Source organism: Taurulus bubalis, assembly GCF_910589615.1.
Source record: "Taurulus bubalis genome assembly, chromosome: 4".
In the NCBI taxonomy this organism is placed as follows: Eukaryota; Metazoa; Chordata; class Actinopteri; order Perciformes; family Cottidae; genus Taurulus; species Taurulus bubalis.
This window is the reverse complement of record NC_136592.1, coordinates 2,502,125-2,773,306: the sequence shown is the minus strand read 5'-3', so window position 1 is coordinate 2,773,306 and position 271,182 is coordinate 2,502,125. Positions and strand designations below refer to the sequence as shown.

At 41.1% G+C, this 271,182-nt stretch overlaps 5 protein-coding genes across 11 annotated transcripts; 2 read left to right on the top strand and 3 right to left on the bottom strand.

Annotated features, from left to right (window-relative positions):
• Positions 1–14,019: 14,019 nt before the first annotated feature.
• lmnl3 (lamin L3) lies at positions 14,020–23,690 on the bottom strand (the record flags this gene model as incomplete). Its single annotated transcript, XM_079217445.1, has 9 exons — positions 14,020–14,113; positions 16,199–16,264; positions 16,400–16,586; positions 16,695–16,915; positions 18,318–18,443; positions 18,526–18,693; positions 18,825–18,950; positions 22,504–22,660; positions 23,341–23,690. The coding sequence occupies 8 exons, from the start codon at positions 23,688–23,690 to the stop codon at positions 16,226–16,228; spliced, it is 1,374 nt and encodes a 457-aa protein (XP_079073571.1). The 3' UTR covers positions 14,020–14,113; positions 16,199–16,225.
• Positions 23,691–30,701: 7,011 nt separating this feature from the next.
• adamtsl3 (ADAMTS-like 3) lies at positions 30,702–189,742 on the top strand (the record flags this gene model as incomplete). The annotated part of the gene is made up of 32 exons (XM_079217444.1): positions 30,702–30,728; positions 31,705–31,821; positions 52,831–52,941; positions 122,196–122,323; positions 129,689–129,734; positions 137,310–137,546; positions 150,411–150,537; positions 153,354–153,428; positions 155,341–155,498; positions 157,628–157,739; positions 158,088–158,226; positions 159,361–159,411; positions 163,270–163,480; positions 164,767–164,914; positions 166,127–166,211; positions 170,870–171,168; positions 171,266–171,395; positions 172,546–172,756; positions 172,851–173,030; positions 173,419–173,572; positions 174,247–174,972; positions 176,204–176,444; positions 178,061–178,188; positions 179,332–179,469; positions 180,495–180,677; positions 180,818–180,943; positions 183,292–183,546; positions 183,769–183,952; positions 185,624–185,828; positions 185,914–186,017; positions 188,621–188,835; positions 189,422–189,742. The coding sequence occupies 32 exons, from the start codon at positions 30,702–30,704 to the stop codon at positions 189,538–189,540; spliced, it is 5,370 nt and encodes a 1,789-aa protein (XP_079073570.1). The 3' UTR covers positions 189,541–189,742.
• Positions 189,743–191,257: 1,515 nt separating this feature from the next.
• On the bottom strand, positions 191,258–199,376 carry tollip (toll interacting protein). Its single transcript, XM_079216769.1, has 6 exons — positions 199,259–199,376; positions 197,701–197,850; positions 196,866–197,048; positions 195,731–195,883; positions 193,826–193,910; positions 191,258–193,628 (listed from the first exon to the last, which is right to left on the bottom strand). The coding sequence occupies exons 1-6, from the start codon at positions 199,289–199,291 to the stop codon at positions 193,405–193,407; spliced, it is 828 nt and encodes a 275-aa protein (XP_079072895.1). The 5' UTR covers positions 199,292–199,376; the 3' UTR covers positions 191,258–193,404.
• A 6,415-nt stretch (positions 199,377–205,791) lies between these two features.
• Positions 205,792–225,273, bottom strand: celf1 (cugbp, Elav-like family member 1; the record flags this gene model as incomplete). 7 transcript variants are annotated; one of them, XM_079216446.1, is made up of 13 exons in its annotated part: positions 225,205–225,273; positions 217,608–217,795; positions 216,899–216,981; positions 214,726–214,774; positions 213,565–213,699; positions 211,842–211,921; positions 211,474–211,635; positions 211,272–211,341; positions 210,857–210,979; positions 210,379–210,492; positions 209,931–210,116; positions 206,898–207,041; positions 205,792–205,919 (listed from the first exon to the last, which is right to left on the bottom strand). In XM_079216446.1, exons 2-13 carry the CDS (start codon positions 217,783–217,785, stop codon positions 205,792–205,794), a joined length of 1,452 nt encoding a protein of 483 aa, XP_079072572.1. In that variant the 5' UTR covers positions 217,786–217,795; positions 225,205–225,273. The 7 variants fall into 7 exon arrangements, with proteins under 7 accessions (XP_079072572.1, XP_079072576.1, XP_079072574.1 ...); XM_079216450.1 differs by lacking the exon at positions 225,205–225,273 and having other exon boundaries at positions 210,379–210,495; positions 211,272–211,329; XM_079216448.1 differs by lacking the exon at positions 225,205–225,273 and having other exon boundaries at positions 211,272–211,329.
• Positions 225,274–234,038: 8,765 nt separating this feature from the next.
• On the top strand, positions 234,039–252,373 carry minar1 (membrane integral NOTCH2 associated receptor 1; the record flags this gene model as incomplete). The annotated part of the gene is made up of 4 exons (XM_079217443.1): positions 234,039–234,887; positions 235,560–236,981; positions 250,084–250,347; positions 252,176–252,373. 4 exons carry the CDS (start codon positions 234,039–234,041, stop codon positions 252,371–252,373), a joined length of 2,733 nt encoding a protein of 910 aa, XP_079073569.1.
• Positions 252,374–271,182: the final 18,809 nt, after the last annotated feature.

The window sequence follows — 271,182 nt, the reverse complement described above, 5'->3', positions numbered from 1 at the left end:
CGCAAGAAAAGATGTTCAACGGAGGTCCAGATGCCTATTTGCCTAGTATTTTAAGTAGTGTAAGCTATTACATTGTGTACTTAAACAGCTCTCTAGGAAGCAGTGTTCTGGTTTATGTTTTGGGGGCTTTTATTGTGAAGGGAAAAACAGAAAGAGAGGAAATGTTCTGGTGAAATGTGTGACAAGAATTAAAATGGTTACCATTTTGTGCAAATTACGGAGCATCGTGTTGTTTTCTTAATAATGTGAAGTATAGGTGCAAGATAAATCCCCGGCTACATTGGTGGCAGCAATGGGATTATCTTGCGCCAAGAAAACCATCGGGTGAAAATCTAGATAAGTGTAGAAAGCAGTTCGCCGAAGTGAGCTAGTTAGCTAACGTTAGCCACTGCTAATACGCACATAGCTTAACTTTGGACAGTATGCAGATAGTACGAATCGGAGATTCTGTGCTGCGTCTGAGTGGGGACATCTCATATGTCACCACCATAGTTTTTACAGAAAAGAGAAGAAATAAAAAACAAAAAGACAGAATGTGGAAGCACGACGAAGAACCGCTGGTTTACAATGTGCGGCAAGAGAGCGGCCATTTGCCTGCAATACCAGGATCGACCTGCCGCCGGAAAAACAAAGCTTCCCCTGCTGGGCCAGATGGTATGAAGGAGCCGTGAAGGAGCTGGCAGGCGGCCTTGGAGGTGACTATGATAATGAACTGATCCGGATCTTACCAACGCGAAGCTGTGCAGACCAACTATTCTGCAGTAAAGGAGAAATTGATGGGCAAGTAGCGGCCCTGTTGGCGGACGGGGCAAGTGCTTTATATGTATATATATATATATATACATATATATATATATATATATATATATATATATATATATATATGTAAACGCTATGGTGTATCAGCTATATGTCTAGTGTATATTGGCATTAGCGGGGCATACTTACTAGAGTCTTTGCAGTTGGGTGATGGGGACATGTATACTGTGGAGGAATTTTTGTGTGTTTAGAAACAGGGACGTTTCTTTCAGGAGGAGGGGAGATATGTAAGCTATTATATTGTGTACTTAAACAGCTCTTCAGGAAGCAGTGTTCTGGTTTATGTTTCTGGGGCTTTTATTGTGAAGGGAAAAAATGGAGGGAGAGGAAATGTTGTGGTGAAGGGTGTGACAATAATTAAAGTGGTTGCCATCTTGTGCAAACTACGGAGCATCATGTTGTTGTTTTCTTAATAATGTGAAGTATAAACCCTCGGCTACAGTAGGTTAGTAGTAGGGCGCGAGCTTCTTTAGCATCGTGGTGATGACACTTCGGTTTGGTCATCTGAACAGTATGCATGCTGGTTTAAAAACGACAAATGGTCGACTAATGTGGCAATGTTTAGTTAGCTAGGCTCCACGCTGTCCGAAAAAGGACACCTCTTTGACAGCGCACAGTTTTGACAAGTGTCCTTAACGCTAACACCGTTTAGTGACTGTCCATTTAATGGGAATAAGGCTGGAACACCCGAAAAGGAAATGCAGCCATATCGGACATAATGAATTACACCTGTGCTTACCCTGCTACGACACGCCAACGTTTCTCGTGCACAACGTCTGTTGGTTGCTGTGTTATTGCTCAGACCCTCTGGACACATACTGGAAACAATATTGTAATAATTGACAGAAGTGAAGCTTGATGATTTAGGCATCCAGTGGGTACCATCATGTCCCCTAATTAGCAGCACAGGGACAGTTGACATGGGGGGGAAAACAAGAGCAAAGCAATCATATTTATTCTACATAGCTGTCAATGTCATTCACAAAAAAATAAACAAGTACATGAGACAGTTAAGTGGCAACTTATTAACTGTTCCATAAATGAAGATTTTCAAATAAATCGTTCGGACATGTCTTTTGTTTCTAGAGAGGCAAATGAAGATCCGTTTGTCTGTCTATCATCCCTCGGAATCTCACAGCCAGGCACCACGTAGTCATGGAAACAGAACTTGAATTCTACCAGGCTATATAAGGAATGCAGATTCTCAAAGTCATTCTTTCACCCTTGGACTTGAACAAGTTAAGTTTGAATGCTGCAAAGCTAATCATTTTTGATAGCCTGTTTGCCTACTTTTAGCTAACCAACCTTTGAAGAACTAAGTTGAAGAAACCCTCCAAAGAAGAAATCCACAGAAAACACATCTGCTGTTGTGCTTTATTGACTTTTAAGGTAAGAAATATTTTTAATTTAATGTCAAATGTGTTTTTAATGTTTCTTACATGCTCAAAGTGGTATAACATTTGTAAATTAATGTATTTTATGTTGAATTGGGGGAAAACAATTGTTTATAGGTCACTCCAAAAATTGTTTCGAGGTCACTCGCTGTTTTTTCGGTGTAAAAAAAATAAAAAAATTATAAGGCAAAACCTGAATATTTTTAGTCTGGAATGTGTTAACAATTGTATAGTGATATTAAATTACAGTTATTGTTGTTTGAGGGGCTCATATTTCCCAAATTTGATGTTGAAAATGTAGAAAAAAGATGGCCGCCGGCCAGAAATCCGGTTTGATCCGGTTTTTTTCCAGTCAACGAGTCAGGGAGGGGGAGGGGGCGAGGCGCGCAGGGAGGGGGCGGGGCTAGAACGGGGGATGGGGGAGGGGGGGGGGGGGGGGGGGGGGGCGGTGTTTAGCAAATCCAAGTCCACTTTCAAAAAGCTACAGTAGTAGTGTTGCGACACAGGAGCCTCGCGCAGCACTCAGCTGCAGTTAGAGCAGAGAGGAGACTCTTGCTCCGCTAATCGCGCATGCGCAAAGCCGCAGCTTTCACTGTCAATCTAAAATAAATCACCTCAGTCACCTCGTCCACTGTGTGTGTGTGCCTCTCTGTGACATTAAGTAAATATCTAGCTCATCATGTCTCAGTCTAAACTGTATGCTCAAAAATACAGGAGTGGGAATCAAACCCTGAATTCAAAGGCTGGCTGAAGCTTTTTATTGGAGATTAGGGAAAAAATCTACCAAACACAAATGTCTGAACTTTTTGTTGCATGTTTAGTAATGATCTTTTGTTGTTCCAGTCAGGATCCCAGACCCATCAATCCCAGATCCATCAAAGCAACAAAGCACCAGCCTCCAAACCGCAGCATGGTAAGAACCTGAACGCGACACGGTTATATTGACACTTTATGTGTTTCCTTGTTGCCTGCTTCATGTCCGTCACATACAATGTTAAAGAGACACACGTCCTCCGATTTGATCTTTTAGTGTAAAGTAATACCCCCAAAAAGGTTCTTTTGGTCAAAAATATACTTTGGGGTTTTTCTCAAACTTAACAAAACTAAAAAGTTCAAACCATATAATAAATATGTTTCCACGCATCAATATTATTTTGTCTAATTACACGCGTTGTAAATCAACTCACGTGATGCTACTCAGCCAATCACATATGTGTATTCTGATAAGCGGCTCACTCGACTCCCGTATTCACACACAAGGCAGAGAGAGCCCAATATGATCCGAATCCAAACGCAATAATTCACTGTCCTATGACGTAAACAGAGAGGAGAATAGAGCTGAAACAAGTGGTTTCCATAACCACAGATAAAGTCCCTGAACACACATTTTTATTTTTAGAAGATAAGAATATATCGTGGCTTTTTTGGGTGACACCTGAAATACCTGAATTTAAGGCTGCAGTTTGCATTTTTTTAATTAAGTACTTTGATGCACATTTTTCCAAAAGCTTTCTGTAATGTATTTTTTTTTTTTAATCCAGTCTTTATTTAACTTGAAATAAGAGAAGATCAATTATTTATTATTAGGATATGTATTACTTATAATTTATCCAGTTCAATTTTAAATCTGACAATAAATATTGTTCAATTAAATTGTCTTTTTTTAAAATGACAGTCAGTTGTTGACTATGCAGACGTCAATACAATTGTTAAGCTCCTTCAATATATGGGACATTATTGTGACGTTGCGGACGTTTACATGAGGGAATTCTCTAACTGGACCTTGTTGAATTTTAATTGAATACCTCGGATTTATTGTATGACATTTACTTTCAATGAAATATTGGACGCAAGTTTTCATAAATAAATATATTCATGCTTTGTCTGGTCCGTCCACCAGACGTCAAGAAAGCCCCTTTATAATTTTGTGTGTTCTTAATGAAGTTTGGATCCATCAATCTGGTCTCCAACAATACTCAAATTAACGTAATCCAGATACGGCATCCATGTGTTTGTTTATGTACATATGTATCTACATACTACATAACGTATGTAAACTTACCAGCATTTATGTTTATCATTCATGATAGCATCTGAAGCCATATCAATCAAAAACTACTATTAGCACCTGTAGTATCATTAATAACATTATAACAGAATCATTAATAACACTAAATGTAATGTTTTCTGTGCTGCATACATCTTGCTACTGGGGACTCATTTAGGACCATTGCCTACAGCTTCCGTGTTGGAGTATCCACTGTCTCCAATATTGTCCCAGATGTTGCCACAGCTATTTGGGACTGCCTTGTAGATGAGTTCATGGCTGTGCCCACCACAGAGGACTGGAGGTCAATCGCTGTGGGGTTTGAGGAGCGATGGAATTTTCCTCTCTGCGGTGGAGCATTGGATGGTAAGCATGTGGTCCTCAGAGCCCCTGCCAATTCAGGATCCAAGTTCTTTAATTATAAGGGAGCCTCAATGGTCATCCTGGCAGTCGTTGATGCGCAGTATTGTTTCCGGCTGATCGATGTTAGGGGCTACGGCAGAACCAGTGATGGTGGGAGTCTGGCCAACTCAGCTTTTGGCCAAGCACTGCCATCTGGCACCCTCCACCTTTCCACGAAGCCTTTCCACTGAGGAAGAACCTGATGAGGCCCTACCCCGGCCGCAACCTTCCGAGGGAGCGCCGGATCTTCAACTACCGTCTCTCCCGTGCTCGGCTGGTTGTGGAGAATGCCTTTGGGATCCTCTCCTCTCAGTGGAGGATGTACAAGCGTGCCATTGAGCTCCAACCAGAAGTTGCGGAGAAGTGTGTGAAGGCTACATGTGTCCTGCATTAATTCCTGCGGAGGACAGCCCGAACTGCAGTGACCATACCGGTTGGAGAGGTGGAGCCACTGCCAGATCTGGGAAGAATTGCTACCAATAACTCAGCAAGAGAGGCCATCAGGGTGAGGGAGATGTATACACAGATGGTAGACTGCACTCATGCGTCTGGAGTCAACTTCTAGGTCTCTCAAGTTAAGGATTAAATCGTATTCTGTTATAAACCTAATGTGCCCAAACAATTCCACCTAGACATACACCTTCACAGCCTTCCTTTATGAAAGGAACTAGGACCCTTCCATCCGTGTAGTCTCGGTTGCAGTCTTTTTGCGTATGCGTTAGTTTCCACGTGAGCCAAAAAGAAAAAAGTTCAAAACATGCATCTGCTGTAGGGAAAGTGGGAAAGTGTAAGCCGTTCCATCTCCAGCTCTTGGACCCGCTTGATATATTTGGAGAGATGGTCGTTGAGGCGTCGGATCTCATCCTTCTTCTCCGGGGAGTCGGGTTGGCGCGCCGAGCCGGTGGAGTGGCCGCTGGAGGCGGCAGCGGGGGTCGATGTGCCAGAGGCCATGCTGGATCATGGAGGACCTGGATCTGGTCCCCTACTTTTTTCGTGCGTTTACAACGTCCACAGCTGAAAGTAATCACAGCTGACGAGTTGACGCTCTGACAGTGGAGCGTAAAGAACGCGAAGTAATACTACATTACGCAATACATTTCCGGTTGAGGTTTTCAAAATAATAGGGAATTGACCAATTTGTGTGTAATAACAACAACTATCGAAGGAACAATTCGTATTGTATTGAAGGAAAATATAAGGTTGATACTCATTTAGTTTGCAAAACAACCTTATTGAAACCTATTATTGTCATATGGGCTTTACGTCGATCTCCAGGATGTTTACCATCCGACTACATGCAACATCAATTTGCTGGTACATTATTTTGCAATTACATATTAATTTCTTAAAATCCATGGCCATAAAACCTACACTTTTCTCAAATTATAACTTTTCTTGTAAAATCGCACCGTTTTAGAGATCTAGTGCATATGCAATGATCCCTATCACAAATAAATACCAATATGCAATAAATACAGGTACCTTATTATACTGGATTACCTTTAAAAACAACAATTTAATTACATTTCACATAGAACGATGAATTGAGTGAGCTTAATCCTGTAAAAGTCATGTTTCATAAGGTAATTGGGTTTTGTAATATGTATTGTCCTTTGGATCTGTACTGCTGCCTGTAAGTATACATAGTCTGGTTTGTTTGTTACTTTATAAACTTTTAAAAAGATTTAACCACTCAGTTTTAACTTATTTAACAAAATATACACAGGATATGAGAAAAAAGACAAGGCTTATGATGAGTTAAAAACAGTAAGCCTTTATAAAAGTAATACAATTGTTTTACAATTGTGATTTATAATATAAATAGTGATAGCAAATTAAAAAGGTTATCCACTGAGAAGGAAGAAATTTGATTGAAGAAATCAATAAAACGAATACTGTATCGTTCACAGTAAATGTGTTTCTTCTTTCCTGGACGACCTTTACTTTAAAGGCAAAACTGGACAGCTTCCGTTATTTCCTTTAGCGTTCCTCGGTCCAGCTTGACTTAAGTGATTCCTGCAGGACATCAGCTGACAGAGATGACTCTCCAAAAGTGTGTAGCTGATGTCACTCCTCACAAGACGGCCATTGTTTTTCCTCATCGTTTTAAACTCAATATTCTTGACCCCATGTGTTAAATATAAAGTCGTTACATTTAGGTAAAGGTAGTGTCTGCCAAACTGAAAGGGTTCAGTGAAAACAGGGGTGCGTGCATTATTGTGACCACATCAACTCACACCATCTTCTGACACATTTCAAATTTGAAATGAATAAATGTGTGAAGTCATGATTATGAAGAGGATAATTGTCCTTATTAATCCTAAATTTCTCTTGAAATGCTGTTGCACATGTCTGGATAAAAGGTGGCGCCAGACCTCCATCACACACATTTTACTAGCAGGAAAATAATAAGACATTGTATTCATATTGCGTTTTTTAAAATACTCAAAGACACTTTACAAACATTACAATCGTCATGAAAGATCTATACACTAAAAACATAGAACACACCGTAGTCACAGATGGTGACTCCGTTTGTACAATGTGGCGTCCATCTGTTTATATACAATAAGATATTTACCTCTGAGTGAGTATACTGGCTGTCATATTGACTGGCGGGGTAACTGGATATGTGGTTTATACTCAACCGTATAATTGCACCATACACAAGTACAACATTATCTTTCCATACACAAGGTTTCCATCATGCACAGTTGTGCACTAATGGGGACCTTGGGGTAATTTGATGACTGAACTTTTTGATGTATTCATTAGTCAAAGACCAAACCCGTCCCTTCATACACTGCCAGCTATTGTTGTGTATCTTGAGCCACTGCTTGGCTGCTGCGTTGTGGTAAACAGGACCTTGCCATGAACAGAGTTTGATATCATGCATATTGTTTCAGTGTGAGCTGCATGAAGACCTGAGCCGACTTGGTTTCATCTTCCAAAGAACCTTCATCTAAAACTGATCAAGCTTATTCAGATGTTTCCTGGCAAAGTCTTGCCTTCCTGTTCTTCAGTGTTCCCAGTGGTTTGCACTTTGTTGTAAACCTTCTGTATTCAGACTCATGAAGGCATCTCTTGGTTGTAGACTTTGACAAAGGCACGCCTCCCTCCTCCAGAATATTCTGGAGCTCAGTAGTCATGTTATGAAGGGTTTTTCTTCACCGAGGAAAGAATTCTGCTGCATCTACTTCACATGTCTTCTGTGGTCTTCCGAGCCTTTTGGTGTTGGTGAGCTTGCTCCTATTTTATTTTAGGAATGTACCAACCTATTGATTTGGTCAATCCTGATGTTTCTGCTATCTGCCTGATAGGTGTGTGTAGTTTGTCAGCCTTTTAATGGCCTCCTTCACTTGCATTGACATGCTGAGAGTTCCCTGGACCAGCTACCAAATGCAAATTCAACATTTTGAATCCTCTCCAGACCTTTTCATCTGCTTATTTTGTCATGAAATACCGAGGGAACAATGCAGTTCAAGTCACTTTATTCTGTTACCCCCAAATTACAAATGTACACCTGGCCATCAAACCATTCGTAGGAGTGTGTGGAGATGAGCCCAGGTGCTGTATCCCCACACACACACACACACACACACACACACACACACACACACACACACGTACCACTCTCTGTCATTTGGTGTGCTGGTGAGCAAAGGCATAAGTCAAAAATGAATGTATTTGGATTGTAATGAATTTGGAACACATTAATTGTTCTATAATTGTAAAGTTAAAAAACAAACATATTTAAAATAAGAACAACATTAAATGCACAATATATTTATGTATATTATCTGCAGGCAGTCGGCATGGAACCACCTGTTGCATCACACTGAATCTGAAAAAAGAAACAATTTAATTTCAGAGAGACTTTTCCTTCAAACATGAAAACGCAAATTGTATATATATTTTAAATGTTTAATTATTTAAACAAATATGACATTGTCATGTTCATCGCTTGTAAAATGTTATTTTTATTGACAATCAGTCAAATAGGACAGGTCCTATTTGAAGTTGCCAGCTGTGGTACAAATGCAAATAAAATAGCAAGGCAGAGTACATGGACATAGCCGAGTGGCAGATGATATGAAATGTTTCTTGAGACTTTCATGGAGAATAAAGCGTCTTTGTCCGATATATTATTTATTTTTTGAAAATACACACATTCCTCGAATCTTTAAACCAAGTAAACCATTTTGTTTGCATTGCCAAGATTAAAAAGTGGGGTGAACCGAGATTACTGACATGACTGGATGGAGACTTTTGTTACATTACATAACATTCCAATTCTCTCTCTACCTTCATTTCCTGTCCATTCTCAATTAAATCTACAAAAAGCCCAAACTAAAACGTAGATTCATTAACAAATGCACAAATCAAATGAATTGAAACAACAGCTAACCCATTCAGTGACTGCAGGCCCCGCAGTGGTGGCTTTTTGGCAGAACACATGAACATAGCAGAGGTCAGTCTGAACAAGAAATGGAATTTGAATTACTCCGCTTTTGCTTATGTTTATTGCCATGAGATATGACTGTACAGTTTGAGAAAACGTAATGCAAAGTCTGATCAAAAGACATAATGATATTAATAATTTCAGAATTGTCCAATATTCAAACAGCTATAAAAGCAGATCCTTACATTTCGAAATTAAAATTCCAATGGATGCTTGTTCAGGATGACCTCTGCCATGTTATTGTGTATTGCCATGAGATATCACTGTGGAGTTTTGGAGAAAACTTAATGCAAAGTCTGATCAAAAGACATAATGATAATCATAATGTCATAATCTTCCAATATTCAAACGTATATAAAAGCAGATCCTTAAAAGGTCTAAATTCAAATGGATTCTTGATCATGAAGACCTCTGCAATGTCCATTAAAATGTCATGTAATTTGACTTAGACATTATCGAAATGATTGCCTGAATTAAGAATCTAGACATTAAGCTTAATGAAAGTATTTGTCTTTTTAGTCATTTTTGACAAAGATATAGTCATATTGATAGTTATATTGTTAGTGTTCGGCTTTGGCCCGAGCGCAGACACAGGGGCGGCAAGGTAGGGTGAAGGCATGGACGTTATTTACTGAACACAGGTGACCTGGGTATGGCAGGAGGTGAATGCAAGTTGAGTGATGAAGTGACGTGAGCGGTGGCGGATGGGCAGGAATGCAAGCACGAAATCCATGGACACAGGGAACAGGAATTAGTAACAGTAGTAGTAACGGAGGACCTGGATGTGGACCCCTGCATTTTAAGGGGCTCATTTTCCCGCGTTTACGACGTTCACAGCTGAAAGTAATCACAGCTGACGAGTTGACGCTCTGACAGCGTAAAGAGCAGGTTCATGCGTCCAACACAATTGCATTCAATGAGTCTGGCGTAAAAGCTTTCCCGGCACCTGCGTGCTCGTGTCGTCACGCTGCTACCTGGCTTGGAGCTTCCCGCGCTCCTCGCGATGTTGCCATGGACGACCTGTAAACGGGCCCTCTCTCCGGCCAGGTCGTCCAGGGACTTGCGAGCGTCGGCCAACTCCTCCTCGTAGATCCGCCGGACGCTGTCCATCTCCCGGATCTTCGACTCATCCATCTCCTCCCGCTGATTGGTTGACCGTTCATTCTCCAGCTCTTGGACCCGCTGTATATATTTGAAGAGGCGGTCGTTGAGGCGTCGGAGCTCAGCCTTCTCCGGCTCGTCGGGCTGGCAGAGCGGCCGCTGGAGGCGGCAGCGGGGATCGATGTGCCAGAGGCCATGCTGGATCATGGAGGACCTGGATCTGGTCCCCCTGCCTTTTTAAGGGTCTCTTTTTCCTGCGTTTACGACGTCCACAGCTGAAAGTAATCACAGCTGACGAGTTGACGCTCTGACAGCGTAAAGAGCAGGTTCATGCGTCCAACACAATTGCATTCAATGAGTCCAGTGTAAAAGCTTTCCCGGCACCTGCGTGCTCGTGTGTGGCCTTGTCGTCACGCTGCTACCTGGGTTGGAGCTTCCTGTGCTCCTCGTAAATGTTGTCATTGGCGATCTGCAAACGGGCCTTCTCTCCGGCCAGGCCGTCCAGGGATTTGCGGACGTCGGCCAACTCCTGCTTGTACAGCCGTCGGAGGCTGTCCATCTCCTGTACGGGGCGGTACCTCCGCCGGCGGGCTTCCGGAATCCGCGCCCAGTGGTCGGCACTAGCACGAGGTGGGACTCGCGGACCTTGGCCATCTCCTCCCGCTGACGGGGTACGCGGCGGGAGCTCCGCCGGCGGGCAACCGGCATCCGGCACCAACCTGGCACCATGCCGTCACGCTGCTACCTGCCGGACGCTGTCCATCTCATCCCGCTGACGTAGTACGCGGCGGCGGGAGCTCCGCCGGCGGGCAACCGGCACCAGATGCCGGCACCAAGTCGCCACGCTGCTACGTGGCTTGGAGCTTCCTGAGCTCCTCGCAGATGTTTTCGTTGTTTATCTCCAAACAGGCCTTCTCTCCGGCCAGGCCGTCCAGGGACTTGCGGACCTTGGCCAACTCCTGCTCATAGAACCACCGGACGCTGTCCATCTCCTCCGCTGATATGGTGCGCGGCGACGGGCATCCGGCACCATCCGGCTGGTGGTGCTGATGCCACCTCTGAACCAACCTGAATGCTGCTGCCACCTCTGTTAAACTTATAACCAATTGCACGTTGTAATATTAAGCCAATGAGAGACGACAACGCCCATTATATTGATCCATAATATCAAATGTTTTACACCGATCGGTGTGGATAATTTGAAGGCTAGACAGTTAACTGCCGTTAGATATTCGGTGGTCTGTGGACGCTGTGTTTTTGTGCATCCTCGTGTATTCTGTACCATCAACTTTTTATTAAATCCGTTTTATTATAACTTACTGAATCCAGAACTATTTCTGCGAGTCTACCACCCAAAGATTTCACAACATAACAAAATCAATCAAACGAATATTGTATCGTTCACAGTAAATGTGTTTCTTCTTTCCTGGACGACCTTTACTTTAAAGGCAAAACTGGACAGCTTCCGTTATTTCCTTTAGCGTTCCTCGGTCCAGCTTGACTTAAGTGATTCCTGCAGGACATCAGCTGACAGAGATGACTCTCAAAGTGTGTAGCCGATGTCACTCCTCACAAGACGGCCATTGTTTTTCCTCATCTTTTTAAACTCAATATTCTTGACCCCATGTGTTGAATATAAAGTAGTTACATTTAGGTAAAGGTAGTGTCTGCCAAACTGAAAGGGTTCAGTGAAAACAGGGGTGCGTGCATTATTGTGACCACATCAACTCACACCATCTTCTGACACATTTCAAATTTGAAATGAATAAATGTGTGAAGTCATGATTATGAAGAGGATAATTGTCCTTATTAATCCTAAATTTCTCTTGAAATGCTGTTGCACATGTCTGGATGAAAGGTGGCGCCAGACCTCCATCACACACGTTTTACTAGCAGGAAAATAAGACATTGTATTTATATTGCGTTTTTTTTAAATGTGTATTTTTGTAACGACTTTACACAAACACCATCTAGATATGAATTTCCATATGCCAACTGATGTATTCAATATAAAACACAATCTAGTCTTTGGCATTTCCATTTGTAGCATTCTGCTGTAAATAAATACTATTCTTATTCTCAGTACTCTTATAACTCAACAGTATCTAGCCTGCTGGCCAGATACCTACTTTCCACCCCAGTGGTTCTATACCTACATGTCCATGTGTGGGTCAAGTAGCTCCACCCACACGGTGTGCAGCACCATGACCCATGTCTTCGGTGCACCGGTTTGGATCGGACCTTTTATCATGCAGTACATGGGCTTGGTGACCTTACGCCCCCCCTCAACTGCAACACAAGTCTAATCAGGTAAAATAGCTTTTTGTATTTAAGATTGGTCATCAAACAAAACCGTACTCACACTGCAGGTCCCTTGTAATAGCCAACTGTAATTATTGGGCTTGGGCTGTCAGTATTCCTATCATCTTGGATAAGGACCGGTTTGATATTATAATTAAAAATAATGATATCAAAGTTATTAAAAGCCAAACTGATTAAAATACATATGCTATTGATATATGTTAATTATATAATACGATAGTGATTACAGTAATATGAAGTATTAAAGCATTTCTTTACAAGGCATTTTAGGGATCTTAATACTATTTACTAGATTTTTGCAAATGCTAAAACTAAGACCCTCAAATATACAAATTACTTCAAATCTAACATCTTTGCAAAAGCAGATACTGCATTAAAAACTATAAAAACTAAAAATGTGTATTTTTGTAACACAACTTTACACACAAACACCATCTAAATATGAATTTCCATATGCCAACTGCACACTGATGTATTAAATATAAAACACAATCTAGTCTTCGACCTTTCCATTTGTAGCATTCTGCTGTAAATAAATACTATTATTCTCAGTAACTCAACAGTATCTAGCCTGCTGCCCAGATACCGTACTTTCCACCCCAGTGGTTCTATACCTACATGTCCATGTGTGGGTCAAGTAGCTCCACCCACACGGTGTGCAGCACCATGACCCATGTTGTACATTAATGTGCTTTTAACCAGCTTTCACTCTCTTCCTTCTTCCCCTCAGTGGTTGTGTTCTCCATCTGTGCAGCAGCAGAGGCGGACGCTGTGTGGCGATGCTGTGTGTTTCCTGTTCATCACACCACTGGCCAGCCTGTCAGGATGGCTGTGTGATCTTGGCGATAAGTCCCTGCAGCCCCTTTCATTGGATTTGGTTAACATAAAAATGTTGGTTTGCAACTTCAACTTTCTATTTTTATTTGATTGGAACGTTGACCTGAGAAAAAGTAATGTGTTGGATCTGTTTGTTACTGAAACATTGCATCTTTAGACAGCAATGCAGGACCATGATATGTGGACTAAAGGTGCCTAACTGAGTGAACGCACGTATCCAAGTGGCAGCCAAGATAACCGCTGTGCAAAAGGTGCTACACGGCTTCCTTTCTCATTGCTTAAGCATAAGGTACACTGGACCAATCTTTACGGAGGAACGGAGATAATACCGTTCCGGCAGCAACATTTAAAGTGTAACGCGTAGATAATGAGCAGCGACACACTCGATGCTGTGTAAAGTGACACAGCATTGAGTGTGTCGCTGCTTATTATCTACACGTTACAAATAAAGTAAAAACATACTAAAAATGTGTCCCGGCATGCAAGTGCAGTGGGATTCTCACTGAAGCGCGGTTGTCTTTTCCATCCTCCTCCTGCTATTAAATTGGTTTATCAAGTGTCATGTGATCCATAGTGAACAGGACATTCAAGCACACAGCTTTTTTTTTTAATAGTAATTTATAACTTTATTATTCACACATTTAAAATTAGAACATTAGTTTGCCAAGGTCAGAGCCAGAACAGGGCCATTAGGCTTGCCATCACAGCACAGCTGGCCTCAGATAGATCCTGAAAAACAAAACCGCAGCGTCATCATATTTATCAAATAAACAATTACATCACAGGACACAAGGTAGTTCATTAGTATGAAGTTAGTTATTTCTTCATTGGCATTGCTGCATCCTTTGTGCCTATGAAATTAAACATTACAAATTAATTAAAAAAAGTATTGCAGCTGGGCTCTGTATTATACTTATTTGTGCAAATTAAATAAAAACACATGCTTTAATAAAAAATTGGAATAAAATTAATAAAATGTAAGATATTAGACAGACATGTAGACCATGCATCAGCTTCCAAACAAAACTGCATCAAGGGAGCAGTGTTGCATAATGGCTCATTGAGTTCCCATGGCCTGAGCCTTTCCATTTGCACTAGCAAGCGTTGCTGAGTCCACACAGTACCCCTGCATTAAGGCTAATACAGGTTAATAAACCTCATTTAGATAGGCCAATCCTATCTAAATGAGCCAGTGTTGCTTACAGAAATATACTTTGGATTTTGCCAATCGTATGCACAAAGCACATCACTGAGGGCAAACAATGAGCACAACTTCTAAACCTTTAAAGAAACAAATTAAAGTGAAAAGTGGTTGGATGGGTTGAAGTTTCACACATTCCAAATTAAAGTAAAATGTTCTTGTTTCTAGAGAGCTAAAAACGTAGAAAACAAAACTGAAAGCGGCATAAACTTCCCTCAAGAGACAATTTCCTTGTACACACACACAAGAAATGTTTAAAAGGAAACTGAATAAATGAGTGAAAAAATTGGATTAATGCAAATATTGTCACACAGGACACAAGGCTAACCTGTGAGACCTGCGGTTTTAAAGCCTGGAGTTCTGTATTTTGGTCTCCATCTTGTCAATCACAGTAGCACCCACCCTAAAGCATAACCTGCTTTATGGTCAATTTGGGATTAAATGAGACCATACTTTACTAAATGAACTTCATGCTGTATTGAAGAAATCAGTCCTATTCTCAGACTTCCATATAGTCAGACGTCTTTTTGCAACCAGAGTTGCCGCCCTCTGCTGGCCAGTAGAGAGGATGTTGGTTTAAGACAAGTCTGCATTGGCTTCATTCTTCAGAAACGGGGGTTGCCTGGGTTGTATGAGGACAGCAGCCAAACTGGTTAGAACTAGTGTATCACCTAAAGTAGATGGCAGTGGGAAAGCCCTAGTTTGGAGAAACCGGAGTGACAGCACAGGAGCAAAGCTGGGGACGGGCAGGCAGAAAAGAAAAGAAAAAAAAAAAAACACGTAATTTTATGCGAATGCTATATGCAGAATAGTTTCACTGGTTTACCTTGGGACAGCCCTTCCATAAAGGAGTTGGTGGCACAATAATCGTTTAGTTTGTGTTATTGTGGGACTGTGTGTTTTAAGTGTTATTTCGGATTCACCAGTTAAACATTTTACCAAACTGTTTTTAGAGCTGCATCTTCTACTCTAGTTGTGTGACTAGAGTGGCTATATGTCACCACCATGAACAGGTTGTTGTTGCTTCAAATGTTTTCTGATTAATCTAACATGAAGTACTCCACTCATCTGATGAGGAAGTTTATCAGGATCCACGCTGTTGGGCTCAGGGGAGCAAGTGCAACTTTGGTATTGTTCAACATGGACCCCATTCTACCCTATTTCTGGGTCCAACTAATAATTTCAGAATGTATTGGGGCAAGCTGGCGCCATCATTAACATCCACTTAAAGCGCAACCTGTTCCCGCATTAGAGGCTCTGTTGTTAATCGTTTGCCATTATGGAAAGAGAAGGAGAAGTCCTGAAATCTTGGTTACATGTAGATACACCCTTATGATAACTTGAGCCCGTCAGTGGCAGTGTAACATTGATGCTGTTCACTTTCCAGCGCAGCAGCCAGTTTCAGCATTATCCGTTAATACTGGATACAATTTAAAAATAGTCGTCCCACTTGAACACAAGTTCAAGGCTTGTTGCTGAATAAAACACAAAGGCCGGAGCAAAGCCAACGCGTTTGAAACAAGCCATGCATCTTTACACAGAGCCGTGCACACCGGGTACAGGCGGACGAGCAGAGGGGGAAAGCCTCGGCTTGGCAGCACCGCCCTCTTCACCTGGACAGCGCTCCGTCTGCTCTGCACTCAAGAGACAGAACAACATTTCCTCTTCTTCCTTTTTGGCTTCAGTGTAGGCAGGAAGAAAAAAAGACAGACGTCAAGTTTCATGTACTAAACATTTGAACCCGTTTCTGTAAGAGCACTTCACACCGAGGTGATGGAGGTTTAGTTTTTGGCTTCATGAGTCAGTGTCTTTACCTGTCTCGATAAGGACTGGTCGATGTCGACCTCTGCCACGCTCACAGCGGCGTGCTCTGCCGAGCGGCTGGACACTTTGTAGGCGGGCGAGTTGCCAGACGCTCCCTCGTATTTCCGTTTCTTCCCTCCGAGTTTGTAAGTTCGAGGTACAGCCGTGTGCTGGGAAGGGCTGGGAGACAGCTGCAATCTGAGAAGAAAATTACATTTGAATAAAAAAATAAATAATCAAAGACTAAACTGCCAGAGATCCAGGTAAAATGCCATGTGTGGAATTACAACCAGATCACAGACAAACCTCTGCTCCTCCACCTCCAGCATCTTCCTGTAGGCATTGATCTCCATGTCCAGAGCTAGCTTGACATCAAGCAGGCTCTCGTAGTCCTCCAGCTGGGCGAACATCTTGCATCCCATAGTCAGGAGCTCCTGCTCCTTCTGACTGAGTCTCTGTTGCCAAACGTCCCGCTCCCCGTCAAGAGTCCTCTCCAGCTCTTGAAGGCGGTTCTCCAGGACCAGTTTCTGACAGGAGAAGAAGAAAGACAAAAGCTGAGCATGCTTGAAAGAAGAAACAGCTTGAAGCAAATTATTAATTACATGCAACAAAAAAAGGTTTTCAAAGAACGAGACACAAACAAGAGTTAGCTCAACACAAATATACTAAATGATACACAGGTGACTGAGACTAAAGCAAAGGATGCAGCAGCTAGATGAATAGGGCATCTAACTGAAACGGAGCAAAAGGAAAACACAACAATAATGCTCTGAATCCCATATATTGCTCTTTCAAGATTACCAGACAACGGTCAACCAGAAAACAACATTTTTAAATAGTGTTTTTGATTTGTTTGTATCCATTACATTTAGCTGACGCTTTTATCCAAAGCGACTTACAATAAGTGCAATTCAACCATGAGTACAAACTCAGAACAGGAATCACGAAAGTACAATTTCTTCAACAAAGTGCTATCAGTAAGAGACATTTAAGTGCTACTAAAATGCTACTACGGCGCTACTTTCCTTAGTCAAGGTGTAGTCGACCATTGAGGAGCCACGACAGCAAACAGTCGTGACTTTGTAGAGTGTTCACTCTAAAATGTGATCACCGTGTACGGAAAGTGACTCATGAGGACGAACATTCAGGCGACGGGGAGATTAGCGACGCAGATGGTGAACTGAAGCAAGATTGTAGAAATTAAATGAGCATCAATACAGGTATAATGCCTCTCACATGCAAGTTAACCTCATATCACTTTTAGATTCTCTTTACCATCAACATTCACACCAGCAGTGTTCTTGGCGCTCGTACTAGTGAGCCATACATAGAAGCACATTTAAATTGTTAAAGATATAAACACACGCAAACCTCTAATCAAAATTAGCTCAATATTTCATCAGCGCAGTTTGCACTCTGGAGCACAGACCAAACTACGGGTGGTGATCTGGAGCAGCTGATGAAAAACGTCAACTAGCGCTAAAGAACTACAGAGCAATAATTCAATACTGTGCAGATGTCACAAATTAAGATTTAAGTTTTCATGAAGCGTTTCTGAATTTAGTCGTTCCTTTAAAAACGCTCCTTTGCACAGACGCAAACATATAGTGGGGATCCTTTTAGACATTAATCTCCAGATTAGTTTTTAGAAGTTGAATCAATGCCAGGATATAACTTTTAAAGTTTCATTTAGTTGGTCCCTGTGGACTAAAGCAGTTCCTTTAGAAAACCTCTTATTTTAGCAGAGCAGGTGTCTGATCCAGTCAGTCCTGGAACAACACACACCACCTGCTGCTTCATTTCACAGCCATTGGAGTAAAGGGGCGTCATTAGACACGTTACCTCACAGTCCAAATACTAATAGAAATGTTAAGCATGTTAAAGATAGCCCTTTTAAGAGGTACGCTCATGCATTATGGCCTCACTTACATCTTTCTGGTACTGCTGGAGCTGAGAGCCGAGGCTCTCTACTCGGAGCTTAGTGGTTTCCAGTTCGTCTTTAGTGGCTGATGCAACTCTGTTGTTCTCCAACGCGGCCTGCTGGGCATTCTGCAACTGTAGCGCAGAGAAAAAAATGTTATATCACAAACAGGAAAAGAAAATGGGCCATATATGAAATAAAGTTGTGCACGAGTACCTTTGAACTGAAGGTCCTGTCGATCTCCTCCTTGTACTGCTGCATATGAGACTCGTGGTCCTGGCGGAGTTGCTTTATCATCTCGCCCAGTTTAGTCTCAAATTCCCTCTGCCGCCCCGAGTCCAGCTCCACTAGACAACTCTCATGGCGGTGGATCGCCAAGAGCTCCTTCAAAACAGAAATAAAGCCACAGAGTTGTGCAACTGTCCGCTTGAGGCAATGCAGAAAAACAATACAGTAAGACAGGAATAGTCATTTAGAGTCAAGATGGCCAGCTTCAGGGCATCGTGTGTTTTTACCTGCTCACTGATGTTCCTCTGGTGTCCCAGCTGTTCCTTCAGGGTCTGCACCTGGTTCTCCAAGTCCACCCTCCTCAGGATCTCAGAGCTCAGCTGGTTCTTGGTGTCTGCCAGTGCTCCCTCTACCTAGTGACACCCAGCCCAGACGGTTAAACCATCTGAATATATTAGCTGCATCTCTGAAAGTCACAGCTTTGGAGTTTAAAAATCAGTTCTGTTCGAAATGTTAGTGTCACAGCGTGGAGCATTTTGGTGGCTCTTCATCCTGCATGAATTAGTAAAGGGTGCTCAACAGATATTTTTATTTCCCCCTCTTCAGGATACACAGACAGGACAGAGGGGAGCAGACTTCTTCACTGGTTTGTTTATTTTTGTGAGTCAGAAAAGCGTGAGCGAACCCCATTTCTTTGACGGAACAGGTCATCAGGGCCCTATTTCTTGTAACAAAGTCGAGCAAATGTCCTATTAACCATCTTAAATTAGCGAGATGATTGACATCAGGTTATCTGGGTTTCTCTACGGCTGATCCATGCTGAAACAGTCTTGTTAATTCTAACCAGACGTCAGTCATCTGGATAATTGCGCATGCCTGTTCCTCTTCAGAAGGGATAATAATTGAGCACTGACACCACGATCTTCTAACAGTACAATGGCAAATAAACTCAGAGGAACCTCTTTTTATTTCTCCGCTCAGAAGCGGGAGATGATCATGAACGCATACGAGGAAGGCAATACACCATATTCATGGCAAAATCTAATGCTGCATTCACAGCAAACGATTTTGCAACGTTGTTGGTGTGAATGCAGCTTAACACCGCCCCTGCTGCGAGACATAAGCGTCGCAAAAAGGTTAAATGAGTCAGTGTTGGGAAAATTTATCGGCTCATTTTAAGTGCTTCATCACCCAAATAATATTGATTTAAATGTGTCTGCTGGCAGTAGTATACAAATTAATATATGCATTTTTGAGTATGTACTGTATGCTCGCACGTAATATATATATATATATATATATATATATATATATATATATATATATATATATATATATATATATATATATATATATATATATATATATATATATATATATATATATATAAACTAGGAGTTTGAATATGTGTATGGGTGGATCAGTATGTGTGGCAGTGGGGCGGGGTTTGCGCTCGTCTCAGAGGGAACGGAACGGGGGGTGGTTCAGGGTACAGGTGTGAGCATGAGGTGTAATTGGCCTCAGCTGGGTGCAATCTGTGTTTGTGTCTCTCCCCAATATAAACAGTAGTAGCGGCTGTGGAACGGGAGAGCTGGAAGCGGAGTGGACACGGCCGAGACAGCTTAAGCTGCCGGACAACAAGGCGCACGCCCTCAGGGAGAGTGCACCTTGAAATAAAGACATTACTAAGCAAGCCAAGTGTGTTGCCCTCTTTTGTGCCTGGTCAAGACGCACGGGAGTAACAGGGTCCTGTTACAGTATGCATGTATTATTCATAATCAGAAATTCAATCAATTGAAGCAGTGATAAGTATTCTTATCATGAGTCCACCTTACGGCTCGAGGAGGTCCCGTAAATACATGATTCATATAGCGCCGCGTACAGGAAGTCATCCTGATGCGAGAACGGATCTTGGTGATCTGGAAAAACTCTCTCCCTATAAAACCAATATCGCTCCTTCATCAATGAGGAAGGGAGCTGCCTTTTTTGTCCGGTGGGAGTGGCCAGCTTATCCAGTGAATTTCAGTAAGCCTGCCCGGGAGCAGGTTTACATTTTTGGCTGTGTTGATATGCCGATTTATCGAAGCTTGCTTTGAGAAACCGAAAAGCCTGACCTACGTCATCTTATCCTGAAAATTAGCCCGCTAACTCAGTAAGCAAGGTACGAGAAATACGACTCTAGTCAAGGACGTGGGAAAAGAAAACTGCGCTGCTCCGAGAATACAAACGCAATAGGCTACACAACGGCAGACCCAATTAACCAGAGTTGCGTTGTCCTCCGGGTCAAAATGACCCGTGTTGATGGCAAGGGCGTAGGTTTGCATAGGGTCCATAGGGACTAGTCACGACCAAAGTTTGGGAAAGTCACAATTGTCCCCACCAATACGAAAAAAACATCTTGCACAATATATTCAAACACGTATTTGTATTATTATCTTTACTATGTTCGTCGTTAGAAGAAAAGAGCCTGCGAGACAAGATGCTGTCATTTAATTGGCTGAAGTGGAGAGTCAGAAACACTATGTGATTCTTGACTTGCAGAAAGAGATGCAGTGCAGGTTGAGGAAGCGGAGTCTGCAAGCCGCGACTCCGGAGCCGCAAACTCCACTACTGCTGCTGGTTGTGTGGCAGCTCATGAGACACTGAGGCGTCCGCTAGTAAAAACAATGAGCTGCTGGCTTCACATATTACAAAAGTACAAAGTACACGGATATAAAACTAAGTCATTATTAAATACATGGACAAATGCCTGTACTTTCGGGTAAATGGTTACGGTACGCCGTTAAACAGGTTACGCTTACGCATACGCGATTTGACGCGACGCCGTGAGCTCTGTGAGCTCGTCTTTTCCTGCTGTTGCATTTCTCAAAATAAAAAAAAACAGATCTAAGCTCAATATTGAGCATGAATTGAGAGAGGCCGTATCAAATCTACAACCCCGTTTATAACATATGTGTCGAGGAAAGCAGGTCACTGTGGCCAATAATACTGATACGGCCTGATGCTCAAATATCTGCACTCATTCTGTTTGGCAAAAAAAATTAAAAGCTTATTGTTTTCCACAATGAGCTATTTAGTAGTAACTAAATATGAGTATTTTTTTGCACAGATAGAACTTACACAAAACATTGTCTGATGGGGCAATCTGATTTACTTGAAAGTGATTGCAATTGTCTTTATTCTGTTATTTATAAAACCACAGATGAGTCACACAATTATGTTATTTACAGAAAAAGTTTGAGAACCACAGCTTTAAGTGTTTGTGTCGGAGTCGCCGCCGACGATTTTGCACTATTACAATACTTATAGGCAACTAGTTATCATGTCTTTCGCTCCATGAAACGCATGTTAATGCTCAGTAGTACACATATGGTACTTTAATGAATTTGCATTGTAATACAATGTGATCATTTTAAATGGGCATATATGCAGCTGAAACGGGTAGCCTAGTGCATCCCACATTTTTCAACATAACATTTTAAAACATTATGGCCTTTATAAAAATGATTGTTTTGGGGGAGGTGGGGTAGTGCACTATAGGCCCCTGAGATGCGGCTTAAGAGTTTGTCCTTAATGGAAAAAAACATTCCCCTTACATTACTTTTAAATAGTTTTTAAACCAGTACTTTTACACTTTTACTTAAGTAAAAAGCTTGAGTTGATACTTCAACTTTTACATAAGTATTTTTAAACCCTAGTATCTATACATCTACTTGAGTAATGAATGTGAATACTTTTGACACCTCTGGTCCCTACCAATGCTGAGACCAAACCTACGCCCTTGGTTGATGGGTCATTTTGGCCCCAAGACAACTGCCGCAAGGAATTGAGGGTGTCATCTCTTTTCATGCCACAACACTTTCTATGCCCACAATTAAGGGCCTTTAAAGCCCGCACATGTCACACCACGCTGTCCCTTAGCCCCTTGTGTCACCCAGCATGTGGAAATCCAGCCTTTGCTCATACTTTTTCCAGCTGTCCGTTCTGGTCGGTGAAGTTGTCGGCGAGCCTCAGGTTCTCAGACCGCAGCTTGGTGCACACAGCATCCTTGGCACTCAGGGTGGCCTCTGCTTTCCTCCACTGGCTCAACGCCGTCGCCAGGTCAGCCTCCTTCTTCTGGTTCCTGAGAGGGAAGAGCAGCAGGACAATGATGAGCATCACAGAAGACCACTGATAGTCCTCTCTTATCATGGTAGACTGCACTCATACGTCTGGAGTCAACTTCTAGGTCTCTCAAGTTAAGGATTAAATCGTATTCTGTTATAAACCTAATGTGCCCAAACAATTCCACCTAGACATACACCTTCACAGCACTCCTGTCTGAAAGGAACTAGGACCCTTCCATCCGTGTAGTCTTGGTTGCAGTCTTTTTGCGTATGTGTTAGTTTTGAGCCAAAACGAAAGAAAAGGAGGCACCTAAAAGTTCAAAACATGCATCTGCTGTAGGGAAAGTGTCAAAGTGTAGATTTCAAACCAAACTCATAAAGGATCAATGCTCCGTACGTTTAGGTCAGAGTCCACTAAAAAAACGACACTGAGTGCAGTGAACCAGCTGTACTAGTAGTACTACTTTTTAGTAGTACTACTAGTACAGCTACTAGTACTACTACTGAGACGCCTGCCGCTGGGAATAATACTCTCCTCGGAGTATTACACTAAACTACAGCGGCTCTGACACGTAGCGGTGTCCTCATATGTGATGCACCGGTGCATGCGTCCAACACAGTTGCATTAAATGAGTCTTTTTTAAAGCAGTCTGGCGCACCTGCGTGCTTGTATGTGGCCGTGTCGTCACGCTGCTACCTGGCTTGGAGCTTCCCGAGCTCCTCACAGATGTTGCCATGGACGACCTGTAAACGGGCCCTCTCTCCGGCCAGGTCGTCCAGGGACTTGCGGACGTCGGCCAACTCCTCCTCGTAGATCCGCCGGACGCTGTCCATCTCCCGGATCTTCGACTCATCCATCTCCTTCCGCTGATTGGTTGACCGTTCATTCTCCAGCTCTTGGACCCGCTGGATATATTTGGAGAGGCGGTCGTTGAGGCGTCGGAGCTCAGCCTTCTCCGGCTCGTCGGGCCTGCGCGTCGAGCCGGTGAAGCGGCCGGTGAAGCGGCCGCTGGAGGCGGCAGCGGGGGTCGATGTGCCAGAGGCCATGCTGGATCATGGAGGACCTGGATCTGGTCCCCTGCTTTTTCCTACGTTTACGACGTCCACAGCTGAAAGTAATCACAGCTGACGAGTTGACGCTCTGACAGTGGAGCGTAAAGAGCGCGAAGTAATACTACATTACGCAATACATTTCCGGTTGAGGTTTTCAAAATAATAGGGAATTGACCAATTTGTGTGTAATAACAACTATCGAAGTAACAATTCGTATTGTATTGAAGAAGAATATGAGGTTGATACTCATTTAGGTTGCAAAACAACCTTATTGAAACCTATTATTGTCACATGGGCTTTACGTCGATCTCCAGGATGTTTACCATCCGACTACATGCAACAATTTGCTGGTACATTATTTTTCAAGTACATATTCATTTCTTAAAATCCATGGCCATAAAACATACCATTTCATACCATATCATTTGTATCTTACAAAATTGCACTGTTTCAAAAATAAATACCAATATACAATAAATACAGGTACCTTATTATACTGGGTTCCCTTTAAAAATAACAATTTAATTATATTTCACATATAAGGATACACTGAGTGAGCTTAATCCTGTAAAAGTCATGTTTCATTAAGTATTTGGGTTTTGTACAATATGTATTGTCCTCTGGATCTGTACTGCTGCCTGTAAGTATACATAGTCTGGTTTGTTTGTTACTTTATAAACTTTAAAAAAAGATTTAACCACTCAATTTTAGCTTAATTATTTAACAAAATATACACAGGATATGAGAAAAAAGACAAGGCTTATGATGAGTTAAAAACAGTAAGCCTTTATGAAAGTAATACAATAGTTTTTGAGATGTAGTGATTTATAATATAAATAGTAATAGCAAATTAAAAAGGTTATCCACTGAGAAGGAAGAAATTTGATTGAAGAAATCAATAAAACGAATATTGTATCGTTCACAGTAAATGTGTTTCTTCTTTCCTGGACGACCTTTACTTTAAAGGCAAAACTGGACAGCTTCCGTTATTTCCTTTAGCGTTCCTCGGTCCAGCTTGACTTAAGTGATTCCTGCAGGACATCAGCTGACAGAGATGACTCTCCAAAAGTGTGTAGCTGATGTCACTCCTCACAAGACGGCCATTGTTTTTCCTCATCGTTTTAAACGCAATATTCTTGACCCCATGTGTTAAATATAAAGTCGTTGCATTTAGGTAAAGGTAGTGTCTGCCAAACTGAAAGGGTTCAGTGAAAACAGGGGTGCGTGCATTATTGTGACCACATCAACTCACACCATCTTCTGACACATTTCAAATTTGAAATGAATAAATGTGTGAAGTCATGATTATGAAGAGGATTATTGTCCTTATTAATCCTAAATTTCTCTTGAAATGCTGTTGCACATGTCTGGATGAAAGGTGGCGCCAGACCTCCATCACACACATTTTACTAGCAGGAAAATAATAAGACATTGTATTTATATTGCGTTTTTTAAAATACTCAAAGACACTTTACAAACATTACAATCGTCATAAAAGATCTATACACTAAAAACATAGAACACACCGTAGTCACAGATGGTGACTCCGTTTGTACAATGTGGCGTCCATCTGTTTATATACAATAAGATATTTACCTCTGAGTGAATGTTCTGGCTGTCATATTGACTGGCGGGGTAACTGGATATGTGGTTTATACTCTACCGTATAATTGCACCATACACAAGTACAACATTATCTTTCCATACACAAGGTTTCCACCGTGCACAGTTGTGCACTAATGGGGACCTTGGGGTTATTTGATGACTGAACTTTTTGATGTATTCATTAGTCAAAGACCAAACCCGTACCTTCATACACTGCCAGCTATTCTTCACCTCATAATAAAAGACTTGGGGTGGTTGTGTGTGTGTGTGTGTGTGTGTGTGTGTGTGTGTGTGTGTGTGTGTGTGTTACCAGCCCAGTCCACACGCACACACACACACACACACACACACACACACACACACACACACACACACACACACACACATAATGTGATCCCCTCTTGATGGTAGGGTGCTCTGTTTGGCTGAACTGTATGTATAATCTGGGTGTGTGTATTACACTCAGCTGAATGATGGACGCTGACAGAAACCAGGCAACTGGATGTGAAGCCGGTCCACTTGGGATGTTGGAAGCCAGAACTCTGACTTCCATTTCAGCCCTCAGCTGTTTCTGCATCTCATTTTGTACGTAAACCTTAGTGTTGGTCACTTTTAGGAAAAGGCTGGCCATCCTATATGTTCATGCCATTGTTGACAATCCCTGGAGTCTTTGTGCTTTCTCGCCTCACAGGTTTCCATGGATCGTGGTTGTGTCTGGAGACAGGGTTAAAATAACGTTCAAAGATCAGACAGTGATCGAATATATTTAGTTATCAAAGGAGCCACTGTAAAGCGGTGGATGAACACATTTAATTTCCTATGATATCTTCGTTATTTGTTAAGCTTTGTCTTCCTCCCTGCAGTATGAGTGCAGTTGTTTTTAATGAAGGATAGCTGCAATAGTTTTTCTATGAATTCTTAAATTTAAATGTACCCAATTATTATTGCTGCATTAATCTTTACTCCCTGCAGTATCAGTAGACTTGCTAACAAAGCTCCGCTAATTCAGTGATAATCACGTTTTTCTAAATACAATAAAAAGTCCCCCTTTATTTTGTTTTTCAAAAGCTGTTGCTTGTTGAAGCAGCCAAATCAGGAAATGTTGTGTTTTCATCAGAAGTAACTTAACAGGACTCAGACAACCGGTCTCAGTGGGCTCCAGCTCTCTCCTCCCTTTGATCTCCTCAGGAAAGGAACTCTTGTTGGTGGTGAAGATGATGAAGATGATGAAGATGATGAAGACGTGAATCGGATCCCAATGCGAGCAAGATCAGATCTCCAGGCGAATAGACCTGACAGTTAATGTGTCCTGGCATAATCAGGTGACAAAAGTTGCATTGAAAAACAAGTGTAAGCACGGCCTGTGATCATCTCCACATCAGACTAGCGACCAGATGATCTCACTGCAGCTGTTGCTCCATGAATAGACAGTTTAGGTTGCGCTGACCCACACAGATTCTTCCCACAATGGTACAAATACAAACCTAACATGAATATTGAGGAACACGAAGGATATAGCTACATGCTAACATTGATGAGAATGATTATTGTTGATCGTCAGAATGTGTGTGTACTGTAGCTTCCACCATATTGTTTTAAATGAACAAAGAGTTGTTTCAGTTAACTCTTTTATTTCTACCGTCCTGCCATGAACCTGTTCACCCACACCGCTATTAGCTCTGCAGGTGTAACAGTTGTTACCCTCTCAGGTGTCTCTGCTGTCATGGTTAGCATTCCTCCAGCTGACTGAGGCAGAGTGACCGTGATCCGGCTGCATCCCTCCAGGACACATGTATACCTTCTAAAGGGCGGGTTCATTGTAAATAGAGAGTATGAATATTCCTTCAAAGCCTGTTTCACTTTTTCCTTTATTTCAGGCTTCTCTTGGGATGTACTATTGATAAAAGAGACAATACAGCAGCAGTCGGAAGAGCACTACGGGTGTAAAGGAAATCTGTGATGGCTACAGCAGGCTGCTCGTCTGCAGTCTCCTTCATTCTGCATCCATCTGCACATGCGTGTACCGGTGCTTGGTTAGTGCCCCATAGCGTCCGATACCGACGCAGGGCACCCTAACACTTGGTTCTCAAACTTGTTCTGTCATGCCCCACTTTGGAAAAAGGTTCATGCCCCACCGCCCCAACAAAATTGTAACAAAATGGTCCATGCTGAATTTGAATTGAAATAACAACTGTATTCCCTGATGTGTTCCCAGTTGTGTTCTCTGCTGTGTTCCCTTCTGTGTTCCCTTCTGTGTTCCATGCTGTGTTCCCTTCTGTGTTCTCTGCTGTGTTCCCTACTGTGTTCCCTTCTGTGTTCCATGCTGTGTTCCCTTCTGTGTTCTCTGCTGTGTTCCCTACTGTGTTCCCTTCTGTGTTCCCTACTGTGTTCCCTTCTGTGTTCCATGCTGTGTTCCCTTCTGTGTTCCATGCTGTGTTCCCTACTGTGTTCCCTTCTGTGTTCTCTGCTGTGTTCCCTTCTGTTTCCCTGCTGTGTTCCACGCGTGACGCTAAATTGCGAAAACCAATCAGCGTTGAGATGCTCCACACTTCATCACCCCGTCTTGCCGGTGCTGAATCAAAGCTTGTCCGCCCGAAGTAGAGCTGTTTGCGGCCGTCATTCATATTATGAACCCAGACACAATGGAGTTTGATGTTCCGAAGTATGTGGAATTTCCACAACAAGTATAAAGCAGAACTAGTGGTTATTTCAATGGTGGATGGCGGAAATAGTTACTGTTTTTACGGAGAAAAGCCACAGAGATAAGCCGCGCCCCCTTTCTGCCGCGAAAAAGCGAATGAAGCGAATTAACCACATAAAGTCGAACGAGAAATCTCACGCAAAAAAGCGTTGAGAAAATTTGCGCTGCGTTTGGTGTGAACGTAGCATTAGGCTCTCATCATGTTAGTATGATTTAGTATGCCATAAATAAAACCAAAGTTACAAGAATTAAATGTCGAACTTGAGGGGCCCACTTAAAGTTGTTAATTCAGTCGTGGTTGCCATAACATCACCAGCGAATAGTCTTCACACAATTTGTGATAACAGGGTAACAAAGTACTCTTGTGGTGACTCTGAGAAGGGCAACAGTGGCTGTAATTTTAGTATCGTCATCAACTTTATAAGAAACGTCTGATTGGAGAGCAGCTGAACAACACTGACTGAGACACTGACGACAGGACGTGATGGAGAGGACCGTCACATCTCTTCTGCTCCTCCACACCACATGGGACATGGGTTGGTCATCAGGCTGGGCTACAGCGATGTGTCAAGCTGTTAGAGGCAGACCAGAGCGCAGCCGGAAAGGAGTTGAATATCCCTTCAGAATTAAAGCATGTTTTTAAATCACCATGGGAAGTTGAGATACACAGAAACAAAAATGTAATCACATATCCTTATTACAGATACTTCATCAGTAGCCAAACCAATTTCCCCAGAATGATCAGGGACATTGGCCTCCACATTGATGTGACATAGTAAGGCATCACAGGCACATTTGAGCTCTACGGACTAACGTTAGATGTATGCTCCAGGCCACAGCAGCTATCACAAATTTAAGGTCAGATTAGTTTATTTATTGTGACGCCCCTGAGTCCTTCTCTGTTTGGATAGGTTGTTGTATCAGGAGAAGAATGAAACACGACAACGGGAGTGATTCACAGTGGGAAAGTCTGTTCCCTTTCAAATAAGTGTTTCCTTCCCCTCTGTGGGGTTGAATACATATAACCCGACACATTAACCTCAGGGAGAGCAACAGAGGAGGACCCCTCTCCACGGATGGACAGAAGTACTAGAGAAAGAACAGGTTTAAGTACAATAGAGAAATAACTGGTTTAAGTACAATAGAGAAAGAACATGTTTAAGTACAATAGAGAAAGAACTGGTTTAAGTACAATAGAGAAAGAACTGGTTTAAGTACAATAGAGAAATAACAGGTTTAATAATGAATGAAAACAGAAAGCATGACATCAGGAAACGTTAAAGATGAAAACATAAAGGAAATTGGAAATAAGTTCAGTGAGAAAGCAATCAATCCCTCTCCCAGTAGCCTGCGGGGTCACAGATGGACGAGTTGATGTTTTCTTACTTGTTTTATTTTATTATTTAAATAAATAAATGAACAAATGAACAAATCAATCACTTCAACAAACAACAATAATGTGAGCGCGTTCGTCTGTATGTGTTTTACTTTGAAAGGGTTGCGCGGAAGCTGTATCCCTGTGTGTGCCTTGACTCTGGCCCCAAGTTGTGTGTCAGGCTGACGGGTTGTCCGCCGCCCGCAGCCTGGAGACACTTCACCGGAGACGCGCTGGATCCTGCGACCCGCGCCGGTCTCTCTCGATCACTCATCGGACGTGTCTGTGTGTTTGTCTCGGGGCGTGGACGCCGAGGAACCGGGGATCGGTGGAGAACCGCACTGTTTGTGGAAAAGAACCGATGCATCTCTGTACGCGCGCATAGCGCAGGACCGCCCCCTCCCCTTCCCCTTACACGGTAAGGTGTTTATTTATTTCTCTCCCTCACGAGCCCTCACGTCACGCGGGGAGCGCCACCGGTCACGGCGGCTCCTTGTTGCCGCACTCGGCCCGCCGGGGCTCGGCGCTGCGGGTTTGCGTGAATCCGCGACCAGCACCGGAGTGCGCAACGCGTCGCTTTGCGCACAGAAAGTTAGAAAGTCGCTGTGATCTATGCACGCGCTTCATGGTTTACTGGACGCAGGTGTGTCCCTCTGCCTGCAATAACTGTGCTGTGGGACACTGGCGGCCACGATGATGTTGACTTCACCAGATGGACTATTCAATTGGTTTCATTATTGATCCCATCAATTAATCATTAATACTGTCATCTAAAAGGCTGAAAATAATGAGAAACGTCAAACGCAAACATTCCAAATTAAGGTTTTTACAATCACGTGAAACAGAAAATAAGATCACCTCTTTTTGTGTAAATGTTGCCGTCAATACCATCAATGAGTCAGTGTTCATTGTAAATGCAGGAGAGCACTGTGGTTATTCTGTAATGTAATTCATTGTAAATGTGTTTGGCGATGCTTTCTAAACTGAGACCATAAGGGTGAAATAAAGTAGCAACTTTATTATGACGTCATGTTGAGGACACATCGTGTCAGGTTACAACACACAAGTCCATTTTGTCCGGTGTAGGTTCCTTTACAGATGACGTCACACGTTATAATTGGCTGTCTGTTGGACAAAGTAAACCAAAAGTGTCGACCTCAAGGCCCGCGAGGGACCATAGACAAAACAGGTTACAAAAACAGGTTACCAGGTTACAAAACAGACATGCATTGTGGGAGATGTACTCCCACAATGCATGTCTGTTTTGTAACCTGCGAATGAACGGCATCATAGATGCCGAGAAAGAAGATGGGAAAGCGAATACATGTTTGTGCTTCAAGGAGAGAATCTGGTAAATCTTCTGTGTTATGAGGAAGTGTCGGTGATGAAGGAGTACAATTCACGTCGCCATTTTGACACCAAACACTTAGCCTCCAAGAAAAACATTAAATTGTCCAAGAATGAAAAGGCAGACTGCAATGGAATATATAGAATATATGAACAAAAGCTACAGCCAAAATGCTGCTGCTGTGAAAGCTAGCTTCATTGTGGTTGAAGAAACCACCCGAGCTTCCTAGCAGTGATGCTAAAGCTATGTGGGCATCTCTCACACTGCTCTTAGCAGCTCACACTTATTTGTTGGACCAGAGTTATGTCCTTCTCAACTGTGACAAATGTAATAATGTGTGTTTGTTCTTTGTTCTTTGTCTTTGTTATTATATATATTTTTTAAGTTTGATCTTTGATAGAGTAATGTGGGTTTCTTAACTCTAAATTAAATGGATTTATGTTGTAATATGTACAATATGGTTACACTTGAATAAACAATAATCAAATGCAAAGACAGTTATTTAACAATATGTTAGGTAGTAGTTTAACAACACTTTACTATTTGCGGAATTGTTGCATTCTGCAACTGTTTCATGAATTCTGAATTCTTCCTACATTATTTAATTTTGTGGGACCAAGCGAACCCTAACCCTAATAACGCCTTTATAATGACATTAAAATGTTTGCTTTTAAGTATTACATTTATTTCTGACTATAGAATAAGCCACCATAAACCTGTATAACGGCCCCACACAAAAACGTGATACTGATTGCTGTCTACCGCCCGGGTTTAGAATTGATATAAAGATTGTATTTCTCGTTTTTAAATCCTGAAACGATTAGGCTCCTGCTTGAGGTCCTCTCTCATGGTTCCAGAGTCTCGACTATCTTGACTTTCTTAAAACTCACTTTTATGTTGTATCTTGTTTTATATTTTAGGTTTGTGGTCTAATAGTGCAAAGACATTTTAACTTGATGTGTCCACGTCCTGCACACAGGTTGGGGCGCTCACCCAGCTGCAGAGAGACGCAGACTTGGGGAAATTCCTGATGAAGATGGAGTCAATTATCTTCTGGAAGGCTGTCTTCATCTTCTTCACGCTTCCCTCTGTCCAGGTACTAAAAATGGATGGATGGATGGATGGATGGATGGATGGATGGACGGACATGAAAGATGGATGGATGGATGGCTGGCTGGCTGCACTAGATTTGACTCTATGCGCGACTGTATGACATACTGGAAACGCCTTCCTGTTTGTACTTCAAACAGAAACTCTTATTATACTCTTTGATTGTATTTGATTGGCTCAAATGGCATATCATCACAGTCTTTGGGTGAATCAAATGAACATGGACCCAATTAGACAAACCCTGTGAGGGTTCACACACTGCACACCCAGCCTCTGGCTTCTCACTGCGGCTGCTGTCAGCTCCCTGGCCTAATTTGATCTCACCGGTCCGAATCAAATAGTTTACACAGGTCAAAAGGCTGCTGGGCAGAGAGGGGAGCTTGCCGGAGTCTCTGTGCATGTGTATTAGCTAGGGTGAATGTCACCTCTTTATATGAAGCAACACTGAGCGCAGGATGTTCTCTGGCAAATATAGCAGCTACTTAATCCCTGACAACAGGCTGCTGTGGACCCGGTGTTTTGTATGATCGACCCAGCAAAGACATCTTTATTTGGACGGCGTCTGTTTATAAAGGCACTGAACCCTTTGGAGCTGCAGGAATATTTCCTCCATCTATTTTCAGGGCTGGGACTTGCTATTGTGCTGAGCTGTGCATTTAAGTTTGAACAGGGTGTTCCCTGCTCATGAACTGTACACAACCACCTGGAATGTGGGCTTTAAAAAAAAGTTGATTCAAGTAATGATGCTGGAAAGGTCATACATTTGTAGTGTTACAACAGAAAATATTGGCCCACAGTGATCAAACCCTTATTTAAAGTAATCAGTAGGCATTAGCAGCACTTACAGTAATACATAAATACACATATACAAAACCAGTTAAGAGTAAATGTACATGAATAAAAGGTGAAAATAATTAACTTGAAAAGCACACATCGCTACAGCTTTCCACCAAGTCTCATGAAAACAATTCCGCCCCTGTAATCCTGCTGACATTATTAATACAGAAAAAGGAAAATTTGTAGGATTCCGTGAAAAGCCACCATGTGTAGAATTTTGAAATGTATGACTTTGGCACCATCTGCTTCACAAAAAAACAACTAACTAAGGGTTATAAGTTAGCCCATGTAACGTTTATTTTGATTTATTTTCCTGTTTGCTCTTGCGTGATTGAAAGAACACTCTTTTAATATTAATTAAGGATATCACGATATATAATTTTGATATTATATTCATTGTCAGAGGAAATATCACTGTTTTCACAGTTATTAACCAGAATATGTCTAGTATCATCCCAATTCCGAAAACATTTTACTTTGCAAAATTCATCTATTTTCAAATGATGAAGGGAAATATAAAAATCTTGGCATTGTTAACCTAGAGTTATTAAAAGCTGCTTAGTGTAACTTTGTGTTAGGAAGTCAAATAACTAATAATTCTCTTTCAAACATCTATTTTATATTGATGTGAAATGATCTCTTATCATTATAATATTGCATATTACATATTATATATTATGTATTATTTATTACAAACTATTTTTGACAAGGTTTAAACATATTGGAACACATTTCACTTTCTTTCATCCAAAACCCATTTGAACTGAATGGAGCTAAATGAAACCTCCTTATTAGAGCCAGATGGCTCTGCTCTGCACGTTATAACAGCAGCTGTTGCTGTCAACGCTACCAGCTCTCCTCCTGCCCTTTTCAACACACCTTTCTGGTTCACAATGTATCATTATCAGACTAGCAACTATCAGCAAGCATCAATGCCGAACTCCAGGTTGCATATCTAACCAATAACGACCGGCAGCTTTTTTTGCACTATGATGTTTATGTAATTAATCCACAATTCACATTAATCGCTGGCAATGTACTTTATCCAGAAGGCTCCCACACTGCCGATTTAAGGCACTTTTGGCGGATGTAATGCTTTAAATGTAAAGGCAGTGTGCATCAAAAGGATAAACATAGAGCTTGTTCATCCAGGATAGGAGACTTTCTACAGAGGTCCAGGCTAAGCCCCCAATGTCCTCAAATGCAGTGTTTGTTCCCCTCTAGCACACCAACAGGAGGCCGATGTAGCTATTAGTGTAAGAAAAAGTATAGCCATTGCGCTGGTATATGTATTAACTGTCCTTTTTGTTCCAAACGTCGTGAAGAAAGCAATATAATAAAGCCTTGGAGCGCCCAAGTGGATGAACCAGTTAAAAAAGTAACCGCCAGTCAGTGAGAATGCACGAGGCAGGAATCATTTCATTGTCAATGCTACACCTGGCATTCAATAGGTTGAGAATTCAGACATCTGAGAGCTGACCTTTCAACGAGCACTTGAATAAAGATGGAAAAAAAGGGCCATACTTTGCAATACCTGTATCTGTGTGAGCCACTTTAGTACTTAAACATTACAAACACAAATCCTTCTGCAGGGCATTACAAGTGTGCTAAAATCTTCAAGAATATGGGTTTTACCCAAGTGGCTCTCAGACAGGGGACTTACGGTAATCAGCGTTAAATACAACATTTAATAAGGAACAGTAATTCCACATTATTCCTGATGCATCAACATGTATGATTAGGTGGGCTGCATGGTGGTGTAGTGGCTAGCACTCTCAAAGAGGGGCCATGGTTCGATTCCCATCCGTGTGGAATTTGCACGTTCTCCCCGTGGCAGCGTGAGCCCAAAGACATGCAGTTTAGGTCAATTGGAGGTGTGTGAATGTGAGGGTGAATGGTTATTGTCACTATTTGTGCCCTGCGATAAACCCTGCCTTCAGCCAATGACAGCCTAACATCATCCAAACCGCTTCTTAGGTTTGGATGATGTTGGAATGGAATGAATGATCTGAAAGTAACGCTGTTTGTTGTATGTAGAGATGTGCGTATGTGTGCTGTCCAGGGTGCTGAAACGCAGCGGCGGAGATCGATTGACATCAAAGGCAGGTATTAGGTCTATGTGTCGTCATTGGCTACAATATATTCATTTATTCATTTGTTTATAGGTAACATATGAGAAAATGTGTTCTACTGGGCTGTTGCTGTAATTTATTTGTGGTGATTATTGCACATTTCGTAGCTGTTTTCATTTCGACAGATTTTGTTCTCACTGTCATCTGCCCTCCCACTACTGTTTTAATGCTCATGCCCGGTGGCTCCACTAATAAAAACACAACGGTAGCGGGGCTTTTTACTCCCACTCAGACTTTTTGTCAGCTGTGAGATCTGTTTCTCCTCGGGTGAGAGGCGATTGATGCTTGTAAAGAGACAGAGTTGTGTGTGTGTGTGTGTGTGTGTGTGTGTGTGTGTGTGTGTTTGTGTGTGTGTGTGTGTGTGTGTGAGTGAGATGGTGCATGTGTGTGAGAGGGATAGATACAGCTGGCCTGCAGTGAGCCGGCCTGTGCCTTTTGGTAAGTTGTAGTCTATAGCCCAATCTCTTTTGCGCCACGGACCGGTTTTGTGTCAGACGATATTTTCATGGACCGGCCTTCATGGTGTGGGCGATAATTATGATGTAATAAATATGACGGAATTGAGCTTGTTTCTCTGCAAGGAGCCGGGTCGGGGTGATGGGAGACGCCCAACATGTGTTCTTTATATCCGGTCTACTCCTTAACTTAGACCTTTATCTCCTGTCTACTGCTTAAACGGTTTTCAGAGCTTTTTGGGCCATCTCAGAATATTCGGCCTTCATTTTAGACCAGAACACCGGCAGAGTTGATACAGACTTTTAAGTTTCGTTTTTGCAGTAACGTATCAGCACAGGCTGATGTATCCGGTCATTTTTCAAAATAAAACATCTTCCGAACTTGATTTTTTTGGTGTTTGGGGACGCTGCTACAGTGCACCACCCCTTTGAAGCTTCAAAGCAACAAAATGCTATTCAGAGCAGCCCTACATTTTACTCATAAGCATGAATTATCCTAGGGGCGAGCAGACTTTGGTTACTTTCTCTAACTCGAAGCTCTTCTCCTCGTACTTAATTCACTCTGCATTTTCACTTCCACACCTCCACTTTTCCGGTTGCTAAGCTGCTGTAAATAGTGGACAAAACTGCAGCTACTTCTTTGTCCTCGTGTACTGTGTTAAACCTTTTTCTGCCTGTTCATTTCCACACCAACCTCCTGACATAATCCATCTGTCCAGCTGTCCGACCCTTCAGAGGCATATGGAGGGATTAGCAGAAAGAAAATTACGGTTACAGTTACGGTAGATAGACAGGTGTTCCACCCTGCCTTCCAACTAGACACACACACACACACACACACACACACACACATACACACATACACACATACGGGCCTCTGACCTTACTCTACCCTCACTCTCTGCTACCTGCCAAGCCTTATCGCACACCTGTGGATGAGCTCACATCTGAGAAAAAGGCACAAGTGGTGTGTGTGTGTGTGTGCGCATGGGATTCCTCCATAATTTAACATAAAAATGGAAAAGCTGCTGCAGCTGTGTCCGCATGTAGTCGGGGCTGCTCCAAGAGAAGTGTGCTAGCTTTAGTTTTTTGCTGCTCAAAATCTTTCTTCTTTTGGCAATAATTGGACATGATCGCAGTCCACTTCCGAACATTGGAATTGACTCAACTCGCCAGTCTTCCTGCGTTTGGTATTGATTTGATTGGGCAAGGAGTGTGTCTCATTACAAACAACAATTAATGTAACTCCAACTCGCTCCTGCTCTTGCTTGCCTGGCTTTGAGCATCAGACTATTTAAGTCCGTTCATTCGATCTGCTCCTGTGGTTCACTTTGATGGTCATGCGCTCTGTGTGTATACCACCACACGCAGATGCTGACACGGCATGGATGAAGCTGCATGGTATTCTGTGCTGGCTTTAGACCAGGTACCCATACTCGTTTTGGCATGGCAAACAATAATAATGTTCTGCCAAACTTGTATCAACACATTACACGTTCCACACAGAGGGACTTTGGACCATTTTCATTCTCAATTCTCTCCCACCATGAAGCAGATCACCTCCACCACCTTCTTCATTACAGAACTCTATAAAGTGGTGGGGGGACCAGCCAGGTCAGGCCTTGGACTGTCCACTGAGAGGCTGCGCTGTTGGACTCACAGTGATTTAGACTGGAAGTATATAAAAAATGTGCTTTTATTGGTAGCAAGAGCAACAAGTTAGCAGAATGCAGAACGTTTGAGTCTCTCTGATTTAAAACCCTACTTTGAAAATAAAATGGGAGAAAAGAGAGAAACTCTTTAACTTGACAGTAAATGACAGCAAAACGCTGTAAATAACGCTTAAATTACCTGACTATGTCTCCAGTCCCACAGATAAGTACGATGGAGCTCCTTCTCCAGCTAATTCTAGTATCTGAGCGCACAGTAAAGTAAATAATGGCCTCAAGTTTGAGCAAAGACAGCTTGGGATGTCGTTGTCGTCTCGTTTCCCCACTGCCGTTGTAATGCGAAGGAAGGAAAATTGAGAAAAAAATGAAGTTTTCTCTTCCGAAGTTTGAGAGGGATACAGTTGGCCCAAAACTTTATTGACACAATTTCTTTAACATATTGCCTACTGTGCACCATTCTGGAGGCTGAAGCAGATCATTTCAGGTGCAGTAGTCAGCCCTCCGTACCCTAAAACATCGAGTTCATAGCTTGAGATAATAGAAGGCATCTATGTGTTCATCAAACTGTGCAAAGACACAAAAAAGAGAGAACAACATTTTTAAAAACATTAAAACAAGTGAGCACACAAACATAATCAAAAGAATGATAATGGAAAAATAACCCTGACAGTGCTACATTGTAAACAACAAGGTAGCATTAGGCCAACTATTGGACAGCAGTTAGCCCGCCTGAATAATGGAGCTAACAGATAATTATAGAAATTGCATTATTAGATAGATATATACTTTATTCCAGGGGGAAATTTGTTCATACATTTTCGTCCAATGAGCATTGGACGAAAATCAATTACAACGTTACCCCTGATGTGTTCAATTGTAATCTTATAAAATGGAGTTGTTGTGAGAAACTTATTACTCATTTAAATATTATTGGGATAACAGCTCACAGTCTCTCCTGGAGGGCATTCACAGTGTTGCATTATGTCATCAAAAACCGTGAAAGAGTAATGGAATTAGAAGTCTTTCAATAAAATTAAAGAACACATTTTAAACATGGTGGCATATCTTTCTGTCTTTCTCCCCATGCACTTCTCCTTCCAGGCCCTGGCTGCTCTCTGCAATGCCACCACCTCTGTCATCATTTCTACACACAATGGCAACAGCAAACTGCATTCCTTGAAGCCATGCCTCATAGGTTCTTGGCTTTACAGACAATGCTATTTTTAGAGGAGGGTGAAAGGAAATGCTTGGAGATTGTGTCCAGTTGTTGTTTGTGAGTACGGGCGAAGAGGAAGCGGGTGCTGGTGAGGGATTCTGGCTGGGTGGGCCGAGCTGGTACTGTCGATGTTTAAACAGCTGTGAAGGATGACAGGAAGAGGCTCGCACCAGGAAGGCCGGGCCAACAGGAAACAGACAAATAGGCAGAGGTGGAGGAGTGAGGCTCTCACTATGTCACTACTCCTCTTACTGTTTTTGTATTTCACTCTCTCCTCTACCACTCCCCTATCCCTCATGTCTCGGCTCCCCTCCTGCTTCGTGCGATAATGCCAACAAACAAGCTTTGTCTTCTTCTGAGGCATTTCCCCACCATTGTATTTTTAGTTACGAAACAAGGGGACAAAAAGGTCAATAAAAACCGAGCTCTAAAGCTCTAAATCTTGCAGCACGTCTGGAAAAACACCCGGACAATAAAAATCAATCATGCGTGACTCTGATCCCACATCAGCTTGTGATAATCCACGCGGCCAGCCAAGCGTGCACCCTAACCCTCCACCAGCATCGTCTCATCTACACGACTTTTGTCCACTGTACAAAAACATTCCTTCACTTCTCAATTTGCCGCACAAAGTTAGTGCGATGCAGTTAACTCCCACCTGACCAGCACCAACCACTACAGACCTCGGGGCTTGATTACACCTGCTCTGAATGATTCTCTGTGCTGAACCATGAAAACACAAAACACTGATTTTCACTCCAATTTATGTATCTTTTCATAAATTTAAGCATGTTAAGTATTTGTTTGCTAAAATAGGAAAAGCAAAGTTAATTATCGCATCATGAACATGTTTATTGTAGGTTTTTGAGACATTGAAATTAACATTTTACAGACTGCCAGGAGTTTCTTATAATTGTCATAAGAAATTAAATGAAGAAAGAAATAATAGTTATAAAACCATTTATTGAGTTTAACTAACTTACCTATTATGCCATTGTTACGCCATTTACTAAGCTTTTTTGTTGCTTTATTATGATTAATACATACTTTATTATGGATTTTATTTATGCACTTAATAACAGTTAACTAGGCTTTTTGTAGCTACCAGATCTCAAGTGAGAACAATGCCTATGCATGTATTATTATGCGCCTATTAAGAGTAACATATGCCACAAAGATCACATTCTATAAACCATGGCTATAGAAGCGCTATAAAAGTACAGGTCCATTTGAAATAGAGAGTGAAATATTGTATTTTAATAAGCAGCCAGCTTAGGGGGGAGGGGGGGGGGGGGTTAGCAGAACTCATAGTGACAGTACAGGGACAACAATCATGCATTTCCTAAATGTAGGCTATTGGCTAGTTGGCCAGTCAATGTTGTCATATATATTTTGTGTCACATGTGCAGTATAAACTCTTTCCATCTACTCGGCTTCTCGGTTAAACAGCCAAACAAAAAAAGTCAGGTCGGAGTCCAAGTACACGTTTAAAGAACATCCCCCATAGCTGCTGGTGTGCCAGGAATCCTCGATAGGTAAGGTTAATGAGAACAAAACTGTGTGACCTCCAGCCTGCTGAGATGACTCTTATCATGGGTGTGCATCAGGGACAGGATCACGGCACTGCATGAGCTTTGAGCGAGGCTCATGCTGATCCCCCCCTCCTCTCTTCCTCCTTCTGCTTCATGGATTGTGGTTATCTGGATCATGGTCCATGCCTACTACTCATTATATGAATAATTTCTGTCATATTCATGTAATGTGCTGTAACTCCGTTACGTTATTCCTTCTGGCCACATGACATCTATTGCTTCTGTCCATCCGGGGAGAGGGATCCTCCTCTGTTGCTCTCCAGAAGGTTTCTTCCCTTTTTCCCTGTGAAAGGTTTTTTACGATCTTTATTTGGGGAGTTTTTCCTGATCCGATGTGAGGTCCCGGGACAGGGATGTTATGTGTACAGATCGTAAAGCCCTCCGAGGCAAACTTGTATTTGTAATGTTGGGCTATATAAAATAAACTGAATTGAATTGAATTGAATGAGCCATGAATGTACTATATTGTATTGTATTATTCCCCTCTAGTGTAAACAAAATAAAAAGCCTATAGGCCTGTGATTTTTCAGTGAACTTTAATAAATTTAGTCCATTAAATCCTCACTAGCAATAGCACCAAAGCCAGGAACTGGCTTCCAGTGTCAGTCATCCCGTCCCCTGGAGCTCCACACGTTCAGAAGCAGCTCTGTTCAAAGGAAACCCAAACCCAGACGAGGAACGATTAAGATATCCATCTGGAATAACATCATTTTGTCCATGTGGCCCAAACCGCCGCTCTTATTAACAGTGTCATTATTTATTCACAGCTTGGTCCATGTTTATTATTCAGTTGTTGATTCATTATGGCTGGAATCTTTTCACGCCTTTCTAGTGGATTGGAGTTCAACAGTTTGTTCTTATTTGAGCCCTTCTCATCACCTCCCTCCGTTCTCTCTTTCTTTCCTGGCCGGTAACAAGAGCTGGTTCATGTGTAGATTTATTCAGTTTTATTTGCCATTAACTTAACTGTAATGTCCCCTGACTGCTCTCTGCTCCACTGCCTCGGGTTTATACCTCCTAAAGGAGCAACTAGAAAGCAGCTGCTGGTAATTGCAGTGTTGCAGATACAAGTTTGAATCACTGGTATGCATGAACGTCCTTAAGTAAGAATGCCTCTGAAGAGAAGCGAAATAAGGTTGAATGAAATGCACGTGGAAGAGGGAGAGTCTTGCATATTTCTATGCAAGGAATGTCAGCTGTCCTGGGCCCTATTCCTCATACCTGGCGTACTGAGTTAGCCGGATAATTTTCAGGATAAGATGATGTAGGTCAGGCTTTTCGGTTCCACGAAGCAAGTTTAGAAAAATCACCATAGCAACATGTAGAGTAAGTAAAAAAGACCTACCTACATTAATAATGGTAAATATATATATATAAATATATAGCATTATTAATGTATAAATATAATGAGTATGCTTTATATTTACAATATTGGTGTACCTTGCATAACTGCATGAACCCTTATGACACAATACAATTCTGTACATTTTTGTGTGTGCATGATGATGATGGGAAACGACTGGCTCTCGCCACATCAGAGAGCTGATTGGTTCTTAGATTTGATAGCAAACACGTGTTGTAGAAGATCCTTATTTTATGAGTAGTTGTAATACTTAACGCTTGATTGTTGACAATTAGTCTCATGTTTAATCTAAAAACATATCTTGTGTGGTTGATAATACAAAATCTTATTTCTGCAACACGCATAAAACCAGTAGTAATGTATTTCACAGGCAGACATAAAAAGAACAAAGGATGCAGCTGCTAGACCCACATTTCTACATACATATATATTTATAAACACATGTGAATAAATCCAAACGTGATCTGTAAACTACAAGAAAGAAGCCTAAAGTTCGGAACTAACAGGAAGTCATTTTTTCTGTGACTTCCTGTGTGTACTTTGAAGTCAGCTGAAAACTGTTTGACTTGACCTCAGTTTTTTGACTCCGCCCCCTGCTGCTCCCACCTGCTCTCGTCTGGATTCCAGGCGAGACGCAGCTCTTTCGAACGAGCCTGTTCATTTGCCCACCAGGAGCTGCGCTTTGTCAATATGGTTTTTGAATGAGTGAAAACAATTAATAAATGTAATGGCATGGGATCTACCTTCGATCGACGTATTGGGCACCCCTGGTATAGACTCAGCCGTTGCATGGCGTGCTGTTCGTAATGTTTATTTAGCGCTTAAGAAACGTATGGATGTGTTGAAAGAATTCATAAGTACATGACAGTGTTATTAGTACACCATACATATCATTATTGTAGAAAAAATGATTACGGTGGACTCATGATAAGAATGAAAGAACACGCATTTATCCAGATGACTGACGTCTGGTTAGAATTAACGAGACCGTCTCAGCACTCATCTGCCGTTGAGAAACCGAGTTAACCTGATGTCAATCATCTCGCTAATTTCAGCTGGATAATGGGACATTTGATCGACTTTGTTGAGCCACGTACGAGAAATAGGGCCCTAGTGCGGAATTATACAAATCAAGAAAATATTTAAATTTGTTATACTCTAATTGTGGTAAACCACGTTCTCACTGCAGTTCTTAAAATCTCCATTTTATACTTAGAAAAACGTTTTTAAATGTTGGATGTGCACAGACAGGCGAAGAACCCATCGCACGCACGCACAGATCCACATTCAGCTCAGGTTCAGTGTCAGCTCTGGTATTTCAGCTAAAGGTGAGGAGTGAAAAGATCATTGTAGGTCTCTGCACCACGCATACTGCAGCGAGCACCTCTTCACACACAGTTACTGCATGCGTGTGTGTGTGTGTGTGTGTGTGTGTGGGTGTGTGTGTGTGTGTGTGAGTGTGTGTGTGTGTGTGTGTGTGTGTGTGTGTGCGCAGATAGAGCGGCGGCTGAAAAGCTCTTTCATACACACGGACAGTGTGGCCATTCACTCTAAGCCGTCAGCTCTGATTCTCCTCTGCTCTGGTGCTCTGCCAATCAGCTGGCTTCGATCTCTCTTTTTCTACTTATTCCTACCCGCTCTCTCTTTCCTTTCATTTTTCTGGAACTTCATTCTCCCCTCTATTCCTGACTTATATTCACCCTGAGCTATGTTTGTTGTCTGTGAGGAGCAGACAAAGCTCTCCAGCCCAGAGATGGCTGACATTCAGACGGAATATTAGAAGTGGATGCAGTCACTGTGACGTCCCCCAATGGTTTGTGGACAACAGTTGAAAATTGGCATTTAGGACGACGTCATGGAGACTTCTGGCAAAGCGCCCAAAAATCGGCGAGTCACGCATGCGCAAGTGTAACCTGTTAACAGCGTCTCGTAACCATTTACCCGAAAGTACAGGCATTTCTCCATGTATTTATTAATGACTTAGTTTTATGTCCGTGTACTTTGTACTTTTGTAATGTGTGAAGCCAGCAGCTTTTTGTTGGGTATAAAACATGAGCACTTTGGCTCGTTTCACTTGGAGCAGGAGAGCTGCTGTTGCCATCTTCACCCTGGGAGCGTTTAAAACGCAGATATAGCGGTCTGCGTTTCACGCGACATATTTTCACTCGCCCCGCCCCCCTAACGGTAGGGGAAACACTGCAGTAGCCCCGCTCTAATGCATCCCCTGCTTTATGGTCCGTTTGACTCTAAATGGAGCATAATTCACTAAATGAACATCTTGCTGTATTGAAGAAGACTTGAAACTAGAGATTGAGACCATAAACGCATATTCACAATGTTTACTGAGGGTTTAAATCAAGAGAGAAGAGTAATTTTCTCATAGACTTCTATAAAACCAGAGGAGTCGCCCCCTGGTGGCTTAAAAATTGAATGCAGGTTTATTTCATTTAGCTGACGCTTTTATCCAAAGCGACTTACAATAAGTGCATTTCCACCATGAGTACAAACTCAGTACAACAAGAATCAAGAAAGTACAATTTCAATAAAGTGCCATCTGAGTGCTACTAAAGTGCTACTACGGCGCTACCTTCCTTATTCAAGGTGTAGTCGAAAAATAGGTGTTTTTAGTTTGCAACGGAGACCAGGCACTTCTGCATTGGCTTCACTTTTCAGTACAAACCTACTCCCCTTTGGAGCGCACGTGTCATTACAGCATGCTGTCGTTGGAGAGCGTCTCCTAACATGATGGAAACAGGAAATGGTCCATTTTGACAAGTGTGTCACTAACAGCTGTCTGAAGCTATAGGGCTGTTATTGATTTCATCAACACAAAATAGATTTGTGTAATCTTTTATGATTAAACAATGTTACTGTTGTTACCGTCTGTGACTGCATTTACCATTTTTAAATGGTTTCAGTTATTTCCCTTGATCCACACTGATTCAAAAATAAATTAGATTATCTTAACCGCATACTACTCCAGTGATGACATCTTTCCATGTCATAACCAATTTAAGTTTTAAGTCAAGTACATAAGTTAAAATATTGATTCCCAAGTTCAGGAAAAGGCTTACAGTGACATGTAATGTGATGAAATAATCTGTGTAAAAGCATTCCCTTTGAAGTGTCAGTATTTCTGCTCTGTGTTCACTTAAAGCGCTCAGCATTCTTGTGACCTGCAGTGTCAGTCAGGTTTGGTTATATCTTAACGTGGATCACCATGAGGAAGTGAGGGCAGACTAGGCCTCGATTGATCCGGCACTTCTTCTGCACCCGCTCTGCTCTGAGGTCTATTTCTGGCGCTCTCTGGGGTTCTCATATCGTCAAGTATCCTCTAATTATCTGAAGAGACAAGCTGTGTTACGTTACGCCTACACGCGAGATGTGGCGTAGACACAATGGAACACCGAAACAAAACCACGCGCACATCTTAAAGCGACAGCCTTTCAAACGTGCTCACAACAATTGTGGACCAACACATACACAGCATGTCTTCTCTGCCTCTAGAAACAAATGCAGGGACGTGATATACAAAGAATTCAGTTAGAAGCTTTGAACTCATATTCAGAAATCCTAAAGGTCTTTGGTCATCCGAGACGTCGGGATATCTGTCAGGAACAGAGGAGTATATTGTGTGATGAGGAGCCTTAAAACGTTATAGGGAGTGTGTGCAAGTGGTTTCCTGCCTCTTACCAACAATGAGCTTTGGTCCTTTCATGAGTTCATGAGTTTTGTGCACTGATATCCAAACACATATTTCTTACTATTTCACCACATTTACACCTGATTTACATTGAGAGGGTTTTACCGAGGTAAACTTGCTATGTTCTTCAATGGAGTTTTGTGGCTTTGAGGACAGCTTTTTTATTGTAAGTTTTCTGCGTTTGTAAATGATAATAATTGTAAAAAAGTGTAACTGTAACTGCCTGCACGTTGTACCCATATATTTCTGAATGAAAGAATCTTTATTTTATTGGAGCCGGCATTGGGGTCCTTCTGGTTTGTGCTGCCTCATCAGCCACAACCGGAGATGTACTTCCATTGAAATGTTGGGTAGTGTCTGAAATATGCTTTATTTTTGATAATGAAAATAGTTTACCAGAGGGGCCAGTAGGCAGAATACGAGAGAGTTTGCAGTCACACATGTTAACATAAATTCAGTAACACAAATCTTTAGTTGTTACTGCCTCATAGTTTATGGTTGCCTTTAAAGTTGATAAAGATAACAACTGTTTTGTGTATTTTTTATTCTAAAATATAGTAGGGGTGGGAATCACCAGAGGTTCCACGATACGCTATTATCACGATATTAACTCTTCAGGGTCTTAGGCCTTTTTCTCGATTTTACATAATTTCTTAAATTCACCTTTTAAAGGCACTTGCATATGAGATATATATCCATGTGTTACATCAAAAATTGCAGAACAATCTCAGCTCTCTATATAATGAGGCACCATTGTCCTACGGCACAATTGTAAAGAGATAATATGGCCCTAAAGCTGAAAAATTGAAGCTTGATTTTTTTTTTTTAATTCTTCATATCTCTTGTGAAGACATAACTTTACTTATGTGGACGAACTGTTTTGGTGATGGGAATTGGTTTACCAAAGGTCTTAGGTTCATAAAAGCATTGGAATATATTAATAAAATGGTAGACACATGTAAATAAATGTCTAATCGTTTTTGAGTAGAAATGTTGTCTGTCACTACTTCCATCAAAAGGAGAGGGGGACTGAGATAAAATGGGACTGAGGAAGGACTTCATACTCGAGATCAGGCTTCATGGGGTGTGTGCAAATGAAAAATGTATATTACAACAGTTTTTGTTTTCAAACATAATTTACTATATATTTGAGTCAAAATATGTACTAAAAAGAAAAATGAACTATTTACTATGTTTACACAATGTGTATGTTTCAGTTTTTTTTTCCCAGAACAGTTTTCAGAACAAGAACAAAATATGTACTCTGTATGTACTGTGTACTCCTTTTTTCAACCACAAATTGTCCCCCAAAGGAAAACGTTGTCAACATATTTGATCTAATAAGATAACGTTGTCAGTCAGTTATTGCAGGAAAATGGGATTGTCAAGCAGACAAACTGAGCATTACTGTCTCAATGTTGCATGGACCTGACAAACTGAACTGGTTGTATTACAGTCTACCTAGTGGCGTCATTTGCGCCAGTGAGGGGGCGTGGCTTATCGCCGTGCAAACAGTTATCATTTCCTCCATCCACCATGGAAATAACCACTATTTCTGCTTTATACTTGTTGTGGAAATCCCCAAAACGTTGGAAAATCAAAAGCTCTCGAGTCTGGGTTCATAACATTATCCGTAGTGGACTGCAAAAGCAATTTATTCTATTTATCTAGGACCAAAAAGTAAATAATTGATATAATAAAAGATCGATACTTGGCTTTCGTGTAGCGATACAATATCGCCATGCAAAATATCGCGATACTATGCGGTATAGATTTTTTTTCCCCCACCCCTAAAATATAGTTGGGTAATTAAGAGATTCATTGATTGCCAAAATGCACCAATTTGCACCATAATAAAAATAAAATAAAACCGTTGCTCCTCCCCGCACATCCTGGAAACCAGTGACAAACAATGTTCAGTCAAATTTCTCACCAGCAACCATGTAATTATAGAAAACACTGTGTAAACACAGCCTGTAAACTCCAGTGGTGAACTGCTGAAGATCAAAATAGATCCTGTATATTTAGACCTGATGAGATCAAAGCCTTTCATCCTACTCTATCTCAGCCTCTATAATAAGACATGATTATGTTACAGTATAGCCTTGTATGCTGAAATAAATAAAGGAGAAAATCATCTCATGTTTTTACATGTTGATCGAAAGAGAAAATCCACCATTTTCTTTTACAGGAGAGAGATGCAGAAACCTATTCTTCAAAGGTTAAAGTGAGTAGTTGTATATTTTATACATGATGCATTTAAAATGCGTTTGCTTTCATAAGGTTATGTACTCGCATAGAATAGATTAAAAAAATAAAAATAAAGAATAGTCAAACTGAAGAGGCAGCGTTATCCTGATGTATGGTCTCTGAATTATGTAGCTCCAAAAATACAGGATTCTACATTTCCCAAAATGCAACAGAGATTATTTTTGTTTGAGTCTTTGTAGCACAGCCTTTCTGTTTATAAATCTGCACTCTCCAAGCTCAAGATGATAACCCAGATGACATCCTATGACATCATCAGTGTTAGTTCCTTATACCTAAGGGGTTAGAAGTAGCCAGGTATCAGGCCTGTGACTCACCACCCACATCTCTGATGATTCCCCGGTTCAACTTGGTCTGGTGTTGTGTTAAATGAGATTCAAGCTTTCGTCTAATTTCAAACTGGCACTGGTACATTGGCCTCAATCTCTACTGACTGGTTAGGACACATCAAATGAACTCCCCCTTCAACAGGAAATAATATAATGTGTCAAGCTGAATACACTTAAACTGTATTAGAATTGTCATTTAAATACATACATGACATTTATAAGTCTTTGTGATCAGCGACTGGAGCTGAACAACATTACATCCATCTTGATGTGAACAAACTCAAACCGTGATTTCTGACCTGCTCTAATTAGTAATCCCTTCCACGCTATGTAACAGCTGCCTCCTACGTTACAGTATGCTGTCCCCGGAGATGGGGTTGCCCTCCTTGTATTATTATCCCAGTATTGGCTCCCTTGAAGTAAGCCAGTGATCCAGCGTGAATCAGCCACTGCAGGGAGCTGGCAGGATGACAGCTGTCCTGACACTGTCCTTCCACTGGTGTGTAAACTCAATTAGGGGAACTGCTCCACGCCGCGCTGCATAGCTACGACTCAGTAGCTTCACAGCAAGGCAACCTGACTTTACTACCGCTGTGTGTGGCCTTGTATGGACACAGTCCTCTATTGGGATGACAAAGCATGCCCCTTTAAGACAGGACTTTGTATTCTCAGCTCCAACCCACTCATACTGAGCTTGAGTAGAGCTGGGATGCAGAACAAACTGCCATCAGAGTAACGGCACACATTCTCCAACATAAAGTACAAGTAATCTGCTAATGAAATCATTTGGAGGAGGTTAGAGATATTGTTCTCTGTATACTGCGCAAGAAAGAGTTGCAAAACACAAAAAGCCACAGTTTGAGTGTAACCAGGTTAAAAAGCACTATACAATAAATAATATGTGACTTGATTTCATGAGACAAACATTCAGTCTTGTTTTAAGTATGATTCAAAATAAAGCATTTTCATATGAAGATTGAGATTTAGGTGTGGTTCGTAAATAGGTTAACAAGGTACGTTGTAAATACATTTAAAAGGGACGGATTATATTTTGAAGAGTCTATGTGGTAAGTTGAATTCGAGCATGAAGGTGATACTGGTCGTTCATTGGTTGCGGTCGATCGATCACAGGTGGCAGAAAAGTGAGTGTAGTGTACGTTGGGCTTTAGCTGACGCACGTTTGTGCACATACGTACGTTAGTTGGTGTCTTAAATTGTCTATTCGACAGTCTATGCCTACTAGCAAAGTCAGTGTGCAGGGATGGAGCTCATCGGAGTACGCAGTAGCACCATGCACTGCATTAGCCTATGCCTAGCACATAAAGATAAGGAGCACTTTGGGAAGGGATTTCTTAATGGCCAGTGGTGTCACAGTGGTGTCACGGATGTATTGCCAAATAGGCTACTGAGCACTACAGCAAGACCTGTAACTGGGCTGCTTGTGTTTCTGATGCTGGTGCACTTTAAAGAGTCAGTTCACATTGTGTAAGTTAAAGTAGGTTTCACTTGTGGTTATCATTCCTCATGTGTATGAGGTGCACAGTTACACAAGCAGCCCAGTTACAGGTCTTGCTGTAGTGTTCAGTAGCCCACTTTTACCACACAATTATACAATATTGTATTAATGAATTTCAACTCTGAATTTCGATTGAGCATTTTTGTCTCTTTTAGCGAGCGTTCAGACGGAAAAACAGCCCTCCGTCTAAACAATGCAGGGGGCTGTGTTGGTGAGGCCCAATAGGACATTTGTACAAGCAGCTTATTTTTTCCTTTTATTTATACATCTGGTCATTGGAGTTATGGATTTTAATTTGGACCTTTTTTCATTTTTGTAGATAATGTACATTTCTGAGCACATTTAAGTAACTAGCTTTGTATATTACACAATTTAATCCAACTATTTGGCAGTACACCCGTGGCCCACTAGATGGAGCTATGAGTCCCAGTAGTGGGCCCTGGCCACGTGGTTTCCCCTAACCCTAAACAATGACCAAAACCCTAACCAAATCGGTTTTGTGCCTCAACCAAGCCAAACCTTAACCACTGCGGAAGGAGGAATGGTCTCATGAATCATGTTGGAATTATTTTGGAGGACAATGTTCTTGCTGAAAGGAGCATCAGATCAGAAAACTCCTATGTTTCGAGTGTGAAAGTTGACCGTTGACCTTGAAACATTGATTAACTAAAACCGTCTCAACATGAGGTTAACTGCTATGCTGGTCTGAATCACCTTTTTCATCCAGCAGACATTTGTGAGACGCGTTCCAGCAAAGTCCGTGAGGGTTTAGTTCTATCCCACTGTCTAATCGTCCAATGTTTGAGGACTCTCTCGCAGACATTTCGAGTACTTTATGAAAATCTTTCGTGTGTTTGCGTTTCTGCAGACTTTTTCTCAGAGCATTATCCACAATTCATAGCAATGGGACTTTAAACATTGGGTCACCTGTGGAAGCCTGAGCGTAAAACAGAAGGTTAACAAATAGAACGGCTCACGGGGTTCAGCTTGGCATATTAAAGCAACCCTGTCTCCTAAAAATTACGTTCCCCCAGAACTAATACGCATTCCCAATTACGTTTGATCAGAAACGTATCTCCTCCCTGATTATGTTTGTGTTTGACGTATTACAAATACGTTTATAATCGTGTGTTTGTGTTGTTGTTTTCTTGCTTTATTTAAGCATATTTAAATTTTTAAACTCTGCCGAGAAAAAAGAAAAGAGGGGCGGGGTGAGGCCGGGCCGGCTCTCACTGAGTCTCACTGAGTCTCTCGAGAGTCGGTCGCACCGGGAGGCGAGCACCGGGGGGACCGGCCACACCGGAGCACCGGCTGCACCGGAGCACCGGCTGCACCAGAGCACCGGCCGCACCGGGAGGCTCGGGGCTCGGTCTTCAGACGCTTGGCGTTGCCGTCAGGCCGTCGGTAACAGCCTCCTTCGCACCGGCTCCGGTCTTCTCTGAGTCGGGTTGTTTGTGAATGCAGCCCAAAGTGTGTGATAAACTCCATCTAGTGCAGTAAACCACTGCGATCATCAGCAGACACTCGGATCTCTGTGGTCACATCAAGTGCAGAATCTGACGTGAAAAATATTCAAACGGGCGGAAGGAGTCACAGGACCCAACATCCGGTTTTCAAAATACTAACTGATATGAATGTGTTCAGAACCTTTCTGACCACATCCAAACATCTTAACTGTAACAATACGTTGTGTTTGACATATTACAACATTTCTGTAAGACCAGTACAGTTGTTTAATCAACCTATACGTGTATAATCAACGTATGTGTAATACGTCAAACACAAACATAATCAGGGAGGAAATACGTTTCTGATCAAACGTAATTGGGAATGCGTATTAGTTCTGGGGGAACGTAATTTTTAGGAGACAGGGTTGATTAAAGTTACTCAGACACACAAAGGATTAAAGATGGTACATTAAACACATACAAGCAGAGATTTAACTACACAGATGTTTTATTCAACAGGTGTGTACTTTCATTTATTTTTTTAAGCTGACAAAAACGAGTAAACAGATGTATTATTTTGTAAGGCAAGAGCCTGGAAGATGTTCAAATCAGAGAGTAAAAATTATCAAATAAATACCCATCACCATATGTAGTGTTTGTATTTACACTATTTCAAGCCTTTGCAGCCTCTCACTCACAGCCATCTACAACAGACAACAGTTAAGTCCCTAATGGTTCAGGGTTAAAGGCTTTCGGGGGAACATTGGGATTGGTCCAGGCTCTTGGTTTTTGCAGTCGCCATCTTGGTTTTCTTGGACAACCAAACTGATGTTTTTAGGCAACCGAAATATTGCTTTTAAATTTCCTGAACTGATAACACACACAGGTTAAGATGAGACCACGGTCAACACCTCGGTTGCGACCTTTACTTGCAGTCATTTAAGAGAGAGGGAGAGAGAGAAAGTGAAGAGGTTAGTAAAGGATGAAAGTGAGCCAGCCTCACACTCCTCAGGGAAACACATACCAGTGGCACTTCTGCTGTGTCTGTCTCTAAGTGGCTCTAAAAGCATGCAGGAGACACCACTTCTGCTAATCCTAATGGTAGATCATCTGTCTCGTACACAATTCAAGTGGCCTGGGCTCTCACATACACACTCACACAGTCTCTCTCTCTCTGGGGAGTCCTCTAATGCCAGATGCCAGTTATTCCTATCCTGTCTCCGGCGTGCAGTTCAGTCTCAGTCCCCTCCCTGCCTTTGGATTATGCTGATCATCCAACATTCCGGTGTGAGACGTACACACTTCCCTACCTTTGTGTAAAAATCACAGTGAAATTAATAGAAAATATTCAAGCGGAGCAGAATATATGAAGAATCAGCAGAGGTTTCGGTCTATCGCATCGCAGCGAAGGTGGAGGGTCTGGGAGGGAAGGGAGTCCTGTTTAGGGAGATGATTTCACACCCTCTGTTTAGAAAAAGACCAGCGAGGTCCAGACTCAAGCTCACTAAATTAACCCAGGAGTGACTGAGACAAGATTTATGACCCATTGTATAGCAGCAAAGGGTCCAACTGGCCGACTCAAGTGTGTGTGTGTGTGTGTGTGTGTGTGTGTGTGTGTGTGTGTGTGTGTGTGTGTGTGTGCGTGCGCGTGCGCGTGGAATTGGCACATGATCACAATCTGACTTTTAAGGGAAGAAACCACGAAAACATTGTTTTTCATGCAGAGATTTAGGCAATTTAGCCTCCATAGCATGTGCTCCTTCAGACTGATGGAAAGAAAACATCAAGTACACATTAAGGTGCTTATTTTACATATTTTGAATATTTGCGTCAGCAGATTTCTCCTTTATTCACCAAAAAGTTAGCATTAGATAATGATTAATTTGACAGATTTAAACATTTCAGAAAACTTGTAAGACAAAAAAAGTTTGTCCTTAATGTGTTATCAACTGGGGAAGTTTCATAAAGATATGTACAGTATTAGTTATTTTACCACACTATGCAGTTATATTCCTCTCTATATTCTGAAGGTTTATACTGAGGTTTTATTTCGTATCTCATTTCAGGCCTGACTTATAACATTTTATTTCTATATACATGCCGAAAATAGATTTTTTTTATTTATTTATGTTTAGTGTTAAAATGAGATTTCCAAAAGGCTTTTTTTGTGGCTTTATCCAATGTCCTAATGTATTTTCAGGAAATGTATGCGCATTTGTACATATTTAATAAGATACTACCTTCTTGGCAAAAACATGTCTTAATGTAAGTAATCAACTGGGAAGGTTTCATGGTGTCATCACATTAGTCATGTGGCATGTGTCCCCTTAATATTATACCCATGCACTTTACCTGGATACTGATTTTGTGTGTGTGTGTGTGTGTGTGTGTGTGTGTGTGTGTGTGTGTGTGTGTGTGTGTGTGTGTGTGTGTGTGTGTGTGTGTGTGTGTTGTTAGTGTGCAGAGAGTCAGCCCCAGAGAGCAGTGTTCCTGCCAGAGTTCACCCTCTCCCCTCAGGGCAGCTACATGGAGGATGCTACAGAAGATCAGCTGCTAACCTACAAGTATGACGACCAGGTCAGTCCCACACTCTTTATTGTGTCTGGGCCAGGATGAGTTAGCGAAGGCAGATTCTAATATTTGAACCTACGGTTCATGTTCATGGAGGGCAGAGCACAAATGTAAGGGTAGAGCAGGAGGACACTCTGCGGGCTCCTGGTCAGCGTCAGCAGCAACGGAGAGGTGTAGTGTGTGAATGGAAACGCATCAAACACGCTAACACACATTCACATTGACCGCATCACCCAGATGTTTCAGTCACCCAGCCGAGAACAAAACAAACTGGAGCCCAGTTGCTGCTCCCTGCTGCTTTCGAGCAGCCTTTATTGGCAAAAAGCCCAATGGGATAAAAACAATTAGAGAAGTAATTACCATTTACATTATAACAATATCAACTTTATTTTTAAGCACATTGCGAACATGGGCAACTTAATTTACATAAAATAAATATAATATGATTAAAACATAGATACATTGTTCTCCCCGTGTCAGCGTGGGTTCCCTCCGGGTTCTCCGGCTTCCTCCCAAAGACATGCAGCTCAGGTTAATTGGACTCTAAATAGCCCATAGGTGTGAATGGTTGTCGGTCTTCAATTCTTTATATTGTAGGTTTAATGTGCCTGGTGGCTGTGATTGTCCCAGTTTTAAGTATAACCCTGATCACATTAGCTCTTTATGACCTTTATGACACAATTTAACCCTGATTCAGTTTGGTAGGCTCACTCCACACATCTCAAAATAACCCACACTTTACTGAGCACCCCCGAGAAATCATCAATTGATTAAATTAAGTTGATATCTGCAGCTGTCCAGTGTCCTGGAGAAGTCCAATTTTGTATTGTTTAGTCTTCTGGCGGTCCATGTGGATTACGGAATGCCCCTTAAAGCTTTTAAAGGAACATTAACATGATGTCGAGATGATTCGTGGATCAAAAATAATGGCCCAGTCTATTGTGTACACAAACACACAGATAATATGCATTCCCTAAATATACTGCACACACCTTAAGTAGGTGTTTATTGCTGGTGTGAGCAGCAGTTGGTGACGGCTCAGTGCACAGAGTGGATTAGAAGCTACAGGTTGATCAAGTAACAGGTTGGCTCTGATCTTCAGCTCCTTCGCTACCTTAGGCTGTATGAGCTGGATGTGCTAACTGACGCACGCTCCAGTTGTTACTCGTTGGCAGCGCACTGCAGGTAGCACATTTGAACTGTCAGCAATGCTGCTTCCTGTGTTTTTCCCACCGGGATGGTAAATAACACTCTCTCACTTTTCTTTCTTGTTCACTGTCGGCCCTGCATTCTGCTTCATGCACACGTAGAACAGCAGCCAGCAGATTAGGAAGACAGGTGGCACGGCAGCTGGCACTCCAGGCATCCATAGCAAAAAAAAAAATACAGTTTTCATTCCTTCATATTTTTAGACATCCCCTATTGCGCTTTTTTTCCGCTGATACCAATTGCCCATCATTGATGCTGTATATTGGCATATACAGAGTTTTTCGTTGTTTTGTTATAGTAGCTGGTATACTATTTCATTTTCACCACCTCCCAAAAACCATTTCAACCGCTCTGAAGTCAGTGTAAACCATCAAATATTCTAAATACTATCCTTTTTCTTCATTGTTATCCATAACATTTTATAACACACAACTAAAATCATTAGCAAATAACATTTTGTATTTCTAAACATACAAATTGTGTCGTGATGTCTGATGTATTATAATTTGCTTAGAGCGAGTGTTTGGAAGTTAAACAGCTCATAATCCCCTCTGTAATATCTCTTTTGTCTTGCTGTGAAAACATATCCTTCAAACAACCTTGTTTATTAAAATGTCTCGCTAAATCTACATTGTACAAGATAACATTTGAACACATCATTTTACCTTCATAATTGTCCTTTTCCCGAAACAGAGCCTGAACGCATCATAATGTAACTAATGTAAAAGAAAAAGCACAGAATAGCCCTTTCCACACTGGCAGCAAAAGAAGGAGGAGCCAAGGAGGAGATAAATGAGCCACACCTGTGAGCTGGGAGGGAGGGGTAAACAATCAACGAGATCAGAGAGAGGAGCGAGAGTTGTTAAAGTAGAAGATAAGTTACTTAATATTCTGTTTCTTAACACCTAAAGCGCGAAGATTAAAATAGTGAAGTACATCCCAACTGGAGCAACTAGGGAAAAGAACCGGCTGAGTTTATTAACGTCGTAGACAACAAGAGGGTGAGGAGAGCAGACTGTTTCAGGAGAAACTTGTTCAGCAACGGCCTGTCCCTGCTTGGATGCCACTGTGGACCTCCTCTCCTTTGTTGGGCCAACAAGCTAACTTAAGTCCCTTCAGCTGCAACTGTCCAGGCTTGTCCTTTCTTTTCCCCAAACACACACTCACTCACTCACTGAACTGGACTTAAATGGCATTTCAAACATTGAATTGAACTATATTCATTCTGATTGAATGGACTTACAAACCTCCCCCCCCTGCATTTAATTGCCATATCCGGACTCTGTATTTGTGTTTTACCTTTCGTTAATGGACATTGTGCGTAAGACTTTATTGAGTATACACTATATTTGATTTGACCATTTTATATTTGAGGAAGACACAGCAGTAAAAAAGTGGATGAAAATGTATTTGTTGTGTGCCTTTTGTAGCGGGGTTACAGGCTAACCGGGCTAATCCTCGAACTGTTTCTAGGTAGCATCCTCTTAAAATGACAGGCTAGAAGTTCAATTATTCTCCTGTCTGGTGCCCAACTCTTCCCTTAACAGTTGGAAACTGCTACAAACTGATTGGAACCTCCGTATGTTGGCCGTTAGCGCTGCTGCCGGCGTCACTAGCTCTCCTTCTGCCAATTTGGACAATTAATTGTTGTTCAGAATTACTACAAAGCATTTATGCCGATCACCTGATCGCACATCTTCACTGAATATTGGCGGATAACGATCGTTACTAAAACTTTATTTCACACTATGACGGCACGCATGTAATTAATCACATGCGTGCCGAACCATCAGGTGGGATCCGTGCGGTTCACCGGTCGACAAAAATCCATTACACCACTACAGTTGACGGCTTACACAAGAGACGAGGAATGCCTGCTCCTCACCATGGACAGCCCTCCTCCTGCACCTTGGGCAGGATGCTGGGAGGTTGGCAGGCTAGGTGGCTTTTTGTTTTCCTTACATTGTCATGGTTGTGATATCTTTTCAAATTACTGTCAAACTTTGCTGCCTCTAGTGCCCTGTAATTGGTAGGTTCTTCCTAGTTAAGGTTCATATAAACCTCGTGCTGGTGCTTGAACATGGAGGTTCAGTGTCTTTCTCAGGGACACTTGGACAGTAAGAGCCCCGTGGGGCTTTCGTTGGCTACAAATGTTCAATATCTCCTTTACTATGAGGGTCAAACATTGAGTTTTAAAAGATGCAAGAATTGCTTGAGTCAGGGCGTTTCTGTTTCTTTCTTCCAGGGAATGCTTACATTCTCAGATGTACGTGTTTAAATACAAATTCATATTGCCCACACACATAAGCACAGAGATAGCATTTTAGGAGAAAAGTCTTTTATACCTGTTTGCTCAGCTTGCTGGGAAAACTAAGTTTTTAGAAGTACGTCCTGTGAGCTTTGATAATGAGGTCATTATGCTGTTTGGAAAAAGGAAAAAAAGGCTTAAAAAATCCAAATATGTCTGAGAGCATTTCTCTACTTTATATGCAAGTTAAAAATTAAACCTATGTTGTGTCAAAGGGAATTGGTTTTAGAATCTGACACTGATCTCTGATTGTGATCATGTGCCAATTCCACACACACACACACACACACACACACACACACACACACACACACACACACACACACACAGAGAGATAACCCATTCTCCTCCTCATAACTTGCCATTAATAAGCACACACGCCAACATAAATCGGGTTAAGAACTTGAGAGCACATTGTGTTTTGGACAAATATACAAATGATCCCTAATGACTGCTATTTGTGTCTGTCAGTGTTGTTGTTTCTGCTCTCTGCCAAAGCCTTGCATTGAGGCTGTACAAAAGTGAGGATGGCGTTGTGCTTCTGTGAGCTGTATCTGCACAGAGCCCAGTGCATTAAGCAATCATTATTATATAGGGCGTTTGAATTCAGAAAGGAATGAACTCTATAAATATCTGTCTTTCACTGATTTGCTTTTCTGAGGAGATGGACTCTTTTGAAACGTTCAGGAGGGCTCTACTAGCCAGTCTGCTTCATGTGGCCCAAGTTATCAAAGCATATGTCATTGGAGGGTAATGGCTTCGCAAACAAGGATTCAGTTACATACAGGAGAGCTCTGGGTACATCCATTTATCAAAGGCACTGAGACGGGGAGAAACCAGGATGCAACTCCACTCAGGATATTGTTAGAATCATGTAGTACTCTGAATAACCTGTCCTTCCATTTGTTCATCAGATGCACATGGCATTGATGCACTGCAACAAATTTTGATGAACATAGAAGGTATAACGCATGTCAAAAATACTGGTTGGGGATTTGGCTAACGTGGACAACGACATTTGATGTCGCTCACTGTTTTGTTGCTACCAGTTTGAACCCTTGAGTTTGCCATTTTGACCTTCACCATCTGTTTTGAACAAGTGGGTGGAACTGTGGATAAGCGAGGTCCCTCGGTGCCGTTAAGATAGAAAAAGCTAAGTTACCAGCTATAACGCTAGTTAATTTGTTCATGCACTCTCAACACCAGGTATGTTGTGTGTTAGCAAGTTAAGTTAGTCAAAACTCACCGGGAAAAAAAGATAAATGCTTTTATTCCTATTTAGAACATGGGGTAGTGGTGCACTTCAGCCTCCTGTCGTCGAATCAAGCTACGGTAGCTCAGAAGAGACGAACCAAACACTGGAGAGGGTCTCTACACGCTTGGACAGGAGGGGCGTTTCTCAATACCCAAGTACACAAGTACGGACTTGTGAACTTTTGGAGTCTGGACTTGGCAGTCCAGACTCTCAAAGACAGGAGAACGCAGGACGGTCTTTCTGCAATTGGAACAGCAGCTGACTTGATGGCGTCACCACCTCAGCTGTTGTTGTCATGAGTAACTCTGATTCTTCACTGTAAAGTATTTTTACAGTCAAAATATGACAACCCTGCTTTTTTTGTACTGGTTTCACAGACATACACATACCATTGTATATATATTGTGTGTATATATATATATATATTATTCTGTTTATAAATATATATATATATATATATATATATATATATATATATATATATATATATATATATATATATATATATATATATATATATACACACACACACACAGATACACATCTCATTGTATATATATTGTGTTTATAAATATGTATTTTATATAAATACTTATATAGATACACATATAATTGTAGATATAATATGTTTATAAAGGTGTTATATATATATACTTATATATTTATATAGATACACATATAATTGTATATATTATATGTGTATAAATATGTATTATATATACTTATATATATATATATACACACATATAATTGCAAACAATTCAGTCAAAAGTAATAAGACACCGCTGTAGTTCAAAGTAAAAGTTAAATTAAAATCTTAAGTTATTAACCTTAACCTTTCCCTCAGTCAAACTGATTTAATGTGACTGTGCATACATAATAATGATTGCTTGTTAAATCCTCGAAACAGAATTATATCTCATGTTTAATCGATACGGAGACATCGGAGCCAGCGGATCATTTCAAAAAGTCCCGCCGAGATCAGGCTGCTCTCGGCGGGCAGCAGAGCGCTGACGGCCCGGTGCTGCGGGGCTCACGGTCCCGCGAGCAGGACCTCAACCCGTCGGCGTATCTTTTTAAGTCGGCCGATTCTTGAGAAAGCGACCACAGATGTGATGCTTAAACAACTAACTTCTCGCCTGAAAACATCCTAAAATTACATTTTGTGACTCGACAACGGTAGTATTCATAGAATGTCAACTTTCAGTTATGAGTTTTCTCACCCGTCATTGTTCCCCGTTTGCTGGTCCGAAATGCATTCTGGGATATTGGCTCTCTCAAGTACGCTCAAGTCTGCTCTGATGCATCCCCGGTAAAATGGGTGGATCAAGTCACATCCAGGCATTTTCACCGTTCTTGGCGAGAAGCGGACTTTTGAACTGGAACAGTACTTGGGCCGCGACTGATGACGTTTCACGAGTCCACGAGAACACAAGTACAGAGAAGAACGCATATTGAGAAACGGCCGGGGGGTGAGCGGAGAGGTATTCAGTTGAATACTTCTTTTTAAAGGTTTTCAGGGCATTTAAATAGTTTATTAAGAAATTTTGAATATTTCATATGGTACAGTATGTTTTAAGTAATTAAATATTGTATTCGAGAATGGTTTATGTTTAGGCCAACTGTGAAAGTATTTTACTGCAACTAAATAAGATATTATTTTGGTAAAAGAAGTAGTAATATGGGCTTAAGTTGTTATTTTTCTCTAATTTTAATTAGGGCTTTACAATCTGTACACGTACGACATCCTCTGACCTTTGACCCTCACATCGACACAGCGGAAAAAAAACCTTTAACAGGGAGAAGAAACATTCAGGAGAGAAACAACGGATGGTCCCTCTATCAAGGACAGAAGTACAATAGATGTCATGTGTACAGAATGAACAACATAACACAAACACTTAAAGCAGTGGTTCTCAAACTTTTTCTGTCACGCCCCACTTTGGAGGAAGAAAAATGTTCATGCCCCACCGCCCCAACAAAGTTGTAGCAAAATGGTCCATGCTGAATTTTTATTGCAATAACAAAATGTTTGACTCCTCCATCTTTGCTTTTATAAATCATAGAATAAAGAAAATCGTAATCACTTTAAAGTAAACCAGATTGCTTCATCAGACAAATACAAAGTGCAATCACTTTGTTTGAACAACGCAAATAAAGTTCCATCTGTGCAAAATATAACTCATATTTAGTTGCTACTAAATAGCTTATTGTGGAAAACAATAAGACATTTTTTTACAAAACGGAATGAGTGCAGATATGTGAGCATCACGTTTTGTCAGTATTAGTGGCTGCAATGAGCATGCTTTCCTCTACAAATCTTTTTAAATTGCGGTTGCAGGCCACTCTCAATTCATGCTCAATGTTAAACTGAGATCTGTATTCTGTTTTAAGAGAGGCAACAGCAGAAAAGCCGACCTCAGGGAGATCGGTTTTGGCAAAATGCCAAGATTCGGTGATTTGCGCATGCGCTAACGTAGCCAGCAGGCTCATTGTTGGGTACAAGCACTTTGGCTCGCTTCTGTATTGAACCGGAGGAAAGTGAGTGTTGCCGTCTTCACACTGGGAGCGTTTCAAAAACGCTTTGTTTTTCACGTGACATATTTTTCGACTCTGTCCACTGTTGGGAGAGTGCTCACCTGTGTATGCGCTGTGTGGGCGCCCCCTAACATAATGGTAGGGGAATACTTTGCAGAAAGTCTCAAATTTCATTTAAGTAGTTTCACATTTATTGGAAAAAAGCAAAGTTGAAATTGCTGAATTAATCGGAGTGAGAACTGCATGTAGAGAGCAGCCAGTGTGATGACATTTTATTTATGCCAAATGTATTGATATAACAGAACACACTAAGCTGTGATGACACCTATTTGAAAATATTTTTAGTATACACAAATGTCAGTCCTGATTACACGGGTGATGGCTCGCTTTTGAAGTATTTTGTAAGAGTTATTTTTTGACTGTAGCAGTGTAGGATTATTGTCACGCTCCAATCACTAAGCCAAATTCCTTGTATGTGCAAATGTATTTGGCAATAAAATATATGAAGAATATGTGGTTAAGACAGACTTGGGCAACAGAACCAAGGTTACCTTTTCAATGGCTTGGTACTGTTGCAGGCTACAGTTCAAACGACACAATCAACGATCAGTGAAAGGGCAATCGTTTTCTCTGGAGAAATGCTCTCCGACAGTATGAGTAAGTAATGCTGGGAACTGCTGACTACACAAAGTCTTGACCTGCAAATACATTAACTATTTGGCTTTAAGAGCGATAGCTGATAGCTTAAAATAGTGATCGCTTAAAGCAGCAAATGCCATTGTGAAAAGCACGCAACATATTTCTCGCTTCTCTCTGTCCACTGTGTGCTAACTTGTGTGCATCGCATCGGGGCAGAACTCCGCCGGGCGCGATACCGAGAGCGAAGTAGAGTTGTAAACGCGACCATGTAGAGACAGAAATGACAAGCTGTCGTGTAGATACGATCAATAATATACGGCCGTTTAGTTTGTTTAATAAAAGAATAAGGTGTAGACCTGTTTATAGGAAAGGGAACAACCTTAAATGACTTCTGTTGTAATCTGGCCCTATAGAAAAAATGACAGGGGGGCGGGGCCTAATATAACGGTAGGGGAAACACTGCATGGTCACCTCACTCCTCCTATTCCTGCTCTCTCAAGCTGCAGGTAGCGGAGCTAGATCTAGTGCTAGCAAGCTTCTTCACTGGCTGAAATAGGAACCATTAAAGTGGAAGTTGCTGTAATGCCCCAAATCCCCTGGGTTCCCAAAAGGCTGCAGGTTCTCTGTGTGGTAATTTTAGTAGTTTGAATACTTGCAACATAGTTAATCTCTAAAGCACTCAAATGTTAAAGTTGCTTAAATTGGATTCTGTCAACATGCTCAGAGTTATATACACGGGGCATGCATATTCTTCAATAAAAATAATCGGTACAGAATTATCAAAACTGATTTAGAGAAGGTGGGAAGTGGCTGAATTTAGACCCACTGGTCCTTTTTTCCTTGGCCCCTTTGGTTTAGGCGGCCTTACCATTCTCTGATTGTCTTCTTAAAGTGTAAATCATGTTGGCTTAGTTGGGCTGCAACTAGGCTTTTCATTATTAAGTATACATAATTAGTTTGTAAAAAATGATCAACTGGTTTGATATTAAGCCAAACACTGGACCTTTACCACAAGGTGTTGCACTTGAATTAGCAGTCACTCTCGCTCTCCTCCTTCCGCTTCAAATACAAAATATTGCCTTTGTGGCGCAAGTCTAAGCGGACTATGCAGCTATATCCTTGATCTGTAAAGTTACTCAATTTGAGACTAATCTGCCAAAGTGGTTCTTTCAACTGGGATGGTTTATGGACCCCACATTCAAAGATTAATTTAGATAAACAATTTTACTTGTATTTTGAAATGTAAGGCTTTCCAAACAACTGCTGCTTCAAGGCCTTTATTAGAGGTCAAATTTGTTTTTCCTAGTCCCAAGAAAAACATGACACAACCTGAAATGAAAACATGGGATGCAAAAATAAAAATATAAAAAACACATCTACCAAAACGAGCCTCGCTATATAAATGTACTATACGGCCTCGTCAGATCACATTAAAATGAACTGACAGCTAACAAAGCTGCTGCCGATTTATTGAGACTCAAGCAGTTCTATGACCAGAAGGAAAAGTCGCGAAAACTTTTAGCATGGTGCATTAGGTCTATTAACAACATTGAAGCTCCAAAGGCTAGAAATAAAATGGATTAATGATGCCTTCAGGGTCCTTTTTTGGGAAAACTTGTAATTAGAAAAGTGATTTATATTATTATCCAGATATACAATATATCCAGTATATATAATGGGGTGGGGGGAAAAAATGATATTCTTGGATGCATTTTTAATCTTGCTTAAACGATTGACTCAATGCAGACAACTCCATAATCAGACAATAATCAGATAATTTAAACTCAATTATCAACGTTGTGATCGCCTGTAACAATTCTGTGACACAGAGCTGTCCGTTCTTAACGTCTTGTTTACGTTCTAGACTAGGTTAAATACTAGCAGAGTTCTGCTGAGGGCGGCTGAGCTTGAGCAAAAGAATATGAAGACAATCCGACCGGCATCTCCTGGCTTAAAGCTAACGCATGAAAGCATTTTACTTCTTCTTCTTCTGGCAAACTCAGAAAGGATCAAGTGAATCCTAAATTAGATTGTTGTTTTTTTGCCAAGGATTTGCTGCCCTATATAGTCATTCGGAATCAGAGCTTTTGAGTATTTGCACACTTTGATACAACATTCATCTCAAGGTTTTTACTAACACGGTACAAACGAACCAAAGCTAAAGTCATGAAGTCACTTAGGCAAGCAGGATGGTGGAAACACGGCGTGAGTGACATCCATTGCCACATAATAGTTTCTCTATGTTTCAAAAAGTATGTGTGTGAGAGCTGAATGCTCATTGTCTATAACTTTGTTTGAAGAGAAGTCTATATTATTTTTTTGCAGTGAAAAAGGCCAGCTTGTTCGCCAAATTACTGAGAACATAAAGAATTCTGTGTTTTTACTCTCAGGATGCTGCTACAGGCCCAATTTGATTTTTTTTCTGGTTGGTTCTCTTTGCAACCCTGGGAAATATGTTGGGAAATGTAACCCTTCATTGACACGTTTCTTCCATTTGTATATTTAATTAATAAAAGAGAATGGAAGTAAATTCATCAGTAATTATAAGTATTTACAAATATGCAGTGTTAGTCACAGTGAAAATGTTGATGCATTGAGATGAATCGATAATCGTTTCATAATCTTATAATCGCACCGTAGCACTCTGAATCGGAATCGATTCATGAGGTGCCATTATTTATTTATTTATCTATTTATCTATCTATCTATCTATCTATCTATCTATATTTTTATATATATATATATATATATATATATATATATATATATATATATATATATATATATATATATCCACTTTTCATTAGATACACATGCCATTCCCTCATTGGAGGCAGCAATCACAGGACATTGTTACAACAAAGGTTTGATTTATTATTTGTATTGTTTGTGTCCGATGACTCTTCATAATCAAAACTGAGATTATGGAAGGAAGATATGAATTGCAAAATACCTCAAGAATACTGGAATGAGGCATGTAAGAAAGCTCAGCGGTAGACAGTCAACAGTAGCCTGAAACGTATACAGTATAAGTGACTGCTTGCATACATACTAGGGCTGAACTAACGATTATTTTAATAATCGGCTGATTCTTTTTTCCGATTTCATTCTGGGCCTCTTTTGACCACGAAATCTCGTTGGCTAAGCCCAACTACGCATTTGCTTCATTCTACTTTGAGTAAAAAAAAAACAGCTGCAGCCAGATACTCCGGTGAGCCGGTTTAACGTTAACGAGTGACTGGTGAAATGAACCAGACCGGGGGGTTACGGCGTGTTTCATCACGTTACGTTTTTTTACAAGCAAGACTGAACTGTAACGGAACATAAAGTAACTTTAACGACAATACACAACCCAAACACGTTAGCTAATGTGATAGCACGCTGACTAGCTTCCATTAAAAACTAGTTTGAGGTAAATGAAGACGCTGTCGACATTTTAACGCTGATTGGCCAAGACTCGACACGTCACTTCTTTTGGCAAGATATTATAAACATGATGGATCAAATTTTACAAAATAAATTACATTTGGTATACTAAGCTTTTTATTCTGGCTATTTGTTTTACCACCCTAAACATTGGAAAGAGTTTAGATTTGGTACAATCGCTCTTAAATTAGAAATATGTTGATGGACACATCATCAGGGTGAGGATTTAAGAAATTGCATCAAATGTATATTTTGGGAAGGATTTAGTCTTTTTAGTGGTGAAATAAGAATTGTTGTTCTCTTCTCTTGTTATATACATGGTAAGACATCATTTTAATGAAGGAACAAGCTTACTTTATTTATTGAATATATTTAATTTGTATTGTATTCGTTTATATATTTTTTTCTTTTTGTATTAATATTCTATGTATGTGTATATGTATAATTGTGAGAGGAAAGTGTGGTAAGGACACAAAAGATAATTCATCATTTAAATCAAAGAAACGTCTTTCGTCTCCTGTTGATTGTCACTTGTTTCCCTCTGTGGATTACTACAATGTGGAAAATGGAATCTCGACCCAAAGTGTCTTTGTAGGACAGAACAGCTGATATTAAGAAAAGATGGTGTTTAGAGTTGTTGTTCATTTATAGTTTGATACATTCTAATTAGTATTATGAATTAGAGTGTGTGTGCGTGAGTGAGAGAGTGAGAGATCTGCCTGCGGCTAAGCCGCCTCAGATACTCATCCACGCGTTCTGTGTTCTCTCACGGAGAGGAGAAGGAGCTCTGGGCTCGCCATCATTTCATATGGCATGATTAGCCCCAGGTAAAAATAAATACAACATCAGGGCCTTGTGTGTGTGACCAGCTGTCAGGCTTTCACAGCTCAGACGTCATTGTCAGACAGAGGCTGAATAGAATAAGAACATGACACAGGTCCTACATCAGGGCAGACAGTAGCAACAGTCTGATCTGAGGCTGTATTTCGTTCTTTCTGGTTTCACTTATCTGAAGCAGTTTCCTCTATCCTTCTCCCCCTGTGTGTTTCATAATATCTGCACTGCTCTTTTTAACCGTCTTCTGTCTACAAGGGTGAAGACAAAAAGCATACAAAAAGTGCCGTAACTCCTGTTGCACACTGTTTTTTTGTAATAGTCTAGTCATTATGTTTTACCTTCTTTGGATGGGAGTGAGACACTCAGCGATTAATAATTATATTATTTCCCTACAGTCCTGCTCCAATAAAGGCATGCTGCCTCGGAAAGACTTCAGTCTGCAGCTGTGCGCTGGCTCAGCTACATTTCATGGGAGCCATACACTTCCATCCAGTCTACGTGAAACAGATTTAAAAAAGGGGATTTTGTGAAGATTGAGGAGAACAGTGCTGAAGATCAATGGCGAGTTGTGTTCAGCACAGAGAGGAAAGCGAAACAGGGCATGACGTGGGCCGTGTTTTGTTTGATTGTAACCCAAGAATCAAACTCTTCACAGAGGGCGGTTTCCAGGCCCAGACTAAACTACATTATTATTCTGAGCCCTTCATTATCTCCGCCAGAAGATTTGTGCATCTCTGTGTCTGTCAGCGGCTGATCTCGCATACTGACGTACCAAACTGCACAATTTTTTTGGGTGGTCTTTTATTGTTACGGGCTCGAGGACCTCATGTGGTTGCAGTGACTCACACTTTCTCAAAACACCCATTATTCCCTGTTTTATACTGCCATTAACTGCCATTAACTGCCTGTTAACTCCTCTCTCACTACTCTTAACTGGCCTCATGTCGGTCGGGGCCGCCACGAGGAAAACGATTAGCTCACTCACTGTTTTGGATGGTGTGTTTGGCTAACATCTAATGGAACTACCAAAACACGAATCCACCAGTCAGCTGCTGCTCTGTGGCGAGAGACACAGGTATTCCATGCCTTTTTATTGGGCATCAATCACAGGTTTACACGGTTTGAGAATGTAGACTTGAAGCCTGAATAAATGCTTCAAGTCACAGTCAAGCCCTTGATATGGAGCTGAGACTTGGTGCAGACATCTGCATAGATTAAAATGAGAGCGTAATTGATCCTTGCTTGAGTATTGTTATGACTAATTTGTTAGCACAGATTTGTTGTCTGTCCAGCAGACAGAGGGCCGTGTTTCTGTTCACACCATGAATTTAAGTCTAAGTTCAGTCTTTTTAGCTCTGTTTTGGTCTCCCCAGATAAACAGAATTAAGTCAAATACCTGACTCTTTGGCTGCTAAGTGCTCCACTATGTCCACCACCTGGTTGCTAACTGTGTTTGTCGGCTATTTTGTGCTGGGCAGTTGGTTCTAGTGTGTTTATCGGAGCCTTTTCACTTTTTTTGCTGCTGGAAAGGATGAGAGCGTTTTTTTGTGAGCAAGAATATCAAAACAATTTGCCAAAAGAGGCTATAAAGAGGCTATAAAGCTACACAGAGTTTCAGGGTGGTACTCAGAGTGTCAGAGTTACTACGCAGTAGTAACTCAGCAACACAGTTGTTAAGACTGACCGACTGAACATGGCCAGCTAAACTGACCCTCCAGAAGACATTTGTTACTCTGAATCATCTGAGAGGCCGTCGTTGGAAACGGTTGAGAAAAGGGCAGGCAAAGTCAAAAAACTCTTTTCCATCGAGAAAAGCCTTCAGTGCAGTACTTTGCGCTTCTTTCAAGGAAGAAATTCTCACAAGTTCTTATAGAACTGATTTTATTGCAACGTCTATGTTAACCTCTTCAGGAAACCCCGTTGTTGTTTTGAAGCTCCTCACAAGGCGGGAAATTGACAAGCACCTAGAAACAATCCTGCTTGAAGGTCATTGACTTTCTTGCTTTCTTGTGGACTGATACTCTGTTTCTCACCTAGACTGACATGTTGACCAATTAAGTCCACCATGTCTTCATGTTGAACACATTTTTTCAGCCATCCAGACTATGACAAGTAAAACATACACTGACAAACCCATCAGTAGCAGAGACAAAGAGCCTTTATAAATGTTTGAATATGCTTTATTGCTTTAAGATATGACAAGGCACCGTGGTGCGCTTGGCATGAATAGACGTGTCCACAACCAGCGGAGGCACAGACAGGCTATTGATTGTTGGAACTGGCTTTCTAATGGCAGTTAAAAGAGAAACTGTGGTTGTGTTCTGATGGCCCTTAGCTTTAATGCTTATTTTTGAGGTGACACATTGGGAGACGAAATTGTGTGTGTGTGTGTGTGTGTGTGTGTGTGTGTGTGTGCGCGTGTGTGTGTGTGTGTGTGTGTGAGTGTGTGAGAGACTGCGGGTTTCTCATAAATGCTATACTGCGGTTGGCAGGTTGATTTATGATGATGATATTATAACTACACACACTTGAGTTTCAATCCAGCCTGTTGGATTCTAGAGTGTTTGAAATACTGTATGTCTGCATAGTATATATTATGTGCATGCTGCCTGTTGGATGGGTCTTGAGAAATGTTGTGGTGAGGGATTTTCAGAAATCCAGGAGAGAGATTACTCTCTTAAATATAGATATCACGATGATGATACTCCAGCTATTGTGCATAAAGTATGTGTATGTATGTATGTATGTATGTATATATACATATATATATATATATGTGTAGATGTATATATATGTATATTAGGGGTGGGACTCACCAGAGGCCCCACGATACCGATACCTAAGTCACGATTCAATATCATTGCGATTTTGTGACATATATGCTAAGTATTGTAATATCAAACATTGCAATTTACAATTGATGCAGTTTGTCAACGTTGATTTGATCAAAAAAGATCAAGTTTTCACTCTGTTTCTTCTTACTACTTTCTTTTACTTTGTTCAAGTCATCTTGAGTGGTGATTTGCATAAAAACAAACAATTAAAATGACTTAAAAAATCCTAAAATTAGTAATTTTATTTATGTATTCTGAGCTGCCATGAGCTGGTGTGATGAGGTTAAACAGATGTGTGCAACCCAACCCTGTCTCCTGTTTGTGTTGTTGTTTTTGTCGTCATGTTTTCCCGCTGAATTTAAGCATATTTGAATTTCTAAGCTCTGCGGAAGAAAAGAAACTAACAGGATTCCCTCAGTAACGGTAAATGAAGAGGGGCGGTGTGAAGCCGATTACGGCCCCCAGCGGGCCGGGTCTGAGTCGGGTTGTTTGGGAATGCAGCCCAAAGAGGGTGGTAAACTCCATCTAGTGCAGTAAACCACTGCAGTCAACTCAGCAGACACTCGGATCTCCGTGGTCATCAGCATTTTCCACACTGACATTTCAGGAAACGCATTCAAACCACGAGCGGAGAGATCCACGTGACACAACATCCGGATTTCTATTCAGATATTTTTACAAAGTAAAAGTCCAACGTCCAAAAATCTAATTTATGAATATTTAATGACTGCTAAACATGTTTTAACTTTTTTTTTTTACTTTGTAAAATATCTGAATTGGTACAGTTAAGATGTTTGGTATGGATGTGTTCAGAACACTTCTGAACACATCCAGTCAGTATTTTGAAAACCGGATGTTGTGTCACGTGAATCTCTCCGCTCGCTTGAATGCGTTTCCTGAAATGTCTGCGATTTGACCACGGAGATCCGAGAGTCTGCTGAGTTGACTGCAGTCGCGACGGGGGCTGTTACCAGCGGCACTCTCAAACAGAACCTTAATGCATTGTCACACATTGTCAAATAACGAAAAATAAAGGGTGAACTGTCTCGGAACGGAAGTTTGGGAGTTGTACACTGGAGATCATATTTGAATTTTTTTTTTTCTCTATCCATTAATTTTTTTCACCAACAGATTCTCAAAAGGTTTTCCATGGGTTAAATACTGTTCAAATACGTATTTAGTTGTGCACTAGCAGCCACTCACCCTCCACTCCCCCAATACGCATGCACAAGAAGGTATTTTCAGATTTCTGTGGATGTGCTGGAGATTTTAGTTGTGCTGTCATAGCAACCAGCCATGAGCAGAGTGAGTGTCTGATCCTGTGCGGCATCTGCCTGCTGAGGATATCTCTGCGACTCACACCGACGGCAGGTGACATTCGACGAAGGCCCATTAGCCCTGCTCCTTCAACACCCTGGTAGCATTTCATTAGGCCTCAGTTTGATGAATGCTGTTCACTCTCATATTAGCAGGAGGATTATTGATCCTTAGGGCAACCTTCACTCACTTTTCTCATAGTCCTTCGCCTATAATGGCATTTTCGTTAAAGTACGTGTGTTAGAAGATTACAGACCCAGACATGCTATGTGGGATGGAGTAAGAACCATATTAAAAAGGTTTACATGAGCTGAATGGTCGTTCATGTCTTGCCTAAATTGATTGTAGATTTAATTTTTTCTTGCTCATTGATCCTCCTGTGTTTAGGCTTTATGTATCTATGATAAAATAGTAAATGGACTTTACTTGTATGGCGCTTTTCATACCATTTCGCTCATACCCATCCCTTGGGGGGACCCACAGGGAAAAAAGGCCCAGGGAGACACAAGTCAGGAAGAGGCGAGGTCCGGGTGGGTGTTGCTGTAAAGTTCAGGGTCAAGCCTCATTCTCCCCTGGACTTTCGACCTGGACAAGGGCGACTGTGGCTCAGTGGTGAGTAGAGTCGTCCTTCAATCAGTGTAGACTTGTGGAGGTGACTTGCCGATTTGCACGTCCTGTTGACTATTACACACGTGTTGTACCCTGCAATAGGGAACGATTCTCACACGCACATAAACATGTTCTTTCAGTACATTTAGGCTCCTAAGCCATTAACATTCAGAGATCACTGACATGGGCGCACGCACTACGTTAAGCTGGTTAGTGGGCACAACTCAGCTGCTAGGTATTACTGGGCAAATGAAGAGCTCATAGGAAAGTGAATGACTAGAAACTCGTTCAATTTCAAAATCATATTGTGTTCAGTATTAGTGTTTGTCTCACCACATGCGCACATCGCAATGTCAATGCTGATGAGTTGTGCCGCCCTACTACAAGTTCACTTGAGTGACATTAGAGAGTGGCACTTGTTTCTTCAACAAACCATCTATGGCGTGCAGACACCAGCCTGTAGAAAGCAAACGCTCACATTTTTCTAAAAAGAAAAACTTGTCATGTCATCAAAATAATTTTAAAGATTGTCACAAAAAAAGCAAGAAGACAGCGCCCAGCTGTAATGGAAATGGTTGAAGCTTTAGAGTTGTTGATGGGTGTCATTTATAACCTTGCCAGTGACGTGGCTCGCGGCACATTTCTCCACCTTCGTTAACTTTGCGGTGGCTTGTGTTTGGCTCAGGTTCAGTGTTTGTGCATCAGCAGCCTCACGCTGTTTCTGGCATGCTCTGTATCCCTCATGCAACATTCATGGCTGCACTTCTTCAAAGAACGGAAACTGCATAGCAACAATGTGACTGAATCTCAGTGTTTGCACTGTGCAATCATTCCCATATACAGAACTCACGTGTGCTGCTGATGTCATCGCAGTTCATCCTTCCTCTCCTTTTAGCCCAGCTCTTTCATTTCTCTTCAGCATTGACAGTGTCATGTATGGTAATGGATCAATTTATATAGCGCATAGTCTCCACTTTTTCCCCCTCATGAGTGAAACTTCTATAGATTCCAGTGTTTTCCCATTTTTGTAAAAAGAATGATCAAAGACATTAAACTTTAATTTTAAATGTGTTATGATTTGTCATGGTAGCTGTATCTTACTACACAATGCATGTTTGAGCTCTCTCTACTTCTAGCAATGATTGTGCTGTTGTTATCAATACTTTTTATATTGCAGTGAAAATCAAGACTACAGAGAGTAAAATGTGACGGGAGGAAAAAACATTGTGTTTTTGTATCTCTGCTTGTGTTGTTCCCAAGTATGTGAGTCCTGTAGTAAAGCACCGAGTCAGTAATGTGTGGAGTGGACTGCTAGTGTCTCTGTGACTCAGTCTGTGGGTCATAGGTGCTCTGCTACTATAGCTTGGGATGGATTCACACATTACCAACTACAGGAGATTTTTTTTAGTCCAAATAACCCACACCATCCTCCTCAGCCGCCTATCTGACTACCTTGGCCTCACCGGTTCAGCTCTCTCCTGGTTTCAGTCCTACCTCACAAACAGAAAACAGTTTGTCACCATCAGAGACTCCAGTTCCACCCCGGCCCTAGTCAACCATGGCGTACCTCAAGGCTCTGTGCTGGGACCCCTCCTCTTCACCATCTACATGCTTCCCCTTGGTCAGATCATCCGCCACCATGGTCTCAGCTTTCATTCTTATGCTGACGATACACAACTATATCTCAGCACCTAACCATCCACCCAGCTACCCCCACAGTCACTTGTAAACTGCCTACATGCAATAAAAATCTGGATGTCATCAAACTTCCTAAAACTCAACAGCAACAAAACTGAGCTCATGGTTGTGGCTCCCAAGGCCCTGCTCCGGAAGGTTGGAGATCTCCACCTGGACGTTGACGGCTGTTCCTTCTCCCCATTCTTGGAAGTCCGCAACCTGGGTGTCATCCTGGACCCAACACTATCATTCCAATCTCATATCAGTCCATTACCAAATCCGCCTTCTTCCACCTCAAAAACATCTCACGTCTCCGGCAATCACTCTCTGACTCTGTGGCAGAAACCCTTATCCACGCTTTCGTCACCTCCCGTTTGGACTACTGCAATGGAGTTCTGTCCGGGGTTCCCAGCAAAACCCTGGACAGGCTCCAGTATGTGCAAAACTCGGCTGCCAGGGTTCTCACCCGCACCAAGCCCTGGCAGCACATCACCCCCACCCTCATCCACCTCCACTGGCTTCCGGTCAAGTCCCGCATCACCTACAAGATCCTCCTCCTCACCTACAAATCTCTCAATGCCCTGGCTCCTCAGTATCTATCTAACCTCCTCCACCCTTACACACAGTCCCGGAACCTTCGATCCTCAGGCACGGGTCAGCTCTCCATCCCTCACACAAAAATGCGAACTTTTGGGGACAGAGCCTTCAGTGTGACAGCCCCCACACTTTGGAACTCTCTCCCCATAGAGCTCCGCAACACACCATCTCAGGACACCTTCAAAAAACTCCTCAAAACTCACCTCTTCACCAAAGCCTATGTCCTCTAGCTACTGTTGCATTTGTTATGTTTATTTATGTCTTTGTTAAGCGTCCTTGGGTTTCATGAAAGGCGCTATATAAATCCTAGCTATTATTATTATTATTAAATACTGTATCTCATTCAAGAACACTGTGGAAGATAAAACGGGGTTTTGGCCCATTCTATTTATTTTGTATAGCCCGAAATTACAAATTTGTCTCAGGTCTTTACAATCTGTACAATATGATATCCTCTGACCTTTTACCTCTCATCAGTTCAGGAAAAATACGTTTTAATGGGGGAGAAAAAGGGAAGAAACCTTCAGGAGAGCAACAGAGGAAGATCCCTCTATCAGGATGGACAGAAGCAATAGATGTCATGTGACCAGAATGAACACATTCAATGAATATGACAGAAACGATTGAGAAACATATGAGTAGTAGTATCACCGCCACTTACCGCCCCTTTGGATCATGTTTGTTCATTATGTTTGTTGAAAACTACAGTGGCCAACTGTTTCAGGATATTAATGAGCCACTTATTTTTTAAGCGAAACTAAATATGTTTCAGCCACTCAGCTCCTCCAAGCTCAGAGTAGGAACATTGGAAGGACTAACACATACTTGGTTTTGGTCTTGTCGTGAGGAAAAATGAAATAATATTGGCTTCATTAGGCTATTTGAGTATGCGTTAAATTCCTTCTTGCAAAAATCATTTGACTTTATATTAAAAGACCCTTTGAGCAGACAAGAGCGCAGAACACATCTCACCAGACCCTGCAATGTCTTCCAGTTTGCTAATGGATAGAATAGAAAATGTGACCGCTTGTATATAAATCTTAAAATGGCTTGACCCAAAGAAATCTGCCTAACCTGCTTGTGCAATATGAAGCAGTCAGACCTCTTCGTTCCTCTGTAAAACATTTGCTTGAGTGAGAACAAAGATCCAAGAAGCTTTTTTTCTATTTCTATGCCCCACACTTGGGTCACAAATTACCAGAGGATCAAATGTGTGTGGCCCTTAAATCCAGCTGTAATTTCTGCTTATTGATTATATGACATCTTCCTTTTTGTCTATATGTTTTTAAGGAAACATAACTGCTAATATGTTTAAAACACTCAGTACAGTGCAGTTTTGTTGTATGGAATGTCATTTTTAAGACTTAAACTACTGCAAATTTGCCCCCATTTTAAGCTTTAAACTCCACCATAAGTATGTTTTTAGCAATATGGTGTCAAAGCAGCAGTTTGGATAATGCTGAGAAAGTGGATTATTCTTCAGGAGTGCTCTGACATGTTGGCAGTGATGTTTCAATACATTTCGAAATGTTTTGATATCTTTTTCTTTCCTTTTCTTGACTCGATTCTGGGTCTTCTGGTAAACCAAGCTGACTCTCAGCAGCCCTCCCTACTTATTAGAGCCACACCTTTCAATTCTCGAGATGCTTGATACTCAAAGATTTTTCTTCAAAATGCCACAGAGTTTGTGCAACTTTTCAGTTCATATGAAAAACCCTACGCCCTCCTACCCTACGCCCTCCTACATCATGGCTGTGGAGAAATGTGAAGTGACAGTTTCCAAACTCCAGTTGGTATTTATGCTTCTGGAGCCATTGTTTATTCAATAAGCACGCTTTCCTGACAAAGAGCAGACGTCACAAGTGGCCCATTGAGCAGCAGAGTGATCAGCTGTGACATCTGGTTTTAACACTTTCCCCTGTGGTTGCCTTGGCGTTGAGCCTGCATCGGCTTATTAAGCTGCTGACAGAGAAGCGGAGCTGCTGCTCTACCTGCCAGCTATGGAACGCACACGCACAAGCACATGCACGCACACACACACATACACACACACACTCACACACACACCCTTTTAGTTAGCTACTCTGCAATAAGCTGTAGACCAGATGTCAGACGGATGATCTTGGATGAGGCATTCGTGTTAGCAGATATCTGAATGCCCCTGAGAATCACTGGCTGACCAGAGAAATATCTACGGAAGCCTTTGAGCCTTTCTTTTTAAGCACAAAACACAAATAGTGTGTCCTGTCTTTTTTTGGAATTTTAAGTTAATCTGCTATCTGGGAAAACAATGCTATTAGTATTGTTTAGAACAAGGTAGTTTATGGTGCTGCTAGACAAACTATTTAGTAAAGTTTTCAGAGACAGTAAAAATTAAGATTTTGAAAGTCTGAATCCCAACAAATATGGATTGAAGCAGAACATTTAGTTAGACAAAAACATGTTAATTTGGGAAATTACAATATCATTGTGCGCGTGTGTGGAGTTCTGTAAGTTATTACCAACAATAGCTAGAATGTCAGTGTAATGAATGCTGCTAAGGACTATTTGCTACAGCCCGAATACTCACTATTTATTTATATATTTATTACTTCCTCATAAACACTTCTTTGGTCTTCTTACAGTGGGGCTGCTATTCTGTGAGGTTATATTTGTCCTGTCCGTGAAAACATATCCAGTTAACAACATGCAGTGAGTAATGTACAGCAGAGATCTCTGCAGAAAACACATCAGGGGGTAAACCGATCAAATGCTGCACAGAGACCACAAGCTTTTAATGACTATAAATATAAAAACATGCTGCTTGTAGCCAGGAGGAATCTCCATCTTATTATTACGCATGACATCACTTGGGAATTCCTCTTGACACAAGTATGGGATTTATTTTTGTACACCAGTCCTGGTATCTTCCCGTAGCCTAAATAAACATAAATACAGCAAAATACATGTCTCTTCTTACCGATTAAATGTCAGGACCAAACTTGCTGAAGGCCAACAGATACAAGGTGACAAGGTTATTTATTGTCCTTGTACAACAGGGTTGTGCAAATTACATGAGGATCAGCTCCAGCAAAGACAAGTGTCACTGTTAACATAAAAAGACATGAATATCTCATATTCTGGCTAAAGTTTTCAACGAACTTATGTCTGCAGTTGCTTCACTTAAATGGAAAAATAACGTATACTCCGACCACTTCAAACGCTTTTACAATGAGCAGATCTACGGACTGTGGCACTCTATAGTAACATCCTGTCATCCTGGTATAAAGTGCACCACCCAAACGACTGACTGGAGTGTGGCTGCTTTGAGGATGTTTTGTACATTTTGCACATTCATTATTTATACAAATTGTTCAAAACCCCTGCTGATTATTATATTTTCACTTCAACACAAAAGGAGGCAAAGCTTTGTGTGGGTGTCACGTTTCTACAGCGGAGGCACTGAAGGCGCAGGTAGAAAATCCACGGCCCGCCACTGGATCTATATGATCAGGTAATCTTGTACTGCCTCTGACCCTTTAAATAATGTCAAGAATTAAAGAGTGTGTTTTCTCATCCAGGGCTGCAAGCCATCCACAGCTGAGTAATCTGCTGGCAACATCATGACATTGCTTCACCTCTGTCAGTGATTTCTGTGGAGCAGTTACTTCAAAATGACTTTTCAAAGGATATATGTTTAACATGCAAGTGAACACAGATATTTTTATTGTTTCACAAGTGTATTTCAGTGATAGAATGTATAGATTGGAGATGGAGAGTATCATTTCAAATGCTAGTGTATGTCAAATTGCCTAATGATTCACTCAATGTTGAGTTTTGTGTGTGAGTGTGAGTAAGAGGTTAAACAAACGAGAGGATGGTAGAAGAAGAGGTCCTCGCTGGTTCTCAGTCTGGCTGCGTTTCCCTCCCTGCACACAGCAGGCCTGGAGTACTTATTGACTGGGATTGTGCGTGTGTGTTGTCATGTCAAGTTGTTGCTCCTCAAGGAATTTAAATGGTTCTATTCTTGTCAACACACACACACACACACACACACACACACACACACACACACACACACACACACACACTGGTTCACTAACAGAGAATAGAAGCTTCCTTGTGAAACTTTACGGCTCGGACGAGATCCCTAAAAATAGGGGTGTTTTTAAAACTTGTGACATTTTCCACAGGTCCACTCATGTCTGCTTCGCCGCTTCATTCCAGGGACAAAGGGGGCATAAATTGCCATCCAGTTAGCCTACAAAGAGATCTGCCATGAGCAGAAATACAGCACACTAATACGCCTCATTTAAATCGTGCCCGGCAAATACATTTTCCAAAAAGTCCATCTCCTACAGCCATTTGCTGTCTCTAGTTTTTTGTCTCTTTTTGGCGCTTCTGTGAAAAAGGTGTCAGCAATTCTTTCAAAGAGATGAGGTCATTCCTCCCGTTATCAAACGGATAATATTATGAACCCAGACACCATGGAGTTTGATGTTCCCACGTATGTGGAATTTATAAAGTATAAAGCAGAACTAGTGGTTATTTTCATAGTGGATGGCGGAAACAGTAGATAAGCCACAGAGATAAGCCACGCCCCCTTTCAGGCACGAGTAACATTCGTAACGTGTTTGGAGTGAACACAACTTTATGGTCGAGCGAGTAAACTGACGCGGTAAACACGGTGCGAATATTCGCAACGCGTTTGGTGTGAACGCAGCATAAGAAAGACTTCAGTGTGTGAATGGGTGAATTATGTCATGTAGCGTTAAAGCGCTTTGAGTGGTCGGAAGGCTAGAAAAGCGCTGTACAAGTACGGGTCCATTGACCCGTGAACATCATTGCTGTACTTGAGAAATTAACATAACATGAGGGTTAACCACCCACAACAATCTAAATCAGGGTAAGATTGAGCTATGTTTCACTGCTTTAACTTGACATAACACAGCCCCTTCTGACAGGGAAGCTGTTGTTCATTCTCTCTTCAGAAGCACCAGGCTCCATTGACAAAAAATTTCATTTTACCTCACAGAACACTAAAGATGCTGGTCGCTAACCGCTTCCATGATCAGTTAGTTTTTGTAATTGTGTGACTTTGGAGTTTTAAAGATTCAGTTCAGATTCGCCTGCCTAAGGCAATAAGGATTACTTATTCAACACAGTATATTGTGTCCAACACAACATCTTGTCACTTGTTGTCACGGGTGTGTAGGATCCGGCATCATCTGGCAGTGAGGTTGCAGATCGTAACCAGTTGAAACTTCTCCTGTGTGTCTCAGTGTGTAGGAGAGATAATTGTGGCTGACATGAAAAAATGTGATTGACCCAATCCAGTTGTTGTGAGAGTAGCGTAGGTCATTTGGGGAATGGTAGAGCCAGTGGTGAAGCGAGAGAGAGCAGCTGCGAATGATGGTGAGCGAACAAGTCAGAAGTGTGACAGCAGACCGGTAGTTTAGAGGTGAGGATTTCAAATGAAGTGAAGTGAAAGTTGCAGTTTGTGCAGAAATAAATTATGGTGGTTTACTGTTTTTTTTTCTGGCCATGAAGACCAAAACAACACTGTCCCCCCAGTGTTTTCCAAGCACAGCCGGGATTCTGAAGCCGGGTGGTTTGTCCTTTCTGGGTTACTGTGGAAACATGGTGGCCAGCTCTGAAGAGGAACCGTTCCTTTGTAGATATAAACAGCTCATTCCAAGGTAGCGAAAGCACAACGTTTGTCTTTTAACATTGTAAATAGTTTGTTTTTCTTTTAAGTACACATTTTGACTCAAATATATAGTAAATATTTTGTTTGAAAACAAAAACGGTTGTAATATAAACTTTTCATTTGCACACACCCCATGAAGCTTGATCTGTAGTATGAAGTCATTCCTCAGTCCCATTTTATCTCAGTCCCCCTCTCGTTTTGATGAAAGTAGTGACGGACAACACATCTACTCAAAAAAATAAAAAATGTGGTATTGGACATTTATTTACATGAATCTACCATTGTATTCATATATTCCACTGCTTTTGTGAACCTAAGACCTTTTGTAAACCAATTTCACAAGAGATATGAAGAATTTCAAAAATCAAGCTTCAATTTGAACAGGAGGGGGCTGATCACAGAGCCCTGGGCTGCAACAGGAGAGTGAGGTGTGGCTGCCAATCCGAACAAAAAGTGGTAGTTTCATGGGGGTGCAGGGAAAGTATTTTTGTCAAACAACAGACTGTGCAGTGTAGTGCTATTGTGTCTCTACAGAAACCCAAAACTGTTCTTACTGACTGGATCTGTCAACCCTCACTCTAGTTCATGCTGCACCAAAGTACTGGGTGGATGAATACACTCAAGAAAGAAGTTTGTCAAGAAGTAGTTCCTACATGTAACTACAGATAAAACCCACAAATTGTCATTTTTACATTTCTACTTGAATAAATGTGAAACAATGTGTTAACCAGTGAGCTTGGAAGGTTGGTAGATGTATTTGAGGTATTTTGGACTAACATTTGGTTTGATGGTAGATGAATGAAGAAAAATACCAAGCAATGATAGATTTTAATATTGTAAATGATAAGCCCAGTCGATATAATATTAGTGTTAGTTTATGGAGTCTATAATAAATAATATTTCCTTTCTATTAGTAAGAGATATTAGAAATGTGGAAATAGAGGGACTTAATGTGACATTGTGCTTTTTTGGTCCAGATTTTTGTCCAAAAGGAGCCTAAATGTTGCACAATTTCCCAAAAGGTTGAACTATATCTTATTTTACTGCTAGATTACTTTGCTGTTGATACATTGGATTGGAAATGCATTGGATTGATACATGGCTTTGTGGAAAAGACACAGTTGTTAGAGAGCCAATGAAACCAGAACTTCCAGATTTTGTCCCAGAACTAAGAAAATCACATTCATAATTGCAATTACGCGATCCCCTGAAAATCCAGACCTTAAACAAGGGCAGTGAGATTCACTTTATGACTCTATATATAATGTATTGGCCTTTTTTAAAGAACAGCCATTCCCCCAGCCCAACAGATGAGGTGAAGTCATGGCGAAGTCGCTGTTTTTATATTACATTTTTTTTACTGGCACAGATTTTATTGATGCGGACTAAACGGAGTTCAGGTGATATAAGTACTACGTTTGTAACACAGGTACTTTCTCAAGTCTCTTATACAAGTCTACAAGTAATATACCAGCGTCATATATCAAGTTAAACCCTCCTCGGTGTCGGTTCTCCTCAGTTCCCTCTTCACCCCGGGTCAAGGCACCAGTCACTTAGCCTCCCAGCCAGTTGAACATTGATTGAATTAAACACGCCAATGAATGCAAAACGCTCCTCTCTTCCCTCTCCATCTCTTTCTGTCATGACATGGACGAGGGCACCTCTGTCGTAACCACAGTAACGGTAATAATATGTAAAAAGCTGTTTGAATGAGAGTCAAAGGGCTGAAGAAAAGGAAAAGAGCCCTGTGTATTCAGGGAAGTTTCAGTTTGGTCAGACGATCAACACAGGACATATCACACAAACATGCCTTTTTTTTTAAATAGCCAAGCTACTACCAATCACAACGCAGTTTTTTAATTCTCTCATACAATTTAAAGGTCAGTTTTAAGAGGAGATGATGAGGAAAGGACAAGCACTGCTCATTCACGTTCCCATCCACATCTTTCCGGCACTGAACCGATAACCTGCAGGTCACAAGCTCACTTCTATAACCTTTAGGCCGAGATCAAACATTGCGATGTATCGAGATTTATTATCTAGTTTCAGTGGTTTCAGTTGCCGTTTGTCAACACCGATTTCATCGAATAAAATAAGGATTTCACTCTGTTCCTCTCACTTCAGTTAATTTGAATAGGCCTACAACCAATAAACTAAACTATTTATTATCATCAACTATTTATTTTTACTTTTTTAAAGTCATTTATACTGGGGATTTGCATAAAAAAATGGAAACAAAAGGAAATAAAATATTTATATATATTAATAGCTCTCTTCCTGTTGCTTTAACACAGATGTGTTGTTCACATGTATCATTATCAGACCAGCAACTAGAAAGCATGCATGCCGATCTTCACATTGCATATTTTAACTTGATCCAGCCCGATGATGATCGGCAGTAAAACCTTTTTTCACACAGTGCTGGTTAAACTATGTAATTAATCATCTGTTCCAAAGAGTCTTAAATCAGCAGGAGAGTTGATTCCCTCTGAAATGTTGATCGACGATCTCAAACACACAAAACAACGCGTCTCAATGCAGGAAACAGGAAATCATATATTCATACAGTAACTTATTTAGTTCTTATGGAACTAGGCCTTTTAGAACTTAAATTATGACCAACTATACCTACTTGTTATTTTCCACCGCAATATGTTTTACCTCAAGGGCGCAGTTGACTGAAAGTTAATTCATTCTGCTGTTTTATAAGTCAAATTAAATCCACTGCGCTGTATCATCCCGAGGAATTCACAATTAGAGCATCTTTATTATCACAGCACTCTCCCCAGCATGTGAACTCAAACAACATATTTAAAGCATAGAACACTTTGGCCTCCATCTTTTCTTGTGGAGATGTTGTTAGAAAACGCTGCTAAAGGAAATTGTTTGCCCCAAATGCAGAATGCAGGTCAGAAACAGCTCAGACTGCTGGGAGATGATTCCTGTCCACTAGGACACATTCTGATGCAAGCTGGATCATATTAATGATGTTTTTCTTTACCTCAGCCATGTAATTGCTCTCACTTTGTGTTTGGCCCAGAAATCACTGATATGAATAGCATTACACTGGATTACATAATTACAGCTTCAGTTGAATGTTAAGCTGCACTGCGGCGAACTTTGCAAAAGTGCGATAGTATAGTCTTTGCATGAAGTTACACTGCTCTTCTGTCTGTCTTCGAGTTTGAAGTCTTTTGGCAGTGCACAGAAAAGTGTACTCAAAGCTGCTGTCCTCTCTTTCTGCTTTGGGTCATTTGCCTCTACAGACGGTTAGGGTTAGGCAAACACGATTGTGTGGGTGTGTATTACTCATGTTACGTGTCAAAGAACTACAACATGATAACATTTGCTGGATGCTTTTTTTTAGATATATACGAGCCATGGACACAGCTGCTTCCCCTCTTGTCCTTCAGGAACACTCAAAGGTGCCTTTAGCTGCTTTTAATAAACCTTCCATTCAGCTACATCACCAGTACACACACTTCTTTACTGTACTTTTTAAGTAGTGAAAGTAGTACTTACAAAATCAGAATGGCACAAATCCAAGTCATTTGGTGAACCTGCAGACTTTTAGAAGTTTGTGTACAAACCATTCACTTAAAAAGTGAGAAACCTTTCTGGGACTTTAAACTTAATTACGTAGTCATATTACATACATTTGTTAACATACATACATGAAATTTGCTCTCTGCATTTAACCCAGCCATATCAATTTAGGAGCAGCGAGCTGCTTTCAAGCGCCCGGGGAGCAATTGGGGCTTCAGTGTCTGACTCAAGGACACTTCCACATGCAAACTATGGGGAGACTGGGGATCGGCCAGCTACCTTGTGGTTGCAGCATGACCATGAGATACAGCCGCCCCGTTTCACGATGGCGCCCCCTAGTTTTGCATTACCTGGGCCCTATTTCTCGTACCTGGCTAAACAAAGTCAAGCAAATGTCCTAATCTCCATCTTAAATTAGCGAGATGATTGACATCAGGCTATCTGGGTTTCATCACGGCTGATCCGCGCTGAAACGTCTCGTTAAATCTAGCCAGACGTCAGTCATCTGGATAAATGCGCCCGCTCCTCTTCAGAAGGGATAATAATTGAGCACTGACACCACGGTGTTCTAACAGTACAATGGCAAATAAACTCAGAGGAACCTCTTTTTATTTCTCTAATGAGAAGCAGGAGATGATCATCAAAGCATATGAGGAAGTCAATACCTAGTAATCATTCACAGCAAACGCGTTGCGAATATTCCAACGTTTTTGCAACATTGTTGCCGTGAACGCAACTTTAACAGCGCCCCGGCTGCGAGACATAAGCGTCGCAAATATATCAGACAAGTTAAATGCGTCAGTGTTGAGAAAATGTATCGGCTAATTTGAAGTGCTTCATCACCCAAATCAATCAGATTATATTTACGAAAAAGTATATACTTATGAGGATATATGTACTGTATGCACGTATGAATCATGTACTATATATGTGTATATGAGTTTGAATATGTGTATGGGCGGATCAGTATGTATGCATTATTCATAATCAGAAATTCAATCAATTGAAGCAGTGAAAATAAATTATGTGTGATTCTCTGTATTCTCATCACGATCACCTTAATCATGTTCTACAATAATGATATGTATGGTGTACTAATAGCACTGTCATATAATTATGAGTGCTTTCAACACATCCATAAGTTTCTTAAGAGCTAAATAAACTTAAGAACAGCGCTGCATGCAGCGGGTGATAGTCTGTGTCTGAGACGGGCGATCGACTGCGCCTGTGGTGATCAATGTCTGCGGCTCGAGAAGCTTTCGTAAATAAAGTATTTCTTGCCGGCAAAATCTATATCGCCGCGTACAGGAAGTCATGATGATGTAAAGGATGGATCCTAGCGATCTGGAAGAACTCTCTCCCTATAAAACTAATATAACTAATATCGCTCCTTCATCAATGAGGAAGTGAGCTGCTTTTTTTGTCCGGTGGGAGTGGTCAGCTTATCCAGTGAATTTCAGTAAGCCTGCCCGGGAGCAGGTTTAAATTTTTGGATGTGTTGCTATGGTGATTTATCTAAGTTTGCTTCGAGAAACCGAGAAAGCCTGACCTACGTCATCTTATCCTGACAATTAGCCCGCTAACTCAGTAAGCCAGGTACGAGAAACAGGGCCCTGCTCTTGTCTGGATTATAGGCGCAGCTCTAACGAACGAGCAAAGTGTCACTGCGGTTGCGCACGCAGGCGCTCCACAGGCGCACGGGGCTGTTTTGCCCGCCGCGTTTTTGCCAAGACGTTTTTGAAGCGGCTGCACTTTTAAAAGTTGTGTGATCGCGCTGATAGCTTAAACTAATGATGGCTTAAAGCAGCAAATCCCATTGTGAAAAGCGGAACTCGGCCGTGCGCGACACAAAGCAGAGCAGTAGGCTCAACCATGTATCTACAAGGTGTCGTGTAGATACGATCAATAACATACGTCTGTTTAGTTTGTTTAATAACAGAATAAGGTGTAGACCTGTTCCATAGGAAAGAGAACCTTAAATTACTTCTGATATCTGCCGTTATAAAAAAAAATTACATGGGGGCGGCGGGTTTTTTCAAGGAGGCGCCCCGCCCCCTATTATAACGGTAGGGGAAACACTGCTCTACACACAAACAACAGTGTTTGTATTGGTCCACACTACGAAGAGTTAAAACTGCACTATAGTGTACTTTAAGTGATAAATACTTTCAAATTAACACTCGTCATCACCAGCCAGAGTTGAGTTGACATGACACTGTGTGCAGTGTCAAAAGTTAGCACCACCAGGGTTTTTAACACGAAAAAGAGTGACTTCCAGGGATATAGGTAGTCAATTTATAATCTCCAATTACAATCTCACACAATATTATTCCACAATCATAAATAATGACGACATATTTGGCTGAAAGTCACCAGTTTACACGGCCATTTGTTAAACTGGAACACGTATAGCTCTGAAACGGTCGTGATCCTGTCGGAATTCAAAAGAACTTGAGTACGCTGTTGGAATTTCTGACAACCGAACATTAAACAACCAGACAATTTGATGCTGATAACAGTTTTAAGTTGGTGTTTAAAGCTTGACAACTTCTCTTGGTGTCTGGGGCAAAACGCAGATTTTTCTTGACGTCTGCTGTAAAAGGGTCAACATTTTTTATGTCTTTCAAGCACATCACCAAAAATATGGGGAGCATTTTGCACAAGACACCGTGACTGGATAGCATTCAATCACCCTCATCCATTTTCAACCGACTTGGCCTATTTCTTCTCTCAATGAGACACTTTGTCAATTTTTAGTAAAAGATTCAAAGTAAAAGTTCAACGTAACGAATACAAGTTATAATTCGTACTGCACTACACCTTTAAGCAGATCATGCTCCATGCTAAATGCATAGTTATCAGAGTTGTTTGAAAAAATTGCGTATTTAGCAAGCCAACATAGGACTTTCCTTGAGAGGTGCGCAATGTTCTGTGTGGATTTCAATGAGCCTTTTTTAATTAATTAAATCCATATTTCTTCAGGTGTTGTAGGTGAACAAGTACCAAGGAAGAGTCCCCATGTGTGTCTCTCACTTGCATCAGCCCAGCAGGGTAGGTGAGCTCAGTGTCACCCGGTGGGTGAACGCGGTGTGCTTTCTGAGAAGCAGGAAGTGAAAGCAAACTCTGTTGATTCTGGGTTTACTTTCTTTTATGACATGATGCAGTGAGGAGGCCTGCCTGTCCTCTCTGTAGACGTGTCCCCTGAACACATGCAGGACCTTCTGTCCTCTGGGTTGTAGCTGTAATACAGCTGAAACTGCTAGTATTTCACAAGATCGATTTAGCTGTCACAGCTGACGGTACGTGGAAGAAGTCCAGTGTTGTCGTTGTGGAGCACACACTCTGAGGCTGGACCAGAACGCGTTAAGCAGGTTTGATCAACAGATACAGTGAACAATACCTTGTTTTTCATAAAAGACCAATTAAGAACTAAAACACCAGTAAAACATATTTCCTGAACAGAAGACTCATTGACTATTGTATTGAAATAGAAAAGATCAATGCCAATGAATGACATGTTCGACCACACAGCAGACTGTGGAATGAATGCGCTAACCCAGCTTTGTGAAGTACTGTTTCAGCTGAGTGTTGCATTGCACAGAGATTTGCTAATATTTAAGGGTGGGAGTCTGAGTAATAGTCGCTACTTCAGCGCCATAGATTTATCAATATGCAGCACAGATTCTGATTCACGTTGCTTAGTCTGGTGGCATCACAGGCATTGGGTTGCACCGGAGACGCTCCTGCGTTCCCAGCTGAGATGGATGATATAATGCTGCAACGTGTCTTTCGGTTAATTTAACCGCATATAATTTTTCAGGATTCTTCCTGTCGAATATTTCTGTCCAGCGTTAAGATATATGGACCTTTTTATTGCCATTCTGTTGCTGCGGCAACGGCTTTGGTCTATGTTTACTTCATGTCAGCTTAACAAACACTGCAACAGGGAATACAACGAGTCCCATTTATAATGTTTGTTGTTAAGTTTGAAAATGTCTATGTATGAATATATAGAGTATATTGTATCTGCTGTAGGCCTTTATTACTGTCAACCCCACAGCTAGTGGTGAAATGAGAATGCTACAGGCCTTATTCCCACTGCTGTATGATACACCAGTGGGAATAAGGCCTGTAGCATTCTCATGTCTGAAGATGCAAACATTTTTCATACAAAACATTTTTGCATCTTCAGACATGACAATGGCGCCGAGTACACAGTGTGCATATGCACACTGTGTACTCGGCGCCATTGTCATGTCTGAAGATGCAAAAATGTTTTGTTTTTTTATCCGTGCTCTGCACACACCTCTTAGTGTTCAGGAAATTCCTGATTGACAAATGAAGCACTGTAGCTATGTGTTGGCAAGCTACTGTGGATAACTCAGGCACTTTGCATAGCTTTCTGGTTCATCTACATTCAACTAACACAAGTTGCATACAATCAAAATGCTTGAGCTTTACTTATAGAAATATAGTTAGCCTGACATTGACATTTGGATATTTGACTTAGACTTACTAGTGACAATGTTTGCTACACACATGGTAAACCTGTACTTGTATAGCGGTGGTACCCGTTACTAGAGTAGCTAACATTCTTCACATTGACCAAAGAAACAAATTTAAAAAACTATTACTACTACAAATACGAGATGTTGGTGACGTATAGAGGGACATGAACCAGGCGACGGAAATCACAACAGCTGTACCAAAGAGAGCCAAATATCAAGTTAGTCACTGCAGTTGCTGTGTTTTGGTGTAGACAGCTGAGAGCAGGCCTGTGCTGCATGCAGACCTGACTTTGTTTACAAATTGAGCATTTTGGGTGCTGCAGTTTGTCGTGGTCAAACTGTATTGCAGTATATTGAAACTTGTAAGCAATTCTTCACTCAATTCAATGATTAGATATAAAAGGAGAGGATGCAAGACTCGGCCCTCCCAATTATTTTATGTTGCATCATGATTCCTGTACGTCATTGGAAATTCATAAAAGTTGTGTATTTTACTTGAATGTCTTGGGAAAGGAGGCTTGGCTCGTCTACTATCTTGTATGTATTATCTATCACCTCTCCTTTGTTTTATCTTCTGTAGAACCAGCGTCGGAAACACAAAGGCAAATTTCAAAACTGCCCCTAAGAAATATAAGTTTGCCCCTGAAATCACTAGGAGAGGGGCAAAAAATGCCCCCAAAATGCCCAAAATTATTATGATAATTTAATGAACTCGTCAAAAACATCGTAGCCTATAAGACCCGGTCCAGTTGCCATAGAACGTTTTAGATTTTCACCTTGACTGATTCGGCGATTCACGCATGCGCAAACAGCAGTCAGCAGGCAGCAAGCAGCAGGCAGCAGGCAGCAAGCAGCAGGCAGCAGGCTTATTGTTGGTACAAGACACAAGCTCTTTGGCTCGTTTCTAGTGAACCCGGAGCAGGAGAGCTACTCTGGTGCTCCTCGCAGGAGAGCGAATGCTGCAGTCTTCACCCTTCACGCCACATATTTTTCGACTCTCGCTGTCCGCTGGTGTGAGTGGCTCAGCGCTCGTGTGTGTGTGTGTGTGTGTGTGTGTGTGTGTGTGTGTGTGTGAGGCTCAGCGCTCACCTGTGTGCGCGCACACGTGTCTGTGCGCATCGGGGCAGAACTCCGTCGTGCGCGATACCGAGAGCAGTGAAGAGCTGTAAACGTGCGACCATAGAGACAGAAATGACATGCCGTCGTGTAGATAAGATCAATAACATAAGGCCGTTTAGTGTGTTTAATAACAGGAAAAGGTTATTTGGCAAAGGTAAATTACTTCTGTTGTGATCTGGCGCGATAGAAAAAATGACGGGGGCGGGTGGAGGTTGCCCCCCACTCCCTTAGTATAATGGTAGGGGAAACACTGTGAGCCTAAATGAGTATATTTATTGTTTTGAACAAAGGTTGTTCACTTGAGCTCAAACGGTGCAGGGCAGCAGCTGCTAGCTCGCGCTGCCAGCATTAGTACATGGTCTGAATTAATATCTATAGAACATAAAGGTTAATGACTTCGGTGTACAAAAAGCATTGTGCAGCGCTCCACTACCTTTTCCAGAAACCATGGTTACATGCTGTTGTGTTTACCACTGGACACTCTGAACCCCTGCACTGGCGCCGACACAACGACCTGTTGAGTGTTTTTGCAGAAGTAGTTTGGTTGGCTCAGCTAGCAGAGCCTCCCGCCAACCACACACACACACACACACACACACACACACACACACACACACACACACACACACACACACACACACACACACGCACACACACAGCCATCTGTTAAGACAGTTCATTTGGTCTCTGCTTTACTGCGCTTCACATGATAAATTGTTGACACCTTTAATACAAATTTAAAAAAATGCATACAGTGGGGGACAGGGAGCGTGTTATGTCATGCTCAGAGGTATATCCATTTTAATTCTGCTGATCTTTCTCAAGATACTCAGTGCTGCTGGCATTTTAACAGATATAGTTTCCAATGGTTTTATATTATGCACGTTTTTAGTGATGCGCTTAAATTGAATGACTGCATTTCCCTGCCGTCAGGATCTAGTAAGTAAAGCAATAACAGAGTGAGGCACTAACTTTCCACTGCTCTATAAATCAACAAAACGTTATATTATTTGCTAGTTTAATGTTACCCATGATGGCTTGACAGAGATGCTCTAATTTTCCTCTTTCTTCTCCATTTAATGGAGCAGTATGTCAAATAATAGAAGTTAAAAGAAACTGACAACAGCAGTGAGGAAAGAACTTTTTTCAAGAGAAAAAGGTTATACCTGTCGGTCCCATCTGCCTGTTCAGAACAGTTTCCTTACTGAATTGGTGTCTTGAGATTAAGAAATTTCATCTCAGAAAATGAAAAGATAAACCTCAAGTGTAAGTTAATTAATACTGGATCACAAATGGAGTTAAAAGTTTTGGTGCAACAGAAAAACGGTTTAAATTGAATTTATGGTTAAAAAAACAACCTTGTTGATGCAACCTGTGTGGCTTTGAGTTTGCTGACTGACTAAATGGGCAACTGTGTGCTATCATGTTCACCACATCATCTTTATAAGGTCATTATATATTAAAGTCGTGGCTACAGCTCATTCTTTTGCCCCCAAGTTGCCAAAATATTAATAATAATAAACACGTGCTACTTTAATGCACAACATACACTGGTAATGTAGTCCTTTCTTGAAGTCCATTCAACGGTTAACAAAAACATCTCGCAGACATGAAAATCCCTCACCTTTCGGCAAAATTCACCGTTTTGAAACCAAAATATGTCATCCACATGAATCACGTAGATCCGAAGAGTTTTTGTTTTTGGGAGAGGGGGGGGGGGGGGGGTCAATTGTCTGCCGTTTCTGAGATTGGAGTGGGACACGGAAAAAAACTGAGGTTGTGATCATCTTAGCAATAGAAGATCTTTGACGTCGCGAGTCTTGGCCAATCAGCGTTAAGACGTCTACAGCGGCTTCATTTCCCACCCACCAGTTTAATAATAGCAAGCTAGTCAGCTTGCTAACACGTTAGCTAACGTTGTTGGAGAGACAGCATATATGTATATATATATATATATATATATATATATATATATATATATATATATATATGTACACTTGGGTATTGACAAAAGTATAATTAAAACCCATAATGATCATAGTTTGTCAGCTTCTCGACGAGTGACGCTATTCGGCACTGACTCGCCCGTCACTGCCCCCCCCCCCGCCCCCCAAGCTTGCATGAAATGGCTTGCATAATACTTAGGAAGGATGCCATAATCATTTTTGACTCATGGCTGAAGTTAAGTTTCTCCAGCTCTCCCCAGGTTGGCAAAAAAAGCATCTCAAAATGCATCAGATTGATGCTTTAAAATATGGAATATTTAAATTTTTCTTACGGGGGAGCATGCCCCCGGACCTCCATAGAGGGGTAATATCCTTCTCACCTTTTTTACCCCTGACCCGTTTTCATGCCTGATCTCGGCATAAGGTCCATTTGTAGTAACTGTTCTGAACTTTCAATCATATCGAAAATGGTGTCATGTGATGAGTTAACCCAAGATAGTTCTCTGTGTCCAGTTGACCTCTGGTAGTCTAGCACTCAAGGTTGAAGAAGAACACTAGATTTGTTTACTTTAAGCCAGCGGTTCCCAAACGTTTTAGGCCACGCACCCCCTTATACATCCCGACCGGGTTCACACACCCCCAATTCCCCACACCTTAAAAAAAAAACGCAACAGAGCCTATTTATAGCCGCATAAAATCGGACCAATGCGAGAACTGTTTGCTCGCGCGTGGCGTTTGTTACAAGATTTAGTCCGCCGTATAAATTTCAGTTACACAAGGCGTCACTTTTAAAGAGCAATAAGGATGGCGAGGACACACGCACAGGCTCAGAGGCAGATTGCATTTCACATGTATTTACTAAAACACAGTAAGCCACGTAAAGAACAAAGAGTGGCACATGCATAGGCTCAGAAACGGATATAAATAAAAAAGGAGGAGTCCATATGAGGATTTTCACATGCAGCGCAGGTGGCTCAGCCTGCAGCAAGAAAGATAGAGAGGGAGGGGGAGAAAGTGAGAGACGTGAGTGTCACGTCTCTCACTTTCTCCCCCTGAATGAGACTGCAATTGTTTTTGGCTGTTTTGTAACTCTTCCAATTTTGATCTAAAAGATGTAAGGGGCTTCTGACTTGCACTGGCATGCTTGGTGTTCAGGTGGCGGCGCAAATAAGAGGCTTCAGACAGCTGTTAGCCAGAACTCCCGGTCGATTTCTTCTCCCGGTCTCTCCCCAACGCACCTCTCTGTTTCTCTCCCTCCGGTTCCTCCCTCTCTCTCTGTCCCTCTCCTCTTGTATTACTGAAAGCTTCAGATGTCCCACCTGACAGCTTCCCCGATTTCAGCCAGTTTAACATATTTTCATGGATGTTGCTGAATGAATGAAATGACGTTAGGTGCACAAGCTAGGCTAGCTAGTGTGTACGTAAAAGACAGTCTGGCGGCCGGACCGGAAGTGCATCTATTTATTAAATTGTACGTTTTTAATTTTAAATTTCAATCTTTCAAAGGGAATTTTTATAATTAAAAAATCCTACTTAATTTTTTTTAAATTATGTTTAATATTAATTATTACACCATTAGACCACCATTATATTTTTACTCTCGCGCACCCCCTAGAGGCAGCTCGCGAACCCCTAGGGGTGTGCGCACCACACTTTGGGAATCCCTGCTTTAAACCATCTCTGGATTAAAGTATGGCTTAGTCTTTCCCCTCTCTTGCCTTTCATCCCCTCACTTCTGTCCACTCTAAGATAACAAAGCAAAACAAAAAGTTTCATAATTTACTATTTAGATACACATATTTGAGGTACCTAGTTTCCCGGAGAAAGCTTGAATTATGAGGCAAACAGATTTGCATGTTGTCAGCCAAATGAATGGGAGTTACCTCTGCCTATCAGCCTCATAAATATGGGTTAGAAGGGTCCTGCTAGTTGGTGCAGAAGGCCAATATCCTCTTTTCACAGGGTTGATTACTGATCCAAATACAAGCAGACAACGGCGACATCAAGTGGCTGTAATTATGTAGGCGGGAACAAAGGAGGTTGTCGGAGACGTAATATATAGAACAAAGTCTGCATGGGGTCGGGTCTTTGACCCGGGAGAGCGCTGTTGGTGCAGTTTGCCCGTCTGAAGCATTAGAATGGTAGCAGTAAAACAAAATAAAAATAGGATAACCTAAAGGCTGGTAGCACTTGTTTCATCTGCTATTCAGCGCTTTTTCCATACAACTACTACCTGAAAGTCTGAAGACAGAATATACAGTATAATGGGGTATCTAATGGGCTATTTTATTTATTGTTTGTGTATGTGCAGCGGGAAGATGTCTTGTTTTATTGATATGTCTTGAAAAACCATGTTGGATTGGTCAATTGTTTGCCATGGAAATGAATTATAAATATCATAATGGTAATTGTCCTTAGCTATTTAGGCAGTACACTAGATTGCTGAATAGTAGTCAGAAATAAAGAAAATATCAAAAGGATTTGTGGCAGGAAGTCAAGAGAAGGTTGCCCTTATGGATGGTTGCTTTTGACTCCACATAATCCCACATTTCATTGGCTTACATCAGCCTTATGCATCCTCCTAACAATACATAATCATTCACAAGCTGCTCCATCTTTCCATGCACTCTATTTCTAATTCATCCAAAGTTTATTTTCCTTGAAGTCAGTTTCTCAGAAGTAGACCTTTGGCGCTGACACATTCGGCACACTAGTGATGAACTGAGGTATCCAGTTTCATTTAAGAAGAATCATTATGCAGTGTTTAATGGAAAACTCCCTAAATATAGAGCCCTCTGTAGAAGCTCTTTCAGTGGCGGTGTGAGGTTAAAAGACGTGGTTGGGAGTACGGCTACCGACTGTTCCCAGATGGCCAAAACATGAATTTCCTTCAGATGACTTCAATGAATTAATATCTTTGCTTGGGGAGTAATGACTCTGACAAATACATACATACATACATACATACATACATACATGAAAAACTGATATTCATTTCCTTCTGTGAATGTCCTCCAGGCCGTTCTCTTCACCCTATGGGAGTTATAGTATTTACATTTTAAATACATGCCAAATGTTTTTCATCTGCCAGAGAGACTTCAGCTAATGCAAAGTTCTTCTCATTTGATCATTTTTATCCCAGCAGTCGTACGCCCTTAAAATAACTACACGATCACTCGGTACTGACTGAATGTACGTGATGCTTTCATTTATAAGTGCATTTATTTTTAGTGTGGTATTCCTCCCAGAGAATTGAACCGCCACGCTTGTGTACTTAGCAGGGATTCATCCGGAATCATAAATACATAAATAACAAGAAGGGCACTGAAAGAGCGTGAACCTCCGCCAAGGCCATTTCCACGAATAAAAAACAATTTGTGTACCCGCCCCGTGATTCAGATCTGCTTCAAAGTTTTATGACTTCTTCCTTGGCCCATGCCTAACCCTCCCACCATGTTTCATGTCGGTTTTCTTATAATCCTGTTGATAAACACGGAACAAAAGAACAAATCATCCGAAAGATTTGAAAACAAGAAGGTATTCAAATATTTTTTATTACATTTTTTAAAAACACATGCATATATTATTTTCATCATTTTATTGAGTTATTGGTTATTAAGTAGAGTCTCTGGTAGAATTTTCATGTAATATGAACTTCAATGGTGATATGATTCAAAGATGGACTCTTTGTTTGAGTTATGTGCGAGGAAAGGAAACTGACTGGCACAGTCAACACCAATCTGAAATAGTTAGTGGGACACTTTTGTTTTCTTTCAGCATTGACATGTTAATGTGAGTTGGCAGAGAGTATAACTTCACCACTAATTGAAGCACAGTTGTGTAGATGGGACTGGGCCGGGGCAGGCTGTACCTGGTGTGTGCGTATGTGTGTAGTGACGGGGGGATACTGGTCAACATGCCAGACGAGACCAAGACCAATTAACTGCCTTCCACTTGACCCTCCTAAATCCTTCTGTCAGGGTGAGACCTCCTCCACAGCTCTGCATGGCCCAGAGGCCACAGCTCCACAACCCCTAGCTCCACACACACACACACACACACACACACACACACGCGCGCGCGCGCACACACACGCACGCACGCACGCACGCACGCACGCACGCGCGCACACACCCCGACTTTTGTCAACACAGATTGAAATGCTCGAATATTGCTGTTGCGTCTGCACACCGAAAAGACAAAATGAATTCCCTCTGAGTAACTTTAAAAAAAAACGTGCTGAAATGATTGATATTATTTTTTGAACAGCCCCCTGTATGGTTTATGGCAGTGTTTTTCAACCTTTTTTGAGCCGCGGCACATTTTCTACAATAAAAAAATCCCGCGGCACACCAACAACCCAAAAAGTTACAGAATGTCACAGTATTCAGTGTTTCCCCTAGGTTTACAGCTTTAGGGGGGGGAGCGACTGACGGACATACTACATCGTGGCACCTCACAGTACTACAAAGTTTTGTTTGAGCTATGATTTGAGTTTGATCTAAGTTATTATGGAGGTTACAATTAAACCAAAACTATTTAATACTGGCTTTAACCGTGTTTTTCTTTCTCTCCGTCCCTTCCTTGGTTTAGCTGTCCAGCTCTGCTCACGGTAGAAGGCTCCATAATAAGGAGTGATTGCTTCCTCACAAAGACTATTTTGGTCTGCTGTTATTTTTACCCGCCTCTCTTCCTCCTTTTTCCCCCTTTCCCATTTTCCTCTTGTAAAATGTAATTTGCACTGACTGCATGGTCCATGTTAGCCAGTAATGGCCAAAAAAGACATGCAGCTCACAGGAAGTCCCAGAATGTGCTGGAAATCAAACACTGTATTTCCATCAGCAGGAAGCGATCTGTTTTTGTGCATTTATGTCAGAGCTGTTTATTCCAGCCTATCAATGTTGGTAAGAAAAATACAATAGCAATATGGCATAAATCTTTCCAAATACAATAAGGCAAATCCCTCAAGCACAAGGCAGCCGCCCTCTCCAACATCCCGAAAACATATTACAAAATCTAGTGGAACATAATTTGTGTATCCACTCTGTGATTCAGTTCCGGTGAAATGCAATGGGTTCTTCTTTGGCCCATGCTACAGCATCCCACCAAGTTTCACCAAAATTTGGCTCACAGTTTCTCAGAACCGAACCACACCGAAAAAATTGCCTACTTGATGCAGGTAATTATCTTAGGTATTTGGAAAAAATAAAAGGCCCTCTTTTAATTAACTGCAATCAGGAGCTAGTAGTTATCTGATTCTGGTTGCAGAGGTGATATTTTGGAGAAGACGGGATCTATTGCGCTACTAATAGACCAGTAGATCATTTCGTAAAAAAAGGCTAACTTCTCCCACATGAATTTAGAGGGTTTTTGCATTTTATTCTGGTGCCAGCTGTTACAACTGCATCCTGTGTATAATAATTATTCATGACAGTGTGGCGTAGCTCCAAAAGACAAAATTATATGCACAATATTGCATATTTCAACATTTATGGGTCAGCAAGTCAAGCCTCCTCATCTTTTTATCTCCAAGTGTAAAGTCAAGGCATTCAAGTCTTGCTAAAGGCCTTTACCGGTGGCGTGAAGAAGAAACAACAAAAGTGTTCATATCTGTTCTATATGTGTGACAGTTTCAACACTTTCAATGAAAAGTTGTAATATATTCACGCAGGCAGAAAACTAACTTCCGGATTATTGATCTGGAGCAGTGTCTGGTAGTCTCTCTTAGCTAAAATGTTGTACAGCCGAAAACCACTGGAAGCTATTTTATTGAGTTTCCTTTTAGCAAAAAGCTCTGAGTGGATTTGAGCTCCAGCTGATAAAAACTGCAGGGTAAAAGTCTCAGACTTTTACCGTGAAATTTAAGAAAAAACATAATCTGCCTTTTTCAAGGTTGAAATGTGTAATAAAGTTTGCTGTCTTGGTTCGAGCCACGGAGCCTCCTTGTTGTACAATATGTGTGTACGGATTGAAAATGTCCAATCTGCACAATGCGATAGGTTGATGCCATAATTTGCTGTCCGACAGTTACATTTCTTTACCTCATTCCACCTTTTTTTTTGTTTGTATGTTTTTTTTACGCCTCGTGATATTAGCATTCTGTGTGAAAGCACTCATGACAAGATCAACAGTTCAGAAAAACAAATTGAGATGCGAATAAATGGCACAATTCTCACGGCACACGCAAGTCCACATTTCTTTAACTCGAATCTGACTGAAGTCTAAACAAATTATAATGATAATAAACTTCATCTTATGACCCCACATTTCCAGCTTCCTGAGGACTTACAGAAATTCAGTTGACTGTATTTACCGTGTACCTGATCTGGCTGCACAGAGCTAACCAGTAACCTCATTGCCACCACCCGAGGTGTTCCCTTACACTGTCTTGGCATCAGGAAGCTTACTTATTATGCTACTAAAAATACACACCAAAGTCAAGAGTGGGGTATTGCTTGAATGGAGTATTCCTCATCCTCACTCGTTTTGTGCTGTGACGTTCTACTGTTGCTCATATTATTACAATAACATAAACACCAGTATCCCTGCTTTAGACCTGACTCATATTTTGATCATATTCGGGATATAAAGTTTACATAGTGCACAGAGAAACCTGGTTATTCAGAGTTATCACATCGAGCACATCTGTTATTGCTGCACTGACTGAGCTACCAGCAGACGAGGATCCCTTCTGCTATGTTCAGTCATCCGCCATTCAGTTTTGTTTTCCATCTCCATCTGATCACCAGCAACAGGAAGTGAGGGCAACAATATCAGTGTCAAGTTGTTCAGACAGAAATCAAGGCTCTGTTTTTAGTGGCAGGGCAATACCATGAACAGACAATGAAAGTTACATGCAAACTCACACAGGGCGACACAAACGTATGCAAAACCGCGTCCACATGAGTTTGTTAAGCTCACTTTAGATCGATCAACCCCTCAGACTTCCATTTTCATATCAGCACGTCCTCTAACATTTTTTTTTCTTGTTTTGTTCTTTTTTATCTCTTAGTTTATTTAGTAATCACCTATCTTTTATTAAATGCACTTGGTCACGCCACTCAGTCTTTGGGTTTATAAGATCTACAACCAAAGTCTGTGATCTGAACAGTTCCACTGTAGCAATCAGGAGTTTACTGTCCTTCCCAGAAGCAGTAGCTCCTTCTCTTCCAACCTCCACATTCTCTCTGCCGGTCTGGGAAATAACCCCGGCAATCTCCCAACTTGATTCTTATGCTGCTGCTGCTGCTTCTGTCCTCCACTGTGTGATGTGGGTCTCTGAAGTGCTTTGCGGAGCTGCGGCTGCTAAGCTAGTGTGGTCTGCTAGTTCTCAGCCAGTCTGCAGCATCTCATCGGATGTTCCCTTATGCTCTATGTGTTTCCAAAGTACCAGCTGCCGGACCAGATAACTCACTGCAGTCGCACTGGGAAGGAATGCTAATGCTAAATGTGTATGTGTGTGTGTGTGTGTGTGTGTGTGTGTGTGTGTGTGTGTGTGTGTGTGTGTGTGTGTGTGTGTGTGTGTGTGTGTGTGTGTGTGAGGGAATGTGTATGCTTGTGCAAATACAGTAAAGCAATAGTGGTAACACACATACCGTACTTTAACACGTACCTTTATAATCATTGACTTGCACAGTACATCGCCATGGTTAAAAGGGTGCGTGTGTTATACCGTACGATGCAGACTATGCTGTGTCTGAGTGTATAACGTGAATGCAGGTTCACCGGCTTATTAATGAGGGGGAGAAACAACCGCAAAAGAAATTAAACTTGATTTGTCAAAAGGATCTTCTCAATAATGGCATATAATCAGGAGCAACCTCTGGCTCTGAAAACAGAAGCAAACGAGGAAGTGCCTTAAACCTGCATTCTTTCTATGGCCATCAGGGGTCGACTCCTGGTGGCAAAAGTAAGTTAGATTGTATAGAAGTCTATGAAGTCTACTTCTGACTTGATCAGTAAACATTGTAAACAGTTTATGTCTCAATCTCTAGTTTCAAGTCTTCTTCAATACAGCATGATGTTCATTTAGAAAATGATGATTACAGTAATATTAATCACTTTCTGTCGCTGGAGACAGGGTTTGTACTACAACAGGTTTAGAGTTGTAAAATGAACTGACAGCTGCATGCAGAGTATTTGTCCTCAGTATAACTAACATAACTAACCACATTCGACCCACGGAACTGCGCCACCCTGCGCGCTCATGTCATGTGACATATAGGGTTCTGTCTGTCAGCCTCCTGCCATCCTCCTGCATTGATCCCTTCTGTCACAATGAGTGGACCCAAGAAAAGACAAGTCGACAGTGAGTGCAGAGTCTTTAATGAGTGGACTGAGTATTTTTTCACCGAAGTACGATCAGAGGCAGTATGTCTTATTTGCCAAGAAACCATTGCAGTATTCAAAGAATACAATAGCCGCCACTTTTCCGCCAAGCATGCTAACTATGCTAGCCAACAGTCAACGACAGAACGGGCGGCTACTGCTAAGAGGTTGGCAGCCAATTTAAAGAGTCAGCAAAAAAAATTTCTCCGCCAAACTGCTATACAAGAATCAAGCACCAAGTCAAGTTTTTTGCTAGCATTCAAAATAGCAAAAGCCAGCAAGCCTTTCTCTGAAGGAGAGTTTTTGAAAGAATGTATGGTAGAAACAGCAGGTCTCTTATGTCCAGAGAGCAAAAACAAATTTGAAAAATTGAGTTTATCACGCAGAACAGTGACTCGGCGTGTAGAACAAATTGATGAAGATTTAACCAGCGAGTTTAACAGAATAGCTGAGTCATTTACGTTATATTCTCACACCGCCCCCTGCCGGCCTCGCCGTCGTCCAGTGTAGAGCCACGGGTCTCACACCGCCCAGCACCCCCTGTGATGGACCACAGGCTCCCCACCTTCCCTTTGGCTCCAATAATCTGTTTTACCAGATACTCATACTCTCATGTGGTCTGCATTTGGGTCCGCAACATTGTCCTCCCGTGACAGGTTCACACAAACACTCTCTATCCATCTGGTACTGGCCCGGCCCGTCTGTCAAATTTTTTTTTATTCAATGTGGCCCCTGAGCCAAAAAGTTTGCCCACCCCTGATTTAGAGTCAAACAGACCATAAACCAGATGCTTTAGGGCGGGGCTACCTCGTAATTGACAGGTCTCTACGACTCGTTTTCGGGTTTGGGAGTTGACCATGTTTTTGTCTTCGACTTTAACCTTTCACTCTGTTTTCAATTCATGAAACTGAATTGCTTATCAGAAAATCAACCCGATACACATTGGATGATTCAGCAAAACGGCAGATTATATTCTCAATTCCAATGATTTAAAAAAATCGTCCTCTCTACAGTATCTACGTCATGGTTAAGGTTGGGGAAAGCTTATGGTTATGGCAAAACTAAATGTATATATTACTCTCTTGGCTAAGCAACTACAGTGTTTGGTTTAGGTTATTGTAAGATTGTGGTTATAATGGCTGTGAACGCCAGTCTCCTGCATGAAAGTCACATTCAATACATGTCCACCTCCCCAAAACTCCATGCCCTTACTTTCACCCTTGTTATATAAAGGCCACACTATTTACTGCATTATGTGCAGAATCATCCAACTGAACTTTTTTTTTCTAGGGATACAACCTGAGCCGAAACAGTGATGTGGAAAGGGTTCATTCTACTTTGTATAGTTGGTTTGATTTTGCTCCTCCGTCTAAAGCAGCACTGGAAAGCAGTAAACATGGTTTATGTCAAGTAACTGGCTTCTGACAGCCTTCCTAATGTGCTCAGTGACTAAATTGCTTCTGCCATCGGCTGTCCTGGTTACAATAGAGAGTTCATGTTTCCCCCATTCCTATTCTGCTTTTCATTATCAGGTGGTGAGTGCAAAGGGATATAATACCTGCCATGGAGATGTGACTCGGAAATTGTGATGCAGTGACTGACGAATTTTGCTCAACAACACGGAATAGTCAATATTCCCCGACCAAGGAGCTCTTACATTAGGCTGGATTTATCTATTCAATCATTTCGAGATAAATACAGTTGCTTTGCTTGTTAAAACAAACCATTCTGATCAAAGGGGTCATTACAGCAGTTTGTTGTTCCTCCTGTCCTTGCAAGTGAAGCAGTTGATGGGAAAAAGCTGTTTACTTTCCATACTAAATGCCAATGCACTGCACAGGCATTGCATTTCCCTCCACTGGCTGCCTGTTTATGACTACAACCATGATGTATGCAGACACATGCAGTGTAAACATACGGACTAATGCTTTAATTCCAACGGGTTGATTCACGTTAGCATGGCAACATATGCAGCCTATAATCTGCTCTGATCAGTGCCGCATAGATGATGGCCATGCCAGACGCTCTGGTAATGCGTCAGGCTGAAGCTGGACATCATTACCCAAACTAGCGCCTGATGACTGCTAATGCTGCGCCTGGTAGTCTCATCCGGCATGTGGGAGCTGGCTGATTCTCCATCCTCTGCTTTCATCTGCTCCGCCTCTGATCATGGCCCTACAAGTGTGTCTGATCACTGTTAGCAACCAGATATTTTTAATACACATACACACACACCCACACACTCCTGTCCTCTGCCTTCCGACCCAACGTTGGCTAATATTTGGATCATTCATGTTGTGATTCACTTTGTTGGAGGCTGTCCAACTCCACGTTTTAGGTTACGCTGAATGCAAGGTGTTCCATCAAATGACAGATTCCTGACCAGTTGACCGTACCTCATTATTCACTCACTCACTCACTCACTGCATATATATATATATATATATATATATATATATATATATATATATATATATATAAAAAAATAATGATATGACTTCCTAATCATATCAGTCTTCAGGACGTTGACATGTCTTTCTAACATCTTTCAAATTTCTAACATCACTTAACTAAAGCGGTTAAAGCTTTTTTCAGAGGTGTGAATTACTTACAAATTGATTAAGTGCATTTATATACAAATTATAGTCCATTACTTTTTGTAGATATAGCGACAAACAAGCTGCTTCAGGTCGTAGCCAGTGCCAGTGAAAGAACACCATTACTATTCTTTCCTTCTTTACTGTAAAAGTACCGGTAGATATGAGCTACAATGATATGAGATATACTGCTGACATTAGCTACAGTAAAAATCTATTCTGTGTAACACCTCTGTTCACGCCTCATATCACATTCTGCTAGACCTAATTTGTTATGTTTTCGTTCATGGCTGTTTGTTTAAGGATATCTTGTCGTTGCGGTGAGTCACCCTTTTTTTGTATTTACATATGAAGACAACTGACTAAATAAGACTCACAAGAGGCACAAAGCAAGCACACATTCACACAGGGGAGGAGAACAAATAGAAGATGTACACGGAGGAAAAGAAAGACGAGGACAACATGCACACACGGTAGAGAGTGAGTTTGAGGAAGAGAAGCTGAATCTCCTGGAGGACGATGATCCAAAACATGTAGACCTAGAAAGGTGCCCTCCGTACAGTGCAGATCTCCTCCAGATGTGTCTGCAGTAACCATTGCTGCATTTTGTGATCGATTTAATACAACCAGTGCTGTAAAGCGTCGTCTTAACAGACTTCATTCAAACAAACCAAAGGCGACGATATAAGTCACACACCAAGTACAATCATGCTGAAACGCAACAGGAAGCTCAACAAGCTGTTTTGCAACTTAGAAGCGGGGGAAAGGCGGCAAGGTACAACACGGGTAGCACTAGTAGTTCCGTTACACACTGTCCAAAAAAAACACAATAGATGTGAGCCGCGGTCATTCAGCGCCGTACGTAGTGGTTGTTCCGTTAGCTTTTAGCCAAACACACCTTCCAAAACACTAACGGTGCGCAAACTATGTTGTGTTGGGCAGTGAGTACTGTATTAGGATTCTGACCATACTGGGATGTTATGTTTATTTTTCTGTGCCTTTTGGGATTTGAGTGTGTACGTTTGCTCAGAAAATGTATGTTTTGTCTTGTAGTAGCCCTTCACATCGCTGCTTTTAAAAATCCCCACGGTCTCTGAACATGTATATGGTTTTGAACTGGCTTTGGTAGGACTGAACATATAATAGTGTCTATTCTTGGTGAAAGGCTTTACAATTTTAAAGCACTATCAAGTCAACACTTCTAGGTGTTTCATAAACTATTGTCTGCATATGCTTATGATCAGATTCTAATCTGCATCTGAACCATAAAAGCAAAAAAAGGGATATGAGACATTGTTAGTGGGAGAACGTATTTAATTCAATTTCAGCATCTTTGAAACTGAACAATGAGACGGTTTAGTCGGTTTTGTTTGTGACAATCCCTTGGTTTCACTTGTATATTCCTTGTTTCATTTCTATTCCAACCTTATTGATAGTAATACTTTGAACCGGGTTGTTCATGACGCAACACTGTCAGAACAAGGACGAAGTATCTAAGATGCGCTTTTTTGTAGTCATCTTCTGAACATTGTAGTTTCACCGCTGCAGACCCACGTCACTAACATCCGCCTGGCGTCTCATCATAACTACGTAGCTTAGTGAAAGTGGAGTCAGTTGTCTTTTCCTAACTCCTCATGAATGCTCCTTCCCATCTTTCCTTGACCCCGTGACGTTTGCCACAGATATCATGGAAAAGTGGTTAGGAATAGACGGTTAGGGTTCGACATGTACCGTAAATGATTAGAGGTTGGATTAGCCCACGAGGGTGCTCACACATGTCGGTTGTGTGTGTCTCTTGAGCTTCATCAGAAGGAGCTGGATTGCCCAGGGTTCCTCGGCTCCCTCATCATTAGCCCAGCAGGCCCCGGGAGTCATTTCTTCCAATCATGCTATTGTAATCTCTCCATCACTTGCTTCCCTCCTCTCACATCCATCTGTTTCTTTTTTTCTCACTGCGTCTCCCCTTTGCCCTCTTCCTCCCTTCCCCTCTCTGTCTGCAGTCTTTTGATGTTTACTCCGTGGTTGCTTCTCATCCCAAAGACTCGCCCCAAATGCACAGAATGGCTGGGCCCCGCGCACTTTCTCTCTCTTGCTCTGTAGAGGGAGGGTGTGTGTCACTGGTGCTATTAAAATGTCTGATAGTGTTTTACAGAGAACAGCAGTTGCTTTAATAAGTTCCTCAGTCTGAAGAGAAGCAGGAATACTTTAAACATGCTGAAATTCCAATTTGCCGATTTCAAAATTATAATTTTGATGTAATCTCAACCAACTGGATTACATTCACATTTTTATTTTGTGTGTGTTATATTCTGGGCATAATATATGTGCATTCAAGGCTTAATGGTTGAGGAGAGTTGCAGTGCATGGCTGGCGGCGGTGACTCAGGGGTTGAGCCGCCAAGTGGCATACTTAAGGCGCAAGCACTCAAGGGTTTTCTTTTCAGTTACCAGAGGTGAAAGCCAAATCGTGGCGTAGCGCTGACAAACCTTGCATGAAGCGGGAGGAATGCAGTGACATCAGCTGGAGATGGGACGCACTGTGATCCATGGACACTCCCAAGATGGACGGAGGTCAGAAGAAGAAGAAGGTCCTTCTTTCTTACGGCCAGAACATCTGGAGCATGAGTTCCAGCGCACCAGTTGTAACATGCAAAGTCAGTCTGGCCTTTTAGTCAGGTTAATTAAGCTCAAATGGATAACAATGTGTGTCAAGCTGACAGTTTTCAACTGCAGTCTGGTACATCTGTGGATGTGGGAGTGAGACCAGGTTGAACAGCCAACCCTCGAGCCAAGTGGCTGAAATAAAACATGTTCATTCCCATTGATTTTGTCATGCCTATCATTAGAGCTGGACGGTATGGCCAAATATTCTGGCGGTTTCACGGTATAATCACGGTATTTTTTTCTGGGTAAACTCATTCATTCATTGACGCCGAAAAGGACCGCCGGACAACTGAAAAGCGGTTGCGAGTGGTGAGCAGCTGTTTGTACGTTGGTACATAGAGAGTGTTAGGAAGCTAAATTGGAGGGACTTAGGACTCAGGGGAATGTAGGTTTAAAAAAACAGGAAGGACGGATTTTCTTCTTGTTATGATAGTGGGCGAACTGTACCCAGCATGCAGTTTGGCGGTGTCATTTTTTAAAACAAACTGTTGTGTCGTGATGATGATGTTGTTACGGCTATATGAAGAATTCATACCGTATGGAAATTTGAAACCGGTATCCCGGTTGAACAGGTATACCGCACAGCCCTACCTATCATATATAACACTGTTGTTAATAGCTCTTAAACAATTGATTATGCTCGGAGAGCTAATCCTTGTTCGATGTAATGGTAAAGAATCAGAGATAGTTAGCATACATTTTAACTTGGTGTTGGAGAGAGTTGCAGCAACAAGCATTGTTGGCAATAGAGAGCGTTAATAGAGATTTGATGAAGATAAGTTTTGTTTTGGAGATTATGTCATTTATATGTTATGTTCATTATGTACACATGACATCCATTGTACTTCTGTCCATCCTGACAGAGGGATCTTCCTCTGTTGCTCTCCCAAAGTTTTTTTTTCCCTTTTTCTCCCCGTTAAAGGTTTTTCCTTAACCGATGTGAGGTCCCGTGACAGAGGATGCCGTATGTGTACAGATTGTAAAGCCCTCTGGGCTGTAGATCAATTCTACCTATAACTGACCGACTATTGAATGCCTGAAACGAATGAGGTTTAAATTAGTGGGTAGTGATTAAATTGGAGACGGAACAATGGATTGATTGTAGTGGAATTGTATAAATATGTTCTCCTGTTGCTTTGACTGCCCTGCTTTCTCATTGGCCTGGGCTGCTGCCAGAGATGGGGAATAGACTCTAATACCAGACAGTGTACACAGCAGTTGGAAGAGCACTGGCTGAAAGGTAACTGAGGAAGAGGCCCGGACAGCAGCACTGACTGTAATGATCACAGTGTTTGCATCAAAAGTAACTGAACAAACATTATTTAAGTAGAAAAGTTCACTCAATAGAGTGCAGAGCCATGTGTCTGTAATGACCACTAATGTAATATTTGAATAAATGAATACAACCCACAATTCTTCCCAGCGGATCAAACACATTTTTCCCTTACAGGTTCGCCGGCTCCGTGCAGTTTAACACTAGGTTACTGTGTAGTGCATCAGTCTTTCTGTGTGTTTAGTTCTGTTAGCTGCATTAGCCCTGATAGCTGTAGGCTTCGTTTTCCAAAGAAGATTCTTGCTAACTAGCTGTTCTACTACAGACAAGACACGACACACTCTGTTGTCACTTGGTTTAGTTTATCATTTGCCAACCCATTGGTTTGTGGACAGTTTGGCGATTTGGCCGTGGCCATCTCTGCTTTTTGCAACCAGTGAACAGAAGTGACCACATTTAGAATGCAAAGGAGTGAACTAATGACGCTGTAACGAAATCTGGTCATGCTAGGGACCTGTCAATCACAAGGTAGACCCGCCCTAAAGCATACCCTGCTTTATGGTCTGTTTGACTTTATAGTCAAACAGACTCCATTTAGATGGACCATAATTGACTAAATGAACATCATGCTGTATTGAAGAAGACTAGAGATTGAGACCATAAACTCATGTTTCAATGTTTACTGAGGGAATAAATCAAGAGAGAAGTGGAGTCATTTTCTATAGACTTCTATACAACCAGAGAAGTCGCCCCGTGATCACTGCAACCAACGAGAGGTCCTTGCGTCATAAATCAAGAGGTGTTGTTGTTGAAAAATGTCAGTCAGGTCGCTGATTACTTGTTTCTCCAGTGCAGTTTGATTTGCTAATTGGCAATGACGTCCACTGCTTGTATACGGTCTGTCAAAGATCTGCATTTGTCTGTCACAGCAAGAAAACGAAAACATATTAGAGATTTTAATCTAAATCCTGTATCTCACAGGGACTTCAGAAACCATCTGCTCCTGGCAAACTCTGCAGGGAGAGACATCTGATTATGATGACACGATAAACCTGCACTGTCAATACGAAGAGACTATTGCTTCTTTGACAAAAGTTATGATCAAAACATCCTCTTTTTGTATATTGTTTTAATTGTGTGACTGTTTTTGGGAAAATCTTAGCAGTTATTCATTTTGAAACTTAACCTTTTTCCACCAATAGTTTCCCATAGCACTTCCCTCTGTGGGTTGGGGTTATGGCTTCATTTAGGCCTTTTCTGCATCGAAGGTGGCTATGATGGTTCTTGCTTGTTGTGCTCGTCATCGTGGACCAGCTCCTTTTTCACCACCTTCATGGCGTCAAGTTTTTATTTTAATCAAACGAAAATGGACCATGAGATGTATGACTGTGCTGTATTTGATAAGAAGAAGAGTCGCATGAAGAGTCGCATGCTTGCCCCAAGGCAAGTTGAGAGCAGCTCCTCCCTAACGCACAGGCAAGTGATTTACAGTCACTCTTATTTCTCATAAATAGTTTACGTTTGTCCCAGGCCTAGGAGAATTATTGCGGAACAAATTAGCGGCTCAGGATTTGATCGGCTGAGCCCCACAAACCCAGAGCAGCGCTCATAGAAACGAGATTCAGTAAATGTTCGGTCTGACTGGTGACTGGTGGTGGTGGGTGGCCTGTAGGGCCCTCTAAAACTATTGACCCGTGTTAGTGTTCGCAAGCATCTGCGCTAGTGTGAGTCAGTGTTTATGTGTGGAATGCATTCCGCAGGGCAGCTGACTATAATACAGAGATCGAAATCTTTTTATCAGCCTCAACGGAGTCATACGTTCACATCCACCCACATTAGGACTTCTGTTCGTCTCATCTCTTCAGTGTCCTCGGCTGTAAAGCATCACAGACTGGCATGCCAGGCTGGTAAACACTGTGCAAACACTGTGCAGTGTACTGACATCATCTCACAAAGTCATGCAACAAAAAATGTTGGCGCTGGCTGTTTGGCACCTTAGTTACCAGGGCCCTATTTCCCGTACCTGGCTTACTGAGTTAGCGGGCTAATTGTCAGGATAAGATGACGTAGGTCTGGCTTTCTCGGGTTCTCGAAACAAGCTTAGATAAATCACCATAGGAACACATCCAAAAATTTAAACCTGCTCCCGGGCAGGCTTACTGAAATTCACTGGATAAACTGGCCTCTCCCACGGACAAAAAAGGCAGCTCTCTTCCTCATTGATGAAGGAGCAATATTAGTTATATTAGTTTTATAGGGAGAGAGTTCTTTCAGATCGCCAGGATCCATCCTTTACATTATCATGACTTCCTGTACGCGGCGCTATAGATTTTGCCGGCAAGAAATACTTTATTTACGCAAGCTTCTCGAGCCGCGGACATTGATCACCACAGGCGCAGCTGATCGCCCGTCTCAGACACAGACTGTCAGCCGCTGCATGCAGCTGTTCTTAAGTTTATTTAGCTCTTAAGAAACTTATGGATGTGTTGAAAGCACTCATAATTATATGACAGTGCTATTAGTACACCATACATATCATTATTGTAGAACATGATTAAGGTGATCGTGATGAGAATACAGTGAATCATGACTGACGTCTGGCTAGAATTAACGAGACGTTTCAGCGCGGATCAGCTGTGAAGAAACCCAGATAGCCTGATGTCAATCATCTCGCTAATTTAAACTGGAGATTAGGACATTTGCTTAACTTTGTTTAGCCAGATACGAGAAATAGGGCCCTGGTAAAGGCTTCCTTTTCATTCTGACTTTAACTCTAACCCCCCCAACAATAATAATCTCACATTAACAGTACCCATGAATTACTTACTTATCTTTTCTGACCTCTTGTCGCAATACCATCATCAATATGCCCCCCATCTATTTTTGTTTGAAAAACAAACCCCTGACCCACAAAGGAAGTGAGACATCATCACAAATACATTGTAGGAATGCTCTCAATGTGGACTTGCTTTGTTTGAAATTCTTCCAAAGAAGTATAGAATTAATAACACTGTTATTTGTCTGTTGCTCATTATGTACATATGCCATCTATTGTACTTCTGTCCATCTTGATCGAGGGATATTGCCAAATGTTTCTTCCCCTTTTCTCCCCCTTAAAGGTTTTTTGGGGGAGTTTTTCCTGAAACGGTCCCGGGACAGGATGTCGTATGTGTACAGATTGTAAAGCCCTCTGAGGCAAATTTTTGATTTTGCCCTGTACGAAATAAATGTAATTCAATTACATTGAATAAAAGTGTTGTTAGTCAAGTGTCAGAAATACCATGAGAATATATTTAGCCTTAAAGGCTGGATCTTGTCCGAAGCCCCTTCCCCAGTTCCCTGTTGGTATTAAAGCCTTTCATAACATGTTGTCCGACAGCTCAGAGATATTTATTCTGTCAGCAAGGCCATGGCGCCCGGGTACCTTGTTGCCTTTAAGCCTGGAGGGTCTGTACAAAGAGTGACTGGATGAAAGGTCAATATAAATACTGAAAATGAAAGATGTTTTCCAGCAGCTGCTTCTTATTATACTTGCATCCTTATGTGCGTGTATTGTTTTAGCTTCAGTTCAATTTATTTAGCTCAAATCACAATTAATAGCAGAATAATACTGGAAAAAACATTACTACTGATTATAATATAAATTAGTTTGTGCAGAAATATACAACCGCATGTGTATATATGCCATGTATGCATGTGTGTGTGTGAAGACAAGCTAATGTAGATCACACATTTTAAAGTTTCTAATCTTCTTTGGTTTGGGCACAACAAATAACATGTTTTGGTTTGCCAGTGCATATATACAGTATAAAAAAAAGGATTTTTGCCACCTTCACTGATCAAGAATGTCAGCATTGCTGTTACACAGGCCTCACTTCCTGTGTTGGCTTTGAACGTTGGCGCTGGACAAAAATTGCAAGGTGCCCTATGGTAAAGTATGCACCCGTTGTAATATGTCTGTGTACCGGTACTTAAAAAATGTCAGTGATGACCCTAAAGCTATGCAGCATTACAGCTGTAATCAGTTGCTGCTCATGCAAACCATTGAGAAATGGCAAATCTGAAATCTGAATTCCTTTACAAACTGTTTGTTCTATATCTGAACATCACACTATATGTGTGTTACCTGATTAATTATGGGGTATCCTTTTGAATACAAATTTAAGATGATTTTCCTGAGAGTAATGGGAAAAGTGTGGAGCTTCAAGTCCTCCTATTATTATTTCTTTTAAGATTTTGCAGGTAGGCCAGTTTAATTCTTGGTGACTTGTTTCATTAGAATTGGGAGATTTTTGAGTCTAGAGATTTGAACCAGGAGAGGGTGACCTATTCAGATAGTCCCTGTATGTTGATATGGGGACTATCTGAATAGGTCATTTATTATAGGAAGCACTGTCAAAGTGGTAGGTTTCGTTGACTTGCGTAGTGGAAATAACTTAAATGTGAACAGCTCTGACATCCTGGGGGAAATATTAATGCCCAAATATGTGATGTGACCTGTGCATAAAGGGATAGGTTGTGTATCGGCGGCCACATCCCAGCTGTTTCTATCTAATGGATGATTGATTTGTTCCAGTTAATGGAGTTGTCAGAGATTTTGGAATATGATTCAACAAGTCAATTTGTTTCCAGTAGTGATGAGTGGCGGTTCTGTAGGAACAGTGATGTGTTGTCCGCATAAAGACTGATCTTTTAACTTAGTGTTACGTGTTTGGATTTCTTTAATGTCCTTTTAATAGTGATTGAGAAAGTGTACAAAAGTTTGACCCAGTTAATAAAATACATTTTTACAAGTCTTTGTAATGTGGTTATAGGAAAAGTCTAGTTTACTGTCAAAGGCCTTTTCTGCATCGAAGGTGGCTATGATGGTTCTTGCTTGTTGTATTGATGAATAATGAATGACATTTTTTATTTTGTATCATTGCTGACATGAGCTGTTTCCTGTGCGCTATTGATTCATAAACACACATTTGTGATTGAATGAGTGCAGTTTTACTGGATGAATTGTGCTGCGGTAAGCTGTACACACGACACTAAACCAAAACATTTGGTTATTAAGGATACGAAAGCTACATAATTGTCCATTTGGATTTATGTTTTTTATTTGTATTTCAATGCACAAATAAAACTAAAGTGCATATGACCATGTGCGCTGCATTTCACTTCATTTCTTTAGTTTTTGACATCTTTTAGATATCACAGATAATCCAGGAAGATGCCTTATCTTCCCTGTGCCGTTTCTCAGATCTCAGTTGATTCCTGAGCCAGGGCTGGAGTCGGTGGTCAGTCTTATCCTGCTGTGAAGACCAGGGATACCTTTCTAAAATAATTACACTTCGGCAATTTGAACCTCCATATGAAGACTCCATATAGCTTCCCTGCAAGAAACCAGGGGTTACATGTTGATTATGAAGCAGAAGGTTAATTACAGTATCTGTGTAAAGGGCTTAATTACCTGATTTATGAGTTGCATATGGGGCTTCTAATTTTGTTATTACTTGCAGTAGCCTTGGGAATATTTAATGGTACTTTGCAAGAATTTACAACAAATGTAGGGCTGCAACAATGAATCGATAAAATCGATAAAAATCGATTAGCAAAAGTGTTGGCAACAAATTTCATTATCGATTCGTTGTGTCGCGCGATTATTACGGCAGTCATAAAGTTGCGGAGAAAAAAAAAGAGCGGAGCAGAGCAACTGGCCTGCCAGCGTGTCTGAGATTGGAGTGAGACACTGAGAAACGTATAGATCGTGATTTTAGCAAAAATAGAACATCTTGGATGTGACGTGTCGAGTCTTGGCCAACTAGCGTTAAGATGTCGACAGCGGCTTCATTTCCCTCAAACTTGTTTTTAATGGAAGCTAGTCAGCTTGCTATCACGTTAGCTATCGTGTTTGGGTTGTGTATTGTCGTTAAAGTTACGTTATGTTCCGTTACAGTTCAGTCTTGCTTGTAGAAAACCGTAACTTGGTGAAACATGCCGCCACCCCCCGGTCTGGTTCAGTTCACGCTGTCACTCGTTAACGTTAAACCGGCACACCGGAGGATCTGGCTGCAGGTTGTTTTTTGACTCAAAGTAAATCATGTAGTTGGCCTTAGCCAACAACGTCATTTCGTGGTCGTAAGAGGCCCAGAATGAAATAGTTAAAGGAAGAGGACGCTCTATATGTAGCACAGCTTGATGCAGAGCTGAGATGAGCTGGGCCTGAAGGTTTCGGTCCAAACAGACGTGAGAGGAGCAGTACAGCTTCTCTCTGTCCCAGTGTTTCATACATATTGATAAAGCAGGGCATGCTAAAGCAGCCTCTGCTCCAAGAAGATCAATTACAGTAAAAAAAAAAAAAAAGGGCTCACATTTGGCAGATGTAAAGCATACATGTGTATGTTTTTAGTATGAGTCCATTTTAATTTAATTTTTTTTAATTAACAGCTGAGGGATGTTCAAGGAGCAACCTGTTTGTGCTTTCTGAACATGTTTTGCACTGTCACTTCCGTTTTTGAACAAAGGGTTGGAAATTAATGCTTTGCTTTTTTATCCGATTCATTGATTAATCGAAAAAATAATCAACCGATTAATCGATTATTAAAATAATCGTTAGTTGCAGCCCTAAACAAATGTATTGATATATGTGCATGTTCTGTGTCTTGCATTCGTTTACCTGGCTACAAAGACTGATGAGGCCCACAAGAGCTGTCAGTCTTTGTCTTAGTTGTGTGTTTGTGTTAGGGTGGGGGAAAAAAATCGATACTGCAGATATTGTATCGATACATGGAAGGCAAGTATCAATGTTTTATTTATTCCATTTCTAAACCTTTTGGTCCTAGAATAATAAAATGTATTTATTTGAGCAAGACACTTAACTCCCAGTTGCTCCCCGGGCGCTTCAGAGCAGCCCTCTGCTCCTTAATTACTATGGAGGGGTGAAATGCAGAGAGAAATTCCCCCACTGTGGGATTAATAAAGGATTATAAAAAATCTAAATAAATAATAATAAAGAAATCTTACATCCCACCCCACCTGTAATACCTCCTCTCTATTGGGGCGCGCCCCACCGTTTGAGAACCACTGCACTCGAAAATCGTACATATAGATGGCTAAAGTGATGAAAAATGATCCAGGGAAAACCTCCTTAGTGTATTTATTAATTCAGATAGGAGGTTTTGCTCTTCGGCCATCGATATGGAGTTAAATCCTATAATAAAAATCAACATGTGCTTTTATGCGTATATGCTCTAGAAATTGTTTGACTACGACATGACTCATGATCATCCGTTAAACAGCACATGTTTCAATTTCTAGATCACCTAAAAATTAAACGGTGGGTTAAAAATGTCTTCTAACCAAATGCTCTGGACCAGAACTGGAGAAGGACTTAGTAGAAGATCGAGGGGATTTTTCCACTTCTCGGCTGCCTAAAGAAACCATTTGACACTTCCATCACTGTGATTCAATACAGCGTCTCTCCAGAGCCAGTACATCTTGTACAGGTTGTTGTTATTTGTCCTGTTGCTATACATGATGTCATTGACGAGTCTCATGTGATGTCTGCTGAGGGACCATGTGCACAGCTCAACATATTGGCTGCGCTCAGTAAACACAGCTCTCCCAAGCTTGATAAACAGCCGAGGGTTGTGTATAAAAGGCCCGTTGTGATGCTGATCAGGACTTCTGCAGTACGTTTTTTTCATTTGTCCGTGGCATTTTGAGGCCAGGTCTCCTAGTGCGAGGGCTCCACTGCAATCAGCCAGGGAATGAGCTTAATCGTTTATAATGAGTCCAGAGTCCAACCTGCCAACCTTCTGAACGAGACAGACTAACAGGTCAAAGCAGTCTAGCAAATCTTCGTTTTAAATCTCCACTGCAAGTTCACGCATGTGGATTAGTTACGCAGTTTAACATTAACATCACGGTTTAAAATACATTTTTATTAACTATCGATTATCTGCCAATATTCAATAAAATATGCAATCAGGACATCATTTATATTGTTCTAGATGCCGATCTCTGATAATGTTACATTGTAAATAACCAATCTGTGTTTAAATCAACCGGAGAGCTAGTATTGTTAACGGCTAACAAACAAAAGTTTATTCAGTTACATTATTATGTGTTCAGGGTCTGTTCAGTGAAAAGAAGTATTGAAAAAAGTAAATATTTATTTTTATCGCTTGCTTCTTCCATTTCAAAATAGAAGAGGGTTAGTTCGGCTGGAGCAGTATATCAACAGATGGAACACACAGAAGCATGCTAGTGTTCAAATTGTATCTGCTGGAAGCTTCTAACCAATTATTGTAAATTGGTGGCAGGATTAGTTCCTATGCGCATATCTCAAGAATTTGATAGGATAGGTTAGTTGTGTGAAGATTAAAAAAGATTAAGAAAAGAAATGGCTTGTGAGAGAAGTTACAACCCGGCCCACATTCATAGTGTGATTGTCAGTGATCTACCAAAGCACAGGTAAACCACACTCCATACCGTGCCTGAACACATCACTACTATGTCGACACAGATGGAGGACTGTTGCCATGCCTCCTGTAGTAGACTATCAAACAAGCACTTTGTTTGATCGTCTACTTGGGCCTTAATGCGTGATAAAGATACTCTTAAGACTAGGACACTAAAACCACATGGTTATGGTTGATGACGGATGTTTTTTGTTCTTTAAGGACATTTACTACAAATCACATATGACCAGTTTACTGAGCATGCTGTTGTGTTGTCACTGTTCTGGATGTGTCTTGAACCTCATGAAATTTGACATTTTTAACCTGATTCTAGATAATTGACAGTATTGGTCTATTGCTGAAATACCTAAAATAATCTACAGTTTGCATAAATGTACCTTACAAGAACATCCATTAGCCATGTAAATAATGACTTCTCTGTCAGCAACAGTGTGATGTTATTGTCTCATTGCGAAGGGATGAGGTGGTGCTGGTCGGATGGGTGAACAAAGTGTGTGACCTTGGTATGATACATTCCTTGTGTTCTCCTACCAACTTCAACTTTGGTTTCCATTAACTATGACCACGACCGTTAACTTACCTTAACCAAGTAGCTTTTATATCCAAACCTTACCCGTACCCAGCATTGGCTGTTTTGGAAGCTGTTGACAAAATGTCAACGTTTGAGAAAGAAAGAAACAATATCTCAACAATATTTATTATCAGTTTTCTAATTGAACTGGATGAATTATAAATACTTTAATAATACATACATATTCTTCTCTCATTATAATTACAATAAAGGCTGGATTTAAAAATGAAACAAAAACATTACTGAAATTGTTTGAAAAATGTTTATCTTAAAATAAAGTACTAATTTTACAAAAATAAATGGAACTTAATTGTCTTTGCTCTGCCAACCAAAAAAGCCACGGTATTATATTATTCTCTTATAAAATGTGTGTGCTATAGCTATTGCTGTTATTGAAACCACTTGTTTCAGCTATATTCTCTCTGTTGACATTATTGTTGGACAGTGAATAAATGCGTTAGGATGCCGATCATATTGGCTCTCAGATTCTGTTCCTTCATTTCGGATGGGAGTCGGTACGTTTGCTCTAAAGAGTTGTGCTTTATCTCGCTTCACATTGCCGCTTTTAATAATTGTCTGAACACATGAGACATACCAGCTTTGAACTGCCTTTAAAAAGATTGAACATAGAAGAGTCTGACTAAAGACTTCTGGTTTCGCTGTCCACATTTCTCTTTTTGGAGAACGCCATGTGAAATAACTTCTCTCACTCCTGGACTGTTCGGCCTCTCCTCCAGTCTCTCCCGTCTCTCACTCAAGCTGCGACGCTTATCCGAATACGCATATTTGATTGCCGAGTAGCATCACGTGATGTGATTTACATGCACGTAATTGGTCAGTGTGTTTCCTGGACCGCTGAACAAGTGCCGTAAAGGCTGTGAAAGCTGCGCCGGTTGAAATATAAACGCTCTGTCAAGATGTATTCATTATTGATCAGTCATAGGTCCAGATACAACGACGTCCGGGTCCGCCTGTTAGTGACCCGTGTTGTAGACTATCCTGCATTCAACACTCACATACACATAAGGAGGCAGGCAGGCTTTATTTATTTTTTCTCATCCCATCAGACACACTCCCTTATCAGGACACAAACTGAGATTAATGCTGCTGGCTGTTTTCACTCTGGTTGAACTTCCACTACTGAACAAAATGATGCAAGTCTGTTTACTGGCTCAGAAACTCTGCAGGAGATCAAGTGTGAAGCAACCTAATAGGATTTGCACTTGTACATGTTTTATGATTCTCAGACAAAGAGGAAAAACGATGATGCAATTTGTGATCTTTAGAGGGTAAAAAAGAATACAAAAATAAATAAATAAATCATTGAACTTATAAATAAAGGGATGACTGAATGAATAATTAAATGCCTGATAGATTCACCCAACAGTGGCGGACAACAACATGGATGCATCCTCAACAAATCAGTCCAGGACAACTTTTATTGCCTAAATTGTAATACCATATTGTGTATTGAATTAGGGGAGACACTCCAGGCAAAAACTTTGGCATGTATAGAGACCGACAACCATTCACGCTCACATTCACACTTTAGAGTCCAATTAACCTAAGCTGCATGTTTTTGGACTGTGGGACGAAGCCTATATTCATATATTTATGATCATATATATGTATTCAGATTTCAGTTGTCTAATGAATCATATCACAACCTCTTTAATTCATCTTGATAGCCCACTGTAAGAGCCAATAAGCAGGTTACCCAGATAGCAAACTGACTCCGTTCCGGATCCGCCCAGGAGGTATCATAGGCTCCGGAACGGATCCGCAAAACAGGTCGGAGGCTAGATGCACAGCGGGACGGATCCGGAACGGATGCACGTCGAAGATCCGGACCAGATCAGGCACAGATCCGGAACGGCTACGGGTCAAAGATCCGGACCAGATCCGGCACAGATCCGGCACAGATCCAGAACGGCTACGGGTCAAAGATCCGGCCCGTATCCGGAACGGCTCCGGGTCAAAGATTCAGACCAGATACGGTCCGTATCCGCTCATATTCAATTTGGACCCGTTCATAAAGCGGCTCATTTGGCCCGGATCCTCCATTACTCAAAATAACTACAGAAAAATCTCATAGCTAACCAACATATATTTAAAATGCATCCAATGGAAAAAAGAAATGCAACCATAAATGATATCAAAAACAGTTTTTTATTAAAGGACAAACAATTATTTTTTCGACGTGTACAGTTATCAACTAATAATGATTATGAGACAACTAGTTCTTGAAAGGTTTCATGTTTTATGTACAGATATTACCCTTATAGAACAATTTGTACCTTTAATATAACCTAATATAACTAACCTAATAGAACTTAATAGAACCCAGTAGACATGGTTATATGGTTAACGGCAATCGCTATTGGAGAACCAACAAGTCTCTGTGTAACTGGTTGAAGATTATTATTCCATTCACAACAGTGAAAAAAATAAGATTGGCATCTGCAACTCGAAGAGCAGCAAGAATTAGCTGAAAATAATATGGGGTTTAGTTTAAACTTCACACGATTCATTTTCAGCCCAAAATGTGCATATCTTTCATTCTGAAATTATTCAACCTGACATACACATTAGGTTTGTTCAGTGGGGGGGATATTTCCAGCACGCCGGAGTCTTTGACACCATCTGGCTGAAGGACTTTTTCCCATTCACCCCTTTCCAATTGATGGTCTTCCCAACGTCATCGCTGAACATCCGAGCGAGGATGTTCCATGTCACCGTTTTGTATCATGTCCAATGGTTGCCAGGGAGGAAATCTACAATGGATCAAAAAAATACTATTAATATCTGATACTTTACAGAATGTTTTCGAAAGCGAAAGTGTTAATGACATACAATAGTTCAAATAAAAGATACATTTTAATCAGATTTGCTTGAGATGCTTAAAACAAAAAAACTCACCACACTCTTTTTTAGCTGAAAGTTGGAGGGATCTTTGAAAAGGTCCACTTCCTCCACTGAGGTAAACAAACCGGGTCTCCAGTCACTTCGACTTCTTGGCCAGTTGAGTGTTGCTTACTGGCGAGATTGTCAACTTTGACCATCAATTGGTCAAGCTGCTGTTTCATGTCATGATAAGCTCATCATATGAACTTGAGCAGCTGTTAAAAAACATTAGAATAAAGTTAAAAAATAATTTGGACAACCGATTTCACTTAAAATATGGAAACATCAAGTTTTATACAATTCCAGTAATGCAATCCTAATAATCATATTCGCAGTGTGCGCAATGTGGCAGTGTGTATTGTAATATACGTGGTATACAATTAACAATTGTTAACGTTTTAAAAAGTGAAATGATTAAATGTTCAATTTGAATTCCATAGCTGTTATTGCTCACCACAGCAGGCAACGGTGTCTGATCCACACCTTCCCCCTCGCCAAGTTGGTCTATACCCCTGGCTTGTAGGTGTTGCTGTCCTGCTGGTGATGGCGTCTGTGGAAGAGGGGGAGGAGGAGCAACAGTTGGAGAGGCACCTGTGCTGCTCGTCGTTTGACCTCTGGATCTTTTTTTTTGAGGATTTTCCTCACTATCGTCATCCGAGTCCCCTTAGAAATGGCTATAAAGGGGGTTAGAAAAATACTCATTCGTCATACTAACACTAAATGACACATGTATTTTTAATTGTTTTATTAAAAAGGTACAAAACAATTTAGTTCATTTGAGCTATTGACAAATACAGTGTTAAAATATACTATTCTCAGAATATGTCTACTGCACTTCTTTGTACAAAAAAAACAAACTACAGCAACCTGAAAAATATAAGCACCAACATTTTTTGGTCATCTAACAACTAACATCAAATCTAGGGCTGCAACTAACGATTATTTTCGATTAATCGATGAATCGGATAGAAAAATCAAAAAAGCATTAATTTCATTCACATTACCTGATCAATATCTGGGCCTCTTATGACCACGACATCACGTTGTTGGCTAAGCCCAACTCCGTGATTTGATTCTATTTTGAGTAAAAAACAACAACAACCTTTATCAGATCCTCCGGTGTGCCGGTTTAACGTTAACGAGTGACAGCGTGAACCGGACCGGGGGTTACGGCATGTTTCATCACGTTACGGTTGTTTACAAGCAAGACTGAACTGCAACGGAACTTTAACGACAATACACAACCCAAACACGTTAGCTAACGTGATAGCAAGCTGACTAGCTTCCATTAAAAACTAGTTTGAGAGAAATGAAGACGCTGGAGACATCTTAACGCTGATTGGTCAAGACTCGACACAGTGTCCTGCTTCATCCTCCACAGCTGGTCAAAAAGCTTAGACACACCTTCATTGCTCCATGACATAAATTAAAGCTTGTGCAACGTGACGCTGAATCGTCATCACTGACGTCCTACCGATTGAAAGCAGCTGCATCAGACGCAGCTCATGTCACGGAGAGGCTGAGCGGGCTACAGATATTATGAACCCAGATCCAGAGTGTTTGATGTTACGTTTGTGGGACTTCCACAACAGAAATAGCACTAACCACGCCCCCTCTCCGGCGCGTCTACAATAACCACAAATAGTCCAGCATAATTCGACAGTCGCAACAAATATAATATTGAACACTTAGCCAAAACGTTATAAAAACGTGTGGTGCAGCTGGCGTCAGATTAGAAAAGACAGGTGTGAAATGAGACGTGAACGTCAGTTAGAAGTAGGGCGTAGACATACTTCATGATAATGATTGGTTGTTTGAGTTGTCATCTATCCTTTCTCCTTTTATGAATATATATTTAAATACAAAATAAAATAGTTTGTTTGCTTATAAATTATATATATTACACACACAGACTTGTGCAATATAAATACACCAGCAGCTATTCTGCTTGTACTCAGTGAGAGGCGGCATCCGGCTGTTGTCCGCAGTTAATCCGCGGTCTGAAGATGCGCGATCCGGAGGCGGGGCGTATCCGGTGCACATGGCCAAACTGAGTCTGACAGCAGGGCGGATCCGCCGACCTGAAGGCGGATCCGCCCCGGAGTCGACTGCTATCTGGGTAGGAACCCCTGTAATAAAATATTTCTCCCTTTTCTATTAAGCCTCAAGTCTTATTAGAAAGTAGTACCAACAGATCGTTCACCCAGGTACATCTTGGTGCCATGTTGAGTCCTAATCATGTTAATTGAGAAATATACTGTACATGCCTAGCTCATCTTGTTTGTCAGTGGACACTGATTGGTGATACTGAACTAAACAGAGCTAACACAATAGGCCAGGCAGCCCAGCCCTGTCGTGGCTGGACAGATTCTCCTCATGCCTATGTTATTACTGTTGGAGGTATGTGATGGCTGTTAGCCGGCTGAGCCTGACAACAAAAGGTGGTTTTATCCTATTAGCGGAGTGCTAACGTGTCTAATTCCTCTCTAGCGGATCAGTCTCTCTGGATGTAGCGGGGAAAGGGAAGCGGGAGAATTCCGAGTTGCACCGCAGTACATCAGTCCAATACACACAAATTGATCCCATCTATGGGGGCATGACATAAGAAGGTTGTAAACGGGGAAGTGTTTCACTCTGCCAGCTCCAAGGTCAGCCAGTGATCCAGGCCTGGGAGGCAGAGTGAAATGGAACCTGTGGAGGCATGTCAGAAATGTTAATTCTGGTTGACCAGGCATGAATAACAGTGTCAGAGGAATTATAGTTAGTTCCTGTGCTTTGGGTTTCACTGACATGGCAACGAAGGTTTTAGTACAGGGCCTGTGCTACCACTTTTCCAGGGGGAAAAGTTTTCTGTATTGTATAAATATGTGTTCTGACGATCGATCCAATGACGCATGGGTCGAAGGGCACAATTTAAAAGCACTTTAGAAAGCTTGTGCTTCTACACACACCCACACACACGCACACACACACACACACACACACACACACACACACACGCACACACACACACTTGCAGACCCTGTAAGAGATTCCTTTTTATTTGGCACTGTAGGTTCTGCGATGACATCACTGACCAAAGGGAAGCCAATTTTCCTATTTTCTGTGACACTCAGCCAGGAAAGCCTTCTCTCTTTCCATCTCTCCTCCCCTGCATCAAAGTCTCTCTCTGTCACTCACACTCTTTCATATGAGCTTTAAACACGGCAGATAAGAAGGGAGAAAGGTCGGTGAGATACATAATGGCTGTGGCAGCTTGGTGGGACTGCTTGCCTCAAACAGATCGGAGTGTTTCACAGGACTGTGAGGTTATGCTGCTGTTCAGTGGACACGGAGGGTAAAGTGATTCTCTTCAGTGTTTCAGCAGCCCAGTCTTGAGCTGAGTGAGACCTGCTGGACTCTTTGTATCCTTGGAGAAAGCATCCGATGGGACAACACTATCTATACAGTAGCTGCACATAGAACCAAGATGACACCACACTGCTAAAAATGATTTTGATCATTCAATGTTAAGATTTAAAATATAAGACGGTTTGACTTGATATGTTTGTTGCAGATCCTCCAGTACAGTTAGTTTTAAGACTTGTAAGCTTTTTTAAACACATTTTTATTGGTTTACAGCAGGGGTGCCCACAACTTTTTGGCTTGTGAGCTACTTTTAAAATGACCAAGTCAAAAAGATCTACCTACATTAATAATGGTAAATATTTACTATATAAATATTTACTATATATATATATATATATATATATATATATATATATATATATATATAAATATATATATATATATATATCTACCGAGTATACTTTCTATTTACAATATTGGCGTACCTTGCATAACTGCATGAACCCTTATGACACAATACAATTCTGTAAATGTTTGGTCATTACATTTAACTCTGATGACTTCACTGGATGGAACCAGCAGGGTTGCATAGTCTGGACAGTAGCTGCTGGTAGCCAGCCTCAGGTAGACTTCCAAATGATCATCAGTCATGGTGGAACGTTGTTTAATATTTTTATAATACTATTATAAAGTCGGCCTTCTCCAGATGCGCACGGAACAGCCGTCTTTGAAGAGCTCTCGCTCGAACAGAACAGGCGATCTTCGTTGCCACATCCATGATCTCTTTCATGTTTAGCATTTTAGCGCATAATGCTTGTTGGTGTATTATGCAGTGGTAATTAAGGAAGTCGGGGAAAACATCGTCCTCCCTGTACTTGGCAATAAATCCATTCAAGCTGCCAACCATTGCGGGCGCACCGTCCGTGGTGATTGACAATAGTATGTTCGTTCGAGATGAGCCAGTTCTGCGCAGAATCGATCGCCGGCGATCGGCGCGCAATGCATGCTTAAAATCCTTATTTTATGTGTAGTTGTAATACTTTACACTCAATTATTGACTCTTAGTCTCATGTTTAATCTAAAAACATATCTTGTGTGGTTGATAATACAAAATCGTATTTATACAACACATATCAAAACCAGTAATAATGTATTTTCACAGGCAGACCTGCCCACCGGGAGCTGCATTTTGTCAATAAAGTTTTTGAAAGAGTGAAAAAAAAGAAGATAAAAAAGTCTAATTTTGTTTTTAATGGCATGCGATCTACCACGATCGACGTATTGGGCACCGCTGGTTTACAGTGTATACAGTAAACCTAAACAAAATCAAGTAATTAAAATATTGTGTTGACCGTGCATAACACATCTGCTCACTGAGGTAATCACACATGTATTTAATCACTGACATAGCAACATGGAATGAAATACAAAAATATATCCTGTGAGTAATGCAGGAAAATAATGCATACCCAGAAGAACCCGCGATGAGCAAGCAAATCATTTTCAAAACCTCCTATGCTCCGAATTATATCGTAACCACTTTCTACCCTTGCCCTCCAGCTGTATATTTAAACAAAATGTATTCTGCAATTAATAAAGATATACTCGGGCCATGTTTACTGTTTATATGTTGACTGGTTACTGGGAGTTTAATTCCAAATATCCGTGTTATTCAGGACGAGAGCGGGAGAGGGAACGCACACCAGTGTTGGAGAGGTTGTGAAAACGCAAGTGTGAAGAACAATACTTCCACACTTGTGGCCTCGATGGAAAATATATAATAATTGTCCAATGTTTCAACATGAGTCTTCTTCAGGGTATAGAGCCATGTTACAAATAGCTTGCATCTATAATGAACACAATATTGATCAATCCCATATTCGACTGAAGAGCTCATGCTATGCAGGCTGATGAAGAATGCCAGGGTTCATTGTGCTCTTTGAGATATTCACAGATTTGTCAAAGCAAGCTGAATAGATAGACATTATGGTGTAATTGATTTGATTTGATACAGCCACCAGGTGGCCACGAACATGGGCAGTGAAGTCTGTCTAACTCGCCTAAGATGGCTGCTAAATCCTCCTTAAAGGCCATCACACACAGGAGGCGCGTCCGAGATGAGCCAGTCCCGTTTAGAATGGATCACCAATGATCGCTGCACAATGCATGCCGGTTAGATTTGTGTCCATTTACTCTGACGTCATGCACACGTGGTCAACGACAATCTCACGAGATCGAGGCGGCCGCAGTTTTTCGTTTCAGTTGTTGCCAGATCAAAGAGCTGATTGGCTCTCAGATGTGACAATAAACACCACATTTTGTTGAAAATCCTTATTTCCTGTGTAGTTGTAAAGCTTAATTATACAACACATATCAAAACAAGCAGCAATGTATTTCACAGGCAGACATGAAAAGAACAAAGGATAGCATACAATGCAGATACACGCACATTTCCACATAAATATATATTTACAAACATATGAATAAATCCAAACGGGTTCTGTAAATTAACTAAACGATTTCTGTAAAATCGGATCTAACAGCAAGTAACAGTTTTTTTGACTTGTTTATTCTTTGACGGCAGCTGAAAACTCTTCGACTTGACAGCAGTATTTTTTCAACGCCCTCAGCTCTCGTCCACTTTCCATGGGAGAAGCAGTTCATCTGGAACGAGCTTATAGCTTCCATTAAAAACTAGTTTGAGGGAAATGAAGACGCTGTAGACCTCTTAACGCTGATTGGTCAAGCCTTTATGCTTTACAATCTGTACACACTATCTGTACACACTATCCTATCCTATTCCTCCTTTCAACCTTCACAATAGCAGTGCATACCTTTGTACAACCACATACCCTTGAATTTTGGAATTCTTTGTATTGTGACTCTTCAGAAAGCTGTTTAAAAAATTTTAGAAGATTAATTCTTGTGGAAAATGTTAAAAATGTCATTTTTTTTCATATACATTTTTTCATATAAACTTGTCAGAAAAGGCATGTGAATATCATCCTCTGGTTGAAATGCGTGATCTTTGTATTGGGTTGTGTCCTACTGCAGGCCTCCAGGATGACCCGCTCAGATGAAGACCGGTATATCGGGTGGGATGCCTGGGGCCCCTGGAGTGAGTGCTCTCGCACCTGCGGGGGAGGAGCCTCCTACTCTCTACGGCGCTGTCTCAACGGAGGGTAAGACCTTTTTTCACATCTAACATGCACGATTTGAAAGCATTTTTTAAATATTGAAAAATATTGCAGAAATTGTATCATTAACAAAAATAAACAGAATCCAGCATGTGGTGCCTTTACAAAGTTGCAGCCCCTTTGGGGTTTACAAGACTGTTGAATGACTAAATCTATTATAGTAAGAGTTGCAAATCTGCTCAACCGAGACATTAGTGGGCGACTGTGGCTCAGTGGTGAGTAGGATCGTCCCTCAATCAGATGATCAGTTGAGCCTTGGCTCTGCTAGCCCATGTCCTTGAGCAAGACACTTAACCCAAAATTGCTACTGTAGCTGTGCCTACGGTGTATGAATGTGTGTATGAATGTTAGTTACTCCTGATGGGCTGGTGGCGCCGCTGTCATGAGTGGGTGAATGATGTCATGTAGTGTTAAAGCGCTTTGAGTGGTCTAAAGACTAGAAAAGCGCTCTACGAGTACAGGTCCATTTGCCATTACATTTTGAATGCCACAAATGATCCTGCTTAATTGTCAATTGTCATTGTTGAGCACATGTTTCCTGTCCCTTCACCTCATCTGAAGACGCTTAGAGCCCAAAACAAATAGACTGATGTTTGAAAGCTTCAGGCACAATTTCAATGTATCAAATCTTGCCTCTTATGTATGGCCATCATTCCTATAAGAAATAATTATATTGTTCTAACAAAATGAATTGCTGAGATCAGGTTACAAACAAACTTCCAGGTTTGTCAAACTTATTTAGAAGAGGAAACAAATTATATACTATATTCAGAGAAAAAACTTCAGTATTTACAAGAGTTAAACATAAATGAATATGAAAACGTGGACATTAAAGTGACACATTGACAAATGTGGCTACATTACAGCTATGAATTTATGAGAAAAAACTCCAATCTTTTATTTCAGCACGACCGTTGAGAAGACTTTACACACTGACGTGTTTAACGGGCCGTGCCCACCTGTCACTGTTAGTCGAAGGGAAATCCCACCACATAACTGCTTATATTGAACCACATTATTATGGTAAATGGACCTGTACTTGTGTAGCGCTTGGCACGTGGTTCTTCCGACCACTCAAATCGCTTTAACACTACTTGTCATCATTCACACCCATTCATACACTGATGGGAGGAGCTACCATGCAAGGTTCCACCTGCCCATCATGACTAACTAACATTCACACACACATTCACACACCGTAGGCACAGCTACGGGAGCAATTTGGGTGCAAAGTGTCTTGCCCAAGGACACATCAACAGCGGCTAGTGGAGCCGCAGATCAAGTACCCTTTTTGACCTACAAAGGCCCAAATATGCTGTTGTATGTAGTTTTCACCATGGTTTCCATCAGTTATGATAACATCAAAGTAATTGCTTGGATCTGGGAACACGGTAACATCACCAAAAACAAGCTTCGCTGAAGAGAGGGAAAGAATGAGCTGGAAACTCAGACAGGGTCCAGACCACCTCGGCGGTCGGTGGAAGTCAAGGAGACAGTGTCTGGGTCGGGTGTGTCCTGTATCTTCCTCACACTGATAAAAGCGTTGAGTGTGTGGGTTTTCAAATCTCTGCTGTTTTTAAAAGCCACATTCAGACTGTCTGCTCCCATTGTCAGCCTGTCTCTGCTCAGCTATGTGCTGCACAGTGTTGCTTGTTCAGGAAGTCATCACAGGCAATCTATTTCAGACTGTGCCCCGTGGCATTATTCTATCGCCTCCTGGCAACACATTCGTCGCCATTATATCTGACTGCAGCCTCACTTTCTCACCCATGCTGCTGTTGTAATTTCTCCCTCTAAGTGACAACTTTTCTACTGTACACAAACAAATAGCAAATGCAGTAAATACACACAGCAGTGTTGAATCTTGTTAATTGTCACCTTGTGGTTATGATTTAAAATTGATTGTCGTGAAATAGAGATGATAGGAGGTAAAACAACCTGCAAACTGGCCTTTGGGTTTGTCCAGAGGCGGTTTTATGGTTATGTTTTGTCATCTTTGGGCCAGTGTTGCTCCATTGAATGTTTCCTGTGGAGAAAGGTTTTCTCCTATGGGATGCAGAGCTACTGAACAACATGTCAACTAAGGCCTTCACATTGTAATCCAAGTGTTCATTCCTCATTATCCATGATAGATACTGCTGAAGATATAACCAGGTTTGATTCACTCAAAGCTCACTAGACTATGGTATTATCCTGAACAATAGTCCGGTGATTTAGTATCGCTCTAGATCTACTAAAGCAGGTGGACTCACAAGAGAGATAAACAAAAAAGGACTAAAGTTATGAAGCAGAGGGTAAAAATACTCACACATTCCCACAATGCAATTTGATTGCATCCAATACCCAGGCTTTTGGTCAAAAATATTAATCCCAGGATGAGGTACCTTTTACGGGCATCAACGGGGTTATTGTTATTAGTTCCAACTTTGGAAAGACCCCTCCAGAGTGGAGGGAGACAGTCAGTTTCACCAACTCATTCTTGTAAGTTAAATAAACATCCTTGATAGCACTAACTTGATTTTGTAAGTTAAATAAACATCTTTAATGACACAAACTCATTTGTGTAAGTTAAATAAACATAATTGATTAAGTAGCTTTTAGTAGGTATTTTGTTTCCACAGTACAAAGAATAGGCAAGTAAAATATTTAGAATACCTTTTTTAAAGGAGCTGTTAACATTCTGAACATTAATATAGCTGCAAACCACTATTAGCGATGTAAACATTACAAGTCAATCTGAGCACAGAATGAAGCCAGTCTGCGTGTGTGTGTGTGTGTGTGTGTGTGTGTGTGTGTGTGTGTGTGTGTGTGTGTGTCTGTGTGTGTGTGTGTGTGTGTGTGTGTGTGTGTGTGTGTGTGTGTCTGTGTGTGTCTATGTGTGTGTGGAGCTTCTCCATACTCTGTTGATTTAGCGAGGCTGGCCCGCATGCTTGAGCGTGTCCTACTGGCTGGCTCACGGCCACCGCTTTGCCCTGCTCTTATGTGACGGTAACAGCTGACGGCAGCGTAGCAGCCACCCTCAGGTAAACACTGGTAGTTCTGTCAGCACTTCTCACTGTTGTTAGTGCTGTTAGCATCATTGGCTATGAGCCGTCGGCTTGCCTTTTACAGAATGAGAGCTTTTGATAGGAAATCAAAATGGTTTATAATCTTATATCTCGCACATAGATTTTCCTCTTTACGGAATTGTTTACTTTATACTTACTTAACCTTTTAAGTTAAATTAAGCTGTACAAGCTTTCCTTTAATTAGGATTTGCTAAATTGCAATTACTGTTTTTTTATTTTATTACTTTATTATTTAAGTTACTTAAATGATTTATTTTTGAAAACTGATTACATAAGCAACTTTGTTATCTATTTATCTATATACCTATATATCTATATACATATATAGATATAGATATATATGTATATATATATATATATATATATATATATACATATATATCTATATATATATATATATATATATATATATATATATATATATATATATATATATATATATATATATCTATATCTATAGATATAGATACAGCCACATCATTATTTATATTGTTGGTTCATACATTGAATTTTTTCACAAATAACCGAGTAATTGCTTTGTCTATAACATTTCTGAAAATTGTGAGAAATTACATACTCAATGTCTTGTTTTGTTCCCAACTAAAAATATTCAATTTTACTGTCATAGATGAGTGAAGAAACTTTTCCTTCAAAAAGTTACTCAAACCGATTAAACAATTATGTGCTTGTATAGCGCTTTTCTAGTCTTCCGACCACTTTTACACTTTTACACATGTCATTCACCCTTTCACACCCATGTATACACTGATAGCTACTATGCAAGTTGCCACCTGCTAATTAAGACCCATGTATACACTGATGGCTACCATGCAAGTTGCCACCTGCTACTTAATATCCATGAATACACTAATAGCTACCATGCAAGGTGCCACCTGCTCATTCATAGTGTCTGTATGAGACACGTCAGGCTTTTAACTTACTTGAATGTATACCCAGTCCCGGCTACATTAGATCCTCACATCAGCTGCTCCGGAAGTCAGGTGATGTAGTAAGAGCCACACAGTCTGTAAGGTGAAGAGGCCTGGGTCGATGATTAGGCCAAACAACACTTTCTTTCAGATGACCGTGGTTCGAGACTTGTGTGAAACCAAAAGTAAACAGTGACTTATTTTATGTAACATTAGTGAATTGCATAACATACATAACTTAACACACAGAGTAAGTAGGCTAGGCTAATTAGCTGAAGTTGCATTACGAATATACCTGAACCACAATCCTTTACTAAACCAAGTAGTTTTGTTGACTAAACCTCATGCCAAGGGGTCATGACTAAGTGTCAGAAACGGGACAAGCTGTGAATGCTGTTTAAAACAGATTAGCAGGGTTCAGATTCGTTATGAAATACTGTGGAAAATGAAATGGTAAATAAACTTGCTAAATAGACTTGCTTTGATATAGCCTTTCCGACTAAAGCCTTCATACACTGCACAGCCATTAGAAGCAATTTGGGGTTCAGTATCTTGAACACTGGAGACCACCAAATTCTGATTTACTGGGCTCGCTAACCTAGGATAAGGGCCCAAGCTCTGCGTCATGGCTAACAATGTGACAGTGTAACAATGTGAAATCACTGTATTCATTATTTATTTAGAAAATTAAACACAAATTGTCAGCAAGTTTTCCACAATGTCTTGTTTTTATATACGCAAGAAAACGTTCATGACCTGAAATGTCACTGTGAATGTTCCTTAAGCAGTTCACATTGAGTAACTCCTCCTCTCGGTTTGGTCCAGTATGGTGCCTCATTGTTTGTAGTGCCTCTCCAGTCTTCCTCTGCTGTGGAGAATATGGCAATAGCAGTGGTTCAAAAGCATAGTTTATCAATGCCTGAATTGTGAACTGAATTACAGCCAGCCAGTCTTGAATGTATAAAGAAAACTTGTTTCTGTTGATATGATTCTGGGTTCATTACTTTCATCTCTCAGTCTGTCTCCTGACAAGTTGTCATATTATCTTTTCCTCACTTTTCAACTGGGCTCTAAAAGACACCCGACACTCGTTGTTATCATCACTTTTCATTTTGCCAGCTGTGCATTTCCTGGTGAAAGGCCATAGAAAGCTCTCACATTTCGCTATCAAAGGCATAACTCGCATATTCAGAATGCTTTTAATATGTATCATTGGTGAACAGTAAATTATTGTCCTTCCTTTCCTTTTTTCCGTAAAATACTACTATTTTAATCTGGTCTCAAGGAATGTAATGTTTCTTGGGCTTTGTCATTACACAAAATGGCATTAAAAGACAATGTCAGGATCGGTGTAAGAGGATGATGAGGTTTGTCCTGCATTATAATAAAAGACTCAACAAATAAAATACAAAACATTCTAGATACTCAACAGGACCCACTTCACCTCACTTTAAGCATAAAGTGAGGTGAAGTGGGTCCTGTTGAGTATCTAGCTTGATGGAGGCTAGAACAAACCTCAAGCGGTTTGATCTTCTTACTCAACTGATTCTTGCTCGTCCGTTATTCCTACCAATATGTTTCTGTTCCTGGTCTCTTGGAGGCCTGAAAAAAAGGAGGCCTGGAAATAAAATTACATTACAAAATATTACTGACCTTTTTAAAAAATTTACTTTCAACATTATTTTTTCCACACTTTAATTTGCTGGAATCTCTAGCCTGCAAGTTGCTCTTTGATATTTTTTATCTCGCAAATCCCCAAAAAGGAAATTTCAAAACACTTTCGATTAAATTTCACTGTTGTGTCACTTATTCGAGTTAGTTTTCTAGTACTGCCAATTGTTTGTGTCTGTAGCATAATGAGTCTGGAAACCCACTGGTACTTGACTGGTTAGAACGACGATCCTAATTGGTATTCTTTCCCTCGACGGCTACAAGGGGCAGCAATGGGCCCATTCCATACTGGAAAACAAACTTCAATAAGGGACACAATTTATGCTTTAATGGAATTGTTTTCAAACCAATTATACTTTAGTTTTGCAAAACTGAACGAACTAACAAACACATTTTGCACATGTATGCTCCAAATGGTAACCCGCATCCCAGAGCTTTTCTACGGGGCTGTCTTGGGCGCCACACAGTAGATGAGACGCCTTAACAATGTATAGAACCTGCAGGGGCGGGGCAGTCATCATGTATTGCTAAAAGTGATTGATAAATGGTTGTAAAGTCCAGCTTCTGTCGCTCTAAAATGAATGAGGGATTACAAATGCAGTCTTGATCAAACAAATAAAAAGATAAACAAAAAACTTGAGACTATACCGAGTCAAAAGCAATTTCAGAACCATTCGATTTATTAACTGACTAATTGACAGAATAATACATTTGGAACATGATGGCCCGGCCATCAGTAGAGCTAATCTGAAAAGGATATTGTTGGCGTGTCATACAAAAGCATCACTGTATTGTTGCAGTTCTTTACAGAGACAAATGAAACCTGCTTCTACAGCATTTATCTAACATTGTTCACCTGTTTTCCTTTTTACATTATACTGTGTGACATAGTATTTGTGCCCTTTCCTGACAAACAGACCTGTACAGCGGTCATATCAGTATTCTGAGTTTAGTAGAAGACATTTCCAGACACACAAACATTTTGTCTGTTGAGCAGTTATGTTGGGTTGTAGTCTGTGCATTACTATGGAGCCGTGGCTCACTGCTGTCTGTTTTGGTTCAACTGAAAGGCTGTAGTGTGGTTCCAGCTCTCTATCTGATTCTGCCCTAAGATGACAGCTTTGCTTGACATTTTGAGCTATGCCAGCTGGAGCTCACTACATTTCTGAGATGGTTGCTGGCTTGATGGTGTGTGTGTGTGTGTGTGTGTGTGTGTGTGTGTGTGTGTGTGTGTGTGTGTGTGTGTGTGTGTGTGTGTGTGTGTGTGTGTGTGTGTGAGGTTCTATTCTGTTCACATGTGAAATGTAATAAATAATTACCTATTTCACATCTTTCTTTTGATAAGGGAAAATACATAGTCTTGTAAAATGGGTCTAGAAGTAGTCTCTATCTATGAAAGCAGTTGACAGTGGCGATCTCCACTGCTTGCAAGTATACAGTCACCCCCATACAAAGAGGATACACTCCTGGTACTTAAAGCATCAAAGAATTGCATGGAAAGATCCTCTTTCCTGTTTCTTCACACACCTCTGTGTCATGAGTTTATAGCGTTATGTTCACTCTGAACTCTGTGGATTTTACTTCTAATAACAGAAAATGCAATATTTATTTCTTAAAAATAGTTACAGAAGGAATTTAGAAAGAACAGCATATTCATTAAAGTACCTTACCTTCCTTTGCAGAAGCTGTGGCGGCAAAAACATCCGCTACAGAACGTGTAGCAACATGGTGAGTCTGAACTTTACTTTATTTTTTATGTTGTTAAAAATGTAATTGTTGTAACTAAATTACTTTGAGACTTTACTTGAAAAAGAAAAGCTGTAACTGTTACATTCACACCTCTTTTGAAGGTGATATGTGCATGCGACATTTATTTTGTACAGTTTAATACCTGGAGCGCAGTGGAGCTACTTAGCTGTCAGGGTAACTTGGTTCACTTCTCAAAATTACACGGCCAAATTGAATGCTGGTAAGTTGGGCGGCGAACAGCTGTTTGTGTGGCATGTCTTCCGGTCTGTCTCTTCCTGTTTTTTTTGTGCACGAACTCTATTCACCATGCAATTCGGCGCTGTAATTTTATAACAAGTGTGAACCATGACTGAGCCCAGTTACACTGACAGTTAAGTAGCTCCACTGCGCTCCCAGTATTAAACTGTAAAAAGTCAATGTTGCTGCCTACTGCTGTTGCGGCTATGGACGACTTGCAGTACTTGACAGTACTGCTTCTAGTTGACCCGTGCTGTTAATGGAATCAATGTGTTTACTTGTTTAAAAAAATATATATCGTAATATACCGTGAAATCGCCAGAATCTTACAAAATACCGTGATATGAATTTTTGCCCATACTGCACAGCCCTACGTAAATATCAGCTTATAACCCAAATGTTATGGTACATGGATATCATTGTAACCACACGGTTATCATTGTAATAACATGGATATCATTGTAGCCACATAGCCACATGGATATCATTTAGCCACATGGATATCATTGTAGCCACATGGATATCACTGTAGCCACATGGATATCATTTTAGCCACATGGATATCACTGTAGCCACATGGATATCACTGTAGCCACATGGACATCATTGTAGCCACATGGTTATCATTGTAACATGATGACCCCTAACTTAGAGTAGTCATTTCAATCCAAAACAAAATGTTTCCTTTAACCTAAACAATGTAATGCTCCTTGTTGTCAGTTTACGCAGATGTTTTTTTTTTCATACAGCCAATCAAATATTAAAGTGGTAATATTCACATATCTTCACAAGCAGATATGTGTTGTCTAACAGCAAAACAGCAGCCTGCTGCACAACCCAAGTTTGATGCTGCTGTGGTCCTTTCTCTTCAGTACCAGTAACAACTTGTATCCTCCAGCGCAACTTTGTTTTTCCTCTGTCTCTCGTTCCAGGGCTTAGCCTGCCAGCTGCTGTCAACCAAACACAGACACCGACATGCTGCTCCAGCTGCTTAGAGCAACAGGAGCATTTATAATATTTTCCTAAAGACATTTTTTCTCCCTTTTTTTAATAATAAAGTAAATACATTCAAAAAACAAAGTCTGATTTTAGTTGGACTTTAATTGAACTGTGTCTTTTATATTTAATATTAGATATATGGAGTGACGGTTCTTCTTTTGGGAAGCTGATGGCATCTCTTCAGTTCTCAGTAATTGGAATCTCTAAGTTAATGCATATCCACTTTATAATTCAAACTCTTCTGAGCTCTAGTATTTGAAGTAGGGGCCTTGGGAAAATGAAGGTGTGTAGGTCGAACCTGTTCTTTAATATTCATGCCACTCAAAATAGTTGTGCCCCGACTGTCCCAAGAAAAAAAAGGTAACCAAAGATCTCAACTGGATCTTTTGAGTTTGAGTAATTTCTAACTTTGGTTCCTTAAAATCAAACCAAAATAGATTTTAAAAGGATAAAGGATTTGTGTATCACAAAAGTATATCGTGCTTTGTGTGCACCAGGTTGGGAAATAAAGGAAACATCAATAATTTAGCGATAATAGAGTCTGTTCTAAGTAAATAATCCCTTCACCAGTCCTTGACAGTGCATCATGTAATATCAACATTGTCATTTGATCCATGAGAAAACGGCTACCACAACCACTCCAACGATGGTAGTTTTACAGGACTTCACTTTCCCAAACCACAGAAGAACATCCAGCCTGTTGAAACAACCTTCTTACACCGTTTTTTAAGTGGTTTAGTCTGGATTCATCATAGAGCTTCAATCACACCCAGTGGGAAATGGTCCCAGGATAATATTCAGCCCCTTTCCCCCATTTACACATGGAGGCTAACGGTCTGAACTGAAGCCTCTGTTGAATAGGCTCCATACAGGCGTCTGACGAATATGTAGACAGGCTGAGTGAAGCTGATGTGTCCAGTTTTCAGTCTGGGAGAAGAGAGATTTATTGGATGCTAAATGTCTGCCAGTTGTCACTAGGGTTGGGTACCGAGAACGTCCAACACGTCCGGTACCTACCGGACCGAAAAGCAACGCAGATTTCGGTGCTTCCTTCCGGTGCCTGAGCCGATTTAAATCCTTTTTTTTTTACCCTACTCTGTAAAGTTGCACGGTATATAGATACTAAAAAGGTAGCGCGGTACCCGCACGTTAAAAACGATTATTAAAATAGCGCGGATCAGAGCGCACTCGCTGCTCTGCTCTCTGTCCGCCTGCATGCAGAGCGGGGCTCGAGGGGGCGGGGCTTCCAGCGCTCACACACACAGTGTGCGCACACAGAGATCGCTGGAGACACGAGCACGAGCTTTTGAACGTCGTCCTCGGCTTGATGGAACAAATCTCTCCAATTGATCTTAATGATGACGTGTAGTCCAGTAAAGCAGCAGTTTTAGGATCCAACAGTGTCTGAGTTCTGTTGCAGAAGAAAAAGTAGAAAGAAGAAAAAGAATTGCCTTGGCAATAAAAAAGTATCGGTTCAGGCACCGTGTAGGCACCGGTATCGTTTAAAAAGTATCGGTTTAGCACCGGTATCGGAAAAAACCCAAACGATACCCATCCCTAGTTGTCACCCAGTGGAACAAGCATCCCTTATTAATCTGAAGCGTCCAGTCCCAAGAAGCAACCCGGTGTTAAAGTGCTCTGCTATAGTGTATCAGACCGCAGGTCAGATCCGCGGCAGCTTTGCGTGATACATTTTCAATCTGGAGGCGGAGACTGCAGTGCGAGGCTCCTTGGGAGGCGGGGGTCTCGCCGCAACACCCGCTGCTCGCTGAGGACAGAAACTGCAGAACAATACGCTTTCACTTCAGTCTCCAAGTCGGCAACACTGCCCGTCGTGAGGCTGCGTAAACGCGCGCGTGCGCGCACACATAAATCGCCTTCAAAGTAAAAGCAGTGCCGTTTGTATTGCACTCATGGCGTGCACCTTATTTATTTTTCATTTTTGATTGACCTCACACGGGCCAGACTGGGAGAGCCTGGCAGAGCCGTAAGATGCCCAGGTCTGCCTTATGACCTTAAAAAGCCTAAATTGCTCTCATAGATCTGCATCTCATTTATATATAAAGAAGAATATTAAAAGCTGAGAAGTCACTGGGATAGGGTTAGCATAAGGTGCACAGGTTGTATTGTTTAGCCAGCAAGGTTACGAAAGCAAGCATACCCAACAACACAGTGCAGGAAAAAATGGAATCCAGTCTTCGTTTGAAGAACAGAGCTAGCCGATATTTAGCAATATTGGATTGGATTAATAACTTGGATTAATTTCATGGAAAACCTGTTTGATTGTTTTGATTGGTGGACCCTTACAGACTAAAGGAATGTAAATCATTGACAAAGGAACATATATTTAGACTTTATGACCACTTCAACGGTTCACCACGTTATTCCATCTTTCTTATTTATATGCCGATAAATCTGAATGAATTACATTTTAGTGCTCTTGGTTTCCGTAAAATATTCTAACCGATTGAATTGTGGAAAGTCTGACCGATCCAAGAAGAGTCTAAGCATTTAAACCTTTAAGCTTATCCCGGTTGTGAGAGCTGTGAGATTGAACCAAAACATTATTTTTGCTGCAGTAAAACCAAAACAACACTGTAACAAGATAACTGTAGAATGTACAGTAACTTGCTCGCCGCAATTAGCAAGTAAGTAGCTGTAGTATATTTCAGAATATGCTTACTGGAAAATCACAGTAATCACAGTACCTATGGAATACTGTAGTCATTTTTGAAGTAATAATCCCAGTACCGTCATTGCTATTACAGTAGTTATCAAAATACTGTACTTGTCATCACAGTAACCGTGTACAGTTTACAGCAAATCCTAGACTACTGTAAAATGCATCACTGTATGCATTGTAATACTGTAAATGAATACCAGTAAAAATAATTACATAATGAAGGTTTTTTTTCAATAAAAGTCATATATCTTAATATTTCAACATTTTAAATACAAATTTTACATTTAGTTTGTAAAAAAACAAAAAAAAATGTATGGTATTCTTGAACATACAACATTTTAAATGTTCCTCTTTCTTCAAGTTACTATGACAATTTAAACATGTTTTAAAGTATTTTGACAGTAAACTGTAAAATTCAAGCACTGGAAGCAATAAAATATTCAGGTCAAGGGGGAAAAGTATAAAAACTATTTGAACTCAAAAAAGTAAATAAAATGTCCATGACTGACTTTATTGTTACTGGAATCCTACTGGAATCCTCTCCCTGGGCGGTCGTCTTCTCCATGAACTGGAGTCTCTTCCTGAACTGGAGTCTCTTCTTGAACTGGAGTCTCTTCCTGAACTGGAGTCTCTTCCATGAACTGAAGTCTTCTCCGTGAACTGGAGTCTTCTCCGTGAACTGGAGTCTCTTCCTGAACTGGAGTCTCTTAATGAACTGGAGTCTTCTTCCCTCCAGTGGAAGGACAGAGAGACATTGGTTACTGATTCCCATTAGAAATACCACAATATGTTTCTACTATGACGATGTCAGCCTATGTGGTGTTTTATCTGGTACTGGGATCTCACCAACATGATGAGCCTTGAGGCTCAGCAGGGACCCATGGACCTCAACATCAGCCTGGTGGAGGTTTCCTGCAACACAGGCAGGAAATAAACAGACATTAGTACCATATTTATTAGGATAGACATGAAAGAAACCCTTACTTTGATGTTCCCGGTGTATTTAGGGGGAAAGGGAGAAGAGAAGCATTGTTTAGTCTGGAAGGTGTGGTTCACGTTGGCACATGAAGCAGGACAGAGATGGTTGCCATAACAAACACCAGATTTTTTGGTACAACTTTATATATTGGGCTGTGAATGTGTGTGTGTGTGTGTGTGTGTGTGTGTGTGTGTGTGTGTGTGTGTGTGTGTGTGTGTGTGTGTGTGTGTGTGAGAGAATGTGATCTACAATTGTATATGTTTTAAATGCATAGTGTGGAGGATATCATAAGGTTTTAAGGCAATCCGACGTAAAACGCAATATTTATTATAGATTAAAGTTGTAAATCGGTCAGATTAGACCCGAACACGACAGGAGGGTTAAGCTAGCAACAAAGTAACAACGTTATACCAGTTGTTGCAGTCTGCCCTGCCATGTAGTGTTAGCTCAGAAAACACATGCCATGTTGTGCTGTCTGACCTGTTGTGGTGCTCACAACGTTCTGGTTCACTCACAACGTTCTGGTTCACCTTCAGTGGTGCTCGGTAACATTACTCGTGCCACTTGTGCCTCACGGTAGCTAGCAAGAGAGAAAAGAGTCAAAACTTCTTCAAACGGATCTAGCCTTAGCTAACGAGCGCACCAACACACACACATTCACGGCAACAGAGTCACACATAAACGATTCCAATTAATTTACAAGTTACACTAAACACATGCCATTTATCAACTATATGAAGCCAAATGATTTATATCACAATTTAATAAGCAAATACTATATTTTGGTAATATTAGTAACACTAACGTTAGCTTACTAGTGCGGGAAAGTGTCCCTATTTCCCTCTTAAAGTCACGTAGTGTTATGTTGCGTTCACACCGAACGCGGTGGGAATTTGACGCGCGACCAGATTACATGCAAAGTCAATGTACAGACGCCCAGCGAAAAAGTGCTTTTTACAACGCGTTTGAGGCGGCGTGAATAGCGCGTTTGGCGCGTGGCGAACAGAGCGAAGGACGCGTGAATTCGCGCGAGTTGAATTATCCCAACTCCGGCGAAGAAATCGCATGACACAAAGTTTGCGTCAGCCAATCAGCGTTGAGAGTCAGCATTGAGAAGCTCCGCCCGTCACCACCACCGTCTTGCCGTTCCTGAATGAAACTGCTGCTGCTCCGCCTGAACCAGCGCTGGTAGCGGCTTCATTGAGACACTGTTGTGGGACTACGGATAATATTATGAACCCAGTTTGATGTTCCGATGTATGTGGAATTTACACAACAAGTATAAAGCAGAACTAGTGGTTATTTCCATGGTGGATGAAGAAAACGACATCTGTTTCACGGAGATAAGCCAGACGCAGTTCCTGGAGGAGTCGGTAAAATTCACTGAGCTGTGTGTGGCTACGGATGATGTTATGAACCTAAACACGAGGGCGTTTGATGTTCCGACGTTTTTGGGACTTCCACAACAAGTATAAAGCAGAACCAGTGGTTGTTTATTCCATGGTCGATAGCGGAAATGACAGATCTTTTCATGGCAACGGAGACAAGCCACGGCCCCTTTGACGCGACGCGAATATTCGGTGTGAACACCCTTTTATTGTCGAGCGAGTAAACTACCACGGTAACTTTACTTGAGAAGACTGTGCTGTCTGTAATTAATGTACATTTGCAAAATGCTGGCAAAAAGGAAATATAAAGGAATAATTATGAGCTTTGTTACCTTGCTGAAGTTGAAGTGGACTATAGTCAGAAATGTTGTAGCTCTTGGTCCAAAATTGTGTCGAGAAGCAAGTGTCCATCGGCACACAACGTTATAGTCTACTGTCACCTTTTGTGTAATGCAATGATGCTTTGCAGATCTACAGCAACATGCTGTATAGGAGTTCTACAGTAACAATATGGATGGCCAGTATATGGTAATATTACTGTGAAAACTACAGAAACCTGTTACGATGAATGATCTGAAGGAGACAAAAATGTCTCCTTGAGATGACGGAGTTGGTGATGATTCTCTGTGGTTTCATTACTATAAATGACACCTTTCAATGTCACACATAGTATGAGTACTGTATATTCACTGTAGACTTTTGATTCATGCAGCTTTAAAGATGCCTTGTACAGTGACCAAAACATATTGGCTCTCATGCAAGAATTATCCAAGGCTTCATTTTTCACTAATGTGGTATTATTGGGGCGTTCCTTATACAAATTTACAATTATCATGAATGCACACTCATTTATGCAGAGGAGGCCTTTATCATGTAATTTACAGTTATCTGAAGTTAGGAGCATTTGCTGCATCTAAAGTGGCCCATGAAACAAGCCCATGAAAGAGAAAGTTAAGATAAGAATTAGAAAATGTTCTTCCGTAAGGTCAATTGAGTTTATCCTTGAGAGCTCTCGAACATGTTGAATGCATGTCCTTCAATAAAATATTAGCAAAATTTATTTTTCAAATCTGAAACCTAGATTCTTTTAATTGTTTGGTATGTTGGTTGTTAGCAAATGTATTTTTGGTGGTCAAAAGGGTGGATTTAAAAGAAAATATGAGAGAAATATTGGTAAATATAAAAACAACAGTAACAGTAGTAGTACATTTGAATAACATCCTTTGTGAGACGAAAAATGAATTGTCCTTGTTGTTCTTCCTCCTCAGGATTGCCCAGCAGAGTTGGGTGATTTCCGGGCCCAGCAATGTTCAGCCCACAATGACATCAAGTACCAGGGTGTCACCTATGAGTGGTCCCCATCACCTTATGACCCCTCAGCACCCTGTGCACTCCGGTGCCAGACCAAAGGGAGAAGTCTCACTGTTGAACTGGCTCCCAAGGTGCTGGATGGGACACGATGCCGGGTGGATGCATTTGACATGTGCATCAGTGGAGTGTGTCAGGTAACGGATTCTACTATAAGTCAGTCGAAGTACAGTCGGTGTCATCCACCTCTGATGTGATTAATTACCACCATTTGTCTGAGAAGCAAAAACTGATTTTTATCACAAACCTTACCAAACATGCAGTGCCAACCCAACCAGTCATCCCAATTGAACAACAAAACACGTTGTAGATTCAAGATGTTTTTACTGTTATATGCACAGGTAGAGTTATTCTATACAATGAAATGCTTATTTTGCTGGGTCCTCCTAACACATAGAATTAGAATAAACTTAAGGTAAAAAATAAATAAAAATAAGGCACAAAATATATTGCACAAAAAATATAAATAATAATCTAACAATAATATATAATAATAATTAATATAAGAATGTATATATTAATAAGTATATCATGTACATAGTAAATATAATAATAATTAATATAATAATAATATAATAATAATCATTAGTAGATCCATTCCTTCCAGAATGACACATGATGCCGTCTCCCTATCTAACACAGCTATGGTTATGGTTTGGTGAGGTTTAAACACAAATGCATTTTGGTTTCGAGGGAAAGATCATGGTTTGGGTTCCCTGCAGGTTATTATGGAATAAACCGCTTACCGTCCTCACACCCCAACCTCCTCCCTCTGGACTTACTGGCTCTTTTATAATGCCTGTCGCATGACTTCCTCTTTTTCTCCCAATGAGCATCATTAATATAGGTCCTATAGGACTTAGTTGAACTAAACACATGTTTGCCATATGCTTAAAATACTGATTCTTACATTTAAATCTCATATTGCCCCTAGTGCTCAGCCATAGTCTACAGTAGTCTAGGATTCAGAATTAAACAGAATGACTTGCCTATATATTTTCAGCTGGCTGTTTTTACGCAATAAAATATAACCAAACAAACATGAAATGTTACCGATGATGGAAGCAACACAAACGGCCGAGTTCAGTGAGTTGTGTTGAGTTGAGTGCAAAGCTTATTTTCTTGAGATAATAAAATAATGATCTCACGATTTCAAGATAACGGCATAAAATATAAATTGCAAGCACGGCTCCATGGTTTAGAATTTCCTCATTGCTCCGTTCCTTTGCAGGCAATAATATGGTCTCCCATGTGTTAATGGGGCCATCATGAACTGAGAGGGTGAGGCTGGGACATGGAAACTGTGTTCCCTATGGTGTCGTAATCATGTCACCGACTATTTTTAGTGGAGCTTTGTTTTAGGGTACACAGAGCTGGATTTATGTGGAATGCTTCCGCTCCCTGGCTGGCTGCTTGATAAGAGGTGTCTGTGACAGGAGGCGGAGCACATGTGTCACACTTGAAAGATCCATTTTCCAAACAATTATGTACACTTCAGCACATAGGTGATGGAGTAGATTACTATTACCAGCATGTGTTCTTGAACCTTCAGCTTTGTTAAAGTGGAAAACTACTGAGTTTTGGACAGTTTATTTGTCGGTTTGGCATGCTGCTTGCAAATGAATATAACAAATAATATTTGGAAACTACTCTGGAAATCAGTACTCAAGCCAAATTACCAGGCCTGTACGCAGGGAAGACATTTCATACTTGTGAGGTCACCAAACATTTCTTTTAAAAACGCACTGGTAAAGTTCTGCTTATCTGAAAAATGCATTCCTATCACCAGCTACTACTGCATTGAAATCATGACAAATGGAATGAAATATAATATAGACTATAACATGCTCATCTTAAATCAAGCAGTCTGATTGGTTCATAGATGTGATATGATATCCACATACCACTCCTATGACTTCTGATTCCTTTACACTTTCAGTATCACTCCGTGTCTGAGAAAAAACACCGAGCCATCAGCTTGAATTTAATTCAAGCAGATTTTATATAGCCCAAAATCCCAAATTAAAATTTGCCTCGGAGGGATTTACAATCTGTACACATACCCTGTCCAGGGACCTCACATCGGATCAGTAAAAAAACTTTCACAGAGAAAAAAGCACTTCTGAAAATCCGAGGGGGGGGGACTCTGACGGAATCATGACTCTCCCTCTCCTGACGGAGCCAGCCCTAACTATAAACCTGAGCCAGCCCTAAATTTAAACCTGAGCCAGCCCTTACTATAAACCTGAGCCAGCCCTAAATTTAAACCTGAGCCAGCCCTTACTATAAACCTGAGCCAGCCCTAACTATAAGGTTATAGAGATCACAGGAAAGAAAGCCTTCTGTGCAAGAAATCCTTAGGTTTAATCAAAATATGTACTTGGTTAGGTTTAAGGTGTGTGGGGGGGGGGGGGGGGGGGGGGGGGGGGGGGGGGGGTATGGGGGTTAAACAAAGAGGCTGCTGTGTGAGTGGCCTTATTGTTAACAATATTAGCCTTGGTGATGTGTGTGCAAATGGTGTATGCTATAGCCTAGTGTATTGCCTTGGCCATGAAATCTTATATTGCTTCAAACTAGTATGTTCTACGTACACTCTAGCCTCAGTTTGATCTGAGAACACGTTATAACCATGTACCACTGAACATGGAGTCTTTCCTTAAAGTGTCAACACACTGCACATTATCACAACTCCAATTATGCTCACCCAAACAATTGACAAAACCATCAAAACAGTTAAGAACTTTCTCTGACATTGAGAAATTTGTACTAAAATTGATTAATAAGTATTCATCTTTATAACTCAACACATAAAAAATATTGATGTAAACATCAGCTGAATTGAATAGGCATGTTAAAATAAAATAAAAAGCTAAAGAGAATGGGAGGAACTCGAGGCCAAAGAGAAGAGTAAAAAAGGGAAAATTCAGACTGAAGAAAGGGAGTAGAAGAGTAATGTCTTCTCTGCTTCCTCAACAACAGCTGAGATGATGGCAGATTCATTAACAACATGCCCTGCTTATGCAAATCCAGCTGTCAGCACAAAGCACCAGCTCACAATGCAGCTCCTTCACTAGAGAAGGCAGATAACATGTGAAACTGCATAATATCCTGTAATGATTTCTTAATACACGAGTCGGAGGAGGCTTAAACCTTACCCCTCTACAGTTGTCATCCTGTAATATCAGGCTACAACAGCACAGGTACTGTATTTTCAAAAGTAAAAAAATAGTTCTCCCGGCTTTTTTTGTGTCAACATTACATGTCAGTATTTAGATCCTTCAGGAGAGCAACAGAGGAGGATCCCTCTCCCCGGATGGACAGAAGCAATAGATGTCATGTGACCAGAATGAACAACGTAACAGAGTTACAGCATATTACATGAATATGACAGAAATTACTCATATAATGAGTAGTAGGCATGGACCAGGATCCATGAAGCAGAAGGAGGTAGAGAGGAGGGGCATCAGCAGGGCCGCCATGTTAGGAGACAGGAGACAGGAGGTAGGACGGCTCCAGACAGACACGATCCATCGAAACTTGAGCCGCGAAAGCACAGATTTATAGTGAGTTAGTAATGTGCATTGAATAGACATGAATTCATCCAGAAGGGGAGAGAGAGAGAGAAGAGGAGAGAGGAGCTCAGTGTATCTTAAGATGTCCAATCTCCAATGTTGGAGGGCACATCTCTGACGGAATCACGGGGTGAGTTTCCCTCGTGATTCGCGAGGGGAGTTGTCTGACTCCCTCTGAGAAAAGCTTCCCGTATCAAAGCCAGCCCTATCTATAAGCGCAATCAAAGAGGAAAGTCTTAAGACTACTCTTGAATAACGTGACTGTGTCTGCCCCCCGGACTGAAAGTGGAAGCTGGTTCTTTTTTTAAGACTCTAGGAACCACAAGTAGCCCTGCATTCAGTGAGCGCAGCTCTAGTGGGTTAATATGGTACTATAAGCTCCTTAAGATATGATGGTGCATCACCAGTTAAGGCTTAGTAGGTGAGGAGAAGGATTTTTAATTGGATTCTTTATTTTACAGGGAGCCAGTGCAGAGCAGCTAATACAGGAGTAATGTGATCTCTTTTCTTAGTAGATAGATAATAAGGAGTTACAGTAATCTTGTCTTGAAGTAACACATGTGTGAATCAATTTTTCTGCATCGCTTTGAAACAAGATGTGCCTGATTTTTGAAATGTCACATAGGTGAAAAAAGGCAGTCCTTGAGATTTCTTTATGTGGGAATTAAAGGACACGTCCTGATCAAAGATGACTCAGAAATTCCTATGGTGGTGCTAGATGCCAGAGCAATCGCATCAAGAGAAACTATATCAATAGATAACTTATTTCTGAGGTGTTCTGGGCCGAATAAAATAACTTCAGTTTTGTCTGAGTTTAACATCAGGAAGTTGCAGGTCATCCAGGTTTCTATGTCTTCAGACACGCTTGAAGTTTAGAGAAGTTTAGTTTGCTCTTTGTATGTCTCTGCTCAAATTAACTCTGTTGTTTAGCTTGCTCTTGGTGCATTTTATTAGTTTTAAGGTTGGTTTCATCTGGCTTGATCGATAGAAATGATTGAGTATCATCGGTATAACGATGAAAGTTTATGGAGTGTTTTCTGATAATATTATATTATGATATTAATGCAAGGATCTGTAATGCATACTGTGTTTGTGTAATACTCTTGTGTGTGTGCTTCTGTGCGTGCATGCATTAATGAATGGGAAGTTGATGGTTAACAAACAATTAAATTATTAATAGTTTTATCTTATTAGTAATGCTATAATTTATGTTTTTGCCAGTTCATTGTTGCACACATTCTACAATGTGTTAGTGAAAGGTACACCTGGTACACAAGAGGTAATAATGATGTGACGGCTGAAGAATGTTTTCTGGTTTCTCACCGGCTGCACACTGTGCCACCTGTTGGCAAACAGTTGCTTTTGTTCTTTGTGTTCTTGATGTGCACATACGGTGTAAATATTTTTTTTTGCAACAATGTTATCCCTCTTTGTGCATATTAACTTGATGCAACTGCAGCCTTTACGTTAATATGAGGGCAAATCAATGTCAATAGCCGCAATCCCATATGAGATCCACTCAAACAGCCGCACATTAAAATTACTTCAGGGAGAGCTTTCACATTACTCCGCACAGGATATTTCTGCTTGCGACAGCAAAAACTTGCAGCCTGCCAGGAGAAGCACGTCCTCTGTAATAGTGGACTTCGGTATTTGTAAGCTGTTTGCTGTTTGGCAGGAAAACACTTTTCACCATTGGAGCTTGTTTCCTCCAGGCCAGAAAAGTGAACCCCCTCCTCCTTTGTTTGGCGAGCACTCGGCCAACGAGTTGAAGTTATTTGAATGTGCTGGAATCTGCCCGTGAAAATCCAGCACATAATTGCTATAATTGCTGGATGCACTCGGGCTGCTTCTGGAGCATCATTGAACTAATAACGCCAACAATCAGGCCAGACAAATACAAGTACTGGTTGGTCGTAATGGGAGATGGATGATGGATGTGTGCTCAAACAGCAGCTGCTGACTGTCTTGGCATGCAGAGAGGGATCTGGGCATGACCGGGATGAAATGGCATCACATGGCTGGTGATGGAGGCAGATGCTCAGGACCGGTGCTGGGTAGCTGTGGTGCTGCAGCAGAAAGTTTGTCTGTGACGGAATGAGGCCAATCCCTCCTCTACTGCATGTATATGGATTAATACACCAAATAGCAGCATGATATCCAGCTGTACATGAGTAGAAGAGAAAATAAATAAAATTCCACAGAGTAAAGGAAAAAAGAACAGTGGTGTGTAATAGTGCCTGTCAGTGTTTGTATGTGTCACTTTGTTTTGTGAGCCGGTCACAGCAACTCCCATGTCAAGCCTTCTATTCCTCCTAAAGGCTGGGTCCATTTCTTACGAAATTTTCTGTGGATAATCATTAGCTCAATGTGATCAAAGGATATCGCCCACTTTGTTGATATCTCATTGCGTTCAGAAGTTATTAACCAATTAACCTCTTAGGGGCGTGGCTCAATGTCAATATACATAACTTCCTACTTGGCCTATCTTCACAAACTTTGTAGCATATGTCAACATCGTGTCCCTTAACGTACCCAAATTATTTCATAATATTCAAACACTAGAGGGCGCTGCAGTGAACCGCTCAATTTTGGCATTTTCCTTGTTTTCAGGTGTTGTATTCTGACGAACTCCTCCTAGAGATTAAACACGATTGATTTCACATTCGGGCAATATGACGACCTTTGCAGGGAAAAGTTATTTCAGGATTTTCAAAATATCGAACTATGTGAGCACAGAGCAGCGCCAAAGAGACACCATTTTCCATGAAAATGGAAGTTGTTTTAACTCGGCCGTACATGATGGAATCTACTCCATATTTCTCATATGCCATGACCTCTTGACCCTGAAGACATCCATATGATCATTTTTAATCCTAGTCATAGCGCCACCTAAAGGCAACAGGAAGTTACATGTTTTCTACTTGTACACCGTGCTCCTCACAGATTATTCAGATCCCTCTCAAAATGTGTCGGAAGAGACTTAAGACATTGGTAATGCATCACCTTGAAGATTGTAAGGATCCGTTGAACGGCATCGCGTGGGAGCATCGCGGAAGTTCGATCCTTCGCCATGACCGAATAAACCGATGTAACTCGACTCCACATGATAAGATCCTTTCCAGGTTTCACATGTTTGATCAGCCTCCAGGCCTGAAGACATGTGCAGTCTAATTTTTAATTAGAGTCATAGTGCCACCTAATGGCAACAGGAAGTAAATATTTCTATACTTTGGCTTGCTTCTCTTAGTCGGTCAATCAGATCAACTTCCAAATAACTTCCATACAAACATAAGACTTTCATGACGCGAGCCCAGAAAGCTTTTGATGTTTTGGGAAACGCTGTTGCCGTGGCGACCCATCCTTCGCGGTCAACAACAAAGTCACTTTTGAGGGACTAGGCATGCTCGACACGTAACTAAACTTGGCACACACAATTAAAGGCAAAGATGTATTTACCTGATGTGATTTGAATGACTCAAAATGGCACTTTGGCTCGATAGCGCCCCCTACAAATATTCAATTAAGCAGCCCAGCGCTTTGGTTGACCTACATGTATGAAACTTGCTAGGAATATGTAACACATGTAAACTTAAAAATAACTCTCTTGGGACCATGCTCTAAACTGTACAGGAAGTCAGATAGCGCCCCCTAAAAAAACGTGTTTTTTTTGACAACCTGTGAGTTGTGAAAGCCCACAGTTTTTGCCCCCTATCACCAATTGACCTGAAATTTGGCACACATGTCCGGTTGTGTCTGCTCTACAAAAAAGTACGCGGTTGCACTAATGTCCGCCTACTTAGAATTTCCACCATTTTGAACTTTGATAAAAACTATTTTTTCCTCAAATCTTCCTAAACGCTGGCTTCGATTTGTACAAAATTCTCTGTGGATCACTAAAGGTTCAATTTCATGAAAATATATCAAAAGCTTGTTTGTATCTCATTGTGTTCAAAAGAAAAGGACCCATTAACTTCTTAGGGGTAAATTCAACTAAATTCAACAAAGCAGCCCTTGCAGTACGTTCAACATAGATATACAATATTTGATAGGCGTATGTACCACATCCTCTGCTGAATCGCCACCTTAACATGGTGGAGGAGTTTGAGTGGCTCAGTGATCCTGGGAGCTATGTTGTCCGGGGCGTCAGCCCCTGGTAGGGTCTCCCAAGGCAAGCAGGTCTCGGGGGAGAGCCCAGACTAAGAGCGGTTCAAAAAACCCTGATGATTTACGGCCCACGGAATGAAGCTACCTCGCCCGGACAAGGGAAACCGGGGCACCCTCCCGGAGCCAGACCCGGGAGGGGAGCTCGACGGCGAGCGTCTGGTGGCCAGGCTTTCACCCATGGGGCCCGCCACAAACTCACCACCGGGGTCAGGTGCTATGCAGACCGGGCGGCGGGCCAGGCAGGAGACCTGGGCGAGCCGATCGCCTGCAGCATAGACTAGCTCTAGGGACGTGGAACGTCACCTGGCTAGCGGGGAAAGAGCCGGAGCTGGTGCAGGAGGTGGAGCTGTACCAGCTAGATATAGTTGGGCTCACCTCCAATGCACAGCACGGGCTCTGGAACCAAGCTCCTGGAGAAGGGTTGGACTTTGTCCTTTTCTGGAGTTGCCCTGGGTGAGGGGCGCCGGGCGGGAGTGGGGATACTCACGAGCCCCCGGCTGAGCGCCGCTGTGTTGGAGTTTTCCCCGAAGAACGAGAAGGTCGCCTCCCTTCGCCTACAGGTTGCGGGGAGTAAGGCTCTGACTGTTGTTTGTGCTTATATACCGAACAGCATTTCGGAGTATCCGGCCTTCTTGGAGTCGGTGGGAGGGGTCCTGGAAAGGGCGCCGCCTGCCGACTCCATAGTTCTCCTGGGAGACTTCAACGCTCACGTGGGCAATGACAGAGAAACCTGGCGGGGCGTAATTGGGAGGAACGGCTTGCCCGATCTGAACCCGAACGGTGTTTTGTTGTTGGACTTCTGTGCTAGCCATAGTTTGTCCCTAACGAACACCATGTTCAAGCATAAGGTGGCTCATAAGTGTACCTGGTACCAGAACACCTTAGGCCGTAGATCAATGATTGACTTTGTAGTCGTATCATCTGATCTGCGGCCGTATGTCTTGGACACTCGGGTGAAGAGAGGAGCAGAGCTGTCAACTGATCACCACCTGGTGGTGAGTTGGATCAGATGGTGGGGGAGTCGGCTAGAGAGACCTGGCAAGCCCAAACGTGTAGTGAGGGTGAACTGGGAACGTCTGTCCGGGAGGTCTTCAACTCCCACCTCCGGAAGAGCTTCTCACACATCCAGAGGGAGGCTGGGGACATGGAATCCGAGTGGATCATGTTCAAAGCCTCTATTGTGGACGCGGCCGCTAGGAGCTGTGGCCAGAAGGTCATCGGTGCCTGTCGTGGTGGCAACCTGAGAACCCGGTGGTGGACACCGGGGGTGAGGGAAGCCGTCAAGCTGAAGAAGGAGGCCTTTCAGGCCTGGTTGGCCCAGGTGTCTCCTGAAGCAGCTGACAGGTACCAGCAGGCCAGAAGGGCTGCAGCTGTGGTTGTCGCGGATGCTAAAACCCGGGCATGGGAGGAGTTCAGGGAGGCCATGGAGAAGGACTTTTGGTTGCCCTCAAGGAGGTTCTGGCAAACCATCCGGCGGCTCAGGAAGGGAAAGCAGGGCCTACCCCAGGCTGTTCTCAGCGCAGGGGGGGGGACTGCTGACCCGGACTGTGGACATCGTTGGCCGGTGGAAAGAGCACTTTGAGGAACTCCTAAACCCAGCCAACATGTCCCCTGGAGAGGGGGCAGTGCCTGAAGTCCTTGGGGTGGATGCACCTATATCCCTGCCAGAGGCCACTAAGGTAGTCAAAAAGCTCCTTGGTGGCAAGGCACCAGGGGTGGATGAGATCTGCCCTGAGATGCTGAAAGCGCTGGACACTGTTGGGCTGTCTTGGCAGACACGCCTTTGCAGTGTCGCATGGGGGTCGGGAACAGTGCCCATGGACTGGCAGGGGTGGTGGTTCCCATCTTCAAGAAGAGGGACCGGAGAGTGTGCTCGAACTATCGTGGTATCACACTGCTCAGCCTCCCGGGAAAAGCTTATGCCAGGGTGCTGGAAAGGAGCCTCCGACCGATTGTCGAACCTCAGATTCAAGACGAACAGTGCGGATTCCGTCCCGGCCGTGGAACAGTGGACCAGCTCTAAACCCTCGCAAGACTACTGGAAGAGTCCTGGTAGTTCGCCCAACCAGTCTACATGCGCTTTGTAGACCTGGAGAAGGCTTTCGACCGGGTCCCTCGGGGGTTTTTGTGGGGGGTGCTGCGGGAGTATGGGGTGCCGGACCCGTTGGCACGGGCCATCCGGTCTCTGTACGCCTGCAGTAGGAGCTGTGTTCGTATTATCACCGGTCCTGTTCGTGACTTTAATGGACAGGATATCTAGGTGCAGCCAGGGGGCGGAGAGGATCCGGTTCGGGAGTCTCGGGATCGCCTCTCTGCTGTTCGCAGATGATGCGGTCCTGTTTGCCTCCTCGGACCGTGACCTCCAGCATTCACTGGGGCGTTTTGCAGCCGAGTGTGAAGCAGCAGGGATGAGAGTTAGCACCTCCAAATCTGAGGCCATGGTGCTCTGCCGGAAACCGGTGGATTGCTCCCTCAAGATGGGGACAAACTGCCTACCCCAAGCGAAGGAGTTCAAGTAAGGTGGAGCGGGAGATCGACAGGCGGATCGGTGCGGCTGCAGCTGTAAAACAGGCGCTGTACCGGTCCGTCTTGGTGAAGAGGGAGCTGAGCCGGAAGGCAAAGCTCTCCATTTACTGGTCGTTCTACGTTCCAACCCTCACCTATGGCCACGAACTCTAGGTCGTGACCGAAAGAACGAGGTCTCGGATACAAGCGGCCGAAATGAGCTTCCTCCTGGTGGCTGGGCTCAGCCTTAGAGATAGGGTAAGGAGCTCGGACATCAGGAGGGAGCTTGGAGTCGAGCCACTGCTCCTTTGTGTCGAAAGGAGTCAGCTGAGGTGGTTCGGGCATCTAGTCAGGATGCCTCCTGGACGTTTAGATTAGAGCCATTAGAGGTTTTCCAGGCACGTCCAACTGGTAGGAGACCCCGGGGAAGACCAAGGACACGCTGGAGGGATTATATCTCCCGGCTGGCCTTGGAACGCCTCGGGGTCCCCCAGAATGAGCTGGAAAGTGTTGCGGGTGAGAGAGAAGCCTGGGTCGGCCTGCTGAACCTGCTGCCACCGCGACCCGACCCCGGATAAGCGGCTGATAATGGATGGATGGATGTACCACATATAAACTTAAAAATAACTCTCTTGGGACCATGCTCTAAACCGTACCAGAAGTCGGCCAATTTCGTTTTCGTCCTTCATTTCTAGTTCAAATTGCCATAGTTTCCCAGTAGGTGGCGCTCTGACTATGAGTTAATATTGGCATGCAGAAGTCTTCAAGCCATGCCTCTGATAAAGCATGTTAACTTTGGAACAGTTTTGACAAAGTACAGTTGAGTTACAACAGCTTGCTTTTTTTCTTCCTTTTTCTTCTTCTTCGGGAGCCTCTGTGCTTCCTCGCCTCAAGTTTCCATGGATTGTCGCTGTGCCTAGAGCCAGTCCTGCCTCCTGCAATGGCGGCCCTGCTGATGCCCGTCCTCTCTACCTCTTTCTGCTTCATGGATCGTGGACCATGCCTACTTCTCATGATATTAATACTTTCTGTCATATTCATGTAACGTGCTGGAACTCCGTTAAGTTATTCATTCTGGTCACATGACATCTATTGCTTCTGTCCATCTGGGAAGAGGGATCCTCCTCTGTTGCTCTCCCTCAGGTTTCTTCTCTTTGTTCACTGTGAAAGGGTTTTTACTATCTTTATTTAGGGGAGTTTTTCCTGATCCGATGTGATGAGGTCCCTGGACAGGGATGTTATGTGTACAGATTGTAAAGCCCTTCGAGGCAAATTTGTATTTGTGATGTTGGGCTATATAAAATGAACTGACTTTAATTTAATTGTATGATCAAGAACCATATGAAATAGTCACCACACCACTTCATCTTATCATCTTTTTAAAAAAAAAAGTATTCTTATTTAATGTAAAAATAAAAAGACAATACATAGACATAACATCAAGAGGACGACAAAACGGTGAGATACGAGCCAGGCAAAACATCATATATTCAGGGTATAGAAGTACGGTGTGTGTGTGTGTGTGTGTGTGTGTGTGTGTGTGTGTGTGTGTGTGTGTGCGTGCGTGTTTATTATTTCATCTAAAACATAGGCACAAAGTATAGATAAGATCATATTTATATGTATGTGCATATGCGTGTACGTGGGTTTCAATTGGGTTTCAGGCTAAAAAAGACAAATATATGAATAATATTAGAATGGGTCAAGTTTGTAAAAACAGTGAAGATGGAGTGGTGTTCTGTTGTATTGTAAATGATGGAGGAGGTTAGATCTTCCATTGAAATGTATTAATCGTTAGGTTTCTCCAGTGTGTGATATGTATGTTATTCCTTATTTTACAGTTCGTGAGGATAGTTTTCTTGCCGATAGTTAAGGCCACGAGGAGTAAGCGACGGTTTGTTTTCCTGAGGTTTATTGTTGAAATGTCTCCTAGTAAGCTCAGTGAAGGGGATAATGGGACGAGGCAGACCAAATTGATCATCTTGCCAATAGCGCTCCCGGCTCACTATTGCTCCTGTTAAAAAAAAGATTACAAAAAACAAAGGACGTTAGATCAATGATGTAAACCCTAAACCCACAAATTAAAGAAAACATTACGCAAACTTCAAGGGATATGGCGTTCCAGCTCTGACGTGGGTGAGGTGGTCCTTGATCACTCGTTCCTTCCTTGTTCTTCCATTCATGTGGAGCAGTGCATCCATCATGAAGCATTACGTGTGCCACCGCTGTTTGTATATTTTTACAGCAATCAATCAAGTGATTGCGACCAAAGTGATTGCGACAATCACTAATATCACCCTGGAATATAATTTTCAAAATGTATTGTTGTTATTTGGACTGTATATTTGTATTTTTTATTTTATCCTTTTCGGCCAATTTAACCTCTAAGCGTTCTTCATTTACAACGTTTACCATCTTAGTTTAGCATGTCTGCATGTATAAGCTAATAAACACACAACTAAAAGTGTAGCTAAGGCTGATGAGATTACTGTTAGTTTTACAGTTACTTTTTCATTAAGTATTACACTATATTTGCCCAATGACTACACTGGATGAAATGGTAAGGGCTCACCAAAGATATTACATATATTCTGAGGGAAACATCAATATCGGTTCAAAATTGTATGGCAATCAATCCAAAAGTTGTGGAGACATTTTACTGTGAACCAAAAATGTTAAGTCAAGCCTGTGAGGCTTCTCATCTCTTCATGGGTTGACATATGTCCTTCCGAGTGTTTATTTATAATGTGTGTGCAGGAGGTGGGCTGTGATCGGCAGCTAGCCAGTGGTGCCAGAGAGGATAACTGCGGCGTCTGTGGTGGGGATGGCTCCACATGCCGGCTGGTACGAGGACAGGCCCTACCGCACCTTACACCAGAACAATGTAGGTCATGCAATCTTGATCTGTGTCCAAATTACATACATGCCTTCATTCACTCTGGTTCCACTTCTAAGCCTCATGTTTACCAAGCTAATCCTGAATGTTTCACACACTGGATTTGTGAAATACCCTTTACCTTCTCCAGATGTCTCTTAAGGCCATGTTTGATTGCTTCAACGCTTTACTGGGGTGTCAAATTATTGGGCAAACAAAACGTTAGCTTTCTGGCTAGTTTCCTACTTTTGCTTTCAACCCCATACCCTACCTGAGTGTGACGTAAGAGTTTACCCTTGTAACACAATATAATCCAAGAATTTCATTATGGGCCTTTAAAAGAACTCAACATTACTTTACTTAACACAGCAACTAAACAAGGTTTAACAGAACAAAGTGATCTACCAAAAGGCTCGTTTGAGATGACCCAGGCCTGCATAGACTCGATCACCGGCGATCGCTGCACAATGCATGCTGGTTAAGTTTGTGTCCGACTTGATCTCGACTTGCTCTGAAGTACTCTAACCTCATAAAATTGGACGCAGATTTTAGAGCCAGGCCACTGTTGCTCTTCACCGACTGCAAGACCAAGAGCATGATGGGAAACGCCTGGATGTCACCTGATCGAAGAGCTGATTGGCTCTTAGTTTTGACAACAAATTAGATAAATATATATTATATTATTATTATTACAAATTAAATGAACATAGTCTGTAGTCTATTACAGGATGTAACTATTTCTGTGAGATCCTGTATATTGCTTTTGAAGGCTACTGGAAACTGTCTTGACGGCAGCTTTTTTTCATCGGTCCCCGATGCTGCAGCCTGATCCTGTCCACTTTCCAGTCGAGGCGCAGTTCATTTCGAATGAGCCTCTTGACATTTTAGGGAGCATATATAGTGGCTAAGCCAAACTAAATAAGACGAGGGGTAACCAAGACATGAACCAACTCTAATGTATTACAAAGCAAAGCAAACAAACCCGGAATATAATTAACATGCCATTGACTTCAAAAGGTCTTTCAATACTACACCTCCTTGCTTAACCATAGAGGGAGGAACCCTTCTAGTGTGAAAAGACCCCAAGAGTAGCTAAGAGGGTTTTTTTTTTTTTATTTTATGGAAGGGACTTATAGATATATACAATATTATAGGTATCTCATGCCGTTAAAGGACTTAATACATCTAATATCCCCGAGGATTTCCTATTCATCACTTTTCAAATGAAAGCTGCAGTTTGAAGCAGAGGTTGGAAAGCAAGGCATGAGCAATCTGGCGACTGACTGAGGAAAATTTGCTGTGGATGTACTAACTTTGAGGGAAGGTAGAGCAAGTGAATGAGAGAGTAGACTGAGGCTGGTTGATGGATGGTCCAGAGAGTTCCAAAGAAATGCATGTGCCTGAGGGAAGTGTGAAGTAGCTGTGGTACTGAGTACAATTACAATGACTCAAACAGACATTGTGACAACAAGAACTGTAATGGGTCAGCTTTGGCTTGTTGCGCTTTCTCCTACAATTCCGATACCTGTAGGGCTGCGAGTGAAAACCACCTTAAGCAAGTGAAAAAATGTTCTCATTTTCATTGACATACATCTAGCAAAGCCATTTCATCCGCAAACGGCGTTGTTCACTGTGACCACCACTTTTTTTTTCAATGAATGAAACTGCGGGAATACAAAACTTCAAGAGAATATTCCTGGCTCATCTCACCGCTCTGCCACCCATACTGGACGGAGGGGGTCCAGGGTGGGTGGCAGAGTGGTTTGCCTACCTCCAGAATGATACAATGCTGTATGCTATATGATACAATGTCAATATTAATTTCAGCATTCAAAACCATCATAAGGATAAGGACAATATGATTTAAACCAGTTTAATCTGATTTCCTTGAATGCCAATTAAATGTTACAGTCTCTCTCATAGAATGTAATGATCAATGGTGTCAAATGCAGTAATAAGTCGTTTGTTTGATGCTATTAGAAGGTCATTAGTCATTTTCAACATAGCTGTCGCTTTGCTGATGATGCACTGTAAATCCTGACTGATAATCCTCAAATAAGCGAAAGTCACACTACTGATAAGTCTCAAGGATCTTGGAGAAAAGGGGAAGATGTATATAATTGGCTAAAACCTCAAGAGTTTTTTAAGAAGAGGTTTAATTTCAGCTACTTTTATGGGTTACCGTACATGGCCTGTTTAATAAAGACAGATTGTAAAGAACTTCTTTAACCCGCCTAGTTGGGATGGGGTCTAAGAGACAGGTAGATGGCTTGGATGAAGAAGTCAAGTGGTGAAGGTTGATGGGAGGAATGCAAGTCTAGAACTCAGAAGAAGAATACGGTACTAATTAGAAAACAAGGTTTATTGTAAGTTTGCAGAGAATGACGATTGATACCTACTGGTAAACACGGTAACGGAGATGGCATGCTGTGAGTGGCAAGCTGTAGGCAGGCATCCGCATAGATTCTGGAACAAGAAGAAACTGAATTTGCACACAAGAAGATTACTTGAAACTTTACTGTATTTTTTAAGCGACCTATTTTAAGAAACCGTCTGACTTCACTCGGCAGAACCGGAGGTTGCGCCTGCAAAGAGTTCAGTCTACTCAACTGGAGCCATTGAGCACCATTCTTCCAGAATTCCCTCTCTTTGTGTTTTGATGCTGAGGGTGGATAACGCTCTAATATGCTCCCAAAACCCCCTGAAAGATGTTAAATTCCCCACTCAGTTGTGCAGGTTTTTCCTGTATTCTGCCACCCCTGTGTCAATATTGTATTCTACTGAATGTTAAAATTAAACCTTTCCAACCTTGTGTCTGCCTGCAGCTATGAAGACAGTGCTGGAGATGCCATCAGGAAGCCGCCTCCTCAGACTCAATGCCAAAGGACCCGATATGATAGGTAAGTTATAACAATTAATTAAAAACAGAAAAGAAAGAACGAATTTCATGCATTTATTTTTTTTGTCAAAGTCTATTTAATTCTGTGTGTTTTATGGAAAATACATGTATCTTCCGTACGACACATAACTTTCTATATCCAATATTTGTTTGAGAAATACAGGAGTTCATCATTAGGGTTCAAGGAACTCTCAAAGTGCTCCTACTTGCTGATTGATGCCTTAGCCTTTGGTGGCCTTATTTATGATTCTATTTTTTTAAGGACCAAATCTTGGGCCATCTGGGCAGAGAGTGTCCAATACGGTGGTTTTAGGATTACACTTTTTTCCTGCAGATTCAGCCAGTGTCAATGACTTGTAAAATGGTAGCACTCCAACAGAAAATAATAGATCACTTGTTTGGGTGTTTGCTGCCAGTTTGTTGCAGTATCGTATAGGGCTGTGGTGAAGATGGAACTGAGCTTGAAGGTGCAGCTGTCAATATGCTGTAGTGGTCCATCTTTATTTCAACCCCCACCAATGATTGCGAGCTTTGGGCAAAATAATAGGATCACAGATACAAGTGGACAAAGTTCATTTCTTTCCCAGGGTTGTTGTGCATAGAGAGGAGGTCAGATATCTGGAAAGAGCTTGGAGTAGAACTGCTGCTCCTGCTCATCAAAATTAAATCTTTTGATTTACATTAGTATGCTGAGTTGCTTTAGTAACATCACTTCGGGAGTTATTTTAACCCAAACCACGATCTTGTCTTTAACCTAACTAGATAGTTTTGTTCCTTAAACCTAACTAAGTTGTTTCCTATGAAGAATTAACTTTATTCTTAAAAGAATGTGTGCATGTAACAAGCGGAAATTGGCACATGTTGCTCGACTTCATAGGAACATTTTAGAAAAATGAAGAATTACTGTTAAGTAGGATATCATACTAACTGTTGTATGAGGATCTGTTGTATGGCCACATCCAACTGGGAAAACCTGAGGAAGACCCAAAAGAAAGTAGAGGGAATTTATATCGCATCTGGCTTCTGGAAAATTCTAAGATCAGGAGATTATTTAAAACTGCTAGTCTTTCCTGGACTTAAATAAACAGCCTCCAATCTTATACTCTTATGACTATAACCCAGTTTTTTAAATTTATTTTACATTCCTTCTGTCATCCATCTCTTTGTTCTTCCTGTCTACATCTAGAGCTGTGGCAAGCAACTCACGATGCAATACATATTGCGATACACAATACGACATATCACAATATATTACGATACTTTTTTTTATTTTAGGAAAATTGAACAATAGAGCTGGATATACAACTTGCTGCGTATCATCTGGATAGTCTAATACGTATTGATAACTCAGCAGACAAATTGTATCAAAACTACTTCAAAAGATATTCAGGTTCAGTTCTTAGTAACTGTTAGTAACTAATGTTACTGCGTGTACGGCTCTCGTGCTGTGGTGTCGTGATGTGGTGTGACGTAATTGTAACATTTGAGTCGTTGGTCGTTGCACGTCAGGTCTACTCTCTCTGCAGGGGGAGTCATGTTTTGACACGTTTCCTCACCTCTTAGTAAATCCTGGGCACTACACTGCTATAGCCATCACGTGTCGGCAGGAATGAGTCGGGGTTACATAACTCTACAGTATACGACCACTTGCTTGCGAGGCGCCATGTTGTAGCCTTAGCTTAGAAGAAAATAAGCAGCAACTGCTAGCATTACAGGAGTGGAGGAAGAGGTTGTTTGACACACACACAGGGATTCAATGCAATTTAAAGGAATTTTTTAAATGTGGTGGAATGTGACACAAATAGGGTTTTCTGCATTTAATGTGATATAATTCCTATAAAGTGACAAGGGTTTCCTTTTTTAACATTGAAGGTTAAAGGTAACAAACGTCCATCTTGCTCTGTCTCCCTCAGTTATTGAAGCCGTCTCTCTTCAGGGGAGAGTGGAGGAGACCAGCCTGGTGTCTACAGGCTTCTATTGGATAGGAAACACCTCCTTGGACTTCCAGAGAGGGGTGGACAGGCAGACACTCAGAACACATGGCCCACTCAATGCTGATTTCATGATAAAGGTGAAACAAAGAAAAGAGTAGTAGGTTAATAGCAAAACAGCCTTAGGACTTTTGGCTTCAGATGTAAATATTTTATTCAAGATTAAATATAATAAATAAACCAGTCTGCTGCATTATATTAGGCAATGTAGACATTTTGTAATCAATATTCCAAACAGTCGGATGTCTTTGTGAAGATGAAGGCATTTTGCAGCAACGTCACCATTTTGACCACATTCTAACACTATTCTACGTTTCTAAAGAATAAGTCCGGTGATATTCTATATGTTATTTCATGTCAACAAATCCCATGTGCAGCCCCAAACAAACAATATGTCTATCCTGCTAACAAGTATTGTGTGTGTGTGCCCAAACCCTGATATATTTTATTCCTTTATCGTACAAAGCTCAATCCAAAAACGTAACTGCATATTGCACTGGCTGACATGTTCCTTCATTACCATGAACGCACACTCAAGTTTATTTTGACTCAATTTCACACACACAATCTTGCTGCAAGAAATCAACCTCACTCCCAACTCGTCACATACGGCAGCTTGTTCAGTGGCCCTATGCATCAAACTTTGACGCTCCACGAACCCCTCTAGTGTCTTTTTTGCATGTGCAGGGCTGCAGTACTGAGGTAGTTAAGACTGGAATAAAGGAAGAAGTCAGGTGAGGTAGTATAAACCGTGTTATGTGGATGGATCCAATAGTCAGTCAGGACTTTCGCCCACGAGAGCGCTGTTCGTGTCTCGTCTGAAACAAAAAACATTGACTTATTTTAACGTGTGTAGCATAGAGTAACATAGATCTAGCATAAAGTAATGATAATGAATCTTTTCCCAAACCTCTCCGAGTAGTTTTCCTTGATTTCACATCATTAACCACATGTTGAAGTCTATCGGACTATCTGCATGTTGAAAAATGTCTCCAATGAGGTAGCCAGCGCCTTAAAAGTGATGGGGTATTTCCCCAAGTGCAGCTGGCAGCTGCTTTAATTCGTAGGAAGAGTTCAATTCAGAGAACTTTACCTGTATGTAAATGACAATTAAATAGTTTAAGCTTGGGCTGCTTGTGTTTTCAGCGAGTAAAAACTAAATCGAAGAATATGAATTGTAATTCAAGCATGAGTCCGTGTTGGGGTAGTGCTATTCAAAGAATACCATTGGCGCTGAACTCTTAATGAACATTGACACTGCCGCTATCCCTAAGTATCAAGTATCATAGGCAGTTCTAGGCTTCAGACTGAGGCCTGTGTCTAATTTGAAATCTCCGCTAATAAAACTGATTCAAGAGACCTGCTATTACCTTTGATTGATTCTTGCTTCTCTGCTTTTATTTAGTTATTCATAGTAATTAACTTTGTGTTATTTTTTTACTTATATTGTTGCACATTACTTTGCTACGGGTGTGTATACATTGACCTCTTATAATGGAGTGGTATGTACTGGGATAAGTGTCATGCTGTATTGGGACTGGAGCGTATATTATTCTGACTAACCTGGGACTGACAAAGCAGATGCTTTGTGTGGTGTTCACAGGGGAACATAAAGCAGATGGCAATGAAGTAATCTTTATTGTCTCAATGGGAAATGGGTGGTAAACTCTGTCAGGACTGGTTGACAGCATGATAAAACCTGTTGAAGCTATTTTGTTTCAAGTGGTCAATCACGTACTCTCATAATAGTGATAAAGCAACATTTAGATTTTCATTCATTGATATGTAAGCTTCAGAAAAAAATGTGGGTGAAATAATTTATCTAAAAAAAAGCCTGTGACAAAATAGTATTACCAACGAGCTTGATGCACTGCAATTTATTAATTGTGTAATATTGTATAAAATATATTATATTTCACATTATAAATGATATTATGCTCCTCTTTTCACACAATTTCAAAACTCTGTTTTGCTCTCTTTTACTTAAAGGAATGCATATTTGTATCAAAAACTTTTTCCCTGAACACATGATACAACTGTTCTCAGGAGTATTAACATGATTCTTCTACTTAATTCTCCTTCGTGGGGATTCTCTCCTTTACTGAGCTTTACTTTGCTCCTCCATTCTGTTCTCTCATCTTCTCTACCCTACGCTCCTTAACATAACAATGTTCTTCATAACTATTCATTCTCCCTATATGTTGTGCAGATGAAGTATGGAGGCTCTAAGGATACAGTTGTCCAGTTTATCTTCTACCAGCCAATCAGGTACCAGTGGAGAGAGACTGACTTCTTCCCCTGCTCAGTTACCTGTGGAGTAGGTGAGGTGACCATCAGTAATTGTAAACGGGTGTCTTTGTACAATGATTTAACATTGCTTTAGTTTTTATTGATCCTCAGCTTTATTATATCCAGCGTCATCTGTTGATATCTTCCACTTTTTTCAGCAACATATACTTAAATAGTCTGTGTTTTGATAAACTTACTCCTGATGATGAGGTGTTGTAGTAGTATACCGAGACCTGCTGTTACAAACTCTTTCCTTGGTGCCTGCACGCCCCCCTGAAAAATAATAATAATAATAATAAAAAATAATAATACATACACAAAAAAATAAACTAGATTGAAAAAAAAATAAAAAATAGTCTGTGTCCGCTTTCATCCCCCAGGCTATCAGCTGAACTCTGCAGAGTGCACAGACATCAGATCCAACAAGACTCTGCCCGAGCATCATTGTAACAGCTATCCTGAAAACACCAAACCCACACCAAAGCTCAAGGAGTGCAATATGGACCCCTGTCCAGAGAGGTAGGATCAATACAGGTTGAGTTTTACATTGTGTCGTCACAAAAAAAATAATTGCAATGAATGTTGTTGCCTACGCATGTTATTTAACGGCATGGCCAGCTCAAAGTAAGTGCTTTGGAAGTTATGTGGTCTAGTATAAACGGCAAGGAAGCGTGGAGAGGTGGTTGGGTTGTATGGATGGGTCAAACAATCTCATGACCCAAATCCAAACATGATATTTTAGATATTAGATTTGACACGCTGAATGGTTCAACGGTTCGATCCCTGGTCTCCCCATAGTTTCGCCTACTGCTCCTTAATTGCAAAGGATGGGTTAAAATGCAGAGTCCAATTCAGGGTTCTTACAGTCATGGAAAACCTGGAAAAGTCATGGACTTTTAAAAAGGTTATTTCCAGGCCTGAAAAAATTCTAGAAAAAAATCAAATCCCCAAAGTTTTGGAAAAGTCATGTAAATGTGTTATATTCATGTGTTCATGACGTTCATTTATGCTGAGTTTGAAATAATTAATATGCTTTTAAAAGAAAGACGCTCAACATACAGGCGTCTATATAAATGTTTATTCTTTTAATCAAACTATTGTCTCTCATTCATTGAAGGTTTACTGTATACTTTGTAATTCTCATTGTTTGTTATTAAATTAGATTTTTTATTTAAATTAGATTTCACAAAATGTTTGGTCATGGAAATTTGGTTTAAAGTCATGAAAAAGTCATGGAAATCCATTGCTCAAAATGTGTATGAACCCTGCCAATTGCATGTATGTATGTACAATATGTAATATCATGATTTTAAATGTCCCCACTGCGGGACTAATAAAGGATTATTATAATAAAAGTAGCCTGCAGCACTACCTCCAAATGTTGCTAAATATATCAAGGAAGTCGCCAATGATAAGAGAGATATATCGGCTAAATAGCAGAAATGCTGAATCATCAGTGCGAAGCATTTTCTCTTCATATCCTTGAACGCCTTTGTTGTAACCTTGAAGGCCTAACTTCTATTAATAAGAACTGTGCCGGCTTACATTTATCATCTATGCTTTCCCAAGATCCTTATGACCTCATGACTTCGGGCTGCAATCTGGATTCCAGTCTCAAACGTGCAATGTTTTGTGATATTTTGTCTCCTCCAGTGATGGCTTTAAAGAGGTGTTGCCTTATGACCATTTTCAACCTCTGCCTCGGTAAGTAACCTTACAATCCTTCATTTTATAAGTTACTTTACTGCTGTCTTTCTTCTCTTTGACATATTTCCATTTTTACATAGTGTTGGCTGAGATGTAACACAGGAATGTGTCAAGAAATCTGTGATACGATTACTTGTTCGAATACATCACATCCAATGAAGCACCCTGAAGTAACCAGAAATAGAAGAAAATAGAATGTAATCAAGACGAGGAGGAATTTACCTACACGACAAATTGACATAATAACATTGTCATGTCATAACATGTAAATCCTACTACTCTGACAGTTGTTCGTAATCGTCATGGTTTGTTTTTCAAGAACCATACTTTTGAAAGCCAACATATTGTTGAGGTGTTCTCTGCAATGATTGATCTATTCATTAAGTGTGGCTTCAGCAACAGGGGTCATAGACCCCTATAGCAAAGCGCACTTCATAGTATTGCTCGGGCTTATTATTAAGTGTGGCTACCGTATTACCGCGTGCACGTATGTGTGGATTGGATATATATATATATATATATATATATATATATATATATATATATATATATATATATATATATATGCCAACATTAGCTGTGAGGGCTTGATGGTGTAAATATGAATGGGACAACACTTTGCTGCAACATATCACGTGATTACAAAACAAAATATTGTGTACAATTGTCTATTTATTTTCTATTTAATACAATAATCCTCATTTTAGCTTTATGTTAAGATACACTTGAATCACGGGGCTTTTATGTTGAAAGGGAAGACAGAGAGACAGACAGGTAGACATAAAAGCCCCGTGTCCCGCGTGTCACCGGTTGCCATGGTGGCAGCTTGATTGGGAGGAGATACGCGCCAAAGTTTTTGTGGGACTATTATTAAGCCCGCAGGAGAACATGAAGTGCGCTTTGCTATAGGGGTCTATGACCCCTGTAGCTGAAGCCACACTTAATAATCATAGTCCCACAAAAACTTTGGCGCGTATCTCCTCCCACAGCGTTGCCAACACATGCGTAAAAAATACATCAAAACGTGCGGCCTGATCGGGAATCGTGTGCTATGACTTTTCTAAGAGATTCGACTGGCCATTTTCCCAAAAAGTGCGAAAAACGTAGAGAAATTGTCCCATTCACTTGACTGGGGTTTCGGACTGAAGAGAGCAAAAAAACATACATCTTTGTGTCCACAGTGACTCGCCATAATTTATCGTAGAGCAACGTTGACAAAAGTCTGGAGTTTATTTGCCCAATTGGGCATTTTTTGATAGCTAGCACAGTTTTCATGTAATTATTGTTCAAGTTTAGGAAAATGTGGGAACCATTTCAGAGTTTACAATGGGTGTGTATGGGGCAGGTTAGAGCTGTGATGTCATTCCTAGAGCACGAGTAGCTGTGTCCTAACAAACCTTTTTGTATTTGTATTTTGCCATTCACTCCACAATATTGACTTTTGAGGCATAGTCATATATATATATGAAAACGTTGGAAATATTGTGCTTGTGGTACACATGCGTCGTGGAATCCAACAAATGTATACTGTTTTGTCAGCAAGTCTGAAAGCGACATGAAGACCGGCCAACTGCTCCATCAACCTCCATGTTAAATCGGACCACAATTTTCTCTCATGACGGAAACGTGAGCACTTTACAAACTGAATTTACGCTCTCATTTATAAATCCTTACAAATATTTAAGTATAAATATTATATATAAATATAAATATCTAGTGTGCAAACGTTTGCCTATTGGCATGTAGTCCCATAATACAAATTCAAAGGTTATGAACTATTTGTCTGACAAAAGAGGGTTATGTGGACAGACTATTACATTTTTAAATGCAATGTCATTCGCCAGAAAAGGTTTGAGGGTGTGGTTAAACAGTGAGTGGGTTTCTGTACACTCTAATGTAAACCAACCGTAATCGGGTTTTATTACCGCTACATGTATAACTATCTTACTGTATTATACATTTATTACATGTAGCATTAGCACTAAAGGAGGCAGAGGGAAAGCTAAGCAGGTGACAAACTCATTTAATAGAGCAATCAATCTTTTCTGTGCTCAGAATTCTAGAAAGAAAAATTGCATGGTTTTGCTCACAGCTAATCACTGCAAGCCTTCTTGGATTTAACCAGAGCCACGTCAGAACATTGGGTACGTCCCAAGTCTCTTAATTGCATCCTGGTTTCCTTCACTTGCATCTTTTCCTTGCATCTTAGTCCCTCCCAGCAGAGATGCATGGCGACTACGGATAATGTTATGAACCCAGACATGGGGGCGGTTGATGTTCCGACGTGTGTGGGACTTCCTCAACTAACATAAAGCAGAACTAGTGGTTATTTACCTGGTTGGTGAAGGAAATAGTAAATGTTTTCAAGACTCTTTCAAATCATCGCAAACTTTGGGAGGGGCCGTTCTGACCAGGTAGATGGGCAGACTATCAGCATATCGGATCATATGCTTCATCAATGACGACGCCTATCTGTAGCCTATTGGCTCACAGTGCTGTCAAACGTCTTTTTGAGTTTACAGATCGATTCTATAGGCTGTGACGATTCCAGGGATAGTTCATTTTCGGCCAACTAATTACCGAGATAACGCCGTGCGTAGTCATAAGTGGCCAGGGATGAGAACGTCTTCATTACGCACCAGACAAACGGACGGAGAACAACTGTTTCTCTAGCTCCTTAGTTAATCCTTAGTTAATTAGTTCAAAAGGACGTTGAGTATCTGGCTTACAATGATGATTCATTGTTATATATCCTTGCAAATATATATATATATATATATATATATATATATATATATATATATATATGTGTGTGTGTATATATACATATATGTATGTATGTGTGTATATATAATTTTCATCCAAAACAATTTTTTTTTTAAGAAAAACTGTATTTGGATGTATTGAACAACATTAGTAATATACAAGTGAAATATATTGTTTGCTACATGAGAAAAGTCAAATGGCACCTATGGTGCCAAATGTGCCCAAATGTCCATTTTGGGGGCCTCGTCTAAACTGCCTTTACTAAAAATGCTCTAATTTTGTTCTGCTTCACTTTTTCAAAGTAAAACTTTACAGAGAGACTGGTCACATATTATGCTACCACTGGAAGAGGCCGGCTGATGCATCATTCCAAGGAGATAATCATCCTGAAAGTGCTATCTTTTTTAGGCGAACCTGAAATCTCTAATTTGGGCTGTGTGCCATCTTCATTTATTCTTAAACAGTAGCATATATAGTGGTATTAACACATCTGAACAATGTCTCACAAGTGTACTGTTTATTATAACACCAAAATTATTTTATAACATCAAAATTAAGTCAGTTTATTAAAAAAATGATGCCCCCACCTGTCCACAGGTCTTCAATAAAGAAAGTAATTTGCATATGAATGGATAGAGGTGCGTGTCAGTCTTATATAAGAACCATTTTGATTGGAAATTCTGCCTAGACTAGTGAAGTTGCTAACAATATATTTTGTAAAGTGAAAAAAGTTTAATATTTCTGACTTTGATCTTTTTCCTGTCATTTCTATTATTTAAGTAGATTTATGAACATTTATTCAGGATGGACATCTCAGGATGATATCCCTTGGATGTATAATTCACACTGAATAAAACAAAATTGAAAATTTGAAGACATTGATGAAAGACGAGCAAAGCATATGAAATAGTATATCAAGCGACCGTTATTGAAAGTTCCTTGTTATGATAATGAGTATAACAACTGGAAAGTTCATTAAGGTTGGGTGGGAGTGCATCACGAAGATGCAACCGATACTGTCATCAAACAATGTTAAATGACTGGAGAAAGCACTAAGTGAGCTTGGGCCTTGTCATTCTGTTTGTGCAGCTGGGAGCAGGGCCCCTGGACCCAGTGCTCCGTGTCCTGCGGTCAAGGTGGTGGGTGGCAGGTCCGCAGCGTGCTGTGCATAGAGGAGGACACACAGGGACAGTTCTCCCAGGTGGAGGAGTGGAAGTGCACCCACTCCCCTCGACCTATCACCCAACAGATTTGCAACACCTTTGCCTGCCCCCAGTGGGTGGCCATGGAGTGGTCCCAGGTCAGTGAGTCTGTGTACACCAGCCATAAGTCATAGACTAGGCTTTATTTGGAGGTATAAAATCCACCTATTCTCATCAGTTTTACTTTTGTCAAGTCAATTATCAAACAGAACTGCCCAAAAATGGTCTAGTTTTGACTTTAAGCCATTCTCATTCCCAACTCCTCACATGTGTTGCTCAGGACGTCAGCAGAGTCCTGGGTGAAAGTCCTGCTGCTCTTTTGACTAAGTCAACTTACTTCCGGAGTAGTTACTCTGAATGTGTAATATTGCCATAGATGGGTTTACATTCAAGTTACTTGAAAGCCTGATGCGTCTCATACAGATGCCTTGTGCGTCAGTATCTGACGGCCTGGGAATGACACTGGGCTGGGATTCTCTGCTTTTCTATCTTTCCTATTATTTTAAATGTAATATCTTTGCGTTTTGGACTGTTGTTCTAACCGTAGAAACCATACTAAAACTTCACCTTGGGCTTTGGGAAACGCTTGTAGGCATTTCCACTATTTGTATATTGTAGAATTAACTTAATCACTTAATCTAAAAACATATTATTTGATTAATTAGTTAATTAACTATTTAAAAGAAAACAAATGATACAAATAATTGAGATATCGAAACTAGTGGTTGCCAACCTGGGGGGCAGGATTCCCAAATGGTCGAGACAAGATCAATCGGGAGGGGTCAGGAAATCATTAACACTAGAAGAAAGCAGAAAAGCAGTTTCTTAAAAATTACAATAGTTTTACCTATTAAATATTCAAATGAAACCAAAACTATTGGGAATCGCGGTAGCACTTTATAATAAGTACACACTATTTAGCATTAGTAAAGCATGAATAAACACTGAATTCATCATTTATAAAGCATTATTCCAACATAAACACTCATTAGTAACTCATTAGTATGCAATTCATAAACACAGTTATAAATGTTTCATTCTTGATTAATAAAGTGTGAAGTGTTAGTAAATGATACAAAAATGCTGCAATTCATGATTAATTCAGGTAGTTGCTCGTAGTTAGTTAAGTATTAAGTATGTTCTGTGTCCTCATCTAAAGTGAAGACTATCTATACTTTACAAAGCATTTAGAAGCTGTGCCTCAAAGCTAAACACAAGTCTCGGTTATCTTCTCAACATAAAAGGGAAATAGACACAACACAAAGTGATGAAGAACATTAATATGATGGTGCTGGGGGTCACAGAACATACTTAACTAACGAGTAGTAACTACCTAAATTAATCATGACATTTATTATGTCGGTGTGTTGCTTTCCCACTGCAGTGCACGGTGACATGTGGTCATGGCCTGCGTTACCGGGTGGTTCTGTGCATCGACCATCGTGGGCAGTACATTGGCGGCTGTGAAGCGTCACTCAAACCTCATGTTAAAGAAGACTGTCTGGTCCCTATTGCCTGCCATAAGCCCCGAGGTAGGACACTATTCATTCCTAGAGTGTGTGTGTTGTCAGGAAGCCAAGATGGACATAATGGACGAGCATTTACAGCTCACAAATTTATCTACGAGACAAATGTATGATAACCATATTTCTTCTGCATATCTTATTCTATAAACATTCCACTTTTGGACAAAGGAAGGGATGTATTAGTATCGGAAGCCATGCAAACACACATGCAAACAAGGTATAAATGCACACTCAAGCTATTAATAAAAGTAATCTTATATTCTTTTTCCTTACGACGGCCCAATTCCCAATGTTTCAGTCACCAGCGGCCACAGAGTAGAAGCACAGTTTGCAAATACTGCCAGTGTTGATTGTTGCAAAATACCATTATTGTGTATATCATGCAAACCAAAGCAACCTCAAGGACAACGCATCCACAACTAACCACAATGTATCCTCATCTTTATTTGGAATAACGATGTTATATAAGCAAAACATTTGCAATAAAAGTCAAAATCCTTGATGTTGGTGAACAAGCGATTACATTCGGCACAAAAGAAGTTCCAAGAGGTTTTCAACAATATCCTGCTTGTTCTTGTCATTTTACATTTGATGTTCTATATTATATGCAGGTTGACCAAGCCTATCAGCTATTACAGGGATCTTACGGTCATGGAAAAAAAATGCTTATTTCCAGGCCTGGAAAAGTCCTTGAAAAAAATGTAATCCCCAAAGTTTTGGAAAAGTCATTGAAATGTGTTATATTCATGTGTTCATGACGTTCATTTAAGCCGAGTTAGAAATAATTACTATGCTTTTAAAAGAAAGACGCTCAAAATATAAGCAGGCATACATACAGGCATCTATACAAATGTTTATTCTTTTAATCAAACTATTGTCTCATTCATTTGTCATTTAAGGTTTACTGAATGCTTTGTATTCTCATTGTTAGTTTAAATACTACCTTTTCTAGCTTTTTCATGTTTGCACCGAGATTTCACCATGTTTGGTCATGGAAATTTGGTTTAAAGTCATGGAAAGGTTCTGGAAATCCATTGGTCTAAATGTGTATGAACCCTGCGATTAGCCTTGCAAATCACCTTCTCAGGTTAAACATCTTTTGTCCAGTTAGTTAGAACTAGTGTTCTACTCTGAGGTGTTTGAAGAATGTGGGTCCTGCTCCATGGTGTCAGATTGAGTTGACTAGGGGGTAACTAACTTTTGTTGTGTCTCGGTCAGAATCCCTGCCAGTGGAGGCCAAGGTGCCCTGGTTAAAACAATCCCACGAACTGGAAGAACAGCATACTGCTACAGAGGACCCCACGTGAGCGTACACACTTAAGCACACATTTACACATCAACAACATGCATTGCTCCATAAGCCATTATGATTTTTGTATTTTTATATATTTGTATTTTTGGTACTTGATGATACCAGTCAGAATGGCAATGCTCAGCTGTCTACAGGTACATAGGGCGTTTTCACAAAGCATAGTCCATTTAGAAAGTGTTGGTCTAATCAGATGAATTGATACTTTTGGTTTATTTTCTATTTCATCTGGTACAGTTGCACAGTGCACAAATTAAAGCGCATACTATTTTTAATGAGACCCACTTAAGTGCATGTACGTAAGTAGCAAATTCTTTTATTTTAAATTTTTTTCCAGTTTATTTTCAATGACAGGTGTACATTATATTACATTACATTTCATTTAGCTGTCGCTTTTATTCAAAGCGACTTACATGTTAACGCTATACACCGCAGACACAGCAACGGGGAGCAATTAGGGGTTAAGTGTCTTGCTCAAGGACGCAACGACATGGACTATGAATGAATGTTTGTCATGCAGGTATGTGTGTTTGTATGTATGAATGTAGATATCTATGATGTGCCCCTTTTGAGGGATAGAAAACATATATGCAATTTGACGTGTCTTTGGATTGGGACTTTGTAGATATTTATTTATTGTTAAACAAACATTTGTTTGATACACATGTCTAATAATTACTTTGCAACCATGCATGAACTTGAGCATTCGTGATACCTTATAAGTTAATCGTTGTTCTCTCACGCCCCTTCATTCTTCCCCTGTACAAGTGGATCAATGATCCAACACAGTGGCTGGATATTGCTTTTTCTATAGATAGTCATCTCAACACTACAGTACAGTATGACTGAATCAAAAGATATCAATAGGCTTAAATGTATAATAACCAACCTGTTGAAAGGCAACAGTTTAATCTGTTTTAGGCTGAGATTGGTTGGAGACCAGTCTAATGCATATCTACTGTATGACTGTACTGCAAAAGCCTCTCAATCCAGCATCACTGACAGTGAGTCTTATTTTCCTTGGCGATTGCTATTGCGTGTGCGATGTCAACGAAGCCGATCCAACTCGTCAAATACTGACGTTTGGTCGGTGCCCCTTGGCATGTGATACCGACGCGACATTAATGTAATCCCATCCATGTTATTATTAGACACTCAGAGCAACTGAAGTAGTGTAAAGTGTAAGATATGCAAGGCATGAGGGGGCCATGTTCGTCCACAAGAGCGCTGTTCATGTACCGCGCAAAACTCAAAGTAACGTCACGTCAGTAAATGGACCCGTACTTGTATAGCGCTTTTCTAGTCTTCCGACCACTCAAAGTGCTTTAACACTACATGACATCATTCACCCATTCACACCCTGATGAGAGGAGCTACCATGTAAGGTGCCACATCAGGATGATCTAACATTCATACACCGTAGGCGCAGCTACGGGAACAATTTAGGGTTAAGTGTCTTGCTCAAGGACACATGGACATGGGCTAGCGGAGCGGTCCCCAACCTTTTTTGAGCCACGGACCGGTTTTGAGTCAGACAATATTTTCACGGTGTGGGCGAAAAATATGTCATAAATAAGACGTAAATGATACGATTGGCATAAAGACAATTATAAAGTGCATAAAGATACAACTCACCATGACGCTGCATTAGTGGAGCCCTGAGCTTGTTTCTCTGCTACGAGCCGGTCCCGTCTCGGGGTGACGGGAGATAAAGACCGAGCCCCGACGTTTATGTCCAGTCTACTGACTCTACTCCGTAACTTAAACCTTTATATGCACTCTGTCACTTCATTAAAACCCGCTTCACAAAGACAGGATGTTGAAATGGAAGCAGGGTTTCAGAGCTTTTTTGGCAATCTCAGTATACTCTGCCTTGATTTTAATCCAGAACATCGAGTTGAAACTGAAAAAAAAAAATTCATTTTTGGGGTAGCGTATCACATAACCTCTTGACATGTGTCAAGGGGTTACGTTTGAGGCTACGCACAGACAGATGTATCCGGTCATTTTTTTCCGACCGTTTTTTAAAAGATACTTTGCAATTAACGAGTAGGAACTGACAGGCCATCCCTAGAACGTCCAAAACTGATGCAAGAGCGGTACATGCCGATGTATGTGTCCTTGGGCAAGACACTTAACCCCAAATTGCTCCTGCAGGCTGTTCCTGCTGTGTGTGAACTTTAATCCTGATGGGCAGGTGGCCCCTGCCATCAGTGTATGAATGGATGAATTTTAGTTTTTGCAATACAAGTAAGTCCATTTACCATTTACCAATATAAATAGTCTCCCTCCTTTAATGCTTATAAAGAGGGAGAGCTACCCATATTTGCAGGTATTTGCTGCAGTGCACCAAATGCAGCCTCTGCAAAACGTATCATGCCGACCTATACGCATGCCTAGCTATCAAATACAATGCAAGTGTGTTGATGTTGCGTTTACTACACCTTGGCAAAGCAGGTATCCGTTGAAGGTGCTGTGCGTAGTGTGCTGAATCCTTTCACACCTCATGCACACACAAACACACAGCTTATCCAGGCTGTGTGAGTCGGTCCAGCTCCGTTTCCTCTCTTTTTGCTGCAGATGATTAGCATGTGATTATTGCCTGCTGCTCTGGGCCTGGTCCACTCTGATAGCCTCCCTGGGATCCATCAGCTCACACACATCTCCAACATTTTGCACAAATACCTTCAGCAGGCCCCAGCACATTTTTTTATCCCATGCGGCCAAGCAAATCTTATGCAAGCCACATTCATTTGATGAGCTTGTAAAGCTCAGTTCTGGTAGTCGTCCCAATGCCACAAACCCAGGGTAAATAACTTGAATGTATTAAAGGGATATTCCAGCAAAAATAAGTATAAGTATCGAAGAGTATATCAAACACACCCTAACCCATTAGGGTTAGGGTGTGAACATTTGACAGGTTGCTCTGAAAAGCATGCTGCTTAACTTAAGCCACATAAAAAGTACAAATAGCAGTGTACATCATCTGAAAGCTAGGAACCAGAAAATGTATTTGAGATGCAGCTCAGCGCTGTTAATCTTTAGTCTCACATTTGTAGCACACTGCGAACTTCAGGAGTTTAACAGACGGGTCCCCTAAGGTGCAGTCGTTGGTGTAGAGGGAGAAGAGCAGTGGGGAGAGCACACAGCCCTGCGGGATGCCAATGCTTTTAGCCCGGGTGCTGGATGTGATTTTTCCCTGCCTCACCTGCTGTGTCCTGTCTGTCAGGAAGTTTGTGATCCACTGACAGGTGGAGGCTGGCACGGTGAGCTGGGAGAGTTTAGGTTGAAGTACACACAGGAAACACATAAATGGCTTCGGACTTCTAATGATGTACAAACAGGGACTTATTTTGATCAGCTCTTTTTTTACACAGGTTTTCAGATAGATGGAGCAGGAGAAAAAGAGAAAGGGGGTTCTCTTTTTATAGACACTGGGGACACATATTTATGTTTAAAAAACACTAAAAGTTCATTTTGCATAATAGGTTACCTTTAAGCACCACTCTGTATTGGTATATCTGATAGGTGATCAGGGCAAATTAAAGTTGAAACTTGTTACCTGAAATGTCAAGATTATGTCAGGCTCCACTTCAAATAATGACTTTCACCAAGTATCTCTCTAAATCACCAATCACTCTCTTTCTGGTTAGTCATTGCACTGTAACAAATACATTATCAGGCTTTACAGGCATTCTTGGTAAGTGACCGTGTGATACAACTGAGTGCACAACTATTCAACACTAAACTTAAACCAAATGCACATCATACAATGATTTGTCACAGAATTTTACCCATTTGGCACAATTGCCTTCTTCATACCCATTCATTAGCAGCCGGACACGGGGATGCACATTAGCAGACGGCTATTTGCATGTATACACAAGTGTGTATGTGTACAAGTGGTACACAGTATGTGTTGGCTTAGGCGTGTTATCATATATACTGTAAGTTGTATGTACTGACAAAGGAAAACACATAGTAGCTACAACAACCACCACAATTAAGCACAATATGAACCCATTTTAACTATTCTATCTTGCCACTGACCTTCAATTGTAGATTCATGGTAAATATCAGCAGCAACACAGGTTTTTTATGTCATGCATCAATACAGAACTGTTCATTTCTAAAATGTTTCAGTTCCACTAAAAACACACATTTTTCAATTGCCAGCAGGTGGGACAAAACGTCTCTGAGTCCAGTGTAGACTCTCACCATTCTAAATTGAATTAGACACCTTTGTTTTCTGTCCATCTTGTATATTTAATGTTATACATATGTGAGTAGTAGTATTACTAGTATAGTATTACTTTTTTCTTTTATTATTATTATTTGTATTTCCTCTTTTTAATTTTTTACTTTACTTTGTTTGTTTGCTTTACTTTCCTGTTATTTTCTTCCTTACTATTGTAAACTGATACACACAAAAAGAAAATACTGTATTTCATATTGTGCATACTCACCAATAAAATAAATATATAAAAAAAGAAGAAAAAACTATTACTGATTAGTCAATCTTACTGTAAAACTGACTGATTGCAAGCGCTGTTTGGCTACCAAATTTAAAACAAATGTCCCCAAAAAAAATCTGTTAGTTTAAATGCTCTGGCTCTTTCTGTATACAGCATGTTCTATACCCCTGTGTTTAGATTTGTGCCTGGGCCCTGGTCAGCCTGCAGCACCACCTGTGGGCATGGCATGCAAAATCGGAAGGTGAAGTGCCAGGTGCTTCTCTCTTTCACCAAGACGGAGGTGGACCTTCCAGAGGAGGAGTGTGGTGAGGAAAGGCCACAGATGGAGAGGTCTTGCAACCATGGGACATGTACCAAAGTTCCAGGCATATCTGCAGGCCTCCAGGAGCCCCTGGAGACCCTTAACATGCAGACAAAGGAACTGTACAGCTGGGACTACAGGGGCTTCACTATTTGCTCAGCCACATGTGCTGCTGGTGAGGTTTCTGAAATGCATGTTGGCAGTTGAAATGCTCTGAACATTTCTATTGTCCTTTCATGTCCATCTGATTCTTGTCTGTGTTATCTGCCTAGGGAAGCAAACAGCAGTTGTGAGGTGTGTTAACAGGAAGCAGAGTGAGGAAGTGGAAGACTCTCTGTGTGATTCATCCAGCAAGCCTCAAGTAATGATCCGCATCTGTTACCCCGAGCCATGCCCCCCAAGGTAAGAACGTTTTCACCTGCTCGCTCACCAATGGTATTCTTTAGTATGGAAATTAAATGTTTGATATTAATAAAATGATTGGTATGTGTACTGCCAATTTGGACACAAGATCAAAACATATGGGTCGTTTTTGGACGCCCTGTGCACATGTGCTAAACGCAAGTTAGGCTGGGACTCATGCAAGGTCTAAAAACACAATGTTCCAATCAGAATGATGAAGGTGGAGGTTGTCCAACCCTACCGTGCGTGCGTGCCTGCCTGCCTGCGTGGGTCCGCGCATGCTTATACATGCATGTCACTGCATTTCCAGGCAGCAAATGAATATCCTGAGAGGCATGTTTGATTCACACATGATTTACTGCGTTCTCCTCCTCTAGTGGACATTTACAGGAAGCTGCAGACTGCAGGGCCTTACACACACATGTATGACACCTTATTTTCCAGGAAGGCCCACACACATACTCATGCACAACACACAGGGTACAGCTTTGGTTTGGGAGACCAACAGTGAGAACACAGTGAGGTGTATAAACTCCCATATTATACTCTCTGTCAATGGACTGTATGTTTATAGCCCCTTTCTATTCTTCCACCCACTCAAAGTGCTTTAACACTATCATCATTCACCCATTCACACCCATTAGTCTACTGATGGCAGGCTACCCTGCAAGGTGCCACTATCCATTCACACCTATTCAAACACCATTGGCACAACAAGGACACATCCAGATTTGAAACTAACACTACATGTGAGATTGAGATGTGTTGTTTGAGGAATCAGAAGTTTTGATCTCCGGCTCGGCTAGTCCATGACCACGTGTCCTTCTGCCAGACACTTAACCCCAAATTGCTCCTGAAGGCTGTGTCATTGATGTATGAATGAGTGTGAGGGTGAATGACATGTAGTGTTAAAGCGCTATGAGTGGTTGGAAGACTAGAAAGACGCGTTACAAGTACAATCAGTAATTAATCAAGTGAGTCTTTTTCTCATAGACTTCTATGAGACTTCTTTTTGCAACCACGAGAGCCGTCCCCTGATGGCTAATAGAGAGAACACATGTTTGGGAAACGTTGGATTCACTTTTCACTTGGAGGTATGTTATAGTGCACCAGTGATAATCACTGTCTGTCATTTCAATACCTCTTGCAGATGGGAGGTGACAGCATGGACCAGCTGCTCTGCGTCTTGTGGCGTCGGCATACAAACCAGGAGTGTGTTTTGCATGCGTCTGTTGTCCGTTGACCAGCAGGATATTCTGACTGTGTCAGAGGACGAGTGCAGGGAATACAAACCTGCCATCCTGCAACCCTGCAACCAGGTGGACTGTCCTCCAGCCTGGGAGATTGAGCCGTGGCAACAGGTGTGGACTTTGTTATAAACATGTTATTGTGTGTGTAATACAAAATCTGATTTTAAAAACTCCTCCTATCTTCTTCCTCTGTTCCTTTGTCCAGTGCTCCCAGTCCTGTGGTGGGGGTGTCCAGGTGCGGAAGGTCTACTGTAAGCAGCTCCTGTCCACAGGGGCCCAGAGGAAGCTTGGAGGCGGGCCATGCTGGGGGGGCAAACCTGCCACTAACAGGGACTGCAGCAACATTGACTGTCTGCCCTATTTGTCAGGAGGAGAATGGGAAAAGGTGAGCTCCAGTGAAGTATGAAAGAAAATGATGGAGAGCTGGAGGCTGCAAGCTTAAATACAAGTTTGTTTTCAATATTGCAATATTCCCAGAGAAACAGATCAACTTTGAACTAAGGCCCAAGCAAGTCTATTTTTAGAAAAATCTGTTCAATGTCTTTGGTGACCAATAGCAAAATGCCTCGACAATGCTGACATCTGAGGGAAAGAAGAGCCAGAGAGCCCTGAGCTGTGTTTATGTAGTCCTGCTCAGCCCATATACCAATCAGAGTGCACACTGCTCCAAATACATCTCTTGAATCCACTGTTTACCTATAGAGACATATAGAACAAGTTTAACCTGTGGAAACATTACTGTACTATTCAAACTGTTGGATTTCAATCTGTAGTGTTCGGTGTCCTGTGGTTTGGGGATCCAGCGTCGGGAGCCACTGTGTCGCCAGTGGACAGCCATGGGGAAGCAGGTGACGCTGGCCAGGGAACAGTGCTCAGGGTTTCCCTCCCCACCACTCGTACAAAGCTGTCGCATGATGGCCTGTCCCAGTAAGAACAAACACACATTTTGAAATTACTTATGTATTATATGTTCACATGACATTCAACGACATTCAATGATGGGTTAGATTAGTCCAAATATTAATGAATGCACACAGAAATATTCATACATTTGTTTTTGTTTGTATATAATAACTATATTTGCAGGCATTCAAACATATTGTGGAATAATTTATGTAAAGAAAATGCATCTGTGAATCCTTTTGTGTGCATTAATTAATATTGAGAAACATAAATTGAGTATATCTGTGAATACACTTCAAACGTTTCATTTACGGCAGTATCACCAGAATGGGTCTATAAGACAAACAGACTGGACGGCGAGTCCTTCTCTTCACAGCATTCAGGCACAGCCCTCTGCCTACTCTGAAAGAGTATATGTGACCACACCCGATCGTATACTCGACAATACAGATTTAAAGCATATGGCTGAAGTGCTTGAGCCCCACTAAAATATACACTACAGCCCAGTAATACTGGAAAGAAATACTTTACAAAGTACAGGTCCATGATTGGAGAACAGTATTAGCCATACCGTCCAGTTGAGGGCATAACCTTTGTTAGTTAGAACATAATATTGGCATATATGGACACAATACTTTGTAAAATTGTAGTCTGCATTAAAAAAAATGTACCTCTCACTTTCCTATTCCCTACAGCAGAGCAAGAGATGAGACCCAAAGAAAGCCAGAAGGTTCTGGTGAAGAATCAAGTTATGCAGACAGTGAGAGAGGCCAGAGGCTATGAGGACGGGGTTAAACGGTGTCCAGTGCTCATGGGTATGCACACAATCTACATCCAAACTCGCAAGGAGAAGCGCCTCCACCTGACTGTTGGTGGCCACGCTTACCTCCTACCCAACACAACTCTAGTCATCAAATGCCCCGTCAGAAGGTTCCCCAAAGCCTACATCCACTGGCTCAAAGACGGACGCCCCCTCCCCAGCTCCAAACGCCTGGGTGTCACCAAATTCAGCTCTCTGAAGATCCAATTTCTTGCTGCAGAGGACATAGGGGTGTACAAGTGTGTCGCTGGACCCGCCTCAGACATCTTCACCCTCCAGCTTATAGGTAGTGACAGCAAATTAACTGGCAGACTGTTTACTGCCAGTCCTCCCAGATGGGAGGACATGCTGCCTAGTTGCCATCGGCACCACTCAGGCATGGAGCATGTTTGGCCTCGCATTTGTGTGTCTTTGCTGCCCCCTGGTGTCCAGGAGGCCTTGCTGCAGCCACAAGTTGAAGAGAGACTGATTAATATCACCCTAAAAGCTGATAGAGGAGAGATCCAACAGGAGCAGGCCTCACAACTCATCTCCTCCCTGCTGACCTACATGCCTGCCTCCCAGCTCTGGACCATAACTCCAGGAGGTGGCGGACAAGCTAAAGGTAATTATAACCCCAGCTGCGTATGCCCTGCAGTGTGTGTTTCACTTTGAAGCTGTTATAAAATACCTTGAGATGCTTATTCTCCTTTTAATGTGTGTGTTTATGTCATGTAGTTACATAATTTATTAAGTTTGTTTGTAAGTGATTCACAATAATAAGAACAACTTATATTGAGTGTGTGTATATATACAGGTCCTCTCTCTTTATATATTTATATTTTGAATGTAGACACGTCCGAATTGTTCTTTCTTTGGGCCAGTTAGCCATCTTGATCATGCATCTTTCCTTTGTGACGCTTGCATTAAACACCAGACAAGACTCATTGTGCATTGGCGTGAGGGGATGTATTTCTCCTTGCGGGCCTCATCTGTTCAAAACTGTTTTTGAGTTTTAACATGGAAATGTGCTTATCCTTTGAGAGGATGATTGGATGTTTTGCTCTCTTCTGGCAATGCCATGCTGGACAGGCTTCCGACTCTCAGCAGTCGAAGAGTAACTATTTCAGTTTTCCAGACAACAGAGTACAAATCACACTGTTAAATCTTAACTTTTTGGCAGAACTTGATAATAGCATTTTCTCCCATTGCCAGGTCATCAGTTGACTAACCATTGACTAAGCTTTCACCCATCACCCAGTTGTGATCCCCAGGGCATCCACAATACGTTCCTTCCTTTTTTGACTCTATTTCAATTGAGTCTTCTTTACTTTCAATATTCATGCAGTTTTCAGTCTCCTCCTCCTTCAGTTTCCTTCGCTTTCAACAAGACTTCTGAACCTGTTAACCATGTCCTGTTGTCTGCAGGAATATGTGATTATTATTCCTTTCCATTTTCCTTCCTATTAGACGCAGTTGACACATTGGTTATTTGGCATTGTCACCTCTTTTTGAATGGCAGCTTTAAACTGTGATGTCTAAATTGTTGAAAATACTAGGGACTTACTAATTAGTTGTACATGCACATACTGTACATGTATGTTGACTTTACATTTCTCATTTCTATCAAATAAGAAGTGGAGGAAAAATACAGGCCATTATCTTTTTTTGGCAGCAATTACACACACGTCATCTTGGTTGATAAAGAATAATGTGAATATATGATATATTAAATAGGATAACTTTTAAGAGAAAGACAATATGTGTTTATGTTATTAGTAAACCAGAGTATCTATCTTGGTCTCAAATCTATGAAATAAGCTCGATATTGTGTTAATATCTGATTTGTCTCACAGACAGACTGCCCAACTGGTCAGAACGCGCTTCATTGCAAACGCATGTGAATCGGCCAGTAATCAACAGACAGCAGCAGACTCAACCATTGGCTTTTCAGAAGAACATCAACATCAGCATTGGACACAGCACCCTCCTTACCAATACTACCCGATCACTGACCATTCGCTGTCCTGCAGAGGGCTTCCCTCCTCCCAAAATCAGCTGGACCAAAGATGGAGATCTGCTGCAGCACACTGACAGGTAACATATTGCTGACTTAGCAATCAAATTGAAAAGTGTTTCACAAAGTTCTTTCAAACTTTGATGTATTTGGATCAGGATATCACATGTGCCTGATAATACAACCCTGTACAGTGTAGATATTTTCAGTGAACTCTGTGTCATAGAAACATTTAATATCAAAACTAAAATCGACTCTTTCCAAATCCCATGAGGATATGGGTTTCATATTTGAGAAACTCCAGCTGCATGTGTGCTGGGATGGAAACACACACGCTGGTTATTCAGTCAGTGGAAATGTCGCTAGACTTGCTATCGACAGTCAGTGACTGTATAAACTATGTATATAGAGATATTTATACACAGTCTTTGTTTGAAACAGACAATCATGTCTGTTTTGGAAAGTTAAAGTTGACATCTCTTCAAAAGGGCTCAGTCAGCACATAACTCGTACAAATTCAGCAACCGTTTGGCCAATCATCACAAAACTTGTACCTAAAACATACCATTGCGTTTCATTCAAATCAAATACAAATGCAAAAAAATGGGCAAAAATCTGAAATTGTTTTTCTAGTGTACCTCACCTCCCACAATGCAAAGCACTGTAAATTCACCGTCTATGGTCACAAACAGTGGCCAAAAACCTTTCTTATGCTATTTTACTTCTAAATTCGCTTTTGAGAGAGAAATAAACTCTGTAGATTCAAATAGTGGCAGTTTTATGAAAAGCAAAATGTTTTGCCACAATAACAAGGAACTAGCTGCCAGCAGGCCGGTCCCGCTCTAGTCCCTGCTGTAAGCTGGCTGGAACAGCAGAGTCTGAGTTCAGCTGCATGGGCACCCCTCGGCTGGAGCGCTCAAGAGGCCGGCCTTGTAGACCTTTTGTTGCTGTAATTGACGAAGCAATTTAAGCACAACTTGCTGAACGATGTCTTATATTTACATTCTCCCCTCATAGATGTCTTATTTCACCCTGAGCTGTTAGAATACAGTGTTTAAGGAGTGGGGAGCATAGCTTATCAAATAACAAACATTGGTTATAATGAAGAAAATGTAAAGCTTGATAAGTTGTATTTTTCCATAATATGCAATATCGGTTTGAGTATAATATCACAGTGGAGACAGATCGTGTGATCTTCTCCCAGGCGTTTTCATAGCATGCTCATCCTCGTGTTCAACTACAAACCAGGATCTGAAATGTTTATGATCAGGGCTGTCACCCACCCAGCTCTTTGCACACAGAGCACACAATCTGCAGTCAGATGGCAGTTGAGCACATAAATATGGCTGATTATTGTTGATGTTACATGCAAGAGACTGCTTCAAATACAGCATTGCACAGACAATGACAGACAGCTACACGCTGTGAAGACTACTACCCTGGTGTGTGTGTGTGTGTGTGTGTGTGTGTGTGTGTGTGTGTGTGTGTGTGTGTGTGTGTGTGTGTGTGTGTGTGTGTGTGTGTGTGTTTTTTGACTTTGGTGGCTGCTGTTGGAGGGTCATGTCATAATCTCGTCCCTGGCATCATTATCTAAAGTAATTACCTTAACTTACTCCTCTGTGTAAGTTGTACTTCTCAGCTACTTTTTTGGTCCTAAACTTATGGCAAAAAAAATGTTTTCCCCGTCTGTCTGCAGGGTGTCCTGGGATACCGCCGAAGGACTCCACATCCTTCGGCCCAGACTGTCTGACAGAGGCCAGTACAAGTGCACAGCTACCAACACACATGGCTCGGACTCAGAGACATCTCAGCTACTGGTGGCAGGTAGATATCCTAAGTGTCCTTATTATGCAAATCTCTAATTATGATTCAATATTTCTGTCAACCTAATACATTTTAAATCAATTAAAAATGCATTTACCTATTACGTTTATTTGTATAGAACAATTTTATGCAAAGATTACACATACAGTCCCTACTTCAGGGGTCGGCAACCCGCGGCTCCGGAGCCGCCCGCATGTTGGAGATGTCTGTTGCAAGATGTTTTTATTTTATTCTTTTTTTTTTTGCCCAGTGGAAAAACTTTCTAAGGGAATTCCTCTTATCTTGGAGTTTTAGGCGATATTGGGTCACTGAAAATAAAAATAAATGTTTAAATATTTCTTTAACTAAAATGTGCATCACATCCTGTTAGAAAGAAAGAAAAGAAGAAAGTATCCTTTATTAATCCCCTTGGGGAAATTCTTCTCTGCATTTGACCCATCCCTGGATAGGGAGCAGTGGGCAGCCCTGAGAGGCGCCCGGGGAGCAGTTGGGGGTTGGGTGTCTTGCTCAGGGACTCTTCCAGAACAAGCATCTGCTGAAAAGTGTCAAGCTGCAACTGCTGCAGCAAACTGAGTAAAGCTGGTTCTGTGTCAGCTAATGAGACACTGAGGCGTCCGCTAGTAAAAACAGATCCGTCCTCCTCAAGGTGCTGGCAAACGGTTGCGGTGATCTAAAAGTCCAGCGTAGTGAGGACGCTCAGTGTAAACGAAGCAAAATATATGCGTTTAAAATGTAAAACTCGCATGAGGAGGACAGGTATCGAACCTGCTACCTTGTGGTTACAGGGTGAACCCTTTGTATAAATAATATGACTGTATATAAAACTTCAGAAGCTGTGATATGAAATAGCTTTTGCGGCTCCAGACAATTTGTTTTTGGTGGAAAAAAGGGCAAAATGGCTCTTTGGATAGGAAAGGTTGCTGATCCCTGCCCTACTTTTACAGTAAGCCTTCCACCTTTATTAAGATGCAGGGGGGGTGGATAAAATAATGAATCTATAAATAAAAATGTTCTTCTTGTTCAGTATATTTCTTATACATCCCACTTGAAAAAATGTTTTGTCTAGTTTAGAAGGTATTAAACCAGGATTAGCATCAGTAACTTAAGGTGACTGACACTCTTTCTCTGTGTGTGAAACTTTAGAGCCACCAGTCATCGCAGTTTCATGGAGGAATGTTTCAGACCACGGGGTGGTGTTAGGCCACAGCTTGAGGTCCACGGTCGGGGGACGAGTCGGCGTTCGCCTCGGCGCCAACCTCACTCTGGACTGCCCCGTTACTGGTAGGTCACGATAACGTATTCATAAATAATGTTTATTTTAAGAGGCCAATTCACCCAAATGAGGAAAAAGTATATTTTCTCAATTGATAGACTTGAATGGACAGCCTTTATTTTGCACTTTTTTTCCAAAGTACTTTAAAATGTGCCTCTCATTGACCTACTCACGGCGAGGACAGCAAGCTACCCTCAAGGTGCTGGCTTTGTAGGGTTCTGTGTCTAGACTTTGGACAGGATGAGCCAGGGATTAAACTGCTCCACCTTCTACATACAGTATGTTGCAATGAAATCTGAAGCAATGAATTCAGGTGTAGTAGTATCACTCATATTTTAAGCCAGGTAGTGATATTGCAGGGCAAGGTTATATATATATATATATATATATATATATATATATATATATATATATATATATATGTATATATATATATATATATATATATATATATATATATATATATATAAGTTCCTTGCAAATATATATTTGCAAGGAACTTGGATTGGTGAGGCTCAAAACAATGGTCCGAAACTACATTTTATTCGGAAAATGTAGGTGAATAAATAATGTTTTCTGTGGCTCAGTGGTGGCGCAGGTCATCCTTCATTCAAAGGATTGGCGGTTCAATCCTCGCTCCTGCAATGGTGTGAATGCTCAAATAGTCATGATGGGCAGGTGGCACCTGGCATGGTAGGCCCTGCCACATCAAAAGCCTCAGGTTTTGAGGAAAAAATATATATATACAGTATATATTAAAAAGGTAGATGAGGGAGAAAACTGGCGCTCTGGCACCAACCTCAACACTTAAGTTGTACCACAAATAATACAACATGCCTATATGTGAACGGGCGAATGATGACAGGTAGTGTTAAAATGCTTTGAGTAGTCAGAGGACTAGAAAAGCAAGTACAGGCCATTTACTATTTTCATCTGCGGAGGGTATACTTTATTGATTCCGAATGCAAAGTAATTGCACTGTAATAGAGACCTGTGATCTAAAGTGTGACCCACTTTGTATTCTGTCTGTCAGGCGTTCCTCCGCCAACAGTGACATGGAACAAAAAGAACGGGCTATTAGGTGCCAGTGCTGTTTCACTGCCCTCTGGCTCACTGTGGGTCAGAAATGTCTCTCTGCACAACCAGGGCATCTACTCGTGTACCGCCACTAACGCCATCGGAAAGTCCACTGCTTCTACTGTTCTGCAGGTCTATGGTGGGTTTACACACAAGTACAACACTTTTCATCAAATACCAAAAATATCAACACACATACTCAGATAATAAAAAATCTGTTTATTTTGTTGTCTTTATCTGGAATAACACTTCTTCATGTGAATGTTTGTGTGTATTCAGGTCAATACCCTGCTGGGGGAAGCAGGGCAGTTCCAGTCTCACAAGAGCTGAGCAGAAGAAGGGTCCTCATGGCGTCACACCGGGGAACGAGTGTCTTTATCAAGCCTGGAGACATTCTACGTATAGGTACTCCAACAAGCTTACATACAAACACATTCTGCATGTCCTTATGTTCAAACTATAGCAGACAAACTCAACACATTCACCTCCATTTTACTAGAAGCTAGATAATCTCAGAGACAAATATCTCCAAACCCTTGGAGCAAAAAAAAAACGAGTGGGGAATGTAACTACAGTTCTATAAATTCTGGATGACTGTGAGATGCGAGATGGATTCCTCCATCTCGCAAATGAGTAGGTTGAGTCATACCAAAAGATTCACCTGAAGACTCCCAGGTTGCCTCCGCAGGATGTGGACACACTCCCACAAAATCTTCAGACCACTCAGCCAGACCGGCTGAACAAAACGGCATCAGGAGAGACGGGAAAAGGACTACAGTCTGCTCCTTGTAAGTAAATAAAATGGATGAAATAAGACTCAGGCGAACCCAGCAACAGGAAATCAGAGATTGTTCTGCACACATATTTACAGAATCCTGGCTTCATCATAACATCCCGGATTAAGCTTTGGCACTTGATAGGCGGGCTGTATAGATAGAACACAAGACTGTCGGTAAGAAGAGGACTATCAATGATGCCTATGCTTACACGCAGTCACAGTTTATGGACAATGTTTCCCAGATGTCAAATTTGTAATGTAAGATGCCAGTCTGGTATCTACCTGCCCAGAGAATTGTAAGTGTATTTGTTACTGCTGTTGAAATTCTTAGCAATGCAAAAAAATAAATGCGCCACAAGAATTGCTTGAGACCAGCAGACACATGACAAAACAACCAGATGGTATTTGTATTAGAGCTGGTGAATTTAATCAAACAAACCTCTGATCCGTTTGACCTAAATTCCACATTTCCATCATGTTGAAGAAAGCTCATAAATGTCTGTATTTCTTAAGGAAACCTAAGAAGGGAAAATGTCCATGCAAGTTCTTGTTAACTTTTACAGAGGAGCAATAGAAAGCATCCTGACTGGAAACACAACAAACTGGCATAGGACCAGAACAGGAGGGCTCTACAGCGGTAATTAAACCCGAACAGAACATCATTGGTACCATCTACTGAGCATCAGTGGGATATTAAAAGACAAAATTCACCAGACGGGAGTCAATCTGCATTTCCTTGTAACAACGTTGGAGCCTTTCAAGAAAAACTCCTGGGTGATGGTCTTAACGCTGGACGAACAATCTAACACAATCAAAGAAGGAGTGGACCGCCTGCTGCGCCACTCTAACCTGCAGAAGGATCACGCTTTCAAGTCGACTTTCGCTGTTCCCCCTGCCGCACACACACACACACAAACACACACACACAAACACTGCTCACCACATGATTGTTTGTTGTTTTTAGGTAGTGTGTTTGTAGTTGTATAATAGATGTTTGTTTTATAATATTATTGATTTTGATCAGTATCGTTGAAGATAAATAAACTGTTATATTTTAAGGAGCAGTTTGTGTAATTATTTTATGCACGTGTTACAATAGTTGGATGTGATAGGCTGTGCTCAAATTCAGCCTTTACTCTGAATGTGGAATAGTACTTTGACTATTGACACTGTGAGTGAACACCAATTTAGAGACTTAAGCTACAGTTTAGTTTTATGCCCCTGATCCCGGGGTGGTGCCCCGTTATTGTTAATATATGTTAATAATCCTATTGATATTAACCTTGTGAAAAGACCAGGTGCTGACTAACAAGGTGGCACAATGTAAATGTGCATTCAGCTGTGTTTAAATATGTTGTACCTATAATGACTACAAAATATCTTTCCATCGTTCCACTGCCTAAATCAAATGTACTTATTTTCTATAATATATGTTCTACACTATGGCTTTACAATGTTTGTATACAGATATTTGAATTTGAGATTTTTAATTCAAGAAAATATTACCATGACACAATTCCCATTGATTTATGTCATTACTTAAATAATGTCAAATTGTGTTAGTTATTTTCCATCAGTAAGCTCCTCTCACATCCACCAAATTAGTGATCCACTACAGCAACATAGTTGGAATCACAATGGACAGTTAAAATAATTCTCAAAATCAATGCTACAGAGATGTTGTCTTTTTTATTTTAAACCTGAGGCTTCTATTACCCACAGTGCAACCACCAACAGTTTTGTGTCATAGTAGGTGCTAATGTAGCCTGGTAAGCTCACTTCTTTCTCACTCCACATTCCCAGATAGTTTTCTTTTTCAAACTTTTAGTTTTCAGCCCTGAAACAAGTTAATCAGACTTCTCAAATTCAGCAGTAATCTTTTCCACCTATAAACAGAATTCTTCTTGAAATACAGTATTTTCAGCGGCCCATTATGTCAAATGTTTACATTCAGTCTGCTTTGGTCTGTCAAAAGGGTGTCCAGTCCTCACTGACTATAAACTGCCAGTGCTGTGGGACTACAACAACCTGACCCTGAATGAGGTTTCAAGTCCAGAACAGGCCCAGGAATCTGGTCCGGGACAAGGTCTGCAGTACAGGATGCTAGTGGGAGGTCGTGTCCTTGAGGTCAATACACTCCAGGTTAAGTTCTCAGGCCAATACAGATGCCAGACCCTTATCAACAGTACCAGACAAATGCTGTCTGCCTGGATGTACGTTCACATTGAAGGTGAGCATTTACCTGATCTGCATATATATATATATATATATATATATACATATATATATATATATATATATATATATATATATATATATATATATATATATATGGACTTTGCCTTAGGCAGTTGAATGGTGGTTAAAGCTATTTAGCTCCTATGGTGTTCAGAAATATTTCCATTATCGTTTCCTTTATACTATGGATTATGTTGTGCATTTGGGTCCACAGAGTTAAGATGGCGTTTTGGAGAATGGACCACATGCAGTGCTTCTTGTGGGAATAGAGGAACTTGGCTGCGGAGGATTCACTGTGTCAATCTGGATGGAAAGGCTGTTCAGCCCACCATGTGTCAGCACATACCAAAACCCATCACTTCCCCAGTCACCTGCAACAGACAGGACTGCCCTTCCAGGTACACATGTAGGCATCATGATGCAATTTCTGAAAGTCACATTAGGTTGTAAACGAAGCCTGGTCATGCACAGGGAGTATGGCAAGGTTTCAATTCAAATTCAGTGAGGTACAATTAGAGAGAATGTCCTCATACAAAGGTCTGGAACATCACAATAATGTCCAACTAGTACTATGATTTAGTGCCATATATATTGAAGTAGTCTGGCAGTTCAACCTATGTATGTAGTCAAATAAAGAAAGTCTAATCTCAACAATATTTATTGTCAGTTTTCAAATTGAACTGGATACATTATATATACTCTAATAATAAATAAATGTTATTTAAAGAAAAATAAAGACTGGATTAAAAATTACAAATGCATAACAGAAAGCTTTTGAAAATTGATTATCTTGAAATAAAGTATGCGTGATAAAACATCCAAAAACAATTAACAATTAAATCAAGTGAGCAGTCCTGCACGTCTGTAACTTGTGTTATTGCACTGAGCATGCAGCAGTGATGCTTGATATATTAGTCAAGAGGGAGATGTATTACCTCTTTATTCCAAGATCCGTTGTTTAAAGAAATGTTAGATTATAACAAAGTTCTTCTTTGAGAAGAGCAAACCAGCACTGTATGGGATATATCTCAGGCTTTTATTAGAGGTAAATTCATTGCATATTTAAGCAAAAAGGACAATATAAATATATATATATTCACACCTGAGTAACAGAACAACATGTAAATATATTTTTAGAATAGTAGATAGTACTTGCCTCCATGGAAGACAATTATTCATTATACATACATTATACATTATTATATATACATTATTATTCAGTATTGTAATGGAGAAATAGTTGTAGTTTGTTTTATATTTGTCTTATTATATGGGTTCATTTTGAATGATTGTGTGTTTTTTAATTTTCATTATGTTGATGTAATAATATGAATAATATGCACTCAAATCACGGTGTCAAAAGGATCTGCTCACTCCTCTAGGATATAATGAAGTCTGCCTCTATAACCAAAGAAAGGGCCAAACATCAGGGGTCTTGGTATGAAGGAACATTCCGCCATCAGATCTCACCAGTAAAATAGTATAAATGACACATTTGGTGAAGGTTAGATCAAACCCTTGGCATAAGTGATATTTGTTTGTCCTATTTATATACCTCCTGTTAATTTGAAGTGAAGTATGGGTTCCACCCAGTCATCCAAGCTGTACCCGTTGTGACAGATGTCCAACAGAATGTTGACATGCAGAATTCTGCAGATACAATACAATTAACACATACACAAAAACACACCAATAAATGCCTTTAGAGCAGAACTTAGGCAGATAGCTTACATTCAACAGAGAGCGCTCCATTTTTTAACCACTTTAAATCCGGACCCCGAGACAACCTGAGGCTGAGAACAGTGAAACAAGGAACACAGATTTTGACAAATTCAAATATGTATATATAATGATATAATAAGCGTATCTTGATTTTAATGTTCATATTGATATTATTGTGTACTTTTTTCTTGATGCTTTGGCAACATTGTTTTATTTATTTTTACTTCCATGCCAATAAAGCCACATTGAATGTAATTGTATTGAGATTGTTCTATGTCTCTATATTAACAAGCAGAGCTATCTCCCATTCTGTTCTGTGTATTTCTTGCGTCGCGTCATCATTTCAGATGGTCGGCATCAGAGTGGTCGAAGTGTTCAGCCTCATGTGGAGGTGGCTGGAAAAGGAGGCAGGTCTCCTGTCAGCAGTTGGATGCCAGAGGTGCCGTGAGGACTCTGACAGCAGCTGCCTGTGAGAGGACCAGCCGGCCCTCAGACTCCGAGCAGTGCACCGCCAATAACTGTCCAACCTGGGTAGCCAGTGCATGGGGAAAGGTATGCACTCGAACACAGAATGATGTGTGTGTATGTTACACATGTAGAAAATGTAGCGTGACAATTCTATGTTACTCAATTTCAGTGTTCAGGGAGGTGTTTGGGCCCCACGGCCACCATACAGAAGAGATCTGTCATCTGCCATCATGCCAACGGCTCCTCGTACACAGACTGTGATCTCAGAGACAGGTATACACACATGTTCAAACACAAGGAAAATGCCTATTATTAATAGATCAGACTAATGACTATTATTAATAGATCAGACTAATGACTATTATTACCGTCAGATCAGTGTTCTTACACAACTAGAATAGAAACAGAACACCTCTCGCAAAGTTGTAACTGAAACTGGGGATTTAATAGCATTTTACAGCTAGATGTGGCAGAGCTTTTTACTGGATTGTGTTAGATTATATAGTGTACCTAATAAAGTGGCCAGCATTATTTTAATAAGATTAGCATGACATTTTCTGTTCACAAATAATTAAATTAATGGCAGGATTCCTGTTGTAGTATTCCTTCAAGTGGGCTTAAAAGAAACATACTCAACAAATGACTAAATAGTTTTCTTTTCAAGAGTGAGGCGAGAAGATGGATATCCACATCCTGTCTGTGTTGTATAGAGCTGGACCCAGGACATGGTTAGCCTAGCTTAGCATAGAGACTGGGGAAACAGCTAGCCCATATATACAGGTAAAAGCCAGTGAATTAGAATATTTTGAAAAACTTGATTTATTTCAGTAATTGCATTCAAAAGGTGTAACTTGTACATTATATTTATTCATTGCACACAGACTGATGCATTCAAATGTTTATTTCATTTAATTTTGATGATTTGAAGTGGCAACAAATGAAAATCCAAAATTCCGTGTGTCACAAAATTAGAATATTACTTAAGGCTGATACAAAAAAGGGATTTTTAGAAATGTTGGCCAACTGAAAAGTATGAAAATGAAAAATATGAGCATGTACAATACTCAATACTTGGTTGGAGCTCCTTTTGCCTCAATTACTGCGTTAATGCGGCGTGGCATGGAGTCCATGAGTTTCTGGCACTGCTCAGGTGTTATGAGAGCCCAGGTTGCTCTGATAGTGGCCTTCAACTCTTCTGCGTTTTTGGGTCTGGCATTCTGCATCTTCCTTTTCACAATACCCCACAGATTTTCTATGGGGCTAAGGTCAGGGGAGTTGGCTGGCCAATTTAGAACAGAAATACCATGGTCCGTAAACCAGGCACGGGTAGATTTTGCGCTGTGTGCAGGCGCCAAGTCCTGTTGGAACTTGAAATCTCCATCTCCATAGAGCAGGTCAGCAGCAGGAAGCATGAAGTGCTCTAAAACTTGCGTTGACCCTGGATCTCAGGAAACAGAGTGGACCGACACCAGCAGATGACATGGCACCCCAAACCATCACTGATGGTGGAAACTTTACACTAGACTTCAGGCAACGTGGATCCTGTGCCTCCCAGAGTCTGGAGGAGGACAGGAGAGGCACAGTGATGGTTTGGGGTGCCATGTCATCTGCTGGTGTCGGTCCACTCTGTTTCCTGAGATCCAGGGTCAACGCAAGTTTTAGAGCACTTCATGCTTCCTGCTGCTGACCTGCTCTATGGAGATGGAGATTTCAAGTTCCAACAGGACTTGGCGCCTGCACACAGCGCAAAATCTACCCGTGCCTGGTTTACGGACCATGGTATTTCTGTTCTAAATTGGCCAGCCAACTCCCCTGACCTTAGCCCCATAGAAAATCTGTGGGGTATTGTGAAAAGGAAGATGCAGAATGCCAGACCCAAAAACGCAGAAGAGTTGAAGGCCACTATCAGAGCAACCTGGGCTCTCTTAACACCTGAGCAGTGCCAGAAACTCATGGACTCCATGCCACGCCGCATTAACGCAGTAATTGAGGCAAAAGGAGCTCCAACCAAGTATTGAGTATTGTACATGCTCATATTTTTCATTTTCATACTTTTCAGTTGGCCAACATTTCTAAAAATCCCTTTTTTGTATCAGCCTTAAGTAATATTCTAATTTTGTGACACACGGAATTTTGGATTTTCATTTGTTGCCACTTCAAATCATCAAAATTAAATGAAATAAACATTTGAATGCATCAGTCTGTGCGCAATGAATAAATATAATGTACAAGTTACACCTTTTGAATGCAATTACTGAAATAAATCAAGTTTTTCAAAATATTCTAATTCACTGGCTTTTACCTGTATATACATACATATATGTATGTTGACATCGTTTTTGAAGAATTTCATCATTCTTCTGGCCATTACCAATCCATTCATGGACAGTGTGCCCTTCATCTGATTTCAATATTGGACAAACCCCACAGACGTATTACAGATAGAACTGTTCTGTAAAAAACAAACATGTCATTTAACCTAACAAGTGGATTTTGAAGGTTTTTACAGGGTTCATTTACTTTGGATAGACCCAGGCAAGCAATTTCCCCTGCTTCAAGTCTTTATTCTAAGACAGACTAACTGACTCCAGCTCTACTTAACAGTCATGAAACTGATATTGATTTCCTCATCTGATTTATGGCTGAGGAAAAATTATAAACGTATTTCCCAAAATGTTGAGTGATTCCTTTAATAAACAACTATATCTGTCTCTGATTATCGAAAAAAATAATGTTAAATTTGGTTGAAACTCTTAATGGGGTTTTCTGCAGAGGACACTAACACCTGCTTTGTGAAACAGGTTCCAGGAGATCTATGAAAAGTGGATTGCAGAAGAGTTCAAAAGTAATGACTAAAACCAAAACGTCTGTTTCAGGCCTGCGTCGGTGCGCAACTGTTCCTCTGACCTATGTGATGTCCAGTGGCGTCCTGGTGCGTGGCGGGCATGCACTGTCGTCTGTGGCAGTGGCTTTCAGTCCCGCAGGGTGGACTGTGTTTACCGCAGGAGTGGCAGGACTCTGGCGGACCAGCACTGTGCCTGGCTCCAGCAGCCCCCCACCTGGCAGCACTGCAACACCCCGAGCTGTGGGAGTAAGTGTGTGTGTGTGTGTGTGTGTGTGTGTGTGAGTGTGTGTCCACAAGGAAAATTACATTTTGTAAACAAGAAACTGTTTGATTTTATACAGGTAAAACAGTGTACAGTTTCATTGAATGAATGACTGAAATCTATTTAATCCCATGTGAATACTAAATTATTATTGGAAAATGCATGCTTCATTGTAGTTTACGATGAAGCATGCATGAAGTGGTAGTAATAGATAACAAATATGTCACAGCTGCATTTCATTACAGTTGAAAGTGTTCCAATTAATCTGTTTACCAAATAATTAGGGTTGATTATCAGGCAAGGCCTGTGGTCCCCCAACTAAGATGCCCATAATAGCTATAGGAATGTTAAGACGTTTAGATATAATACACATGAAATTATGTTCCAATTTCCAGTATAATACAAATATATAATTGAATTATTACTAAATTACACAGTAGTCCATTCCAGTACATTTCTAAGAAAATACAGCTCCATCAGTGTCTTTCAAGGGAATTATGGGACCTGTAAAATAACATTGCAAATACATTTTTCTTTAGTGATTATATCGAGTGTTTTGTTCACATGCAGGTGAATGCAAGGACACCACCCAGTACTGCAGTGTGGTGAAGAGACTGAAGCTGTGTTACCTGGATATGTACAAACAAAGATGCTGTGGGTCCTGTTCACAGGATCCGGACTCCCCCTAGTGGCAGCGAGCAGTCATAACCACTCTACATTTTGTAAAAAAGATGGACTTCATGAGACGAATGTGCAAATACTGAGAGGACATTGTCAATGAAAGGATGCACATCATCTATAAAAAGAACCGCACATATTTAAACTGGACGTGCTTCAGTCCATTTTTTCATTTCTTCAAAGAAATCTGAACAGCTTGGAAAGATGAAGGAGATTTATTTTTTCAAATTTGGACCCGACCTCCTAATATGAGGATAGGTGTTCCCGATGTGGATACAAAATGTTGGACTCTCCTGCAAAAACTGAACATTTAGTTTCGAGGGATATTCATTGATTATGTAATTTTTTGGTGGCCCAGCCAAATGCATTGTACACGTTCCACTGCCCCCGATAAACAGCCCTGAGGCACTGGGTCGACAGTATTGTCCGACCCTATGAGTCATGTCATGCTGATATAATATTGGGGTTCATCAAATTCGCAGCTTCATGAAAACAGCCCAGAACTATTGCAGTCATACAAACATACAGTATATTTTCTTTATTTATCTGTCAAATTGTTGTTTTTCGTTAGACATAAAATATTAAAGCAAAATTCCGGTTACAACTTAAAAAGAAAAAGAAAATCATAATTTTGACCATCCTTTCTACTCACCAATTTGCTTATATCTGGCAACATAGTAAAAGTGCTACATGAGAGGTAAACAGGGTGTACTGTCCACACCACTTTATTTGGAGGTAAGAACTGAAAGTGACTGCACCCATAAGGAGTGAATAATATTATTAAATATTGGTTATTATGATAACAATGATCAAAACTGCACAAACATACCCAAATAGTATTACATTGAAAGTACCATTTGGAATGTTGATACTGGACGATTCAGAAAAGGCCTTGATTACGTTCAGTGCCCTCGGGTCGAGGGATTAGGGCCAGGACCAGAAAGAGAGTCCAAGACCCAAAGACGCAAGGCTGATTGAGATTAGAATGAACTGGTAGTCAAGGATAGAAAGGTTGAGACAAGGATGGTAAGGATACCCCTATCCTTGGATAGGGGTATCACCAAGGATAGCCTGTTGGTTAGGGTCACAAACGTCCATCTTCTGCAAGAACGTTAGATGTGCTCCACACCCATCCACCACTCCAGCCTCCACAACCTTACTGAAAGGAAAGAATGCTTCTTTGCATTGGCAAAAATAGTGGCACAAATCATGTACTGCAGAATCATCCTGTATGAACATAATCCCTGGGGTTGCTGGGCTGGTAAAACACCGATGGAGCCACATATTCAAGCAGTGAGTCTTTTGTTTAATTAACAATTTAAAATCATAGATAAAAACACAATTTGGGATCAAAATGCCTACAGACCATCCTCTTGTGTGGAGGCGCTGGGTTGTAGTCAAATGTCACCTTATGGTGAGGCTTCAGTTGGGAGAACATGAATTCATATTTACATATCCATCAACGCCACTCTATTCTCACCCATGACAATACCGAAGCTTTTGTAAAATTATTTCGATATTACACGTGAAGAACAGAGGCAAATCACTGACTGGTCTACCAATGTGCTGCATTGTAAAATGTATTGTGTATATACTGTGTTCTAAGTGCAATATCCTATATTGAGTGTACGTAGATTGGGTGCGACTTATTTTCTTACTTATTCCTGGTTACGGTATATTTTTAACTCCTATTGAAGATCTTAAACATAAAGCACGAGTATCTGTTGGTATGTTTGCTGCCATTCGCCTGGTTTTATTTGCATGTGTATAAGCAAAATCTCCGATGTTTTATATCTCAATTGTGAAATTCCATGCAGTAACATGCATTCGTAACATTATACTGCTTTGTGGACTAGCAGCTGTACTGAGGGAATATGATGTAGTACAACGCATTATTGAGGCGCTTTAGATAACATGGCAAAGGAATAAAGACAATTTGATCACTTCATAAATATGGACCTAGTCTTTGCCTGCATTTATAAAAAAGCTCACATTGACCCAGCTCTTCAGGTAAATTGATAAGGGTTTCCTGAGGAATCCTTATTTGAAAGGGGGATGTATATGATTTAGTTGAGCATGAGTTTGTGGTAGTACAACAAATAAATCATCAACCAGTATGCAAATTACACAAGCAAGATGTAGAAACGCCAAGGTACCAGTCCACTCAGCCTCTCTGGTCCCACTATAACCAGTCCACTCAGCCGGTCTGTTCAGTATGATGTCATGGCGCTCACATGTCCCTGTTAAAGCGGTCTAGTCTGAAGCCTGTGGGAGATTGGTCAGATGTGTATATTTAATGCAATGCAAATGTTTTGTGAAGCTTAAAGTGTCAACAGAAGGCGTTGATTCAACACTGTTACTCACATAGTTGCCTTTCTATGGATTGTATGACTGTCTAACATTACTTAGTTTCAGAGATAATCCATTTTGCTGACCTGTTGATGAGGCTGCTTGCAGTGGGACCGCATGAGGGTGTTGAGGGTCAGGCGTCTTTCAACATGACGCCTTGTTGTAAGCCGTCAGCTGCTACAGGCATGTCACCGCTCCACCATGTCTCTAACTTCTACAGGAAGTGTATTTACTAAACCTGCAAATTCCTGACAAAGTACATTCATGATACTTGGATGAATAGATGCAGATGAAAAGCTATTTTCACAAGAATCTATATCTTGTAATCATCCTGATCTTCCTTTGGCATTGGTTATATTTCTTCGGGCTTGAAGACCTCAAGTGGCTTTTAAGCTCTCGTTAACATTGGACATATAGGGAGGGTATGTTGTGTTATTGGCTCACAGAAAGACTTCCCCTTCCAACAGCTGTCACAGGAGCCGATCCCATTGGTCGACAGCAGGGTTCACCCTGGACAGGTCGCCAGACTATTGCAGGGCTGACATTATTTATGAATTTAATCATTTGTCGGTAACAGAATCCCATGACAATGGTTTTGGAATCACAAGCGAAAAGACAACATCTCTTAAATGAAACCTTTGGCATACAGCACATTAGAATGAAGATCGTGTGTGTCAATGAAAAGCTGAAGGAAAAACAAACACTGCTTAAAAACCAGACTAAACATGTAAAGCTCTGCTGTCGGTGTTAGGAGATGCAGCTCATTCCATGAAGCTGTGAAGCATGAACAAGCTCCCGGAATCCATTCTTCAGGTCTCCACTTTACCCAAGTCCCTGTGGAGCGTTTCGGCCTACGGACAACATCCTGCTGAGCATCAAAGCAGGGACATCATTTTTAAAAGTTACTCCACAGTGTACAACAGTCTTCAGATCTCTTCTCTGATTAAAGTGGGTTTAATCTAAACTTGGCAAATAATTTGTCATCACTGTAAAAGATCCAGTTCAGTTCTAAACCCTAACCCCTTTAGTTGATTCTCAACACTTTCATCGCCATATAAAATTCTATATAATGTAATACATAAATTATAATCTGTTGGATTTCAAATACACTAAACATTTTACAGCAACATATGAAACAGTAGAAGTTCACTGCAGATTACTACAGACATGTTCTACACATCCAATGACAAGCAACTTCAACATGAACAGAAGATGGGACTCTGAACTCACCACAGCTCAAACCGTGGATCAGCTGTGATTTAAACCTCAATCATCCTGACATGACTTTCCCAAATACATCTGTCACTGATGGCATTTAAAACCAAGTAGGGGAGAGGAAACTGATCTCCGTGGGGACCAGGGAGTAAGCTTTGTGTGTGTGTGTGTGTGTGTGTGTGTGTGTGTGTGTGTGTGTGTGTGTGTGTGTGTGTGTGTGTGTGTGTGTGTGTGTGTGTGTGTGTGTGTGTGTGTGTGTGTGTGTGTGTGTCGGTCGTTGCTATGTCCGCTGGAAACTTGTGTTCTGCAAGTTAGAGCTCCTCGGCCATCTGCAGCAGAGAGTTTATAGCAGCGTCCTTGTTGCCCTGCTGTGCGTCCAGCACTGTGCGAACCACCTCTTGATCCAAGTTGGGGAACATGTCCTGCAGGGCCTTCAGGTCCTCCTCGCTGCACAGTTGCACCTGACCCCCAACAGCTGGCAGGGCGGCTGGCATTGCCATGGGCACCATGCCCTGGTTGTAGACTGTAGGCACTCCTAGCAATACAGGACACACACTGCTGATGTAACCAGATCAATGTAGCGGATTCAAGATATGGAAATGAACGTGGAGAAATCCAATTGCGACACATAATTACACATTTGTAGTTTACAAGCCTAAGCTCGTCTAGACCCACAGAAAATATGTAAACATGTTGTCACAGACAGAGTGTGTGTGTGTGTGTCTGACCGACCTGTAATGGGCACATATCCGACTCCTTGCTGATACACAGAGGGCATCAGGACCACAGGCTGACTCATCATCCCTGCTGGTACGGACTGTCATAAGACAAAAGAGATGAAGAGTCAATTACAACTTCTGAGTAAGTCATGCGATGCCATCGGGCACAAAAATATATACTCCCATATACTTACATTGGAACAGAGATGTCTGTAACCCAGCGAATGATTATTTTCAGGTAAATCAACATCCCAGCTCAAACACTTATATAGACCCAATTGAAATCATTCAGTCCTAAAAGTTGTAAAATGTGCTAATAGCTATAGTTCATGTGAATGGGCCTGAGACCGAGCTACTATTGCACAGATGCATTGATGCTAAAGACCCGGTTCATCTTATATTTAGAGGTTGTTTATTGTATATTTAGAGGTTGCCCAGTGTGGGCCTCAGTCACTACAGTTTCCGGATTCTGGTGAATTTTGCATCAATGTATGGTGGACATGTCTTCATTTATGTACGGGAAAACTCAAATTGTAGGCAACTGGTGACATTTCAAAATATAATGGAATATATTACAGTAAGGCTTTCAGGCATTCTGTATTGCTATATCAATATGTATTCTTCTGGAGACCTAGATTTCTCATTTAATACATGTAGGACTTACTCTTTTGACCGTGGTCGTATCAACTGGAGAGATATATATATATATATACATATATATATATATATATATATATATATATATATACATATATACATACATATACATATATATACATATACACACCACAATATAGGATAAGACCAGTATATTAAGGATAAAACCAGTATATTGAACATAAGAGACACAGAGCCCGGCAGTGATTTGTTTGTGGCATAGAACAAGTTCGCCCCCCCTGGCTTTAAGATTTAAATTGCTTATGTGTTAAAGCCACTCCAGAACTTAATTATGAATAAAGTAGTAAACATGCGCTCCACCCTTACCAGCTGCAACATTAAGCTGCAAGCCTTAACTTGTGATGCACCATCATATCTTAAGGATCTTATAGTGCCATATTACCCCACTAGTGAGCTGCGCTCACTGAATGCAGGGCTACTTGTGGTTCCCAGAGTCTTAAAAAGTAAGATGGGAGCAGAGCTTTCAGTTATCAAGCTCCTCTTCTGTGGAACCAGCTTTCACTTTCAGTCCGGGAGGCAGACACGGTCACCTTATTTAAGAGTAGACTTAAGATTGTTCAGTGTAAAAATATTTCCGGTTCATTATGAACCAATTGCAATCTTTTTCTGAGCACTTCACCCTTTTCGGTGTGACCGTTCCGAAAGCTTAAAGTCAAAAATCCATGAACTTTTCAGAAACGCACTGGTGATGTCACTGTAGAAAATTGTCGACTCTTGTTTTGGCCGTGTATGTCTATACTGAACTTTACACGTTGCACAGACAATATCCTAACAAAGACCAAACGCTGTGGGACTCGATGGGCCACGTGGAGACGGAATGTTGCTGGGTGGATGTGTTGCCTCAGACGGCTTGTCCTCCTCGCTCTGATGAGCTCAATCTGACAGCTGTGACTCCTTAGTGCTACTCAGAGTGATGTACTTTACCCTGCAAGACACTAGCCCAGTGTGAGGTAGATCAGATCAGATTAGATGAGTGTTCTCTCAAAATATGCAGACAAACAGACTATTCACAAACAGGCATCCTGCCTGATTGTGAATAGTCCTGGCATCACTGCCCCTGTCGGCGCAGCAAAGCTTTTCCTCCATACAGGATAAAGTGTTGCATTGCACATTAATGTCTTGAAGTGATCCAAGGAGTGCTGTAAAAAGTACAACAATGCGGACAACAAAACCTTTGGACTGTCTTTTTGCCTCACAGGACAAGAGGAGTCTGTCTGACAGGCTCTCTGGATCTACTTACAGCAAACGTCATCACCAGGTTGATCATGCCCTCCTTGTCGTCGCCCTGCCTGCCACTAAGGCTGAACCACTCATCCACCACACTGCCCTCCCGCAGGCCTTCAGGGATGGTAATGTGGGTCCATGCTATCCTGTCGTCCATGGAGAACGCTCTCTGGACGGAAACACATGGAAACAACATGGAAACAACATGCTCACGATGCACACATGCAAAAAGGAGGAGGGGCTGGTCCCTTAAACCTGAATGCCATGTTGTCAGAAGCTGTGGTTCATAGAAAAGATGTGGCTTAGTTTAAAGCCAGTTTCTGTAGCTCGAAGAAATGCACTAACTACCACTAGGGGGCAGTATCTACAACTAAACCTGCTGCACCCGTTGTGTACATTTACATCTTACTCTGTGATGGAGGCTAAATGAAGCGCAGTAATATACTTGCAAGAAAGTTACATTGAAATTACTGATTTAAAAGAAATACTAAAAAAAAAAAAAGGAAATATAAAAATACAACCTACAGTTGTTACAGTTAAAATAATACATTTAATGAATTACTTTCAGCCCAGCAACTAAACTATGAGTGGTGTTATGAAGGCAGCTGTCTTCTGAGAGGGAACCAGATGAAAATGATGTAATACTCATTGACAGGGACAACTGACTTTTATCAACCACCACACTTCATCGGACATTTCCATGACATGAAAAGGGGGAAAGTGGTTTTCCCATTTGTAGACAGGTTTACAATTTAAAAATAAGCGGAAGTTATAAATAAGACACACATTTCTAATCAGTTATGAAAAACAATTCCCACAGAAGTTTATTAAGGCCAGTACTGTAATGTATTTTTGGATTTTAACTGCTTGTATAATTTATAGCTTATATATAAGTCTCAGTGGGCTATAACCTTTAGTATGGGTGTACTTTATGTACTACTTTATTTTCTGATTTTCCTCAGCAATTAGCCAAATAGTAGATTAGAACAATAATAATTTGAAAAACTAGAACAGTTCCTATTTTTGTCATTTGCAGCAGGAAATGAGAGAACTGAATTTACAATTGTCTAATTATCTGTGTAGGTGCTGCAGTTCAGCTGGATCTGACAGACCAACAAGTCTGGCCCGTGCAACCCTCTCCACCTCCTCACCTCATCAAAAATCTCCAGGTAGAAGGAGTCCACCCCAGGAGGTACCGTGGACTGGATCACCTTGTTCCAGCGCGGGTTCTTGGCTCCGTTGTGAGCGGTTGGTGTTTCGTAGACTGCGTAGCCCAGTCGGATCCTACAGTATGGATCCATTCGAGTCATTCCATAGTTTTTAGCCAACTTGGCCTGTACAGACGAACAAACAAGGTGGTTTCAGGTGGTACATTCAATTTGGCTACTGTTACTGTTAAACTTGCCATAGTCGAAGTTGCATAACATCAGTTTCATAACGCAAGAATCCTAGAACCATCGTTTACCTGTGAAAATGAATCTCGAGAGTCACATTTTCGGACTATTTTTCGGAATATTTTTTCACCCCCAGGACTATTTTTCGGACTATTTTTTCCCGTGCACACAATATTTAAACACTCATGCCACTTAACATACACTCTAGCTTAAACACACATTTACATTAACGTTATCTGAGCACTTTATCTTATACTTATTTAATATTTGATTTAATATCATTGCACTGTTGTTGTCGTTGATTGTTGTTTGTCTAACGTCTAACATCTCATGTCTAATGTATGCACCTTCTGCCTAGAAAAATTCCTCGTTTGTGTAAATATTCCTGGCAAATAAACAATAAATAAAAGTTTTGGATTCTGATTCTGACATTGTCTGTGTGCGATGATACCTCCTCTTGTGTGAGTTAAGAAATATGTGTGGGTCGGTTTGTTTTGTGTCTGAGAGAGTTGTGTACATCGTAGATAAATTATCATCCATAGTGGTACAAATATTCAAATAAGACACAGTAATGTTTCGGAGATATGCTTACCTGGACCACAGTAATGCTGAGTCGCCCTACGGTGCCTATTGGGCCTCCGAACTGCAGCTGCCTGGCTGCCTGAGCGTCCAGCTGGACCTGCTGTTGCTGCTGAGTGGGAGTGATCCGAAGGAACTCCTGGGGAAGCTCCCCAATAAACACCTGAAGGCACACGTGAATAAATACAGGGATTTAGACTGACAATGCAAAGACCAAAAACACATCAGACAGATGAACAGTTAAGACTTGTTATACCTTGATAACTGCACTTTTTAAGAAATTAGGGTTAAAAATGATCCATGTGACTACATCACATATTAAAAGCTATAAACACGACTCTGCTGGTGCACTAAAGACAGGACTGAACAAACATCTTCAGCTGTCCAAAGATCATCAATGACCCATACAGTATATTTGCATCTTACAAAAGATAAATTAACCATTAACACAAGGACTCAGGACTAAGGTGGAAACAAGTATGATGTACTGTATTTCACTGGGTGATTAAGCTACAGCAGGGTATCACGATGAAATAAAGCAACCTCACGTTCCATGCTGGCCTGAGGTCAGCACATTGCAGGAAGTGTGTCTGTTGTGTTAATGCTGACTAGTAATAACATAAATACACAGTACATCATGCTTCAAAACTGCAATTCTTGCTTTCTGCCATCATGTACATGTTTATTATTATTACCTCATCATAATCATTCATGGAGCCTGCTGCAGCATAACATAAATGTGTGGAGCAAACTGCATGTGAAGAACGCAGCATACTTTTATTCATGTAGCAATACACAGACAGCCTTCATCTGTATTTAATAGGAAATGCATGATGAAATATCACCTCATTATCTCACAATTATTAGCAGCAATGAGTCTTCCCATATTGACATTTTCATTGGGATAAAAACAAATGATGTGGTCACTGTGTGTGTCTCATGTGATTGGAGCGACTGGATGCGGTGGCTCAGATCTGTGGGTCTCTGTGCCCGGGGGCCACATGTCTATACTGGAATAATAACACAGTTCTAACATATTGACGACGGCAGCACGTTACTTGTGTAAATACTCCCATCTCAAGTCACTCTTACAGTAGGTCCCTTTGAAGTGTAACTCTGGTATATATTTGGATTACTTAGGCCTACTTGCGGCTTCTTGGCTCACGTTACCTGCCCTGACAATAACTTTAGCTACAGGCAACAATCTCAGTAGTTACACAATTTGTATTCCTCGTTGTTGTTGTTGTTGTTGTTGTCGTTGTCTCGAGAGTTTTGCTCTGTGTCTGTTCCGGGTTTTTAATTGCCAACGTAATCCATGCACGAGCTGCTGTAGCGGTTTATTGACATTAACGAGAAACCCAGACTATCACCCTGGTTAACCGAACACACGTTATACCGGGGCGGGTTATTTGTCGGTAGTTGTCCGTGTTGTCCGTGTCCTGGTTGCTAATACAGAAGTTTGTTATTATCAGACGGTGGTAAACTGCAGGGAGGCTAGTTCCGCCCAGCTGGCTGGCAGGACCCTCACAGTAGTAGCTAGCTAGCTAACGCAGAGCGCTGCGTCACGTTACCTGTCCCCGCTGAGTGCTGATGGTGGTCGCCATGTTGTCGCCTGGGTGTCTCGGGTATCGTATTATAATCTCGAGTCTTCTTTAATCCAGACGTTTATAGCACGTCCGTACAATCGCTCACTCGGATTAATGTAGCGTTGAACCGGAAGTGCTTTTTTTTTCTTCAAATCTTTATTTACATCAGAGTTCCACAGCGTCACACAGTTTTTTTAGAATGATCACATTCTTGAGGAAAATATATAAATAATACTAGACAATGTAGTATAATGTATCTTACCACAATTTATTGATCATTGTGTGTAAGAATACTAATACATAAGAAACGTTATTTTAGATAGATACTTTCTGTAAATCTATATATCATATTAATGGACTACTTGATTGCCTTTGTGCAAGCCCTGTAAATAAACAATCAAGTATTAGTCTCTCCTACCAGGGATGCAAAGATACGCAAGGAAACCATGGAAGGAGGAAATGACAAATAAGAGATTTGGCATCTCACCTATAAGAATTGAATTACTTTAGGGTCCTGATTGGGCACCTTGCATGGTAGCTGTTGTTTTGGGTTTTCAGGTGTCAGAAATATGGAAGCCCGTTTCCACCATAAAAAAAGTCATGAGGTAAAGTCATAATTATGAGATAAAGTCATAGTTATGAGATAATAAAGTCGAAATTATGAGGTCATAATTATCTCATGACTTTATTTTGTATGGAAACGGGTTTCCATACAGCCCGCCCCTCCCCCCCAAAAAACGTATATATAAATATAGTTTGTACCTCATTACCAACACCATTACTATAGTATTTAGTGGAATAGAGTTATTCATCCATCCACAGTTTATAGTTCAATTATTATTATTATTATTGTCCGTCTGTGCGTGTCATGTCTGTCCGTCTGTATCATGCTGTCCATGCATGACGTGTCAGTTCTGTACACCGGTCCTCTGTAAGCTTTTGGCTGAGTAGAGGACCCTTTTCACAGGACAAATGTTTCGAACTTGGAACACATGTATTTATTAGTGATGTGTCCTTTCGTGTCGAGGCTTCGATGCGCGTGTCGAGTAATCCAGGTAGATTTTGGTGAAGTGCGTATCGAGGCTTGTCTCGATGACGTATGTGGTGACGTTCGAAGCCTCGCGAGCCGCCCGCACCACGTGACTGATTCAGAAAATGGTTTGTGTGTTTGCCGTGCGAATTGAAATATAAGGGGCAGCGAAACTCAATGGATTTACCCCTTCCTCTCTGTACCAGCTTCATGTGTGTCCGTGAAAGGGTATTTTATAAAGCAGGCGAAATAGTCTCAAAAAGCCCAGCACTGTGGAAAAGTTCTTATTTTTACTTAAAGAATTGTACTCATCAACATGGACTAGCAGAGCCGAGGCTCGAAACACCGATGCTCTGACTGAAAGTCGGATATTCTAACCACTGACCCAGTCACATCACAACCCTCTCCCAATTTGTTTCGAGTTTTGATTTTGACCCCGCCATTATATCATAAAGATAGACACAATAATAATAAGTTAATAATTGATGTATTGGCGTCACAAACATAATTTATTCAATTTAAAGCTTCACACACCAAAGCCATGGTGTCGTTATGATCACTCTGCCTGTTTTACATGTATTACATGTAATTACATGTATTACATGTTTTACATGTTTTACATGTATTTACTTGGTGGCGCAGTAGAGCAAATGAAGCCCCATGTAGCTTCGGCACATGAGCGAACCAATTGGATGGAAAGCTTTAATGCTTCAGGAAGCTTCATCTCGCCATCACTAGTATTTATCCTTATTTGTAGCCACAGACATGACACTTGTGCTGTCTGATGTCACACAGATAACATTACACAGGGCCATCTGAATGCCTTTCTACATTGAGAACAATAGTAAAAAGTAAAAAGAAATTCAACGCATCACACATTCTCCATTTTACTATTTCAATGCATAATTTGGTGGAAATTTGGAGACATCGTAGACCGCCTTGCTACACTCATTTAGCTAGCTGGGTGCAGATGGCATTAACATTGTTGGCTATTGTCACAAATACAAGAGCCTGTATAGAACATTATGGCTGTATTACCCTTGGCTCAAAACGTTTGCCAACACATCCTTGACTAACTCCATCTGCTAATAAAGACTGAGATGCAGTTAAAAGCTACGGAAAAGGCTAGCAAGTGGAACGTACCACCCACAAACTTATCATTACAATTATTTGTGTAATTCTCAGAGGGTTTGACATACAGACTCGTTGCGTGTCAACACTTTCTGACATTTCAGTGAATTAATTAAATGAAGTTTGTGTTCATTGATGGAGTTCTCACAGAAAAGGTTTCTCAAACATTTTATTTGTACAGAAACCAAACAACAGGGATCACATAGGCGTCTCAGAGATATTGTCGCTGGACTGCACTGCAGTTTATTGTGGGGCAGAAATCCAAAGCTTAAAACAATCCAAAACACACGAGCGACAGATCCCACTCTAAAATAAAAACATGCATGTACTTCAATGCAACGGAACAAAAGGCAACTTCACAGAAATACTTAAAAAGGCTCGATTGGTTTGTGTTCCGCTCCCATGAACAGGGTTCAGCGTGTGTACTGTAGTTGTATACTTTACCCAATATATTACAGGACAGGAAAATTCACTTAAATTAACCAGATGATTGTTCGGTCTTGCTGCAGTGGGAGCTCGATAGAAAATACATCTACTCCCGTTTGTCATGTCATCACAAAAAAGAAGACGACCATGGATACATTTTAGTGATGGTTATTTTTTTGTGTGGGGACGTCTTGCTCTTGGAGGAACACAAGCCCAATATGTCTTTAGAAAACACTAACGTTCCTCAGCGCGCACACATCCTCATTTGTATTATGTTTGTATCCTTTCCAAGTCTCTGTAGTTTTCCCATCTTCCAGACAGCAAGAAAAGTCAACTTGCTTAGACATCTGACAGGTTTCAACTATGCGACTAACATTCAAACACTTGACTGTATATGATGAGGTATGGCCACTGTTTTGTGATGCAGTTGTGAGAGCTGAATGACTTAACAAATCTTTGCCCTGCTTTAACTAAACATCACTCGCATAACTGCCAAACAGACATGATGGAAGAGCTAAAATAACAAAGTGTCTCAATGCTCAACTTCATCGAGCATTTGAAGATTTTCATAAACTGGTGGCATAGCAATGTTGAAACTTGTGCATACGATGCCACAACAACCTGCCTCTGCTCCTACAACTAGTCAGACCAGTAAAGCAAGTCCAATCAAATACTGATTGTGCAAAACATTTGACACCAGTTTATTAATCATTTAACTTAACAAATAAAATCACATTTTGCCAAGAATCTCAGTGCAGTTAAGTAAAAATAAAAAAGAACCCACATGCATAGCAACCTATGACAAAAGTCTCCCTCAGTGGATTATGTCCGACTCCACAAAAACAAAGAGCACAACAGCAGCCTGTGCTTGCAGTGGTCAGTCAACAGGCTACAAGTAAAAATGAATGTTTACACTGACATATGTGACCTCCTTATAACAGCACTTAAATGGGAACTCCCACAGATGATCCCTTAGCTAGCCTCGCATTATAGAAATATCTAACACATGATCACTAAGGTGCTTGATGAGTGATTCTAATTAGACAGATTAGCTGCTTTAACACAGAACACAAAAAACCCAGAGGCACTGGGAGGACTGCTCCACAACCAGATAAAAACAAAGTCAAAGGTCAGACTTGTGTCAAATGAACTTTGCAAAAAATCTAGTGGTTATGCAAGTCTGTTCTATAAAAATAGATTCTCTCTTTTCATAATAATTTGAATGTAAATTTCAAACATGTTCAAGGGGAGTCTTCCTAGTGCCTCTGTTGCAAGCACAGAGGAATTATGGTAAACAACAAAACCTCCTGGTAACTAATGCCAAACACAAGGTCAATGGTGAAATTGGGAGCATCGGAGAAGCGCAGAAGACAAGGACTGGACGATGAACTGTGATGCCACATCAACATGCTAGGGCAAACAGGAAGAGATCTAGAAAAAACAAAAAGACAAATGCAACAGGGAGACAAACCTAGGTTAAACCACAAAGGAACACAGACAGAAAAAGAAACCAAGAATGATCAGCTCTGTGTGTGTGTGTGTGTGTGTGTGTGTGTGTGTGTGTGTGTGTGTGTGTGTGTGTGTGTGTGTAATTACAGTGTAAACACTCAACAGTCAGTAGCAGGGACACCGTGAGGATGAACCACATGCTACCAGGAACAGAGGTGGATGACAACAGCAACACACACAGGACAGCCGATATAAAAAGCCTGCACAGAACCCGTGACAACATGCACGTCACACCAGGCCTGGAGGTGTGTGTGTGTGTGTTCTTAAATGTCAACATCTGATCAGCTGTGACTACAAAGTCCCTGATGCATATTCACTCTTTGGTATACAATATAGAGTATGTACACAATATACCAAACAAGTTCCAGTGCTGACATAATAGTGAGTAAATGGGACAAATTACACAAAACATGGTGACTTTCAAAACTAGTAGTACTGCGAGGTACTAGATAATTTGTCCAGGACTTTGCCTGATGTAAAACACACAAGATCACTATTTGTGCACATAGAAAGACAGGACCCACAGAAACATGTTGGAATTCATTTTTAGAATAAATTATGCTTCTTGTGTTTTTGGAAAATGTATATTTTATTTGGATGAAGGCATGTATGACAAAGGGGGTTCTAAGTCTGTAGCAGCACTGATGGATCCTACACACACAGTCCATGCCACAATGACACAAAGTACACATCACCAAAAGGAAACAAAACAAAACAGGCAAGGAGAGCACACACACCAGGAGATCAAATGGAATTGTTGGACTTTACATTTGTCTTTCAAAATAATTTCAATTCAGATAAATAATTAAGGCAATAAATAGTTCCCCAACACACAGGGGAAGTATAAAACCTATATAAAAATAGAAAAGGCATAATAGTTTAAATATACATCTTGACAATTGTCTCGGTTCCTACTTAAAAAAAACAAAAAAAACATGTCTTGCCAGTCTCAGCAACTAACACGTTGCCTTGAGCAATTTGACATTTATATGAATTATCCAATCACAGAAGGGATTCAGTGAGAGACACAGTGGTGTAGCCCTCCATCGATTAGCTAGTAGGACAGTAACTGAGGGATGTGGAACCTCTGACCTGTCACTCAGAGTGCAACAGCACAGGAGGAGCGCCACTAAAACATGTTGTGTTCAGTCCTCGAGAAAAGTCTATATTTACATGCAATTTCAACTGCATCAGTTTTTCCCCCTGATAAAGAAAAACAGAGTAAATGCAATGAGCCGACTACTTGACAAAGGTATTATATCCATGTCATTCAGAAATGAATTCCAGCCAATGTCTGAAATCAACACAACCCACATGCAAATGTGTCGCCATCCACCAGAGGCCACATGGGAATTAGAATTAGTAGATCCTCATGCGCAGCTTGACACCTTGTATGGCGCCCTCTAATATCAGTGTATTAATGTGTCAATGAGTGAATGTTAGCATGTAGTGTCAAGCACTTTGAGCTATATGCAATTCCATTGTCCATAACATGCATGAATGTCATCCTCAGATGGAACGCAGTAACAGGGGGCAGTCCTGTCAGACCCCAGAGCTCAGGAAAGAAGAGCTAACAGAGCAACTGTTACGGGTTCAGTGGAAACCCCACAGAACAGGAACAAGCTTAATCTAACGCCACAACAGCCACTGATCTAGAGTCTGCCTGCACAACACAAACACAGTGTACAAACAGAGATCAAGGACACATGTATGAATGGCATGTGCATGTTGAAGTGGAGCTCCTCCTTATGCATGATGGAAGCTTCTGTGCCGTACCTTACTTTGAACCTGACAACTCATTTCTGTGTATATCACATACAATACCTGTTTCAAAGGATAATACAGATATTGAATACAAATGTAGGGGAAGCCCACCCATTTTGGTTTGTGATAACGTAAAAGAAAACCTATTCATAATTTTGGTTTACTAAACAAACGTGGCGGCTCTATCTACTGTCTTTTTTCAGGAGCGCTATGCTGTGTCTGAGTGGAAGAGGGGGGTAAGAGGAACAGGAAGTAGAAAGAGATCGATTTGGCACCTATCTCACCTGACTGTCAATGTGCAACATATACTAACAATCAACTCATTTGTGTATTATGTACACAGCACACAGTACACAGCAAACTGATAACATTTCAACTTAAATGAAAATACACCTGTTTCTCTCATTTGTTTCAAAAGGAAAACAAAGTGCATGAACCACAACATAACACAGGGAGAACCCAGTCCAGCCTGAAAACTCTTGCACGTAGCTTCATGTGACTTGTTGCCTGGACACGGTATAATGACCAGTAGAGGCAGCACAGCAGACATCACCCTGTAATGCATAGATAGGTTTCTGAGTGGACCGGTCTGGGTTATTCATACTCAACTTACCATAACACCACCCTGCCTAACCAAGTCTGCGGTGCCTCAGCACCTTCAGTAAGGCTTGCTGTCATTCTTTGAGCGCTTAAGCTGCACCTTCAGCCTCTTCATACCGATTTGGAACCCATTCATTGACTGGATGGCTGCCTGGGATGACACAGGGTTGTCATAGCTCACAAAGCCTGGGGGAGAAATGCAACAGATGAATTATTCACAATGACTTCATATTTCCTCCCCTATAATTGCACAAAAAAGTTTATACCAGAAGTGAAGAGTAACTGGTAACTTGTAGCTCACTACAAGTTCCGAATAGCTCGCTCAACACAAGTGAAGATAAGATAGTGGGTCACGGCTACAAACAGGCTTGTTAGGGGGACATGCTGACAGCTAAAAACACAAAAACACAGAATCTGAGTCAGACCTAAAAATATGTGGTTAAAACAATCAGTGATGTTGTTTTGCCCTCATTGCTTATGCAAAGTTTGCTGGAGGTGATGTTGTGTAGCCCTGGTGCATTTAATGTGGAGTGAGCATTGCACTTGACTCATGTCTAAAAGATAGCCTTTGAATTGTTATATTACTCGTCAGAAAGTAGTCACATTTGGCCTTGTGTGCTCCGATTACTTTAGAGGACAAAATCCACAGACCTTGTTGTGTGCAAAAATGTATCCTAGCTTTAGTTGATCCTAATACAGTATGATGCTTCATACATCAGAGTTATTGAAATGGTCTCAACACAGGAACATTGTCGGGGGAAACAAAAAAAAAAGGAATATGGGACTGGAAACATAATAAGTTTGTCTAGCTTAAGATTGCTGAAGCCTGTTACCTGTGATATTGAGCAGAGTTACAACACATTCAATGCATATTAAATACATTATTCATATGAGCGTAGTTATAGCAGTAGTAGCACTAATAATAACAGAATAATAATGGAAAAAGTATGACAACAATAACAGCAGCAGTGGATATAATAGAATAATAATAATGATAATAACAGCTGTAATTATAGTAATGTGATTAATGAACATGAACACCTGATACCGAGTACATGAATACTTTCCAACTTGAAAGTTTATACAATAAGATTATGGGGGACCTGATTTAAATATTTAATTGATCATAATACGGCTTCTAAATAGTGGCTTGCTTGAACTCACCAAAACACTTGCTGAGGTTTGTCTGTTTGTCAATGAAGACTTTAGCAGAGATGACATTTCCAAAGGGCATGAACATCTGGAGCAGGTCCTGGTCTCCAAATTCCTGGGGCAGGTGGTAAATGAACAGGTTGGCACCTTCTGGACCTGCCAATTAATAAATCTGTTTTACCAATCAAACATTAAAACAGTCAAATTTGCACAAATTCATGTGATTCTTCCCCCCATGGCTCAAGAAGTTAACAAGTGATGTGGACATCTGTGTGAGCGGATTAATAAACTGAGTGAACAGTTTGATCCGTGCATGCAGATTGGTAAACTGAGCACACGGACTGCTAAACCATCCGTGTCTGTCACAATATACCCGTCTTGACGATAACCACGATGTTAAAAAGGTAAGATATGCAGGAATTTTCTGTAAAACAACATATAGACCCCTAAGTCAACACTCATGACCCACAAGGAGACGTGGCTGCCACCCTCTGACAACACAGTCTCGCAAATTGTGCATTTTTTAAGCTACAAAACCACGTAGTTGGGAAAAATGTCAGCAACACTTTGGGAAACGAGGCTTCGAACAACGGTCTCCTGGTTGAAAGTCCTGTGTTTGCCGGGACCATCTTCTCACGATATTCAATACAACGTCACAAGCTCGGACCGTTGCATAGTCACTTGGATGCGATTCATTTGTGTATCCATATATAAATAAATATAGATTTTAATCATACACACATAATATTGCGTAAATAATCTAGCATCTCTTCGATAATTTTATACAGTGACATATTCTTTCTCCACCTCCCTAAACTCAGAATTATGAGTGGAATTCTTTTGCCAAAAAAAAGACAACATAAATAAACAAAGTTAAATACAAATTTTGACTCATTTGATTTCATGTAGAAGGTTACAAATAAAACAGCCCAACCATGATAACATGATATAATGATTCACAGTCAAACTTTATAGAACTATACAATAATCTCTACCATATTTGAAAGGGTATCAAACAGATAATCTGTAATTTGACAAATATTTTACAGAATAAACATAGGCAATAATGGTCTGAAGAATTAAATGGGGAATAAATCATCTGTAAAACATGGACACAGTACAGTTCCTAATAGTGGCTGCTAATGTTTTTGTTACTGAGCAGATTTTCTACATAAACTACTGTTTCTCATCTTTTATTGTTTCGTATGCTGACAACTATGAAAACTGTAAGTGTTACATTACAGACTCTGCTGAGCGTTAGAAGAGTTTAGAATGAGAGAAAAAAAGTGACTTTCTGATTGTATAACCGTGGTTACATTTTAATGCTCAAACAAAAAATCATCAAACAGATGATTTACAGCGGAGAAGGGATTTACAGCGGAGAAGGACACTCTTAGTTAAATTTTCCTCCTCTGCATTTTATTCATTACATCTGGCGTGCATCAAAAAATACTACGCAGCAGTGAAGTTGTCGCAGTGAGACTAAACCTGTGTCCACCAGCGCCCTCGTCCAACGTCACGCTGCTTCTTAATACGTTAGTGGACTCATTTCCCTGACCTTCGCAGGTCTTTGGACCGCTTTGGTTAAAAAAAGTAATGGGCTGGACTAACCTTTTCGTACCTTGATAATAAAGTAGTCACAGAATTCAATTACCAGTAACTTTGATGAATGAAGTCGAGGTTTGTTAGATGTACTCGACCAACCAATTGTGTAACTTCATCGCTCACTCAGTTAGGGACAGGCCTGTTTGTAAGGTCACAGTGACATTTGACCACCAGATTCTAATCAGATCAACCTTGAGTACAAGTGGACGTTTGCATCAAAGTTGGAGCAATTCCCTTAAGATGTACCTGAGATATAGCGTTCACAAAACCGGACAGACAGACCTCTGGCTGTTGGCAGCGTGGAGGCAAAATAATCTGGAGTGATTGGCAGCGAATAGAAAAAGTTAATTTCTCGATACAGATTATGTATGTAGTTACAAAATTGAAGCTGTGCGCACGGTCTGCCAATCTGAATCTCAATATGTACATTGTTTCCACCAAATGACCCCTGTGGGGCGCTGTAGTATTATACGAGACGTCAATTATTATGCATTTTTACAGAGTAGACATAGTATAGTATATAGTAGGGCTAACACACAAACCAGGACAAGCCTTCAGTTCTGGACTGGAGCTTGTTTTAAAGTGTAAACGGTGTATCAGACCTTATTTCAAAGAGAAGGTGGTAACGTCTTACCGGAGCTGCGATTGTTGCTCGCTGACGCAGCAGATTTAAAACAAGAAAGAATTCTTAGCAGAAGGTCAAGACACAGCACACAAACATCTCGACCAAGCTCGACCATGTTCTTTTCTCCCATTAATTTTCATTATGGCTCAAAATAAAGTCACAGAGAGCAGGGAGAGACTGCCTGTGTGTCAGCCAGAATTCCTTTTTACATAATTTACCTTGATTTCTATTCAGTCGTGTGAGGAGTGTTAGGTTTATCTGAATTACATAATTTAAATTTTCCCCTTAACACACAGCCTAATAAATTATTCCCAGTGTTTGAAATACATCATAATCATATTCTGGGTTATTAAATAATTAAAAAAAAAAGACGCAGAAATGATTCCTGTGCATTTAAGCAGGACACAGTGTAAATACAGAATGCAGTTTGTTTTTCATGTGCAGGTGTTAAACAAGTAACAGGCTACAGTTTAAGTCCTAATGTAACTTGGATACAGCTGTGATCATCATTAATAGTTAAGGTGACGCTTCAGAGGAAAGGACGTCTCATTTCTCTAAAAACACATTTTCTGCTTTCCTCTCTCCTCGCATGGTTTCTTATATAAGGCACAAGGAAAGGACTCATGTGAGGAAAACTTGGATGCAATTAAGAGACTTGGCATGTAGTGTTTGGTAAATTTGATTCCTGAAGAAAGGAACACTTAGAAGCATGTATAGTAAATATCCCCCAGCTCCTCCTGCCCTTTAACGTAATTTCATCTGAACTGTCCCCATGTCATCTCCTTTTTTCCCTGATCTCAGCCCATAGAACCCACCTTCCTTTTGGCTGCCTGCAGCTGAGACGCTCTGCTGAGACAGCAGGCTCTGGTTGTACAGGCTGGGGAGGGCAGCAGCAGCATACTGCTGGATGCCCGAGTAGGCCTGGCTCAGTGCCTCCATGGTGTTTCCTGATCCGTTGGACAGGCCTCCGGAGCCAAGGCTGCCATTCAGTGCTGCCATGCCTGCATCACAGATACAGGAGTGGAAAGGTAAGATCTCATCACTCACACTGATGTTGAATAGTCACCGCAGCTCTGTATGTGTTTTTGGTGTTGCCCAATGGCAGATGGCAGTTACAGGCAGCTAACATCAACACAGTACATTAGATTCACAAGACAACCTTGTCTGCTCTGTAAAATCTTTACGACAAAGATTTACACCAAGTATACTGCCTAACAGTAATCTTATCAGTGGAAATGTACAGGTCCAGCTCAGGGTTAGTACCTGCCAGGGAGCCTATGTTGAGGCCAGCTCCAGCACTAGCAGCTAGAGACTGCAGGGCCCCCAAAGAAGCCATGGGGTTCACTGAGGAGTTGCTGCTGGAGGTGGGGGAGGAGCCTGCTCGGGGAACATTTAGGGTCAATGTTGTGATATACTCAACTGGAAAACATTAGACAAAGCAACAAGTGTCTATCACTAGGAATCATCAAATAGGAATAGGAATGAAGAATTTGAATGAATGTTTGATAAGAAATTGTTGTCGATGCCTGGCAGCTTTTTCAATAGTTTATATGGCAGTTTTTATCAATTATTTATATATTATTTAGTTGATATATGGTTATATATACACATGTACATTATATAGTTGATCAATGTACAAGTGTTTAACCATGAGAGACTGACTCAGGATGTCACCATACCACTAAGCCCTCCTGCATGTAGTTTGGCTATGAAACAGTACTGTAGTTGTCATTTTTTTTACCTGAGCTTGTTAGTGCACTGAGTGGGCTACTAGATGTTGTCATGGCGCTGGAGCCTGTGGGCGTGGCCTGTGTGGCAGTTGCTGCTGCTGCTAAAGCAGCCAGGTTCTGCATGGCATTAAGACCTGACAGACATACACACGGTTAAGTTCAAGACTGCACCCACCTCGTCCTCTGACCACTATTGTATATAAAACAGTACATGTGTGAAGTTGGCTGGCAGTATGGATTTGAGACATTGGATTCAGAGGGATGACATGAACCTTTTCCAAACTTAAAAGCTATGAGTTTGATTATTTTTCAGCCAAAAATACAGATACACAAATTCAGATCTGAAACATACATGACTGCATGATATTTCATGTTGGAATGCCTGTTAAGGTGTGTCTATGTGTGAGTGTGTGTGTGTGTGCGTACCTGAAACAGGGTGCAGGTTGTTGAGTACATTCCCCGTTGAGGCTGACTGCTGCAGCAACTGTAAGTAGAGCTAAAGCCAGGAGATATGAGAAACAGCATGCTAAAGTGGAAGTGACAGTATAAACTGGGGAAACTGCTTTGTGAACAGGCTAACCATTTAATTTAGCATAAACACACACAGGCCCTATAAACAGATACTCACTGCTAGGTACTGTGGCCCCAGGCTGTTAAGCCCAGTGAGATTTCCCCACATGGAAGCAGCACTGAGCTGCTGCATCTGCTGCTGCAGCTGTTGGGCCATACGCTTCTGCTCCTTGTCCTTCTGAGTGTCTGCAAACTTCACCACAATAGGCGAGGAACAGCCCTAAACACAGACAATACATGTTTATTACACTGACAGCTTGGTGTACAGATATACTGTAAATAAGGATGACAATGTCATTCACTTTAAACTAAGGAGAAAATTAAATAATAACGTTGTTTTTTTTAAAGCACTATAATCCAACAATCTTAAAATCAGGGTCATAATTTTAAAACATCACATATTTTAAGTGTAAATTCGAAGTTCACCTCCATGGTTTGGGACTGGTGCATGGATTTGATGGCTGACTGGGCCATTTGTCGAGCTGTAAATGTCACAAATGCACAACCTAAAAGAGAAAAACACAATGGAACTCATGAAGATTTCTCTGAGGAAACATCTCAGAGCCTTTATCCAACAGAGAAGTTGTTTTAACCGTGTGTGTTCCTGTATTAGCCTGGGGCTGTTGTATACTGTGTACTTTAAAAAAAAAAATATATTGTTGTGTTTTTCTGTCCGGTCTCTGTGCTCTAACGCGTGTTGGAACAAACCTGGCCCATACCCAAGACCCCAAACAGCTGGATCTGTCTGGTTTTGCTACATTTGGGAAACACATGGCACACATAAGCGCAGACAGTCAGATAGAAAGATAGACATTTCATACCAAGGTACATTTGAAAGTAACCAAACCTGAACCTGACCCAACCCAGAGCTTTGGGGGTGACAACTACTGGCACTTCCCTGACGAGTAGTGGCACATCTCTGAATACTAGTGGCAAGTCTCTGACTAATCGTGGCACTAGTGTCTCCATCATAGATGACCCCTATCCGTAAATTCTCTTGACGTGATCTCCCTTCTTGGTCAAGTGTTTTCCTGTTGATCCATCACTTGTATTATCTATTATGTCTCTGCCTCTGCTATTTTTTGGTTACCGTTGGCCAGCTCGGAAGAAATATCATTTAGCTGAGTTTTTGCGTCTTTGAGAAAGTCCCGTATTTCTTCTAGAACCTTCAGTAACTTGCCGTGCCGTCTGGCTGAGTTAGCGTTAGCCGCCATCTTGTTCCTGTGCCGGAGAGCTGTTCTTTGAGTTTTCTTCATTTACGGGCTTGCCTTGTAAAACGGCAAGCCTTGTAAACCCCCCACCCCCTTTATCTAATTTATAGTCTGAATATTCATCCTGTGACAAATAAGTGAGCTGACCGTTTTATTGGGACTGTTTTTGTATGCACTGTTAGCAAATGTTGGGTAACATTAGCGCTAATAGTTTTCCAGGTAATATTTGTGTTTTTCATACTGTATCTGACATTTCCCTTTAGTTTCAGTCAAAGTTGAGGGAGGCAGCACTATAGCACTCATGGCAAAGTCCCAAATATCAACTGACAAACAAACAATGTTTCCTTCTTTCGTTTTCCTCCCGTCTCTAACCTAAACTAAGATATCCTCGTGGTGGTGCGCTCATGTAATTGGTGGGCATTGAAAAATATTTTTGTGAAGAGTCATTGATATAACATAACTCTGTATTCATTCATTTATATTGAGATTCAAAAGTGAAGATCAAAGACATATCCTTAATATCCTGACACAATTAGGGATTGCCAGCAGATGACTGTGAAACAGTTTCCAACAAGGAAAATGTGTTTTTAATAAAATAAAATAAAATGCAGAGATTGATCAGCATTCAGCCAAACCAATCTTTCCAGTTCATCCTGTGGGATTTCTGTGTAACCCTTAGGCTGGACATTATAGTGGAAATGTGTCCATAGCAATTTATTTTTATTTTTGTTGTGTGGCACCTTAAAGATGTTTGCATATTATTTTCTCTTATCTTCTTTGTTGGGTTTTTATGATTTGGAAACAACAGGACCACACATACAATTTAATATAGAATATATAATAGAATATAGAATTTAAGGGCTACTAAACATAGCCCTCTCATAGGCTCTCTCCCTCTACCCCCAACTCTGTGTGTATGAGAACAGAATATGGATTACCACGACTGAGTCCATCAGGGCCTCGAAGGATCCGGCACTCCTCTATCTGTCCGTACGGTGAGAACATCATTCGGATGTCGTTCTCGTTACACTTCTTGGAGATCATTCCAATGAACAGCTTCCTGTCCTCGACTGCTGTATTCAAGACAATACAACACTACATCAAACACACCTGCTCTGTGTCAAGGTAAATTGTTTACTGTAACAATCAACATGCACATGTGTGTAATTTTAGCTCTTTTGCAACTCATGTCATCGAAGCGACATGAGTTAAGTTTGGAATCTTGTAACAGCTGAGCTCTGTGGCACTTAAACGATGGGTTCACAACTTTTTAAGTTTGGCTTAAAACTAAAGTCAGGTACCCATATAAACCTGAAACAGCTGTAATCATTCCTCATGTTCAAAATGGCCATTAATTAAAAGATCCCTTCCTACAGTAATGTGATTCAAACGTAAGTGATGGGGGACTAAATCCCCACTTCTCCTTCTGTGAGACTCATTTAGTTTTCTCAACAGCATTGACATTTTTAAAGTCCTGTCCACACTTCCGTGGTTATTTGGATAATGCAGCTCTTTAGAGTGGCTACATTAAAAATGGTCGGTCCTGAGTTGTAGAGTGGGGGAGAAAAACTAAGAGAAAAAGACAATGTAACCATTTCTTTGTTGGGTTTGTCTTTTAGCATGTGGAAGGAACCCCACTAGACAGACAGTTTTGTGATGTATCCACATTCATATGGACACAGTTCAGATGAACAAAAGGAGTACAAATGAAAAACAGACATTTTAAAAATAGAGATTATTCCTTGTTAATTTTTTTGTTACCTGTCATCGCTGGGGAACGGATTGAATGACTTCCCAGCATAAATGTCATATGAATCCTCATGTATCATGTACCTACCTAACTAGTCACAACTGTTCCACAAATCTCTAGTCATTAAGTCACCTGTACAGTGCACACTTGATATTTCAACAGTTGCAGTTGTACTTAATAGTGTCATTCAACAGCCTCACCAATCTAATTACTTTGAACAAATTATATAATTCGAAATTCTTTTAAAGCAATAGGCTTTTTTAGCCAAGTCATTAGAATGGGAATAACATAGTTGCTTGCTGGTATCAAAGGACAGAGAACACAGATGAAAATGCTAGAAAATCCTTACCATTGTTTTTCTCACTGTCAGCTGGCTTCATCTGGATTGGGTGGTGCATCTGAACAAGGCAAGAAATAACACATTAGAACTCATAATGCTGAAATTTGGATTTCAGTAATGTTAGCAGAGGTAATAGAAGTGACTGTGGCTCAGTGGTAGAATGGGTCGCCCACTAATCCCCGGCTCCTCCACTCCGAATGTGAAAGTGTCAATGGGAAAGATACAAGATACTCAACCCAAAGGTGAATGTGCACGAAAGAGCATTACGATTTACAGAGGCCCCTTCATGGCAGTCTCTGTCATTCACTGGGTGAATGTTGACAGAGTGTAAAGTATAGGGTCAGATCAGTCTTGATATTAATGAATGGACACAAAGGGATTTACTAATATTTTGTGATTTGTATATAAATGATTCCACAAGAATACATACAGAAATATATATATATATATATATATATATATATATATATATATATATATATATATATATATATATATATATATATATATATATATATATATATATATATATATATATACACACACATGAAATCAAATACTTTTTTCATATCTTGTAAAGTATTTAGATAGAACCTAGAATATGCTATTTTGTCTAATACCACAAGATTATTAATTGTTCATTTAAAAATGACAAAAACCGTCCTTAAAAATAAAGCTCTTTATACATAGACTGACATAAATATACATTAGGTACACATAATGCAGAGCCATAACTGGTATGGCTCCCCTGCCACCGTCAGCAATAGCACTTGCTGTCTCTTCAGCGTTAGGGAGCACTGGTAAAATTAGCTTGTCTGTCTGTTTGCCAGATGATGGTAAACGGATGGTAAATTAACTTGCAATTGTAAATCGTCTTTCTAGTCTTCGAACCACTAAAATTGCTTTTACACTACATGTTAGTCACCCATTCACACGCTCATACACTGATGGCCAGGGCTACCATGCAAAGTGCCACCTGCCCATCAGGACTAAACTAGTTCATATTCACACCCACACAGGGTTGCATCATGACAACTTTGAAGAGTAAATGCATTTGCTTTTTCCATCCACATGTACGCGCTCAGCATCTCATCCATCCATGTATGCTGGTGTAGACGTACCTCAAAGTCCCGTTTGCGGGCCCACTCCCCCTAAAAGGCAGTGGATTGAGGCTGATGGATTGAGGCTGATGTGTCCCTCATTACGCACCAGCTCTCCAGCTCTGCAAAGCCTGCGCGTAATGCAGCCTCCTGAGGCTTCCTCTCAGCCATTTAAAACAAGTGGACACATATAATACCAGGTGTAAATGTAATCAGGTTCAGTCATATCTAAATACATTCCTGGAGATGAGATGCATTTTAATACAAGGTGTAAAGAGGGTCTAAAAGTCTTGAGCTCCATGCCCGAGGGTCAAACCCATAGTAGAATATGCAAGCTCAGATAAGGGCCAGCCTCTTAAGACCCATGAAGACTGGATTTGAAGGAACAGACACTCTCGAGGGTATCATGCAACAACTTATTTGATTTTGTGTTATTTGGAGCATTAATAAACCAGGAGGAATTCTCTAAACATACATCAATTAAAAAAGACCACGGTCCGGCCGATTTGTATAAAATGCGACATGCTAAATGGCAGCACTTTCTGGATGTGCCTATTATTCATGCGATTTTAATCTTCTTTCGGTTGGTACTTGATGAGTATTGGCAAGGTTTCAGAGAATATTTTGACACAGACAAGTACAATGAATGGGTTTTGCATATTTCGGTATTTCCATTTGTGCAAAACCAAATGGACATGGCCGATACCTGGGAATGGTGAAGGACATTTATATAGCGCCTTTCTAGTCTTCCGACTCCTCAAATCGCTGTATACTATATGTTATCACCAATTCACATGCACATTCATATACTGATGCCAGAGGCGACCATGCAAGGCGCCTCCTGCACATCAGGACTAAACTATGGTGGTCAGACGTATTGTGACCACAGTGTAAATCTATGTGGACTGACGCAGGTTAAGACGACCCACTCCACCTGTGAGCCACAGATGCTCCATCAAAGCAATATGTGGACGTAAATTATTTGAATGTGTCGTTCACTTTTATCATAGCCCCAAGAAGTCCCAGGCTTCCATATGAACCAGCATGCATTGAAAGGGCAGATTAAGGAGGCTGTTACCTACCCCTGGCAGAATCTTCATGTTGTGCAGCGCATTCTGTGCTTCCAATGCAGATTTGCGAGTATAGTACGTTATAAAACAGCAGCCTGGCGAGGATTGAAAAAGACAGCTGTGTCACACACCTGAGTCAGTTCCTTAATGTGGTCTGTAAAACTCATACATCTATTGTGTTGAGAGTAGGCTGGTCCCACAACAGTTTCTCAGCACTACCACTAGGCCAGTACAAGGTGCCCATCAATGCAAACTATAAATAAAATAAAAAGAATAATTTGATTAAAAATGTTCCCTGTCCTCAAAGAAGACCTAATCACATAAAAACTTCAGCCAAATTGTTTTTTATAATAGAGTTAAATGGGTTCTTTAAAAAAAAAAGCCAACGTGTTCAAGGAAAGTGTTTGGTACAGTATATAACAATAGTAACAGTTTTTTTACAGATGTTTTAATGCATCTAAATTCCCAGTCTGTTCAGAATGCTATCACTTCATCACTTTAGCTTGTTAGACAACTTGTGGGAAATATCTATACCGTAATTAGCATAGTTAATGCCAAAAACGTGTTTTGTGAGGTCACAGTGACCTTTGAGCACCAAATTCTGCTGACATTTGTCCACAGTAGCTGCTGCTGTTGGGATGGAGGCAAAAACCCAGTTATATTTTATACCACACTGCTAAATATTACAGATTCAAAGTAAATACTTATGTGTGTGACTGACCTTTGCTCTGTGGTGGATTCTGACTGCGGTCTCGGAGAACATTTATCTCATAGACTGCTCCATAAGGCTCAAACAGCTCACGAAGCTGCTCCTCGGACCAGGACCGCGGAATCTGTCCCACAAACATCTTAATGGCATCAACATCTGGTTGGTCAGAGTGGTCCAGAGACCCATTCATCTTCTTGCCACTACAAAGACACAAAACAGTGCATTAGATGGAGGCTACACACATGTACAGGAAAAATTGAGGAAAGTAGGGGATAGTGTTTTATATTCTGTATTTATGATGAAGATTATCAAAGTCATACAACAATAATCACACATTTTCCTAAGGATTATTCATAATCTATCATATAAGGATGCTAAAGTAAAGTTTCTGTTAAAAAAAAAACGAGGTCTACATTTGGAGTTTTATTTTCTTTGTACTAACACTACAAATTATATTTATTAAGACATAAAAACAGTAAAATGTAGAATATAATAATATGAAAGGCCATCATAACAACAGCTACAACCACTTTGCTAAAGCCTTTTGCTTATTACTTATATTTTTTCAATTATGGCATGCTAGAAGTAGCATGGCAGGTACCACCTCCCAGCAGCACGTCTTTTAACAACCCGTTTCCACCTAAATTAGTGCGTATTTGCAGTTTTTTTTTTAAACACGTTTTTTTCTTCTTCTAGTGTGTCACTGTTGTCCCTAACACTCCGGAAAATAGAGTTGGTAAACAGTAGAAAGAAGTATAGAGGTAAGTGCATATCCGTTCCTTATTTAGTCTCCTTTCAAAAATGGTACTAGATGACTATGTTTGAGCGCTGCTTTGGACGCAGACGGACAGAATTTGTGGCTGAGATGAAAGAAAGCGCCAGAAAGGGGCCGCAAATTAGCGGATCCACGTGTTTCCCTCAGCCGATAAGTACCTGTGACTAATGCAGTCAACTGTCCCTGGAATGAATGCAGATTGTAAACTGGCTTTCCCACTACAGACAAATGCCTGATGTTAGTGGTTGTTAGGGTTTTTTTTTGTCTGGTCGGTAATTGGCTAAACACTGGTATGCCAATTGACTTCCACCTTCAACTGTTGAACTTGCACTGTTAACGCACTGTTGTCCACGCTTGGTGCAAACTAATAGTAGAAAGGATTTCATCCAGACAGACTTTTCTCAACCTCCGGTAAAATGTAATTGATATCTGGATTAAGGGATGCACGATATATTGGTGGGCTACTATATTATAAGAATCTAAGAAAAGAGAGAAAGTGGAAGATGAGCCTGATAATGCTAGCCTTGGCTACAGAGTAGAGACGCCAATCAAAACATAGCTCTGTATAGTGATTATCGCCTGATTGATTATAGCAACTGGTCTATAATGATCCAGACAATTTGTTATGCCACCGTTCCAAAAACATTTCAATGCTCTGAAGTCAGTTTAAACCATCAAACATTCTGAATGGTATCCTTTTACTTTGTAATAGTATAGATAGTAATGTGTGTGTGTGTGTGGGGGGGCGGGGGGGGGGGTTCTTAATAAAAACCAAAATTGTAAATGATAGGAAAATAAAACTGTATTTTTACAACAAATTGTGTCATTTGTAGTTCTAATGATGTATAAGTTCCTTATAACTATAGTGTAAACAGGTCATAATTCACCTCTAATATCAACTGGATTCATTCAAGTTTCTCACCAACACTACATTTTACGATATTACATGGGAACACGTCATGATATGGTTCTAATTTACCTAGGGCTGCAACAACAAATCGATAACATTCAGTTGTTAAAAGAGTTAGCAACGAATTTCATTATTGATTCGGTGTGTCGTGCGACTATTACGCCACTCAATAAGTCGCGGAGATGTTTGAGTAGAAAGTTGAGTTGAGCGGAGAGAAGGTCAAGAAGGTTTTGGTGCAGCCCATTGTATCCTTTTGTATGTCACTGTGTGGTCGAATTGCTTGCTACAATAACTTAGCAGCTAGGCTAACCGTTGTCGTTAGCTCGCTAGCTAGTCATTCATTCCCCTGTTGGGTTAGATAACGACTGCGTTCAACAAGTCCGGTATGATGTGGCTTTATGACATGCAGAGTAATTGTTGCTTGGATTTGTGGTTCGATATCTAAATCTATCTAATAACTTCTTTTTTTTTAGCCAAAGTGCAGTTACATAGTTTTTTTCCTAATGTTCAACGTGCTGCGGCGTGGAGAAGTGTGAAAAGCCATCTGGCAACATGTTCAGTAGCCTTTGCAATAACCCTTTATGATGGAACATGTTTAGCTTGTGTATCAGTGTGTGTGTGTTTGCTCTTGAACCGTCAATTTCCTTGACTCCATGTATCAGAACCTAATTTTCAGGTATCTACAGAATGTAAGTATTTAGTTAACCCCTTCAGTTTTTTCTGATTTGTTTTGTTTTGTTTTGTATGATGTAAGGTTAAATTGGAATTCTCATCTCTCGTTCTCTGAGTTCTGAGTGTGTGCGTCTGTGAGTGTAGTTTAGAGAACAAGTTCTGACATTCAAACAAATACGTCATAAAAACTCTGTTTATTAAAATGAGAAATGGGCCAAAAGTATATTATAACGTCATCATCATGTGTTTAAATGTAATCTTGTCAAATTTAGTTTTTGGCGAGATATGTTTTCACAACAACATAGAACAGATATTAGAAATAAATTACACTAGCTCCAAGCCGCAATTCATAGATGATTAAAACAGCAGATTCACAATCATTTGAATTTTGTGTTTTTATGCAAATAACCATGATGGATGACCATTACAAAAGTAAAAGGATACAATTTAGAACTTTGCACCGATTTCAGAGTGGTTAAAATTATTTTTGGGACAGTTGTAGAGCCTTGTATACCAGTTGCTATAACAACAAAAATGGTATTGACAATATGGATCATCTGTAATCGACCATTGATATCAGTGAATTTCATGATTGTGCACCCTCAGTTAAAAGGGTACGTCAGATCACACCACAGAAACTATTCTACACCTAAGCAATCACGTAGCAGTTATTTAGAAATGTAAACTAATGTACCACTTCCTCAACAAAATGCACAACACCGATACTGACACAAACACTTAAAGCAGTGGTTCTCAAACTTTTTCTGTAAATAACTTCATTTTGTGACTCCATCTATGCTTTTATAAATAACAGAATAAAGAAAATTGCAATCACTTTCAAGTAAATCAGATTGCTCCATCAGACAATTATTATAATTGTTTTTAAATTGCAAACACTTAGAATGAGTTACTACTAAATGGCTCATTGTGGAAAACAATGAGCCATTTTTTTCTTTGCCAAACAAAACAGAATGAGTGCAGATATGTGAGCATTAGGTTGTATCAGTATTAGTGGCTGCAGTGAGCTGCTTTCCTCTACACATCTTTTAAAACGGGGTTGTAGATTTGAAACAATTCGTGCTCAACCTTGAGCTGAGATCTGTATTCTGTTTTGAGAGACGCAGCAGCAGAAAGGACGTCACAGAGACTTCTGGCAAAACGCCAAAAATTGGCGAGTTGCGCATGCGCAAGCGTAACCTGTTAACGGCGTCCCGTAACCATTTACCCGAAAGTACAGGCATTTGTCCATGTATTTATTAATGACTTAGTTTTATGTCTGTGTACTTTGTACTTTTGTAGTATGTGAAGCCAGCAGCTCTTTGTTTGGTACAAGACACGAGCACTTTGGCTCGTTCACTTGAAGCAGGAGCGCTGCTCCGGGTTCAGAGAGTTGCGCCGGTGCGAGGAGCAACTTCGGTGCTCCTCACATGAGAGCTACTGTTGCCATCTTCACCCTGGGAGCGTTTAAAACGCAGATAAGCGGTCTGCTTTTCACGCAACATATTTTTCGGCGCTCTCTGTCCGCTGCTGTTTGTGTGCTCAGTGCTCACCTGTGTGTGCGCACGCACGTGTCTGTGCGCATCGGGGCGGAACTCCGCTGTACATCAGAGAAGTGTTAACGCGACCATGAGACAGAAATGACAAGCTGGCGTGTGGATAATATGAATAAAATACGACCGTTTAGTTTGTTTAATAACAGAACAAGGTATAGACCTGTTCTATAGGAAAGAGAACCTTACATGACGACTTGTGATCTGGCACTATCGAGAAAATGACAGGGGGGCGGGGGGGTTTCTTCAGGGGGGGCGCCCGCCCCCCTATTATAACGGTAGGGGAAACACTGAGGTGGTAATAGATGGTCTTGGCATGCAATGTTTCCGGAAAATATCAATAATCTTGATTCACATTTCAACATTTTCAATAAAGCTTCAAATCTTCGCACTTTTAGGCACAGCCTTAGAAATGTCCTGGTTTGTCCAGTATCATGTTAGTTGGAGCAGAAATTTGAAACGTTATGCTCATTTTCCTACAAACCGTATCTTCCCGCTGAGATGCTGCTCGGCGGAATGAAAAATCTTTCTGCTTTACATATACAATATTGGTGAAAGCACTATTTTCAATGACGTGGGCCACACCGTCCACCTCTAACTGACAGCATCCTCGTTGATCTGCTGCGGTTTATTTGTGTAGTGACTTGTGTCATGAACTGTTGAAATGTGTGCGCATCTGCAAAGCATACCAATTGTAATCCTGTTATCCATATTTTTACCAAATGTCTCTGTAATCTGATTACGTATTCTTCTGTAACTGCAATATAATAGTTATCTTTTATTTGTATCCTAATTACATAACACTATTCCATGTCATTCGTTAATCCCCAATCATGTCCACAATGTCCTGCTCAGCATAAGATACGTGTCAACACTGCTGGTGATGTTTCTGTTAAAATATGAATATCGGCTGATGTATATCTCTAACAGATTTATTTTCAAAATCACAACAACTGTGATCAAACACCTTGAATTAACTGTGACACTACGCCAGGGATGACAACTGGTGCTTTCAGGGGAAATCTAATCAAGTCTGTTTAGAGAAAGAAAAACACTGATAATGCAGTTATTGTGACTAAAAGGGGAGCGGCATTCATTGTTCATTTGAGTTTGTTAGAGCAGCCTATGAGGCACATAACTCTGTGTCCCTTCTGTTTCTATCACAGATAATATGCCAAGGATCAGAGACAGGTTGCCTTAAGTACATAAAGTGATTACTGCCTGAATTTGAATTAGACTCGGTCCGAACCTATACCCAACCTTAAAGAAAGGCATATAGGAAGGTAATACAACTCCTAGTACACAAGAGTGCTGTGTGGATGGAAATGATCCATTATCACCCTGACACACTACAACACAGCTGCTCATGGTTATCATTAACCATATACTCCATCTCAATTAAGACCTTAAAAACAGACCAGTGCATTCAAGGAGACATAACAACCTTAGGAACAGAAAACACTTCCAAAGCTTGGTCAAAGCGAGTTACTTACACAGGACTAGAATTCAAAGAGCAATGGTCCACCATCATCTCGGGGAGAAAATCCAACTTAAAAGAAGCCATGATGGCAAATCTGTTTTGTTTTTCTTTCTTCTTCTTTGAACACACACGACAATGAAGCTTAACTGACACAGTGATCAACGGGTGGTGGTAGACTCCAGATCATACGCTTGTTGGTAAGTTCCTGGTGAAGGGTGTACAGCAGCCGACAGTGCACAAAGAGAAAAAACTGTTTGTCGCAAAAAAACAATGCACATGGAGACCTCGTCCACTGGAACACAAATACAACAAACAAAATGTGGCCTTCGTTTGAGATAGAAGAAGAGCATAAATGACAGACAGACAGGCCTTCAGGTTGGCTTTCCAGGTTCTGGGACTAACCACTGCATGGGGATCATGGAGGGCTGCTGGGATCACTGGGGCCAGAGAAAGTAATGGCCATTCGGGGGTCCCACAATCAAAGTGCTGATGATCCATGGCCTTTGTGAACGTTTCTCCTAGGCCAGCAGATCTGGCTGCAGCGTCAGATAAACATGGTGTCAGATTGATGGTGATAAGGCCCAGTGGGCAGAGGGAATGAAAGAGGGAGTGAATAGTACTCCCCAGCCAGTAGCTAATCCCTGGACTAGCCACTCCAGGGGCTAACAATTAGGTTCCGGCCCGAGGGGGGCTGTGTTTACCCTGTTGTCCTAAAGGCTGCACTGGTTTGTGTGTGATTGGTGTGTGTAAAAACAGAAGCGAGCCAATGCCAAATGACACAGGCTTTGGTCTTTGTGCACCCCACAGTGCACACATAAACACATCCACACCTATGCAAACCTATGATAAACTGGAACATAAAGCTGCCTTCAGGTAAGCTGTTGGCTGAACTCAACGTAACCATTTACTGTCGATTGCTTATTTGCCTATTAACTTTTGCAGCATGATAGCACTCAATCATCTGAGCAAAGCCTGTTTCTAATGCCACACACACACACAAGTCTGTGAAGTTACAAAAAAAGGAAATTAGTTTTCTGTGAGCAGAATCCAACATTTCTGGGTGGACCTCCTGTGTTATTGACATCTACATCACCATTACAGCGCACACGATGGGATGAAACTGGGAGATGGCTAGCTTAAACTGTGTTTATTGCATACTATAGATAATGTTGAAAGTTTCCTAAAACTGGCAGTAGTGGGATGGGAGTTGGAGACGTCATATGACGACACCGCTATGATAACAGACATATGAGAAAGCCCCACAGTTGGTGAACGTGTGCTTGCCCTCCATCAAATCTAGCTGCTCAGCAGCTGTTACAGTTCAGGCATAGAGACAGCAAACTGACATCAAAGACACAGCGTTACAAAGGCCGACTGGAGCGTCTTCATGTCGCCCGTGTCTTGGCCATAAAAATTGCAAAGACTAAGAGCCTGTGATACACACATCACAAACTATGGTGCAGGTTGGCCATGCTAAAAGGATGTTCAGATATTGTGGTTTCTATTGGTGCAACAGATCATAAAACTTACGGCTCGGAGCGGATCAGCACAAAAGAAAAGAGGAAGCAAATATATCTTTTAGATCTCTGCACATAATTATTTGCCGCTGATACTAATTGTCGATCACTGATGATCCATATTAGCAGATACAGATCCCTTTGTTGTTTGATTATAGCAGCTGGTCTACAAGGATCCACACTATTTTTGTTTTTGCTACAGTCGCAAAGATCCTTTCAACTGCTCTGAAATCTGTTAACCATCAAAGATTCTAAATGTTATCCTTTTTTTTTTCTTGTATTAATTTATAGTACGGTTTTCTTTATAAAACACACAGTTAAATTATAAAGGAAAGAACATATTTAATTTTTATGGATTAAAACAAATCTTGTCAATCGTAGTTTTCAACTGTCGACCACTATATAACAATCACTACAACAAATTCTTAAATGTAGCAAGTTAGTTCTTTATAGAGTCTAGGACCTCATGATGCGTTTAAACATGGAGCCAGTTCTCATTATGTATAAATATCGTTAAAGTCACTTACATTTGTACTTACTACTGTGGTTAAGCCCACTGTACTGTAGGCATACATTATTTTCCTTATAGTTTTCTATGTTTGGACTGATTGATTGACTGCTTGAGAGAGATACATGGCTGTATGGTGTGGGCGGTGTTGACAGATTTTCTATAACGCCCTCCAAACTGCTCTCAGAACATCTTACCCCACTAGGACCAAGTTGGAGACCTCCAAGGTGGAGAGCGGTATAGTGGGCTGCCCAGTCTGCTCTGGAGAGACGTACAGGGTTTCAGGGTCCAAGCTATCCATCCAGGGCTGTGCACTACTGCAAGTACCACACACAAACACAACTAAGAACCAGACACACAGAACAATTATTAATAAATACACAACAAATATTTACACATGCACCAGTAACCCCAGCTGAAGTGGAACACAGACGGGTGGTTGTGGGTCATAACTCCACCTTCCATAGATAATACAGGTTTGTTTTCAATTTGATTGGATATTTGAGTTGGCTTATATCTTTTACAATCCAAAAGGTGCCTATGGACTAGTTATGGCTCACTAGCACAAGCACATATCAGACTGCTGGTTTGAATATATTTATAATAAGTTAGATCTGGCATGCACCTTATCGGAGGCGGTGACGTTTGTGTGGACGATAAGATACACGATAGTGAGATTTAACCCCTGATCAGAAGAGCCGTTACGTGAAGTCCATGTGGCGGGTTATCTGTTACAGCTCTACTCATTTCTGTCTTGATGTCCATGAGATTTCCTTTTCCTTTTTCTCTTATCCTCCAAAATGACGTTGCTGATAAATGATTAGCAAGACAGTGGGAGATTTTAACAATATAGCCTAGCAACACACGTCATAGTTATTAATGCTTTGTTAGCTGATACTGACTGATGTCTATGTTCTTCATTCTTTCTAAACCTCACTCAGGAATATTGTTTATTTCATTGACAGTTGGGATGTCCAAATGTATGATGTATGATGATTTGTTAAGGACAAGTCAACTTTCGTGGTCCCCTTTAACATAAAACTATGACTGATTGGGACTCTTTGCTGCTTTTCTCTCTCATTTCCACTCTCTGACTAACAACTAGGGATGGGTACTGAAACCTGGTGTCAAACAGTGTCAAAAATATGAAAGGTCGTAGTATTTATAAGCTTCGACATTACCAGTTCTTTCTTGGTACAACAACTAAGTGCAAACAGGGTGATAATATGGTGGGTCAGTGTGGTTAACTCCTGCTGCGAGCATGGGCAAGTGGTTGAGCTGGACAGACTGAACAAGCTCCATCAATATCACAACAAACAGTCAAAGTCAAGTTTTCAATAGTTACAAAAAATTGGTTCAACATCAAAATACCTTCTCCTCTAACCAAACCACTTTGTTCTGCGTGACTGGCACCCTTAATAGTGTTTTATTAGTTCCGTTTGGTCACCTTCAAGCAATCAAACAGTAAATAAACATGAACTACATGTAAATTCTTAGAAATGTTATAAAATTAAAATCTGCTGGAGCGATCGATAACAGCATATCAAGCCCCATTAAACACCGACACCTTATCAACCTATGCCCTTTATAGCAGTTTTAAGAGGCCAATGCCCATTCAAACATATCTTGGTCCCAATGCTCAATCTTCCGCATCGTTAAATGAGGACAGATCTGTTCTAACCCACCAATATGTAGACTTCTGTCCTTCAGGGAAATATATCAAAGTGGAATCGGTTTGGTCAGTCACTCCGTTTTTCCCTCAAGCACATGAATGTAATGGATTGAGCTGTTTGCCTCGACTTTTCAATAACTCTGTAAATAACCCAGAACACATTATATGCTGTCAGTGTAAGAGCATGGTAGGTTTCATTTTCTCAATACAGCACACTTTATCTGCATGATGACATGACCAGTCATAACCACACATGTGTAAACGGCCGGCTCACTGCAGGAGATAACCACAGTGAGCCACCACATTATCACCCTGTCTGAGAGCAGCAGAGCCTAACCATAATGTATCCCTTATATGTGGTTAACACTCCTGTTCACATCTACCACAGTGTATTAGAGCAGAGGTACCCCCACATAACGAGCTCCTCCACTGTAAATTAACCTACCCTTTAAAAAGTAGCTATATTCAATGTTCAATTTGCATTATCAGGAAGCAAAAGCCTATTGATAAGATCATCCAGAAAATAAGAGAATCAGAGCTGACCATGACAGACAACCAAGTGAGACAATCAGCAACAAGGTAAAAGCTGTGATGAAAAGGGGGAGCCTGCTCTCTGCCAAGACAAATAAAGAGGTCAATACAGTTAGGGCTGAAGCATCAGCTGCTTTAAACTCTACACAGTAGTCTCAAACCCAGTCCACCAAACTGAACTAATGTTGATTTTCACAGATGATGTCTGAATGATAGAATAATGATTTTAAATCATCACAACATAGACACATGGGAATGACTGCTTGTTAACAAGAAGCGGCCTATGTGTCGCAATTAAATAGCTTGTGATGGATGTCTTCATGATGCGTAGTAGTCTCACAATAGAAACAACTGTGGATGTTTGCTGTGTTATCCATGAGTGACCACAAGGAGCCACAGAGGCTGGGCCACAGTGTGGGCCTGAACAACGCTGTGGTCAGACAATGTTGTGACAATCAAATAATGCTTTGGGCAGTTACTCATTGCTAGATGTGGTCAGTGATGCATTGTTTACCGATGGACATGGCAGGTGTTTTCATGTTGTTTAGGTGTTCACTGTGGACAGAGGTCTCTGCTGCTCTGATACAAATACATGTTCACACTAGAGCGGCACTTTAAAAATGAAGACAACTTAATGTATTTGACTTGTGAGTCCTCACTGGTGCTGTGCTGTCAGACACAAGCCCAAAGCCATGTGGTCCATTGTTGTCAGATCATTCCACTGACATGTTTAATTTAGATAACAGATACATACTTCACTGTATTTCTCTTCAAACTTTGGCAGGAACACATTTTGCCAGTAGACCAAAACTAACTGTGGGAGGAGTGACAGTGGGAACTTCCGCGTTAAGTGGCATACCTCTTTTTGTGTAATAGAGAGCGTTAACTACAAACCTCACGTGTAGCAACGCCCCACACAGTTGCTGACCAACGACACCCGAAACATACCGTGAGTTACATCATAGTTTAACGCCACCTGGCATATCGACTCTTATCAAAACGTAATTTCAGAAGCACATTCACGCCATAAAAGTGTCGCTTCAGCCCCAAAAAGTCGTCTCTGCGTGAGGTCCAGACAGCCTGCTAGCTAACGAGCAGGCCAACGAGGACGCTACTGAGAGAGCTACAGCTCCGTGGTCTGTTATGATAACGGCAGCTAGCTACAAACAGCGTCTGATAACTTCACATGACCAACTTACCCTCTTTTTTACGCCACTGTTACTTTGACTTGGGCTTAAGACGAAGTGTCTTTTTTGTCTGTTCGCTCACGACACAGCGTCAGTCATGCCGTACTTTTGGAAACAAGCTGGCTGCTCATGGGTAAATAATATGCGGTCTGTCACTAGAGATTCAGCTAGCAGTCACTGTTTAAAATGGCAGTCTCTCCTGAACCGTTACCAATCAAAGGCTGCAAGGGAGGGGTGGTACGAGGCAACATGAAATGTGCCATTTGTTATCAGATTAACTTAAATGGTGCGTGCATAGTTTTATTTCTAACAGAACTAAACTTTCCTGCCTTGAGAGCGATCTTTGGTATGTAGTGTTCTAGTGCACGTGACAGTTTCCTGGTTAAAAGTGGAACGTGGTACAGTCCACAGAGAGGAACCGCATCACACAGTCATGCCCTAATGTCCCACGAGCTCTTCATGTGTTTTATTTCTTAGAAGATGAGATGAGCCTTTATTGTTTTCCACAAGGGAGTTTAGAGAGTGCCCCAGCGGTGCAGTAGAACAAAGGCAGACATAAGTACAGAGAAAGTTACACAATATAACGTTTGTAAAATAAAAATAGAATTACTATAAAGACCAATGAGACTCAAAATAGCAATGTAAGCAATACACAAACAGTTATACTTAAGTCACGTGAAAATGCATGAGCAATTTTACAGGGGAAAAAGACGCAGCAGGTACCTTTTGAAATAATAAACTTACCACAATCACAACCAAAATAGATCTGTTGAAATTTTGAGAAGACAAATTAGTCAAATAAAATAATACATAACCTGTATTATGAACATTCAATAAAACAAATTGTGAGCCTTTCAGAGAAAGTGACGCTCTTTATTCAAAACTAAACTAAATCAATAATGAAAATAGCAATACCCTGTAAGTCATTGACAAAATAATGCGTCTACAAATCAGCTTTGAACAGAGATTTTCTTTATGCTGGCAGTTCAGACATCTTCACTGATGAATGTGTGTTTACGGGATGAAAAGGAAACTTCCAAAATGTTCCCAAGCCTGTCTATTTTAGTCTCAATTTGGTAAAAACGTGTTTTTCTTTAAGAGGCATGTCCTATTCTAAGATTCAAGTTACAAAAGGTTTTATTTGCATCAATGGTGGCTGTTTTCCCCACTGATACAAACACTAATCAGGCTGCTGAAGTAAATATTCCACAATAATACAGCATTCTCCTTTAGATGTACCTGGGGGGTATTCTTCGTACCTGGCTAAACAAAGTCAAGCAAATGTCCTAATCTCCATCTTAAATTAGCGAGATGATTGACATCAGGCTATCTGAGTTTCTTCACGGCTGATCCGCGCTGAATAGAAACGGTCTCGTTAATTCTAGCCAGACGTCAGTCATCTGGATAAATGCGCGCGCCCGCTCCTCTTCAGAAGGGATAAAAATGGAGCACTGACACCACGATGTTCTAACAGTACAATGGCAAATAAACTCAGAGGAACCTCTTTTTATTTCTCTAATGAGAAGCAGGAGATGATCATCAAGGCATATGAGGAAGTCAATACCTAGTAATCATTCACAGCAAACGCGTTGCGAATATTCCAACGTTTTTGCAACATTGTTGCCGTGAACGCAACTTTAACAGCGCCCCGGCTGCGAGACATAAGCGTCGCAAATATATCAGACAAGTTAAATGCGTCAGTGTTGAGAAAATGTATCGGCTAATTTGAAGTGCTTCATCACCCAAATCAATCAGATTATATTTACGAATAAATATATACTTATGATGATATATGTACTGTATGCACGTATGAATCATGTACTATATATGTGTATATGAGTTTGAATATGTGTATGGGCGGATCAGTATGTATGCATTATTCATAATCAGAAATTCAATCAATTGAAGCAGTGAAAATAAATTATGTGTGATTCTCTGTATTCTCATCACGATCACCTTAATCATGTTCTACAATAATGATATGTATGGTGTACTAATAACACTGTCATATAATTATGAGTGCTTTCAACACATCCATGAGTTTCTTAAGCGCTAAATAAACTTAAGAACAGCGCTGCATGCAGCGGGTGATAGTCTCTGTCTGTGAGACGGGCAATCGACTGCGCCTGTGGTGATCAATGTCTGCGGCTCGAGAAGCTTTCGTAAATAAATTATTTCATGCCGGCAAAATCTATAGCGCCGCGTACAGGAAGTCATGATAATGTAAAGGATGGATCCTGGCGATCTGAAAGAACTCTCTCCCTATAAAACTATCCATCCATCCATTATCAGCCGCTTATCCGGGGTCGGGTCGCGGTGGCAGCAGGTTCAGCAGGCCGACCCAGGCTTCCCTCTCACCCGCAACACTTTCCAGCTCATTCTGGGGGATCCCGAGGCGTTCCAAGGCCAGCCGGGAGATATAATCCCTCCAGCGTGTCCTCGGTCTTCCCCGGGGTATCCTACCAGTTGGGCGTGCCTGCAAAACCTCTAATGGGAGGCGTCCAGGACCTTCATATATATACCTTCAAGACCTATAAAACTAATATAACTAATATCGCTCCTTCATCAATGAGGAAATTAGCTGCCTCTTTTGTCCGTGGGAGTGTCCAGCTTATCCAGTGAATTTCAGTAAGCCTGCCCGGGAGCAGGTTTAAATTTTTGGATGTGTTGCTATGGTGATTTATCTAAGCTTGTTTCGAGAACCGAGAAAGCCAGACCTACGTCATCTTATCCTGACAATTAGCCCGCTAACTCAGTAAGCCAGGTACAAGAAATAGGGCCCAGATATGGAGTTACTACAAATAAGGACTTTTCCTGGTCTGTGTTGGTCAACCCACTGTAGGGTTATGACATACTTTCTCATAATTATGACTTTTTAGCTCATTCTTTTCTTTTACTGCCGAAAATGGGCTTCCATATCTTCGTGCCCTCTCAGATTTATCCAATAATTTATCAACAGTTGTTTTCTGTGAAGCGGGCGGGCGCACACAGGTGATGTTCTTATTGCACCTATACAAACTCACAGGGCCCGGTCTGGATTACATCTAGTGTGGTTTTTGATGTTGAACCAATAAACTATACCACCATAATCTCATCTGGATTTAATTAGAGCTTTGTAAATGTGTATCAAGGATGCAAAGTCTGCTCCCCAGTCCAACCCTACCAGAAATCTCATTACACGTATCACTAACATGTTGAATGTGGGCTTTCCATGTTAATCTACAAATTACTCTACTATTTCTAACTTGTTTTCATACAGATTCATCTGAAAGTTTCCCCTATTTCTCCTTCTCGTAAGGACATGAATTCTTTTTTTTTTAAATCCACATTTCACTGCCCTACTCTGTAAAATAATAATAATAATAATTGTATTCTGTACACTACACTTGATTGTTTTAATGACTTGTGCATGTTAAATTACTGTTGAAAAATCAGATGTGAGTGAACAATAACAACAAGAAGAGTAGAACTTAGCTTGTTTCTCTTATTTGTAATAACCCATTTTTGCTCCTTTAGGAATCGGTGGTATAATTAATATTACCCTCTATATGTATATGTTATGGACATTGGGTTACCTTCATGTAAGAAGGATATGCAGTATGCTTCTGTGGACATTGCCTCTGTACCTCAAGCCTTCACCTGGAGGGGGGGCCTTCGAAGACTATGAGAAACAAGGGTTACTATGGGGAATGTTCCACGATGTACTGTGCTGGAGTAATGTCAAGGGCTTAATCATCATACAAAGTGGGTGCAGTGTTACCAGCCCAGTCGTTCCCTTTAAAGCAGGCACATGTTTTTTGTGAAGTAGTCTTGAAGTTTTTTTTTTTATAGAAAGAAGACTCTCTTGCATATGTGGAAAAAGTACCATATTTAGTTCATAGCTGTTAAAGTGTGCAATTACTCTTAAATCCCTGACCAAGTATTTATCTAATGAAGGATCCTGTAATGTGGGTTTAGTTTAGACAATCTAATATTTCAGGATAAATCTTATATTTATTTATTAAGTTTCCCCCTGAAATATGTTTCATTGTTCTTACATGCACACTTTAACTCTTCCAAAATGTACAAAGTTACATCATTTAAAAAAAGTCTGTGGACAGCAGGGGAAATAAAATTGCGTTTGTCCTGTGGAATGCTTATTTTATTCAAACTATTGTCCAACAATTTTTTTTTTAAAAGGCAATTTTAATCGTTTTAAATTAAATGAATATTTAATTTATGGCTACTACTTTATACTTAAACTAAACTTAATTCATGAGGACAACACTTACATGTTAGTACATTTATATAGTATCTCTTACCATATATTGTTTGTACAACATGTAATTGATAGTGTAAACAATGAAATATATTAAAAGACTAAACAACTAAATATTTACAATTAACCTCCTCCACGGCATAGGACAACATGCTGTTTACTTGTCAATGAATCAGAAATCCACATCCAATACCATTATCACTCCCTCCAGGAAATACACGACGCCTTGTGGTTCTTTTGGTACTGATAGATTATTTATTCTTCAACTCGCCTCTGTCAACATCACCGTCATCAATCCACCGTCGAACTGTTTAAAGACATTTTAACATACAAAACAAGTTGGCGTTCACTTTACACGATAAACAGTTTGCACTTAAAAATGCGCGACGGACTTTAAACATAACGAACATACCTCGCTGGCTGCACACTACTGAGAGGGAAATGGGTTCACTCGGAAAACAATAATACTTTAAATTAACACCTTGTCACTTTAACTTATAACTTTCAACGGAAAAATAAAAATAGAAAACCAAAATCAATATACAAGAAATATATGTATAAAAGAGCTCTGACATAAAAACAACTTTACATATTTAAGTTTGTAATTTTTTTATATGTGTTTATTGCTTATTCTTTTACTGACGATGCATTAATACTACTTCTAGCATCTGTCGTTTAAAAAAATGTTTTTTTCCAGTAACACGCAGAGTAGACTCTTATTTTGAAAGCGGAAACCGGTAGTATTGTGTTTGTTCTTTTACCTTGACATTATATTTCAGCATAGCAGGCAGTTTCAATTCCCGGACAGCTGTGATAGGAGTCCAACATTTTCCGACGTTTTTCAGCTTGTAACATGTAGCTCGAGAGGATGGATCTGTGGTCAACACCAACCGGGACAGTAAATGTTATTTTCTGGGCATTTGCCTGTGTACGTTAGTAGGCACCGTGCGTTTAGTTTGATTTTCTCATTTAGACTGTTAACGATGCATGAATGCTCAGAGTTTATTGTCCTTTTCGTCGGAGAGACATGCTGTGCTGCACCGAGCTGATGAGAAGATTCTCCGCTCCGTTCCCAACAACTCGGGGGGAATGATGCTCACATGTCCCTGAAACGCACCTGCTTGATCTACAGCTGATGTTTCCAACGAAACGCAGGTGGGCTCATTTCCGCTAGGCTTTATATTGATTATCGTCCTCGTTTTGCCAGTGTAAAAAAAGCTGCAAACTGTTTCATCTTTGTCTTCATCTACAGTGGCACTGCCTCCTGCAGCGCTTTATTGGTGTGCAACTCATTTGCAATGCTTACTTTGTCTCCTGTCCAGGTGATAAGCTTCTCCCGAGGTAGGACCTCTTCTGTATGCCTGTTCCTGCAGACCAGCAGCCATGGACCCCCTCCCAGACTACTCTCTGTTCCTGGTACGGATCCTGGATGAGCTGGGCAACACGCATAACACCATGTCATATCAGGATCTGTGTAAGTCCTTGTGCGCTCGCTTCGACCTGGTTCAACTGGCCAAGTTCCGCAGCCTACTCTTCTACATAGCTTGTCTGGACCCCACCTTCCCAGTAACCCTCTTCAAGGACAAGCTGCGCTGCACCATGGAGGACCCGCAATCTAAGAAGCTCATGGTGGCAGCAGACATTGTCACCATGTTTAACTTTATCCAGATGAATGGAAGCATAGCCAAAGACAAGCTCCACATAGTGCATAGAGCCATGTTCCACAAGAACCAGTCGGTGGAGCTGTGCAGGTTTGACAATGATGACTATAAGTTTCAGGACTGTGACGGAGGGCTTGGAGGACGGAGGGCTTATGAGCACATGGATCACCCTGGGGATGGACACCACTATCACCACCCCCAGCAGCACCCTGTGGCTCAGAGTGCCCCTTCCTGTCCTAAATCACCTGAGTGTAACAACTGCCAGCAGTTTATTCCAACCTTAGACCCTAACTTCCTTTTGGGCGTCAGCAAGGACCTGAAATGTAGAGCAGCCTCTCTCGACAAGCTGTACCATCTGCCCCAGTACTTCAGTGGCAGTCTGCAGTCTCCAACCTGCGAAATGCAGAGCACCTACTTTCCCATGGACATTGACAGCGAGTCCACCACTGACCATGAGTCCCTAAAGCACATTTGCCATCCAGAGCCCTTCTGTGTTCCCTCTCGCACCCAGAAGAGAAACATCTTTAAGGAGGACTTCCACAACTTTGTGGCCTTCTCACCACAGGTTTGTGTTTATATGTTTAGGAGGCAACTTTGGAACAATGTTGGTATACAACTGCTGTTTAGATGTACATTAACATCAGGCTTTGGAACACTATAACATTAAAAGATGAGTAAAAAATGATTCTCATAAGTAGGTGTTTGGTTGAAACACAACTGTATATTATCCTAAATAAGACATTACACATTATTTTTTGAAGCTTATCAAAGGAAAACTAATTTTCACAATGTCATTATTTATTTAATATAATGAATTGATGAATCAATAATTAAGTGCACACCTCAACATTCTTTTTTTCAAATAAACTATTCAGTCGGAATGGCCTCTAAAATGTACTTAAGTAGAAGTCTAAAGTGATGATTGGGCTCTCGCACCTTTGCGCACGTCAAGTGTACTGGCAGGGCTCTGGTGGACATGGCCATGCCGTGACCATCAAACACTGCTTGCACGAGGTAAACGGTATTTCCAGCGTGAGGTCATTTTGCCTCAAATGTTTTGAGTGTAGCCCTGAATACAATCATAAATGTAAGGCTTTAAAGATCGACAAAAAAAACGGAATGGGTGTGAATGTGCTTTAGTGTTTGTAACATAACAGACTACAATTCTAAACAAAAAAAAGGTCTCTGATGTGTTTGTGTGTTTTTAAAGTTGAATCAGTCTTTGTCTGGGTCATTTTTGTAGATTGACAAATGTCGCAGTAAGGCTGCCAAGGGCTTCCACAAGAGGGAGCTGCACAAGCCTGCAACCTTCTTCAACCACAGCTTTGAACTGCCTTACAGTAACCCCTACTTTGAGCCGACACTCAACTCTCCTCTAAAGGACAGACGGAGAGTGAAGCACGAGAGCCTGGACGATTTACAGACATCCACGTACTTTGGTCCGACCACGGTCTCTGAGTGCGTCAGTAGCAGGACGCAGAGTAATAAAGCAGGGCCAATGAAGAGCCTCATTTTTAACACGAAGGAGGGGCCTCCAGAGTTTGAGGGCTCATTTTTTAAAAGAAAACCACTCAAAGAAAACCACCATCGTAATGTCTCCATCATAAACCATGACAACGAGCAGCATTTTCAAAGCCCAGGGGAAAAGGTAGTAGCTTCTCCATCTGGCTTTGCAAAGAAAATTAATGGGATTAAAAACAAGGATGTAGGACTAATGGCAAGTAGGCCTGGGGGTTTGGAGAAAAGAGAAGCAGCCAGAAGAAAAGTGAACAGTTTATCTTTTCAGGGAGAGGACAGCTCCTGTAGTGTTGGGACTCAAACGGAGCAAGCTGGGCAGAAAAAGGTGAAAGAATACCCTGCTAAGTACAGTGACAGAGAAAGGCAGACCTTCAAACACTGTGATGAGGACTCTGAGATCGTTAGTGATGACATAAGTGACATTTTTCGTTTTCTGGATGATATGAGTGTTTGCGACTCTCTGGGCATTGTCCAATCATCATGCTACAACAATAATGTGTCCCTCTCTCAGGAAACGCTTAAGTCTGAAGTCGACATCTCGCCTGAACACAACCCAATCAGACCAGCCAAGTCTAAGCTGGACTGCCTCTTCCAATCGCCGGGAAACACAGACGATGAGCTGAAATCAAGTGTGTGTAAGTTGGTTATGAGGATTGGTGAGATCGAGAAGAAGCTAGCGTCTCTGTCGGGGGTTCGTTGTGAGATCTCCCAGGTGCTTTCCAAATTAAACAAGCTGGACGAGAAGATCCAGGAACCTGAGGCCAACGGTAGACGCAGGGAGACGGCATCTGCATCAGGGTCCAATGTCACACCAGACAAGCCGCACCCACATACCCTCTTACCTAGAGTTTTCAAGTGTCACACCACTGGTCACAATATCAAAATAGACAATGGCTCTTCAGAGGAGTGGTGCTGCTCAGATGAGAGTAACAGCGATAGCCTCAGAGTAAAAGCTCTGAAGAAGAGCATGTTCACCAGGAGGTCATCCTGCTCACTCAACGAAGAGAACAGTGCCACCGAGTCAAAGGTCACCAGCATCAACAAATCTCCACGGGACTGGAGGACAGTCTCCTACTCCTGCCATCCTGGAGACGAGGGCAAAGACGAGGACAGAGAAAGCAACGACAGACACCGGAACGCCAAAGAGGTAGAGACACAGATTTTTTACTTTTTTTTCAATTAGGATTGTTATTGTTTTCTTCAGACATTAAACATGTGTCAAATGTGTTTTATTGATGAATATTCATGAACTAAATAAAGACGAAAGGCATGCAAACAGCAGCTATAAATAATCAGCAGACAAATAAAATTGAAACGCAAAAATACGATTGCGCAGCAGAACAATACTAGTGATAACAGGCAGGATGTCAGTGGACACTGCTGTGCATTTCCTTGATCACCACGTGTTCATGATGGTATTTCCAGTTGTCTTTTTACCACATTTTGCATAAATTCTTATGTCCACTATGTGGTGCAAGAGAACACACAAATTGATAATCCATCATGCTGGATATAATGTGTAGACCGCACCATATACATTTCATGTTATTCGTACGATCCCAGACTTTAAACTTTAGTACAATCGTCATATACATACAGGTACATGCATGACGTTTGATCTTAACATTTCAGGAGCAGTTGGCTGGTAATGCAGTAGTTCAGTGTCTTGCTCAAGGACACTTGTCATGGGGACAGTAGGTCTGCAGTTGAATAGTCAAATAATTACCTCCTAATGTCTAACCCTGAGCACTTTTCCTTAACCTCTGCGGAAAACGTCACAGGGTCAAGGAAAGATGGGAAGGAGAATTCATGAGGAGTTAGGAGAAGACAACCGCGGTGTTTGGCAAAGCCGACTCCACTTTCCCTAAGCGACGTAGTAATGACGCGACGGCAGGCGTATGTTAGTGACTTCAGTCTGCAGCCAGCGGTGAAACTACAATGTTCCGAAGATGGACTACAAAAAACGCAGCTTAGATACTTTGTTCGTCTTCTTACAGTGTTGTGTCATAATGACATAAACAACCCGGTTCATGGTATTACTTTAATAAAGAGGTTGGAATAGAAATGAACGAAGGAATTTGAAAGTGAAACCAACGTATTTTTCACAGAGTATATAGCTGCTAAACAGTCTTTTTGTTCAGTTTCAAACATGCTGAATTAAATACGTTATCTCACAAACGATGTGTGTCTCATATCCTTTATGATGTCCAGTTGAACTCTTTCATTAAAGCTTCTGTAACTGAAGTCAAATAAAATAAAAGAATGAGGGTTGAAGCTGCAGTTCAACACCAGAGAGAATATGAAATATGTCAGTTTGATCACCTTACAGCAGTTTTCAGCAACGTAACGTTTATAGTTTACCAGCTTTAACAGCGGTTTAACAGATCATTGAAAGTAAGTTATAGCAACAGTTATTTACATGATCTGCGTTTCTCGGTCATGATCGTCTGTTCTAGTAAACGGCCGAATGATACGTCACTTTAAATGTTGCCGCCACAAGGAATTGTGGGTCGGCATTATCTCCTTATCTTTCGCAAAGGCAGGTCCAGTGGTTCCTATACGGAAGGAGCTAAGTTAGGAAGCATTGAAGCTCCTTTCCTTTGCGTTTGGACAATTCGACCGGCACTTATCATGGCGGCCACTTAGGTCCTTCCGGATCACCAAAAAGGACTATTCGACCGCAGCCCAAGTTCCAACCCTATGGTTAAAGGACGGCCGCTCAAACCCTTGAGCCACAGCCACAACCGCCTTCCCCTGATCTGTGTAGCACATATGCCTTTAAGCCTGGATTCTAAAACAGTATGCAACATTTGGGGCGGTTGAAAGCTCTTAAAAAGGACTGGATGATTTGAGACATATCTCTTATATCATTTAGGAAGAGTTACCAAAAAGTTTCCTACTTAAAGTGCCTACAATGGCATATTGTCCCATGACTTATAACATTGTGTTTCAAGGCATTGACTGTTCCTTCGGAATTCAGCATCTCATTAGCTGGAGGATAAAGACTAACATCAAATAGTCTCCAGCCTTGTTTTAAAATAAGTGAGTGGGAGTTTGTTCCAGATGGATGTTGCATGAAAACTGAATGTCTGGATGGTTCAAAACATAGCAGAGGATCACAAACTGATTTTGGCCCTAATCTATTCAATTCTTTATAAACCAATGGTAGTATTTTGAAGTAAATTATTTGACATATAGGAAGCCACTGTAAATGCCTCAGAACTGGAGTGTCTTGGTTTTAGTGGGGACTCAAGCAGCAGAGTTCTGAATTAGCTGCAGCTGTCCAATAGACACACAAGGGTATATACTTTTGGAGTAGTTGAGTCTGCTGAAGATAAACGCATGTTTTTCCTGCTGAGATCCTGCTGAGATCCTTATTCTTAAGGTGGTAGTAAGCTGTCTTGCACATCTCCCTGTTTTCAAAAATGCACAACGATTGTAAAATCTTCTTAAACAGAGGTTTTAAAGTAGTAATTGAAATGTTTAAAAAAATTCATGAAAAAACTTTTAAAATGAAAAAGAAAACATTTTCCAAAAGAAATTTGAAAATGTTTTACTGTGATAGAAAAAAACAAGGAGAGTTTGCCATGATTTGTTACACCTCTGTTGAATATTTTTAAATACTAATTCAGCAACTAATGAAGTCTTCAAGGAAGAACATACATATGTTAAGGATTGATGTCCAAAGGAAAAGAACAGTATGTTGCTTTATGTGTTATTCATTACCTAGGCGGTATCTAGTTAACATGCTTCATCAATGTTAGACGGGCGTGGGTAACCACAAATACTAGTTAGAACATTAGACTAAACAAGCAAGTTTTGACATTATGAAAAAGTTAAAAACAGATTTGCTGATGGCCAGTTGGCTAGATTCAACCCTGTCTCCTAAAAATGACGTTCCCCCAGAACTAACACACATTCTCAATTACGTTTGACCAGAAACGTATCTGCTCCCTGACTATGTGTGTGTTTGACGTATTACAAATACGTTTATAATCGTGTGTTTGTGTTATTGTTTTCTTGCTTTCCTCGCCGGGGTCCGGTCTGAAGACCGCTTGGCCGCCGCCGTTTGGCCGGTAGCAGCCCCCCACGCAGAGGTCCCGTCGTGCCGTTGATTATACACGTATTTTTGTTTTATGCTTTTTTCATTTGTGTTTGACGTATTACAAATATGTTTATAATTGTGTGTTTGTGTTGTTGTTTTCTTGCTTTCCCGCTGAATTTAAGGATATTTTAATTTCTAAACTCTGCGGAGGAAAGAAAATGGGGCGGTATGAGGCCGGTAACGGGGCCGGTAACGGGACCGGTCTTAGGCCGGTAACTGCCCCCCTCGCGCCGGGATCTGTTCGTCTCTGAGTCGGGTTGTTTGGAAATGCAGCCCAAAGTGTGTGATAAACTCCATCTAGTGCAGTAAACCACTGCAATCAACTCAGCAGACACTCAGATCTCTGTGGTCAAATCAGCTGGAGAATCTGACGTAAAACAGCCACGGAACACAACATCCGGTTTTGAAAAAACTAACTGATATGGATGAACATTTCTGACCACATCCACACATCTTAACTGTACCAGTAGGTTGTGTTTGACATATTACAACTCATCAGTTAGTATTTTGAAAACCGGATGTTGTGTCCCGTGGCTGCTTCTGGTCGTTTGAATATTTTTCACGTCAGATTCTCAAGCTGATTTGACGACAGAGATCAGAGTGTCTGCTGAGTTGATTGCAGTGGTTTACTGCACTATATGGAGTTAAGCACACACTTTGGGCTGCATTCCCAGAGATGACCGGACCCGGCACGACGGGACCTCTGCGTGGGGGGCTGTTACCGGCCAAACGGCGGCGGCCAAGCGGTCTTCAGACCGGACCCCGGCGAGGAAAGCAAGAAAACAATAACACAAACACACGATTATAAACGTATTTGTAATACGCCAAACACACATTGAGAATGCGTGTTAGTTCTGGGGGAACGTCATTTTTAGGAGACAGGGTTGCTAGATTCCATACACAGCTTAACCTCATTTTGTTAGAGGCAGAAGTGATGCTGAACTGGAACAGGTGGTCTACGGCCTAATACCAAGGGCACTGGTGTTGCAAAGTTAATGTTTTTTACTCTAATATCTCTTTATTGCAAATTGTGAACAGATAGACTTTCGGCAGGAAAAAAGTAGATGTCAATACTGCCAATCACAGACCGCTTAAGTGCAAAGCCGTGAATCTTCATAATTAAATACCTTTTTTTTGTTACATTCTAAAGCCAAATAAAGACACTCACACAAACCTGACGGAAGGTGCCCACTTTTGAGTACAGCCCAAGGTTTGCCTCATCCTGCTGTTAAAGTCACCAGTGCAGACTTTGAGGTGTGACAAAGCGGCGACGTTTGACCTGGGAATTAGAACATTCTGTACATCCTGCTTATTGGCTGGGGTTACAACCCCTTGTGGGGTCCAAGCGCTCTTTGCTGATGGCCAGAAGAGTTCCGAACACCGCTAAATAAGAAGACAAGAAAAATACCGGTTTGGTACATGAGAAAATTCAAATGTCACAGATGTGCGCAAATGTGCCCCAAGGTAAATTTTGGAGACCTCGCCTGAATTTTCTCTGTACTAAACCCTCTAACTTTGTTCTGCTTCACTTTATCAAAAGTCAACCTTTGCAGAAAGAATGTTCACACATTGTGTATGATTTGGGTTAGAGTTGGACCTGCATAATTTCAAAAAAAGTGCATTTTTTTTCCGAGGCGGACCTGAAACCTTTTAATTTTTGCTGTGTCATCATTTATTCTTAACCAGTAACATATACACTGATATTTACACATCTGAACAAAATCTCACATGTGTACCTTTTTTTATTATAACACCAACATTATTCAAATAGACCTAGTGGTTGCAGCCTTTTTAGTTTGGGTATGCAATTTTTGAGCAGAGGCCTAAAAAATAGGTTGGTTTTCAAAGTGTTTTAACTCATCAACTTAATAGTTTTAGTTAGCTCATGGGGATGAGTGGTCGTTCTGTAACCACAAGGTAGCCAGTTCGATCCCTGGTCTTCTCATAGTTTGCATGTCAAAGTGCCCTTGAGTAAGACACTGAACCTCTAGTTGCACCCAGGGCGCCTAACAGGGCAGCACACTGCATTAAGGATGGGTTAAATGCAGAGAATGATTTCCCCAAGGGGATCAATAAAGGATACTTTCTTTCTTTCTTCTTATTTGACTCTTGTCACTGTTTGGGAGGCGCCTGAGTGCTACAAATAAGTTTATTATGAAATGTTGAACTCTCTGTTACAGTTCTTTTTTTGAGCTGCATTTTCATCTTTATTGTTTTGCTCACTACACACCCCTGATGACGTGGGACAGCTTTTAAAACCCTATGTTGAAATGTCAAAATGTCTCAGCAGGGTTGATCACACAAATCATTCCCTGTGACCTTTCTGCACGAATCTAAATGGACCAGATGTTAATTCAAATCCCTGAGCTGTCTGTATGCAGCCGGTTTCTACATCAGGCCATCTCACAAGCATCTGTATATCATATCAAGTAATAAAACTGACATGGGCAGCAGCTAACAATGTAGTGTACAATTGGATAGAAGAGACCGACTGAAGAGAACAGCTGATATCATGATTGATAGCCCCAAAAAATGACAGCAAGGACATAATGAGTAAACATGCGTGAGAGGAGTGAATGGCAGATGTATGAGAAATAATGCAAGAGGAGAATGTGTGAGGATAAATTCTTGACTGTCTTTTGCGATTAATATATAATACAATATATGTGTCACACATATATTCCACCAAACTGTAGATTGTTTTCATGTGTAGGATCTGAACTGACAGGAGAGTTCCTGTCATTTCAGATCCTCCCACAGCATCAGCGCTCATCCCCTTACGTGGTCTGTCATGTAGCCAAATCTAGGTAATTTGGGAAAATGTTTTTAACCCGAAAATTCAAGTTTTGGTCTTGAACTTCAACAATGTATTCGAAATACAAATAAGTGTATGAAAAGTTTTTGGGAGTTCATTATAATTTTGATTCAGTTGGTTGGCAGTTTTTTTTTTCAATAACATTTTCACTCTTTTTTTATACAATTTCGAATCGTATTTTTTCAGGTTCAGACTTTTGACCTGGATCTGGCATGGGGGGGGTGTGGTATCAACTATAGGGGTGTGTCCCTGCAATGCTGTCCGGTGTGTGAGATGAACTGGTTTTGAATTAACTGGTTTATTTTTGCATATTGCTGCGTTCATACCAAACGTTTACCGCTTCAGTTTACTCGCGTTAGTGAAACGAGGGTGTTCACACCAAACGCGAAAAATCGCGCCGCGACAAAGGGGGCGTGGCTTAGCGCCGTCGCTTCTCTCCGTGAAAAATAGTTCTCTTTTCCAGTATCGACTATGGAATAAATAACCACTAGTTCTGCTTTATACTTGTTGTAGAAGTCCCAAAAACGTCGGAACATCAAACGCCCTCGTGTCTGGGTTCATAACACCATCCGTAGCCGCACACAGCTCGGTGAATTTCATCTACGTAAAAACACAGTTACCGTTTCTGCCATCCAACATGGAAATAACCACTAGTTCTGTTTATACTTGTTGTGTAAATTCCACATATGTCGGAACATCAAACTCCATCGTGTCTGGGTATTACCCGTAGTCCCACAACAGCGTCTGAATGACGGCCGCTACCGGCGCTACTTCAGGCGGAGCAGTAACAGTTTGATTCAGCAATGGCTTCTCAATGGTGATTCTCAACGCTGATTGGCTGACGCAACTATGACTCACACGATTTTTTTCGCCAGAGTTGGGATATTTCAACTCGCGCTAATTTGCGTTGCGTCCTTCGCTCTGTTCGCGTCGCCTCGAACGCGTCTATCGCGCCGCCCGGTGTAAATTTCGCAACTTCACAACCGTCTGTGCATTGACTTTGTATGTAATCTGCTGTAATCTGCTTTGCTTTCCTCATTCACCTCCTGTCGCCCAATCAGGTTCTTACCTTGGTAACCTCTGTCCGCCCAACCACCTGCCTCCTTGACCCCATCCCATCTCCCATTCTCCAGTCTATTGCTCCTGACCTTCTTCTCTTTCTCACCCATCTTATCAACACCTCCCTCTCAACTGGCTGCTTCCCTGACTCTCTGAAGGAGGCAAGAGTCAACCCTCTCCTGAAGAAACCCACTCTCTACCCGTCGGAAGTCAACAACTACAGACCTGTCTCTCTCCTTCCCTTTCTTTCCAAAACTCTGGAGGGAGCTATCTTTAACCAAGTCTCCTTCTTTCTCCACCAGAACAACCTTCTGGACCCTCACCAGTCTGGATTCAAGGCAGGCCACTCAACAGAGACTGCCCTCCTTGCTGTCTCTGAGCAGCTTCACACTGCTAGAGCAGCCTCTCTCTCCTCTGTCCTTATCCTTCTAGACCTTTCTGCTGCCGTTGACACAGTGAACCACCAGATCCTTATATCTTCCCTCCAAAACCTTGGTATCACAGGCACTGCGCTCTCATCCGAACTCAACGACCGCACCTACCGGGTAATTTGGAGAGGATCTGTGTCTGAACCTTGTCCTCTCACTACTTGGGTCCCTCAAGGCTCCGTCCTGGGTCCTCTCCTCTTCTCTTTGTACACCAACTCTCTCGGCTCTGTCATTCTTTTCCTACAATAGCTATGCCGATGACACCCAACTGATCCTCTCGTTTCCCCAATCGGAAACACGGGTAGCAGCACGAATCTCTGCCTGTCTGACTGACATCTCTCAGTGGATGTCCGCACACCACCTGAAAATTAACCCTGACAAAACTGAACTACTGTTCCTTCCAGGAAAAGGCTCTCCCACCCACGACCTCACTATTCCCTTCAACAACTCAGTGTTGGCACCAACCCTGACTGCCAGGAATCTCGGTGTGACACTCGACAGTCAACTCTCCCTGACTGCCAACATCACCGCAACAACACGTTCCTGTAGGTTCATGCTTTACAACTTTAGGAGAATACGTCCCCTTCTCACCCAGAAGGCGGTACAGGTTCTCATACAAGCTCTGATCATCTTGCGCCTTGACTACTTTAACTCCCTCCTGGCAGGTCTACCTGCTAGTGCCATCCGACCTCTGCAGCTCATCCAGAATGCAGCAGCTCGACTGGTCTTTAACCCTTTGGGGGCGAGGCCCGCGTCGCCGCGGCCGGGCAGGTGTTTTCAATAAAAATTCTATCATCACAATAATACGTCACAGAGATATGGTTTAAAATCTGGCGGATATGGTTTCCACTTCCGCGTCTGAGCATCTAAACATGGACGTGTCTTACGACATGTGCAAAGCTTCAATGTGAGTCAGAAGATGCCAAGCAAAGAGTCCTGAGCAAATATATTGGAGGGGACAGATGGCGCAGCTCCAGTGCCTGAAGGATTTGCTAACAAGGAGCTACCCGGAGCTAACGGGCCAGATAGCTGGCTACAGCGTTTCTGTGAAACTGAACGGTGAGTAATCAATTGTTGCCCCTATCACCGTTAACTTTCTTACAGTGAACTTAATACGACCAGTAGTGTTGGACCTCCATTATGTGTTTGTAAGACCGTAACTAACGTGTGTTTGTTGATGATAGCTTGCTGTTAGCGCGTCACTAGATAGCCCCGTTTTGGATGTCTATTACGTGTCTACGACTGAACGGTGCATACTCAACTGTTGTCTCTATCACCGTTAACTTTCTTACAGTGAACTTAGTACGGCCAGTAGTGTTGGATCTCCGTTAATCGTTACTACAGTAGTGTTTATGTCACGTTAGGTGCTGCAAACACGGCGCGAGCTAACGGAGATAGTTGACTACAGCTATGAACGGTGGGTAATCTACTGTTGTCTCTATCACCGTTAACTTTATTTCAGTGAACTCATACTAACTTGTATTAATGTATTTTACAGAGTGGATTCAGAGCTGCGAGGGTCCAGAGGACAACATGCAGCATCGCTGCAGCAGTCTCCCTGTCCGTCTGCCTGCCAACACATCAACATAGCAGGCCTCAAAGCCAGCCACAGCTCATCCCCCCCCCCCCCCCCCCCCCCCCCCCCCCCCCCCCACCATATAATAATACATTTGTTTTTTGACATTTATCTACATGTGTCTACCATTTTATTCATATATTCCACTGCTTTTGTGAACCTAAGGCCTTTGGTAAACCAATTTCCATCACCAAAACCGCTATACCACATGAGTAAAGTTATGTTTTCACAACAAATATGAACAATTTCCAAAATCAAGATTCCATTTTTCAGCTTTAGTCATATTTTCTCTTTACACTTGTGCCTTGGGACAATGGTGCCTCATTATATAGATAGCTGAGATTCTTCTGTAATTTTTGTATGTATGTATCATATGCAAGTGACTTTAAAAAGAGACATTTAAAAATGATGTAAAATCAAGAAAATGACCCCAGAGTGTTAACCTCCCGAAATTCACCCTCACGACTTCACTCCTCCGCGACTACCGGTGGTCGCCCGCATCCACTTCAAAACATTGGTACTAGAGAATCGTGCTACGATCGGGTCCTATCTACATCCAGGACATGGTAAAACCGTACACCCCAGCTCATTCGCTCGGCTTCTGCCAATCGGCTTGTAGCTCCGTCACTGCGTGCTAAACACTCAACAAAGTCACGACTGTTTGCTGGCTCCTCAATGGTGGAATGAGCTCCCCACTGACATCAGGACAGCAGAAAGTCTCTACATTTTCCGTCAGAAACCGAAAACGCATCTTTTTCGACTACACCTTGAATGAGGAAGGTAGCGCCGTAGTAGCACTTTAGTAGCACTTGGATGACACTTACTGATAGCACTTTGTAGTTTAACTTTACTGAAGAAATTGTAGTTTCTTGATTGTTCTGAGTTTGTACTCATGGTGGAATTGCACTTATTGTAAATCGCTTTGGATAAAAGCGTCAGCTAAATGTAATGTAATCTGGTCGCGCCACGTTTGGTGTGAACGCAGCATAAGTCAGATGTGCCGCTGAGCCTCTCTGTCACATTATTTTGAAAGACTATAAACAGATTAATTTGCTGTGAATTTCACTACCCGTTCGTGAGGCTGTGGTTGAGACGCCGAGGTCACTTTAGCGAGGACACTTACCGAAGACACTCAGTGAGGACAAGGTTGAGTGAATGACAAAGTTGGTGGTAGGTGCCAATGCCTATTCAAAACTCTCACGTCAATAAGTTTTTTTTTTAAAACGCTGTTGTCCGCTATATGTCTAATTTTTTATATATATATTTATTAATCTGATGTCAAGTTGATGCCTGTCTATGGACTTGCAAGAGAAATATACTCTTAACGCTGCGCAGAGATGACTGTCAGTTGTGGAAACTCTGATCCGCACAGATTAACTTGTGATAGGCGACTGTGTCTCAGTGGTTAGCGTGCCCGTCTTTCAATCAGAGGATCGGTAGTTCGAGAGTTTACTGTTCATTGTTCATTTACTGTTTGTATTTTTGATATCAGCTGTGTTTTTCAATAAAATATCTTGAATCATCACTTTGACTGTCTTCACTGTAGGGGCATTAATACACAGAACATGAAATGATCAAACATTTAGATATGATCAGCTGTAAAATAAACATCTGTTGTGCCTTATAAGTACACTGTAGCACAATATTTGGAGATTAATATCTTATTTGCATAATTACATCACAATAAATAATCCAATCTTGATTGTTTGATGTGAAGAATGCTTTACAAATGCAGTATCATTATTATTGAGGTAGTTGTGTGTTCTGCTTACATTCTGGAGCTCATCATTTTAACCAAAGACTGAGCGTTTAGTTGGGTAAGGTGGGAGTCGACTGCTGACCTCTTCTACAGCCTGGAAAGTCCTCTACACCTATACCAGGCTGGCCACCTTGTTAGAGTCCCTGTACTACCACTGAGCTATAGAAGAAAGTACTATTAATTTAACACTCACATTAGAAAATATATCACTAATAATCATCAGTAACTGCTTTTTCTTTTTCAATGTTAATGCACTTATTAGCGCAACACGTTTAGGTAAATGATGCAAGAAGAAAAGGCAGCCACTGTTAGAATATATTGTAGAAATATTACTATATTACAAGGTTACTATAATACATATCTAATTTACTCAAGTTCACATTTTATTATTGTGAAGCATTTTGTAATGTGAATGTTATATGCTTTGTACTTCGCCTCTTCCCTCCATGGCTTAGGGTGGTTCAGAAGACACGGTTTCAAACTGTTTTCTTTTGCAAAGTGTAGTTTTTGAATGGCACAACCTGGCATATACATTATACTGCTATAAGTATGGTTCAAACAGCTTGCTAAACATAACTTTATCACTGGCGTTAATTTTATTTACTGCCAATCACGTGAATATGCTGTATGATAGTAGTGAGTCATAATTCTCGCGCTACCCACGTTTCCTGAAGGCAACGTGGTTGAGGCAGGTCCTCAGCCTTCTTTGTTATGCTGTCACTCATGATACCACACCCCTGCAGTGGATACCGCGCTCCTCACGCCAGATCCAGGCCAAAAGTCTGAAACTGAGGGGAAAAAAAGTAAGATTTGAAACTGTGAAAATAGTGAATATTGCCAATATAAAATCTGTTACTGAAAACTGAAAAAAAACAGTGGTGGGCCGTCATGGCCTGCTAAGCCTTCTCTGCTGGCCTAAACAGAATCACAAAGTTATAGCCATTTTATAATGTAATTGTTTTTCACAAATACACTACATGTATTATAATTATTGTTCCCTATCAGCTTATTTTCTCATTGCACAGCTCCTGTCTTCCTCTGTTGCTCTGCCTTCAGCCTTCAGCGCAGTGCAGCTGGTTTTAAGGAGAGTTTTTTCCAATCAGATTTTTTCTCTCCTCTGTCTCTATGTCAGCAAAGCAGTTTAAGCAGGCCTTTGCAGATTAAAGTACACTGTGGTTGATTGTCATGGTCGAAGTCTACCCTTAAATAACGTGACTGTGTCTGCCCCCCGGACTGAAAGTGGAAGCTGGTTCCACAGAAGAGGAGCTTGATAACTGAAAGCTCTAGCCCCCAACCTACTTTTTAAGACTCTGGGAACCACAAGTAACCCTGCATTCAGTGAGCGCAGCGCTCTAGTGGGGTAATATGGCACTATAAGCTCTTTAAGATATGATGGTGCATCACCAGTTAAGGCTTTGTAGGTGAGAAGAAGCTTTCAACTTTAAACTTGCTTCTTGACCTCACAAGGAAGCCAGTGGAGAGCAGCCAACACAGGAGTAATGTGATCTCTCCTCCTAGGCCTTGTTAGTACACGAGCTGCAGCATTCTGGATCAACTGGAGAGACCCAAGGGACTTACCAGAACAGCCTGATAATAAGGAGTTACAGTAGTCTAGTCTTGAAGTAACACATGTGTGAATCAACTTTTCTGCATCGCTCTGAGACAAAATATGCCTGATTTTTTTTTAGATGTTCCGCAGGTGAAAAAAATAGCAGTCCTTGAGATCTGTTTCACGTGGGATCCAAAGGACAGGTCCTGATCAAAAACAACTCAGAGATTCCTTACGGTGGTGCTGGATGCCAGAGTAATGCGTCCAGAGAAACCATTTCATCAGATAATTGATTTCTGAGGTGTTCTGGGCCGAGTAAAATAACTTTCAGTCAAACAACACACAGGAAGAATAAAGAAATATTTCTGTAAGAAGTAAATAATCCTTTGTCAATCTGATTATTTTCCCCAGCGGTTTAGTTTGGTACTATTCTGTGGCTTGTTGGCACTGAGGCATTTAACTCAATACATTATTTTACAGTATGACAGAACACTGATGTTAATGCCAATCTAAACAGCCAGTTTAGATTGGCTGTATTGAAATAAGATCTTCATCTGTGGAACTGTATTGATATAATTAATTAGGCCTAAGAGAAGGAACATCTTTAAAAGCATATCATCTTGAACATTTTTAAGATATTTGGCTTAAAATGATGGTGTTTAATGCAAGCCTTATATGTTTATCATAGCAAACTTGTCTCAAAAGTCTATACAGTAGCATTTCATTCTCTCCATGCATTTACAAATAATACGCTGCCGGATGATATTACACATTCTGTGCTTCCTCTTACAGATGAGCTGGCTGAGAGTTGTGAAGTTTGAAAAGTCTGTAAATGCTCAGACTAAGGCCATGGTTGAGCTACAATATTCGCAATTGCTTTTTCTAAAGCAGAGGCTCACTGGGTTGAAGAAATATCCCTGATGGAAACTTTCATTCAGTTTTTTCTCCCCATTTCCAGGTTGAGCAAGAGCATCAACTTGAATTCCCCCAAGTCCACCAGCCCCCTCAACCTCAGAGGGAGTCCTACCTGGGCGAACAGGTTTTCTCAATGCACCCCTTCACACCCCCCACTAAGGCCCATGTGAAAGGCCGCCTCCTGTACACCGACCTGAGGCTCACCAGCCAGTTACATGGCAAGCGCAGCCTGCCGTCCTGGACCATCAAGGATTCTAAATGCAACTCAGGAGAAAAGGCAAAGCAGCTCACAGCTCTGGACCTGCAGGTACTGGACTGTTCAGACTCCCAGCTGAATCACTGGAGGGCTGTTGGAGAGTGAACCAAGCATTGCTGCCCTGAACCCTGATAAGGTCTCACCATAGATATACTGAAACTTACTTGCAGAGGAATTTAACTGCATACATTCACAATTTTTAAGTCGGTCTTAAGTCAGGTGCCCATATCAACATTGAAACAGGTTATGCTGTAATCATTCCATTCAAATTGATCTAAAAGATCCCTACCAAATGTGTTTTAATGTAGGTGCTTTCAATGGAGTAATTTTTGCGTAAAAAAATGTATTCCAAAGTGCATCTGAAGTTTAAATGGGGCTTCGGCAGCCTGACTTCAAATCAACTGAGTGTCTTCCAAACTGTCATTGTATTTTGAGTACAAAATCTCTTCTATGTCTTTCACGGAACAGTGTTTTCTTGTTGAGCTTCAGTTAGTAAAATTAGTTGGTTATTTTAATGCCCAGACTGAACGGGAGGAATGATTACAGCATGCAAAACCTTTTTCAATGTTCATATGTGGTCGTCCTTCAACCGCACGGTAGCCGGTTTGATCCCTGTTCTCTCCAAACGTTTGCATGTCGAAGTTTCCTTGAGCAAGACACTGAAAAGGATGGGGGCAGTTACAGGACTTTTACTCAGGACCGGCTTTCGTGTCCTGTGTGGAACCAAAAGATGAATTACTATGATGACAATGTAAAAACTGACAATGTAAAAACTGGCAACGTGACGCCGGGAGCTTCTGCCCAAGCAGTAAAATAAGACAATTAGGGATGAGATCACATTGTGTCTTAGGACTTTCACTGTGCTTTGTCGTGGGTCTGAGACACTCTGAGCTTTCTCCTTCCTTTTCTAGAAATATGGAGTATCTGTGAGGCTACAAAAGAACAGAAACGGCTTCTGTGTGTTGACATCAAATTAAATAAAACTTCAAGAACTACTTCCAATATAGCATAAAAGCTCTAGATATGGCAAACCATCCATCTATTATCTGTAACCGTTTACCCTGACTGCTAACATTGAGTAAAAGGTACAGGCTGGACAGGTTGCCAGACTAGGCAAGACAGGACTGACACAAACTGAAAGACAACCACTCAAATTCCACTGCACCACTGTTTTGCTCTATAAATGTTGTTACAAATTAAGAAAACAAAGGGTCACCAGGGTCATCGACTCCCAGATACCATGGTGTGAAGGATTAAGCAGTTGCTGCTGTCTCCGGAGTCATTTGATGTTGGATCTTAGACATATCGTCGAGAGAAATGATGAGGAGATAATCCGATCCAACAGGGCACGCATAAATACACACCCGAAAACAAACTATTGGTGGATCTGAATAAATAACGTTCAGGTTACGTTTGAGGTATTTTTGTGCAGGTTTTGTGATAATTAGAACTGTAATAATAATAATAATAATAGTCACAAAAAAAAAGCAAGCAAAATCTCAGTAGGGTTCTACGCAGACTTACTGCTGGTCAGTGGCTCGGGCCCTATAATAATAATACTTAGAACTCCAAGGCCCTCGTCTTCAACTTAGTCGATGCTCAGGCAATAATAATATTAATTCAATAAACAATAGGTCTCTGACGCCCAGATAATAATACCTAACTGGCATGAACACAATACTGTTCCTACAGGCCTGGAACCCTAAAAATATTGCACCCTGTGGAAAGGGTTTACAGTCACACATGTTAAGTCAAGATGCACACCATTTTTAAGTTCCTAAATAGTATTATGAAATCAGCGAATGCATGTGATATAAAAAAGTTTCTAATTTTCTCTGACCTGCATTCTCCTACTGATTGCCTCTGTTTGTTTCATCAGACACAGGACTCCCTAAACCCCAAAAACCTAGAATACTGGATGGAGGATATCTACACACCAGGCTATGACTCACTGCTCAAGAGGAAAGAGGCAGAGTTCAGGAGGGCTAAGATGTGTAAGATTGGAGTGCTGATTGCAGCAGCTACGTGCACTGTCATCCTGATCATCGTTGTTCCATTATGCACTATGAAAACATGAGTCGGATGGAGTGTCCCTGCCAATGAATGATTCACTTTACTGCTGTTTTTTTTGTTTTGTTTGTTATTTATGAGTTTTTACTTATGGACGTCCTTTTTGTCAAGACAGCTGTTGTACAATATAAATTAATTTAGCAAGTACATAATATATGTGTATATATACTGAAAGACATTATGAAGGTTATGGATATATTTATCTGTCTTAAACAACTGCAGCTGATGATTACTGAACTAAATTGGATTTGTTATTGTAGCCAACATATAATATTTTTTATTTTCGTATAATTACTGTACAGTGTATTTAGATGTTATCTTTTATGAATTATCTGGTTAAATTTTTTTTTTTTCCTGCAATAACAGCAAGCATTTAGATAAATGAAACTAGTGCAACACAGTTTCTTTAATTAGGAAAAATTAGGAGAAGTGCTTTAGTTTATAGTCCAGACAGTACTGCCCAATACACATTATATATACAGGGTGGCACCGTGACGAGTTTGCATTTTTCTCCAGTTTCTCTGGCTTCCTCCCACAGTCCAAAGACATGCAGGTTAGGTGACTTGCTGACTCTAAATTGGCCATAGGTGTGAATGTGGATGGTTGTCTGTCTCCTGTGATAGCCTATACCGACCTGTCCAGGGTGTACCCTGCTTTCATCCAATGTCAACTGGGATTGGCTCCAGCCCCCCTACAACTTTGAAAAGGATATCAGCTGTGTCATCATACTTTGTCTGGAATCTATAAACTGTATATAGATTCCAAAGTATGATGACACAGCCAAACTGAATGTATTGATTAAAAAGAATGATTTAAGAAGTTACTTGAATGTTGCTGCCACCTCCTCCTGTTTGGAATTCCACCCAGCACATACCGTTCGTTATGTATTTTAACTCCAAAGTCTATAACTTTAGATGTTGCTTTATGAGCTGTCGCTATTGGGTTCATCCCTGCATGCATACGCAGTTGTGAAGATTGTTTTCACCCCATCCTAGCCTGCCTTACGTTAGAAATTCCACCATATGACAGCCATGCAACCATAGTTAGATGGGCCCACATCTTTTAGCGATACACCTATATAGAAGACTAATTTAATCTGGAGTTGCAATAGATACAATACCTGTTGTACTAGAAGGCCTTCTATATCAGACATGCTTTGCCTGAACTGATGTATGTTCATAATAATAGCAGTGTGTTTAAAAAGGTGAGTAAACCTCAAAATTCTTCAAATAAATTGTGTTTTAATGAACACAAATGCATTGGGGACACTGCACATTCTATTTCAAAGCAAGAAAATTGGAAAAAGTAATTTAATTTGATAATATTTTACAGAAAGTCAAGAAATATAATGTTAAAAAAAAAATCAGTGTTGACATGATTTTGCTCGCTTGCTGGTGTGTTTGCGGTCATTGTCTTGTTGAAACACCCATTTTAAGGGCATTTCCTCTTCAGCATACGGCAACATGACTTCTTCCAGTATTCTGATGTACTCAAACTGATCCATGATCCCTGGTATGGGATAAATAGGACCAACACCGTAGTACGAGAAACACCCCCATATCATGATGCTTGCACGACCATGCTTCACCGTCTTCACTGTGTACCGTGGCTTGAATTCAATGTTTGCAGGACGTCTGACAAACTGTCTGTGGCCCTTAGACCCAAAAAGAACAATCTTACTCTCATCAGTCCACAAAATATTACGCCATTTCTTTTTAGGCCAGTCAATGTGTTCTTTGGCATATTGTAACTGCTTCAGCACATGTCTTTTTTTTAACAATGGGACTTTGCTGGGTCTACTTGCTGGTAGCTTGGCTTCACATATACGTCATCTGATTGTTACAGTACTCACAGGCAATCTTAGATCTTCTTTGATCCTCCTGGAGCTGATCATTGGCTGAGCCTTTGCCATTTTGGTTATTCTCCGATCCATTCGAATAGTTTTTCTTTTTCTTCCTCGCCTTTCTGGTTTTGGCTGCCATTTCAAAGCATTTGATATCATTTTAGCTGAACAGCTTATCATTTTCTGCACTTCTTTATAGGTTTTCCCCTCTTTTCTTAATTTCTTAATCAAAGAATGCTCTTCTTCTGAACAGTGTCTTGAACGACCCATTTTACTCTGTTTTTCAAGGACAAATGCACAGCCAGCATATGCAGCGTCAGTTGCCTTGATCCTTAAATAAGGGCCACCTGTTTAACACCTATTTTGTACACATAATCAATGACCTCACTAATTGAACTCGGCACTGCTATTTTTTTTGAACACGCAACTTTCAGTAAATTATTCAGTTTCACAGGATCAGCAGGATGCACGTCATGCCTGTTGGGTCTGTTGGTTTTCTATACCTTAACTAAACCTTCTAGAAACTTACTTGCAGTGTAAAAGTTGAAATTCTATGAAATACTGATTTATCTTGCTAGTGATGTGGGACTGCTATTATTTTGAACACAACTGTATGTTGTCTGCTTGTGGACCTTGGTGTTAAGGCACCAAGGTCCACAAGCAACATACATCCGTTCACAAACCATTAATGCTGCGCATAATAAGGCGGGAGACCTTTGTGCCACTGCTACTGCAGAAGAGTCAGGACGTAAAGATGTACCATAATGTTCCCCAGCAGCCCCACTAATCCTTGATGATAGGAATAAAGGCACACGGCAGCTTTTGATAGAGCCAGGCCTGGCGGGAGCCTTCTGTAATGAACGAACAGTTGCAGTGTCCACCTAGTGTTTATCGTTTAGGTAAAATACAGTGGCGGGCGGTGGTTTTGGACGTACGCCTGCTGTCTAACCGGCACTACGGGGTGCCTTCCCTCCCCTCGCAGAGTCACGACCTCCTCGTTGTCTCCTCTAAATGTGCTGCTGCGTGTCCCATGCCGTCCCCTCACCACATCATAAATCATTGAGTCAAGATAGCGTCTTCTTCTTCTTCGTCTTCTTCTTCTTTTTTTTAAAGAATGTAAACAACAAAAGGTGCATTACCGCCACCTACTATTAAAATTACAGAAAAGCCACACACACAAAAAAAGAAAAACTACCACAGCCAGGATTCAAACCTCCAATCCTCTAAATGAAAGACAGCCATGCTGACCATTGACCCAACAGTCAGAATAGATTGAAGGACTGACATTACTAGACATATTGCCCAACTGGCCGCATTCATTCGTGGTGTTGATGAGATTTTGGCGGCCGAGGAATTCCTTGTGACCAATCACAGCGCACGTTAATGGTCACGCGGGCTCGTAATGCTAGCAGGCCTCTCCATATAGTTTAACCAGCTCTCGGTTGCATAGAGAAACAGGTGAAATGTGATTGGATGAGCAAACCCTTAACAAGTAGCGGCGCCGTGCCACACAGCAGGCTGAAGGCTGAAGAGAAGGCAGACAACAGAGCAACACAGGAGAAAATAAGCTAATAGGGACAAATAATGATAATACATGTAGTGTATTTGTGAAAAACAATACAATTATAAAATAGCTATAACTTTTAATTATTAATATATATATATATATAACTGCTCCTCTTCCTGAAATGGTAGATTTGTTCTTTTCGTTGTGTTTACTCAGGGGCATTCTGTCATAAATCAATAATTTTCTGACTAATTGAATTTTCCTTCATTTTAACCTACATAAGACAAAATGTGTTAACTCGAAAAGGGTGTAGTCAGAAAGAAATTGATTTCTGACTAGATTTAGAGCCCTATGGCACGATGAAGAAGACAATATGAGGCTTTGATAAGTTCATTGCTGTTTGCAAGTGGAATTTGTTGACATTCATTCTGGCCACATGACATCTATTGCTTCTGTCCATCCGGGGAGAGGGATCCTCCTCTGTTGCTCTCCCTCAGGTTTCTTCCCCTTTTTTCCCTGTGAAAGGGTTTTTACTATCTTTATTGGGGGAGTTTTTCCTGATCCGATGTGAGGTCCTGGGACAGGAATGTCATGTGTACAGATTGTAAAGCCCTCCGAGGCAAACTTGTATTTGTGATGTTGGGCTATATAAAATAAACTGAATTGAATTGAAGAAAGACACACCAGCTTTAAACCTCGATGTAACTGAAAGCCAATACTTTAATCCAGTATATGGCCCGGCAATCATTAGTGTGGCTTTATGTATTTTATGCAACTCCTGAAACAAATCCTTTATGAATCCTATAATGTTGATCAAATGAGTTTATTCATTTTGTTAGTTAATTATGATGTTGTATTTTCTCATATATACAAAAGCTGTAGCTCAGTGCACACAGCATCGCCTCCCTAAGATTGTTCTTACATGTTTTACTGAAATCTATTTAAATTTAGTAATTGTCCTCACTCTAAACATACACATTTCTTTAAGATTGTGCTTGCTGTCTGTTTTTGCAACACAAATAGATGAAAGAATAAAGCAGTCCAACAACACCACATTTAACCCTTGCCTCCAAATCATCATCAAGTGACAAGAGACAACCATTCGGATAAAACTGTATCTTTGGTGGCCATGAGGCACCTTGTAGTTTTTTTTCTCCCAAGCTGACAGATTACAACCTCTCAGTCTGTACATAACCTCGCACAACAGTACAATACTGAGCATGTAAGTGTAAGTGTGTTAATAATGTCTGCCGAAGTGGGTAGTTGAGATTATCAGACCTGTCAGTATGCATGTTACAAATAAGTATGCATGTTATAAATAATAACTATAATATTGTCAAACGTTTTCTGTGACAAATAAAAAGTGTAGTACAATGAGTGTGGAAAAATTGGCTCCTCCCAAAGTCAGATTAACAGTTATTAACAAACAAATAACAAATAACTGTTAACAAATAACAGTTAATATATGACCTAAGAATAATAATTTCTAGTTGATTTCACACAATCTTAATGTAAGTGGGGTTTCTTTAATAACCGTTGCGTATACAGAGTTCTCAAAGTTGTGATAAAGGACGACTGTTGCTCGGGCCATTGAGCAGGTCAGACACTAATGGACGATTCGATTCATATACCGTCTATGAAAACAAACTTGATGGGAGATGTGCTCATCAGTACAGTTTAAATAGATGTAAGCCAATAGAAATCTAGAAAGGTCTGCTTATATCTTCTAATACTGTGTATATATCACAAGATTAATTGTTCATAGTTTTTTGTGTATAAAATCAATGCCTTGAACAATCCACATGTTCACCACGTGCACCAATCCTCTGATTGAGAGAGGGCAGTGGCGGCCGGCCAATAGAGGGCCGCAGGGCCTGGCCCCACCCACCTTGAGCCACCCCAAAAAAAATAATATTAATATTATTATCTTGGGTCTCTCCAGTTGATCCAGCATGCTGCAGCTTGTGTACTAACGAGGACTAGGAAGAGAGATCACATTAATCCTGTATTAGCTGCTCTCCAACACATCCTGCTGCAGTGGTTATCATTAGTGAGAAGTCACAGAAAAGTGATGTCGGTGGTGGGTTTCCGCAGGAGGCTTATGTACTGGACAACAATGAGATATTTTCGCCATCCTCATCTACAGATGAGGTCTCAGGTGTCTCAGTTTAGTTGTACAGAGGCAGTGGTGGAACGACAGCGGCTGGGGCCGGGCGTAGCTCGTGCTTGTGCGAGGGGAAACACCATGGAGGTAACGGGAACACGTTACACTATCTTAAAAAAAAGCACATGATGAACGAGCAAAACCCAGATCTGCCGACCCAGCCGATCATCGCGCTTGGGCAGCTGCTGGGTGGGATTGCAGCGATGCAGCGCAGGCAAACCGGCACTTCCTGGAGGCGCTCCAGGCTCAGGCCGAGAGGCAGACTCACGCCCTCGAACAGCTCGCTGCCCGGGCAGCTGCAGCCCCGTCAGGGCCAAACCCCTACACCTTGGCGGGGGTGGCGCAGCACAAGATGACGGCGGCAGATGATGTTCAGTCCTCCTTATAGACATTCAACCAGCCAGGTGAATCAGGTTGCCGGCTCTCCAACACCCTCCCCCGGTTCCGGGGGCGACGTAGTGCGTTCCGGTAAGGATCCAGGAGGGTACACATCAGACAATGGTGGATTCAGGCTGTATGATTCACCAGAGCCTGGTTTGGTCCCGGAAATTGGTGGAGGCATTGTGGGTGAAAATTATGGGGATTTTCACATTCACCATGAGAATTTACCTCCGCTGTCACAGTGGTTCATCCAACTGGATGTTTGTATCTCTCTCTGTGTTGTTGGATAGTGGTACAGTCTTACATTTGTCAGCAACTTGAAGTCCACACCTTCAATTTCATTGCAAGCCTGTTTGGTCATCATGATGCTGTGTGGCTTTTTGGCTTGCATGAAAAGGAAAGAGCACTCAAATTATGCAACAGTTGCCCAGAAGTGGGCAACTGTTGCATAATTTGAGTGCTCTGCAGGACTAAGCTATTTAGCTAGCCTGCTACACGAAACAGAATGAAAGCTCAGTGAATATGGCTTATGCTCACATCTACAACGTATCAGTTTTCTTGCAAGAAGTTCATGTCTTGTTTTTTTTTCTAAATGGATAATTTAGAAAAAATTACATTTGTTCTTTTCTTTGCACAAATGTTTGTTTGTTTTCTTTCGCCCCTTAAATTCAAGAGGTCCTTTCAACCCCCAGTGAAGCTTTCATAGTAAATGTTTGTTGCAATTGTTGTTGCCAAGTTCTCATCTCGCACAATGGGATATGCATTTAATTGAGCATTGTTTTTGTCTACTATGTATAGCCACCTTGAAATATACGTTTTCAATACAGTCTTGGACTGTACAGTCAGGTGGATAGTGTGCAGCTGGTAGTGGTAAATTGGGGAGCCTGGGTAAATTAAGCACATCACAGGATCTGTGTGTGTGTGTGTGTGTGTGTGTGTGTGTGTGCGTGTGCGTGTGCGTGTGCGTGTGCGTGCGTGCGTGCGTGCGTGCGTGCGTGCGTGCGTGTGTGTGTGTGTGTGTGTGTGTGTGTGTGTGTGTAAAGCATGAAGTGCTCTAAAACTTCATGGTATACGGCTGCGTTGTGTCTCTTGTGTCTCTCCTCTCTTCCTCCAGGGTCCCAGAGACTGGAGGAAGAGAGGAGAGACACACAATCCACGTTGCTTGAGGTCCAGTGTAAAGTTTCCACAGTCAGTGATGGTTTGGGGTGCCATGTCATCTGCTGGTGTTGGTCCACTGTGTTTTCTGAGGTCCAAGGTCAACACTGCCGTATACCAGGAAGTTTTAGAGCACTTCATGCTTCCTGCTGCTGATCAACTTTATGGAGATTTAATTTTCCAACAGGACTTGGCACCTGCACACAGTGCCAAAGCAACCAGTCCCTGGTTTAAGGACCATGGTATCCTTGTTCTTAATTGGCCAGCAAACTCGCCTGAAAATCTATGGGGTATTGTGAAGAGAATGATACGAAATGCCAGACCCAACAATGCAGAAGAGCTGAAGGCCACTATCAGAGCAACCTGAGCGCTCATAACACCTGAGCAGTGCCACAGACTGATGGACTCCATGCCACGCCTCATTGCTGCAGTAATTCAGGCAAAAAGAGCCCCAACTAAGTATTGAGTGCTGTACATGCTCATACGTTTCATGTTCATGCTTTTCAGTGGGCCAAGATTTCTGAAAATCCTTTCTTTGTATTGGTCTTAAGTAATATTCTAATTTTCTGAGATACTGAATTTGGGATTTTCTATGTTATAATCATCAAAATTAAAAGAAATAAACATTTGAAATATATCAGTCTGTGTGTAATGAATGAATATAATAGACAAGTGAATGAATGGAATTCGTGAAATAAATCAACTTTTTGATGTTTTTTTTTTTTCAGCACCTGTACTATACACAGAAATGGGGTCAGGTCAGTCTCAATATTGTTGAATACACATGAAGGATTCACATTTTTTTTAAAGATTTAAATATATGTTACTATTTTTCAAAACACACAGAAAATATATCTGGTTTTAACCTGTTAAGCCCTAGGGTCTCCCAATCGGGGGACCCTTTTATATCAGGAAAATCAAGAAAAAATCATGGTATTAAATCCCTCCCCCCCAAAAAAACAAACATGTTTGGTATCAAATTAAACATAAAAATCAGGGCTACAATACTATATAATCCTGATGTACAAACTTCATAAACACAACTCAAACAATAAATAGGATTAGGGGTTGGGTTATTAGGGTTAGACTTCCAGGGCACACATGGTCTGACTCAGGGGGTCAAAATGACCCCTAGTGCCTTTCCTCATCCTCCTGCGGTCCTCTGGGTCAAAATGACCCGCGTACAAGTGTATGTGTGTGTGTACATGTATACATTTGTATACATACAGCCCGTTGTCCCGGGGTCCAATTGACCCAGAGTGTATTTCCACATCCTCCCACGGTCATCGTGGTCAAAATGACCCACTTACGAGTATGTATGTATACACGCAGCCCGTTGTCCTGGGGTCAAAATGACCCACGTACGAGTCAACGTCTCCCCGACCATAACTCTTGTCCCGAGGGGTCAAAATGACCCAGATTGTATTTCTACATCCTCCCGCGGTCACCTGGGTCAAAGTGACCCGCTTACGAGTCAACCTTTCCCTCAGCCCAACTCTCGTACGGTGCTTGCGAGACACACAAGCAACGACACACATCTCAGACACGGGGTCAGGGGTTTAACTGCAGGCGGCCGAGAGTATGTTCGACGCGTCAAGTGCACATTTTAAATTGTGCAAATGTAAAAGTTTTTAAAAGTGGGTGTAACTGTATGTATTTTAGAGGTGTGTCATAACATTGGTGTGTGTTTAAATATTTGTATATATATATGGGTCTGTGACCCATGTTATTTCATTCACTGCTGGATCTTCCAACTGCTGTTGCTGCTGCTGCTGCTGCTGCTAACCCTTTGTTGGAGTTCCTTTGGATGTCGTCTCCCGGTTATCTGGAAAAGACCCCAACAGGCAGTGCTGTAGGTATGTCTGCAGGCCGTAGACCTGACGATACCGGTGTAGAAGCGCCCGTGGCCAGGAGACGCCGGACGGGTCTCTCATCACCGGCTCAGGAGGACGGAACTGCACAGCCGTCACAGCAGAGCTGCCCCTCATCTCTGCCCCCATATCAGCTGAGCTCCCCTTCGTCACCGGCTCAGGAGTGCGGAACCGCACCTCCGTCGCCGTCCTCATCTCAGCAGAGCACAGCCTCGACCGCATCTGCGTCTCCACCATCTAACGACGAGGATACTGCGTTTTCCAGCGACGAGGGCCTTCAAGGGCCTGTAGCCAACGGTGGCAACTATATAACAGCAGTCTTCTCGTCAGCATTCCGAAAGGGTGTTCACATCAGCGTGCTACATTTCCTGAACAAGGTCATGACTAGTTACCGCAAAGAGGTCTGCAATGGGTGTCAGACTGCTCATGGCAGTCAGAAGCAGCATCCTTGTTTGTGGCTTATAGAGGATGGTTTTTATAGGGAGCACTTCAAACAACTGAGGCAACGTGTGTGGAACGCTGGTTTCGTGCCCGCCATCAGTCTCTATCTGGGGTATAATGGGGTCCATGCCACCTACGATCGCATCCGAGGAGCTGCAGAAATGTTCATGCATGATCTGAGATGTGGTGAGGCTTCTGACATCGGTGACATCTATCATGGCATGCTCGACGACAAACCTGACAAATTCGACAAACTGAAAATGGTTGAAAAACACTGGGAGGAGGCATGTATGCATTGATGTGTTTTGTACAGTAAGACAGTAAGAAACAGTAAGAAACAAAATAAAAGATGTTGTAACAGTGACAATTGTGATCATTCGTACCCCGTCACGAGCCCAAGTCAAAAAATTCTCATTAGATATCAAGATATGAAAGCTTCGTACGCAAAAAAAAACAATGATCACAGGACACAGAGATGTGTATTTTGTTTTTAAACCTCGGTTTATTTTATTTAGTCATCACTTCCAGTGTTACAAGCAATGACACACACACACACACACACACACGCACACACACACACGCACACACGCACACACATCTCAGACACGGGGTCAGGGGTTTAAATTCAGGCGGCCGAGAGTATGTTCGACCACGTCTATCAGCTCTTTCATTCTCCGATAACACTGCAAGGCGTGGTTCCCGGGCGAGTGCCCGCACACGTAACACCAGCGTCATGTATATACCATCCGCCAGGGTCACCTTAGAGAGATTCCAAGCGGCCGGTGCCGAGGCCGCGATCGCGTTCGGATGAGCAACGAACCCTCTGCGGAATCTCTCTTGTCCGATCTCCATCTTCAGCCGCTCTGCAGTGTAGGTCGCCTTCAGGTACCCTAGTAGACGGTGGGTCTGTCGTCTACCGTCGCTGCCCTTTTCTTATAGCCGGAGCCCGCGAGACCGTCGCTGGAGTTCGACGCGACGGTCGACGCGACGGTCGACGCGACGGTCGACGCGACGGTCGACGCGACGGTCAACGCGACGGTCGACGCGACGGTCAGTGTTTAGATATTGTCCGTACCCGGTCTCCAGTCGTGTGCTGCTGATGGTGGCCTCTCCACCACTCTCAAGTCATTATGACAGTGCGTCGGTTCACCAGAAGTCAGCTCGTCGAAATGTTGGTCGACCCAGTGCACGATGCGTCACCGTCATTAGAGGAAGAAGAAGAAGGTGGCCGCGGTCGAGGCCGAGGTCGCAGTCGTGGTGGTCCTCTCCACCGCTGTCCCAAAGTCATCACGTCAGCGCGTTGTTTCACCAGAAGTCAAGTTGTTAACCCTGTGCGCGATGGATCACCGTCAGGCGAAGAAGAAGAAGAAGAAGAAGAAGAAGAAGAAGAAGAAGAAGAAGAAGAAGAAGAAGAAGAAGAAGAAGAAGAAGAAGAAGAAGAAGAAGAAGAAGAAGAAGATCGTGGTCGCCGCGGTCCTCTCCACCTCTCTCCCAAAGCTGACACGGCTGCACTTTGTTTCGCCAGAATTCAGGTTGTCAGAATGTGGGTAAACCCAGAACAAGAAAAACAAGAAGAACAAAAAGTACAAGAAGACGATGAAGACGAGGAAGTTGATGATGAAGACGAGGAAGTGGACGATGAAGACGAGGATGACGACGATGAAGTGGACGATGAAGACGATGAGGATGACGGGGAGGAATCTGGCCAAGTGCACGATGCGTCGTCTTCGGAAGAAGAAGAAGAAGAAGAAGAAGAAGAAGAAGAAGAAGAAGAAGAAGAAGAAGAAGAAGAAGAAGAAGAAGAAGAAGAAGGTGCCTCTCGAGGCGAAAGACAGACCTTCATGTCAAAAAACGGAGAAATATCATGACCCCGGGGCCCACGGCGTACGCGACGTCCCACGCCCGTGACATCGCCTCGATGTTCTGCATGTTTGTCACGCCGGCCGTAGAAAGAATCGTCTGGGCTCGCGAAAATACGGCGACGACTGGAAAGGGATGGACGAGACCGACCTGAGCGCCTACACGGGACTGCTGATTTTGGCGGGCGTGTAAAGGTCCCGGGGCGAGGCCGCAGCCAGTCTGTAGGACGCCGAGAGCGGCAGGGCCATATTCCGTGCCACGATGTCACTCAAACGCTTTCACACGTACTCTAGACTGCTTCGACGACCGCGAGACGAGAGCCGCGAGATGCCAGACGGACAAACTGGCAGCCATGAGAGAGCTCTGGGACGCCTGGGCGGAGCGGCTGCCCCTCCTCTACAACCGGGGCCAGAAGTGACGGAGGACGAGCAACTGGTTCCGTTCAGAGGTACTTGGCTAGCTCTGCTTTTCGTAATAATAATGATAATAATAATAATAATAACAATAACGATGACGATGATATAACGCTCACGTTCTCTGCCCTCCTCTGCTCTCCTCTGCTCTCGCCAACTCTCCGCAAACAGGCCGCTGTCGTTTCCGTCAGTACATGCCCAGCAAGCCGGCGAAATACGGGATCAAGTCGTGGGTGGCCTGCGACGCCAGTATTTCTTTATCTCTTTACCTTTGCATAAATGGCGTCCGAGCCAGCGACGAGTGAATCCGAGGAGCTGCGGCGATGGTCCTGTACGAGCTGAGCGATGACGATCTGGTGGCTGACGAAATAACCAGAATGTACGATTAAGCGATCGCCGACGACGAGGACAAACTCGACCAGTTGGAAACCATTTAAAAACGCTGGAAATGTGTGTCCGAGTAAAGAAAATTGTTTGCGACCAGTGAATGTTTGTTTTCTTTTTTCTTTTCTTTTCTTTTCTTTATAAATGTACGGTTCACCATCTGTTTGTTATCTTGGGGTTAGGGTCAGCGATGTGTTTTGTACAACGGCAAGAAACGACCGTAAGCTCGGAAGGACGAGAGAGTCTGAAAATCGGGAGATTTCTCTTTGCGACGATCGCCGGACAGGTCACCGATCTACCCATATGTTAATAACAATAACAATAAAGACGTACGAAAGCAATGTTCGGTCATTGTTGTTTTTTATTGATGTAATTGATGTACACGGTGCCTCACACACGGTGCCTCGCGGTCTGGAGGTTAAATTGCTGGTTGGCTTACTTTCACAGTGTTAGTTAGAATTTCAGGACCAAGAGATAACACTTGGCAAAAACTGAAACTATTCCTGAAAATCAGTCAGAGTCCCAAAATGAACCAGTCCCGAGTTATGGACCCAGAAAAAAATTTCATCAAGAAATACCGGTTATTTTGGGTTTTATGACCTCGGAAGAATTTTTTTTTCCCCAAAAATACTCGGAAATATTTCTGATACAAAAAAAGAAAATCCCAAATGAACCAGAGTCCCGAGTTATGGACCCTTGGCAACTTTTCATGAAGAAATACCCATTATTTTGGACTTTACGAGTGTTAAGATAAGCAGCCGTGGCCTCAGCTAGGTCAAGTGCATTCCAAGGTCTGGCCGTGAAAAAACGTGCCTCTATCCAACCAAACTCTTTCTCTCCAACCAAGTCAATGGGGGCCTGACATAACTAACGTAACTGCTGTATGACATCACTAACGTTGCTGCCGTGTGACATCACTAACGTTGCTGCCGTGTGACATCACTAACGTTGCTGCTGTGTGACATGACTAACGTTACTGCTGTATGACATCACTAACGTTGCTGCCGTGTGACATCACTAACGTTGCTGCTGTGTGACATCACCTTTTGCTCCTAAGCAAAGGCAGTTTGACCCTGCAGGACACGGGGTATATACGGGATGAGTAAGGGCTACACAAGGGTTAAGTTGCATTTCCATCTTTTATGCTCCGAAAAGACGTTTCAGCTTTAACAGAGTCCAAAAGTGCATTTTGTTGTCAATCACTTAGATTCTATGATTTCCTGCATTTAGTGCATCATAGAATACCAGACATTCAAGTTGTACTATATTGTGAGAGTACCTGATGCTCTCATCACGTTTTACTGCTTTAAGTTGCATTTCCATCTTGTATGCTCCGAAAAGACGTTTCAGCCTCAACAGAGTCCAAAAGTGCATTTTGTTGTCAATCACTTAGATTCTATGATTTCCTGCATTTAATGCATCATAGAATACCAAACATTCATGTTTCATTATCATATGAGAGCACCTGATGCTCTCATCACGTTTTACTGCTTTAAGTTGCATTTCCATCTTTTATGGTCCGAAAAGACGTTTCAGCCTCACAGAGTCCAAAAGTGCATTTTGTTGTCAATCACTTAGATTCTATGATTTCCTGCATTTAATGCATAATAGAATACCAGACATTCAAGTTGTACTGTATTGTAAGAGTACCTGATGCTCTCATAACGTTTTACTGCTTTAAGTTGCATTTTCATCTTTTATGGTCCGAAAAGACGTTTCAGCCTCAACAGAGTCCAAATGTGCATTTTGTTGTCAATCACTTAGATTCTATGATTTCCTGCAATTAAGGCATCATAGAATACCAAACATTCATGTTTCATTATGATATAAGAGTACCTGATGCTCTCATCACGTTTTACTGCTTTAAGTTGCATTTCCATCTTTTATTGTCCGAAAAGACGTTTCAGCCTCAACAGAGTCCAAAAGTGCATTTTGTTGTCAATCACTTAGATTCTATGATTTCCTGCATTTAATGCATAATAGAATACCAGACATTCAAGTTGTACTATATTGTGAGAGTACCTGATGCTTTCATCACGTTTTACTGGTTTAAATTGCATTTCCATCTTTTATGGTCCGAAAACACGTTTCAGCCTCAACAGAGTCCAAATGTGCATTTTGTTGTCAATCACTTAGATTCTATGATTTCCTGCAATTAAGGCATCATAGAATACCAAACATTCATGTTTCATTATGATATAAGAGTACCCGATGCTCTCATCACGTTTTACTGCTTTAAGTTGCATTTCCATCTTTTATGCTCCGAAAAGACATTTCAGCCTCAACAGAGTCCAAAAGTGCATTTTGTTGTCAATCACTTAGATTCTATGATTTCCTGCATTTAATGCATAATAGAATACCAGACATTCAAGTTGTACTATATTGTAAGAGTACCCGATGCTCTCATCACGTTTTACTGCTTTAAGTTGCATTTCCATCTTTTATGGTCCGAAAAGACGTTTCAGCCTCAACAGAGTCCAAATGTGCATTTTGTTGTCAATCACTTAGATTCTATGATTTCCTGCAATTAAGGCATCATAGAATACCAAACATTCATGTTTCATTATGATATAAGAGTACCCGATGCTCTCATCACGTTTTACTGCTTTAAGTTGCATTTCCATCTTTTATGCTCCGAAAAGACATTTCAGCCTCAACAGAGTCCAAAAGTGCATTTTGTTGTCAATCACTTAGATTCTATGATTTCCTGCATTTAATGCATAATAGAATACCAGACATTCAAGTTGTACTATATTGTAAGACTACCTGATGCTCTCATCACGTTTTACTGCTTTAAGTTGCATTTCCATCTTTTATGGTCCGAAAAGACGTTTCAGCCTCAACAGACTCCAAATGTGCATTTTGTTGTCAATCACTTAGATTCTATGATTTCCTGCAATTAAGGCATCATAGAATACCAAACATTCATGTTTCATTATGATATAAGAGTACCTGATGCTCTCATCACGTTTTACTGCTTTAAGTTGCATTTCCATCTTTTATGGTCCGAAAAGACGTTTCAGCCTCAACAGAGTCCAAATGTGCATTTTGTTGTCAATCACTTAGATTCTATGATTTCCTGCAATTAATGCATCATAGAATACCAAACATTCATGTTTCATTATGATATAAGAGTACCCGATGCTCTCATCACGTTTTACTGCTTTAAGTTACATTTCCATCTTTTATGCTCCGAAAAGACGTTTCAGCCTCAACAGAGTCCAAAAGTGCATTTTGTTGTCAATCACTTAGATTCTATGATTTCCTGCATTTAATGCATAATAGAATACCAGACATTCAAGTTGTACTATATTGTAAGAGTACCTGATGCTCTCATCACGTTTTACTGCTTTAAGTTGCATTTCCATCTTTTATGGTCCGAAAAGACGTTTCAGCCTCAACAGAGTCCAAATGTGCATTTTGTTGTCAATCACTTAGATTCTAGGATTTCCTGCAATTAAGGCATCATAGAATACCAAACATTCATGTTTCATTATGATTATAAGAGTACCTGATGCTCTCATCACGTTTTACTGCTTTAAGTTGCATTTCCATCTTTTATGGTCCGAAAAGACGTTTCAGCCTCAACAGAGTCCAAAAGTGCATTTTGTTGTCAATCACTTAGATTCTATGATTTCCTGCATTTAATGCATAATAGAATACCAGACATTCAAGTTGTACTATATTGTAAGAGTACCTGATGCTCTCATCACGTTTTACTGCTTTAAGTTGCATTTCCATCTTTTATGGTCCGAAAAGACGTTTCAGCCTCAACAGAGTCCAAATGTGCATTTTGTTGTCAATCACTTAGATTCTATGATTTCCTGCATTTAATGCATAATAGAATACCAGACATTCAAGTTGTACTATATTGTAGGAGTACCTCATAACGTTTTACTGCTTTAAGTTGCATTTCCATCTTTTATGCTCCGAAAAGACGTTTCAGCTCCAACAGAGTCCAAATGTGCATTTTGTTGTCAATCACTTAGATTCTATGATTTCCTGCAATTAATGCATCATAGAATACCAAACATTCATGTTTCATTATGATATAAGAGTACCCGATGCTCTCATCACGTTTTACTGCTTTAAGTTGCATTTCCATCTTTTATGCTCCGAAAAGACGTTTCAGCCTCAACAGAGTCCAAAAGTGCATTTTGTTGTCAATCACTTAGATTCTATGATTTCCTGCATTTAGTGCATAATAGAATACCAGACATTCAAGTTGTACTATATTGTAGGAGTACCTCATAACGTTTTACTGCTTTAAGTTGCATTTCCATCTTTTATGGTCCGAAAAGACGTTTCAGCCTCAACAGACTCCAAATGTGCATTTTGTTGTCAATCACTTAGATTCTATGATTTCCTGCAATTAAGGCATCATAGAATACCAAACATTCATGTTTCATTATGATATAAGAGTACCTGATGCTCTCATCACGTTTTACTGCTTTAAGTTGCATTTCCATCTTTTATGGTCCGAAAAGACGTTTCAGCCTCAGCAGAGTCCAAAAGTGCATTTTGTTGTCAATCACTTAGATTCTATGATTTCCTGCATTTAATGCATAATAGAATACCAGACATTCAAGTTTTACTACATTGTAAGAGTGCCTGATGCTCTCATCACGTTTTACTGCTTTAAGTTGCATTTCCATCTTTTATGGTCCGAAAAGACGTTTCAGCCTCAACAGAGTCCAAATGTGCATTTTGTTGTCAATCACTTAGATTCTATGATTTCCTGCATTTAATGCATAATAGAATACCAGACATTCAAGTTGTACTGTATTGTAAGAGTACCTGATGCTCTCATAACGTTTTACTGCTTTAAGTTGCATTTTCATCTTTTATGGTCCGAAAAGACGTTTCAGCCTCAACAGAGTCCAAATGTGCATTTTGTTGTCAATCACTTAGATTCTATGATTTCCTGCATTTAATGCATAATAGAATACCAGACATTCAAGTTGTACTATATTGTAGGAGTACCTCATAACGTTTTACTGCTTTAAGTTGCATTTCCATCTTTTATGCTCCGAAAAGACGTTTCAGCTCCAACAGAGTCCAAATGTGCATTTTGTTGTCAATCACTTAGATTCTATGATTTCCTGCAATTAATGCATCATAGAATACCAAACATTCATGTTTCATTATGATATAAGAGTACCCGATGCTCTCATCACGTTTTACTGCTTTAAGTTGCATTTCCATCTTTTATGCTCCGAAAAGACGTTTCAGCCTCAACAGAGTCCAAAAGTGCATTTTGTTGTCAATCACTTAGATTCTATGATTTCCTGCATTTAGTGCATAATAGAATACCAGACATTCAAGTTGTACTATATTGTAGGAGTACCTCATAACGTTTTACTGCTTTAAGTTGCATTTCCATCTTTTATGCTCCGAAAAGACGTTTCAGCCTCAACAGAGTCCAAAAGTGCATTTTGTTGTCAATCACTTAGATTCTATGATTTCCTGCATTTAATGCATAATAGAATACCAGACATTCAAGTTGTACTATGTTGTAAGAGTACCTGATGCTCTCATCACGTTTTACTGCTTTAAGTTGCATTTCCATCTTTTATGCTCCGAAAAGACGTTTCAGACTCAACAGAGTCCAAAAGTGCATTTTGTTGTCAATCACTTAGATTCTATGATTTCCTGTATTTAATGCATCATATAATACCAAACATTCAAGTTGTACTATATTGTGAGAGTACCTGATGCTTTCATCACGTTTTACTGGTTTAAATTGCATTTCCATCTTTTATGGTCCGAAAAGACGTTTCAGCCTCAACAGACTCCAAATGTGCATTTTGTTGTCAATCACTTAGATTCTATGATTTCCTGCAATTAAGGCATCATAGAATACCAAACATTCATGTTTCATTATGATATAAGAGTACCTGATGCTCTCATCACGTTTTACTGCTTTAAGTTGCATTTCCATCTTTTATGGTCCGAAAAGACGTTTCAGCCTCAGCAGAGTCCAAAAGTGCATTTTGTTGTCAATCACTTAGATTCTATGATTTCCTGCATTTAATGCATAATAGAATACCAGACATTCAAGTTTTACTACATTGTAAGAGTGCCTGATGCTCTCATCACGTTTTACTGCTTTAAGTTGCATTTCCATTTTTTATGGTCCGAAAAGACGTTTCAGCCTCAACAGAGTCCAAATGTGCATTTTGTTGTCAATCACTTAGATTCTATGATTTCCTGCAATTAAGGCATCATAGAATACCAAACATTCATGTTTCATTATGATATAAGAGTACCTGATGCTCTCATCACGTTTTACTGCTTTAAGTTGCATTTCCATCTTTTATGGTCCGAAAAGACGTTTCAGCCTCACAGAGTCCAAAAGTGCATTTTGTTGTCAATCACTTAGATTCTATGATTTCCTGCATTTAATGCATAATAGAATACCAGACATTCAAGTTGTACTGTATTGTAAGAGTACCTGATGCTCTCATAACGTTTTACTGCTTTAAGTTGCATTTTCATCTTTTATGGTCCGAAAAGACGTTTCAGCCTCAACAGAGTCCAAATGTGCATTTTGTTGTCAATCACTTAGATTCTATGATTTCCTGCAATTAAGGCATCATAGAATACCAAACATTCATGTTTCATTATGATTTAAGAGTACCTGATGCTCTCATCACGTTTTACTGCTTTAAGTTGCATTTCCATCTTTTATGGTCTGAAAAGACGTTTCAGCCTCAACAGAGTCCAAAAGTGCATTTTGTTGTCAATCACTTAGATTCTATGATTTCCTGCATTTAATGCATAATAGAATACCAGAC

What these genes read in the sequence shown, in the direction of transcription:
- tollip (XM_079216769.1), bottom strand. Translation starts at nt 199,291, where the DNA reads ATGGCGACCACCATCAGCACTCAGCGGGGACAG. An exon ending in TCAGCATTACTGTGGTCCAG is followed by an intron (nt 197,049 to 197,700) that starts GTAAGCATATCT and finishes TCGTCTGTACAG; the next exon opens with GCCAAGTTGGCTAAAAACTA. An exon ending in ACCTGGTGATGACGTTTGCT is followed by an intron (nt 193,911 to 195,730) that starts GTAAGTAGATCC and finishes GTCTTATGACAG; the next exon opens with TCCGTACCAGCAGGGATGAT.